This window comes from Anas platyrhynchos, chromosome 1, assembly GCF_047663525.1.
Source record: "Anas platyrhynchos isolate ZD024472 breed Pekin duck chromosome 1, IASCAAS_PekinDuck_T2T, whole genome shotgun sequence".
NCBI classification, from domain to species: domain Eukaryota; kingdom Metazoa; phylum Chordata; class Aves; order Anseriformes; family Anatidae; genus Anas; species Anas platyrhynchos.
The window spans coordinates 163,919,181-164,192,736 of NC_092587.1; the positions used below are offsets into that span (position 1 = coordinate 163,919,181).

Genomic DNA, 273,556 nt, shown 5'->3' on the forward strand with positions numbered 1-273,556 from the left:
GCTTGGGCACTAGGACAGGCTCCCCAGGACAGCAGTCACAGCACCGAGCCTGGTGGAGTTCAAAAAGCATTTGGACAGTGCTCTCAGACATAGGGTCTGATTTTTGGTGGTCCTGTGTGGAGCCAGGACCCAGCTGATGGCCTTTGTGGGTTCCCTCTGATCCAGTATATTCTATGATTCTATCAAAATAACTCCAAAACAACTCAAAATTTCAGCAAATGGTCCAGAATTACTCTGTAATTACCAAACCACCAAAACATTTAACTTCACATCTATCTCCACATCTTGGAAAATGAATGAAAGGTAACATAATAAATATTAGTCATATTGCTAAAGGCACTAGTAAAAGACTTGATGAAATTGTAATATAAAATAGCATACAAAGTTCTGTAGATAACATAGAAAAGTATGCAGTAGTTACCTAAGTTAAGAACAAAAAGATTGTTGAATCATGTCCCTCCTATCACAGGCAGATCTTAACTGTATGTACATTTCAAGTGTTTTGACAGTCATGAGGTCATAAAAACACATATTACTCAAAAACATTTGCACGTTTAATTAGATACTTTAAAAGGGAGAGGCCAAGTGCCATAAATGTAGTATAAAGTTCATAAACACACATAACATGTTCCACAAGAATTTCCCTTTGCCTGAAATGTATTCCAAATTCTTTAATTGCATTTTATTAAAAAAAAAAAAAAAAATCCAACAGATAATTTAAAACTAGCCAGCACTACTATGTGACTGGTTGCATTTCACTACTTGGTCACAGTCTTACTATAGGCGTACTAAAGCTGTTGCATTAGAACATAGAGGGAAGCCAGAAGTAAAACTGGTTGCTAGAAAAGTCTAAGAATATTTTTGTTGTTGTTTTTAAAACACGAGACTGGTAAAGGATCAGCGTCATTTCAGTGTTTCAGCTACACCTCAAACTCACTGCATTCAGTATGGAAATTTTATTGCAGAGTGACTTCCCAGTACATAAATGGGGCCTACAGGAAAGCTGGGGAGGGACTCTCTAGCAGGTGGTGTAGTGATAGGGCAAGGGAGAATGGCTTTGAACTAAAAGAGGGTAGGTTTAGATTAGATATTAGGAATAAATCCTTTAGTTTGAGGATGGTGAGGCACTGGCACGGGTTGCCCAGAGGAGCTGGGGATGCCCCACCCCTGGAGGTGTTCAAGGCCAGGCCCCGCCCCGCCCCAGCCCCTCGTACGGCGCATGCGCGCTGCCCGCCAGCCAATAAGAGCCGGGCCCCTCCCCTCCCGCAGCCAGTCAGGCGGGCGGGCGGCGTGTGGCGGAAGCGGGGACTCGTCGGGAGCGCGGCACCATGGCCGCCGGCCCCGCCGTGCTGCTGGCGCGGGCCGTGGAGGCGCTCGGTGAGGGGGCGCGGGGCTGAGGGGAGCTTGGGGAGCGGGACGGGGGTGGGGGGCGCCTTCCCGGCTCCTTGGGGCCAGACGGAGCCTGCCCGGGGCGGCCGAGACCGCCGCCGGCAGCGGGAGCCCAGTGCTGGGAGCCCTGCCGGGTAAATAAACCCGTGATGACCTGTGACTTCTGCAGGGAGAGGGAAGATTTATTATAATAATGCCTGAAGGGTTTGCTTCTGATCCCAGCTGCTTGTTTCTTGCAGATGTTGGCGGTGCGGCGGATAAGATTAGCTTAATACCTCAGGACTTCTTTGCGGAACTGGTAAGTAGAGCAATGAGGGGGATACAGAGGGCTTCTGGCATGCCTAGATTCCTGGAAACGTTTTAGTTTAAGCTCTTCTACTTCTTTTTGTGTGTGTTGCAGAGCAAAGGTTATGTATATATAGCATAAATTTGTGTGATTCATGAAGTAAACCTGTCCTGCTAAGAGAGGTTGAGATTGCTTAAAATTTGTTTTTATCACAGCAGACTTTTAAGGATATGTTTTTCTCTCTCATCTTAATCAGATGTAAATCTAACTAATCTAGGAGACATTCAGCTTCTGCTTATCAAAAGCTCTGTACTTGAACAGGATGGCTATTGAACTAAATGATGCATTAAAGAACAGTAATAGAGGTAGTACCTAAAACCTTTGTTTGAGCTTATTTGCTCTTCTTGGTTTGATATAATTTCAGTATCAGTCACTTGCATGACTATTCTTTCCTTTCCATCCTCATCCTATCGTCCATTTTTGCATTAACCAGCTTTCACTGTTCTTGTAATCTTTAAGTATTGGAACTCGCTGTGTCTTGTATATTAAAATACATATTTGAAATGTTTTCAAATTTATTTTCTTCTCAGTGTGAGCAAATAATTCAACATCTCAACCATAAGATCCCAGGTGTAAATACAGTTGAACTGTGTCGGGTAAGTTTGGATATTAGCACTTAGAAGCAAATATAATTGCTCTGTATGTTGTACAAGGATACATTCCACAAATCAATTTATTTGTGTATGTGTCTGTGTAGAGTCTTTTGTTCACATATAAGTTGTTATTACATGTAACGATTTGATCATCTTGTTTTAGAGGCTGCAGACATTTGGGATTGAGATCAGTGTGGGTGAGCTGGCAAAAATAACTAGTGCTGTTTCCTTTCTGTTTAGGTAAGCACAAAATAACACAAACATGGGTATGAAATGAACTGATCTGGGAAGAGGATTTAGTTTTTGTTCTTAAAATTAGAAAAAGGTGCAGTAACTACATACATAGACTCAGTTTTAGTAGTGAAAAAATAGAGATGAAATTGTTCATCTTAGAAGCTGTCTGCAAGCTTTGGAATTACTGGCAAAATAAGAGAAAGTTAATCACAGTTTTAAAGCTGTCAGCTAGGCCTCTTTTTCTGTTTTATTGATGCCCCTGGGATTAGATGGAGGGGTTCTGCATGAACAAACCTGGAGTGTTTTTCTACTTGCTTTTTTGACCTATTTCCATGGGGAGAATTGAGTGGCACTTGATCTTCCTCTGGACTTGCTGCCTTTTCAGTTGGGGGTTTATGCATTGTTTGACTCCTGTAATTGCGAATTACAACACTGCTTAGAGGTCCTTACATACCCCTTGGTGGTACTTAAATTCCCTCTCTTAAATGTAATTAAGCTGCCTCATTTCTAAAGTAATAATACTGTTTAATAGTCTTAACTGCACTGTGCACACATCTGTGACTCAATTGTGCTCTTTTCACTTTCAACAGCACTCAGAGGCTGTGGTTATTTTTGTGTTTATTTTGCATGTTGTGTAAGCCCAGCAAAGCTTGGTTTCTGCATATTAAGACACATTAAAAGTGGATACAGAAGTCATCTTATCAGAGAAGTAAAATATCTGCATTTAAAATATAAATTGATACTGTGTTTTTTTTAAAGTGCATATAAACATAATGCTGAAAAAAATTGCTTATTTGGGGTGAAGTGAGAAACTTTATTTAAATCTTGGAGGATGAAACTGATGTGGTGTTCTCTGGATATCCCTACAGCACAGCAGCCAGAAACAACCTCTCTACAGAGGATCTCGTCACTACCTTGGGCAGTGCAGGCAGCACACTGCCTAAACATGCAGTGCAAGTTATTCGTCATGTATGGAATGAGCAGAGCAAATCTGTCAGTGTGTCAGAAGACGTAGGAAACATGGCCACAGTGGGGCAGGTAACTAACAAAACACAATCGAACTAACAATTTTCAGAAATGCCAGTGCTTCATTGTGTGTGTTGTAGTGTCAAGAAAATGATGGTATCTTGGCTGCCCAAAGGTTTCCTGGGTATGTGTTGCTGAAAGTCTAGTCAGACAGAACATGTACAACAAAGGTCATCTAAAGCCTAAACAACTTTCCAATGTTACTGCTTGGATAGTAAATATGCATTTTATAGCTTTTTGAAAATTGTTTCATAGTACTACTTGGGAAGGTGAGTAGCAGTGTGACAGACATTTGTACTGTTTTAATTTGAATTGTTCTTTAGAGTCAGTAGCACCAGGACATCAGTGTGTCTCCCTTTAAATGTAAACTCTATTTTAAAGAAACTTTGCCAATTTCCAACATCTCTTAAATTTATTGAGAAAATAAGTGCATCTGCATTTAAGTTTTTTGTTCCTAATACCAGCAGTTAAGGGTACAGAATTAAAGATGAAAAAAATATTGTCTGAAGCTGGATCACAAGCTTCTAAAGGCTCTTTTCACTTCTTTATTCCAGTTCTGCCTAGCAAACGGGTAAAAATACTTGATTTGTATTTATCATGTGTTTTATCTAAAACGTAGTTATAAATACCTTTTTTCCCCCATTATTGCTACTTTTTTGTGTACTGTCTTTCATATTCATTTGATCTAGAAGTTTTTAAAAAGAACATAAAACCATGGATGATAAACAAGCCAGTTGAACTCTGATTTAAGCTCCTGTTACTAGAACTTCTTAAATATTAACAATAATTGAATAAGCAAAACAGATTAAGTGAAGTAAGTTACTGGGTATTTTTCAGTCCCCTTCTGGTATGAATAGAAATGGCAGAAGACTGTTTTCAGAATATTTAATCCGTGTGTTTACCATATAGATATGGGCTCTAAATGTCCTGTATTATCTGTAAAAACATCTGTCCCGCAGGATAGCAATGATACGCTAGATCTCTTTAATAGTGTTTCCAACAATTTTCTTCTCCACAGTTTGTAGATATTAAATGGAAGCTTGGAGTTGCAATGAGCTCTGACACCTGCAGGTCTCTGAAGTATCCTTATGTTACAGTGACACTAAAAGTGGCAGACCCTTCAGGACAAATAACAGACAAAACTTTTGAAATGACAATCCCACAGTTCAAGGTCTGTAATCCTGTGTCGTTTGATTCAGTCTCTTCAGAACAACACTGGTGTTCTTGTGAAGAAGCAAATGTGTACTTTGTATACATGTAAATAAGCATCATGCTAGTATAATTGAAAAATGAAACATTAATTGTTTAAGACTGGAAATAAATACTTAGTTTTACATTTAGTTCTACAACACTTATCATAAAATGTTAATTTAGCGGCAATTACTGTCATAACTTACCATAGCTGAAAAGACAAATCTAAAAGACTTTTTTAAATGTTATATCCCTCTGCTGTATTAGGAACTGCAAATATTCTTTATCTATGAAACAGCTCACTAGCCTCAAAATCTAAAACTTGAGTTATGCCTGGCCTTGGCTAATGATAAAGAATGGAGGTCAAGCTCCCTCATCACAGTTGGCTCTTAAATGTTGTGCCTTCACCTATGAACTTGAGTAACTTGGTTTAATTTTAATTAATGTCATTTCTGCTGTCATTCCTTGTTTAGAGGGCCAATGCATCATGTAGAATATTTTTCAGGCTTACAGGTGAAAAAAATGCTGGGTTTTGGGTGGGAAGGAATAAGAGGAGGATATGCTGAACCCTTGAGTGTTCTGAAATGTTGTATTCCATCTGGCTGAAACGTATTTATAATTTTGCTTTTAACTAACATAAGGGATGCTGTATGTGAGAAGTATGGGTTATTTCAGCTGGGATTACAAGTGTTTGCATGGGATACCTTGTTTTCTTTTCTTTTGTGGTGTGACAGCTACTTAGGGTATTTTCTTTCCCCATGGCCTCCTTTCCTATTAATAAGCAAAGCCATGCAAATAGTCACCAACTGTGTAGATTTAATAGTGAATGTGCCTGAATTCCAACCAACCCCCAAAAAAATGCAGAAATTTCCAGGTCAACATGAAAATTCTAACAGGAGGAAAGAGGCAAACAATGGATTAAGTGATTTTTGTGTATTGTCCTAGTTTGAACAACAGGTCAAGCTTTTCTTTGTGCAACTGAAACTTATCTTAACTCTTCCTTTTCAGAACTTCGTCAGACAGTTCAAGGAAATGGCAGCTGTTCTTGAAACAGTTTGAACAGAACTCTTATTTGCACTAAAGTTACTTGATACAAGTCTGTCAGAAAGCTTTCTGTTCTGCAAAAGGAACAAGTGCCATTGGTCAGCAAGGTATGCATCCTTGTCCTTTCGGCAGGTATCAGCAGCATCATATGTTTCTGTCAGCATCATCCTTGCATTGCTCTGAAGATGTCTTTGCTTCTGAATACTTGAAGTCAACTCTACAACATTTGTAAAACTGGTCAGTTTTCTTAATCCTAAAAAAAAAATTGGGATGTGTACAGAGAAGTGTCTATAGACTTTCTACTATCCAAGAATAAGAAAGTACATTTAAGAAAGAAGACATCTAGCTTTGGAGTGCAAAAAGACATGCAAATCTTAATTTGACTAAGGAGATACTGAAAGGAGTGTGAATACCATGATAACAGTTTTGTCTGTAAATTTAAGATGTGCTTGGAAACAATGAGATCATTAACCTATAGAGTATATAAAATTACAACATAACAAGTGTACATATTCCTTAAAAGTAGCAATGTCATGTAGTTAGTTGCAGGTATTTGCAGACCAGGCTTCCAGTCTTCTTTTAACGGGATCGTGTATTTGTCTTAACAGCTTGGTTATTTTTAAATACTTCTCACCACCCAGACTTCTGAACACTGAGTTAATGCATTAAAACTTCTCTGGAGATCTAAATGTTAGTATCTGAAATCAAGTCTGTAGGCTAGGTTTAAATATAAAAAGGAAAGTTAACTAAATTCAAAGCATTTTAATATATTTCTGCCTTTGTATTTAATCCAATTCTAATCTGTGGCACTCTAATGTTTTGATTAGCAGTTTGCCTTCTAATTAAACTGGAATATTGATGTAGTTGTCTCACTCTGTGCTCTGAACTAAAAAAGATCGAGAGGAAACTTGAAAGCTCAGGCTGGTGTGTTAGCCAAGAAGATCAGAAAAATTAGTGTACTAAAAGTCAGCAAGATTTCTGTGCTTGCTGTATTGTGCAGCAGGAATCTTCTGGACTGTGTTGCTCTCTTGCTCTTACGGTGTCCGAACCAGTCAAATTTTGACTTGGATTCTGAAGGAGAATGGGGACATTTTCAAAGGGAGGGGAGGGGGTAAAATCCGGTGTGCTAGCATGCTCACTCTTCCATTTCAGTTTTTGAGTTTTACTAAAAACCAAAAGTACAAATGGGGTGGAATAAGAACACTACTGTTGCATTTCAGGACCTGCTGGTGATGTAGTAGAGCGGAAAGTCTGAAGAGAGGAAATTAGTAATAAGCAGCCTGAAACTTATGTTTTAACTTAGGATGGTAGAGACCAAGAACCAGTTCTGTTGGGGCAGATCCTCAAGTGATTTCATGCCACCTTAAGTGAAAATGCATACCTTTTTGATCCATATAAAAATTTGTATTAACTTTTTTTTAGAAGCTGGCTGGAAGTCATTAATGCAAGTTTTGTCTGTCTTTGTCTCATGAGAAATAGACTGCAACGCATTGTACTCAAAGCATACTGCACTCCTTCAAATATAGAAGGGGTATCTCTCTAACAGCATTATGCATAGTACATAAAAACAATTCTTGGTATTTCTTAGAACCCAATTAAGTGAAACACTGTTATCTTTAATATAAGAATAAAAAGTCTTGGCCATTGGTGTGGACAATACTTCCTCTGTGCTGCTGTAGTCAGAGGTGTTTCCTTCAAGGCTGGAGAGAGCAGAATGCTGTTTTCTGGGCCACTCTCAATGGATTGTCACAAAAGGTCTCAAGAAAAAATTTCACATTTGCCTTTTCCCTTGTCTGTCTGCAGGGGCTTGGGGCTGACTGTGGTGCAAAAAACCCTCTTTGTGGAAAAGTGAGCAGCTGATGTTTTTACTACTTTTTTGATGTGCAGAAGTTGGGGTGTAAAACACAACTGGAAAACACTGTCATGCTTTGGTCTAGTGAATTGTTTTTGATCATTGTAAGAATTAAAAAATACTTTTTTTGGTAAAGCTGGAGAGTTACAAATACTTCAGTTTTTTCTGATGCAGTTAAGTTCTTCATATAGCTGGAAATGCTTGTGCCTTCCTTGTGCCTTCATTGGAACTGGATGGAAAAAAGATTCAGTTAATCATGTCTTAAGTTCTAAGAACAGCAAATTAGTAAACACTAGATAGTAATGAGGAAATGTTTTGTTACCATATTTGTTTGGTCCATTGCCAGGAGGAAAAAGCAGCCTCAGAAGTGTAACTGTTACATTTTGTCAAGTCAAATGTTCTAGAAATATTAAGGAATTTTTTTTTGAAGTATCACTGAACTCTAGCAGGTCGTAATGCTGGCTGGAAGTTGCCTAGGTATGTGTGCAGCACAACCCTCTGAGAATTCTCAGAGGTGTTTATGGACATCTAGGAGATGTGATTAGAAGCTGGCTGTGTACACAAGCTGTAAGGGTTGTCCTAATCACTATCACGAGGAAGTCATATACTGTATAATGGAAGAACTACATACTTTTTGGAAAAAAGTTTCAGGATAGCAGTATTAACATGTTTAAACAAGCTGTTGAGTTGTTTGATATGTGCAGGATACGGATCTTTTCCAAGAGAATTGGGAGTTCCTTGTGTGTTCTTAATTGTACTTGTTGATTGATACAAAGTTGTATGATGTGATACTTTTGTAAGTTTACAATCAGTCAATAAACATACAGATAACAAAAGATGAAGATGGTCTGTGTTTTGTTTTAAGCCTACTGCATGAAAGTCTCTTGTAAATACTGTCATGGGAAAAATTCAGAATTAGACTATGCGTAAACTTCTTTCCTCACTAGATCAGGATGAGGTTCAGACAAATACAGTTGTTCTCTGAGATTGGGTAGCAAAGAACTGAGGGATAACTGCAGGCTGCTAGGAATATTTATATTGATTATAGCTAGAGAGAAGGCTATATCGAGTCTGGAAAAGAGGACATGAAATCAATGAGTTTTGTAAGAAATTGCATGTAAGTAGTTTTCTTAAGCTTATTTAGGACACAAGTATACCATTTCTCTTCAACATTTTGCTACAACAGTTCAAGAGAAAGGAAGAAGGAAGAAAGGGTATTACACAGTAAACAAGGCCAGGGGAATGAATAATGAAGGAATCTCCTGGCAACATCTGTGTGTCTTCATTGCATGGCTTTTTTTAATTAGTTTTAAACATGCCAGTTCCCTTGCAGAATGGTATTCGGTATAAAAGTGGAAAAAATGCTCACAAAAAGAATACATAAATGACTCCTGTGCACTAACGGGGTATACGTGTATATATTTAGCTGCATGTTTTGGCCTGGTCATGGCCTAAGGAAAAAAATCGTGTCCCTGTTACTTTGTTCTTTCTTCCACAGAGTTGTGCTGCCTTCTTAGAAGTGTGTAACTCTTTGTTCACTGTGAACCTGTCCCCTTCCCTGTTTAAAAAACTTTCCTATTTCCAAGCTTTTTCACTTGGATTGAACACCTGAAGTTACATTAGCTTTGAGCCACTAAAAATGAAAGTAGGGAATGCAGTTTGGTGGAGAGGAAGAACTGTGCTGCTTCCTGCTTGCTCTCCTCCATATCATATTTGTTTTATTCCTCTCATAGCATGAGTATGAGGGCAGTTTCCAGTCCTTTGCAGAGGCATGCAGGGTTATTCTGCTTAGCCTTTGTAGGTACCAAAATAACATAAAAAGGTACCTGAGTCATTTAATCTACCTGCAGAGAAAAACACCCTGCTTTTTAAGAAGTCTTGCAACAGGTTGAGGGATCATTCAACAGCCTCTATCCAGTGCCCTGTGGTTGATTTACCCTGTGTTTTTTTTTTTCTTTTCATAGTGGCACTCACTTCACAAATATCATATGACCCTAGGTGGGGCTGCTAGCTCAATGGCCGTGCACTTAGTTTAGGAAGCTGGGTATGTGCATGTCAGCACGTGATAACAGTAAATGCCTAGAGCTGGGTTTAGCGTGCGTGGTGTGCTGCCACAGTGCTCCCTTCCTGATGCCTGTAGGAGGCTCAGTCACCTCATAAACCACTAAATTTTCTTGTCACCATGCACTTCGGGCTGCATGTTTGTATCTGGTTCTACCACGTAGCACTGTCAATGCACTTTCTTCCAGTTTTTCTCTTGGCACTAGAGTTGCCCATAGGAAGCAATTTACTAGAGGGATGAAGCTTGGCATTTGGTGTGCCTAGTCCTGGCTGCTCTCAAAGACTTTGTTTTCAAGTCTTTCCTTGGGGAAGGTGAAGAAGTCACCTGCTCTTTGAACTGAGTTAGTGTACTACATCCCAGCCAGACCCAGTGCACTGGGATATGCTTCTTAATTATTTGTGACTTTGTTATTGGGAACATAATGAAGGTGAAGTGGTTGATTTTCTCAGATAGCTGATTTTAGTGGTTCTAGGTTTTCTCTTCCCTGAGATACTTTTTTGTCCTATGACTTACTATGTTCTGCCTGGCTTAGAAGTGAGAGTTGTTTCTGCTGGCTAGGTGTAAGGTGCCATAGCTTCCAAATACTTAGTGTTTACATTACAAAGTATCCTTATACGTATAAATTGGAATATTCAATTTCAATTTTATACTTTACTGTTTCAAAGGTAAGTGTGTAAATGGTTGAAAAAAAAATATGAAAATTATATTACTTGTAATGTCTGTGCAATTGTTTTTAAGAGGAACGTGGCATAGCATTGGTCACCAGGTGGCACTGCTACATGCAGTCTTGCTTCACAGTAATCCTCTGTGAGCATATCTGATAATGGGATAGCAAGTCCCGGTTTTCTGCTGGGTGTAGCCTGTAGCTGCGCTGTATGTTTATTTTGTAACTTCTATACTACTTTTTACATTGTAGAGAAATAGCGTAACTTTTTTTGTTAATTATTAAAAAGATGAATGTAAAGATTTCCAGTGACACAAACAAAATTCAGCTTCTTAAGTATAACATTATATACCATACACTGTATATTTGCAGTAGCTTAAAACAGTAATTTTTCAATATATTGTCACTTCTGCATTATGACTTGCTCTTTAAATAGTATCATGTTATCTTTCTACTAGGGTCTATTACAGGTTTATGTATTTTTCCCTACATACGTATATCTTAGATATTTCTAGTTCAATATCTTGTTCATAGAATAAGCGTTGGCATTTCCCTGCCCTGGATTTTCATGCATTTTAACCGCTGTTAACGTTCTTTGATATTTGGTTGTGCAGCCTGCGCTTGTGCCTTTATGCCATATTGATTACACTCACTCTACTCCTCAGCCAGTCTAAGTGACCCCGTTGCTTAATTCCCCTTTGTCTTTCAGATTCAGAGCTAATTCAATGTTCTGATATTCTTGGTACTACTGAAGGTGTGAGAACTGTTTCTGTTTATCATTAAATGGGCCAGAATTTCATTACTTCTGTTTCTTAGGCAGGTTACAGGAGTTTTTCCTATTAAAAAAAATCATTTAAGAACTAGGCCAAATCAGAGCAAGACAGGCTTCCTACCCCATGATGCTTCTGAACTGGGAAGTACTGAATACCACAGCCACTTGTGGAGCTTGAGGAGGGGTGATGAAGTTTACGTTTAAAATGAGGGGTGGAAATGTGTCACATGAATCAGTGGTGTGCAGCACAGCCCTGCTTCTCACAGCTGGGAATGTTGAAAGAATAGAGATGCTCAGCAGTCAACAGTCAAGATGACAGATACCAATTTACCTTCGTGAGAGTCAAGGAAGATGAAAATGGATTAAGGGGCTCCCATCTGTTGTTTGTTTTTCTTTTTTTTTCCTTTTGTCAGGTACACTGGCACTACTCTTGGTATTGTCAGGACTACACATGCCCTGTGGTTCATGGTACATTCTCTCACCAGAGAAACAGCTGAATTGTGAAGTTGCAGTAAGGAAGTACAGTGCACAAATAGCAGTACAGTGTTGAAGTCGTATGTTGAATGAAGTCGTAAGTTGAATGCGTATTTGCATTTTCCTCTTGAACAAATAAAATTTGTGACCTTTGAAACTGAAGTACCCTTGCCATCTCTATTCTTTATTGTTTCTGTACTCTCTACTACAGATCTGTTGGCCTTCCTAGCCTGTAGTGTGTCCTTCACTGTAATATATTTGTGGAATACTGTCAAGGAGTTTCTTTTAGCTTTGACACAAAAAGGACAAGAAATCCTGTCTTTCCATCTTTGGAGAGCTGAAGGTAACCAGGATCCCTTCCAAATTACAAAAAGAAGTAGAGTTAATGGGCACACTGTGGGAGAGAAATCAGCTCCACCAGCAGCTGCTGTAGTTCCTCATTTTTTCCTCTATGTATATTACTGCAGTGGTCAGGGAATAGTAGACAAGTAAATATATCCTTTATGTAAAAGCAGAAATAAGTGGGAATATGGAAGTTCTTGTTTCAGAAGTTGTTCTGTCTTCTGCAATAACTAGCTTTGCAACTGGCCTGAGCTGCTAACAGCCACCGAATTAGCTCAACAAGAAGGATTTTAGAAAGCTGATCTGATACTGTTTTCTTGAGGGGAATGCGAACCTTTAAAAAAAAAAAAAAAAGTGTGTGGTGGAAGTGCTAGTGGTTCCACTTGGAAAGCTGCTGTGTTACATGTAAGTACACGGGACATGAGATTAGTGGGAAGCCAGAGGAATAACTAGAATGTACTTGGTCTGATTTACATACAGAAACTCTGCAAAGTGCAGAGAAACCTCACTGTAATAAGCATGTTATACTTGAAACATTGCAAAAACTCCTTTTTAAACAAAAAATCATGTTCCTCCACACCAGATTCCAAGTCTGCTCTGTCAGCAAGATAACTGTCTTGGAATAACTATTAAATGGAAAAAAAGACCAAAATAAGAATTGATTTCTCAATGAAACACTGCTTTGGAGAGGGCAAATACAATAATTGAAGACATTCTCTCTTTCAATCAGTGCAATGTTAAATGGTGTATGCTGATATGCTGAACACAGACATAAATGTGGTAGGTCGCTTAAAGTTCTAGAGATGTTTATGAAACCTTCAGCTAGGGATTATTCTCTTATGAACTTTGCTCATTCCAGTTCCCCTAAATCTATTTTGGAGTGGTTCCTATTGGCAGAACAAATTATAATCTGTCATTACGATCAAAAAAGATTAGTATTATTTGAGCAAGAAAAAAAAATAAAAAAACAGCCTCTCACATCCTTTTTATTGTGAACAAATTATAATGTGCCTCCTGCTGTTGGCTTGTCTCTACACGACTGTCTTACTCAGCCTTTGGCAATCCATTTTAAACTATAACAATATCTTTATATCCTACAAAATACATAATTTTAATTATTTCTAGTTAAATTTTACACACTGAATAGAGGAGGCACCAGGGTTTCCTCTAGCAGCTCAAGTCTAAAGCCTTGGTATTATGCCCAGACTTCTGAACTTTCTAACACTAGAATTTTATTTCCAAAGTAATTTCATTAGTGTCTTCAAATAAGACTGGGTGATTTAAATGAACAAAATGTTTTTTAAAATCTAAATGTCATTATCTTAGATCTTAACGGCAGTCAAATTGAATTTGATTAGTTAAAAGTAATGCAAATACAGTCATGGACCCTGAAATGCCAGAGAGCTAAGTGCCAGCATTCTTAGAGAAGCAATAGGGTAAGAACCAATAGGACATATTACTGAAGTGTTCTAGTCCAAGGTGGCTGAAGTTATGCATAAATTACAGGATTGTAAAATAAAGTCTACAGCTCCTCTAATAACTTAATATTTTTCTGCAATTAAAATGGTTGCTGAAAGCTTAAGGGGATAGATAATGATGGCAGTTAACAGTCTGATCATGTGAGATGCTGAGGTCCTTCCACTCCCAAAGAAATTACTGAAAACTGTGGTTGCTTACCACTTTTCCAGGTTTAAATCCTTTAAAGCTAAAGACGAAGTGATGATCCAGATAGGATAAATGAAATGGCTGCTTTGGTGGGGTCACGTACAGGAACAGTTCACATTATCAAGGTACTGTCTTAATGAACAAAACATACTTGCTTTAATGAACAGAGGGAAAATACGCTTATCTAAAATGTCTAAAATTCAAGTTTCCAAAGTAGGGTAGGATAAAAATATTTTTGTTTTACTGATTTCACGGATATTCTCCCATTTTGTAATACCTTACTCCTTTTTAAAAAAAAAAAAAAATCAAATCTTTATTTGTAGTACTCTACTGGCAAGCATATCAATTCCAAAATGTTCAGAGGCACTTAAATTTAGTTAACTGTATCCATGTTTGGTAATATACATTATTTTGTGAGACTGTGCATCTAATTTCTATTTAATTAACAGAATTCAGTGGCAGGTAATCTACAACTCAAAAACTCCAATTGGCTACTTGGTCAGACTGATCAAATAAACAGTTGGTAAATACTGAGCATAGTACTTAATTTACTTTGGATCTGCCAACAAAATTTTTACCTTGAATTATACAGTTCATTAAGTTTGGTTAATAATTAAAAAAAAAAAAAAGGGAAAAAATTTATGGCGTCTCATCAGGGGCTTTATATGTCACATCTCTGCATGGATGCTGCATTTATGCTTTTTTCCATTTGGGATGACGTGGAGAGAAGCTGCGCTTTAATCAAGAATAAACACATTTAAAGCTCTGCAGATAAAGACTATGGAGAGTTGCATTCTTCAGAGTCCCATAGTTTCTGATTCTCATTGACAGAGCTATAGAGATTATGTAGTTTAGACTAATTTCTAACAATGTTGTTCAAAGAGCTGGAGGATGATGCTTTTCAACATCATGCTTTTCAAATTTTTGTTATAATTTACAACAACAACACTAGGGCAGAAACTAGATGAGCATAAAAAGTGAAAAGCCTTGGGCACGGACAAAGGAACACTATGTTCAATGTAAGATTAATTAGGAAGCTTAATTTCAAGGTACATGAAGTCTTACATCTGAAATGAGAAAAAGGAAATAACTTCAAGAAGCAGCTCTGTAAATAAAGAAATACTATTAAGAAGATGATGGGGATAAAAAGAGGTGGCCAGATTAAAGGATAAGAAAAAAATGATGAAGTAAATGGATAAAGATAATGGACAGCTAAAGGGATTACTATGAAGAATTGATTCAGGGAGACGTATAAAAACCTGAAGCAAGAAGAAAGTATGAAAAGTGTTTGGAATAACATCTGAGAAGTTTATTTTGAAGGCAGTTAAAATATTAGTCATAGGGTTTATATAGATCAATTTAGTCTTAAAGGAATTTGTATGAAAGGTTTGATAATAAAAAATAAATTAGGCAGATCAAAATAACCATTTCTCATCATACCATCCAAGTGAAGGAAAATACCAGGAGCTTTCCGTAACTGCCATAATAGTGATAATTTAACAATTTCAGATTCATTTCCCGCATTTTGTTCCTCACAGTTCTACTTCACAAAATAGAAGTCATATAAAATAATGCAGTCTTTTATAAAATATAAAATCCAAAGTAAAAACATGTAAAATCGTTGCAACTGTATGTGTGTATAAGGGGGGAATTTCTCTGCTGCTATAGTGCAAATCCAGTGTGCAGTTCACTTCCCTGGAGGTTTAAATTTGTCTTTGAGCTCAAGTGACTAAGTTGCAGCTTCACGCTCCAGATGACTCACGTAAGCTAGCGTTCCCCAAAGGAGCGAGTAGTCTTCCTGCCCTCTTCACCTCCGGGCATCTATTTTTGCTTCCTTGGCACCAACAGCGGTACCTCTGTGAGTGCTGTCACTCAGGCTTGAGGCAGCTCACAGACCTGAGCTGGCAGAACATGAGCAGCTTGTCATGGCATTAACCGAGTGGGTTAATGGGTCTTATTCAGGTGCTCTATCAGAGGGTCTTGGTGGCTGCCAAACCCGTCCCACAAGGCTGGAGTCATGGAACTGGTCTGCAGCTGGTTGATAGTCGGCTGAATATGAGCCAGCAGTGTGCTCAGGTGGCCAAGAAGGCCAACGGCATCCTGGCTTGCATAAGAAGCAGTGTGGCCAGCAGGGCTAGGGAGGTGATTGTCCCCCTGTACTCAGCTCTGGTGAGGCCGCACCTCGAGTACTGTGTTCAGTTTTGGGCCCCTTGCTACAAGAAGGACATGGAGGTGCTCGAGCGAGTCCAGAGAAGGGCAACGAAGCTGGTGAGGGGCCTGGAGAACAAGTCCTACGAGGAGCGGCTGAAGGAGCTGGGCTTGTTCAGCCTGGAGAAAAGGAGGCTCAGGGGCGACCTTATTGCTCTCTACAGGTACCTTAAAGGAGGCTGTAGCGAGGTGGGGGTTGGTCTGTTCTCTGTGGGTAGTTAGGGTCTGGTGGCCGGAAGATGTCGCGATGTACGGAAAGGTGGAGCCCCTCCCTTGATGGACAGTAGCGTGTGGCCTGTGATGTAAGCAAGCGGAAGTGACGCTATGGGCCTCGGGTATATAAGCCCATGTGACTCGACAATAAACGCCATTTGCCATCCACCACATTGGTGTCTGTGAGCCGATGGACCGAGCGGCCTGGGGTTGGTCGCTGTGCCGTTCCTGAACCAGGTCGCCACTGCCCCCTGAAGGCAACAGTTCTCCCATGTGCCTGGTGACAGAACGAGGGGGAATGGGCTAAAGTTGTGCCAGGGGAGGTTTAGGTTGGATCTTAGGAAGAACTTCTTTACAGAAGGGGTTGTGTGGCATTGGAACGGGCTGCCCAGGGAAGTGGTGGAGTCACCATCCCTGGAGGTCTTTAAAAGACGTTGAGATGTAGAGCTTAGGGATATGGTTTAGTGGGGACTGTTAGTGTTAGGTCAGAGGTTGGACTCGATGATCTTGGAGGTCTCTTCCAACCTAGATGATTCTGTGATTCTCTTTCATGGAAGCAGAAAATCTTGTTACATTCTCAGCTAATGCGATAATGAGAACTGTGCAGATGTGGACATGGGCAGATGGACATGTGCAGATTACAGCAAACTTTTAGGACTGATAGGTTTGTGATTAAAAAGAAATAATAAAAATTGCATTCTGACTACCACAATTATAAAATCTACTGCAGAACAAAAACTGTGCTTCAGTTGCTAATGTTTGTGAAAATAGTCAACTTGGGATTCCCATCCTTGCTTTCATTTGTACCATTCTAGCAAATATTAAAGCTGATGTCCAGTCTACAGAGGTCTTTTTGCTGCCCTGTTCTAAGAAAAGCTCACATTAGTACGGTGATGGGAAGGATAATGTCTGAGGTCTTTTCAAGTCCCGGTGTTAAAACTGAAAACTGCAGCAGATTATCCATAAGCCAAAATGCATTCGACCAGAGAAACTAGCAAAAAAATAGAAGAGCAAAGCTCTTTGTGCAGATGCGCACAGCTTCTTGTCACACTATTGAATAAAACACCGCTAGCACAACAGTTTTGGCATCAGTTCTGTTTGTTGTGAGTGATGTGGCCGGCTGTTACACAAACTCTCTGCCCAAATTATGTTGTGTGGGGTCTCCAAGAGCATGGTGTAGTTCTTCAGTCCAAGCTACTGACTTTTCTAGAGAGCAGTAGGGCTAAAAGGTTTGCCATAACGCTGCGTTACGGGGAGTTATCGCTGCTGTTCCTACCAACGTGAACACAAGGGCAGTCACTGCATTTGATAATTACAAGATGGATACGGATGCTGTATGATTAGAAAAACCTCTTTCTCAGAGACGAGTTACTCCCATTTACAGTAGGTGGCAGATTTTACACTGTCAGATGTTATCGCGATAGCGAGGGAAAAAAACAACCTAGAAGCTCAGAGCAGGAAAAAGAAACGTAGAAAAAGATATTTAGAAAACAGTTTTAATTTCAAGTGTGACTTGAAGGTGGCTCGGTAGCAAGGCTGGGCCGGGGGGCACCAGACGAAGTCCCGCGGGAGGGAAAAGCCCCTGGCCTGGGGGAGCCGCCGGAGAGGAAACGGGAGTAAAATAAAATGAAAACAAGAATAGAATGGGATTAAAAAAAGAAGAACTAAGATGAAATTGAAGTAGGAAAAACCCCGGCAGCCTCCGCACCTCCTTCACACCCCCCCCTCTCCCGGGTGACCTTCCTCCCCTTGCGGACCTCCTCATCCTCGTCCCCTCCCGCTCGGGGCGTAGCTCCCTCGCTCCTCCCCGGGGCGGTGGGCGGAGGAGGAGGAGAAGGAGGAGCGGAGGGGAAGGACAGGACGGCGGAGATCCCCCCAGTCCCCGCGGGCTGACCTGAGCCGAGCCGAGCCGTGCCGGGATGCGCGCTTAGCTCTGGCCCCGCGCTCAGCTCTCAGGCCCTGGCGGCCGCACCCGGAGCCCACCGGCCGCGGCCATGGAGAACCCCCCGGGGGTCCAGCCTCTCTCCCACCCCCTGCAGCCCTCGGCCGAGCCGCAGCCGGCGGCGGAGAAGCGCTTCAGGCTGTGGTACGTGGGCTGGTCGTGCCTGGACCGCCGCACCACGCTGCCCATGCTGCCCTGGCTGATGGCCGAGATCCGGCGCCGCGGGCAGCGGCAGGAGCCCGGCGGCTCCCTGGGCAGCGGAGTGCCGGCCCGAGAGGTGCTGCTGCTGCTGGGGTCCCCCACGCTTCGCTGTGTCCCCGCCGGACCCCCCAGCCCCGGCCCCGGGCGCCCCGGCAGCCCCGCGCCCGCCGTCTTCATCTTCGAGCACAAGGCGCAGCACATCGCCCGCTTCGTCCACAACAGCCACGACCTCACCTACTTCGCCTACCTGATCAAGGCGCAGCCCGACAACCCCGACTCCCCCATGGCCTGCCACGTCTTCCGAGCCACCGACCCCAACCAGGCGAGTGGGGGCAGCTGGGGTTGGAGGTGGTCGTGGTCTTGGTCGTGGTGTCGTTGGGGATGGTAGTGGTGATGTTGGTCGTGGTGTTTTTGGGGGTGGTAGTGGTGGTCGTGGTGGTATTGGTCGTGGTGGTATTGGTCGTGGTGGTGGTGGGGATGGTGGCAGTGGTCGTGCCGTCAACCACCGCGCAGCAGCCGTCACCCGGGACCAGCGGGCAGGATGCCCGGCTGTGCCCAGGCACGCTCCCTGGTGCTCCAAACAGCCCTAGGTTTGGGTGGAGGCATTGTTGATAAAGTGCCAGATGGGGGGAAAAACAACAAAAAACTGAACGGCAAGACCGTGTTTTTCTGACTCCTCAACAGGCTTTGGCTCGCGCGTCAAATGTGGAGCGGCAGGCTCCTGTCTCCTCCCTGTTTGGAGTGCGGTTTGACAATTGGGTTTGGTTGTTGGTTTAGTGTGGTGGCGGCAAGAAAAGGGCCTTTGGTTGAGAATACCTTGGGTGAATAAGTCAAGACACCTTCTCCTAGTTTTTCAGAGGGATTGAAAAGAGAAAAAACGCATGTAGCTGGAAATACTGGAATTTACCAAAACCACTCACCTTACTGAAAGTTTTTCCTTTATTACTTTTGATTTGAGCAAATGTGCTGCCAGAGATTGTTACATTGGAGGGGTTTAGATTACATACTTAGCTGCGGCTTGAGCCATCATCAAAGACGGGATGAGAGGCATCCCGAACAGAGGTAACTGCGTTTAACTTGTTGGCAGCTGCTGCCACTGTTGTGCCCTGCCAAGGAAAAGGGAATTCAGGGTCAGGAGAGCACGCAGCAAGAGCGTGAAACTGAGGGGATGGCGTCTGGCGAGGGTGCAGCCACGATGTCCTTTTATGAGTCTGGCCATATGGACTGAAGGCTCCTGCTGTTGGCAGAAGGTGTTGAGACGAATGTTATTTCTTGGGTAGCTCTGGTCTGATGCCATGGCTTTGTAAGGCAACCTCATGCTATGATATATGGGGTGCATATTCCTCTTGCATGGGGTATTTCTCACATTCACATTTACGTTTGGGATGCTGTTTCTGATTAAACTGATTATACATCCATATGTCTTTCCTTCATTCCTCATGGAGGAGAATGTCTTTATGTGCATAGACTTAGATTTATACTACAGGTAAAGTCTTCCTTTGGAAGGAAGTTAGTAGTATGAACAAGTTCCCTTTTATAAATTCCTATCTTATTCTGACAGTATAGTCTAAATTTTATCTGGCAAGATTTTTTTTTAACCTTTTTATCATTAATAAAAGGCCATTACAGGAGGGTTACTTGGCACAGGCTTCCAGACAAAGAGCTGCAACAAAGGTAGTAGATACACAGCCAGCTATGTGATTCACGACTATCTGATTAACGGGTAATTTATTTTTTCTCAGGTATCAAAAAGGAAAGGAATTTCCACCTTCTTTTCCCTCCTAAGTTACTTTACCAACTGGAGAGGCTTGGTTAGCTAAGTCTTTGCCGGTCTCTTGATCCATGCTTAACCCTAGTTTTGATCGGATGAGACCAGGCTGCAAGTCACTAGCTCTGAAAATCTTCTTTTGATACTCTTGTTTGTTATAAAACAGATGCCGTTCTTGCACACTTTCGGGATCTTTAAGTGCATGCATCTGATTCATCTTGGTTATGTGAGCTTCATGGTGCATATTAGTTTAGAAAGTATTTTTCACAGCTGTTATTTTAAGACGACCTCATTTTTGCTGTTGGGCCATAGTTCCTTCCAGCCAACGTAAGTTGGCACTGCTGCCGTGAGACACAATTCTGCCCTCTTCAAGCCTCAGCCTCTCGTACCTTCCTCTTGGCTTTGTCCTCATGTCACCACAACTGTTTCTTGTGCTGCCGCGTGACAAATGGGATCAGGGAATTGGCTCGATTTAAACTTGCTTTTCACCTACTTCTGCTGGGTTGGTCCCAAACCACTTCCCTGGTTTGCTTTGCAATGCAACACTGTATATATCAACATATGTAGGCTGGAGGCACAAGGTGGGATGGGTGGGATGACCTCTTCAGAGCTTGAACTAATTTCAGGCTAGCTTAAGTTGACCACAAAGCCGTGGTGGCCGTGATGTTATTACCGTTGTTGGTGGTATGAAGTTCAGCAGCATGTCAAGGTCACTCAGGAATGAAGGAAGGCTGCAGGAGCTGTCTTGTAGTGTTTGACTTAGAAGACAGCTGGCCATAATTTTCAATGGTGGATGAAAATTACAAAAGTGAGATGGTAACATACAACTACCAGGATATTAGTCCTAGTGCTGTAATTCAGGATACAGAGTAGCTGAACGAAAAATTTGGCTTCAAGACCGTTGCTTAGTCCACTGGAAATATTGCACAGTGTCTAGGATGCATGTGAGTTCACCATTACAGCAAAGTTAGATGTTGTTTGCAAAAGAAAGCAATACTTTCTGCAAATTTCTATAGCACATGACCAATAAAAAGTCAACACAATATATATGCCCTGGCAACATAAGGCAGGGAGACAGCATCTTTTAGTGTTATTTGCCACGACTGAAGAAAAACATCTGAGTGAGGTTGTACATCCGAACATTTTATTTGAAAACCTTCAAATTGTAGGCAAAGCTGAAAAGGAGTCAGTGGATCGGTTGCTGTCTTGGAGTAGTACCTTGGCACAGCGTCAAACTCAGAGCTCAGCTGTCAGTATGGGGGTGGATGCAAAGATGCTTTTCTCGGGGGGTATCTCTTTCTTTTGCTCTTCAGTTACAAAAGGGAGAGAAAACTGGAATTCTCTGTCTAGTCAGGGTGGGAATGAACGTTTTTGACTTTTTTCATTCAGAACTATTGCAGTATTGACTGCTTCTAATAACTTTTTAAAGTGGCAGGAGCCAGCTGAACTGGATGAGGGTAGTTGTCTGGTTTAGTGCTGGCTAGTAGCTTCTCAATAGCAGCCAGAGATGTGTTAGTTTTGCACTGCTGTCATTTGAGAATTATGTAGGATGCACAGAGTCTGTCTGTACACATCAGATGACAGCATTGTCTCATTTTACATTTGGCAGATTTTCTTCACAACCACAGGAACAGATTTTCTTTTAGTAAACCAAAAGTTAGTTTCTAAATATAGCAGGCATACCGTCCTCCCAGCCACCAAGAAAAGCCCTTTTGAGTAGTGTTTGCAACCTCAGTCTCAATGATTTTTTACTGTGAAATACTGAACTTATTCTGTAAAACAGATTTTGATTGAAACAGATCAATATGGTTTGACGATTGCCTGGAGTTACTTGTTTTCTGGCAAAAAGGATATGGTCTGATGTTTTTACTCTTTTTTTTTTTTAATTATTTTTATTTGTGCTTATCTAGACTGTACGTTTTCTTCTTAGTAAGTGAGTAAGTCTGTCTTATGAGATTTATTTTTTTTAACCTGAACTGGAATCTTAAATCTAATTATACTGTAATTGCTTCTTATTAGTGAAGATAGTTACATAATCATAACCTCCTCCAGTTAAGCAAAAAACTTACTTGATGTATTTTGTATGTAGAAACCTTATTAGCTGTCATCCAAGTATATTGTTATGGCTTTCAAAACTAATCCAAGCTGGCCCTGAGAAGAAAACTGCTCCAATGCACAGACCTCAGTATGGTTTAGCTTTTGTGCATCTCAAACATAGCTGCAACTGCAAGTTAGTGGCACTAGGCTGTCTCAGACCAATACTGGAGCATTTTGCTGACCAGGTGAAGCTGTGGTAAGAACTAGAGAGGTGTAGAGGGCTAGAGATGAGAGCTGGAGGCAACCTCTTTGTAACTCAAATCCTTGCTCTGTAATCACTGCAAAGGCTAAAAGTCAAAATTGTTTGTCTATCCCAAGTGAGTATTAATTGTCTGTTAGATAATACATTTCAGTAAAGCAAGGCCATAGGACAGCTTGTTCTGGAAAACAAGGCATCAGTACACAGTCTCCAGTTTTAGCTATTTGAAGGAAACTTTTATGTTATGATAAGATCACACTCTGTAAGGCTTCTTATTAGCGAATGTAAGTTGGAAACATTTGAAGAAGGAAGTCAGATAGTGAACTTCGCATTCAGATTTTGTGCTTTGTTTTTTACGTAACATAGGAGCATGGGCTGAATCCATGCAAATTCTTGGCATATTACATACATATGCACAGCATTGTTTCAATTCATATGAGAACTGTTGCACAGGTTGAGTCATTGGGTAAGCTGTGTTTTAAATAGGAAAAACCAACATGATGGAAAAAGATGGGCTCTGGGGTTTTGAGGGAAATGAGATGCATGGCTTGGTTGTTAGGTAGACCTGAGCACGCTTTGACAGCAGAGGAAAGAGGTAATTCTTTTCCATGAAAAAGATCCGTTTTCCCAGTTTTATCAAGAAAATAAGTCTTGGAGAGAACAAAGGAGAATTTTCTCTCAGATTGTGTGGGTCAGAATTTCATTCATTGAATGAGAAATTGAAAAGCAGTGACTCAAAACAAAGTGAATGCTAAAGGCTTGCAATGAACACAGAATTGTTCTGCTAGCAGCCTCATTATCTCCAGCCTGTATGGGCTACAGAGACTCAAATGAAGTCTTGGATTTTCATTTAAATAATGTCTGACCTAAGGTTTGGGAAATGGAACTGAATGTTGAGAGCTTGAGGTTTCATTTTTGTTTTGTTTTCCTTAATGACAGATTCAGCACTTTTTTTTTTTTTTTTTTTTTTTTTTTTTTTTTTTTTTTTGGTGTGGTTTTCATTTTAGGCTTTCACAGCTATCTTTAGATTCCAGTTTTGAAAACAAAAAATTGTCCATGATGATTTCCTGCCAAGTCCCAAATTTAAGGAATAGTAAAAAAAAATAAAATTGTTAGCTGTTTCTAAGTGTTGCTACGTAGCCCTTTATCTCTGATTAATGTTTAGGAAAGAGGGAATAGTTTTGAGTGCTCTCTTATCTGCTGTATACATATGTTTAATTCTCGCATTTTTCCTTTTGCAATTCTTGAAACCCAACCCATTATTCAGGAATAGAAGGGATGTTACTAAGGATTGCATTTTCCAAAGGGTAAAATAAAATATAGGATGGCAAATATATGAAATAATATAACCTCAGTGAGAATGGCTGTAGGTAACACAGTGACTAGAAAATAAGGCTATTTGATTTAATGAAAGGAGCTTGTATGCATCTTGGCACACCAAATCAAGCCTTCTTTTCTGAGGATGTTTCTAAGTTTTTCTGTTCTGTTTCTCAAATGTAGAGGCTGGTCCTTTCAAAACTAATTAAATAGAAAACTAACTTCCAGAAAGTTTGGCTAGCTTATGTATATGTTGGCAATAGAGAGAGCCTGATTTCTAGGGGTGGTGAAAATCTCAGACCAAAGTTAGTGTTTATAAAAGTGAATGCTAAAAAAAGGTTAGAGTTCCAAACAGTCATTGCAGAATAGTAACATGACTGACTTCTTCCCATACCTCCTATTTCCTAGAGGATGGTATAGAATCACCCTTCTTTGCATCTTTTCCATGCGTTTTCCCAATTTGCCTGGATCTCTTTGGCCATCCTGTGTTTTTCTGAGGTAACGAGGTGAACTCTGCGATGAATTTCAGAGGCGAATTGTGGGGGTTGCTGTCTGGGCTGTGGGTCATGCAGAACTTATAGCAGTGTTGGCATGGTCCTCTCATGGCGCCAGCTGTCCTCTGCCACCTGGTGTTGTTTTCTCTGTGGTTTCATGTACTCTTTCTAGTTCAGAGACAAGAAAAAAGAGAAGAGTTTATTTCAGTGTAATGACTTTTGTCATTTGTCCCATATGTGAATTATGGCACCATCTACCTTCACCTGCTGCAGTGCTCTGAAGCAGCTTTAGAGACTACAGGGAGATCACTGAATAAAAAGGCCAGACCTACTGGAAGTCTTGTAGAGGTCAGAAATAAGGCAGTGATTGAGGGCAGCTGGACAGCACAATTAAGGCAGCAAAGTGAAGTGACTCAATTCTTAAACAGGATCTGTGCTTTTCTGTTCCTTATAGACTGTAATACCACGGCTATCACCTTGTTTCTTCTGACACAAATAGGTGCATGAAGACCATATGGAATAACATGGATTTACAAACAAATCGTAGCATCACAAATGCAAGATACTCTATGGTCATGTCAGAAACAAATGCACCTGCTCTGAAGATATCTTCAAAGTGAAAAAGACGATAGAGAACATTGGAAATGTTAGAGGGGTGCTGAAATCATGAAATGTGGAGGGGGCTGCACCAAGGTTGCAAAAAGTATGTTACCTGTTTTGTGATCACTTTTGGCAGAGGACACACATCATCTTTATGTATCAGTGTGTTCATTCATGAATATTTTTCCCTTTCCAAGTGGTTTATTCCCCTTTCCAGGTGTTTTAACTAGGTGACAACTGGTGGATCAGTGAGTTGGGTAAATAGACATATGTGATTGTTCTGCAGATCTGAGAGTAGTCTGGTAACTCAATCTTCCTCTCAGCATTTGTCAGAAGCAAACTTGTTTGTATCATAGGGGATTAGTTCTAGTAGTATATTTAGACACTACAGGGAAAACAACATAGAAAAAAAATCACCACACACAAAATAAATAAACAAAGAAAAGCACCAAGCAAACAAAAAGACATGCAAACACCCCCAAGGGGCTCACTGAAGCCCAAACTGCAGTATATTATTTTTTTTTCTCTTTTTTTGCATTTTGAACACAATTTTCCTTTACCAGCACAAAATCTACACATTTGAAGCTATATTCATTCCTTTCTACTTCTCAACATCTGCGACGCTTCTTGCAATAACGTTTTATGTCCTGCTGTTTGACGTGAAGGCTCCCTAAAGCCATCCTCCTTACAAGAAGCCAAGGAGCCGGTCCTGCCTCTCCTTGCTGCAGGGAATTAGGGCTCCCAATCAGAAGTTAATTACTTGGTTCTCCTCTGGAGTGGTTGGTGCTGCTGAGACTTCCCCTGTTCTCTGAGCAGGTTCTCTCTGGGCAGAAAAAGGAGAACCACGTCAGCAGCAGGGCCCCTGGGTGTTGTTTCACCCTCCTGAAATGCAGTGTTGTATGCCTTCAGCTGAAGAACTTAAATATGGTTATTCACGTTCTTCTACTTGGTCTTTAGTTCCTTAAGTCAGCTGAACAAAAACCTGAGACATACTTTAAAAGCCATGAAGGCTGTTAAGACAGGGTAGATGGTATAGAGTAAATATGTGTAAAACATGCCTTAAATTTTATTTTTCACCTTCTGAAAGTTGTCACAAATTAATAACCATTACCTAGATACATTACAGTTCTCTTCAGTTCGAATAAGAGAGGCAAAATATTTCAGTTGATTAACTGCAAAAAGAAAAATTTTTTCTTTAATGGACTCTCAATTAAATTTAGAAAATTCTGCTAGTGCTTTGAAGGAACTGTATTTACTAAACCACATTTCTGACTTTATTAGTTACTTGTAATAGTGAGTTATCTTCATCTTTGTTCAAATCCGATTGCTTTCTCACAGAATCTGTAATTTCCCTTTTTTACCATTCTCTCTCTTTGTACTTAGAACTTGAAACATTCTTTCTTCTGGAAATTTGGAAGGGTAATGTGGTGAAGTTTTTCTTGTTTTCTGGAACAACTGAAGGTGAGCAGGGTTGTACTGTACTGGGCACGTGGCATTTTCTGAGGGATTAATTTAAAATGCAAATATGACAGAAGATCCTTGTTTAGAGTTCAAACGGTGTATGAAAAGACTTGCAGAAGCCACTAGATGATGAGATAAAACCAACCCCATACAAGTGCAGCATTTTCCCTACTCCACCATCCCTGTCACTGTGGTTTTCCCCCTCCTATTGTAGCTTACTTTAATTAAAGTGGTTTTCGGTCACGCGGTTCATTTTTGCACATTGATAAACCTTAACAAGCAGCTTGCTCAGTTATAATGGCTAGGGTTATGTTTTATTTCATTACACGTCTTGGCAAGAACGTGTAGATCTGCACAGTGCTGTTTAGAGATCTGCGATGCATCTAAAAACATGTTGTGGGAAGTAGGAATATTATCCTCTGGGGCATAGCAATGACTGCCTTCCAGACTGTTCAGTTTTGTTTTTCCTAGCAAGACCAATAAATATTTAATTTTTTCGGATGCTGATGTTAAATATATTTCATGGACTCTGTGACACCAATGTGGGTTTCCTGTTGTGTTCTTTTTGGCTTTTTTTTTTGTTTGTTTGTTTAAAAAAAAGCAATGTCCCAGGAACTTTGGGAGTAGCCAGTGGTCTGTGGGTTCTTGAGTATTTCTAAACTAGGGTAAATATTCAGAAAGAGAGCGGTGAAAGTCTAGGACATGCAATGCTAAACTTGAAATATCTTTATATACCTTTGCATAGGTTGTTTCTTGCTTTGTCTTGATCTTTCTTACAACTGGAGATCAAATTGTGGTAGAACTTCCAAATAAAAATGGAATTAGGGTAGTACATATTTAACAGAGCCTCGTTTGCCAGAGAGGAACAAGTTGCACTCTTTAGGAGCACCCAGCTGGAAATGTAAAACAAAGAAGCTCACCAATTCTGGCTGTGCTCTGTACTGAAAGCTGGTGTGTGACCTTCACATTGATGTGCATGGGCAGGCTGCAGTAGACACAAAAAGCGCGGTGATTCCTGCCTGCCCCAGCTCTGTCACAGCATGCAAAATTATGGATTTGATGGTCTGAGGCATAGAAATTCACTCTTGCTATTATGCAGATTAGAAGGAGACAGTATTGTGTATTCAAGTTGCTTCCATGCTTGGCAGTGGAAATAAATACCAAATGGCAGCCAATGTCAGGGTACTTTTGTGGCAATATCAGCTGTTTCAGACACAGATTCCCACACAAGCCATTGTAGTTGTCCTTAGGAAAACTAACAACCAACAAAAAAACTGTATCCAGCAAGAAAGGTAATTTAAGATGCTAATGTGTTGCTCTAGTGTGTAAATCCTATAGGATCTGGTAGCTATTTGTGGAGAATACAGCTTTTTTTTTCTAACGTTTTGTTTAGGCTTGTGTACGAGACTTTGCTTTGAATAGAGAAATATTTTAAAGAGTGTGCCTTCTGTAGAAAATACTTCTGGCCTGACTTTGTGATCATACTTGATGAGAACTGCTTAATTTTCTGTGGGGACTGCAAGCTTGAGCTCTACACAAGAGTTTGTGAAGAGGATCCGCTTTTTTTGTAAACCAAACACATTATAAATAGAGGCGAGATTTTGGCTACTCTTCAGTAGCACTTTCTTGGGCAAGCCTTGCCAAAATAGAAAATCAAGTGGGCCTTTCAGTCGGAGCAGCACATCCTACTTTATTTGAATTATTCATGATGAAACACATCCAGATTGTCCGCGACATATGTGTATGCATATGTGTTCAGATTTAGCAGTGACAAAATTTAGTGTTGAGGAAATTTGCTGACCTAAACACAGGAGCAGAGTGGGAGCAAGACAGCATGATTAAAGCCAGCTCAGAAGGAGTGGGTTTACATCCTGGCACGATGCCTCCCCAGGCCTCAGATTCACTCTCTGTTTAGTGCAGGGGAGAACTAAAAATAATGCCTGCAGTTCACTGTGGTGGCGTGAAGTTTGCAAAATGAATGCATTTCCTCCACAGTGACCTTTACTCTGCAAAAGCACCACAGAAGGAATTGTAAAAATAAATAAATAAATAAATATATAAAATGAACATATCAATCCATCTGTATGAATGTTGTTTTTCTTCTTGCATTTTCTTTTCCTTTTGCTCACAATGTAGGTTGTCCTTAAATTATACAGTATCACAGTTGGGAGTGTGAGAAATGTGGAGACCAGCCCAGAAGGCTAGATTAATGAACTTGGTGTTTCTTTATGTAACCAAGTATTTTGTTTCTATGTATTCACCCACTGTTTTGCACTTCAGTTTTGCTATTTAATATAATACACTTGCTAATTTTTGTTGTGGCTGTATGGGAATTTGAAAGGTAACTTTTTGCACTCAGTGCAAATTGCAGGTTAAAACTTCAGCAATTCTTTTTAATGACAGTATCAATAATAAGTATTTGGATTTGTACATTTCCTCTTAAACTTTTTAATTATTTGATTTTTTTTCTCTTAAACTTTTAAAGGAAACTCAGCCTTAGTACCATTTTATTTCTTATCTGAGTCTCAATTTTTCAGATCTGACAATCTGTTTGATATGCTTCTGTTTTGAGTTCTCACGTGTCTGCCATAAAAAAGGTCAGATTTTGAGAAGGGGATTTTGAGTCACCATCCCTGGAAGTCTTTAAAAGACAGTTAGATGCAGTGCTTAGTGATATGGTTTAGTGGAGGACTGGTTAGTGTTAGGTCAGAGGTTGGACTAGGTGATCTTGGAGGTCTCTTCCAACCTAGATGATTCTGTGATTTCTAATTTCTGATTTCTGTGGTGCTACAGAATGGATGCTTCAGCTGATATTTTTGACTTTTGGAAGTGCCAACCTGAAACAAACTGGGATGTATATTTACAGGCTGCTGTTTATTGCCTGTCAGGTACCTGAAGATGTACCTTCAAGAATCACATTATAAACTGGAACATCATAAACTTTCTTACTATGCTAAGTGTGAAGTTGGAGAAAAGTAAGAGAATGAAACATGACAGTGCTAATGCATTGTTTGCCAACCCAGGCTATAATATTAGAGGCTTTTTAGATATTTAGTCCCGCTGTTATATTTTGCAATTGTACCATTATATTTTATAGGCCTAGTATACCCTCACCTGCAAAACTCACATTGTTCTACAGGCTTTGATGCTTATATTGCTGATTTTAAAATTCTTGCTGTAACTCTGTGGGAAGCTGAGAATACTCTGCTGGATCCCACAGGTCATTGCCATCCTTGTACAAATAGCCAGCTCATACCTGCCTACACAGCCAAGTATGTAGTATTTTACACCTAATATGGTAGAAATACATTGGTAAAATTCTTATTACTATGCTACATATTTCAGTCTTTTAGGTAATGATTTAAAGCTTGCTTGCATTGATGTGATGCTTTTGAGTTGGATTACTGATTGCAAGCAACACTACACCAAGTGTAAGGTTTTAACTCAAGATCACCTGACTTCCTTCACCAAAAGTACAAGCATTACGTATGCATGATATTCTTCTTTTATGCATGATATTCTTCTTTCTATCAGTTGTAAAGTATTTAAGTGTTTTACAACTATGCAGTATATAGAAAATACTTTGTTTCAACACTGTGCTGGCCAGTAAAAGCCTATAGTGGCTGCAATAAATGCAGGCTTCGTAATGTAAAGAAGTAAATTAATTCCCTTGAACATTGTGTTGCCACGTTGGCTCTCCAGCCATGCTATGGGGAGCAGCCTATATAAATTGCAGTGGATCATTTCTCCTCAAGGGCTGCTGCTGTGTACCAACAAAAATCTGCATGGAGCTATGCAGTCCCTGCCTAGGGCTTACATGTCAGGCTTGATTGCACAGGGTCAGTTTCAGAGCACTGTTTGGTCAACAACTTGAGACTCTAAGAGAGAGCCCTGCTCTTCAATAAGGAGCAGTTTCCAAACTCTGCCAGAATTGTGCAGTGTTTTCCAATAGGACTGCCAGCTGCTGGAAGGTCGTACTGTTTTACTGCTCTGGAGCATGTTTCAGGCTTTTATACCGTCTCATGTATTATCCTACCATCAAGTACAGCAGTCTCTTGCTATTACTCTGTCATAAAAATAATAGTCTTGAAGTTTCTTGTTTCTGCTGGTACTGTTCCTATTAAAATGTCAAAATATCTTTCAGCTTGATTTAATAAGCAGGTGGATAAGGATGTGACATGTTTCTAATTCAGATTCAGTACGCGGTGCTACTGTCATTTGCAGCCCTGCAGAGACCTAAGGAAACATAACAATTTTTGTTGGCACACAGATTTGCTGGCCTTGTTTGTTGTTCACACCAGGAGCATTCCTCAAGAGGAACACGTCTGTTAGAGGCTTGTTTTCTCTACTTGGTGCCCGTGAATGGCCACAGTGAAGTCAGGGTTAGGAACTGCAGCATAAAGATAAGGGGAACCTGCTACAGAAACCAGAGCTGCAGAGCTAGAACAGTAGGGGACACAGATCACTGCAAGATCCCTTATTTGTTGTCAACAGATGCATTAGTTCTCAAATTTGCAGTCTTTTTCAATCTTGTTACCATATGGGCATACAAGGCTACTGTTTATTATTTTCTCATGTCATGTCTCTTGCTCATCCGCTTTTCTCAGCTCCTTGAAGTGGTCCCAATCCACCATTCTAGCTGTTTGATGCAGGCGTTTTCACTACTGCGTGCAATACTGTTAGCTGTGAAGTCATGATTCTGGCCATGGTAGGGGGGGAAACCCCTTTTTCCCACAACCCTGCTGGCTTCAAATTAAAATTTTAAAGAAAGAAAAAGCCCAGCTTTACAAAAAAAAAATGTAAAAAAGTCTGGCTCTTATACATTTGTGTGCAAGTCTTGGATATTTTTTTTTCTCTTGGCATTAACCTATTTTTTTAATGTATTTTTGAACAACAGCTGTTTATTGCACAAAAATTTGAACAGGAAACATTTTGGAAAAATAAGCGTGCATGAGGGTACTTTCAATTTTAACAGGGCTATTCTAATGTTTTTACTGGCTTTATATTTGAGATTTGTTATTTTCACCTTCACACCCTTTCTGAAAAGACACTACCTGGCACACACTTGTTTTTAAGTCAACACCACGTGGTTGATAAGAAGTGAAAGTTAGCTTCTTTTGTGATCAGGTCAGTTGGATCACGTTTTAGCAAGAGGATATGGGGAATAATAAAAAATAAATAAATCAGCAACCTGCGGTGGAGGAAAAAAGGTGCTGTGCTGTATGCTAAAAGGCTATTATGTTAGCAGGGTGACTCCTGGAGCCTGACACGAGCAGCTGAGTCATTTATTGCTGGTACTGAGACAAATTGCTGCTGGCGGATGCCTGTTACTGCATGGCTGCCGCTGCAGCTGGTAGATTGCCTGGGTGAGAGCAAAGCAAACTTGAGCCTGGTAGGAACTGCTGCGAGAAAGTAAACTCAAGATAAGTGTGCTCTAATCTCTGGAACATTTAATTGGTTCAGCAGCATTTTCTAATGGCTGAGCTTTTAAAATGTGCAAATATTCATGACATTGAGATAATCACGGATTTCTAATTTATTCTGCTGTATGAATCCACAAGTAGTGGTAGAAGAGGACTTTTTTTTTCTTTTTCTTACTGTTAATAAAGTTATGGTTCATATATCAACTTGTAAAATTAATATCTGTCCTTGAAAGTGTCCTAAAAATTACTTCTGTGAATCTTAATGTAGTACAAGGCTGTCATTGTAGGTCACCATCCTGATATTTTATACATCAAGTAAGGTTTGAATGTGTTTAATATGAACCACGGTGTATCCTTTCCCTGCAACTGAGTAAAATTAATTCTTTCAAAAATTTATGTTTAATTTGTGGTCTTTGAACATTATCTCTGCTGAAAGATTTTTTTGACAGATTAGTTGTTGATTATTTTTTTAAAGCAGGCCTGACGCCTAATGATAACTATCTTTGTAGCTCTGCTAACTATCAATCATTTCCATATTATTTCATGTGATATGTTTGAAAATTGTTTGAAATTTTATTTGAAGATGAAGAGGACTTGTACTTTGATTAATAATGCCTTTGTCCCTCAGCTCCCAAATGTTTTTTACCAAGCAAACAGGCTCAAAACTGAGCATGAAGAATATCTCCCAAGCCTTTGCCCCAGCATGTTGTGGCAACACAAAGAGTTTTTAATGAGCCCTCTGTTTTTTCTCTGGTCTTTAAGAAACTGGCAAATTCATCAGGAGTTGAAACAGTATTTCATGGAATTTCAGAGTATCATTTCTGTTCCATTTCTGAGATGCTTTAGCAGCATAGTTTGAAATTTTGGGGTGAGAAGGAGCAATTCCCCTTCTCCATTAGGGAATCGCAGTGCTTCCATGGAGATGCTTGTGGTCTGCTGGATGAGTCAGCTTGGAGGAAAGGGAAGGTGGTAGTGACCTGCTTGATGATCAGACTCCTGTGTAATTAACCGGTGACTCTAGCAAATGTATTTCTTCCAGTTCTTAAATCATGCTGTTCCTAAAAAACCAATCAGGGCTAGTTGCCAGTTTGCTCACAGATGTAGCACTGCAACTTTACAGACAAAATAAAAGCTATCTACATGTATGACTTCTTAGGAGTCATACCTCCCAGTAGCCATGTAACCTTCTGTCTCTTATCCCTGTGGTGCTATTTTTCCTCTTGGCCCATCTTTTCTTAATCTATCTCAGACAGTAGCCGATTGAGAGGTTTTACTGTCATAGTTATTCATTTGCTGTTTTGCTTTGCTGAAATCTGCACAGGTATAGTGACATGAGGGAGTAGTACAGGAGTAATTTATTCAGGTAAATTACTTCTGGACCCTGACAGATTGAAGTACCCCAGAGAGCCAAACCTTTGCCCATGTCTTCTGACCAGTGAGCTCAGGGTGCTACAGTATGTCTTCATCACACATTTCATCCAGTCGTTTCTGTCGAGCCATACAGTCTCCGTCTGTAGTAGTTGAGTATATGACAGGATACATCAGCGCATACCTCTTACTCCAATCCAGGTAGTATGAATGAAGAAATGGTGTCAGCTGTGGAAAGAGAAAATATTACCTACGTCCAGAAAGCACACGTTTTCTAAGGGTGCTTTGCATGAAAATGCACCTGAATGCCTCAAGTATGGATATTCAATTCATAAAAATATTATTTCTCTGTGGCATTGCAGCTTTTGTAGGTTGGAAATAAATTTATCTAAGTAGAGTAGATATGATCTTTTAGAGATTACTAAATGTAGAGGAAAGTAATGATTGTGTGTATTCTATTTTTTTTCGGCCTTTATGTGCAGAATGGTTATTAGGACTATAAAAAAGATTAGATATTTGAAGGAATAGACTGAGTCACCAGTAGTGGTTAATAGCCCAGATTGGCAAAAATGTTTCTCTAGAACCTTTGGGGAGATCTAATGCCTGTGCATTTCTCTAGCTTTTTTTTGTGAAGGATGATTTTGTCTCTGTAAAATTTCTCTGCAGCTTCTACCATCGTTATGTTTTCTTCACTATAAATGACTTCCACTTCCTCTTTGGATTCTGAATATTGGACTTTTTATGTAAAGAATTGCACCTTTCCCCATGCACCCCAGCACAACAGTGTAAAACACAAACTTCCACACCTTGCAAAAACAAACACATGAGAACATCTAGACCTTGTAAAACAATTTGGATTCTATCAAGCATAACTTAGCGCACTGGATTTTTCTAGCTGGTTCTGTAGTTTCGCATAAAGGAATCTGCAAATGCAATACTTATGGCTGCTTTGAACAAAATGAGTCCTGTTTCAATGAATGTAAACGTCCTGTTTGTGGAACAGATCTTAAAATATTCAGCTCTCTACGTATCATGCAAATATTCCATTTCCTATAAGCCAAAGATCTAGATCCCTTGCTGAGAACATGCAGCAGGGATCATATCTGTAATTTCTAATAAAGTATTTTACTTTGGGTTATTTCCCAGTTTAGAAACAACCTTCCCTATGACCTTGCAGTCATGCTGCCTTGTTCTGAGCTGCAGTTCCTGGTTTGACTCAGGACGCAATTACCCTGTGTTGCAGCTGGGCTGACTCTAAACGTACCAGCTATTGTGCAGAACTCTGCTATTTTGGTAATACTGAATACGCTTATATGTAGAAGTGATGATTCTTTCAAATCTTATTTCTAAAGGTACAGCCCTTCAGGTGTTCTTATAAAAGTCTAATTCAGAGTTCAAGGAGTTTGCTCATGTGCATAAATTTTCCAGAAACTGGCTGTAAGCCTGAAATTTGACTCAGGGTTAATCTGAAGTTCAACATAGATAGGACTCATTTCTTCATGAAGGCTATCAGATTTATAAAAGATTATTGTACATTTTAATTTTTATAGAGACTTTTTTTTTTTTTGAAAAAAAGATATTTGTTAGCTGCTTTGAAATGTGCTTAAATAAGAATGTATCTCAAAAATCACCTATCCTCTTCCAGCAGACATAGTTCACTTTACTGTGAAGTGTCAAGTTCAAATAAATACAAAAATATTCTATAAAGAAACTGTTACTTCTGTTAGTTGCTTTACCACACTCAGGTACTTGAGGGCTTGTTACCAGATCTTTCTTTCAAATATTTTTTGATAGATTGCAGTCTTATGTGACATTCCCATAATGTGTTGAAAAAGTTCTTTTACCAGAGGTATGCCATAGACATTGATGGTGAGGGTCTCTTTCACAAAGTCCCTTTTTTATTGCATGAGTCCCTGAGGATGGCAGAAGGTACAAATAAATAAATAAATAAATCTGTAGAAACAACCAGATCACGTTTTTTTTCTTTAATATTTTTACCAAATACTAAAAATGTATTATGCATTGATGTATGTAGTAACTGCTTCAAAGAATTTTGTGAGCTACTTATTACCATAGCATCTGAATGTTTAACAGAAGTGTTTTTAAATTGTTACATTTGTGAGAAAAGTGAAGTGTCTCAATTTAAGAAAAAAAAATGCCAATAAGGGATTTTTTTTAACTGAATAAAAATGGAAAACACCTGAATGCTTGATTTCAGGTGTTTAGGAACCTCCTTGTCAAAATGGCTTATATATCCAGACCTTATACAAAGTTCTGTCCCAGCAGTAATCCCACAGCCTTCCAGCTAATCAGACTCAGCACCTTATATTCGTCACTCAGAACCTGAGAAGCACTCAAAGTGTTGGACTCATTGGTTTAAGCACTTTGCCTAGCGCCACAGAAGACAACAACAGTAGAAGAAGAGTGATAGTCTCCTTCACTACAGTTTATCTTCTGTAACTACAAATTCATCCTCTATTTCTACTTTCTGTTCCTCAGACCATGTGCAACTAGCTTGCTTATTCATGGAGCAAGCTCATCCTCCACTGTGGTTCTGGTTCATTCTCAGATCTTGCCCACTGTTGACGGGAATGAGCCAGGGGTTTTGTGGAGAGAAAAGCATCAATTAAGGTACCGATCACCGTTGCAATATGTACACACAAAATCCAGAGCAGTTGCACAATCAGTGCTCTGTCTTGATGTTGACTTTGTAAGCTGGGTAGTTATACGTATGTTTTCGTATGCACAACTAACCTTTTAGAGAAAGCAATTTAGAGAGGAAAAACAAGCAAAAAAGAAAAAAAAAAAACACAAACAAAACAAAAAAAACAACCGATCCACCAGATCTTCATGAAAGAAAAAGCTGATACTTACAAAATTTGTAAATAACCTCCCTCTAACCTTCTGAGCTAGTTAGATAATGGATGGCAATAGACAACTTTCATCCCCCAGTTTTAATGGGGGTGGGGAGAACATGTTTTTAATTTTTCCAAGACATTTGCTGAGGAAAAAAAACATTTCAGATGCTGGGATGAGAATCACTAAATTCCCTTTGTTCTCATGTAAAGTGTTCTGCTTCCAGCTCATCTTTGCCTAATCCTGTTGCTTTGCCATCGTACCTCCTTCCCAGTTTGCAGGCTGCTGCAGCTCTGCTTGTTTGCACTCAGCATGACTCAAACTTCTTAGATCTTTTTTCTGATCTCTGTGTTTTTGTCAGTGTTTTCTTATTGGCAGTCCTTGGTCTGTCATGGATCTTCATCAATCTTTTGTGCTTGTTTTTACCTTATTCCTCTGTGAAGTGTCTGTTATTTCTCAGCTCCCTCTGTAATTCCTTTTCTTTTCTCAGTCCCCTTTCCCTTCCTACTCCCAAATTTGTGGACTTTCAGTATTGCAATGTAATTAATTTCAGTCTCCCTTGTCCCTCTGTCCCTCTCTCACAATTCTTTCTTTCCTCTTATAAACCATAGCCTCTTTTTACCCTGTTTTCTGCCTGTTTCGTTCAAATTCTGTCCCTGTAGCACTCAAATCAGAGGCATTCTTATAGAGCCAGTTTTCCTAAAGATTGGATGAAAGTACTTAAAGGATCTGCTGAGCATCCACGGATTCTGACCACTTATATATGTATTTATTATCAAACCTCTGTTAGCCAATACCTTGCGGAGACCAAACTAAAGAGTTTGAGTATCCAGATGCTTTGGAGGAGTTGCTTGCAGTGCGTTTTGAACAGGAGCCAAAACCCAAAGACAAGCATATTTCTTTCTTAGTTCAGTGACTGAACTATTCTGAAGATACCAGCCCAGAAAGCTGGACAAAATGGTGATCTAAAACCAGAGCCTTGCAGCATGAGCTATTGGCTAACCTGTTTAGAGAATTTATTATTTTAATTTGCTGAACATGTCATTTAGTTCTTCCTGCAGATTATCTGGGTGAGGATACTGTCTCTTTTTCTTTTTCTGAAGATATTTTCACCTCAGAAGTGATAAGAATTTTACCAAAAATATGAGTGGGGGGCGAGATACGTGTTATGAATTTATTTAGTCTCAGACATGAGTATGTGGAAATGAGCGATTATGTATGTTGAAAACATATTCAGATTAACATAGTGAATGTTTCCATTTTGTGATTGAGGTTGTAGCAGAAGAGAGAGCACTGTGAAAGGGAGTAGGAGAAATTAAAGACCCACTGTTTCCCATTATTACTTTGAACATTAGACAAATATTTCCATCTCTAATACCAAAATACTCATTAGCAAAAAGCCCCATATTTCCCTGGGTGGTACTTACAAGTCCATAATATAGAATGATAAACCAATATTTGAAATTCTGCTGACCAGTAAAATCAATTGAAAGCTCTGCTCTTTCAGAGAAGACTGTCCATCTTATGGACACAAGCTAAATAGCTAGGGTTGGAGTTCCAGATCATTCTAAAATCTGGATGCTAAACCTCAGGTGGATCTACGGAAAGAGTTGAACAGATCAGAAGATGAGTAATTTACCTCTTGTCAGAGCCCAGGTTTCTCATAGGAGAAAAGCAGAGCAGCAGTTCAAGCCAATATTAGGTGTATTTTTTCAAATGTGGTAAAGAGGTCTATGCTCATGCTTTATTGACCCTTGTTAGATATGGCAGGGTTACTCCTGAAGTGTGAGTTTGTCTGGAGACAAATTTCCCACTTTTTTCACTTAAAAGACAGCTTAATACTGAAATCCACAAATGTGTTTTGAGACTAGCAAGTGGAAAACAGAAATTGTTCTTAAAAATAGTGGAGTTCCTTTGAACTTACCAGGGCATTGCACTTTAATGACCACAGATTTGGAGGGTGACTGTTTTTTTTATGTGGGTGTTAGTGCCTGACTTCTCAAATGCTGAGATTTCTAGTGCTACAGATATTCATCTATTTAGAACTACTGTTTCAGTTCATTTTTTTACAAGAAGAAAGCTGTGCTTTCCAATGTGTTTTAAGCAAAAAAGGAAGTGTGGTGTTTTAAGCACTGGAGTACCATAGGTTCTCTATGGGTGTATTGACAGACCAGCAAGAGCAACTAGGGAGGAACTCAAATCTTTGGTGGTACAAGAGCCTCTAAAACCAGAGGTTTCTTTGTGAGATCACCTTCAGGAAGGACAGAAGATGGTGATGCAGTTAGCTGATCCTTTCACCCGCTGTCTCCTAATCTTGTTTCTGAACTAATGCCAGGTGAAAGAGCATCTTCCTGGTGTGGCAGTATGAAGGCTACAAAGAAGTGAACATCACCAGAGCTGAGGCCATCCCTTTTGCCTTGAGAGTAGACAGTAAAGGCAGAATGATGGAGTTATATATTGTATGCAGTCTGGTGAACTGGCAAAGCCCATATATGTGTTGTCCATTGCCGAGCCTGCTACTGAAACAAGAGATTTCTCAGAAGCTGCTTTTCAGGTCAGAGTAAAACTAAGAGGTAACAGCATGGCTTAGCCACAAGCATCTCAATCCAAGAGCATTATATGAATTCCCTTGATTTTATGGAAAGGATGAAAATCTAGTCTATTTCCATAATATTTCAAAACAGCAGGTCTGCTATATTAAAGGTGGTAGGAGGTACTAGAGTTAATGAATTCCCTATTCAGTCCAGTAAAAGTAATTTTATTTTCAAGAAATAAGTCTTCCAATAGTATTAAAATTAATTTCACAGCTTAAATGACTTCAGACATGCTTCTTCACTAAAGATTGTATTACCCTTTCTGTTATAGTCTGTAAAAACTTCTCTTGGCTATGTTTGAATTTAAGATACTGTTATACTGGTCCATTCCTCATTGAAAGTAACTGGTCTAATTTTTGAAACTATTGTTCCTAATAAATGCATGTTTATCAAATATAATTTTAAAAAGGAAATGATTACTCATTTAGTGAGTTTAATTATAGAGGACACCTTTATATAGCCTACCATTTAGTAACTGGTCTAAATATATAGTAGCTACTTTCTAGGCTGTTAACATATATTAAGGGCAAATAAGGTTCTCTGTCAGAGAAATTAATAGAAGCTTTTATAGAAGATCTTCATTTATCTGAAACTAAATGTAAAATTCCCCAATATCCTTTTGAGACCGATACTGACTATTTTGAGACAGATTTCTATGATTTCTTCACACCTAGATTTTAATGCTTATATTACATGTAAATACAGATATAATCTGGGCACATTCTTCAGTTTCCTGCTGTATTTACTGGTAGTGACTGCTTAGTCTCCCCTCATTCTCAGATTATAATAGAAAAAACTGCAACAATTTTTTAATCACTAATGGGCATTTCTGAATTTGAAAAAATCAGTTTATAGAGGCTGAATTTGGGACATTATGGACACATAAATAAAGTTCAATATAATGGCCCATATACTTTATTTTAAAATTAAACAGAACCAGCTCATTTACTTGACATCTGTTGTTAATGCCTTTTTTATTTTTTTTTGCATCCAAATGACATCCTACACTGCAAAGCTGCAAAGCACGATATCCTCACCCTTTCACAAAGATTTTTCCACTGACATTAAATTTTCAAAAATTTAATGAGTCTCATTTCTGAATTTTTCTATGTTCATATACGCACCAAAACTGTGGTATATGAAGAGAGGAGACATTTCATTCATTAAGATTCCTCCAGAGTGATTTTCTTTAAAGACGGTTAATGACACAAAGAGGTTTAGAAACCTTTGGAATAGACTATGTGATAGGAACAGTTGAGTGTTCAACAGTTACTAGCATAGTGTTTTACTCAAACCACAACAGGAAGGAAATTTCCATGGTTGCCTTACATATCCAGAAGAACATTAGTCTATTTTTGTTGCTCAGTGCAAGTTTTGTATAGCTTTAGTGTAAGCTGAGCAAAATTGCTCTGTCTTGCACAAATAAACTGCACAAATTAGTCTATTCTGGCTTTCAAATAAAATATTTATGACAGAGATATGTCTATATGAGGAAAAATACATAGTTGTTGCTTTTCGGTGTCAGAAAATAAACTAGGCTCTTAGTTGGTATTTGTATTACGGGAAAGCCAGGAATGTTTTTCAGCTCATGAATCTGTTTTCTTCTGTCCATGGCATAAGGTTATAGAATGAACCCACATTGTAGGTTTATTATTGCCATATCTTAGCCATTTGTCGTATATTACAGAAAAGGGAATCTGTCTTTGGAAATGAGGCATACCAAAATAAATGCCTTTTCCTCAGAAATTGGACCTGCTTTCTTACCAGAAGATTTTTCATCTACTTTCTGCCTGGTTTTGGAAGCAGCTGTTTGGCAGGCAGCCACTCCCAGATTCCCAGTGTGGAAGGATCCAAGTCACGTCCCAAATCTGTGATGCTGGTCCCCCAAACACCAGTCCCCAGTCCTGTCTCAAGAGTAATGAGTCAGAGCATGAGAATTCCTGACATGCATTTCCTTCACTCATATGTTACAACCAATTTAAAAAAAAAATGTTGCACTTATTATAAATTCACATTGTTTCAAGGTTGGTAGCACGGGACCTCAAGTCTTTGGTAGGAACACCAAAACACTTCTGTGAAACGTAACGTTTAATCTTAAAAAATATTAAGCTAATTGAACTTGCAAATGCTTATTAGAGAAAGCATAAACTTGCCCCAGAGGTACTTTAAAAAAAAAAAAAAAGAAAAAAAAAAAAAAGAAACAAGCAAACCCACCATTAGTGATGCTTTTCATTTGGAAGTTGATGCCTTAAGGTCTGAAATGTGCACTCCTGTTTTTCATTGCAGGTCGCACACTTCATTTTAGACTATTTTAAGCTAACGTATAGAAATAATGAGTTTCAGTACATATGTAGGTTACTCACTGTGAAATAGTAACTGTAATATGAGTGGTCTAGGATAAAAAGCAAAACACTATGAGATTATGTATACATAATAGCTTGTTCTACCAGTAATGTCTCAAAAAGGGATGATATTGCTTCTTGGACTCTGAAAATTTCAAGAATGTCTAAATAAAAATTAAAAAGATTGAACAGGAAAAATACAGTAAGACAAAAAGTTTTACTATATTCATGTAGGTGAATTCAGGCATCCAATTTTTAAAGAAAAACAAAACAAAACAACACCACTGAAATCTAAGGAAATATTGACGGTAATGAGCTTTCCTTGACATCTATAACATGTGTAGGCTGAGAAATAAAATTGTTTTTCACTTTGGAACATTAATTCACATTTTGCAGTTTACATGAATTAGGGTTACAAATCAAAGTTGACATAAAATACGATAATAGAATGTAAACCAATAAAAAACAGTGAGGAAGTAAATAAAAGAGTGAGCAATGTGTTCTGAAGGGTTTTCTCTAAATACAACTTTGAATGTCTGATCATAAGATTTCCAAATACTTTTCAGTATTTTTATATGTGCCAAAGGACTGAGAATCCACTGACTTTGTAGCCAAAAATGAAAAGATTAAATATGGTAATGGAAAACATGGTGCAGGAGAGCTTAGGTTTGCTGAACCTTTCTTTGGCCAGCTGTAGTATGTGACAATTCAGAAGTGGCACATATGCTAACTTCTCAAATTTGCTCAAGCTCTCAATACCTTTGCTCATGCTTAGCTATTACAGGTTGCAGATTCTTTCACAGTCAAAATAAGCTGCTAACTCTTAGAAGGGGAATCAAAGCTTGTCAGTTGTACTCTTAAAGTTCCTTTGAACTCATTGAAAGTAACCTTGCTCATTCACGTATGTTAGAGGGGTTTTCGTGTTAGTCCAGAATTGTAAGATTTGCTTTTTCTTGCACACAACAGCCATTTAAATTGTGAAGTTTTGATTATTTTGGTGATTTTTTCATCCTCCTGGACAAATGATACAGGTTCTTCCAAGGCTACCTTTTCTCTCACCATTTAGATGATAGTAGCACAATGAAAAATTAGTTTGCAGAAACAAATGGGAGTAGGAGGTACTTGGTAACAGCAATCCTTGGAGCATTTTCCCTGTCCAAGATGAGAAAACCACAGTAAGCATATACTACATTACATGCTATTTCTGCCTTTATTTAAATATTTTGTTAGCACAACCGATACGTTGCTTCTCCATTGGAGGACTTGGAAGTATTGGTCAGGATTTTGCAAGAGAAATGTCTTTGGAGATGTGGTGTCTTCACCTTGGGAAGGGAAGAAAAGGTTTAATTAGCATCACTGGACTCCCTTCCCTTCCAGTGCAAGGTGGCCTGCATGGTTGCCCTTCTGTGTTCCTAATATTTCTAAGAGTGTGCAGGCTGTTGGTTGTGGTCTTTCAGTTTGTGTGTAATTTAAGCTATCATGTTTTGATTGAAGGGAAAGGGTGTCAGTTATTTAAGACTTCCTCCAAAGTTTTTATATATATTTGTTGGACTGCTGCTCTCAGTTGCTTAACTTTAATTTGTTCAAGGCCTGTCAGAAACATTCACAAACTCGCTAAAGACAACACATCAGCTAAATACATTGGAAGGTGGCTTGAAATTTTTAAAACTGACATCATATGAAATAGAGATAAACTGTGAAGACGCTTCTGCTATAGTCATTGAGTTGAAGTTATTTATACTTTGTCTGCGTCTATATTTAATTATATTGCAATTTAAGTTCCAGTTGGAATACAGTTACAAGATGACATATGATGCTTTTAAGCAATAACATAGTGCTGTGCTTTCATGGAAAAAAATAGTATATCAGATAAATCATGCCATAGCTGACAGTTAGGCAGGATTCATTTCAACAGTAAGTTTTATGGCCGTGTGGTTAGAAAAAACTCTAGCAGGTATGCACGTTTGGTGAAAATCTGGATTTGGAGATTATTATGTGTTATGAGTTGTAAATTAAGTCTACTTGAAAGCTTCTCCCCTTTTTATGCCTGCAACTGTGTTCTTAGTCTCCATGATCTGAAAAGCTTTTATCCTATTAGATTAGTAAGTACCGAGAAGAATTCACAGATTAGTTAACTAGTTTTGTAATGCAATTCCTTAGCCATAACTAAGTTATGGCACATTGCAGAAGTGCACATTTTGCTAGTTGCCATGCAAAACAACCCCCAAAACACAAAAAAATGTTTCTTTGAGAAGGAGAGAAAAATGTAAGATTGTATGGTGTCCATTATATTGTTTTTATTTTAAAATAAATTTGAGCGTTTCTCAGGGAGAGACAGAATTGAAGGGAGAAAAAAACAGTGCTGCAGGATGGCTGGAGGAATGGCAGCAGCAAATGCCAGCAAGCGCTGGAACAGCTCAAGAGGGGAGAACAGCTCCTGAGCTGTTCACGTCTTGAGTTTGTATATCCGTCGATGTATTCGTTGTGATGCCACAAAAAAAGCAGCAGAGTAAGAGAAATCCAGACACCTATTTACAAGCAATGCTGACATAAAGCTTTTAGAATGGCTTATAGAGTGGTTTATTTTACTGCATTAGTTCACGTTCTCATATGTGTGTAGGATATATACGATACATAGTTAAAAAAAAAATCTAAATGCTTAAGCATCTTCCATCCCAGCTTATTTTTCTGAACAGTATATCATTTTAGCGTATCTGCAGTCTTCCTGCTTTTGCTGGTGTGGCTTTCTGGTATCCCAGCCATTTGATGCAGGTGCAGCAGCAGAGCTCTGCAAGGGGCTGGGCACAGGTACTCTCTTTTTTGTTCTAATTCCCCCAGTGCCTTTTCTCACCATAAGTTAAAGATCCTGTTAGGCAGATCTTGTATAGCAGCACAAAATGAAAATAATTGGTGTACTTTAAATTAACTTAGGGCTTCAACTCATAATCGATGAATATTCAAAGCAGCTGATTAGCAATTAGCTGGCCATGATGGAAACTTTGCCATAGGTTTTGCTTCAGGAGGCAACGACTGAGAAAATTAACACCTTCATCAGCTGACTTGTTCCTCGTGTGCAGTCAAACCCTTGTGTGTTTTGCCATTAACGAGGCATGTTCCCATGTTTCTAATTCAGGTGTCAGTGCAGTGCAAGCAGTGCTAGGGCTGTTCTGCCTCAGTGCAGCAAGGCTGCCGGCATTCAGCCTGCGGGTTCTGCCCTTGGTTGTTCTGATGAAACTCCAGGCACGACTTGCAATTAATTACAGGAAAACACAATGAAGCTGAAGGCAGAGGTATATTTCTAGATTTTATTTGTTAATAAAAAAGTACTCCTTCTCCGCAGAAAACCCATCTTGATTTATTGAATTTTAGGTTGAGTTAGCAGAACTACCAACTGGGGGGGTGAAGTGGGGGTGGGGAGAGAGTTGTATTAAAAAGACATTAAAAGTCATTATAAAGTCATTGAAGTACCCAAAAGGTAACTGCAATTTTTACCCAAGCATTATTTGGATTATTGGGGTGTTTTCTTATCACCAAGAAACTATGCATTTTAAGGAAAATCAGCTGAGACTTGAGATATACAGCCTGGCTGTACAGACACCTACTGACATGAACATGGATCAGTGGCGAGAAATGTGTTTTATATACAGATCCTACACATGGTTGCCTCTACGGCTGAAAAGCAGTTAAGTCCTTGCAAAGTAAATACCTGTCAGCTGAATGTTCATACTTTATCATTAGCAGTGCAGAGTGTATTTGAGATAGCTTTTAAGATTGTTCAAAACAAGGAATATCATGATTGCAAAGGGGTTTGTTATTTTTTTGGCTTGAGGTTTCAAGGCCTCAGTAGAACAATATATAGAAGGAGATGTAGAAATAAATTGCAGGGCAAGAACCTAGAATGCTAAATCATTAGCACATTTGCAGTTGGGTACTTCTTGATATAGTGAAGCAATCAAATGCTACTCCTCTTGCCTAGATGCAGAAAAGACAAATTTGAAAATGATCATGTTAGATATGGCCCCATCTCCATCTTGGCTCCACCTCCACCAGTTGCCAGCATTTCTGAGGAAAATTAGAGTATGTGTTAGACTAAGTTAATATGACTGTACTTCTAGGAAAGGGAATTCAGCTATTTACTGTTTATGTGTTATTCAAATGGAAATTTGTAGTGCCTTTCAGTATATTAGTAGATACAAATGAACAGCTTTTGTAGACATAAGGGTTGTTTTTTTGTGTTTAATTTTCTTTCATGTTATAGTTTAGTATATGTTGTATAACGTGGTGAAAGACAATGAAGGAAATCAAAGAAATTGCTTGATTTTAGTAGCTGTTTTATTTATGTAAATATCCTACTTTAAGATTTCATATAGTTTATTAGAATGCCTCCAGAGCCGACTTATACAATGCCTTATTTCTTTCTCCTGCCCTCCAAGTTATTTACTGTTGATAATGCTTCAGTGCAATGCATCTCTTAGTGCTATTTGTGTAGTCTTTTGCTTTATGAAATCAGATTTTTTCCTTTATGTATAGGTAGCTATATTATTTTATTTATTTATTTATTGTTAAAACAAAAGCTATTGTGAAAAACAAATTATAAATATCAGTATTTCATGCTTATGGTTTTCTATCTAAATCATTACTGTTGCAGCAAGGGACTGAAGCTATAATAAATAAATAAATAAAATCCCTTTCCTAAAGTCATGGAGATTGTCTGTAGCAGATGGTCTGCTGCATTAGAACTCCTGTTTTCCTATGCAAATTCTACTCTACTCATAAGATTATTATTTCTCATTTTTCTCTATTTGTCTTTGTTTTTCAATTCATGCTTGTTACCAGACTTCCATGGTATTGCCTACATAGTAAAACTGTTTAGGATACGATGGCAGAACTGGTTCTTCAGAACAGCTTGCTGTGTGGGTTGGACTTGCAATGTATTCTGGAATAGTTTCTTTGGAAAGCAATTCGGAAAAAAATATCATTCAGTAGAAAACTTTGACTAGAATAGCTATGTTGGTGAGACATGCTTTATTCTTGGGTGCATTTTGTATTCCATAAAAGCTTTGGTGAGGTGAGGAAAAAAAAAGAAAAAGAGCAGAAGTCATAGCATGCAGGTCTCTTTATACATTCATATTTACAAGTTACCTAAACACGGAGATTACTAGGTGCTTGGTGCGGAGCGTAGCGTTGATGTATCTGGCAGAACTGAGACACCAGTGCTGTGGAGCTAGTACTGCAGAGGTCTATGAAGATGGAGAAGATAAAGACAAGTAGGATAGCTTTGTGCAGTGGGTTGCATATCCCAAATATATCTGGGTTAAGGAGGAGTCTAAACTCATATTTTAAGGTTCCCTCTGATTATAAAGTGAAAATATAGAATAGAAATCCTTCTCTCAATTCAGAGGTCCACAAAAATCTGAACCTTGTCCAAAAGGCCTAATAGTGCAATAACTGTTGATGTTGTAATGCTCTGTAAATGTATCAGAGTTGTTAAGTTATTTCTGACTACCAACCCAGTCAGCAGGCTGGGGAATAGAAATGGGGTCCTTTAGTTTTGATACTTTCCTAGTCTGGGGGAGGACAAAAGCTGAAGCCAAGGAAAAGCTCCACTGTAGTGCAGAGACATAAGCTTAGTGCTCTGAATTATATTGATCAGTCTGTTACCTTCCTGCATCCAAAGAGCTGGTACTCTCAGTCATTATTGCTGGGATTTCAAATTGAGGTATGCATAGGAGATTAACCTGAAAAATCCTATCACTGTGCCCTGTATTTCATAAAGTGCTACCTTCATGAAGTAATGTCTCCATCAGTGGTATGGGATGCATTAGTTCTTCAAAGCAGTGTTTCAGAGTTCAGATAGGAGCAGAGCTTAGATATGTGATGAACTCCCATTGAACTCGGTGTGTTACTGTGGGGTCCTGCTGTTCCTGGAGAACAAAACTGCCTAAGAAATAAGCATTAAATGTATTGATGCTGAAAAGCACGTGAATCTATCACTGGTTTTAACATTCTTAGAGGGTAATGACATTGTGAACAGCATGTGCCTTGCTGGATGTGATAGTGTTTCGTGCGAAGTACAGCTTTGAGTGACAGGTTTAATCTAATTACAGGGAAGCTGATAGCATTAACAGTTGAGGTCTCTCTTGCACAGCTGAACAGCTAGACTCAATGCTGCATTGCAGTGGGTGCTGTGCAAGCATAAATAAAGAGACGATACTGTCCTTGAAGAGCTTCTTTGATTTGTCATACATCCTGCTAAAGCCACCTGCTCTGGGAAGTGGTTCTTGACTCCAGCACCAAACAGATCAGAGCCCTCTGAGCCTGCCTGGCTAGCTCCATTTGGAGGATATGGGCAGTGTCCATGCTGCCCCGCATCTTGGGCTTTGGTCTGGGTTTCTTGTAGAGTAGGCACAGGGCCTCCAAGGGTAGGTAGGTGCTTCATGTGGTTCAGAGCCCTTCAAATGTAAAGGGAGGATAAGGGGTGATAGAGGGTGAAGTGGTACAGTTGAAGGTTAGTGCTGTGATACTAGGGGAAAAAGAGTCAAATCTGATCCAATCTTACTGTTGTCCCTTATTGTAAAAGGGGCCATGCAGCAGATTATCCTTTGCTTAAGGATATGCCTCATGTTTGAGGAAAACAACTGGGTAAGACTGAGAGCCAACAGGACACCTGGGTGTGAGTCTGTATGCACAACTTGGGTGAGCAGGGATGAGGCTTTGAACTGGAATTGGAAGAAAGTGGCAGATTGAAGGGTATCAAAGAGTATTTTCAAACAAATTTATTTTGGTGGCTTCACCTCAAGTACTCTGTACAGTTTTAGGTGTCACAATATGAGAAAGGACATAAAGCTATTAGAGAGTGCCCAAAGGAGGGTCACAAAGATGGTGAAAGTCCTGGAGGGGAAGACGTATGAGGTTCCTGGGTTTGCTCAGTCCCTCATGGCGGCCTGCAGCTCCCTCACGAGGGGAACGGAGGGGCAGGCGCTGAGCTCTGCTCTCTGGGGACAGCGACAGGACCTGAGGGTCAGGCAGGGGGGTAGTTCTTCACCCAGAGGGTGGTCAGGCACTGGGACAGGCTCCCCAGGGCAGTGGTCACAGCACTGAGCCTGCCAGAGTTCAATAAGTGTTTGGATGATGCTCTCAGACATATGTTTAGATTTTTTTGAGTGGCCTTCTGTGGAGCCAGGAGTTGGAGTTGATGATCTTTGTGGGTCCCTTCCAACTCAGGATATTCGATGATTCTGAAAGTATCAGCAAAACACTTGGCCAGGTAATTACCCACAGTGATGCACAGCCCTCCCTTCAGTGTCTTTCATATTTGTCAAAAACGTGTTTTGCCATGTTAAATTCATCAAGTACCCATTCAGGAAAGAGATGGTGATGCTCACAGTCAAGAAATGCGTGTCCAGAGAGTGCTTTCAGTCAGCTGGTATCTACTACAGGTGCAGGAGATTAGTAACCAAAAGATAGTGAACAGTGTCTTCCAAGGCATTAACACTGTTTTAGAGGGGCTAGTTTACCTAGATCACTCTGGTTGTCGTGACTTGGGCAGTTTTTGCTTAGAATGAACTGTGAAAAAAGAAGTTATCTTCTCAAGAGGTAGAATTGGTAGAAATTCATTATTGCATTTGGAGAGGGAAAACTGAAAACACTTTATTATTAAACTCATAGTATTCATAGTGTTTTCCCAGTCATGCCTGATTTAAAAAAATAAAAATAAAAGTGTTGGGATTCAGGTGGAGTTATTTCAGCTGTATGATGGCCTGCCACATCCTCCTTGTGTGTTTTGGAGAGTAGCAGTACAGTGTCAAAAGTCTTCTGTAAAAGATTTTTCCTCTAAAGGTTGTCTCTGTTTCCGAAGCTTAGGTCAAGTTACTGAATGAACTCTGTAGAGGAACTTAAAGGCAATTGTAGCCACTTGACAGGTAGTGTGAGGAGCACGTGTTTGAATTAATCACAGTACAGCAAAGCTTCAGAGTGCTTGCAGAGAGCTTCACGTGGAGTTGACTGTTGGGAACTAATAGAGCTGGTCACATCTAACAGCAACTGAGTCTACACAACAGTGTAAATGAAATAATCTTGCTGATGAAGAAGTAGTTCCTTGATAAAGGAGCTCCTCCAGTGAGTGAATAGGTCGTGCTGGACCATCTTGGTCTGTGATGAACGTGGGTGTTTCAGCATTCATTTCTATGACTCATTTCTTTTTGTTTTGTGCATGAAGTAGGACATAAAGAAAATGTTCTTATTAATGCAAAATGGAATATTTGTGAATCAATGTTCGCTTAGCAAAACACATCTTCAGAAACAGGTAATTCATTTTACTTGTATAAATGGGTACAAACACTTTCTTTAAGTTGTACCTATTTCCTGTATTATGCAGGAGTATGAGAAAAGTTCTGAGCTGTAAATTACTTGGGTGATTTTTTGTCTCAGATAAGGAGTTTGCCAACACTTCTTTTGATTAATGATTGAAAGCTTATATGAATCTTGGGTTTCACTGCCTTTGTATTTAATTAATGAGAAAAACCTAGAGTCTGAATTTCAGAGCCAGAATTATTTTACTAATAGTATCAGGAAATGTTTCCACAATAGGGCTGTCAAATTGCCTGCTGATTTAAAAGTGTCATGATTAAAAACATGGTAATCTTTTTCTGGCAGAATGTGTGAAATTTCACACTGCAGTTTAATATTACTAATGAAATCACTTCTTTGCCAGACTAAAAAGAAGTTTCAAACTATAGAGTCACAAAATATCCTTACGTACAACTGTGGGATTTGGTTGCTGCCCGTGCTGATGCTCTCCTGTTCAATGTTGGTTCCCTGATGCATGGTTTTCATAGCCTGCAAGAGGGAATGTGTGCATCACAAATCATGAAATTACAGCAAATGCAAATTATTCATGAGATCTCCAGAGTTTTTTCAACTAAATTGCTCTCTAATAATTTTGGTACGCAGCTGGTATTTATGATGTTTTTAAGGGATTTTCTGCTGTGGTGTCTTGGTACTATGACTTCTCTGGTTTATCAAAGCATGTAGGGAAGTGAGGCTCAGCGTGCTACGGGAGTAACAAGGTCAAATATTGAATTCAAGCTGAGGCTTATGAGTCTGTTATGCAAATATTGATGTAAGCTACAATTGGTTGTGAGCTGCAGATGTGGATAGGGAAAATGGAGTTGTAATGGAGGCTGAGGAGAATAATTCAATAAAATATGTAGTATATCACTTACAAGATAGACATCTTTGCCTCCTTTTCTTTGCTACACTTAAAATGACATGACTGTCCCTGTTGCTTATTTCTCGAGTTGATCTCTCTGAACAGCAAAACTGGCTCATGCCACTCCACACAACGTCTACACAGACAGAGGCACACTTGACATGTGCTTCTGCTATGTGCAATTGGATACACCACAATTACAGCCACCACATTTCTAAGGAGTAGGCATCTTAACCTAAGCTCTGTCTGTTCCATTGACCTTGCTGATGAACAATTTACATTCTTCCAGCAATTTCCACTTAAAGAAATAAGAATTTCCTCTTAATTCCATTCACAGGCATACGGTTTAAGAGGTTCTGCAGCACGATTTGCTGTAAGGTACTTGTACTATGTGCATTAGAACAATGCTAGAGTTGCTAAGGGAGAGAGAAGTATTATTAATGCAGGAAGGGTTGAACTAGTCTGGAAAATAGTCTCTTGTGTCTCGGCAGCAATATGTTTAAAGGGTAATCTTTTCATGTCACTTCTACAGACTTGAAGCCATATTATAAGACTTTACGAAGAAAAAGTCCAATTTTCTCATTTTTTATAATCCTGTATCAACTCATGGTGTCTTTCAATTGACACACAAGGATTGTACGCCTAGTAAGGCAGGAGATAATTTTTTTTTTCAAGTGTTTCCATTTCAAACAATTTTGTCTGTTCCTTTGTGTTGTTCAGAGTGCCTTAAGCAATGTGCATATTGTGCCAAACTTCCGCATGTTCCCCTTTTTATTGCTAAAGCTTACCAAAGCACTGGATTTGCATGTAGTCACATACAAGTAAATGCTTTAGATGTAATTTGGTTCTTGTAACACTTAAGTTTTACAGAATGGTTTCAACCTCTGATTATGCTACTTCATTTATCAAAAATGATAAACCTTTGGTTACCTTAGCTGAAACACATTCTGCACTTGTGCACCTCATGCTTTGCATCAGCTTTTGAGAAGCTACTTGTATGTAGTATTACTAAATATCACTCCTTGGGAATTTGCCTTTATCATTAATGCAGCAGTTGTATATATATCACTTATGTAGAACGATGGCAATTCATTCCTGCTGTCCTTGCGTCTCACCTTACCTCTGAGCATCCTCCTAAAACACAGCTCCAATCCTACATCCTCTCCTGCTGCAACATCCTCATGCCACTGCTCTAAGGTGCATGCTGTCCGTCTCACACACCTGAGTCTGGGAGTGCAGAGCTCATGAGACACGTCCAGCACTGGATGAAAGAGGCGCCTGAAGCTGCTGCTTATGGGGATAAGCTGCAGCTGCTTTTAAATGGCAAAGCTTTGAAGTGTTTCAAATAACAGTGGTATGTGTACCTTTTGATATAAAGGATGTTCGGTACAAATAGGAGAAAATACTGAAATACTAAGATAAGCAAATTATGCCGTCATGAACAATGATTCCCAGGGGAGAGCTGACAGTGATCGAAGTTTACCAAAGCAAAACCCTACTTTCACCCAGTTTGGAATGGCTGAATAAACAAACATCCTTGATTAAAAAGAAAGTGGGCCAAGGCGCACTAGTGACTGTTGGTGTTACAGCTCTGTCCTGGAAGAGACACGTTATGTGCAAAGCCAAGATCTTTATGGTGCTCCATTCTGAACAGCAGATCAAACATGCCTGGGCTTAGCTGCGTAAATTTTACTGTCAATGCCTAAGAAATAGTGGGACTAGCTGTACCTTTTAAACTGGATAACTTTCCTAACAATATTTTTACTTGTACAGAGGTTTGGTTTTGTTTTTTTTCCCCTATGGAAAATGAGGTTAGGGTTTTGGCAGAGGGGTCCGTCATGTAGCAGAGCTTAGTTTATCTCATGCCAAACACCAACACTTGATATCAATAATCTTGGACTCAAATATTGCTCTTGGGTACATTTATCATTCCCATTGTTCCATAACACAGTAGGAAAAACAGTCTTTAACAATTGTTAGCAGAGAAAATCTGCAAACAGCAGGAGCTGAAATGGTTCTTGCAGTTGTGTAACAAAACCCCAAAATGTTGGCAGTGTTCTGGACCTGGAAGGGAATTTTTGTTGGTGAAACAGTGGTTTCAGGCTGGTGTGCATCATTCTGTTCACTCTGTGTGTGGTATTGAGTTACACTGCACATGTAAAATGTAATCTTTAAAAGATGTGTTTTTCCTCTCCCCACCCCAAAGGGAGTTACATGTAGGGAACATCTGACTGATAAATCCCAACACTATGAATTTGAATTCCCCTATTGAATGACCGGCAGTTAAAATTGCATGGTATGTTTCTTTTCTGTAATCAGATCAGGCTTTTCTAGTGTTTGGTGATGCTAGCTTCTGATTTGGCGCATGTGTAGGTTTTAAGGAAAAGGAAGATGCAGGATATATCCCTTCTGTTTCTTCCTAGTAAGGGGAACTAAAGCACAGAATACTTTCTTCCCTCTTATAGTCCTCCCCAGGTTGTTCAACTACAAACCATGTTTTACAAACAGCAAAACAACTTCCTAAGGCAAATAGTTTAATTAAAACTTTAGGTGGAGGTCCTTTTGACTTTAAAAGACAAAAATCAGTTGAGAAGCTAATAGATTTAAGGAAAGAACAGGACAATGTCTAGTCTGTTTTTAGTTAGAGCAACCTAGTTTGTTACACTGAAGGAGGTAAAACTTTCTTAGGTACATTGCTATTGTCATTTTATGAAAGTGAAAGATGGATGAGACTTCCAGATCTTCTTAAAGACAGGAGAGTGCACTTCCCTTATTTCCTGCTCTTTACATAACAGTATTCTCTGGAAGAGTTCTGCTGGATGGCAGCCCTGTTGTTGAATGTGCATGGTTGGGTACCTAGGATCATAAGACCTTGTAAACTAATTCAATGCCACGTTTCAGCACATCTCTGTTAAGCCCATGCTCTCTTTCATTAGACCTCACCAGTGGTGTGGAAAACCTTCAGACCAGCCCTGAAACAGGCACAGGTCAGGGCACAAGACACATTCCAGCTCTTGTTCAAACCTGTCTGCTTTGCAGGAAAGATACAGGGAGAATTGTTCAAGTGCTGGCAGCTCTACAGTAACTTTGCAATATCTGTTCTTTTCTCAAAGTAGTAATATAGCAGCCATATAGTGTCTCCCTCCCACCCTCAGCTAGGATGAAAGCACGTCAGTGCAACCAGCCATGGGATATGCTGTGCAGAAACAGCATGTATAAAAACACTGGGGTTTTACTTTGGTAGGCTAACCTGGCTGGTCATCAGCTGCAAAGATGTCAGTTGCTTGATAATTGTGCTCTGAAGATGTATGCTCTGATTTCTGTTTGATCATTGAGGCACTCAAAAAAATTTTAAGCCTCCCTTCCATTAAGATTATGAGCCTCTTTGGTAATATATTTGATTCAGAGGCAGGGTTAGACAGGGAGTTCTCTGTTAGGAATTTATATACAACAAAACTTCTCATCCGACATACCTTCTAATAAAACTTTTTAATGGGGTCTCTTGAGAGGCTCAAACATTTCCTTCATCACTTATTCCATAAACTAATTGCCTTTAAATGGTTGCATGCTTCCTTTCAGGTACTTAGGTGCATCTGTGGTTCATACCAAAGGATTTTAAAAAGATCCACTGAATGGTGACATATTGCTCCGACTTTATTGTTCCAAATGCTAATATTTAGGTAAATTGTTAGCCTGAATCTTATCAATGAGAACAGATACTACATCTGCAAGAATAAACTTGTCTTGTCTCTGAAAACCCCTTTTCATTTGGGTGCATTCAGCTAGTTTATATTTTTGTAATTGAAGACACTGTTAAATACCTTTATCATCATGTCTACCTGGTGCACAAGACCTCTTCTTCTTATGCTGATGGTTTTGGAGAGACTGCCAGACCAAATCACTGATGTAGCAATAATAATTTATAGTGCTGCAAGATATTTTTCCCTTACTCATTACCATGTTCAAGAACAAAGTCCAGGTAGGTGGTTATGTGCTGCCAGGTAGTGTCATAGCTGCCGCTGTATCAGTATCAGCAATGTTGTTGTAGCAGAGCTGTTGGTTGGGAACAAGTCTTGGCATCTTTTGGAATAGTTAGTGGTATAACAGTTGGCTTTTAAGTAAAGGAATTTTCTGTTGTAGGAGGTGTGGTTGATTGGGTGTATTCTCAGCCTGTTCTACTGGTCATTTTAAGTAGAAATCATAAAAAACAACTTCGGCCTGCTGAGCATCAGTTGGCTCTTATTAGAGAACTGCTCTTACTGCTGCTTGTACAGCTTTCCCCAAAGAACGAGAAAAATGCTACCTACTGTTCTTTCTTCTGTCACTGAGAACAAAATCTCTTATTAATTTTTGCAGAACTTTCTAAAAGTGTTATTTGACTACTGCCATAATATTTATTGAAATCCTGACATGTGAAAGGTCTAAATCTTATAGAGATTTAACTCCAAAATCATTTTCCCTATTTAAAAGTAAGGTTCTTCACTGATACACATTGATATATCTCCTTTTCAACTGAGCTGTCTTCATAGCTGTAGTAGTTGAATTGATATCTTTCAGTTACATAGGTGCAGGACAGGAAAAAAAGGGGGCAAAAATCCTGTTGAAGTTAAGTACAGAGGTTACATTTAATAAAATACTTAAGCAATGGTACTTGGGGCCACGGAATCAACTGGTATACTGTAGCTGAGTTTCATGGGACTCTAAGCAATACCTTGTTTGCCAGGTGATGGCACTGGAAGATGTTCAGGTGTTGCCTTCACAGTGCCATGCAACTTCCAGCAAATGGGTTCTCTTCTACAGGTTACTTCATTGTCATCACTTGCAGATGACCCTCTCCGACCTCGTTTGGATCACCTCCATAAATTTTTCTGCTGTCAGAAGTCAAATTGCCAAGGATGATCTTTCCAACAAGTGGATATAAACTAAGTTTCATGTACAATTTGAACCTAGATGTTTATTTTTTTTTACCCTCCAACTCTGTTTAGGTAAAAGCAAAGCCAAAACAAAACAAACAAACAAAAACAAAACAAAACAACAACAACAAAAAACAGAAATTGACCAACAGAATCGGTTGGAGGAGACCTACATGTATGTGACAAGGGTTTGTCTTTTGCTAAGCTCTTGAGTATTTGATAGTATTATCACTTTTCAGGTCTTGTGCGTTTTGCCTCTGCCTTTGTCCAAACTTTCAAGTTGATTACTTGTGTAGAAACCTGTATTATTTTCTGAAAGTTCATATGCTTTTCTAGACCACTGTCAATGCACAGCACGGTTTTGGTGAAGCTGGTCCAATAAAGATATCTGTTAGAATGAAACTTTAGAAAACTCCTTAAATGTCTTTTTCTTTCTTTATTTTTTTCTTTTTTTTTTTCATAATCATTGTTATTGCCAAAGTTAACCACTTGGAGCTAGCAGAACCACCATTTGCACAAGAGGAAATATATATCTCAGTCTGAGATTTTGAAATATGTTTAGTTGCTTTCTGTAAGCAAGGGTCATCAAGCATGCATTGATTAATGTCTAAAACTTGTGCAAGGATTTCTTGGAAGCTGTAAACTCCCAGATATAAGGGAGGAGCCGGGAGAGTTTTTTCGCAGACCTGTCCAAGTGTGGTAAATTGTTCCATAAATGTGCGTGAGGTGATCCCGCAGCAACTCGCTGGAGCTTTGCGGTGGGATTCCCTGAAGATCCCAGGTTTGCTAGATGCAACTTAGCTCAAGCCTCCCTTGGGTTTATCTTGCTAAACATAAATTTTAATTGAAAGGGATCCAGAGCTGGTAGCAGGGAGACTGCTCCCTCTCAGATTGCTTCCTTTTTCTCAGGCCTACTCATTAAGAAGGGAACTCTCTCTTAATGAGTACATCAGGGGACAGCAGTAGGGCAGAAGGTTGTTGTACCTGCTATACTATAGATGTGTGGCTTTCTTCCTGTTAGAGTGTGCTTATTACCAGGGACTGTGGTTGGAAACCTTTGAAATGCCGCTGTCAGGTGTGCAGAATGTAGCAGGAAAAGCCCTGCCTTCTCTGATGTTTATCATTTGGCTGATAACAAATCGTACCGCTGGTTCGTTAGCAGCTCAAATGACAGTTGATCATTTAGCCATGCTACAGGGTTAAGAACCTTCTGGATAATAGTGCAAGGTAAAGGGAAGATTTGAAGGCTTTCTAACATATACGTGTATATATGTCAAAAAGTTTTCATATATATATATTTATATATAAATCTGTCCTGGAGAAGAAGGCTAAAGTCTGGCTACAAACCAAAATTAAAGGACATAAATTCTCATAATTAAGTAGGTGGATATTAGGAAATGCCTCTGTTGCCTTAACTCACTTTTTAAATGGTGTAACTGGGGGGTGGGTAGATGGTGGTGTATGAAGAATTTGCTTTAAAAGGAATGAGGTTTTTACAAATAGGAATTAATTCCTAACTTATATGAAGCAGAGATGCAAAGGTAATAGGAAATAACTAGGAAAATAATTAGGAGTTGTAAGTAAATAACCAGGATGAAGGGAAAAAAAAAAAAAGCTTTCACCTGTTCAGTATTACTCAAGATAACAGATTAGATTGAGTAAGTTTGGTTCTGGTATGGTGCTCATTTGAAAATGAGTCTTCCCAATGACTTCAGTGGAAACCAGATTGGAATTTTATTTATTTATTTTTTTAATAAACTGAAAAATGCTAGACAACAGAAGATAAGCTGAGTGTCTTTATCTTCAAAGGGACTCTTGCCTGGTTTGGGGCCCTACCTTAGGGCTGGTTTATGCAGAGGTGATAAAAAATTGAGCTCAGTGTTAGTGGATTATTGCTGTTTCACTGTCCTGAATTTATTCACCCAAAGGCACGCAAACCTGTGCTTAACTGAGATGTTCAAGTTGCCATTATACATCAGTGGCAGCCTAGTAAATTAAGTCTGTGGAGTCTGGGGTGCTCGTGCCTGACAAAATGTCTACCTCAAGGCTTGGTTGAAAGGTGTTTTGTTATCTAACTCTGTTTCCACTGCCTGTAGTGTGAATTCAGATTCTTCAGTCAGAAAAACTTATTTTGGGAGAAAAATGGGAAGATACTAAGGGGCAAGAGACAGCATGACAGGGTGGGATACAGCTAAAGACTCAAGCTCCATCTTCATCAGATTACTACACATGAATAAGGTATGATAATAATATTCCTCACCATCTTTTATTTACTTTCCCCTAAATTATTAATCCAGTCTCACATGTAACTTAATATAACTCGTAATAAATAGTCTTGTCTAAAGCATGATAATTTGTGTTTTGATCAACAGTCTCAGAACTACTTCATAAGTTCTTTAGCTTACTATCATTAAAATATGAGACCAAAGACAGTTTTAAAGTATTACATGGCTGCCTTGGATATGAAGACCTCTGATCAGCTGAACACGGTACTATATCAGTGTCTTATGTGCTATTCGGAGTCCATCTTTTTATTGAAAATGAATATGATAGAAAAACAGATTCTCTCTCTTTTTTTTTTTTTTTTTGTAAAATTGAACTTGGCTGTAGCTTAAGTAGCTTTTGCTTTGTCTTACAAAATAGCAAAATACTTGCTGCCTATACCCAAAATTGAGAATGGTTTGAGTGCATAAGGGTTGTGTAACACTGGAAGGAAATAAGGGACAGTTTTTGTGTATCTGTAAAATGTGAAGTCTTTACTTGTAGAAGCCATGGACAAGCACCATGAGACAAGCTAACAGAGTTGTGTTGGACTCACCATTGTCCTGCTGAGGATGTGGCTCTGTCTTGTTGCTCTTCAGTGTAAGCCTTTACTGGAGGGGCAAGCTCCAGATGTTAAGTCTCTAATTTGGCTTCAGAGGCAGTATCGAAGGCGAGAAAATGCAGGCAAATTATTAAGCAGCAGACAGTGTTGAATGACATATTGCTAAGCGTAAGTATGAACAGGTCAATATTAAATGTAGCAAATCGATATGGCATTGGTGATGATCAATAATGTAGTGGCTATGTGGTTTATCAGCATTTTGAGTTATTTGGGTTAATAGTGTAGAGAACTAGGAATGTAACCAATGAAATACTGCAATGTGTTTGGAGCTAAGAAGGAGTAGGAAAGGAGGTCTTGCACTTGTGAAGCAAAGGGATCTTCACCATGCCTGAAATGACTAACACCGTGTTAGTGTTGGTGTGAAATTGTAAAACATTGCGTAGTAAGAAACAAGTCTAGATTGCTGCAAAACAAATGCTCATGCCATTTTGTGAGTTAGGGACTACGTCGTTTTGATCCACTTCCTTCTGCTTGTAAGAGATAAGAAAATTGTATTGTAATCTGCTGGATACCTCAGAAGATTCTGTTAGGCCTTCAGTATTTCCTAGAAAACAAATGTGAAATCATCTGGTGAGATGAAAGCAGAAATAAAAAACATGCAAATAAAATCCACAATAAGAATTTATTTCATGTAAAGTGATTCATTTTTTTCTTTATTCTTTAGTCCTGTAGTTTTCCATATTATCCTATGTCCTCAGCTACTTGCTGGACAAGAAACTGTGTTATGCCAGCTGCAGCTGATGTTTGATTAGAGCACACTTCTATGGTGCATTGGCCAGCTGAGCAGAGCAGATGCCTTCAGTACATGCTTGACAATTCTCTGTGTGGGTGTCTCTGCATTACCCAGCCACTTGCTCACTTTCTCTTCCTCCCTTCTCTCCCTTCTCCTCAAAAAAAACAAGCAAGCAAAAAAACTAAAAATCCCCACCTCATGGCAAACATATGATTGATCTTAGGGCAACGAGAAGTCAAATTTAGTGGGAGACTTGGGCTCTGGATGCTTATTAGTATGGAGAAAGCGAGATGGAACTGATGATGTAATTTCATTTAGAAGCAAAACAAAACAATGAAACATAAACTAGATTTCACTCTTCATGCTACTTATCTGCTATGCAATATGACTTGACTTTACTAGGGAATGGAATATCTGGAATATCACTTTCTGAAGTACGAAGAAACAGAACTTGATGCCTAAAAATACATTTGAATATGAATCGTGTGTGACTTGGAGCTTTTAAAATTGGAGCTTTTATATCACTTTTACACAATTCTTACCAAATCCTTGAAAGTGCTTTGTCGTTGCTTTGAAGTGTTTCCAGGCAGAATTCAGTGTAAAGCACTTAGCTTTCCTCTTAGTTCTCCAAGTTCATGTAGAAGTTGCGTGGTTGTAATATTTTCAGTTGCTTAGTACATAAAGACTCAATCCTATATTTCAAGGAGGAAAAAAAAAATGTTTGATGGAGGCCTTTCTACATTGCTTAAGTGTGCAGGGTGCGTCTTCTAAACCATATCTGACTCCTTGAATGCATAGGACAATGGTGTCAGTATGAGTGCCTTCAGAAAGATTAGGAAAGACACTAAGTGGATGCTGCTGGCCCACCTTGTTTGAACAATTTTAGGCTGTCTTGAATTTGGCTGCTTAAGGAAATGTTAGCAAGCAGTTAAATATATGAATGGCAGGTGAAATAGAGGGGGGAAAGCTTTATCTTCTGTCTTCTCTTGGGACAGATGGACTTTGTTCTTTGGTTTAAGTTTTGTGAGCAAAGAGGAGGAACAAAGGAGAAAAAATATGTAGACTTAATTTGTTCACTATAGCCTGCAAGAAAAGCTTAGGCTTTATTTAAAGGCGAAAAAAGTCAGATGAAAGTGGAGAAGCTTTTAAAGTTAAAGTAAAAAGACCTTCAAAATCGTTGCACTCCATTTTTATGTAACATCATAGCAGAGTGGTGTTTGTCTTTTTTTTTTTTTCTTTTCTTAAATGATACATCAGTGGAAGGGCAGCATTTGAGCAAACAAGTTTCATTGCTCCTCCCCTTCACTGCTAGCAAGTAAATGAAGAGCATTTCCTCTTTAGCTTCCTAGTCAAACAGGTAGGACTGAAGCACACATAACCCCCTCATTCTTCTAAAGAACAAACAAGCTCCTTCAGCTGTCAGGGATTAGGTGAGAAAAGGTGACTTACTTAGAAACAACAAAAAAAAAAACCACCCACACACTCCCAAAATGTTTTGACATTATACCTAGGCTGCTTCTGGTTAACAACAACAACAAAAAGATGCAGAAAATGTTTTAACAGAAGTTATAATAATTCTCATGTAAGAAAAATATTTTCTTTCTTTTTCTATAGCATAGGCTTTACAATTACATTATAGAGGTCTTACAACGTACATCAGAGTGGATGAACCTATGCAGGCATTTAAAACTCTGATCCTGCAGTTGAATTTGAGAGGAAGACCCCCTGTTCTTTCACAGAGACCTGCTTATTAGAAATGATTCTAGAATGCAGTGTAGCTGGACTCTTCTGGACGTGGACATGAAAGGAGACAGCTTAGATAGAGTCTGCATCTTTACAATAATGGAGGAACACTGGTGGGACAGGGTGGGATAGTAATTACTGCTGGAAAGAGCAGAGGTTTCCACTTTTCATCTCCTTCTTGAATGCCTCAGAAAAGTAAGTTCTTTTTCCTCCGAGCAGATAGATTAACAAGTTCAGTATTGTAACCGTAACCTTTTAGTGGTGAACTTATTTGGCAGGTCTGCCAAATAAATGAACTTGCACAGGAATAGAATGAATGATGTAGTGAACAAGTTCACTTTTTGCCATTCTTAATATAATGAGGACTACTTTTTCAGTTTCTGCTTTTAAAACTAAATGCACTTGCAGAAGGTCCTCAGTGAGCTCTCAGAAGAGAGCAGAACAACAGGAACAAACAAGGCTGGGGATTGTAGCCTCTCGGCCACGCTTCTGTTCCCTTGCCAAGTGCTCTGAAGCCCACTGTGCGTGCCACAAGGTTTATTTACTGCACCTTTGCGTGCAGTGGATGTCTCTTGCTCCCTTCCTTGCTGACCTCATATTAAAATAAAGTCCTGCTGTCCAGTTCCTGGCTGTGTCTCAGCTGAATGTGGCTACAGATGTAAAACCACAAAGCTTAGGGTGCAAAAGTCTCCTGTAACTGGTGTGCTCCCTGAGGCACAAGAACAGCTCTGGGATTAAGTTGCAGGTGTAGAGACAGCATTTGGTGTTTGCCACAAGATAATTTTCTGCTTAAAGTTTGAATTCTCCCCCACTGGTGATATGTCTGTCAGCGGGTTGCTAGCAGCAAAGGCACGCAGTAGGACCTGCAGTGTCTGTACAGTTCAGGGATTATTACTGTGTTGGTCATCCATGCTGTGCTGTGTAGCACTGTGATTAAATCCAAAAAGTAGGCTGTGCTTGAAGAAGAAATAAGAATATTTAGCAGTATATTGGTAGTAATGAAATAGTAAGTGTAATGAAATAGTAAGTGTGGGTTAACCTTGCCCAGCACAGCAGCTGGACACCTACCCCCCCCAAATGGAAATGGGGAGAAAATAGGATGGAAAAATTCATAGGTTGAGCTAAAGACAGGCAGATCACTTACCATCATGGGCAAAACAGACTTGGAGAAAATTCATTTTTTGTCCAACTGAAATCAATTTGGATGTTGAGAAAGAAAAGAAAAAAAAAAAAAGGAAAAAAAAAAAAAAGAATTAAACCACCTCACTTCTTCATTCCTGGCCTTCCCCTCTGCTCCCAGCGGTTCAGGGGGATGGGGAATGCGGGTTGTGGTTGGCAGTCCATAACGGTTCCTCTCTGCCTCTCCTTCCTCCTCGTGCTTTGCCCCTGCTCCACTGTGTGGCCTCACCATGGCTGCAGTCCTTTGGAAAAGGCTGGGGGCCCTTGGGCTCCTCTCAAGAGCCTGCCTTGCTATGCCCTCTCTCTCCTGAGCCCGAAAGGGGAATCTCCACTGGCATCTGGAGCAGCTCATCCCCTCCTTTTTCTTTCACCTGGGTGTTCGCAGGGCTGCTTCTTGCCCCTTTTTTCCTCAGTCACGTCTTATCCAGTGTTTTTTGCCTTTTCTCGTATAGGCTGTGTCTGGTATGGGGCAGCCCTGGCCTTTCCTCATGGAGGAGCCCTGCAGTCACCTTGCCATGGGATGCTCCATCCAACATCCAGTTTTTAATTAGCTGAGAGGGGCATATAGGCTCCTAAATTGCAGTGTGGCTTTCTGGAAAGGGAAGAACAACAAAAAGTGTCTACTTGGAAAGGTAAACTTGAGCTCTTTTTCTTTTTTCTATTATTTTTAGACTTCTGCCTTTTCCCTGTATGCAGAATGAAGGGTTTCTTTCAGTGCTGCCTACCAACTTTGCACGTCCTCTTATATGGCTCTAATTTCTGCTGGCACTGGGTTGCAGTGGTGGAAAGTGGGAAAGTTGAGAAAAAATCTCTCCAGGGGAAAACACAAAGGCTTTGCATTCAGACTGTGATTCTTATTCAGGAAAGGGGAAAAGCAAACTTCAATCAAGCATTGGATCTATCATTTCATTTAGGGCTGTCCCTGTTATCATCACATTTGTTTTGTCCTCCCATGTCATCTTGACTATCCTCCCTTGGCTATCAAAGTACATACAGTATTTAAACACAATACATAATTTAATTAACTTTGTATTAATACACTATGCAAGCAGCATCCATCTAAAAGCATTTAGCTTCTCAGTGATTGCTCTTCTCAGATCTGTGGGCATGCAGAGGCTTTGTTAAGTGGCTGATTAAATCCAGGCTGAGGACGTAAACCTGAAATCTGCTGTTTCTGTGCTACCTGCGGTGCCTGTAATGGGCTTCAGTAAATGTGTTCAAGGTCTGGTGGAAATGCAAGGTTAACTCAGTGCGAGGTGTTTTATCACAAAAGAACAGTGTGTGTTTTGCTAGATAACGTAGGGTGGTGTTCAGATAAGCAGTCAAATAATATAAATAAAGCTTTGTTCTTAAAGTGATGAAGGGACATCTTGTATTAGAGCAGCTCCCTCCCCTCTTCAGTCTAGTAGACACTAAATACTTTAAATTACCTATGGACTTTATAGCTCTGAAACTCCAATTTTGCCAGTTGTTTAACAGTAGCTGCTGGATAGAGTTTCACAGGCCATGTTTTTTCGCCTGTGCTCAGAGAAATCCTGCACATGAAACCCGTGAATGTGCTGGGCAGAGTTGGGTTGGCAAAACTTTGATTTTTTGTAAATGACCAAGTGGAATTATTTTCATACTTATTATGGGCATGAGCATCTAAGTAAACCCTGTAAAAAACAAACAAACAAAAAAACCCAGTAATGTCTGCATTCTAATTTGTATGCAGCTATAATGACAAACATTTTTGGTGTGATATCTTGAGAAATTACTGGGGGAGCTCTTCAGCATCTCAGCTTCCAGGTGAATCTCCTCTTTGTTGGCTGCGTGTTTAGGACCAACAGTTGAGGCAGGTTCCCACCTGGCAGGGGTTTCATTTGTTCTCTTGTCACTACACATATCATTCGTTCTCTCAATTGGAGGCTTTCTGATTGTGCTCCCTGGAATCACAGTGTAAGACACACACACGCTTTTTATCCACTGAGGTTTTGATAGGTGCCTGGAAATTCCAAGGGTGACAGCAAGGGTGTGTGTTTGTGCTTTCAGCAGCTGGTGTTGCTGGCTCTTTCACCTCTTCCCCAACACTAATTTCAAGCTTTGAAATAGCAGGTCTATTTCAAAGACTCTGCTTGTTTTGAGAGGGCCAGTACTATGTCAGTAATTACTTTTTTTTATTTTTATTTTTTTATTTTTTTACTGCTTATGCCAGTACTACTGAGCTGTTAGCTGCATGAATCATGATTTCAGCTTCCAGTTAGGTTCCTTTGAGAACCGCAGAATCCAAAGTGCTGTGTTCTTGTACATTTTAACATAGCAAGTGATTTGTAAAAGTTTAACTACCATTTACTTTGTTCTTATGAGAATATCAGGTCTCGGGATTTGACAGCTCCTATAGGTGCAGGTCCTTTTTATTCCCCCTGGAAAGCACGGTAAATCAAAACCTTGAAAAAACAAATCTTAAGGAATGTAATTAAAAAGCAGTGGGTGATTACTTCCTCCATCAAGTATTTTCCTCTGTTTTCCAAAGCTTTTTTTTTTTTTCCCATATAAAGAATCTTCTACGTTATGAAGCTGGTGCATAGAGAAAATAAGGCTGTAAAGAAAACAAACAAACAAAAAATATTTTTAAAATCCTTGTGTAGTACATATGTATTCTCCCAAATATCCATATGGCTTTTTGCTTGCTGGATTAAAAAGTAGAATATTTCATAAAATGGGTAAAATTTTACAGATATCTTTTTCTTGGAGTGACAGCTCCTTTACTGTAAATTTCCAGATAATGAAACAAGATGTAACTTAAAGGCTGGGGGGAATCCTAATTTCTTTGTGGCAAGTGTGCATCCCTTGGGTTTTATCAAGGTGAGGCTATTAGTGAAGCTTGCACATCATAAGCAATTTTTAACTGCTTGGGAATCCACAGCAGACAATTGGTGTAACTATGTTTACAACACAGGGCTCTTGGGGAAAAAAAGTTGCCAGCAAGATGACCCTTTGTTTCTGGTAAAATACTTGTTACAGTCAACATTTATTACAGCTGCATCACCTCAATTTGATCTTCATTTCCTACCTATATTGATTAGGTACAAGAAAACAAACAAACAAAATGCTAGTGCTGCCTCTTCTTCTTTACCAGTGTCCAACTCTTACAGTAATCAGATATTTGCCATTGGAATTAAGCCTTGTATCTCTTACATCCTGTATTGCACCTTCATGCCACTTAAGAATACTCAGTATTACACCAGGATATTATTACATGACATATGTCTGTTATTACCTAATGTGTCTCCTTGAAGTTCTGCCTTAAAATTAGCCTCCTACTTACCTATTTATCCACTTAAACCAGCAAATGATTTCTGGAAGTGACTAGCACTCAGCCTTAATACTTTTGATTTTTTTTTTTTTTTTTTTTTTTTTTACTTGAAAGACTATAATTCTTTGGTCTGCAGTCATTCCTAAAAACTTTAGTCCTGTCAATCCAGCAACTTTTAACAGACCTTGTTCTGCATTCCTGTAATTAGCTGAATTGGTAGTTAATGCTTTTTTGTAAGCTCTTACTTCAGTATGTCCTTAACATGGATTAATTTCTAATGGGTGCTTGAAGTACCTTCCTCTTGTCTCAGTATAAAAAAAGGCACAAATTTTAAATCTGCTATGTGTTAGTGTTTTTTACCATATATATAAAAATGCTACTGAGCCTCCCAATTTCCTTGCAGCAATGCTGTGTTCTTCTGGAACCCCTATCCACTATGGTCAGCCTTAGTGCAGGCATCATCTAAACAAATTAGCCTAACAATCATTATGAAGCATCTCTTCCAAGGGGAAGTGATATTTTCTCACATATTACACACTGGTGAGTGATTTTGAATAGCTGTTTATATGCAATACATCTTTGAAGCAGTCACAAAGGCCGAACAAGGATTGTGATAAGGGTCAGTCTCTTGGCATAAAATAGGTCCTCTTAGAATCATAGAATCATAGAATATCTTGAGCTGGAAGGGACCCTTAAGGATCATCAAGTCCAACTCTTGACACCGCACAGGTCTACCCAAAAGTTCAGACCATGTGACTAAGTGCACAGTCCAATCTCTTGAATTCAGACAGACTCTTATACAGTATTAAGCAGTATTCACTGCTTGGGGAAAGAAAGCATGTTTAAGATTATAGATTAAACAAAGAAAAATGAACTTTCTGCTCTGTGCAGAGCGAAATACAGGTTAGCTGTCTAAGGTAGTAGGGGTATAGAAGCTCCTTTTACATCATCCCATAGGGATGCAGGCAAGGGCTGCAGTAGTTTTAGTATGATATAAAGTTGAGCATCCGAGTCTGAGCTAGTCATTCCTGGTGTTGCTACGAAGGGAAATAGGCTATTTAAAAATCTCTTTACAAGGAATTAGGTTGAACCGTCTGTGTAGAGAAGCTTCAGCTTGGCAGGTTGCAACTCTGCAGAAGGCTGTTCTCACGTACCACTTTGAAATGATTTACATACCAAGAACTGGATTTGGAAGCAAATATCTGTTCTTATGTTTTTCTGCTGTTTTTATTTCCTTTTTTTTTTTTTTTTTTTTTTCTCATTACATTAATACACACAATAACCCTTTTGTAGTAGACTCCTCATTTACAGAAAAAAAAATCCTACTTGGGTCAGCTTGATTTCTGTTCATCTGAAGATACAAAGATGTTAGTATATTCAGCTTTAGTTACTTCTGTTTATATAACATCTGCAAATCCCTGTGAACTAAGCTCCATCTTGGTATATGAATTTATCTGTGCTTCTGAAGCAAATTCTACTTTTTTTTCATAGTTTTGCTGGCTGACTGTCCATGTACATTTCTGAACTTTTTTAATTCTAATAAAACCCTCTTGATAAGCTGTGAATCTCTTACTCCTGCTTCATTGTAAAACTCCTTTTTGAAGTTACCTAGCTTATGCAAGATGTTAATTTTTCTGAGAGCAAAACCACAGAAATATGTCAACTTGTATACTAGGCTAACTTCGGCTCCCTGAGAATTCATGAACAGTACAGCACCTGTGATTATGCCAAATGCGATTTCAAAACTCCCTAGGGAATAATAAATCTAACTAGTGTTGCCAACTTTTTTTTTTTGAATTTGGGATAAGCTTTGTAGTGGAGATTTCTCTCGTTCTTCTCTAAAGTGCATCCATGTCTACTGTATAGAAATGTATGGAATTGTTTTGGAAGCCCTTACAGGTGTCCTAGCTGGAATGCTGTGAAGGCATGCATGCAGATCCCACTACACAAGAGACTGAAGCTTGATGAGTAAGATAGAGCTTGTCTTCCTAGGTATGATGGTGGGTAGCACATAACAGATACGTTATGAGATGCTCTCACTCTTACTGAGACAGCTGCCATGTCTCCTCACTGGCTTTGCAAAACAAGTTTCAGCCTTGGCTTCAGTGAGAACAGGACATCCAGACGTGACCAAGAACAAATTCCAATGTAGATAATTCCCAGATAGGGGGAGCTCCCATGGGGGAGGGGGGGGAGATGAGGGGAAGGGGGAGGAATGAAGTTCATTCCTTAGGGGAGCAATAAGCTATTCCTATTCCTGTTAATAGTCTCGTGTTCACTCTTAACTCTCATCAGCAAAATGGCTTTCAGTTGCAGAAAGAAGTATTTCATAATCTAGACCATCTTAAGAAAAAAAATAATTAGTTTCAGCTGCTGAACGATGAAACTGGATAAAAGTGGTTTTAAATGCATCCATCCAGAGAAAAGTGTCTTCTTAGGAAAGAACTCACATACTTACTTCTTAAACTTGAAGATACTTGAAGTCTTTTATTTCTTTGATTACAGCTGAGCATGTGCAGTAATATCCTAGCTGAAATGATTAAAGAAACTCCAGTGGTATTCTGAAGTGAATGGGCTTCATAAAATCCTTTAAGATAACTTATTAAATGTCCTGAGAATGCTGCTGGGTCAGTGGCAACAGCACTCTTCCCTTCTCGTTCCTCCCCATGGTAGTCCAGAAATGGGTGTTTAGATTTTAGGCTAGAAACAGCCATGGTACAGAAATTGCCATATTATAACTAAGTATGCTTTTTCCAAGCCCTAGACACTGGGGCTCTGCTGCCCTTCTCCTGCACATGCAGGGAATATACTGTAACATATAGGTACCCAAGCAGGATGTGCTAGTAATACTAGGAAGACGAAGATGCTGTCATAGGAGGTAAAGCAGCATGGGCTTTGGTGTGCTTTAACTATCAGCAGCAATTAGTGAAGCACTACAAATGCTACTTTACCTGAGGTATATGCAAATGTTTGCCTACAGGCAGAGCCCCCTGCTCTGCCGCAGCATCTTTCCATCCGTCTTTATTCTCTGTATTGATCACCTGTTGTGTTTTCTTCATTATGCAGGGACTGCCTTTATGCTGTCTCTTTCATGATAGTTTTACTGAACCTGGTTTATAAACCAAAGCAAAACACTTTCTCACAAGCTTTTTGGGAATATATGCAAATGGTCTCCTGGGTCTTTATCGCCTTAGATTATTCGGCATGTGTATCACTGCTGGAGCGAGGGTCTTGCCTTACTGTCTCTTCACTTCATCGACTTGTCTCGGAGCTTTCTGGGAAAACATCTTCTTTTCTATTACCCCTGAGCCTGGTGAACTGGGCTTTTTTTTTTTAATTATTATTATTAATGGTAACTCCATAGCTATTTTGGAATTCCTCCACGTGGAAAATATAAAACAAGTGCTTGCAGCTATTGAATCTGAGCTACTTACCCATTCGACTGTCTGGATGGATTTAATTTTGAACGCCTTATCTAACTGTGTTGAACTCTTTTCACAGCTAATATAAGCAGCTGATGAAATTGTAGCATTGTAAGAGCTGGAGATGGACAAGATTACACTTGTGACTCCCAGCGAGAGCAACACTTGGCGTTTTGTGGCGTTAGCTGTGCCTTCAGGCCTGATGCTCTCTGCCTCCCCCAGGCAAAGCAGCGATCCAAGACGGTGGTGCTGGAGGAAGCCAGGCTGGGTGAAAGCTTCCTGCTCTGCCAGGCTCCTGGTCTCCAAGCAACTGGGAATTCGGCCTTTGGGCCAGTAGGGCTTCTGAAGCCCCCTTTGCTGTGTTTAAGCTAGGGACCTTCGCTGGCTCTTATCTAGTTAATTGTTCTACTGGTTGCTTAGGCGGTTGATACTGAGGCAAGATAATGTAGTTGCTCTTGTAAACGGTGAGATTACCAGTCAAGCTGGGACTTGCACAGGTGGGTATTTCTAAACTACTAGAAACTAATGAACTTTACTTGGCAAGAGTAGAGAAACTGTTGAAAGGCTGTTAGGTTCCAGTCCATTTTTTTTTTTTTTTTACCAGGTGCACACTGGCTGATGAACAGTGTGCATCTGTCTTTTACAGTTTCTTAGTGAATGATCTTTCTAGCAAAGGAGCCTTGAATCAAACAGTAATTTCTTACTGTTACCTCCTAGGACTGCAATCAAGACTAGCTGGGAAAACATCAAGCGGGGAAAAAAACCTAATTCATCAGTTTTGTGTCATTTAGGAATTTTAAAAATCAGTAAGGGGATTAGTTCCTATTATTGCAGTACCTATGTCCTGGACTAGATATTTAGGCACCTGCCAGCTCTCTTAATTTTTCCCAGAGTCGGACATGAATTACTAAACACTCGCCATCTTTTCTTTCAGTAACAGAAGGTGGCATCTATCAGAAAATAAGTTACAAAGGTCGTGTTGAATCCCTGGAAGTCAGATGCAGGTGGTATTTAACCAAATGTGGGCTGATACTCACTGTAGGAGTCATTGTAGTATGCCATGCAGAAAGGAGTCTGTAAACTTTGATCTCTTGTTAGCTTCATAATCAATATGTTAGTTCATCTTTTAAAATAAAATTCTTGACAGTTTCTGTCTAAAATTACTGAACTAAAAAATTCTGCTGCCTCCTTAAACATGGAGTACATAGTTGTCTTAGCACTTGCACCTTAAATCTGCTAAAATGAAATTCCCTAGCTTCTGATCTGCCTTTGAAGAGTGGCCTTAAATGGGCAAAATGCTTCAGTGAGCTGTCCAACTGTAGCTTTTTATTTTTATTTATTTTTATTTTGTAAGGAAATGAATGCAAAGAATGCATTAATTGTTTGGGAGGTCCATGTGACCATCTTATCTTCTCTGACAAGCTCTTTTAAAAATAGGCTCTGCAGTAGAAACAATGGAGATCTTAAAATACAAAAAAAAAATAAACCAAAAAAAAAAACCAACAACAAAAAAACACATCATCATCTTTAATAAATCTCTTTCTAGAAAATGAAGTGCCAAGTTAAGTTCAAAATGCAGTTTCAGGAGTAAATCTGCTATTCATATTTTAATTTCTGCTTTCACACCTTTGAAAAACTTGGGATAAAACCGTTGGAAAGTTTTAGGTTGAATTAATGTTGCAAGCAAGCTGTAGTTTGCTAAATCTTTTACTGGGAACTACCTTCTGAACTTGGAAACAAACCCGAGAATACTTGCGTATGCTCAAAGTATATAACTGCCAGGTGAATTGAGACTTAGTATTCTACATATTCAGAGAACATAAGGATCCTTGTCACAGCTGTGCTTTTCTGTCCTGACACTTCTTCAGGCTGTGAAATTATTCCAGCACGGTGTGTGTGAGCTGTATCTGAAAGGTGGAAACACATAAGTTTGACTGGCCTAAGTGCAGGAGCAAAATACTGAATGCAAGAGCCTTGCACTGTGCTGTCACCGCCATCTATTAAGGTCTTTGATATACCATGGTGGAGTGCTAGCATGCAAGTATAAAAAAAGGCATCTGTTGTCTGCACAGGCATCCAGACAATCTTGTACCTCTTACACATTCTTTCCTGTTAAGCAACTAGATCCCCCTTCTATCGGTATCCTGCCTATTTAAATTTGGATACTTGGCAAAGAGCATCCTGTGTGCGTGTAGCACGCAGAATGTGTTAGGTGATCCACAAGTTTCCAGAAGCAACTTGGGTAACGTGGTGGGTTCTTGAAGCATAAGACTTGCAACTGCAGTAGACTTTTCTGCCCAGCGACTGCCCCGAGACTAAATAGTGCAAGTAATTCCTGGGTTGACCTCAAGTAAGATTTAAAAATATATATATACATACATATATATATATATATACATATATATATATATATATATTTATATATATATTTTATCATGCCTATCTAAAAATCTCTTTGCATTTAGGCTGGTATAGCGGTGGTCTTCAGCTCTGCCTTCAGTGGAAATATACAGTGTCCCCAAAATATGGCATGAGGTTGAATATCGGAGTAAAATAAGTGCATTGCTCTGCAGTAGTTCTTTAGAAGCAAACCTATTTTGGTCCTTAGCAGTCATCTGGGAAAAAAAGTATAGGCCAGGGAAGTAGGGGACGGACTGTGTTTCTTGAAAACAGAACTTTATTATGTGCAATCCATGAAGGTTTTCTTGGTTTATTCCCCACGCCTTGCTGTAGGTCTCAGCTACACTTGTGAACCTGTAGAGGAGAGCAGACACATGAAAGCAGAGGCTGCCAGGGGTGACTGTCAGCTAGAAGCTCCAAAAGCGGCCTCCACTGGGTCTTTCTTTGCCAGTTCTTCCTGTTCTAGCTTCCTTGCTACTGGGCTTGTTTCATGTTAGCACAGACTTGCAGCAGAGTGAATCAGAGCTGATGGCAGATGCTTATTACTGCCTGCTGAGAACTTGACTTAGTGTTTTATAAACTGTATTTTTAGAAGTACGCTAAGTGCAGGTGGGTTAGAGACATGCTAAGCAATTCATCTGTTATTCTTTTCATTTATGATAGTATTTCTCTTGGCTGTGAATCCTTGTTTCAGTAAAACTGAAGATAGTTGGTATTCCCTCAGCACAGAGTCAGCTGATGGAGACAAATTCTTCTGTTCCAGTTTTTAAATATCTCTCGCGTAAACAAAGTCAACAAATCGATGTGTGTGACTGCGTAAATTGAATCTCTCTGAGTTGGTCTTTTCTCTTTTTATGAGAGAGATGCATTTTTAATAGTGAATACTTCTGGTGCGTTGCCATCAGTGGTATTGATGCAGCAGGCTGCTATAGATTTAGATGTACAGAAGGTCTGGATGATCAGTGCTTGTACTAACTGGATGGGGCTAAACACTTAACGTCAGTGAAATTAGCAGTTAAGAGGTTTTCTTCCCTCTCCCACTCCTCTTTCTGGTTGAGAAAAGTTATGGATATATGAAACTTGGCTGGTATTTGGATGTGCTTTTACAGAAGATAAGAACTTTGCCTCAGCGTTGAATGTTTGATATGTAGCAGGATATATGTGGCTTATTTTGTCTCTGCGTTTCACTGCAGTGGCTCAGTTCTATCTTGTGGATGTGCAACTTAATGCTGGCTGGAAGGGGAGTGGTGTCTGTATGGCTGCTGTACGAAAACTATTTTTTTTCTCTCACAGCACTGGCTTCTGATCAGTAGATGTTGAGCTTCCAATGAAAAGCAAAACACGGAGTATGGATTTGTAGATAGGGTCTTGTCTCTCTTTACTCCTCTGTCTCATTTCTATTTGTTTTCAAATACACAGAGACAGAGCGTTAGTGGGGCTATAGCTATTCAAACCCAAGCTTCCCGCCCCAAGTCAGGAAATGCCTGGCTTCGGAAACACAACGGCTCTGCGTGGAGCCCTGCCTGTGCTGCTGCCTTCCCATGAACAGAGCCTGAGGAAATGCCTTGAATTCACCACCAGCGGATCTTTCTGCTCCCACTTCTCACAGGAATCTGTTCTCGAGTGCTCGTGCTTGCTGCTCCACGCTTCAGTGGTGGTTTTGCTTGAACATGCCTCTGCTTCTCAGCTGGAACCCGCGCCAGAAGGTACCGACGGCTCAGCACATGTGGGGTGTTCACTCTTCTCCTTTCTTGCGGTGTGTCGGAAACGGTCTGGCACGAGGGTGAGCTGGGCTGCTGGTGCCGAGCTGCTTCGCTGCTTTGAAAATAATTGTCTTACTAGAACGGCTGCCATTAAGGAGCTGGAGATATCAGGCATGTTTGTTAGATTAGGCCTTCACAGCCATGCTGATGGTTTTCAGCCTTGCACTAAGAAGAGGGGCTCTGCTTTGTTGATAAACTCCAGGCAGAAATTTGCCATGCAGAAATTAGAAACAAACTAAAAAGAGTTGCAGCATAATGAAGTTCTCTTTAGCTGTGGGTATGAAAATATCCAGCAAGTGAATTTTGTTTTTCTTTGCAATATTCACAGTGTTAAAGTTTTAAGTTTCACTTTAAATTGAAAGCACTGCTGGGCAGCTATTGCTGGGTGTGTTTGTATGTTAGTCCTCCAGCAAAAACAGGGAGCTCCACCTTTGTTCGGTGAAGGCTGTTGTAAATTCAAAGGAAGTATATTTTTTAATGCTTTAATTTCTGTCACTGCTATTCAAGATAGCGTGCAGTATCACCATGGAGATACTCTGCCTAGAGTTGTGACAAAGAAAAAGCACAGAAGAAAGCTGCTAAATGCTGTAGCATGCATGATTTAGTAGGCTTGATAGACTCTCTATTTTACAACTTCAAGGTATGGATGACAAACACCTAATAATTAAGTTTCTTGTTCTTTTTAAAGGAGGATTGATAACGTTGGAGTTCATTTTAGCAAAAATCTATTTGCATGACATGAGAAGACTTGATAAGAAAGTTTCAATGTGGTGTTAAATATTTTGCCTGTGGTCCTCTTTTACTGACTTTGGTTCTATAAAGTCAGACGAAAATGCTTGCATCATTTCTATCAATTTAACTGATGTTTCCAACACAAAAATACATTTCTGTGTTGAACATAGTTATGCTTCTTGATGTATAGTGGAATATTTTTTGGCTGTACTGTACTCATATGCACCTTGAACAGTGTACTGTTTATGCTTGAGGAAGGTATTTGTTCTCCTTCCACGACCCACTTGTAGGCCTAGTCACAAGGGACAGGATAGGGTGGAGCTCACGAACTGCAGAGGTGGAATTGTAGGAGGATAATATCAATATAGGACATATATTAATATATATATTTTTTCCAGGGGTGAATATTGCAGCATTATTCTAATCTAGCTGGCCAAATAGCTGATGCACTGCAGTATTTCTAAGGTCTATAACCAATGTTGTAGGTGCAAGGTATAAATGGAATAGATTTGAGGACCATTTGGCTAAAATTGATGCAGTTACTAGTTTCAGCTTACCAAAACTCTACAGCCTAGTAAAGAGAGTTAGAGAGAGTTTAACTCCTATCACTCTTTAATTCTTATGTTAAGAGCTGAATCTTACTGTAGGTGATGCAGAACTCAACTAGTGACATCAGTTCTGATTTGAGCACAGCTGCCATCCCTTATTGAATCACCACATATTGAATCAGATCTAACTAGGTAAAGAATGATTCATACAATTTAAGGCTACTCAAATATGCCTGATAACTGATTTAATTTGGATTCCCAAGTGGCTTTTTCCTTAATTAGACTTATCAGATCTATCGTGTTTCCCTGGAGTGAAATGTTGCCTCCTTAATGTCATTATGGAGATCTTCTTACTTGCCTCTCACCTTAGTCTTTGTTTTTGCTGAACCAGGTTTTGGGGGCTGTGCTGCTCACACTGAGAGCTTTTGTGGGGTTTCTGGTACAGGTCCTGAAGAAGGACCTCTGCTCTTCTGTGTTCTGTTGGCTCTAAACATTGCTGAAGAGTCACTCTCAACTGTTAGCCTTGGAAAACATCTCAGTGCCTCAGATATAATCTCAATAATTCCACTAAATTACTGAGACTTAAAATTAATAACTACGAGCACATTTTCAAGAGTATTAAAGTTCAAATGCTACTGCTGTCTCCTGATAGATGTGTGCATCTTTCAATATCCTGGAAGGGAGGAAAGCTCATCTGATGCTCACATGTCCATTTTGCCTGGTATCAGTTTATTAATTCCTGATAGAGTTTAGTATGCCTTCAGCTATTCAAGCATGAGGTCACTGCTGCGGCAGAGAAAGCTCTGCCTGTGTGCTGTTAAAACATATGTGAGTAAATGTTTTGTCTCGTTCCTTCATCAAGATAATACACCATATCTACTTAGCTCTTTATGAAGCTTGTCAGAACTTCTGTTTGTTTTCTGGCAAATTTTCTCTTTTTTAATTGCCTGGTGATGTATGTGCTCCTGGGTTTCTTGCTCTTTCTAGGGACCTTGTATCTTCTGTTTCAGGAGCTCCTTTTCTTCTTCTGTTAACCTTTCAAAGTGAAAAGCTAATGAACTTCTTACATTCTATGGTCAATAAATACCATGCATTGTACAATTAACATTTAGAATGTCAGTTTAAGATGCTTGTAATGTTAATTTGTATAGACAGGAATATGTCTGTCTCTAACAAGCTTTCATTGTCTTCTTACTGTACTTTTTTTTTTTTTTTTTTTTTATTGCCTCCTTCTACTTCGTGTAATAGTCTGCTACTCCTCATCAGTCTAGGGAAATTTCCTGAATGGTAAATACAGGCATGTTGCTTTTGGTTCCTCCTCCTGTTTTGAGAACCACTGTCCCAGCAAGCCATTAGCTCCTACCTTTCAGCCTGAGAAGCCCTCTGCAACTCCCTCTGGGATGTAGTCATCTTCTCCTTCTCTACCTAGCAATGTTTGGAAAAGGGTGATAGGCCCTGAGACTATGGGACTTGTCAATTCTTTTCCAGGACTGGCTCCGCTGGGTTTGTTGGGGCTGGAAGTATGCCTTTCACCCTGCAAATACACTGCCTATCCCCTTCTACACCAGTCTCCCAGCTTGAAGCAACTTTCCTCAAGGTTTAATGACAAAAAATCTGTCATTGTTTAATGTAAAATCTGTCAGTTATTTAAGTATTTTAAATTATTTTTTTTTGTATATCAGTAAATGCCAAAAAAAATATTTATGTGATAACTTGTTTAAACTTTTTGGTCTGCTATAATTGCTGGTAGTTTATATCCAGGAAGATCTGCAATGACCCCATGGGCTTAAGGAATAAGAATCCCATTTCCCAACTTTGCCTGCCTAATTTCATGGGTCTGCTGCAGGGAATTACTAGAAATTCAAAACATATTAATAAGTTTTGAACATTTTAATAATCTACCTTCCAGATGTTACTAACCTGATTTCTAAAAAAATTTGAGTGGTTTCATCCTGTTAATTCACTATTTTTAATGTCCATTCTGCTTACTCTCTCGTCTAACTTTGCCCTGCAATTTCAACATTAATAGCTAATAAGCTAATACTACATCCAAAAAAGTTACACAACTTTGATGGTGAAACTCTTTTGACTGAGGCTTCTTGATATGTAGAGGAGCAAAATGTCAAGAAAAAAGCAAAACAAAACAAAACACAACCCTATACTGAATAAATATTTAAAAAGCCATGTTGGGGTGGTTGCTACCCTTGATAATTTTGTAACTTTCCCTGTATTTTGCATTTCAGGAAAACACATGCAAACTCTTGTTTAGATTCCACTTGACTGCAGTTACGGTGTTTTCCCAGGTCAAAACATTAAATGAAAAGATTTTAATCTGATAAGGTGCAAGTGTCAGCAAATGGCAGTGACGCTTGGTTCTTGACAGGTAACATGGTCCTGGAATGGAAGAAGGTCATATCTAACCATGTAAGCTGGCACATCAGCATTGGGATACTGTTATTCTTTTACTTTGAAGACAGTAAGATCCATGTGTATAAATACAGTATGACCTGAAACCTCTGCACTAATGCTAGGTTCCCTCTATGTTGAAATGAAAATACTGTAGCTGTTCATGTGGTAGGTAGAAGCAAAAGCAGTAGAGGGAGCAGGTATCATGAAATAGTAATTAAGGCTCAAATACTAATGATTTGTAGGAGTGTTGCCAGCAGATCAAGAGAGGTGATCCTGCACCACTACTCAGCCCTGGTGAGGCCAAACCTGGGGTATTGTGTCCAGTTCTGGGCTCCCCAGTACAAGAGGGACATGGAGCTACTGGAGTGAGTCCAGAGGAGGCCTACTAAGATGATTAGAGAATTGGAACATCTGGTGTACCAGAACAGGCTGAGAGAGCTGGGTCTGTTTAGCCTGGAAAAGAGAAGACTGTGGGGAGACTTCATCAATGTATATAAATATCTGAGGGGAGGGTATCGGGAGGATGGAGCCAGATGTGTCCAGTGACAGGACTAGAGGCAATGGGCACAAACTGAAGCACAGGAAGTTCTGGCTGAATATGAGGGGGCACTTGTTTACTGTGAGGATGACAGAGCACTGGAACAGTTGCCTAGAGAGATTGTGGGGTCTCCTTCTCTGGAGATACTCAAAACCCGCCTGGATACCATCCTGCGCAATGTGCTCTGGGTGATCCTGCTTGGCAGGGGGGTTGGTCTAGATAATCTTCAGAGGTCCCTTCCAACCTCAGCCGTTCTGTGATTCTGTGATTGAACAGTATACATGATATAGAAAAGACAGAAATAAAACCAAGTGGTACACAGCAGGATGGTAGTGTTTTGTTTTGTTTTTAATAGGATTATAACTACATAGAACTCCATGTTTGTATTTGTGTGGGAGATCTCCAGGGAAGGAGGGGATAGGGAATCCTACTGCCGTATAGCTGGAAGTCTCTTGTCCCCAGCCTTTTTGGACATTTGTTGGCAGAAGAGGTTGGGATAGGATACATAAGGAGGCTCTCAGGTATTGTTTGTAAGACTTCAGAATTTCTTCTCCAGTCTCTACTGTGGAATTTACAAGCAAGTGACAAAACTTAGTTATTGGAGTGGTAGTCATGGCGTGCTTTTTAATAATCCAAATAGCTGAATAAAGAGCTGGCATTGCTTAATCCAGTTGACTGCAGGGAAGATTTGGTTTTGAATAGAATTATTGTTTGTCACTATACTTTGAATAAAGTATAAGTGAATTGTACTGTATCACATTCTGGATTTTAAAAAGGGAAATTTAATTAAAATTCAGCTAGCTTGTGAACTTTGCTAAAATCAAGAGTGAAGGGATTTAAACTCTATGGTATCTTTAAGCACAAACCATTGAAAGAATTAGAATAAAAATGTTCAGTGAAAAAGATGTATCTCAGAAGATGAATCAGCATGAGATTTGTCCATGTCCAGCTGAGCTGGACAATGGTAAATGGTAATGCTGGACAGTGGGCAACGGTAAAGCAGTCATTAGTGAGAATGAGTAAAAAGATTAAGTACAGTCTACTGCCAGCACCATATCAAGCCTAACTTTTGGCCTCGTTGAAAACTGAGATGATGATGTCTATATGGACAAAAGCCAAATGGTCAGTAGAACATGGAGTAATTTCACTTTATTTTGAAGCAAATGAAGCGGAAGCAGGTTTGAGTTGAGGAGAAGTGTGTAATGGGATATGGGGGTTAAGACAAGGTAATTTTCTACTATGACTTGCAAAAGTATTGGCTTATAAGATCACTGCCTTATTAGCAAGTTCCAGATGGTATCATGACTGGAAGAAAGAGATACTGTGGGAAACATGGTTTATTTACTAAGGTGTGACTTCAGAGTTATCTTCTCTTTTTTTTTTTTTTTCTTCTTTTTCTTTTTTTCCAAAATCTTAAAAGACATTTTCAAATATTATACAAGTGAGGGAAGGCTGTATGATGTGCAACATACACTATTTATTGATTGTTGGATTAGGGGAGCATTGAGAACTGACTTTTGTGGTGAAACTAGGGTAGATATCATCCCTTGATCTCATTGTAACTAGCAGCCTTCCAAATGTGTGTGCCATGATACCATTCATTATTTTGTTTGCAGAGGTGAGACCTGGGTTAAGCAGGGGTGGGTACTGTTGAAAGAGGAACTAGAATCACTCTGGTCACCTGTCAGTAGTGTTGGATGAGTGTAGGCTTTCTTCAGTGAAGGCACAATGTAAAAGGAGCTCGCATGTTTAATATGCTGATACGGAAGGCAGACATCCTTCAAAGTGATTGGGATAAAATGGAAGAGGAACCTTGTGGCCTTAAAAGACTGGGTGATACAAGTCTGAAATGGAGAGTTTCTGCTACAGTGATGTGCAGTTTGGCCTTCAGGGCTCTCTCAGTTGTACGTGGTACTTGTGTAACATTTCTGTATGCTTGTCTGTATTACAAAACTGGCAGTTGAAACTGATGGGCATTACCGGTCTCTCTCCATCCACAAAACGTCGTTTCCACAGCTGTCCTAGGAACAGAATGCCTGGCTCTGCAAAATGAAAGTACAGAAACAGTGATGGCCCTCTGCAAAACACATCAGCAAGAGACACTGATGTGGGAAGAGGGCTGCAAAAGAGAAGGCAGTATAAGTAAAAGGAGAAAAAAACATGTAGACATTTGTCAGTAGACTCTAAGCTCATTGCTCTGGTAATTTAAAACCTTACATTCTAAAACAATTTATAGTATTTTTATTGAAACTTTTTTTGCTTTGTTCCCACTTCATTCTAAATTTTGCACGGGGAATTTCTGTTCTATGTTTATATTATCAACCAAGAAGCTAGTGCACTGTACTGAAGAAATAACCTGTGAGAATATTTACAGTAACAATTTTTTTTTGGGGGGGGGATACCACTGTCTATTATCTCATTTGTGTCTGCTAAAGGGATATTTTAATCTGTCCCTTAGGTTCCTGATGTCATCAGCAGCATAAGACAAGTCTCCAAAGCAGCACTGAAAGAAGATGCCAAACCAAGCAAAGACAGTGAAGATGCCTTCTATAACTCTCAAAAATTTGAGGTCTTGTACTGTGGAAAGGTGACGGTGGCTCACAAGAAGGCTCCCTCATCATTAATTGATGATTGCATTGAGAAATTCAGCCTTCATGAGCGTCAGCGCCTGAAACTATTAAATGAACAGCGGAATAATGAGTCGAGTTTGGACTTACCCCTGTGTGAAGGAAATGTGCCAGCTTCTCCATTGGATAGCCCATTTGAGGAGCTGGAGAGCCCAAATAACACCACAGGACATGCTGCAATGTTTACAATTGGCAGCCAGACCAACTTGACCAACCTGGCCAGCGCACGTAGCTCCTTTCCAGAGCGAATTTTAGAGGACTCTGGCTTTGATGAGCAGCAGGAGTTTCGTTCCCGGTGCAGCAGTGTCACTGCAGTTATGCAAAGAAGGGTTCATGATGCAAACCTGAAAATACAGCCACGCAGAAGACATGCAAGTGCACCCAGTCATGTTCAGCCCTCTGATTCTGAGAAGAACAGGACAATGTTGTTTCAGGTGTGTCCTAGGATGAGTGATTTCATGTTGTTTTTGTACAACACCTTCACCTGTGCAGTTTGAAGCTGAGACAAGTTTTCTAAGACTTATCTTACATGAATTATTTTACATCTCATTTTAGCATGGATTCAGTATAGTTTCATGATTTGTCAGAAATATTTATGCATATGTTCATAAATGATTGGAACACAATTAGGAACAACACTTTACGGAAACCAACATGACTCATGAGCACAGGTAAATTTTAAGAAAAAGGAATTGCTCATGGACAACAAGAACAGAGTTTCAAGGGGCAGAGCTGACTTTCATATGTGATTCTGGTTCATCTGTGCTGGTGAGATCTAGGACTTAGCTGAAAAAAGTATTTTATTCAAAAAGATAATCCATGAAGGTTTCCTCGTGAACAAACCATCTTTTCTGTATGATTAAAAAGAAGCCCCGAAGTTCACAGCCTTATGTTTGAGCCAGCTCCTTTATAATTTGTTCTGATGTCAAACTGTTCTCATCTGTCTTTCCCAGATGGGTAGTCAAATGTCTCTGCTTGCACTGAAGGTTTCTTGCTTTAGACCTCAGAGTTCTTTCTTCTCTTGCCTGATTTGTATTTGACATCTTCAGAGCTTGTACTGAGAAAACAAAAGGACACATAGAGGAGGTGACCCATAAAAGGAAAGATCTTTGGAACTTAAAATAACAGGGAGCTAAATGCTTGAGTTTTGTCATTCGATTTGCATTAAAGATCATTCTTGCCTTTCATTCTCTTGGGGAAATGCTAACTGAAGTGAGAATGCATTGCCCTTTGGAAAGCCACAGCTATCCCTGGTAATGAAAAGGATTTAGCTATAAAACTCCTGAAGCTCTGTGGAGTAAGTTCCATATACTTGGAAAGCTGAAGGATTTGTAGCAGGACCTCCACTTTCTCAGTCAGAATTGTTACAGAAACTTAAGTATCACCTTAAGATCAGCATAGTTTCTCAGTTGATCTATGGAATAGCTGTTATGGTGGTGGGTTTGTTTTGAATCAAAACTACCCACAAATTGTGTAGTTTTGCTGATTTCTGTATTGGACCTTATAATTTAGCCACACTGTTTGCTAAAGGTTTTGGTATTATCTGCCAAGAATGTGATCTTTTGACAAAAATAACTCAAAACGATAAAGGGGCAAAAAAAAAAAAGAACCCCAAAGCCTCTTTCCAAATCTTTTTCCTATTGAATTGAGTGTATTGTTCTTGCTGAAATACTCTTGCTTAATCGAGGCTAAATTATGGCACCCTTATTCCTGCTGAGTAAGCTGGTATGCTGAAGGTACTTTATGTGAACAAGAAAGGGCTAGATTTTGACATTTTTGTTGCTGCTGACACTGTGCCCTGTGCCTCCAAGACAGTCATAAACCAGACTTTCTTATTTTTCTCTTTTTTTTTTTTTCCCAAGGTTGGAAGGTTTGAAGTTAACCTCATCAGTCCAGACACCAAATCTGTTGTGCTTGAAAAGAATTTTAAAGATATCTCCTCATGTTCTCAGGTAAGCATTAATAAGAAGCAGTGTATAGATTATCAGAAGAAAATGAATTGATTTGTTCTTCTGCTTGGTTGCCTTGCTAACATATAGAAAGCAGAAAAAAAAAAAGAAATGTGGAGGTTTTTTTTTTTTTTTTTAGCATTTTGTCCTGATCTCCTTTATTCAGTCTCAAAGGCTACTTTTAAATAGTTTATCCTCTTTGTCTAAATCACAATAAATGAAAATAGATTGCTGATTTACCCCATTTACTCCTTAATTTAAAAATAGGGGGGATTTGGGGAGATTGTGTAGGTTTGTGATACAAACCCTGCGTCATGTTTGACAGCAAAATATTACTGACTTCTTTGGGGAGTACAGCAGAAGAAATTGGATATTAAATTATGATTGCTTCATAAGCAGCTGCAGCAGACTTGAAGTGGCGATGACAAAAAATTATAATAGTGACAGCTGTTATTCAAATCAGGATTGCGCTCATCTGGTATCAGTTTCAAGTAGATATTGCACAAAAATTATGCAATGTCATTCCCAAAGAGCTTAAATACAGAAAAGATGAGCACAGAATAATCAATGTGAGATGCAGTAGTGGTAACTTTGATCGCTGGTCAGAAAGCAAAGTATAAACTGTTCTGCTTTGTGAGAGCATTGGATTTAATTTGGAAGTAGCTTGATCTCTATTTAGGATGCCCTGGGAGTTCTGTCTCTGAATTGCTGATCTGAAAACCTCTGGAGTGCAGGGAGGAGAGCATCAGATCAATCCTCCAGAAAAACATCCGTTTGCCTACATCATTTCTTCTGGAATATATTGTAATAGCTGAACCTAGTTTTCTCCAGTATATATGTGTCTCATAAAAAGTGAAACATCAGGACTGAGGGATTTTTCTTTCTGTTTTGTAGTTCATCAGCTGTTACTTCTGGTACTCTCTGTTTTGAGGTCTTTTTTTTTTTTGCCTTTCACCCCCAAGTGCTTTCATTTTAATGCTAATAACAAATCTGCTCTTGCATAACTGTGCTGCAAATGCTAATACAAATTAAGAACTGGTCAGTACTTCTGAATCAAGTGGAGCCTTAAACTACCAACTATAGGTCCAGGCCCTTATGTAGAGTCTAACTACAGCTCATATTGCTGCTGAGAGTGAAGAAAGGCATGTGCAAATACAGAATGGAACAATGATCAAACAATTGCTTGCTAATAACTTTATAATAAATGCAGATCAGAAAGATTCTCACAGCAGTGGTATGGAAAGCAAAACTTGCAGATGGTTGAGTCTTCCTTCCACCTGCCCCCCCTTATGGGTGCACTGAGCTCAGTAGAAGTGACACCTCAATTTTACATGCTTGTAACAGGCAAACAAAAGTCCTAAGTGCAGAAAACATTTTTCAGCTAACTTTAAAGTGTGATGGAGACCAGCAAGACCATTGTAGATGTTTGACACCTAGCTTTTCCTTCAGTAAAATAATTGTATGCAGTCAGTAGTGTCAGGTAATGCTGCCTGTTGGGTTTTGGAGGTGGAAGATTTCACTTTCATTTGGAGCAAAGCTTTTGTTATTTTGCATGCTTGAATAACTCAAACAGGCACTGACAATACTGTGGGTTTCTCATTTAATGCAATAGATACTTTAGAGAAGGCTTTTTTTTCCTTTTTTCTTTTTCTTTCTATGTTCAATAGAAATGAAACATTTAATTTGTTCAAGGCTAAGGATTTGGTTGCTCATCAGTCTTTCTTTTAAGAATACAGTGCTAGCCACAGGGCTTCTCTGTTGTGGATTTATGGGGAAGTGATTTACTGCATATTGTGAGACTGCAGCTTAGCAATGTTTGTTCTTCTGAGCCTTAAGAATGATGAAAAAGAGATGTTCTCTTTAGCTTGCATTCTGGATTCTTTTAGTCTAGCCTAATAAATTTATTTTATTCTATAACTTAAGTATGGTCGATTGGCTGCATTTAATTCATTATCCACATTTTTGCATAATTGTCAAAGAAGCAGAATGGATGATAAACCCCTGTGTGTGCTGGCGAAGCTCAGCTATCAGACAGCTGTAGAAATTTCCTTGTTTCAGCCTTGCTGACCTTGAGAGAACTGAGAAAAATGAGAAAGGTGCGTGTTCTTTTGGCATGACGAGCCAGGCCATCCCCCCCTCTTAAAGAAAAAGTGGTGGAGTTCCTGTTAATGGTACTTACAGCTTCAGTGGTGCAAATGTCAAGTCCTTCTCCCCACCACTTGTTCTCCTGTGCAGCCTGACAAATCTGACAGCAGGAAATATGTTCGGGCACTGTCAGCAATGAGAGAACCGGCATCTCTCCCATCCGCCTTAAGTGAATACAGTTTTCTTGCAAAATAAGGCAACAGTTCACCCTGACAGAGATGAACATATGCGTATACATCTGTTCTTTTTCATTTTATGCCTTTGAAGGCTTTGCATGTTAGAGGAAAATGGGTTCAGTTAAATCGGAATTGATGTGGACTACAGTAAAGTAATAGCATTTGTGCCATCATAGGTGGTCTCTGCACTTAAGTTTTGCCTAAGCAACACAAATGTAACCTCTGGAATTTTGTTTTCAGTTTTAAAATCTACTGGGATTAGTGACAATATGTTCAGTCTGTCACGTAGTATGTTACCAATTTTGTCTAGAGTGTTTTCTGTACACACAGGCAAGTTGTTTTGCCTCCTCCCGTCTTTTGCTATATAGGTGTTTTCTTTGGAGATAGATCCAAGCAGCTGAGTTCTCCTTTCTGTTGTATTTGAACTTGAGGAATTAGGCTTTCTTTTGGAGAGATTCTGCTATTACCATACTTAGATGATAAAAACATTGGCAAGAGCTTTAACAATAGTGAGTCATGTTCCATGAATCGAGACTGGGAATATAGTGCTTCTTAGGAAGCAGCTCTCTTTGATCTTCTCAGTGCTGTTTTTAGCAAGGCAACATTCCTTCTCAAGCACTTAGACTAGCAGTTAGATCTCGAAATAAAACATCGGTAGTAATGAGTAGTAATTCTTGAAACTTCTGGTATGTAACTCAGTCTCAAAACAAAGAATTTATGAATCCAGTTGGAATTCTACATGCCGCCACTCATTCCATGCTCCTTTTGGTGTAGGCCAGGTTTGCATTACAGGAAAGAGAAGATCTGTCACTACTTTGATGCTCCTCCAGTCCCATGTTTTAGTGTGGGCTCACTGCATCCAGCTTTCACTGCAGAGGCAATTCCAGATACAGCCTAGGACTGTTTCGTTGGCTGCCCTGAAAATTCCATTTTCCTAATAGAGGACATTCAGATCCAGATTTATTGCTGTATGACTTTTGTTTAGCTCATATAGAGAGCTCGATGTACCTTCTTAATGCAAAAAAAAAAAAAAAAAGCAATTAATGAAAAATTAACTGTTGTAGTTGTGTAATAGATCATTTGGAGGATGTATTTATAGTTTCTCAAATTTTTGTGTTGGTAAGTGTTGGAGTCTGGTCACTATTTTCTGCTTCACTTTGGAAACCAAATGTGTTTGTAAAGTAGTTCATTAGTACTATTTTTAAGCTCTTTTAAACTCATATTTTAACTTTTTTTTTTTTTTTAAGGGTATAAAACATGTTGATCACTTTGGCTTCATTTGCCGGGAATCTGTTGAAACTGGGTTAAGCCAGTATGTTTGCTATGTGTTCCAGTGTGCAAGTGAGTCTTTGGTGAGTATTAAAGTTAGCTATCCTAACTTTTCCAACAGAGCATGTCTAAAGCATTTCCTAAGCCATGGGAGTCTCTGCTCTGCTATATCATCTGAGCCTCAGTGGTGACATGTTCTAAGGTGTGAGATCTCATCTATGACTTTGAAAATAAGAAAAAAAACACATGCATTCTGTTCATATATAGCCTTATCCTGGTACTCTGCTGATGTGTTTATTAGTAAGAAATGGAAAAAAGTCCAGATGGATGAGTTCACACGCAGGCTGCAAGCATATTTGGACTTTGTATTTGATTTTAACTCTTGCATTTCTGATTGTTGAGATACTTGGTTGCCCATTAAATACACAATTACATGTATTGAATTGGTAACAAAGATGATGATAAAACCCAAACAGACTTTTCAGGGTAGGGTCTCTACTACTGGCCTGATCCTGCATGTGGCTTCTGTATTTTCGCTGTGGTCTCTCTTGTTCCTCAGGAGAGGAAAACAACAGCATCTGGTCAAAGAAGCAGAAAACCTAAGTTCACACGTTACATGTGTATGTATACAACTAAAAAGTCCAATGGGCATTTGATGAAGTACATGTATGTATCAATGAGTTGAGGATTACAGTGACAGTGATTTAACTGGTAGAGATAGCTTAATAATGTGAGACATACAGGAAATTATTTTGGCTACTGCATTTTTATTTTGAACTCTGACACTTAAAAAGAAGTTTGTTTCTGTTCTGAAACATATTTGCTACTTATGGCTGTGCTAACAGCTGTTAACTCTTTCAACTAAACTTATAAATCACCTTTCTACCTAGCTGCAATTGTGATTTCTAAATCCAGTAGCCAACTCGAGAGTTGATAGATTTATGTCAGTAAAGCTTCTAACAAGTAATGTCCCTAGGTGTACTATGGTAGCTGAGGCTGTGCTTTTATCAGGATAAGAGTTTGTTATGAGATCAGATGACTCTTTGTACTAACATGAAATGTTACACCTAACTTATTGATAAATCTGGCCATGAATAATTTAATTCAAAGATGCTTAAAGTGTGGTGTATAAAGAAACCACATACCTATGATCCTTTTACATAGTCAGCTACTGCTGTATGTGGGTATGTCCACATTGCAATACAAAATGAACAAATTCTTTGACACTAGCAGCAGTGCAGAGCTGTAAAAAACAAGAGCTGTCTGGATTCTACACTGCCAGACTATGTTAGTAGTCTTGTGTGTATTGGCTCTAAACCTAACTCCAGTCTGTGCTACAGTTCTCATGATTTCAGTGTGGTCAGAATCTATGTGCTTAGCACTGTCCTGTGTATCTTCCATTCAAGATATCTTTGCTACATTACATTTAAGAATTATATACCAGCATTGCAAGATGGACATTCATATTTCAACGGCCTGCCTTATTGCTTAGAAGAGAGTGCATTCAGGAACTACTTGTAGTGCTTAAAACTCTTATCAAAAATCAGGCCACAATTAATGCAAGTTTCCACGTTCAGGTGCCTCTATTTTTATTTTGTTTTTGCAACTGACAGGCCTTCAAAAAAGCTGGTATGTTTTTAATGTTAAACTGCATGATTTTTGTCTCACATATTTCAGCTTTCTTCAACCTTTTTATACAGTGTGTCAGGTAAGATCAAGGACATGATCCTGTAGTAGAATACTTATTTCTTTTCAAAGGTTGTCTTCAATCTTGCCTCCTTCTTTCCATGCTAATGCAAAGACATGGGTAAACAGCTTTTAATAAGGATTGTGTTGCCCTAAAATACAAACACGGAAACTCCAAGTGCTTTGTAGTATATTTGAATGGGTGAGGAGAAATCCTGTCAACTTTTGACCTTTCTATGTGTGGGAACATAGCACTACTGTATTTATGGTAGTGGAAGAGAAAAGATCAGGGCAGACACAAGGTAAGTCAGCAATAGTTATAGATGAGTTATTGGTTGCAGTAAAGCTGGTGGCCAGTCTAGTAGTCTTTTAAACCTGGAAAAAGGTGAACTCCTCTGGGGAGCTTCTGGCTGCCAGCAGGAGAGGCCTGTGGGGTTTTGTGCTAAAATAGTTGAGAAGGAGTAAGTGCAGTTTACAGGAGAAACTCGGAGTTAAAGAAAAGAAATGATTTTTTTTTTTAATTTATTTAGTCAGTAACCTTGAGTTGCTGCAGTATGATTTACAAAATCACATTTTCTAAGTGAACTTTAAGATGGTGAGCATCCACACAACTCATATTTCAGTGCAGACTATGGGAATGCAGCTTCTCAGAGAACCTGAACCTTTTTTGCATGCCAAAGAGGTGGTGCAGTTGAACAGTAGAATCTTGGCAATGTAGTCCAAGATCCTTGCACAACAAATACATGATAAAATGCTTTCCAAAACTGTGGTTTTATTATCATTTTTACTATTAATGGAAATTTACTGTACAGCTCTGAAGCTCCTTTCAAGTATACTGACAGATGAGTTTCTAGGCACCTTTTTTCTTTAGGTTCCTATGCATGCAGATTTTGAACATATCCCAGATGCAATGGGAGCTAGATGTGGAGTCCCTTCTGAATACAGGTGTCTGTCTTCCATTCTTATATGTCCATTTACCTTTTGAAGTTCTTTACATTGCTAAGGCCTCTATAAGCATAGTATTTGGAAGTTTCAGAAAACAGCTGAAAATAGCTGTTAACACCTCATTTACCTTCAGAGAATAGGCTGGGGATGCAACCTTGATCTCTTTAGAAAACAGCAAACTTTTTTTTTTTGATTGCAAAGCACCTGTCTCTGATGTGATTTATAAGCCTTATTTGATGTACATAGCGTGGGGTTTTTGTTTATACGCTGTCTTTTTGCTCCTTCTCCTTTAGGTTGATGAGGTAATGCTTACCCTGAAACAAGCCTTTAGCACTGCTGCAGCTCTTCAAAATGCCAAGACGCAGGTTAAACTGTGTGAGGCCTGCCCAATGCATTCATTGCACAAACTTTGTGAAAGAATTGAAGGTAACAGCTGAGTTTATTTTTTATTTTATTTTTTTAAATTTTGTTTATTCTAGAACTATCATGCTATCATAATAGCATCATACTATCATCATTATCATGTTCAATTTAATTATATCAGTTGTGCGTTTTCAACTTATGTGATGAAAGAACAGAGGGAAAAGTATCCCAATAAGCAGGTCTTACCATCACTTTCCACTCTGTACAATTAAATGAAGGTGACTGTAATAATGCTATTGCAACTGAGTGTAGTACAGCCTGTATTATATATACATACTCTTTCATTGTCATACTTCTCTTAAACTTTGAGAGCCAAAAAAAACAACAGCTCTTCCTTTTGTTATCCTGAAGATGCATTTTTTCAAAATGGGTCATAAAAAGACAACAGTGATCAAGAAATGGTCTTTCTTTCTCATGTGTTCCTTCCTTCCTCTGTGTTGATTTTTTTTGCCTTTTTTTTAACTTAAAAAAAAAAAAACAAAACTTTTTTGTTTTCATTCTCTTATATACTTCAAAGCCTGGTTTCCTTTCTATTATAGGAAATAAATTAAGATAGAAGATTTATATCTAATAAAGTCAAGGCAAATGACCTAACTCTTCAAATATGAATCCACAACCCTTTTTAGTTTCTGTGGAAGTGAGATATGCTAGAACCTCTGCAAAATACAAGATAGAATTCCAAAAATATTAATTGCAGGATCCTATTTTTTGTAGTCTGATATGTCTCCTTGTAAAATGTTGTATGAAAAAAAAAAAAAAGGCAAGTATGTTACGATGATCTTCTATCTTCTGGTCTGGTTGCAATAATGATGGTAATTACCAGCTCTCCCATTCATCAAAAGTCAATATTGCTACTTATCTCCCTCTGGTGGATGAAAAAAAAACTATAAAATTCTAGTGGAGAGGCATTCTTTTAAGCTTGTGACTGATACATTTTCTGAGTTCAGAAAAAGGCATTCAAAAGCATTAACTGGGAAAGTCTTCTGTAAATGGAAAACTACAGGAGCTGCTGTATAAGGCAGCATCAGTATCTTGAATATGGGCACTTGCAAGACAGGGTTAACTATCTGGTATCAAAATATATATATATATTTTTTTTTTAGGGTAAAAAGTTGAATAACATAATACAAATTTCTTAAACTTTGTACTTACTGACTTAAAGATTTTAGTGTCCTTTTCATTTTATTTTTCTTCTCGGTTTAGAATCTACAAATTTATCATAATGAAACCCAGAACTTCATGGCTTTTGAAAATTTTTATCTGCTCTGATTGCAATTATGTATGAATGATATCTACCTTGGGTGGAGAAACATGTATTTTCATCTGATTTGCTGAGGTTGTTTCCCCCCTTTTTTCCTTTTTTTTTTTTTTTTTTTTTTTTTAGATTCCTAGAATAAGGTCTGTAAGCAAATGTAGATTTTATCAAAAATAAGAAATTATTATTATTTTAATGTATTGCTTTTATTCTGCTCTTGCTTTTAATGTGATGTTTTCTTTTCTCTGGTACAACCTGCACCATTTTCTTTCCTTGTCTAGAAATTCATATAACCTTTCAATTAAAAGCCTCTGAAAGCTGTTTAGTATCTTGTGCAATGAGTATCTTTCAAGTTATATCCCTGATTTGTTTCTCTCTTCCTCCCATCCCATACAGATGTCAGGCTTCTGTCATAGTGATCTCTTGGTACTAGGATGGCAGATGTCAGTGGGGTAGGGACAGCAACCTTATACTCAGGAGCCAGCTGCCTAGCTGCTGTTAGTTCTATTTTTACTGCTAATGAAATAAGAAAACATATGGTTTAGCAAAACCTGAAGTATCTTGTATCAAGTACACCACAGATATCCAAATATTATACATCAAACTTTTTTGAACTTAAATACAAGTTTATAGTTATTAATTTTTTTTTTTAAGTGTTTTGAGAGATCATTTGGGAGTCTAGAAGCTTTATTTTTATTTTCTCTTCTCAGGGCTTTATCCACCGAGAGCCAAGCTAGTAATCCAGAGACATCTGTCATCACTAACTGATAATGAGCAAGCAGACATTTTTGAACGTGTTCAGGTAATAAGCTGGAGGCTGTTGTTTCAATTTTGAAGAAGACCACGACAAAATGAACTAAACATTTTTTGGTTTTGTTTTGTTATGCCGTTGATCTAGAATTTACTACTGTTCCACCAAACACCATACTGAAATAGCATGATCCAACCTAATCTAATGTATGGTATACTGCTTTCAGTAAAGTTTTGGTTTCCAAATCTACTGAAACTTTCTGTGTTCATACACATGAGATTTTTAATTTTTTTTTCCCTAATCTTAGTTCATCTGTAAACATTTTCTTCCTGCCTGAAAGTGATGTGGAAATGAGTTGAGTGTAGGGGAGACATGAAGGTGTCAGGCAGATGGTGAGCATTTTCAGAAGTTCTCATTTGACTTAAATTCTGAGGCAAAATGGTGTATACAGATGTACTCAAGTGGATAAACTACACAATAATTTAGGCTTCTAAAGGCTACGCTGTTTTCTAGTAGCCTCTAGAAGGGAATGCCTGTTTGATTTATGTGGGTTCTTTATTCCATTTATAAGCTTAGACAGTGACAGACAACCTTTGAAAACAAAACATGTAGTCATTAGACCCCCTTCCCTCTACATCCTGTAACATTCTCCATATGGAAATTTTTGGTCTGTTTTACTTAGGAGTATGAAAGCTCACAAATGATGGTGTAATACAACACATTAATTGTGTACTCTGGCATCTGGAGTGTAAATATATTAACTTCAAAGAATACATACGTATGGAAATGAAAATAAGCAAATCATGACTTGAAAGACAACTTTTTTGTTTTCTTTGCTGTTCTTGACAGAAAATGAAGCCTGAAAATGACCAGGAAGAAAATGAACTTGTGATCCTACATCTACGCCAACTCTGTGAAACTAAGCAGAAAACACACGTTCATATTGGTGAAGCACCGTCGGTAAAGCTGAATTTTGTATTATATCTCTCCCTCTTCTACATCCTATTCAAATGCAACTCTGAATACCAGCAGGGACACTGCTAGAGTTCATCAGGGACAGCTGAAGCTGGGTATTGTAATGGAGAGAGAATTGTGAAATAGAAGTGATTTGATTTGATTTACTGTGGCATGTTTTTTTTTTTTTTTTTTTTTTTTTAAGTTTGGGGGCAGAAAGGGAGAGGAAAAAGATAAGCAATTATTTTTAGATCTCAGTTTCTTTACAGTGTGAGGATACCACTTTTTCTTTCCTTTTCCTTCCTCCCTGATCCCTACTCTCAAACACTCATTCCTAGGGAGGATAAAATAAGAACGAAGAGGGCAATGGCTTCAGTTTAAACTACAAGCTTATCTAGCAAAGGAAATGGATAACAATGTTGTTAAATTGATATGCCTTTCCATGATAGTCTTTAGCGATTAAATGTTCCTTTAACTACTACTTTTTTTTTTTTTTTTTAATAAAGGCCAAGGATGCATTGTTTATTATGTAACTTGATGCAGCTCTAGTCTTTGGAGGTCTGCAATTGCAAAAAGAACTGCCAAAGATGAACAGTGTCCTTGTTCTTTTCAACAGATTACTTCTAACAGTGCAATTCCAGAAAACACCACCAGTGGTGGCAGGTTTAAACTTGACGTTCTGAAAAACAAGGCCAAGAAATCCTTGACTAGCTCTCTGGAAAATATCTTCTCAAGGGTAAGATTAACAATTCATTGTCAGCAGTTCTCCCTGATATCCTTGACAGTAAAATCCTATCAGATTTTTTTTCCCTCAGTCTAAATACTTTATGAAGCTAGATCACTGTTTTGAAATCTGAGGGTTACAGCTGGGCTTATGGTGTCTTAACAATGCTAGAAAGCATATGGTAAGGTCACACACAGAGGAAAAAAAAAAGTGACTTTCTGAAAAATGAGCATTCATTGTATGTGGCAAGTGAATTAGCTGAGCATTATCAGATGTTTTGCTTCAGAAAAAAAAAAACTACTCAAGATGTTTTTTATGATCCCAAAAAGGGATATATTACCTATTTCTGAAAGTGAATGAATGTCTTTATAGAAACCAGAGATTTTTATTATTCCGAGAATTAACATTGCCTCTTATATCTAAAAGCTCATGTTGGTCATTAACGATTTTTGGACAGTAGTAGCAAAGTAGTCCTTCTGCAGGAAAAAACAAACAAACAAACAAACAAACAAAAAACACTTTAAAAAAACACTGACTTTATTTAAAAAAAAGAAAAAAAAGAGTTGTTCCTCATATCAGTGCTGCTAACTAGATGTAGTGTGGATAATTGTTGGGAATTTCTCATATTAATTAGCCTTTTAACAAAGAAATCTAAATTGCAAATTTTGCTTACTGTCCCTTGCTTAGGAGTGAGAATCCTAAAAGCAGAAAAGAGGCGTATAAAGGAGTAACTGAAGAAGGCTGGGTGCCTGGGATCCTGTATGGTGTTACAGAGAAGGTGCAATGAGCTGTGATATTAAATGACTATGTCCAAGTATAGTTCAAGCAGTGAAGTTAAGCTTCTTCTGCTAGTAATTTTAAAAATACCATGTGAAATCAAGGCTTAAGACACACTTTTCCTGCAGCTTGTATGGGCATGTCATAAAGTAACCTGCAATCTTGAGATGCCACAGATGTTCTCTGTAAAAGAGGCAAAACACCATTTGCCAGGGACAATCCTTAGAACAGCTTGTACTTAAGGTTAAGGGTGAATTTCACCTAGGGCTAAAGCTCACCTGGTCAAACAGGGCTTATCTTTTGTGGCAAATTTTGCACGCTGGGAACTTGATTTGAGTATGGTGAGAGAGAAAATGAGAGAGATTGGTCAGAAGATATGGATATTTTCATCAGTCTGAAATATCATCGAATGGTGACAGCTAAAGTCATGCTTCTACTGAGTCTGATTTCCTTTCCATGTCTAAAGGACATGTGACTGGAAAGTGATCTAGCTCTGATGGTGGGGCACTAACCCTGCAGTCATTGTGGAAAAGGTGAACATCACTGGGAGCATCCCAGTAAAGCAGCCCTGCTGTATATGGACACAGTTCTGTGATCATGTGAAGGAAAACTCATTTAGAAGAAATTCACTGCTTAAGTTGAAATCTCTCTAAAGGGAGACAACTTATCTATTGTTTTTGATATAGTTTGTTCCTTTCTCACTCATAGGATCTCTGAGCCATACTACATGTTACAGTACAAGGTTCTATTTAGTCTATGATCTAGTTTAAGACGACACCCAAACCTGCACTAGGGCTGTTTTAAGTTGCCTGTTTATAAAGCAAACTTGCTGCAGCGAGAAAGATTGTCTCATCTTTTGCTAGAGATCAGGAACAGCAGTATATTGCAGTGAATCATGATGTACACACAGGGATCATCACTGCAGATTCATTTAAGGGTTACACAATACAAGAACTGGAAAAATAATTTACAACTTGGTTAGATCAGGTATATATGATTGTTTCTATACAGCGTTACTGTATATACACTGTGTGTGTTCTGTGTGTGATACGTGCATGCATGTGTTGTACAATGACCGTTTTGATAATTTTTACTCTTCATCAGACTATTGTAAAAGCCTAATAGATCATGGTTAATTTCTAAAGGTATTTAGGCACCCAATACCCATTGGTGTAGTGTTCCCTCCCCTTAAGTCAGCTGCAAATTGCATGGTATTAACATAAGGGAATGCTAATTGAGCATGACCTAGGATCTTTATTTTTAAAGTATAATTAGTAACAAAGAGTCTAGGATTTTTTTTTTCAGTAAAATTGGCATAGAGCATCTTACTGCAGATAAAAAAAAAAAAAAGATTTAAATAAAAGTCAGCAAATGTGGGGGGAGACTTAAGCAGCGTCAATCTTAGCAGTATAAGTATGCAGTAACCAGGTATCTAGGAGCACTTTAAATGGATGGCTTTCTAGCTAGATAAATAGCATCAAGTGACATTTTAAGCTACTTGAACAAGTAGCTGCTCACTGCTGACCATAGGGAAACATGCTGGGTTTTGTGCTTTGGCTTCTTACTCCCACAGGAATGTCACTTTTTCACTTGTTTGTTTTTGCTGGAATGGTCTTATTTTTGTCAGGTTTGAACTGGAAACAGGCTGTGGTTTTCTAACGAGATACCTCAGAAAAAATAAATATTACCTCTGTTTGACCTCCTGAACACGTTTCTACTAGCCCATGTTGCACTAACCTTTGTGTTTTTCTGAATCAAAAAGCCTTTCTTACATTGCCAAAAGCATGTGTTTTTAAAGCTACCAAGAAACTTCCGGGTTATCCTTTGCTTGTTTTATTGTGAGAGGGTCAGCGAAGAGATTCTTCAGGCAGAGCATTCATTGGTAATGAGTTTAAATGGGATAATGTACTTAAGGGGCACTGCAAGTCTTGAAAATGAAAATAAACGTCACCAGGAAAAAGTAAGCTACATAAATGTTGCTGATGTTGATAAAACTCTGCCCTCTAGTTACAAGCATACCAAGAGCCCTTGGTCTATCTATAGTTTTCCTAAAATCCATATTGTTTTCTCCCTGTTAAAGTAGTGAAAACAATGACTTCAGCAGTTGCCCAGCAGCATATGTCACCCATGTTTTGTGGGAGTTAAAGACAGAGGCCGAAGGTAGTAAAAAGCATTGCTAATCTATCACCTCTTTCAGTGAAACCAGATGACTCTGAACAGGTTTGGCAAAGATCTGCTGACACTATCAGTTTTGCCTCAGCATTATCATTGAAAAGGTTTGCCTGGATCCAACCTTAGTTGGTTGGAGTTGCAGCAAAAGAGCACTTGTCTCAGTTTTAGTGCTTTCTTTACTTTTGCCCCGGTGGACTTAATTTGTCTGGAATCTCTGGATATGTAGTGAGGTCTCTGCAATTGTACCATATCAAGTGCATCTGATAGCTGCAGTGCAGGCACAGTATGGAAGTCTGGAGATTTTCTAACTTGACTGTTTAAGCCAACTCAGCTATTTTGTCTCAAATGGGTGAAGAAATACTCGGTTGCTTAAGACAAGAGCTGTAGGGTTAAAACTCCTGGGAGTGGGGGGAGAAGAAGATATGGTTCTGCCAGCTAAAGATATTACTGCTTGCAAAATCCAGTGCTTGCCCTATTATGTGTGGTCTTCTGTCAAACGTATTGCATGCCTGAACTGTCCTGTGTTCACCTGCACAGCTGTTGTCATCTTTGTTTAAACTTTGGAAAAAGGAGAAAAAGCCTGGATTAAATTATTCACTTCTTTTTCATGTAGGGAGCCAACAGAATGAGAGGCCGCCTGGGAAGTGTGGACAGCTTTGAGCGCTGCAACAGCCTTGCTTCTGACAAAGTACGTAAGGAGCTTAGTTAAAATTGGCACGCGTTCATGCATGGGTGGTAATGAAGCATAAATATGCCTCTTTTCAGTTTGAAGGAAGTAGCACAAAGCACATCAACTTACAAAATTCAAATAAGAGTTTCCACTGAGAGGCGGAGGTTGTAGGGAAGCTGGAATATATGTTGACTTGGAGCTTCAGCTTCAATCCATTGTTTGATTGCCAGTCCGTTGGCTTTTTTTTTTCTTTGTTTTGTTTTCTTCTACATTTCCTTTGCTTTTACAAAAAGCAAAGAATTTCTGGTCAGCTTCTACCTTGTTTTGCTGAAGCAATTGAAAATGGTGCTATCTCAATAAAAGGAAATGCTCTGAAGGTGAAGAATCCTTTCTGTAAGTAATAGTTGCTTTAGGGAAGTTAAAATATTGACCTAAAACCAGCTGTTGGGCATGCTTTACAGTGGCAAGGGGGCGGAATCCTGTTCACTTTCATTTTATTTCCTGTTTTCAATGTTTTTCCTCTTACCTCATGCGAGGATTGGTTGCTGTTTTTCCCAGGAGATGGAGATTCTGTTATGGTTTTCCTGCCACAGTTACTCACAAACTGGCTGTGTAATAACAGCCTCTTTTCCAGGATATCACTTTGACGGTACAGGAAGCATGCTCGTGATATGTCGAGGAAACTAGCTAAAAGCGGTTTCCCTAGTCTTTTCAGTCCCTGTGTTCTCCCGAAAGAGCCAGAAGTCTGGTAGCTGGAATGCTGATCTTTGTAAGAGGATGCCAGAGTAATTAGTATCTTTTTGTATTGTACAGAAATTTTTATTCCTCTTTTCTCTTTCCGTTGTGTGTTTTTTTTTCTTTTTTTTTTTTTTTTTCCTCAAGAAGGATGCTGCTGTTGTAGCGTAAGTTATCAGAGGATGTCTGCTTTGGGTGATAATTAGCATACAATGGGCCGTGACCAGGAGGGAGGAGAGGCTTCGGTGCCCTGATGCGGCGCAGGGCTGGCGGGGTTAGGCGAGCTTTTGCAGGCCTCACTCCTCCAGGACTTCCTTCCAGGACGCTTCGCCGAGCGATTCTCCACCAGCCACTCCTCCGGCGTCACCCGTGTCCTCGGTCTGGCAGCCGTTTCCCGAAGAGGACTCGGACTCCCCCCAGTTCAGGAGACGCGCTCACACCTTCAGCCACCCTCCCTCCAGTGCCCGGCGGAGGATAACCTTCCAGAACGGGAGGTCCCAGAGCGCCCGGTCCCCGCTCCTGCGGCAGAGCTGCGTCGAGCCGCCGAGGTGAGTCAGAGCTTGACATGCCATGGGCCTCTTCCCGCCTGACATTTTAGTACACGAACTTATGATGTAAGTGTATTCTGTTTCTGCACTGCTCTGCGTTTATTATTTTTTTCAGCCTGTCTTCTCCACCTCTGAGTAGTTTGGTGCTTTGCAGTAACTCACTAATCCCCAGATTAGTGGTAGGGGGGAAGCAACAATCCATTGAATTGATCAGCAGGCTGGATGCCAAATTGGTTGCTTGTTTAGTGGCCAGCTTTGAGATGAGCCTTTTTGGCTGTGCCTTTTGGAGGCTGTCAGGCCTTTCGGAGAAGAGATCCCCACCGCTTCTAAGTGCAGAGACAGTAGCCTGAGGGTTTGCATTGGGATGAAAAAAAGCACTGTCAGTTTCCAGTGTCAGCTGCTGTGTTTGCCAAGCTCCTGGAGAGTATGTCCAGAATTAAAACTACTGAAGAGTCTCACAAAATGACTTAAGGATTAAACACCTACTGTGAACTGTGAGGCATGTGATTTCACTGTTTGCTTTTCTCAGGAGCTTCCCTCTGTTCCCTCTTTCCCCTTCCCATTTGGAGGCTCTCCAAGTAAATGTCATGTGGGATACTGCTACTTCAGGAGCACGGCATAGTTCCTTCGCTTGGTCAGGAGAGGTCCCCATAGTTCACTGTGAACCTGCTTGGATGTGCTTATCTTTGTCTGCATCCTGCCTGTCTGCAGTAAGTCACCAGGCAAACTCCAAAACCTTTACAAGACTCAGGATGAGTTTTCTATGCTGGAGAAGCACTTTTTCCAAACTAATCATCTGGTGCAGTTCATGGCTGCAACTTAAGCTTTTTGATGACTCTTTCTAAAAATAATTTATCACATGCTTGGTGTCTACATTAAAACATGAGTATGAATGCCATGCTGGCTTCTAGAGAAAGATAAAGAATTTTATTCTTTTTTAAGAGAATGGAATGGGGGATGAAGGGTAAGAAACCAGCTTTGAAATAACTTTGTTACATTGTGTTTCTAAAGAGATAACTTTTTTTTTTTTTTTTTTTTTTTTTTTTTTACTGAGATAAACTTTGGTTATTTTTTTTTTCTACTTTCCATGTTGTATGCAAACAGGAAACCCTGGCAGTTCAAACTGAAGGACTTGCTGACTTCACTTCTTTGTAATAACTTTAAAGAAGTCGCTGATTAATTCACATCATCAGCAGATTTTCAGTCAAAACAGCTTTGTAACAACTTCATTCTTGGCTGAGATTTGCAGTCTGCCCTTTCCTATTGGGGATTATCAAAAATCTTAAGTAGAAGAAACTGAATTGGCTTTAATGTCCCCCCAGCACAGATTTTCTCTAAGTAATGTTTAAAGATATAGTAGGACTGTCTTCCTTGCTTAAAATATACAACAACAACAACAACAAAAAGTCAAAAATTAATTCCATAATAGTGCATTTAAATAATCTCTACTTTGTATAGTGTGTTCTAGCAATCCAGTTATTTCTAAAAGCAAGAAATAAAGGGAAAAAAGCAACAAGGTGGTTTGTATTATTGGAAGCAAGTTTCTAAGGAAATTTTTTGAACAGTTCAGAAACTTTCTGAATTTACTTTGAGAATAAATAAGGCCAAAAATTATGGTCATCTGTCTGTTCTTAAATGTCATCATTTCTTAAAAGAAATCAACCATAACAATAAAATCAATGTTTATCAGGGAAACTGCCCAGTAGTGCATTTGGTATACTCTGTCTTCTGGAAAATTGAGTTACTGTAAGCCAATATGAGGTACTTGGCCAATACACTTAAGTGGGATATTTTGTTGTATCTGATTCTGTGCTGACCCATCTATGTTCTCTTATTGCCTGCACAGCCCAATTGTTGGGGTTCGACGCTTTTTCAGTGAGACTGAATCTACATCACCTGGTCTCCCCTCCTCTGTCTCTGCCCCTTCTTTCTTGAAAACCCTTTACCAGGGCTCAGGAAGGTTACTCCAGCACTCTGAAAATGACCTCTCCAAGAGGTGAGAGCATTGTCTCCTCACTAGTTCTTCAGTGCCACCAACTTAACAACACATTTCCCAGTGCAATGCCACACACGGGATCTCTCCCATCCTGCCTTGAGCTCCTGCATTTCTAACAGACTTTCTAAATACTTGATGCAAATCAGCAAACGGGCTTTTGGCCAAAAAAGCCTGTTAAAAATAGAGGCTTGTCTGCTGACATCTAGTAACTGCGTCCTATTTCTGTTGCACTGTTTCATATCTGCTGCATTGGTTTGTTGCTTGAAATGCGGTGTTTTTCAGGAGTGTTATACCACTGTGATGCTTTCTGTGCTGAATGCAAACCAGCATGTGTTGCTGTGATTGTTGGCATATGAAAATGAGAAAAGAGCAAAGTGAGAAGACTACAGTACTAATGTGGCATGTCTGTACATGGGGAAGGGGAAATGCCAAGTTAGCTGAGTGATACTAGCTATGAGATGTTTAGAGGGATTTGCCAAGTGACTTCCAATTACAGATGAGTGGGGAAGAAGCCAAGATACAAGAGGGACTATTCTGACATCAGCATTAAAGACTGAGTATCTTATCTGGATGGAAGTTATACTTTTTAATATAAGAATAAGCTCTCCTTCAGGAGAGTGCTTGAGGAAATTGCTTATGGGTTATTTGTCTGAAGTATGGCTCCTCCTTATTCATGATGGACCTTGTTTTGAACTTGATGATTTTTTATTTATTTATGTATTTTTTACCAGTTGAAAGCCCCTCTGTTTCTCTTCTGTCATTGACAGCTTCAGTCTGGCCTTGTACACTTAACTGTTCCGAGGTTTCTGCTATTCTTCATCTCTGAAGAAAAGTGACAATAGATTGTATTTGTAACACACACAGATGATAATGAAATCTTGTTTTTGGGTGTGTCAGGACTCTACTTCACGGGGATTTCAGTTCTCAGATGTGTGTGGAACTAAATTAGGGGTGACTAAAGACTTTTTTTTTTTTTTTATGTTGTATAATGCAGTTTCATTGAACTTGCTCACTTTAACGTCACCTCCATTTTAGGATAGACCATAAGAAATGAAGTAAATACACAAAGTAATGTGAGAGGCAGTTGATTTAAAGGTGGCTTTAAGGTACAGTTTGGATTAGTCGTCTCTAATAATATATAGGTTAGAATAACTAAATACAAAGTATGTGTCGTCCCTAAAAGCACACCATATCCTGCCTTGATTTTACTGACATTTAAAGTGTCTCTTCCAAGCCTCTAATCTCTTACTAATGTACAGCATGCAGACAGAAACTGTAATGTGGAAATGACCATGAAACACATAGTGAGAAGATTCTACAGTTAAAGTCTTTCCAACAGAATAAACTGGCTTGCAAGTGCAATAAGGTGAGACATCCTTACAGGAAGGTCACCATGTAGCCATAGTGTCAGGACCCTTGCATATTTCCTTCATGCCCCTAATTCCACAGCTTTTTAATAGTATATGGTAAATTATTTAGATTCCCTTTTGTAATATTGGGGTAATATAAATCAATCATTCCTTATTTTTGAGAGGAATTTCAAGACCAATCTTATAAATGTTTCACAGCTTTGAAGATGCAATAACTTTCTAAGTGACCCTACCCAAGCACAAATGAATAAGCAGTAAGCACTGTATGTTTTTGAAATTTGAGAGGAGAAATTGTAATCTCATCCACTAAAAGTAGGCCTTTAATATTACTTGTTCTAAACCTTGTGTCCAGTAATAGTCACTATGTAAGTGAATCAGATGCCTAGATTTTCCATTCCTTGCTAGACTAAAGTAATACTAGACTAAGCAGCATGTGAGTGAGTTATTATATTAGAAATAAAAGAAACTGATGGTTGCACACTGGGATGTGCAGAGATAAGGGTGGAAAAATAACCTCTTACAGACTACCTTAACCTCTTTTTTGTGTTATGGTCCAGCTTTGTTTCTGAGATCCCTTTAGTTAGCAGTCTTGGTTCAAGCTGAACCAACTTGTGGACATCTGGTCCATTAAACATAGTGCTCTAAATCTGGGGAATGTAGGTACTGACTAAGACTATTTAATGCCAGGTAGTTCCAAGATGAAGTGTCTGAGGTCCTACTCTTGTTTTTGGCTATGCATGCAAGTGAAGGTATTAGGTTTTATAATAACAGTATTTTGAACTGCAAGATGGGGAGATCTTCAAATTAGTAATTTCCTTATGAAATTCTGCTTAAGTTTTGTAGTATACAGGTTTTGATATCATTTAATCTTGAATTTGTGTAAAAACTGAAAATGACATCTCGTTCGTTATGGATCTTGCTGGGAGCAACTGGGTCTCTAAACTGTTGTGATAAGGAAATTGCAGTAGCCAAGGGCAAAGCCCTGGCAACTAGTTGGGTTTGTTTTAGTGAAGTGTATGTGAAAAATACATCCAAAAAACTATGCTGAACAAATAATTCCCATATGGTGTGACTCAGGTAATCCAATTGTCATTTTAATTGGCTGATGGAAAACAACATACTTTCCAACTCATATTTGTTCATCTCTTTAAATTTTCCCCAATTTAGCTTGTAAATGTGTTGATGAAAGTACCTTGTCATTCCAGCAGGTCTGTGCATGAGAGGAAGTTCAAGTCTTTCATGGTGTTCTTTTTCTCCTTTGGCTCTGTTTTGCTGAGAGGGCTGCCTGTTATCCTGACAAACTATCAGGCTCAACATGAGGTGTTCCTACTGTTCTTGTGTGACTGTAAGTTGTAATAGAGTGAAGTGTGGCAGCTCTAAAAGATGAAGAACGGTAAGGTGTTAGAAGCCCTAATTAAAACTGTGCATTTTCCTCTCAAAGAATAATCCCAGTGACTATATGTTCATGAAGTGTATCCTATCCATGTTGCACTGGAGAGAAATTCTTGACAGTCTGATTTCCCGTATTGCATAGCTTTGAGGTAACACATATTACAGCAGGCTGCTTTTCTTGGTGTTCTGGTGAACTTCAATGTGCAGGAGCAGAGCCAGTTTCAGTCAGACTTCATTTTAAAAAGATGTTTGATTTGTAGCAGTCAGATGGGTTTATGCAAATAGCATCAGTCAGGGTAAGCTGGGGAGTAGGGTGTTAAAAAGCATCTCTTCGTATTATATTTTTGTCTCCATGTATTGGCTGCTCTAGAAAAGATCATTCCAATGCACATAAGCATCACATTAAGCATATGGTCACAAATTCGGAAACTGGTAGTAGGGTATTAGAGATACAGGGAACAGTGGCTCTCACCTGACTGTAGAGATCTCCATCTCAGCTAATCAATTGAGAGAAATAAACATTTCTATGGCACAATTGCTCTCATCCTAACATGATTGTCTTGTATTATTCTGACATTTACAGAATAATTAACCTGTCTATATATCTACCTTTATTTTTGAGCACTAATATAGTCACTTGTGTCAGTCACTGGGAACTTCTCCATTTAGAAAGGATGAATCACAACCCAAATGTCTCTTGACCTTCATTAAAGAACTAGCCCCAGTTGGCTAAGATTTAAGTGGTTATTGTTTAAATGGCTCTCTAATGAGAGACACCCAAAGACAGGAGAAAACATGCTATTCTTTGGAGAATTTCACTGTGGGAAAAGACATATCTTTTTCATAGTGTTTGTGAGCATGGTGAGATTTTTGTTTGTAATTCTAATAATCACTGCTATAATGCTTTATGTACAAGAGAGATGTTTTCTGCTGTAAGGAATGAACAGTATAGTAAAGTCGGGCACCAACACAATATTAATAGGTGCCTTCAGAATGTCTTTTCTGCAGTGTCAATTCATTTGTCTAGAGAGAAATCTAGAATGGAAATTGTGCACATTTTTTTTTTTGAATTTTGACAAATGCGCAATATTTAAGATTGAACATAAGCAAGCTCAAGTATCTTTTAAAAAAAAATCTTGCCAACATGGAGGTAAACAAATATGAATTTGTGAGCTGCTTTTAAACTTCAGTTTCTGTAATTTGTGGCTTTTGTCGTCCTTCTGGCTTTTGTTACTTGAAAGACAGGCCACTGGAAGAATATTTTTGTTTGCTTGTTTTTTAAATAGAAAAATAAAAGCACCATTTTTTGAGAATGGGACAACCTTCCAGCATAGGTTTGACTTACACTCACTTTCTCTGTTCTTTGCTTTGTTATACAATGGTATTTTAAGTTGACTTATTGACACTTAAATTTGAGCAGATTGCCTTTTTAAAATAGCTTCTTTTCTCATGCAGAAAGTAAAATACTTCAAAATATTCTTTAAGCAAAATAGCAGAAAGTAATTTTTCAGAGTTAAGGTAAATGATTGGAGTGAGAATCAATAGAGAGGTGTAAATTGATTGGAACTAGTTTTTTTTCTTCTTGGAGGAATACTCTGTGTTTTTGGATTATGTCATACAGGCTTTTGTCATCTGAAGTCTGGGAACTGAAATATTACTTGTCTTTTTGTAATTGATCTGGGGGATTGTGTACCATCTTAGCCCCCAAATTACAAATTAAGTTGAGTTGAATCAGTTGCTTCCTAGGGCAATCAAAATCAGAATTTAAAATGAAAGCAAATAGGGAAAACTTAGGCAAGAGTAGCAACAGTATTTTATTCTTGAGATAGTTGGCTTGCATGGATTCAAATGCAAAATAATTCAGGTAAGTTTTGCATAACAAGTTTGTGTGTATTGGAGTCTTTTTTTCTTAAATTATTTTTTTTGGAGTTTACCAGTCTGTGGGAGCACTTCAAAGAACAGTTTTGAGGAGATTCGGGTAATTGAAACCAAGCAGTAAGCATGTTTGCAATAAGAATAATTTTTGTTTTTCATCTTTTTTTTTTTTTTTCCCAACCTAGCTGTCTCATCTTTATACAATGCATTATCTGATAGAACAGTGAATGACATGATGCATTGGTGAAATTGCATTTTTTTCAGATAACTGCAACTCATAGATGATCTATACTCTTAATCCTGAGAATTTGGGTTATGTTCTGTGACTGCTTAAGGATGAAAGTAAAAACTAAAATGTTTGAGGCATTATGTTGAATCTGTAGCTTTTTACTTTTTATAACTTACAAGGTGACTTAAGCATTTTGGTTTCTGTGTTTGGTCAGTAGACAGGCTAAGTAACCTAATGGAGGGGGAACTACTGTTTTTCAGACTGAACTGTGATTCATTTGTCTTAAACATAGAGTACTACTGTGTTGTCATTTCCCAAAACTCCATGTCAGAGGTACGTCAAGTGATTTAAACAGTAACAGTATGTAAGTAAAGTTACTTAAGTAAAAACTTTTTTTTTTTTTTTCCTGGGAATTTTCTTGAATTATTTGGCTTGGCCTTTCATATATCTGTTTTATCAAGCTGAAATATCCTATGTAGAAGTTGTACCATAATTTAGTTGTCATTTACTTCAAAATAAATAAAAAATCCACCCTTGCAAATCATGTCCTAGTTTGCAGTTCAGTTCTTAAATATCTCTTCTGTAGTTCATTAAAATTTTACATACTGTCATCTCTTCATTTGTGGTACCGTAGTACGTCAACTCTGATGCATTTAAACTTGCTCAGTTGTGGGTAGGTTGCAGTAGGACAGTAATTGTAGAATGTAGTTGAATGGTGTTTTTTTTTTTTTTCTCCTTCTTGTTGGTGTGTATGTCAGTGCATAACCAAAGAAATGTCCATCCTCTGCCTCATCCTGGTGTCTAGGCTCTATGATCCATAATTTACATGGCAGTAATACAATTCCTTGAGTCTGAGATTGAGGAAAATGTCGTTAAAAACTGGAATTAATGATTGGATTATTTCTGCTAGATAGCCCTGTGAAATGAGTCCTGTGTAGATGTTTAACCCTGTACGTTGTCAGAACAGGGACTTTATGGCCTTTTCTTAAGAGTTTTCCCTGTGAATGTTTGAGATTCAGTATTACTGCCCTGACAGGAAGGTTGTGAAAGTCTCTCTCTTTCCTTGTGCTGGGAAGCAGTGAAAACTCTGCTCTGCTTTCTGGTAGCAATGACTGATCTCCATTAAAGATTTTATTGTTGATGTCATTGTTTTGGAGCTGCCCTTGCTTTTAGTCTCTCTGCTTGCATTAATAAACCTCTACGTTTTGCAGGGAGCTGGTAACGAATGCTCAGATAGATACACCCTCTCACCCCCATTTATAAGTACTCACAGAGCTGTTGCTGACCTGTCTGAGCAGAGCACCTACCTGCCTGTGTTTTAAAATCCACAGCTACCTTAAAACCTGAAGTAACCTAATTTCTTGCAGATTTGATCAAGAGTGAAGCCAGCCAATTACATTGAAGTATGGGAGATAGGAAAATCTAGGGATAAGTATTATGCAATTCCTGTTTTCAAGATGGGAAATGTGTAACTAAGTTAACTCACAAGGTTTTTTCACCACCTTTCTGAACCACTTCATCACAGGATAGGTGATATTACCATTTTATTCTGACTTCATCCTGATTTTATTCTGTACTGTTACATCCTGTCAGATCTTATATTAAGCTATGACTTTTCTTTTTCTTTCTTACTTTCAAAATATCACTACGGAGACTTTGCTCTCTTTTTATCTTCTGTTTCTTAAATCTTGGTGTTTTCACAGGTGCTCCTTGCCCTTTGCTGGATATGGCAAGGGGTGTGCATGAGACTTTCAAAAAATTTCCTCTAATCACTCATCAGACAGCTCTTTGAAAGAGGAGATGATTTAATGGTACTTGCTCAAAACGCCAGGGGAATTTTGGTAGGGATGGTATAACAATAGAAATGTAAGGCCTACGAATGGTATGATTTGCACACTTCATGAGGTAGCACATAATGACTAATCCATCCCACTGTAAATTCTGGGATTTGAATGACTTAAAGAGCTTAGTTCCGTAACCTAAAATAGCCAATCTCTTATTCAGAGTTTCCTGTAAGTTTTACTACTGTAAGTTAAACACTATTCCCAAGACTGTGTGTTTAGGGGGCACACTAGCCGTGTGTAGGTTTTTGTACATGGTAGCAGAAATCAAGTTTTCATTCCCTTGTTGCATAACTTCTGTTTTTAAGCCCTGGAATGACTTAGTTTTTGTGTTCTAACATATAATCTGTAGGACTTGAAATAGTGAGTAGTAGTTTCATTAGTTATTTATAAATAACACAAGTTGTTTTGGTTAATATATCCAAACAAGTAGATTTCTAGGAAGTGTTGGTCTGAAATACCGTTTGAAAACAGCAGCTCTAGATGCAAACTTGGTTTTGTAGTTGCTACTCAGACAGCACAAACTGGGGTTCCTTCCTCCTGCCTTCACCCTCCCAGACTCTGTAAACTTAGCTCAGGAAGATTGCCACTAGGTTTTCTGTTGCTCTTTTGGTTGGTGCAACATGGGGCTCAACTGAGACCAGCCACCAATAGTATCAAGGGTAGAGAACTGAAGTACTGCAGAAACTTTATCAGCAGTAGCAAATAATTTGGACTATTGGTTATGTTTATGTTGGCTGTACGGGCTGTCAGTCCTAGATGTTTTAAAGGGAAAGCAGGGTCACTTGCTTAAGTCTGGGGACATGAGCTTGAGGACACAATTACTTCTCTTCTAAGATCGGGAAGTGGTGTCTATTTATTAGCTTAGACCTCAGTTTGCTCGCTGAGGCTTATGGACATCCAGGAGCTGTTGTAGATCACTAGCATAGGGACAGCACTGATCACTAGAAAGGCCTGTCCTATCTACATGGCTTATCATTCAGCACAAAGTATTCAATGGGAAATGTGCTGCTTGGGATGTTGTAGCTGAAATTTCAAGAAGATATGGTCTTGTCTCCATTGCGGGTCTCTCCTTTTGTGCAAGCCCAATGTGGCGAGACTGGCTGCAGCTGGAAAACTGCGGTCATCTGCTACTGACATACCACTAAAAGCATAACAAACACCCAACTTACCGGGCTTCCTTTCATCTAACTGGTTGTAAGGACATTGTTCTGTAACATGGAAATTCTTCACAGGCTGAAGGTTTGACTGCAGCTGCTGTTGATACAGCAGTTACACCAGTGATGAAGATGAAGCTGCAGACAAATCTCCCAATATTTGATGGTGTCTTCCCAAAAAGTTTGTGGTTGTGTGTAATATGTAAACCCAGCAAGGAAGTTGTGCTACAAGAAAACAGTTGGATACTTCTGTATTCAAGGTGAAGCTGCCACACAGTGCTCTACCTTCTAAAACTTTGCAGAAAATGCTTCTGCAGATTTTGTTGTACATTGGACAGTTTTAATAAAGAACTTTTATTTGTTTCTTTTTTTTTTTTTCTCCAAAGATGACTTACTTTGATCACCCAATCTGCTTCCTCTTTTCTTCAGTGATGGCGAGGGAAAGAAAAGAACATCAACCGTCTGCAGCAGCGAATCTCTAAATGCTGTGGGGGCCACGCTCACACCTCGCCGCATATCCTGGCGGCAGAGAATATTCTTGCGGGTAGCTTCACCTATGAACAAATCTCCTTCGAAAATGCAGCGTCCAGGTTTGTGTGGACTTTTAAATGAACAAACAGTTGATAATGAATAGCTTGTACTGCAATATGTGAAGATATGAAAGGAAAAAGGGGGTCAGTTTGATGCATTGCTTTTGATAGAGTAGGAAGAAGTTGCACTCAGTTCAATTTTAATCTTTGTTGCTTTGAACAGAGGATTCTGTAATCAGAAATGAAACAGATTGCAGCCTGCCCTGTCTGCCCTGGCAGTAAGGAACTAAGAACTGCCTCTTGCTGACAAAGATATCCTCTTTAACGGCTAGCAAATTCTTGCTCTAGCCTGCTTATATAATAGCAGCATTGGCAGAAAGAGGTAATTTTTCTGCTTTGACCTTGTACTGCACATAGCACCTGTTGAGTGTGCTAATAATTCTTGTAGTTTTAGGTCATTTAATGTATAAACCTGAAATTTGTGATGTAGTCCTGTTGGCAGAAGTTACAGTTGTGGATTAATGACAGACTCTTTATATTTATTGACCATACAGTATAGTAAGCCTATACTGCAGCTTAGCAGATAGAGTAAATTGCTTCTATTACAGTGCCTGTGGTAAATCACAGCAGTAAAAAAAAAAGTTCAACAGTAAAGGAGACTTTATGGATAAAGGTCTCTTTGTAACTTTAAAAGTAACTAGCAGGGGAAGGTGTTGAAATACTGGCTAACTTTAACACTTCATTTGAAAAAAGAAAAAGAAAAATCTACTGTTGAAATGCCTTTTTTCTGTCTTTGGGATCAGTGTCTTACTGGTAAAAATGAAAGACAACTATTTTCATTCTGCCCTGACATAAATTTTCATGGTATGTCAAACAATCTGATTTTCCTGTAATAGCCTTCTGATTCTTTGCAGATGGTCATGATGGAAGTGAATTGTTACCATTATCTCCTCTTGCTCCACCCTTGGAGGAGGACCCTCTTATTTTAGCATTGCAAAATGAGGATGGTACAGATAAAATTGGAGAGAAGAAAAACTCAGAAGAGCTACAAAGTCTGTGGAGAAAAGCCATCCATCAACAAATTCTGTTGCTTCGAATGGAGAAAGAAAACCAGAAGCTGGAAGGTTAGCTATTTAGAAAATGCCTTTTAAATTGCTACAGATTCTGCTATCTCACACTGAAAATTGTACCGGAATTGTGTGCTTCAAATATTGCTGTGTTTCTTTATCTTCTGGGTTAACAGTACTAGCATGAAATGTGTTTGCCCAGTCCTGTGTCAATTTAATGCCAACTCACTAAGTCTTCAGTTAAAGTTAAAGAAAATTATCCCTTTTTTCTCCCTCCCCCCCCCCCCAACATGCTTTCTAGTGCATGGTAGACAAAAATTGCTACAGGTTGTGTTCTAGCTGACTTAAGTACAGGAATTCTAATGTGAAGTGGCATCAGGAGAATGGATGCCATCTATATCTCACTTCAGTCCTTTGTAGTTTTCTGACCAGGCTTTCTGTCTCTCATTAACCATATCATGATGGTAACATAAACGGTTGAACCCAAATAAGATTTTTGAGCAATTGAGTGAGGTATGTCAGAAAGTTCTTTTTTCAGACGAGCACCGTACACTGAAAATTAAGCCTACTTACAGTAGGATCTGAAGTTGGCCATACTGATGTGTCAATGGTCGGTGCTCCTGGCTAAAATATTTTATTATGACTGGTCAAGACTTGCACAAATAAACAGTGGGATGTAGTATCTATCCTTGAGTATAAAAGTTCTTGAGTGTAATAGACTGAATAGTTTTCAATGAGAGTTAAAATTTTAAAATGTCCTCGCTGCAATTGCTGCCCTCATCTTCTCCTGTATGATGCTTAATCTCATTATATGGTAGTTGGATTCTTCAAACAAAACATCATGGTCTTATAAAGGTCAGTTAATTTTTTTTATTCTCTAGTGTTCCTTACTGAGAAGACGAGGAAGGGAAAGAAAAACAGCAGGGCAGAAATCTTTCCATGTCCCTACAAGCATACCTACTTGTATATATATCTTACATGTGTAGCATATTATTCTGTGTGCTTTCTCTATGGCTTTTCTCCCTGTTGGCACACTCTTCTCTGGAAGCTCCTAGATTTGCAAGGATCATGTAGAGAGGTGTCTGTTTCAACTTAAGCCAAAATCTTTGTTTGTTATTTTGTCAAATGGGCATTTTAACGCTGTGGGGTGGGAAAGCTGGATGTCTGCTGTAGTGACTGATCTCACGTTATTCCCTGTGGTAGTATGAGCTACAGAGGGACAAACTGCTTTTCCATATCATCCCTGCATGGCTGGAGGTACTAAAAACAATTAAGTCAGTCCAGTTCTGCCTGCCTGATTGCTCATAGTAAAAACAATTAACCTACAATTAAATGTACATCTTGGGGATGAAAAACATAGTAACAAAACACAGCCATTTTTCTACTTGCCACCAGATTCCTAGCTGTGAATTTATTCACTGTATATGATTGGTTTAAGACTGGAATTGCTGTGGAATGGTTTTCAGTGGTTTTCTGTTAAATTTTTGTTGTTTTTATTTACAACATGTTAATAGAACCTTTTTTCCCTGTTCCTTTTGCTGTCGAGGAGACTTGAATACTATTAGCTCTTTGCTTTGCAGAAGGTAAGTTCTGTGAATTGCACAAACTCGTTGTTTACTGTTATTTTCTTCTCTGAGCAGCTAAAAGTTTCTTTTCCTAGTCGATCACCTAGAAATGTAAGTGCTGCAAGAAGCAGCAGGCCACCTAGCAAGGTCTAGGAAGTGCATTAACAAGGTTGGTTGTAAGTAACCAAGGTTGACACAGTGGGTAACATGGACAGTTACGTTCAACAGGCAACCTTGTCAATTTTCAGTAGGGTTAAAACCGCAGAGCCAAAGTACAGTGAATGATAGCTAGTGCCCTTAATTCTGGAATTCCTTGTTGCCCAGAGATACGTTACTTCTGTCTTGAACCTGCCACAGACTTCCATACTGCTTGTAAGAATGAGACTTCTCAAATGGAATAATAGAGCAATAAGGTAGTATTTAAAATAATTGGACTACAAGCTTTTTTGGTGAGACTGCATTCCTGTGTTTACAGAAGAGTATTGCACCTTGCAGAATAGTTGCCTCCTCAAGGTCCCCTATAGTCTTCAGTAGATGGGGTCTCACTTGTGTAACATATGGCTTTTGAAAATATTTTATCACCTACCACTTTTTAATGGGCTAGGAAATGAGTTTACAGATTCATCAATATTGGCTGTATCCAAAGGTGATTAGGTGAAGGAACTGACTGTGTTGCTTTGCAGGTTGTATAATGATGTGAGAGTTTGCTTTAACCTAGAAATGATGGTTGGGGACAGTGGTTCATCTGTAGGGGAAGGAGTCTTCTGCAAGGAGTGAGTACTGCACACAAATCAAGGCAAATTTGGGGGGATAAATTAAATTGCAGGTTTCAGAGACTATATTTTGAAATGCACAGTTCAGTCCAATTATAAATAAACATAACTGTAAATTAAGAGAGATTCAGAAATAGACTTCAGTTCTTGATACCATTGGTGTGTAGAAATGGTGTGTTTTATTGCATGCATGTCATGTATAATAAAATAACTACAGTTAATTTCTTAGTAATAGAAATGGAAGCTACTCCTCCATGAAATTTCAGAGTAATCTCATGATTTTATGTCAGAAATAGTCCTCTGGAGAAAATATCTTGCCACAGGTAGTCATGCAGCAAATCTGTTAAGTGTACAGTAATATATGTTCTGTGCTGAGGCACAGATGTTCCTTTTTGAATATGGTTCACATTGGATACCTCATTTTAGTTACTTCTAATTAGCCTGATGGTGCCAGATAGCAGTGCCAGCAGCTCTTACAACTCTCTTAAGGGACATGTTAAAATTGGGCCCAGTGTGACAGACTTCACTTTAGAACATTTGCCTAGCTTCTTTGCTTAAATCTCTAATATAAACATTAATACATTTGAGATTTTCTATACTAAAACCATTCTGATGTTAAGTATAAATGAGAACAATCATCAATGGTGTTTTTGCAGTTAAAAAGCAGCAGCAGATGTGGTGAAGTTCAATGTGTTCAGTGGGTTTTTGTTCTTGCCCTAAGCCTTAAAAATGTTTTGATGTACTTCATGAATTACTAATGTTCATGGCCCAGTAATAGAAGTCAAATTTCTACCTCTGCAGCATCTTAGGACAGAGGACTAGGCCCATCTCAACTATTAACTGATGAATTGTAGATTTTTTTAATTTTTTTTTTTCATTTCCCTAGTCAGATTGTCAGATACGTTTATCTAACTCAAATGCTTTTTGCATATTTGATGTTTTGTGTAGTTTCCTGATGTTATAGTTTTCTTGTGTTCTCTTCCTTTATGTTTTGTGCTGTAGCAAGCAGAGATGAGCTCCAATCAAGAAAAGTCAAATTGGACTATGATGAAGTTGGTACATGCCAGAAAGACGTAATAAATGTTTGGGATAAGAAGTTACTTAACTGCAGAGCCAAAATTCGATGTGACATGGAAGATATTCATGGCACTTTGAAAGAAGGTATTTACATAGGGTGACTTTTAACTATGAAGTTTCTTTTTTGTTGTTTTTCCCGTTGCCTTCTTATACTGAAGGAAATCCACCACTAGTACCATCTTTCCAGTAGCAGAAAATCATTAAAAAATTGCCTTCTTTTTGCACATACCTTCACCTCCTACTGCCAAACTGAAAATACCTGCTGTTGTGTCTGTAACTTGTAGTGTCAGCAATGTAGAAACATATATAGTCATATTCCTAAAAGTAGCATCTTATCCTATTCTGAATGTAATTGTGCATTTCTTCCTGCTGGAGGCTAATGGCTCAGAGGTGGCAAACCAAATGATGTCTGTATCTTGGTTGCCTAATGTAATTGCTTGTTTTAATTACTACAAAATCGTAGTTAATGTTTAGTTAGTGGGACTGAGCTGAGTGAATACATAGTGGACAGCTTCTGAAGCTGTCTGTTGTAAGGGATGCTCCAGCCTGCTAAGCCAAGACTTCACAAAGAAAATTCTTGCATGTTACAGCACTAAAAATATACCCCTGCTCAGGCCTCTTGTATTGTGACTGAACTGCAGGCGTACCAAAAAGTCGTCGGGGAGAAATTTGGCAATTTTTGGCTGTGCAACATCGAGTTAGACACAGATTGCCAAACAAGCAGCAGCCTCCTGATGTCTCCTACAAAGAACTTCTGAAACAACTGACGGCACAGCAGCACGCCATCCTTGTGGATCTAGGTATGTCCATTTTGTAGCTGGGAGATTTTTCTGAGGTGTTCCCTGTGTGTGAGTGGAAACACACCAGACTTAATGGAACTTGTTGCTGGAGATGGATGCTGCTGTAGAAACACCATTTTCTGTATTGTGAGGACACATTCTACCTGTGCCACTTTGTGTCATAGGAGAAGAGAATATGAAATAAGATCAATGGTTACAATCTGAAGTTGGTGGTAAAATATGGATTGATCTAAAATCAACCTGCATATGAAAGCAAAGGGAAAAGCCTATGGGGAGAGAGACGGGCTGTTTATCTGATGGATCTGTTTCTTTTTAGAGGAACTGAATATCAACTATTCCTCTCTTTACATCAGGACGAACATTCCCTACACATCCTTACTTTTCTACCCAGCTGGGAGCAGGACAGCTATCGCTCTTTAATCTCCTGAAAGCGTACTCTTTGCTGGACAAGGAAGTGGGTTATTGTCAAGGTATAAGCTTTGTAGCTGGAGTGCTGCTTCTACACATGAGTGAGGAGCAGGCCTTTGAAATGCTGAAGTTCCTCATGTATGACCTTGGCTTCCGTAAACAATACAGGCCAGACATGATGTCACTACAGGTAAGTCAGTCCCTCTGTTAGAGCAAACCAGAGTTTTGAATGAGTTATGAGCAATTAGAGGTTGCTGAAGATCTCCAGGGGCTTATAAAATTTCTTACGCTGTTTTGGAGATTGTAAGGCACAAAAAATGTAACTGTTAAACCCTTTTCTGACTCTGAATTTGCAAACAAAGAAGTTTAGAAGTTGCAGACTTTTCCTGTCACACATCCCCATGATCTCCTGTTTGCAAACTCTGCTTTCTCTGCTGTTTTGCTCTTCTTTTTATCTTCCTCACTGCTCTCTCTTCCTTATTTGAAAAAACATATCTGCTTGCATCAGTACATACAGAGTTTAAAAATAAAAATTTGCTTTTCTTCTCTTCATACTTAGATTTTTCTCCTTGTGACTCAAAGTCAAACCAATAGTGACACCCAGTGGCCTGTCCACATACTCTTCAGGCCTCTCTTATAAGATCTCTCATCTTTTGCCCCTCTTTTCTCACATTCTTGTCTTCTCCCACTGCCAACCCCAGCACAGAGGAAAAACGGGTGAACTATTAATCATTTAGTTTAGTTATGAAATTAGGCTTGTTATTCAATATTAGTCTTTAATAGCTATCTACAGATACTTAAGGCTGCTTAAGGTGACGAGAACTCTTTCAGCATAACCTTTTTTTTTCTTTCCCCTTTTTTCCCCATGTGAGAAATTTTAATTGACAATTTTAATTGTCAGGAAAAAGTAGTTAAATAGATTCTTATTTCATAATGACCCCATCCAATAATTGGTTTACTGCCTCTGATATTCTTCTGATTTCCCATATAAATGTGTTTTGTATCAACGCTATTCAAACTCTGCTTAATTAGCATCTTTGATAATTAAAGCAAGGACTCAAATGCAATCACAAATTTAGCTATCTGGCTTGAATGAGAAGTGATCTGTCTGCGGACCCTGCTGACTGACAGGTAGTTTCAGGTGCAGTCAGTCTGTGGTAGGGAAAAATCATGGCCACTAAAAGTAGAAAAGCAACCAGATGATTTTCTTATTGAGCAATAGATTCATATTAAGGATAAGGCACTGTTGACAGCAAAATTGTGCCTGACAGATAATCGATATATTCCTACTTCTCACTTTCTGCTTTTTATGAGCAACTTACTGTGGAATATAAAATCAATATAAAATCAAAATTGCAAGGAAATAATTTGCTATGGAATGGTATTTTTAGCAATGAATAGCAACTTTTAACCATTGTGCTTTGCAGCCTTTGAGAGATTGTATAGCAGCACTTCTAGTATCAGTCTTAAATTTCCCAAGACTGCTGGTGTGCAGGAAGTGTGCTGGGAAATATGTATGTGGTACATCTCTATTGACCCATCATATCCAATGTAGTGTGTACAGAAGCTGTGAAAGTGATGACTGTAGCATAAGAGCCTTAAATGCAGCAAAAATATGGCCAAGATTCAAAGGATGAAAGCTGAAATACGTAAATTTAGCCAGAAATGGTTTAAACTCTGTAGCTAAGAGTTTTGAAATGTCAGTGATTTTATATTACTTGGAAAATGTGCCTTAACTTTCTTTGCTACGAGACTGGAAGCTCTGCTTTGTTGATCAAGTTAGATCAACATGTGCTCTTCTTGCCAGAAACTTGTGAATCTGAACTGAAATGAGACTTCATTAATTAATAATCAAGTTCAAACTGTTCGTTGTTATTGAGTACTGTGGTGGTTTTAATTCATTAGGGCTGGGTTGTTTATTTGGGGGCAGATATCACCTGAGGCTCTAGGCAGCAATTAAGCTTCATTTTACAGTGCCATCTGTACTGAAGTTAATTTCTCTTGAGTGAAGCGTGAATTGATTGGAAAACTGACTAAAGCTGAAATTTTCTTTCTCTGCTTCCCTTCCTCCTTTTCCCTATGCATTATAGATTCAGATGTATCAGCTGTCAAGGCTTCTTCATGATTATCACAGAGACCTCTATAATCATCTTGAAGAAAATGAAATCAGCCCCAGTCTTTATGCTGCACCATGGTTTCTTACACTATTTGCATCCCAGTTTCCATTAGGATTTGTAGCCAGAGTATTCGGTAAGAAAGATTATTCTATGCAATAATAAATAAAACAACATGAGCTGTAATGTTTTTGAACTCAAAGGGAATGGTTTTCTACATAATAATGATGTTTGGGATTACTGTTGTGGGTGGCAAGTAGCAATGCTCTTCATGCTGAGATGTCAGCTCCTTTTCAGAGAGGAATACCAAATGTATTCTTTGAAACATCAGACTTGAACAATTAATTTTGTCTGCTGTTATTAGCCAAGATTTGACTTGTGAAGTGAGAATGGCTGAAAATTTGTTGCAAATGTATTTTATGCATCAAGTGTTCAGTCTGATCTAAAAAAAAGTTTATCTTGTTGAACTTGGAAACCGAAATTTAGCACAGTGTGTGTGGGAGAGAATGTCGTTTTAAAGAAAATATTTGTGAAAAACTGATTTAAAGTGCTTTCTAGTAAAAAATCAAGTAAATTTAGACCTAAGGGTTGTTATAAGTATTCATGTATGTTGAAATGTGTCTTAGTGTGCATTCTGTTCCATGATACTCTTCAGATGTCTAGTATAGAAGCTTAATTACTGACTGTGCCTTGTGCTGTTTACAGTATCAGCAAAACAAGTACGTGGTTTTGTATTCTTTTATCATCAATAAAAACTGCCAGCTTAATCATCTCACTAGCAATGCAACATTTTATTTTATTTATTATTTTTATTATGTAATACTTGCTATATTCAAATATATGTCTGTTGTTCCTTGGTGCATATTATATGCTTCCTCTTTAAATAGACCTTTTTTCCATATATTTTTTTTCATAAAAAGATCTTTTGTATTTTCTTAAGAAATACACATCTTTTGTCTCATGTTTTATTCCTGAAAGGTGTGTTTTTTTCCACTTTTTTAGTTGTTTGGTGAAGGTTTTCTTGTTTGTTTACTTGGTTTTGACCTAATAATTTCTCCATTCCAGAGGTGTTTTTACAGCAAACATTTTTTGACTACTTTTTGAGCGAACAAACAATTGCTGTGTCTGTTTTTCACTGCCATTCATGTGATCGATGCATGTCTTTGCTAGTAGGATTATTGAATTCCTGGATACTCAAGACTTTGGTATTGTGTGTTTGTGTTTTTGTGTTTTCTTTTTGATTTTATCAAAAGGCAAACATGCTTTTTTTTGTTGTTGATCTTTGATTTTTTTTTATTTTTGTATTTGTTCAACTTCAGTGGGCTTCTAATTTGGAAAACTTATTTTTTAGGGGTGTGGAGAGCCAGTGTTTATTCCACTGTACGTGAGCTGAGCAAGACATGTTTCATTTTAAAACCGAAAATTGAGTGTGCTGTTTTCTTCCTAACGCTTCAGTTTCCTGCATTTTCACTGTCTTACGAACAATTGTCAAATACCAATAACCAGTGCTTAATGTCTACCAGTCACAAATTATATGCTTATAGAATGTACTTATGCTGCTTGAACGTGCATCATAGAGAAGGGAGAGGTTAGGGAACTATGTATGAGAAAGATGATTGCCTCGCTGGAGTCCTGGTGCTACCAAGTGATACCAGTTTAGGACCAGGGATGACCTTGCTGTGTCAGAAGCTGAGGATGTCAAGAAGCATAGCCCTGCTTTTGGTGGTGTGACAAAGCCTAACAGCACAGGAGGCTTATTTGAACTGCTCATTTGCTGGGTTCATCTGTTGTTATAAGCCCACTGCTGCTGCCAAGACCGTGTTTTTGGTTACAGTGATCAAATTTCTAGTTTCTGTCAGTCAGTTTCTGTCTAGCTGTCTGTCTCTAATGACTTCTGTAGGGCCTGAACTTTCCTCTTACATCCATGTAATTATAATATAATTACCTCAAAGTAAAGATTTGAGGCTTAAATTATAGCCATTGTGATCACTATGATGGATTTTGAAAAAAACTGTGGTTGATGTTGGAAGCTTCATGATCATTTTTAAGGACGAGCTTCTGTATGTAGAAAACAGTAAAACATCAGTACATAGTGATGCGATCCACTTCCCAATTGTTTTTCAGACATAGGTGTGTTTAAACACAGTTAGTAGTTAGTTAACAGTCCATAGCCTACAGTAGACAGTTATGAAATGTTTATTGCAGACAACTACTACAGAAAAAAAGCATGCAGTACATTCTTTAATGCACTCTTAAATCTGTAAGATGACAGGAGATGCTTTTATATGTTTCAGTCTCATGCTGAAATAAGACAGATTGCACTTCTCCTGAACTGAATAAATTTGCAAACATGCTTAAAAAGAAAAAAAAAACAAAACATCTCAGCAAATATATATCCATGCAATTGCTTTAGCTCTCATTTTCAAGGTATTTTAATTATTTTCTTTTTTTAGACATTATTTTTCTTCAAGGAACAGAAGTCATCTTTAAAGTAGCACTGAGCCTACTTAGCAGTCAAGAGACATCTATAATGGGATGTGAGAGTTTTGAGAATATTGTTGATTTTCTTAAGACCACTATTCCAGACATGACTCAGCCTCAAATGGAAAAAATTATTACCCAGGTACAGTTGTTTTTTATTCTCTATTTTTTTTTCGTTTAGTTTACTTTTAAAAGATCATGCCTAATGTGTATGTAAGTCTTCGAAGTATGTTCCTCTTGGTATGAAATGCAAAGAAATAGTCTTCGAGCAACTGGTGTAGAAAAACAACAGGAAACACAACTGTGCAGGTGATGGAGAACTGGCACAGGTTGCCCAGAGAGTCTGTGGAGTCTCACTGTTTGCAGGTCTTCAAAAGCTGCCTGGATCCGGTCCTGGACAACCTGCTCTGGGTGGCCCTGCTTGAGTGCAGGGGCTTAGACCAGATGACCCCCAGAGGTCCCTTCCAACCTAACCCGTTCTGTGACTGTGTGATGATCTATTTTCAATGGTGTTTGAACTACAGTTTTACGAAGACTTTAGTTGCTACCTCAGCATAAGTATAAAGGATACCTAGAGTGTCTTTGTGTGTGTGTGTGCATGTCCCAGCTATTAGGAAAACATGACTTTGCTTATACATTTCACATCATCATCAGAGTGGTAAAAGCAGCCTATCTCCCAAACCTAAACCCATCTGTCACTCCCTGCTACTGGGTGAGCAGTCCAGTAATTTATGATGGGAAGCAGAATTTGCCATGGTAGAAAGAGGCAGCGTTACACTAATGTCTCCTCCTGATTCTTTGATCTCCTGGCTGCACAGGGCTAGTTCCTACTGTAGAGACTCATCTAACACCTTCAACTTAAAATACCATGGATTAGGAGGTTTGTGAAGCCCTGCTTTTGCAGTCTGTAATCAAGGTGAAGCAAACTTTTACTGTTCTGTTGCACAGGCAGCTTCTGTCCTACAGGGGATTGCTGTCAGAGTGCCTTGGTACAACTTCCACTTCTCAACCTAACTCTATTCTTGTAGGTGTCACACCTGTCAGGTACTTGGTGATAGAAGTAAAAGCTCCTCAGGAGTGACCCCTGCCTTTCTTGGGTAAGAGAAAGGAGGACTGGAGTATTTCAACTGTATCATTGCAACTTCATGGCAAAGGGTGAGAATAGAAGATAAAAAAAATTGTTGTTGATGATGTAAGGAAAGCACCTGTTGAAGTTCCTTGTGAAGTACAGTCAGTGATTGGGATTTTCATCTCTTCCTCCTCTTCCTCTGCAATGAAGCTGCTATTTGAACATGAATATCAGTCTAGTACCTTAACTGTGAACCCATGTGCAGCCTGCCCCATTCAGGTGGCAAATCAGAGATAAGAGTTCTAGAAAACCATCTGCATATGCAAGAGTTGAGTTAATACTTACACATGCCTATGGCTTCGTTAACACTTGAATATTTCCCGTGCTGTCAGTTAATTCATTTGTAGACATAATGTAAATCTTCAGTTCCTCGTTGCATTGACTGTGATCGCAATGCTAAACCTGTGTCAGGCACTTTTGTGTCTATCTTTACAATTCAGTAATTCTGTCAGTGATGGAGATGGTAGTTCAATATTTTTGATACTGTTGGAAATTAAATATCTGTCCCACATTCTGTGTGGGTTGCAGAGCATCCATGCTGTGACTAGGATGGTGCAAGTGGCTTTGTGCAGAGCCATATCTGATTGAGTAATGAACAGTTTACATTGCCTGAGCAGAGGTGGGTGTTTTTATACATGGGTCAGCATAGCTCTGAGATGAAGGTCGCCTGCTGTCTGGTGCCATGCCTTCCAGATTTGCATTCACATGCCCACTGCTTACATCCTATTGCGCCTACCTGGACAGGCTGCAGGTGGAATTTGTTTCTTTCTCAGTGTTGTCATTCCCAGTACCTTTGTGCTGGCTAATAATGAAAGAAAAATGTAATATTCAGATAAAGAGTTGGCTGGGTTGGTACTTCAGAGAAAAATGGCACTTGCCTAGCTTGAACACCGTATGTACTTTAAAGTTCTATCTCATTTGAATAACCTGAAGAATGATGAACAGAAGGCAGAACCTGTTTTGTTGGGGGATCTGTGTTTGTCTTTTGATAGTGAATAGTTTGTGACTTATAAAATAAGAAATAGAATTGATGTTGCTGCAAACGTTCTTCTTAGCCTAAACTATTTGGTAACTTTCAGAAGCTGAGAGGCTGTGACTGAATATATAAATGATGAAGGGTCATATGGCCCCAACAGTGTGAGATGCTAAGTCCCATAGTCTTTATTCACAATTCTTAGGTGTTTATATCCCAGTAAAAAAGTACAGCACAGAGAAACCATCACTATGAAGAGTATTTTATAAAAGTCTACATGGGCACTTGGAGTAAAGAGACACAATTTTGAGAGAGGTGATCTGTTGATTCCTGGATTATTTTAGCTCATTTTGAGATCCTGCTCCCATCACAGACAGATGGTAGTTTAAAAATTAAAACTACTTCTTCAACTTCTTAATATTTCTATGCAAGAGATGGTAAGGCTTGGTTCTGTTATAAAGTTCTTGGATTAAATACAATGTTGCTGATACATCTGATAGCAAGAGGTAGTATTTGGCAGCCATTCAAGTGGTGATATAATTTATTCTAAAGTCTATGATGCATTGTGGCTACAATGAGAACTCTATATGCCAGAACACTCTTGCTTTAAAATATTTTTTTTTTATATGAAAGGAACAGGAAAAAAGTTAATCACAGATTTGCCTCTTAGCAAACTTTCAAATGGAACAAGTGCGTTCTCTCTCTGTAGTCAAAAATTCTTTTTTCTCTCATGACAGGTGTTTGAGATGGATATTTCAAAACAGCTCCATGCCTATGAAGTAGAGTACCATGTTCTGCAGGATGAACTCCAGGAAAATGTGAATCCCTGTGATGAAGGTGAACCTCTGGAGAAGCTGGAGAGGGCAAACAGCCATTTGAAAAGGCAAAACATGGATTTGCTGGAGAAGCTACAGGTAAGATTGCACTTACCTGTAGGACTTAAGACCTCAAACTTGGATAACTCAAACGTGGATAGGTCATTCCTGTGATTCAGCCAATAGGGAATTGTTTTTTCTAAACAGTACACAAGTTGTAGGTACATAAGTCTCTTAATTATAAAACCTTATGCAGCTAAGCAGTTCTCGCAAATACAGTGATTTGCTTCTGTTAGGCATATTTTTAACTGCTTTGTCATTCCTTCTACTCTTCCTTCTGCTCTTCCTTCTTGTTTCAGATATATTTTTTTTTTCTCAAAACGTTTCTGTGCTTACTTCCCTTGAAAACTGTTGGCTAATTTGTATGTATCTTGCTCAAAAATCAGTTGTCTGTCCCTTCATCACCTTGTTTCCATGCTGAAAATTTCCATGAAATAATCCATAGTTCAGTAGCCTTGCTTTCTCCAGACCCTTGTAGGCAGTATTGTTCTATCTGCTGAAGCTCCTAGTCATACTTCTGTTTTGAAAGGTGGTCTTTCCAAGCAGACCTGAAGACAGCTGAGTTTTCGTGAGATCTTGCTTGATTCAGTCATGCTTTAAAAAGCTGTCTCTTTCTCCTTCATTCTTCACCCTTTCTCCAATAGCCTGGCCAAGATTTGTTTCAGGTTTCCCTAAATGTTGTTGTCTTGCATTTTCCTGGAAGATGTATTATTCTTCTTGCATCACCAGGCCATTCCTGATATAATTGTTATTTGAAAAAGCATTGTGAAGTTCTCGGAGAATACCTTTGGCTTCAGAAACCTGAAAACAGAAGCAGGAAAAAAAAAAAAAAGTAAAGATCAAGTTGGCAATCGCTAACAATAAGAAGTTTAATGAGAGCAAGTGCTGAATTCTGCACCTGGGAAGGTGCAACGCTGACTATACGTACAGACTGGGGAATGAGAGGCTGGAGAGAAGCCCAGCAGAAAGGGATCTGGGGAGGGTTGGTAAACAGCAAGTTGAACATGAGCCGACAGTGTGCACTGGCAGCCAAAAGGGCCAACTGTATCCTGGGGTGCATCAAGCACAGCATTTGCTAGCTGGTTGAGGGAAGTGAGTGTCCTGCTCTGCTCTGTGCTGGTGCAGCCTCACCTTGAGCACTGTGCCCAGTTTGGGGCACCACAATATGAGAAGGGCATAAAACTATCAGTGTGCTCAAAGGAGGGCTACAAAGCTAGTGAAGGGTCTAGTGGGCAAGATGTGTGAGGAGCGGCTGAGGTTTGCTGAGCCCAGAGCAGAGCAGGCTGAGGGGAGGCCTCATGGTGGCCTGCAGCTCCCTCACGAGGGGAGCGGAGGGGCAGGCGCTGAGCTCTGCTCTCTGGGGACAGCGACAGGACCTGAGGGAACGGCATGGAGCTGGGACAGGGGAGGGTCAGGCTGGGGGTTAGGGAAAGGTTATGCACTGAGAAGGTTCAAGAAGCATTTGGACAGTGCTTTCAGACTTATGGTCTGATTTTTAGGTGGTCCTGTGTGGAGCCAGGAGTTGGACCAGATGATTCAGGTGGCCAAGAAGGCCAACGGCATCCTGGCTTGTATCAGAAACACTGTGACCAGCAGGGCTAGGGAGGTGATCGTCCCCCTGTACTCGGCTCTGGTGAGGCCGCACCTCGAGTACTGTGTTCAGTTCTGGGCCCCTCGCTACAAGAAGGACATCGAGGTGCTTGAGCGGGTCCAGAGAAGGGCGACGAAGCTGGTGAGGGGCCTGGAGAGCAAGTCCTATGAGGAGCGGCTGAAGGAGCTGGGCTTGTTCAGCCTAGAGAAAAGGAGGCTCAGGGGTGACCTTATCACTCTGTATAAGTATATTAAAGGAGGCTCTAGCGAGATGGGGGTTGGCCTGTTCTCCCATGTGCCTGGTGACAGGACGAGGGGGAATGGGCTAAAGTTGCGCCAGGGGAGTTTTAGGTTAGATGTTAGGAAGAATTTCTTTACTGAAAGGGTTGTTAGACATTGGAACAGGCTGCCCAGGGAGGTGGTTGAGTCACCATCCCTGGAAGTCTTCAAAAGACGTTTAGATGTAGAACTTAGGGATATGGTTTAGTGGGGACTGTTAGTGTTAGGTCAGAGGTTGGACTCGATGATCTTGAGGTCTCTTCCAACCTAGAGATTCTGTGATTCTGTGATTCTGTGATTCTTGTGGATCCCTTCCAACTCAGGATCCCTTCCAATCATTTTCTGTGATTCTATGATTTTAAGTCATTGTTATTTTTCTATTTATGGGCTGAGGGTGCTGTGCTCTGTTCTTTTAGTATTATTGAAAACAGAGATCACTTTTTAATTACCATTGGTAATTAGATTGTTATTACTATTTTTCATCGCTACGTGAGCGTTTATCTCTGTTCTGAAAATGGATATAGACACACCAACGGCATAGAATAATTATGAGTGAATAATGTTAAAAGTCTCCATTCCTCTTTTTCTGTTTTTGTTCTGTTTTTTTTTTTCTTTTTTTTTTTTCTTTAGACTACTGTGTTATAATGCATCTTCATCTGTTCCTTAAGCTCTTTGTCTTTTTGTTTGTATGGCTTCTTCATTGCTGTTCTTTGCCTTTATCTAGGAATGATCAGCATTCCCCCCACTTCTTGCAGGGATGCATTCACCACTCATGAGGTCCAAGGTTTCTGATATCTAGTCAGCATTCTTTTCCCAGAGGAAGCTGTAGGTCTTTTGTTGGAGGGTAGGGAACACTGTCTGCTAAGCAACCGAACTTTTAGGTTCTCTTCCCCTCTCATCTCTCCATCCTGGTAATTTTATTCTATGGGGTTACAATTGCTCACTTGCTGTGAGACTTTTTTTGTCCAGTGCTACTCCAGCTGCTAATTTCCTTTTTTCCCCTGCAACTTCAGTTCATTGTTGCTCCCAAACGTTGCTTGCTTGCTGCAGCATGACTCCTTCCCTCTGCAAAGCTTTCAGAAATCCTTCATATTAATCTAGCACCTCTAAGGAGATCCTGTGTATGATGCACAGTAGGTGTTCCTCATGTCATCTGCCTACACAGATGTTTTTTAGAGACATTTATGTAGCTATGCTGTGTTGTTACTAAATAATACGCCGTCAGACACACACGCACAAAAAGTTGTTCAGAGTGTCTTGATTTATTAAAAAGATAATGTTATTGTTTATAGGTTGCTCATGCTAAAATTCAGAGTCTGGAATCCAGCCTGGAGACTATTTTGACTCGAGAGAGCAAAATGAAGACTGTAATTCAGTCCCTGGAACAAGAGAAGATAACATATCAAAAGACTCTTGAACAGATAATGAAATATTTGCCAACAGAAGCATTGTCTGAATGTGAACTACTCCTGAAGGAAGTAAACTACAATCCAAATAATAAAACAAAATGAGTAATAAGCCATAGACCAGGGTTTTCTAGGCAGCATTTTGTCAAATATTAAGGGAAAGAAAAATGAGTTTGCTGCTTTCAAAGGACTTAGCAATAGGCAATTATTATCCAAAACTAGTGCTGGGACACTCATAGCTACAGATGGGCCTTCAAATCTCAGTATGCAAATTCAGGCTATTATTATTTTTTAATGATTATGTAAATAAATCACAAGGGGAAAATAAAGGATTCTCACATGTAATTATGATGAGTAGATGTATATTTAGAGTTGACCTAAAGGAAAAGATAAATTTTAGTAGTTGGAGCCAAGGTAATGGTAAACTACAATTTCACTCTGGATGTGCTTGTCTTGTAGTGAAATGAAGATAGCGTGTCTTTATATATAAATACACATATATATATATGCATATATATATATATATGTTGAATAATACTTGAAGAAGAAAAAACGAATGTAATTGCCCTCCAAAGAGCAGCATGTTTCACATCTTCTGTGGAAAATCTGTGTGAACTCATGCGTGCCTCTCTTTTAATTCTACTGATGTGTGCATAGACCAGTAATGCAGAATAAGTATCATGACCTGGTTCATACAGGAAGAACTCTAGTGCCATACACTGCCTGGGCTGTACCAGTCAGCAATGTAATTCTACATGCATGTTGGACCTGAAAAAAAGTGTCACATCATCGCCAAGCCTCCGTAACATTGACTTAAGAAATAGGTATCTATACACACACACAGAAATTTTAAAAGTAAGAGCTAAGAGTGATACCTTCTTCCTGGCTTGCTTATTTCTGCCTGTACTGGCATTGGTCAGTGATGATGGGTGGAAGGAAGTAAAGCTGTGGAGTGGTATTTATTCTGATGTTAATTTTCTGCAGGATAGTTGCTGTCATAAGATTTAGGCATATAAAAGGTTCTCATTTAACCAAAGAAATATTGCAAGAAGCCTTGTCTTATCATAATGGGAGCCAGAAAGCTAATATGAAATTTTGTTTGAAGAGAAAATTGAGGTAGGTTGCAGAAAGAAGAGCGCAAGTGCACTGAGAGAGGACCAAGCAAGTTGCAAATATTATGTACACCTTGCAGTGTATATAAATTTCAAAGGGGATTCTGAAGTACAGGTGCAGTTTAATATTTAAGGTTATTCCTGTTTTAATCCTGCTTTGTGGTCTTTTTTTTTTTTTTTTTAAAAAAAAAAGTAAGTCATGAATTTGTGTGTTCTGAGCAGAAGGTGAGGTAAGCTCTGGTCATTTTGTGGGAGAAAATATCTTTATAACAGTATAAAAAGATGCATTTGGATTTGAAAATGTCTTGAAGTGGAATTTTGAAGAAGTCTTAGACAAATTTGTAATAGACACGCATTTTGGAGTGCATGTCTGAACCGTTAATCGAGTGTTACTGTGGCTCATGTTATCTCTTACCGTTTATACTGTATTTCAGGAAACACTTTTTATTTTTTAAAGAAAAGCAATTAAGCAAAGTGCCAAATCCAGCTGTGTCTTTATGCATAAGATTGTCCAATTTAGAAAGCAAGTACTGAAAGAGTATTAAGTTTTATTTTAACATAAATAAAAGTGAGGAACAACAATGCTGATCTGCTGCACACTGCTGCAGAACTTAGGGTTTTGGGGTCTCTTGGGTTCTTCTGTTGTTGTTGTTGTTTTTTACTTCCATGGTGTTTTACTTGATTAAAAATATTGATTTACTTAATGGTCTTTCTTTTTACAGTTGGGGTGCAAGGTCTTAACACTGTGTATAAAATTATGTGGAATTTGTCTAGATATTTCAAGAGTATTGTATTGTACCAAGTGGGAAAATGCCAAGTGAAAAGGCAGTTCTTTGCTGTTTTGTTCAAAGTAAGTTTTAGCTGATGTGTATATACAAAACCAATCCCAGGAACTGCAGTAGTGTGTATTACAAAGAATCAAGGTTATTCAGATGCATCTTTTTTTAAGATGCACTGAATGTGCTTTATCTTCTGTTTGACTTATCAAATTTTTCATGTAATGCCTGGAGAAATTCCAATAAATGTCATTGCTGCATTTCCCATGGCCTCAGGCTACTTCTGTTTTTTCAGACTTCAGATACCAATCTCATTGGTAGTAGTACTGTTTATGTGAAAGATGAAAAGGATTTGCTTATTTTCTAGTTGTGATAAAATGGGATTTGTAGAAGGCCACGAGGAATATAGAAATTCTTAGCAGAAAAATATTTTTCATTGTTCTTAATGAATTACAAGGTATTTTTCTTCTATAGAAGTACATTTAGTGTGTAAGTATGTTGAGAATGGTACTTTGAACTCTACACTGTACGTCTAGCTGGGAAGGAGGAGGGAGCATATCAACAAGTAGGAATAAACTACAGAAGTGAAAATACTCTGAGGTAAGTGTCTCATGACATTAGGATATTTTTGGTAGCATTTGTGTCCTGGACACAAGTGTGGCTTGTAACTGGTTATCTCTAGGGTGTTTAGCTTGAAACCTACAATCATGCACACATGCTGCTGACCTTCTTAAGATAAATAGCTAATAAATAACAAAATGATCTGGAAGACTGTGCATAGAATGTGTGTTTGTCTCCATCCTTTCATTTTTCCCTCTCTATTTTAGAGGCTATTTTGTGGGGTTTAGTTGCAGCTGTGTTAAGGTGGAGAGGGAAGTCTAAGGTGCAGTATGCCAGAGACAGAGCAACAGAAGTGTGTGCTTGGGAAAAAGGATTGTTCCTGGGTTTGGTCTTTTTTTTTTTTTTTTTCCTTGTATCTCGTTTTTCTGTTAGGGGGAAAAATGTTTTCACAATAAAGCTATTGTTCTGCCTCAGCTAAACACAATAGCACTCTTGATTTTGACAGTCAATGTGCTGAGAACTAACTTAGGAGGAAAAAGTATCCACTGTTTTCAGGAGCAGCTAATTTAAATTGGTTTCTGCTGGCAGAGGGCTTTCTTGAAAGGTCTGGGAAGAGATCCATCTTTGTAGCTAGCAAACTAGCTTGTAAATGAAGAGCACTACACTGCCAGGAGTACAGTTGAAATAGGTCAGTCTGGTAAGAAGGACTAACACAGGGAACTCTCTGGTATTCACTTCTTTTATGGATGGAAATATTGGCTGGAAAGCTATCCCCCACCTAACCCCAAGAGAGGAATATTTATGTAGAATGGAATAGAATAAAATAGAATAGAATAAAATAAAACAGCTTGGGTTGGAAGGAACCTTAAAGCTCATCTAGTTCCAACTCCCCCTGCCATGAGCCACCCACTAGATTCCATTGCCCAGGGCCCCATCCAACCTGGCTTTTGACACCTCCAGGGATGGGACATCCACAGCTTCTCTGGGCAACCTGTGCCAGTGCCTCACCACTTTCTGAGTGAAGAATTTCTTCTTTACATCTAATCCAACTCTACCGTTTTGCTTAAAAAGTATTCCCCCTCATCCTATCATTACTTGCCCAAGCAAAAAGTCACTCTCCATCTTTTTATAATCCCCCTGTAAGTATTGAAATGCTCCAATGAGGTCACCCCAGAGCCTTCTCTTCTTTAGGCTGAACAGACTCAGTTCTCTCAGCCTTTCTTCAGAGCAGTGATGCTCCAGCCCCTTCATCATCTTTGTGGCTCTCTTCTAGACCTCACTCTAACAGCTCCACATCTTTCTTGTGCTGGGGGCCCCAGACCTGGACACAGCACTCCAAGTGAGGCCTCACAAGTGCAGAGCAAAGGGGGACAATCACCTCCCTCAAACTGCTGGCCACTCCTCTATCGATGCAGCCCAGAATGCTGTTGGCCTTCTGTGCTTGTGTTGAGCATTTTGTCCACCAGAACCCCCAAGTCCTTCTCTTCAAGGTGAGGTAAGGTGCCTTTAAGTTTTTAAGTTGCCTTTTTTTTTTTTTTTTCCCCCACTGTTCTGTAAAAAGCTATTAGATTTTACTGAAAAAAATATTCTAATAAATGGCGTATTCCAGCTGAGGGTCTGACTTGACAGAACAGTCTGATATGTCTAGCTAATCTTAAGTGGGATGATTATCTCCTGTTCAGTATGACCCTGCTTTGCTTAATATCATTACTGCAAGAAAGCAAAGCAATTTGCAATTAGAGCAGTTTGTTCTAAGAATTTGCTATCATTAGTATGGTCCAGAGGGTCTAAATTTGGACACTTAATCAAAACCTAAAACTACATAGGTATTAGTGTAAATAGCCTTTTGTGCTTTGAGGTGACTAACCCAGGGCACTGTTAATAGTGAATATCCACTCAATCTACATAGCTGCTATAGATAGTTGTTGACAGGCAGTTCAGTCTGTAACATTTTAAGCTTTTTGCCAGGGACTTTGAAGGATTATAATTGATTCTGTATTTCCATATTTCAGCTTCTATGGTCAGTGTTAGCTATTAAATGCCTTCAATATATGCTTTGCCTTCATGAGTCTTTCTAGTGACTAGAACAAAATTTAACTTTATTTAAAAAAAAAAAAGGAATACTTAATGTTTAGCTATATCCTTCCTCTAGACATCTTGTGTGCAAGGGATAGAGTTTATATGTATAAAGTTTAATACATCAGCTCATTGAAAATTTAGGTATTAAAGCAGAGATTACCATGTGCCTTGAGCAGTTTATGGTTTGTGAGCTGACTGGCTTGCAATGAAGGAGAATCTGGATGGATTGGTACTTGGTGTTTTTAATTTCAATATTAACCTTAATCCTGGACCAAAGGAAGGAGCTGATAATGCTCCATTACCAAAATGTTGTGTTGGAGGGGGGTTTGGGGTGTTTTCTGCTCCTTATTGTTCTCTTCAGCACTCTTGCTCAGCAACTGCTTTTTAATAAGAGCACTGGGACTTGTTGGTGCTCCTAGTCTCATGATCAGAAAAACTTCCCTTTGAGCTTAGCCAAACTATTTCTGTACTCAAATTATGACTTATTCAAGTCTCCACTCTGTTAAAAGAAAACTAGATATTTTAAATACATTGGTTCTAATGTTTTATTTCTGGTTAGAGTTTGTGGAGTGCATACTCAGTGCAGGGAGTGCATGCTAAGGGAAGACAGAAATGTGTTGCATCGTGTTCTGTTGGAACGTTCACTTGGAGACATATCTAGTGAGCTTGTGCTTGTAAAATGCTGTACAGTGCAAGGCCACTTCTTAGTGCAGGAAATCAGGTCTACGGCTAACTTAAACAGAGACCTAGTTGCACTGACTGTGTGTACTCAGTGCCATTACCTGCCTGAATGATTGGTTCAATCACCTGCATACCCTTAGCATTTGGAGATGTGGATATTTAAGATGCATATAGCCATTCTTTGTCTAAAATGTTTGAGCTGCTTGTACCACCCAATTTTGAGCATGAATGAAGTATTCTGTATAGTATAACTATTCCCTCAATTCCCAGGATAACCATCTCACTGAAAGTCTTGTTTCAGAACAGAATTAATGCACAGTGAAGAAAGAGTTGGTTTGAGCCTGTAGGTGCTTTTCCCTTGGATGGGCAAGTGGGCTACCTGAAATAATGGAAGTCCTGGAGAATGCAGGTAATCAGGGGCACAGCATGAAGTGAAGAGTAGGTTTGGAGCCAGCAGCTGCTCCAACATCATGTGAAGACTGGCTTACTGAACATCCAGGAAGGGAGCTGGGGCTCTGAATGGCTCTGGGAGGGCTGCACATCACCACTGTGCCGCATTTTGGGGCTCCATGCTTCAGACAAGGGCAAGTCCACTCCTGTGAACTGGTCACCTGCTTGTTCTTTGTGATCTGTGTGCTCTTGAAAGATATCTTCCAGTTCAATTTTAAGTGCTTAGACTGCACTATGATGCTGAGTGGGGTTGAGTGGGAGGTTTCCATCAGAGAGTTCCAGATGCTAACTAAAACCCCGCTGTAGGTGACTACGCATTGATGACCTCGTGCTATGTTTCCAAAACTAGTCTCAGCACTCAGCAAAGGGTGGGTTTCCAACGTGATAAAACATTTTGCATAATCTTTTCAGTGATCAGTCTACCATAGTTAATGCTTTAGAAGAAATGTGTATGCTAAATATGTACCAGTGCATTGTCCACAAGATGTCACTGTTGCTTTTGTATGTGCAGCTCTTACGGGTGTGGACAGTTGGCTGGTTGCACTGCTCCTGTGCAATGCACAGCGTGCAAGCAGCACACTGTGGCTCTTAAAGAGGAGAATTAAATGATTGTGAGAATTAAATGATTCTCCTGCCTGATGAAGCATGTTGCTCTATTTGCACACTTATTGTAATAAAACCTGATGTTCTTGGTCAAAGAATGTATTGTAATTTATTGTACTTACAAGAGGGGTTACTAAATGACAGATGCAGCCTTCTCGGAACTAGCTGCCTCAGTTGCAGTCTTTAGCCTCTCTTGTTGTGCAAGAGAACTATGGAACCACTTTCAAACCCTACAATAGGCATATTGTGCCCCAGCAATCAGATCGTGGGTGTCTCCTTTTGTGCTGCTAGGGTTGAGCAGCGTTTTTTTTTTTCCTCTTGAAACCAGCACTGAGTTGATCTACCTGCATCATAATTCTACGCTTACTATTCTTCTTTTTTGTCCTTTTTTTTTTTTTTTTTAATACATTTTCCTTGCAATAAGCTTCCCTAATTAATCTTACTGCGTTTTCAGTGATTGGAACAAAATTGAACATTTCCTCCTGTGTTTTTTTTCTTTTTTCTTTTTTTTTATTTTTTTCTCAGGTTCAGAGAAAACATTACTTGCTAACTCCATTTTACAGTTATTTTTTTTTTTTTCCCTCCAACACCTCCAAAATGCAGAGGACACGGTCAGGGTAATGCACTTTCCAACCACAGCTATTCTCCAGTAAGCCTGGACAACACGTGCCAGTCATGTTTACCTACTGACCAAAGCTTAATGTTCAAGCCATACTCAGGTAATTATGGCATCAGCATCTCCCTGGGGACCTCTGGGCATAAACAAAGAGACCACATCTTTTCTACAATATGTTTGCCTTCCTAAAAGCACCAAATTATAGATGGGCCTAATGGGTTGGAGGTGCTTAAAGCAGGGCCGGTGCACTTCATGTGCAATATACCATCATTTGAAAAGCTATCACGTTGTGGAAACATCATTCAAGAGCTAATTTAAATAATACTAACATCTAAAATGAAGGCATGCTCTGACATTTATAGGTTTAATGTCTATTTCTGCACTCTACCAAAATAGATGGGCTGTGGGTGGATCTATGATTATTACCGTGCATTAGCAAGACAAAAATTGTGTAGGCGGCTGGTATTATGCCTGGGTAAATATAGATGAGGGAGAATCTACAGAGTAATTTTTTGATGTTACATATTTATTTAAGAAAAAATTGGGAACAATGTTGTATTCAGCAGCCCTTAAGGCTCTAGAGAGTGGGAGAGGCCTTAAAAGCTTGATAACTGGACATATCTCCTTCCAGCATTGCCTGCAGTCCCCATGGCAGTGATTCCCCACTGTCCTTTGGCTGCTGAGCAGTTGTGGGGCTGTTGGGGCTGGATGCATTGCTAAGTCAGTGCTCTGACCAAGATTTGTGGTGTTCCTCTCTTCTGCCATTGTGGTAATACTGAAAACTTGGGAGGCCTTTGATGAGCTGAAATGGGTATTCATTGCTGGCTCCTGCTATTGCACAGTGTAGAAGAAACAAAGGTAACAGTTTTTTCTTTTTTTTTCCTTTTTTTTTTCTTTTTTTTTTTTCTTTTTTTTTTTTTTTTTCTTGGAAGAACATCCATCAGTTTATCACTTTCTAGCTAAAACAGTTTAAAGCTGCATGATCATTCCTACTCCAAATGGACCAGTAAAGGGAAGAGAGGTGTGCCAAACCACTGAATTGCTCACAAGGGCTTAACTGCTTTTATAATAATGTGTGCTTATGTGTAATAAGTCAATTAGGGGGTACTTCTAACAGTTTTCTAATGGAGAGGCATAAGTAAAGCTCTTGACTTGAAAGAATAATAATAAATCTCTCCCTCTTTAGCTCTTTTTGGCTAAGAAACTAAGCTAGGTAAGATGGCTTAAACACCTACGAGGCCCTTTGTACAAAACCTTAAACATAAATGTAAAAAACAGCTAAAATCTTTGGGCGGTGGGGAGGGAGAAAAAACATTTTTGTGTTTACAAGAGGTGAGGTAGGGCAGTGGCAGAAGAACAGCCCATCTTGTGCTGTTCTCTCTTCCCTCATTTCTCCTTTTTTTTGAGCTGATCCCCTCCACAAATATTTTGGTTCCTCTTTTCTGTGCAAGAATAAACTTGACATGGTGGCACACTGAACTGAACTTTGTGGTTGAAGGGTTGCGTTGTTTGCTTATGTCAGTGGGTGGGAGAAACTGATAGAGCAGCTAAACCTGAAAGCCAGTAACTAACAGTGTAGCCTAGCGTTCAATGCTGGTTGCAATCCTGTATGAACATCTTCATTAATGATCTCGAAGGGTGGTGGTGGTGGTGTGGGGCAGAGTGTGTACTCTCAGCAACTCTGCTGATGGCAGAAAGCTGGGAGGAGGGGTTGATATGCCAGAGGGTCGTGCTGCCATCTAGAGGGACCTCAACAGGCTGGAGACAGGGACTGACAGAAACCTCATGAGCTTCAACAGGGAGAATTACAAAGTCCTACATCAAGGGACATGCAACCCCAGGCACCAGGACGCACTGTAGACTGCTCAGCTGCAAAGCAGTTCTGCAGCAAAGGACCTGGGGTTCTGGTAGACACCAAGTTGAACATGGTCTAGCAGCATGCCCTTGCTGCTAAGAAGGCTAGTGGTATTCTGGGCAGCATTAGGCAAAGTATCGCCAGCAGATTGAGAGAGGTAGTCCTTCCCCTCAGCTCAGCCCTGGTGAGGCCGCACCTGAAGTGCTGGGTTCTGGGCTCCTCAAGACAGGAGAAACATGGGCGTACTGGAGAGAGTCCAGCCAAGGGTCACCAAGATGATGAAGGAACTGGAACAGCTCTCACATGAGGAGAGGCTGAGAGAGCTGGGGGATCTCATAAAAGTATACCAAAACCTGAAGGGAGGATGCAAAGAGGCTGGAGACAGGCTCTTTTCGGTGGTGCCCAGTGCCAGGACCAGAGGTAATGACACACACACTGGAGCATAGGAGGGTCCCTCTGAACAGCAGAAGCACTTCTGTGCTGTATGGATGACCGAGCACTGGTACAGGCTGCCCAGAGAGGTTGTGGAGTCTCCTCCTTGGGGATCTTCAAAAGCCACATGGGACATGGTCCTGGGCACCCTGCTCTGGGTGACCCTGCTTGAGCAGGGATTGGACCAGATGGGCTCCAGAGGTCCCTGCCAACCTCAGCCATGCTGTGATTCTGTGAAACATGATGGTGCAATGAGTGATAGCCCAGCACTCTTGCTTTGTACCAACGTATTTTACAGCATGATCATGATTGCAGGTCCTCGTTGACTTTCCTCAGAACAAAAAGTTCAAACTAATATTAAAATTGGGCAAGTGTGCATGTGTCTTTTCCCCTATTTCCCCACTTTTTTTTTCATATTTTTCTCCTTCTATACTTTTTTCTTTTTGCCTTCTTGAACGTCATCCCCCCCACCTCCTTTTTACTCAGAGGTTTGTTTCCAAATGTCACTGCCTCTATCCATGTTGCTTTTTGTTTTTTCCAAATATCTTGCCTCCCAGCCAACTCCTGCTCTCCTGATCATTTGTTCTTAAATGCTCTCTTATTTTGCTGCCTCTGCAGGAAGATGGGATCCTGCTGTGTAACTTGTTTTCCTTTCAGGCCAGCTGGCTCCCACGTGTGCAGCCTTTCCGCTGCTGCTTGCATTCCTCACAAAGGGTGGGACCATTGGCCATTTCCTTGGTTTGTGTGTGGTGTTCTTCTCACCTACCCAGGCCTGCTGGAGAAATGTGGCACCAAAGCTCTGTGTTCTTTGAAGAGATGCATTTCCACCAGCTGGATGGACAGTAGCATTGCTGCCTGTCACGTGAAAAGGCAGAGAGCCTTGCCTGCCAGTTCCTTGGGGTAAGCTTATGTGCTCTTGCAGAAGTTACGCACAAGCAATGCAAGAGGATGCTTTATAAGCCAGCTAGCTCCTTGTTAATGGTCCAGAATTTGGATGACTGTAACACCCCTAGCACACAAAGGTGTTACTTTTAACAGTGTAAGCCAGCCTGACAAAGTTAAACAGCCCTGGAGTAAACTTTTTCTTAGCTGGAGAGGACTGGGTATGTGTGGAGTGGTTTTGTGTGGGAAGGCAGGAAGAAATGGAATTATGACAGGAAATCATGAAGTGGATGTGACAGACACTTCTGCCTTTTAGTAGCTTATTTATGCCAAAGCACATGATAACATGCCAATTTTTGAGGATTTCTGGCTTCTTGACATTTGTCCCACTTACTTGTTACAGAAAATGTGTATATTTTCTTGTATCGCCTGAAACGATCATGACATCCTAGAGAAAAGCTACAAAAAGAGCCAAAGCACTAAAATGATGTGAAGTTGCTAAGTGGTGAACCTACATTTTGAAAATGGTATTTAGAATTTGTTTTATAACAAGGCCTAGACAGAGATGCAGAAACATAAATCTGGTAAGACAGCAAAAGATGTACAATGTCCCGAGAAATACACCACTAAATCAAAGAGGTGGGAAGGAGAATGAGAGTAAGTTTCTGAAAAGAGCAGTGTATGTCCAACACTTCTTAGATCTGTTTGGGCAGACGTGCAACTACATCATGGGTTCCTGCTCTCAGAAGTGGGGAGGCATGGTTTAGTCTTCCTCAAGCTCCCTGCTGACTTTATAGAGACACCTCCAAAGAGGAAATCTAGTTCATCTAATTTTGATATCCACCTCTGTCTGGCTGTGTTTTGTCATAAAATGTTTGCCTCTTCCTCTCTTCTTTCTCTAGTAAATACATCTTGGAAAAAATGTAAGTGAAGTGACAATATTAACGCTGATAGCCCACACAGTCTGTTTCTTTATTATTATACATGGAGATTCAAATAGAGTGTGATTAGACCCTCAAAAGTTCTCAATTATTGACTCTCTCCCCCATTTATGGCATGTTCTGAGGGAAATTATAATGAACATGCTATTAAACAAAACATGAACCCTCAGGCTATCTAGGATATGGTAGATCCTCTGCTCCTTGGAGTGTGCGTAAATTTCTCTCCCTGGTCTCCTAGGTGAACCAGGATCCTGGTAGGAGTTTCTGGCCCTTCTTTCCTCCTAGACTTCAGAGCTGGGATCTCCAGCCCCACCAGGTCAAGGTGGGAGAGACAGGAAAGAGAGAAGGGATTGTGATGCTCTCACTCTCCATACTGACACTTGAAGCACTGCTGTTCTGCAGCTGTGGTGTCCTCCATGCTACTCAACTTTTATCTTTCTTCTCTTTTCTTGCACCTCATCCCATGGGACTTGGATTCTGAAGGGAGCCTCAGTCAAAACAGAAATAAACTGTAGTCCATTCTGTGTGCAATAGGAAAATAAATAGCAAAGAAACTTTGACTGGAGCTGCAGGGGATGGTGGAGGAGAAAGATGAGTTGCTTCTGCAGGTATCTTAAGTAGATGGAGAGGGTGTTGGAGCTTGGGACCTCATTCAATATATCTATCATGAAATAAATGTGAACTCTACCACCATCTGTAATGTGTGTACAGCCACAGCCAACTCCAGACAGAGCTAAAACTGTAATCGTCCAAAGGCTGGGAAGGAAAAGGAGAAACAGGGAGAGAAGGATCCTGTATTGGTGGAGGGAGCAAGGATGGGTTGCATTGGACTACATGCAAGGAGAACTAGATGCCAGTTTTCATTTGCCTGCTGGAAGTGCCTGTCACCGTGAAGTCTAGAGTTCCAAATCAGGTCCATGATCTCTCTTCCAGGCTCTACCAGCAAGCTGAAACCATGTCAAGGTGTAACTGTCACCTACCCCCCTTTCTCTATGGCAAAGTAGGGAGGTGGGAGCACATACAACCACATCCGTTAGTACTGTGAGTAAAGCTCTGCCCCCTTCCAAAATACCAAGTTCAGCATCATTTAAACTTTTGAAATTCAGGAAAGGAAGAGGTAAGCTTTTGGGCAAACATCTACTACATCAGAAACCAAAACCAAACCAAACAAACAAACAAACAAAACCTTCATTGGCTTTTTCTATGAACTGCAGGTGAAGAGAAAATATTCTTTTCAGAAAACAATCCAAGTACTAAGCAAGGCAGAGTATGCACCTTCCTTAGGGTTAGATTTTTTGTAACCCTCCAAGTACAACAGCATCCATCTGGTTTCTTTGTTGCTTCTCTCTCTCTGTTAAATTAGACATTCATCTGTCCATGTAAGTGATAACTAAAACTTCAGTACAGAGGGCACACAAGTGTATAGCATATTTCTGTGATTTTGCAGGGCCGATAAAACTTGTGTACTGAGATACTTTGGGTATCTTTTTACAGAAGCTGTTCTTGGTTCCCTTCCTTCCACATGAAAAAGCAACACAGTTTCATGGCTATTATACCATGTAGGATTAACAAAGTGTAGCACTGAGCTTGCAAAGGTTTGTGGTGGTGTGTTTTCTGCCAAGTCTGCTACCTAAGTATTTAAGCACTCTTCTCATTTACATAATCTAATTGTTTCAGGCATTAACAATTATTCTCTCTTCTAAATCCTATATCTGATCTCCACTAGGCAAATTTTGTCAGAGCAATTAAATAGAAACACATTAGATGTAGACAAAAGGGAAAGAAAAAAAGCAAAAAAATCATCGCCGATTTCTCAGCAGAGTTGGTGGCTCTTGAACCACCATGCAAAGCTGATTTAGATGCTGATTCTACCTCCTTCTTCACTTTTGTCCCTAATAGCCATAGAAACAAGTGTCAGCAAAAGCAACTGTTCTACTCAGTTCTTTTCAGACCACAGTCTGCACTGAAAGCTTTGCTATTTGCTTTCTGCTGTGCATGCTGGAAGGAAAGGAAGGAGATAGTAAGGCAGCTCAAAGAGGGCAAAGATCGCTGCAGATAGAGCAGCAGAGTGCCAAGCTGAGATGGTGATGACCAAGGCAATTGAGGAATGATATAATCTTCAGAAAAACAAGACCATCTCAGTGCTTCCTACCCCTGTTCCTTAACTTCAGCCTGGAGACCTCAAGTGAAGGGGCATGGTCAGGTGATGGAGAAAATCAGAAACAAAAGAGTGAGCTTCACAGAGAAGTGTGGACAGCAAAATAAATGCTGACTCTTTGGGGCTGAGGAGCAGTTCTGGCTTTCCTCTGCTCTTTTACCAGCCTCTTTGCAATCCCCTGATGAAAGCTGAGAGAGGGGTGGGAAGAAGAAGAGGTGGCTCCAAGCAAAAGGAGCCTAGGGACTAGAAGGGGTGAGTGGGGAGGAGGCTTGGGGAAGACATTTGCCACCAGTGAAGGCAGGGAGGCCACTGGGGACATCAAGCTATGAGAAAGTAAAATGACTTTTCTATAAAAAAAAAAAAAAAAAGAGTGAAGGAAACAAAAAGCAGAATTGGGGAAGTGTACATGTGGGTTGCAAAGGAGGTGTCAAGCAGGACAACATCAGGGCTTCCTAGATTAAGCCTTTTCAATGCCCTGACTCAAGAGTGAGGTTTAGCAGGCTGTGCTAATTATACATATATATATATATATGTATATATATACATATATATATATACATAAAAGAAGATGGTCATTATCTGATACCCATCAGTAGTGTCAGGCTATGAATAGGAATGCTTGAAGGTGGTAATAAAAATGTCTCCCGCTCCTTTTGCAAAAACTCTTTAGCTTTGAGCGAACTTGGAAAAAACAGTGAAGATGTCAGTCATTCTGTTTTTTTTTTTTTTTTTTTTTTTTTTATTACCCCTCCTACCCCCCCCCCCCAAAAAAAAAAAAGTACCAAAATTTCAATTACAGAATTTCCTTCATCCCTTTAACAGAGAGAGTTATAGGTGCTTGCGGCTAGGTTTCTGGAGACTGAAAAGAATAATGAATCTCAAATTTGGGCTCTGGGTAAATTTTTAAAATACATGTAATGCTAAACTTCTATAGATATATTTTTTAAGAGTCTGTGAAAATAATGCTACTTAGTTTAACCACAGTGCTGCTGGCTTTAGTGTCCCATTGTTTTCCTCCTGATTTCCAGAGAAATGCTTTCCAGAGACACCCACTGTATGGAGATAATGAGGCGAGCGTGGATTTGCCCTGCATAAGCAAGAGATGTCACCTCTAACGTACTGCTGAAGTTATTCACTGCAAACTGGTGACTGGGAGCTACCATTGATGAGGATTATTTTCGAATGTTATGCCATGAGCCAACTTTTTTAAATCCAAGGGAGATTGGATGTAGGTGAGAAATGATTGCTGTTAGAAACAGGATTGAAAGGGAAGTTTTAATATATCTGCACTAAATATATACTTAAGTCTCTAACAAAATACTTATTAGAATATATACTTATGCTCATGGAAAAAGATAGTTTTACCTGGAAGAGTAAGGCATGGCTAAAAACCTTGTCAGTATCTTGGATGTCCTTCAAACCACCACAAAAGACAAAATCTCATCTCAAAGCTAAGGGAAGGCATTGGGTCAGAGGAGAGTTATCGTCCAGATTTATCCCACAACATGAGGCACTAATTTGTGAGTTTCTGTGCACTCTCTGCAGGAGGAGATGAGTGAGAGACCTCCAGAGGAAAATCCAGATCTTATGCTAATTTTGAAGTAATTTAGTCCAAGACTGGAATTGCTCTCTGGAGGGACTTCTCTTGTTTCACTGACTTCTGAGGAAGTGTTAAATTAATTGGGTGAGCCTAACTTAGTTGAGTAAGTCTAGGCCTAAATGATGGCACTTTTCTTCTGTTGAAATATTGAAATTCCATTGAAATCCTTCTGATCTGACTCTTGCTGTTCGATGGTGGTTACCTTGAAGAAGATTTTGTGCATGTATGAATGAAATTGGGTCGAATTCGGTGAGGGTTTTACAAGTCCCTCTCATAACCCTGGGTGCAGGTGGTGCTTCCCTTCTGAAAGCCTTCAGCTTGGCTGTCTTCAGTTTTCCTTGCTGATGGTGGGTTTGGGGTTTAAGTAGTTTTACCAGGCTTCTAGCATTCTACAAGCTTCTAACATTAGAACATTCAGGTTTCTAAATGAAAGGATATCAATGTGAGAAGGAACAAGTCTTAGCAAAACCCCACTCATCACAATTAAATCTCAGCTGCTGTCACAGGATTTCTGTTCTGCTGCATGGCTCTAAATAGTGGCAATTACCTGTATTGTTCAACAAAGATGGAGACAACAGAGTAAATAAGGATGAACGTCGATATGTTTCCCATGTGTTTTTAATGGTATCTGCTGTATTACTATAGGTTATTTAAAAAAAAGATTTTTCTTGTTTTGGAGCCTGAAAACAAAAACAGAAAAATGTTAACATGTTTATTTTTATTATTATTTTGTAAGTTTAATCATCTTTCTGTATTTCAGGGCTGGAAAGTAATCATGAAAGTTAACATGGCTCTTCAGATTGTTCTTCTTTCTGTAAGCATGGCTTCATAATGGAGATTTAGTGGGCTGTAAACGGGATGTCGTATGGTGCTCTCTGTCAAAAATTAATGATGGCAATGAAGATTAAATTATTCTTCCATGAAAAAGCAGCACATATACAGAGAGATGTTTGCAAGCAGGCTTAAAATAGGCCATTCCCTGGGGACAGCCTGCAGAGTTTATTGCCTGCCCCCCAGTCCTGGTGAGAGCCTTGGTCTGCCACCGAGGGGAGCTGTGTTTACTCCCTGCAAAACCGGGTGGCAGCGAGGGAGGCTTTTGTTTCCCTTCCTGCCAGGTGAAAACCGTGCGCATCCCTCATCTGCATAATCTGATACTCTGCTACCTGCGGCATACTCCCTTTGCTCCAATTTGCACTGCTGGCCTCTTTTAGCTGCCCTTCCTTGTCAGTGCTCAGAGCATCTCGGTCTGTGGGGATTTGCTGTGAATTCAGCTGTGCATATTTGAGGGGGGAGGAGGGAGAGGGAGAAGGGATTTTCCACAAACGGAAACTGAAAACCTGCAGCATATCTATACTAAAAAGGCTTCCACTTCATCATCTGCTTCTGATTTTTTTTTTATTTTTTTTCCCTGGATGCGGCACGAACATGTCAGCGGGAGAAAAAAATATTATGTTTTCTGAGACAGGTTTGTTCTGATGCTGGCTAGTATGGATTGCATGGTGTGCCAAGCAAAGCTGTTTCATGTGAGGCATGGATTTCTGTAATGCAGCTCTCAGGAAGCCTGTGTGGCTGTTTTCTGTTTCATTTTTTTGGCAGTAGGTGGCTGTCTGCCTCTGCAGAGGCTCAGCCCAGGGCAGAGTATTCCCCAAACTGCTTGCTTCTACATTCCCCAAACCTGTTTTCCATATTACCGCTCAGTAAAGATGTAAATATTAAGCAGAGGATTTCACGCCTTCCACAAGGGCACAGCTTTCTCAGTGAATCATTCCAAGTACTGAGAGAGAAAATGAGGAAACTACATCTTGGAGGGAAAACATCATTGCGACCTTTTATTCCCTTGTGGAAGAACTACTACCAGTATCCCACCGTATCCCACCTCAATAATCTTTGCCTTCTCATGGCTTCATTAATTAAAGGTTAGGATCCTGAAAAGCATCAGGTCTGATGCTTTTAAAATTTTGAACATTCTTTTTAGACAACTGAGCTGGCTTTTTTTTTTTTTTTTTTTTTTCCCATCATATCCTGCATGTCTTCTCATGTGAATTCCCTTGTGGATAGATCTTTGTAGCTGTATAATCCTTTGAGCAGTCTAGACCTAGGAAAGTACCTCTTTCCCCCTTGTTTTTGAAGCTCGATGTCTAAGAAGATGACATGTTTGTGTACACTTAGAATCTATGAGCTCATTGAAGTGAAAGGCAGAAAAGTGTATGGTGCTGGACCTTTGACACGTGGTTTTATAAACTGATGCACATCTGACATTTTAAGTCTCCTTTCAAGAGTCTGAAGCTCCATCTCTAGATGAAGTTACAGAGTATCCATCATTTAAAACCAAATATTCCCATCTCTTCACAAAGATCGCTTTTCCTTCAATTACTTGCATATTTCGTGGGGAAAATTTCTACCCTGATACATTAACTCTCTCAGTGAACAATGAATATTGTTGTTATTGCTTGTCTCAGAAATTAGCTACATTGGCTAAGTTAATCAAACCAATACAGTGTGTAAGCACGTCTCTCTTTTTGCCCCATCTGTAGAACATTACCAGAGCTAGCTTTGGGGCAGGGATGACCTTTCCTGCTGTAGACTAGGGAACAAGGCAGGGTTTCCCAGGATTGCCTTTCAAATATGCACTCCAACTCTATACCTGTGCGGGCACATGGCGTTTTTGATGTTGCAAGTTCTTTGACATGGGGAAAGGTGTCGTTAATGAGTTCTTCATTATTATTATTATTATTATTATTATTATTTATTTCCCCAGAAAAGTAGATTTTACTTTATGGGCTCAGATATGATCCCTACTCTTCCCTTCATACCAGAGAGAGCTGGTAACTGGGTGTTAGCCACCTAACTTGGGCTCAGTAGAAGACCGAGTAAGCCTCTGTATGTTGCATTGGTCTGGTGTGGGAGAGGAGAAGATCTGATCCATTTGTGAATCACACCTATTGTCCAGGCCCTCTGTCTCTAGCTGTGACATACCTTCTTTCAAAAACACCTTCTGTACACAGATGGGTGTGGTAGGACCTTTTGGTTTAAATCCCACCCACAGGTAAGTGCCTGTCTAAGTTCCTGTCCTCTTTTACCAGAGCTGCCTACTTCTGAGTAAAATTCCAAGCTGAATGGACTGTTTGGGTAATGTATTGGCAATTTTTGTAATGTCTGTCGCTTGTTTTCAGTACAGATGGTGATTGGAATAGATAGGGAACACGTCTGCATTTTCAGATAAACTCATCAGTATTTCTTGCCCATTTGCTGAATTTAATCAAACTGGGGATTCTTGCTACTGAATTCCCAAGAAAGGTCTTTAGGCCTCAAAGTGCAGGTACACCTGAAGTTTTATAAATGCTTCCTAGGTTTCATTCACTGGCAAACTCTTCAGGAAGCACAGTTTAAGTGGTAGCACCACTCACACTGGCTACAGGATGTGGATGTTTGCATTTCCTCCTGGATTTTCTAGGTCACCAATGGATAAGTCACTTCTGAAACATGATTAGATCAAATAACATTTTATTTAATAAGCCATAATCTCTCTGGAATACGTCATTTAAGTGATCGTGTCTAGACTTGTAATGAAATGCCTTTGGAATTAGACTAAAGAAAGGTGTTAACTATACTAAAAGGCAGAGACTGCATCTAAGCAATGTGCAACCCAGCTGAACCTACAAACACAGAGTTGTAGCCTCCTTATTGCTCTCAAATAAACCGTGTTCTTCTTTTCATTTCTTGGACATGTTTATCAGTGAAAATGAATCCTAACTACTGGTTCAAACCTGACCTGCCCTGAAGGGAGAGTAGCAGAAAATATGAGATTAGCTGCCAGTAACTTAACACTTGAGACTGCAACAGAAGCAGTTCTGGAGAGACTGCTCTCCTTTACCTGCCACATGGTAAATCAGAGGTGAAAACAACCAATAATGGATGGCCTTCATTAAATTTCTGTAAATAAACAAATAAATAAATAAATGCTCTGTAATGGTAACAATGTGTATAAATAAGGAATAAGGACTTCTCATTGCAGAGTCTGCCCAGACATGAGTGAATTTGGACATATGAAGTAAGACAAGAATAAGTCTTCAAGTTATTGGGATTTTTGTGTATATTTCAGTCATTTTTCAGATAAATGTTTCAGATAAGCAAGAAAATATATGGGTAGTTATCTAAATAAAGCATCCAACCTTTATCTCCTATGCTTTTTTTTTTTTTTTTCTAGCCATGTGATGAACTTCAAGTAACTTAGTCAACATCAGAAGCTATCTCAAGCCTAGGAGAAAATGGTTGAGAGATTATATTCTCTTTCTCTATTGATCATTATCTCAAGTAAAATACCATGAATAATTTCACAAGCTTCTAAGTGGACTAGTGGACTGCAAAAATACATACAGTGGAAAACATCTTGTTGTTTCGTTGTATTTCCATATTTCTTTGGGGAAAATATCTTTGAAATTGAACAAAAGCCATAATCTCTGTTGCCTTAATCCAATTCCTTTTCCCAGTCCAGTGAAGGACTTTTTTTTTTTTTTTTTTTTCTGGGTTCAGGTGTTAAATAGTGTAAGCCTAATGAATAAACTCGGCTGCAATACAGAAATACTAAAACAGCTGGGACATCACTCATAATAACCTCCACTATTTGTATCTGTGGTGGTCTTAGAGAAGTAGAAAGGGAGATAAATATAACTCTTCTCATCAGCACAGGTTATATTTGGAAAGTCTCATGTGATGTAAATTTCCATTGTTAAATCATTGCAGGGGAAAAAATACACCAAAAAAAACTCTCAAGCTCTCAACCCCTGCAACGCTGATGGAAAATCTTGGTATCCCACAGTAGTTTGGGGGTCAATGTATCCTTCAGGAAATTACAGATACCTTTGTGCAACACTACTGTGAAACCAAATGAGGGTTCTCTTTCACGTTTGGATTGCTCTTGAACCTCAGTGAGCCTGATATAATAAGCAAGTCTACATATAGGGCAGCACAGGCTGTCAAATGAACTAGCAAATACATGCTGTGTTAAAGCAAATTCGTAACAGAAAATGTCAAAAGGAAACGGACCATAAGAGTCATGCCTCAAACATAGCTGGCTTTTGCTTGCTCCAGATATCAGACTTTACTGCAAATATGAAAGCTGTGAGCTATTTTAATAAAGCTTGCTCACAAAAGGGGCATCTCCTTGTAGTGGAGACTCTAAAATCTCATTCTCTTTATTCTGGAGCTGATAGTCAGAATGGCTTGTTCTTTGTTCTTTCTTTTAAATGCTGCACTTTCATTCACCATCTCTTCTACTGGAAAGACCTAGATAAAGTATGATTGATTACCTGTTTGTATCTGCAGCAAATTATCTCATTTAAAATGTTAATTTTGACCCATTTGTGTTTAGGTGAGAGAGTACAGCTTAACAGACTGCTTGCTTGAGATATGACATCATCAAACCTCTTTTAGCTCTGAAGCTCATTATGAGCATTGAGGGTCTTTATTGAACATGAGGTTTGCCCCCAAGCAACACACTGTCCTACCTACCCTGTCAGGTCCCTGGATGGCTGTGACAAAGACAGTATAAAGAAAGACACATTCATACTTGTGTGAGGCCCAGTGTGGCCATGACACTATGGTTCACCACAGACCTGATCCAAATTCCACAGAACGCCACTTTGCTATTGGTCTTGATATTGATTTTTTGTTGAAGTTCACTTCAAAGAACAGCAAGGCCACACAAAAACATCTCACAGGAGAAACAGTCATCATGGTAATAGCTGTATGATTGGCCCTGCTTTGCTAGGGGTCACAAGTAAGACTTCTATTTATTGCTAAGTCATTAGTATATGCAAAACGTACCTCAACAGGCTCTATTCTTCTATTTCTGTTAGGCACCAGAGTGTTTCATATCATAGTTTAGGTTATCAATTCCCAATAATTCAATGTTTCCTTGAAAAGATGATTCTAAATGTAGTTCAAATTGAGGATTGCATTTACATTTAGTGATCTCTGTACAGAAGCACAACAGAGAATGCTAAATAAATAAATAAGGAAAACTACAAAGATGGAGGTGACTAATGTGGAAAATGGGAGCAGTAGGTTAGCAAGGGCTAGGAGTTGCCCAGAATAATAATCCTAACTGTCTTTTAAGTACAAAAGCTTAGGCTAAACACTAAGTATCAGGAACCGATTAAAACTGAGTTGGATCCAACCCAGAATGAGTTGAATTGCCCACTGGAGGTGTCCATCTTCTCTCCATGAAAAAAATCTTAGGGCTGGTATGAAAGAGTTAAAAATATTTTAAACGTCTGAATTTCAACAAATTAATCCCACCCTAGTGTTGTGATTGCCAATCATTTTAATAATATCCAGATTGTTTTGGACTGGGAAGCCTTTGAAGAGGAGGTCGGTATTGTTAGCTATTCAAGCTGGGGTATAGCAAAGTAACTGGCCCAAGATTACTCAGCCAATGATGGAAGTGGCAAGAACAAAGACCAGATCTCCTTCATCCCAACCCAATGAACTTCACATAGGTCACTAAGTGTCACTGCCTTAATTTTCTGAAGGGTAAAACTGACCCTAAGCAGAATGGAAATGCACAGGACCAGTGTCCTACCTGGAGTCCCAAACCTGTGTCTCACACCTGGGTCATCACTGCCCTAGTTCAGAGTTTCTGGGGATACTTCCATTCCTTTTGTTCTTCCTCTGGATTTCTGCGTAGTCCATTCTTTCATTTATGGAAAACAAACAAATAAACAAACAAAAACACTTGTTTTTCTCTTCTGATTTCCGACCAGACCATTATGCTGAGCTGAGCATTTCTGAGTTGAAGCAAATCCAACTGCAGTGGCCTTGCCATAGGCACACCCTAATTAAATGCAAAAAATTCCATATGTTCCACCCTCTATGCAAGTATGGCTGTTCTGTGACCTAAGTGCTCTGGTTTGTCTCACATAGGAGAGTTTTCACACTGGGAGCAACTTTGACTTGTGTCACTGCCTACGTTTGCTTACCTTTCAGGTGTTTTATCTTTTTACCTCCCCAAGACTTTGTGGCTAATTTTCAAAGGCATTTGTTTGCATCGCTGAGTATTTTTAACCCCACAGTCTGTTTTGTTTTTCTCCATCTCATAGTAAAGTTATAATGCTGAATTTATGACATGGCAATTATTTTCATTGCAACAGACTGTGGCATCATAAAACAGGATTATGATGACTTCAGTGCAGGATCAAGCAGAACCAGCCAGGTTCTGCACTGTGAAAGGTCTTTTTTTTTTTTTTTTTCCCACAAAATTGTAGTATCTTCAAAATCAATACAATGAAAATTGTTGTTAAAGTCAAATTGCTAGTTTCATGGACAAGTTTTATTATCTTTCACCCAGTGAGTTAAGCCTTCCAGTGATGCAAGGTATATCTTTGAGAAACTCGGAAATCTTGGAAACTCTTCTAGTACTTATCTGCTGTTTATTCAGAGATTTCCATTGTTTCTATTGTGACTATTAACATTCTACTATATATATGGAACAAGAGTTGTATACTATGTGCATGGAACAAACTTCACAAACAAATGAAATGACAAGTTGTTGCCTCCAGCTGCCCTGAGCCATCTAAATAAGGGAGATAGTGAAGCTTGGGCTAGGCTGGAAATAAACTCTCCTGTGGTAGCTCTGTAGTTTGAACTTATAAATGTGGGCAGTTAGCCAGTTTCTCAAAACACTCATGCTCTTTTTTAAGGCTTGTCAAGCTTCTGGCAACTCATGATGTGAATTCTTTCCTTACCAGAACTGATTATTTCATTTTTTCCTTGCATGTCATCTCAGCAGCTATTGCAGCTCCATTTTGTTTCAAATGTTGGTTCAGTAGGAACATTCTCTAACCTAAGTACCACATGTTTCACTCTAGACTAGGAGCAGGCTGGGGCAGGTGTGGCATGAGCTTGGTGAAGTCACAGAATCACAGAATTATAGGGGTTGGAAGGGACCTCATGAGATCATTGGGTCCAACCCCCCCTGCCAAAACAGTTCCCTAGAGCAGGTTGCCCAGGTAGGCATCCGGACGGGAAAATTCCTCACATGTAGGTGTCCAGACGGGAAGTTCCTCCTTCCTTTTTTTTTTTTTTTTTAAGTTGGAATTGTGCATTAGGGCAGCCTGTGAGGTGCCCAGACTTTTGACAGGATGTGACACATACAGCAACTCCAAAGAAAAAATAAAGCCTGATAATGTTGCTTTTGTAAACATACTAACACACAGTGAGCACTCCCAGAATACAAATTACATCAAAGTGGAGGTCTCCTATAACTGGGCTTCTAGTGCAGAAATTTATCACTTCTATAGCTCTTGTATTCCTGACCAATATCGGCTGTTCCTGTGTAAGAGAAAATTGCAATGATACCGCTATCTATCTCTATCTCCCCTTCCAGGTGCTAGTGATAGCTGCATCTGATGTACTTCATTGTGCTTGAGGATAGCATTAGTGTATGCTGACACTGCGTTATATCTTTTTGGAGTTGGTGGGAAATGCTGTGGACATCCAAGCCAGACTGCTCTTTTTTAATGGAAGTATTTTTTCCTGTGCAAAGGATCTACCCTAGCTGGTGCTGTAGAGTGCACAGGGTGTGAGGGTTTAATGGGCTGTTTCATGAGACTCAAGCTACCCCCCTGCACAGGGCTGAATTTCACTCTGCTCATGTTTTTGTTAAACCCTATGCAAATACAATATTCAACATTTCCTTCCTCCCAGCTCCAAACCACCTATCTTTATTTTTTTGCTAACTCCCCAAAGCCCTAATTTGCTGTGCTAGTATGAAAAATCTGACAGGAACATATGACAGCTCTGGCCAATCTCTCCCCTTAGATGTAAGTAAGACAGTTAATAACCTTTTTAGAAGGATGAGGCAGAAAGCCTGTATATATCATCTCTCTCTATTAATAGGCTGCATATGTGGCCCATCCGCCACATCTGTCTGGGGAAAACACAGGTTTCTGGTTTTGCTATTTTCACAACGCAGCTGAAGAAGATGGTGGTGCCATCTCAGCTGGTTATGTCAATCAGTCACCTGCAGCACTTCTGTGATCCACACTGTTCAGCCACGCCACCTCTCAGTAACTCACCGACTGCAAGTCTTGAGATTTGGATTTAAAGCAGGGAGCATAAAGAGGTTCTCCAGATTACAGATGTTCCAAATTTTCTGTGTAATTGGGGAAAAATAATCACCTTAATACGTGTGGCTTTTTAAAATCAAAACTTAGATTTACCACAGATGTTTCATAGGTATATTCTAATACGTTTAATGGCATATGATATGTATTTGGTGACTAACACTGAAAGGCCTTTACAAAAAAGTAAGGCTGTACAGTGTTCTGTGTAAGCTGGCCAGAAGAAAGGCAGATTCTTGGGAATGTAAATCCAGAGGCATTTGACACTGGTCTCTCCCTGGAAAAAATAAGGTAAGATGCTTGAATTTCAGCATCCCTTTAGGGTAATACAGCAGTCAGAGGCAACCTGTATGCCGTACAGAGGTTTAGCATTAGCTGCTGAGCTGTTGCAGCCTCAGTGAGGACTAAGTACTAGTGCTGTATTCACATCAAACTGCTGTCATTCTTCCTTCCAAGGATCTGGCAAGAAGTGCCAGGGAATGAAAGAAAAAAATGTTTCATTCAAGCAATACAAATCCAACAACTCACATTTAGCTGGATATCCAAAAACATTAGCTCACAAGCGAGGATGGAAACACTGCCTGAACAGAGTTCAAATATATTTGGCAGCCCAGCTCAGTCCAGGGCTGCTGATACTGCAAATTAACCAGAATCAGTGTGAAAGCTTGTATGCCTGTATGCTCATCATCCACAGTCCATGGTCCATGGCTGACGGGTTTGCTGCAAATCTTCCAGAGTCTCAGGTGTCTTTCCACAGGGCCATGGTGTGCAAACCAGCTGCTCTGGCTCCACCAGTGAGCAGAGCAGCAGCAGCGTGCAACCTGTTATCCTGCCTGCATATCTGTGGCATAAACAATTGCTCCATAATGATTACATTTATTTGATGCTGCAATCTGATTGTGTTACAAAAATCTATTCGTTATGCGGCTGCTTGTTTGGCACAGCCAGAGCCTGCATGTTTGTCAGGGGTTTGCCTATCAGCTGCTAATTTTGGAACGGTGCAGGAGGACTGCCAGGGGAAAGTATCTTTTTTTTTTTTTTTTTTTTTTTTTTTTTTTTAATGTGTGAGCTAAGCCAGCAACATCAGCAGTGCAAGGGCATCCTTGGGAAGAGACGAACAAAGGGAGGCAGAAACAAACATCCCCATCTCAGGCAGCCGGGGAAACCGCTTGCCTGCCAATTTGCAGCACAGCGGAGGCAGGAGGAGGAGGATGGAGGCTTCCAGGCCGGCTGTAGGCTGGTTGCCATGGATATCCCCAATTCCCACTGCTGATGGCAGGCCTCTGGCAGTGCTGTGGCTAGGGAGGCTGGCTGGGGTGAAGGATGAAGCAGAGCCCCACGAGGCATGGGGTTTTGGGGCTGGAGGAGGCCTTTCTGAGAGCGGGGAGTCCCTCCTGCAGCAGATGTGGGGTGACAGTCACATTACCGAGCCTTGGGCTGAATTAGTTATTCCCTAGGAGTGCAGAGGGTTATTGTTGAGCTGTGCCTTTGACATTTCTCTGTGTGCAAAATTTGGTGGGGATGGGCTTTGGAGCCACTGGCTCTGCCCTCCAGCCATGAGGCAGATGCAGAGCTGGCACTCGCAATAAAATCAGAGTGGCAGGAGTGCAAGTCTGTGTGCTTCTGTGTGGTGCCATGCTGGAGGTTTTGGTGTGTGCATGCACTTTTTTTTTTTATTATTTTTTTCTCTCTTAAACAAAGAACCTGGTTGTAAAACTTTATTTTTGAGATGTTCCTGCTGACTTCAGCAGAGTGTATTTGGGCAGATACAATGATTTCTCATACGAGTGGAAGCATTGTGCTTTCCTGTACCCGTGTACTTCTTGCTCTGCTGCTCACACACTGCAGTCCTGATCCTCTTCTGTTCTACTGTCTCCCTGATATGGTGAATGCCTGTGTGAAAAATAATAAACTGAAATTATTCTCCTGTTTTGCTGAACTAGCAGGAATGAACTCTAAGTATGCTCTTCTGCAATGATATTTAATAAAGATTTGTGACTAATATTTTTCACAGCTTTGATTTTTTTCAAGTCCTGTACTCATTGGGTCATCTGCTGCTGTGGTAGTGAAATTCAGTACTCCCCATTTGATTTCCATCCCAATATGGCCCTATAAAAATAGGATAGAATTCACCTCAACCCACCAACTGACTTGAAACACAGAACACACGTAAGTTTAAACTTGTCATCATATCCTCTGTTGCATAAATCCTGATGAGGTGCTGTTAAAGACTGTATTTCTGTGGGTAGAAACCAGCATGGCACATGGAGGTGAGGTCTGAGTAGGCAGGGCTGGCCTTAGCTGACTTGTGACTCATTTGGCTGTGATGTACTGGTGATAAACCAGTCTTGCTGAGGACATAGGATGGATTTATTTTCATTAAAAGAAAAGAAATACATACATCATTGACTCTTTATTCACTGTGCATGGAAGCACATCAATGAAAATTTATTCCCGGAGGCATACTCATCTCTAGGCAATGTTCCTGCTTCAAGATGCTTAGGACCTAATGCGTGATCCAGTGGACATGAATATGCTTAACCTTAGGCATGTGAGTAATAGCTACATTCAAGTGTCATCGAAGACAAGCATTTTCAGGATCAGGGCTTTAAAGGATGCAGTCTTGTAGAAACACACATTCTGTTTGTGATGAATAGAAGCATTTGTGAAAGGCAATATTTTACAGCTAAGGACATTTTATGATATAAAATGCTAGTGCAGCCACTGTGTAAAGTACTGAGGGGAGCAACTGCCTAGGGTGTATTTTTTTATGATTGTTTTCTAAAGAGGTGGTTATGGGTTCTGGTGGATTTTCTCTGTAAGACTCTGAGCTAATCAGAAATATTATTGTCACGTTATATTAGTGGGTATCCTTCATGAGTGCAACATGTGTCGTAAATGTCAGTAGGCAAATTAATCCCTGGTGTAATATTGTTAATTGGTAGGGTTGCGTGAACAATTAGTCCATTATAATCCACTATAAATGCATTCTAGCAATTGGACAGATTTTTGTTTATAGGAATAAAAAGAAGAATCATGTTTCCAATCATCTTTCATGTCTAAGTAATAAGGGTAGTATTGAATCATGATTTTCCATATTTAATAGGAAAGACTTCTAATGCAAAGGCCAAGAAAAAGGAATATAATCCATCTAATATGCCAATTTCCTTAAACTAAAGACACCAAAGTCATCATTAAAACAATTAAAACCCAGAAGTAGCTACAAGCAGACTCAGTTGAACGTTAAACATGGGAAACTACATATTTTGGAATCTGATGTATTTAGATTGATGTAACTGAACATAGTTGGGGCTATTAAATGTAATGTCCCTACTGAAGAGAAATTTCTGGCAAAAAGGGAATAAATTTACAGCTACTCAAACTACTTTTAAAAAGGGAGAAAATTACGTTACATCTATTAGAAAGCAAAGATCTCTGGGTAAAATATAAAATTAAAGGGTTTTAAGAAGTAAATGTGAGTTCTCAACAGGCACTATATAACGATGAGAAGGGTCCTGGCTTTGAGAAGAAGGGCAGGTCTTCAGCTAAGATCAGAAGACCACTGGAAATCACCTAATATTTGAAGTCCCTTTTGTGCATTATTGTACTACCTGTCACTGTATGTGGAAAAGCAGATATTGGTCATGGGAAAACCAATTATTTTACAGTAAAGTTCACTAAAATAAATATATCATTGTTTTGGAAATGGTTCTTACTTTGGTCCTTCGGTAATGTCTGGCCTGGAGGAAAATGACATATTCATCATGACTGGTTGCAGTAGGATTACCTCCCTGTAATTTACACCCCAAATTGGTCCACAGCCTCCTGTCCTGTTCCTGTGCTGACCACTATGTCCCTATCCTGCCTATCTTTGCCGTGATACAGCTCTTTGTTCTGCCTATCTACTCTTTGCAGTATTATATCTTATTATCCAAAGGCCAGCATGCACAAAGCATTTCTGCAATGATTTAAGCATTTTACATTATTCTTAATCTGTGAGGAGATCCGATACGAAGTGTGGACAAAAGGGAGATGAAGCTATGCTAATCTCCTTGACATTCTTCATCAGCTGAAGTGGATGTTTGACTCATAAGCAGTATTGTCCTTTCTCAACAGCAAGGACAAGCTAATGATCCAAAGAAGCAAATCATTTAGGTCTTCACTGAAGAAGCATGGTTTAAGAAGCATAACATTCCTTGTCCAAGAGAATAGACTTATCTAACACAGAAATCAAGGGAGACAGTGATAGCTGACAAGTAATCATCCAATCTATGGAGCATATAGGACAATCAAAAGACTGAAATCAAGTAGGTGTTTCTCTGTATATATTTTGACCAAATAGGGTTGAATGATCAAGTATCTCTCCTTACAGAAAGATATACCAAAGCACTTACAGAACAGAGTCTGGTAGTTTCAGCTCCCATACATGGCCCTGCACTGTTTGTAGATCCATCTTTTTGAGTAAAGGGAGTATTCATCATTAGCTGTTTGCTGAAACCACTAGGAGTGTCACCTAGGGTGATTTTTAATGTGGAGGCCAGTCCACTTTGGTCTGGACTGAGACTGTTGTGTCATTGCACTGGAGATTTAATTCTTCTTGAGTTTATTAAAGGTGAAAGTTTTCCCTCCATTGCAGTGCCATTGTGTAGGTGTAACACTGAAGGACAACAAAGCTGCAGACAAACAGCAGTAACTGAGTAATGGCTGGAAGTACACCCAAGGGCTCTTTCCTCAGTTCTGTTCTTCACAGAGAGAATGGTTTTGAGAAGGTAAGTCCTGTGCTTTTTTAGTGAAATGTGGCTACTATGCATTTCACACTACACAATGTCAGCATGACATAACAGCAGCATTTTCCTATTTTTTTGATTGCATTACATTGCAGCATGCTGTTGTGAATGTTGTGACACTGATGTAGGTAGCTGCGAAGTCATGTAGGGATGTGTCTCACAAGACAGCTACAAAGGAGTCGCTGCCATACGAGACTTGCACATGAAAGGTATAGTTTTGATAAACTGAACACTCACATGCATAATTAAGCAGCTACATGGTGTTGTGTATCGTACCAATCTGATGATCAAGATGAAATGTAATAATTTTAAAAAGTAATAAGGGAAATATAGAGCAGCAATAATATAACTATGTGCAGCAGGAACAAGACAGAACTGGCATTAGTCTTTGTTAGAACAAGGGAATGCCTTTGTAGATCCACAAACAATATGATCTCAATAATTTCTGAACTTGGAAACAGATGTACGGTATATTCCCTCCAGCAGTAAGATTTTGATTTTCAGCTCATCTGCCAGAGAAATTGCAAACAATGAGAAAGTAGGTGGGAGGGGAAGGAAACAAAGAAAACCCCATATCTCCAAGTGTCTAGCTGTGTCAGTGCATTTTCAGAAGTCACATCAGCTGAATCACTCAGTATTCTGAGACAATCTCCATTAAAAACAAAACAAAACAAAACAAGATTCTTCCTATATATCATAACTGCTTTAATACCACAGATTGCATAAAATACACTAAGAAATTTAAGCATGAGGAAGAACTGGGAATCTATTATAATATATTCAGCTGTAGGGAATACTTTGTCATAAGCAATGAAACAGCCCTCTACTTGCCAAGACAAACTTGCAGTTCATTATGGGGCAGCTTTTCAGGACTTCCTATCACTGCTGAGCACTCTTGAATATTTGGCCCATGGTCGAAATAGCCCGTGGTAGACTATAAGCTGGTGAATCATAGAATCACAGAATGGCTTGGATTGGAAGGGACCTCAAAGATTATCTAGTTCCAATTCCCTGCCACAGGTAGATCAGGTGGTCCAGGGCCTCATCTAACCTGGTCTTGAATACCTCCAGGGATGGGGCATCCACAGGTTCTTTGGGCAACCTGTCCCAGTGCCTCATCACCCTCTGAGTGAAGACTGAGATGCTGAGTGCACAGGGAACATAGCACAGCATGTAACTTGTGCCACTGAAGTGGCATAAGAAAGACAAAGGAGGGAGAGAGAGGGAAAGAGAGAAAGAGGGGCTGTTGGGCTGTGCTCCTGCATCTTCTGACACCTGAAAGATGGAAAGCTGTGGGAAAATGGCCTGGAAATGCCTGATGTGCATACAACCACAGATGGTGCATTTCAAAGGCAAAACCATCTTCTTTTGAGAAAGAGAGTTCTTCTTTATAAGAACTGTTCACTACCATGAGGAGTGAGGGAGAGTCCCTGAGGCAGGGAATCTACACTTCTCTTGTCTTTAGGCTTAATCCTCATATCAGACAAGTATTTGCTGCTGCAAAGTGCAGCTACTCATGATGAATAGGTCTATTGAACACAGCAGGGTCTATGGAAAGCAAGCAGATTGCATGTGTTGCTCTGCATTGAAAATCCCATTTCTTTCCCCTGAGAAACAACCAGCCAATGCAGGAATTTTGCAGAGAATGGCCAGTATGTCTTTATTCCAGATGCATGAAGTCAGCTCACTGAATGTTATTCAGACTTATGTTTCTATACTGCTCCTGCTGGTGGCTTGCTCATGTTTCTTTCCAAACCAGCGCAAACTGTGGTTATGTGCTGCTACATAAAATATGAATAAAGACTTGAAGCCCACAACACTACTGAAATACATTGAAATATGTTGCAATAGGAAATGTCTTCCACATTTGCAGGAACTTGGCAGGTAGGGCCATGAAGATCTTGTAGCTTGGCTTCAAGCCAGCCTGTCCTCTGCTTTGACTTGGCCCTGTTGTCTCCCCTCCCTGGCATGCTGGCATCTGGCACAAGCCAGTCCAGACTTTTCAGACATAGATGATGCACATGAGAATGATGACTGTGCTGGTAATAAAGGCTTTCAGATCATTTTCCGTTGAGTGCCTGCAGTGTGTCTCACCCTGGGTGAAGCCATTCCCCACATCATAACAAAGAGAGTTTTCCTCCAGGTGAGACTGGCAGGGACCACTGGATGGTATTTTTGACCATAACATAAAGGCTCAGACAACTTTTTAAAAACTTCTGTCAGTTCTCTTTTTAACGCATGCACTTTTATTGGAGTGATCTAGAAGACTGCTGAAATTCTAGATCTCTCCTGCTTTTCTCCTTACCCCATTATTGCTGTGCTTTTAGTCCTTTACTGTAGACTTCAAGCTTGTTACTAGATTTTAAAGATATTCTGTGATCTGGAAAGGAGGGTGGTGGTTATGGTGGGAGGGGAGCATGGACTTGGAGAAAACTTCCTATGAACTGCTGTGGATTCATCTGACCTAAGCTGGGTATCTAACACAGAGACAAAAGCCCAAGCTAGTCTCCCCATAGCTCCTTTAGAAAATGGGAGTAGGAATCCTCAGAGGATGATTCATCTCACTCTGATGTAGCTGTCTAGATAGGTTAGATGTAATGCTTGTGTTCTCCACTATATATAAAATGACTATATGGCACAGAAATGGCCAGTGAACCTTATCCTGCATGCCTATGACCTGATTTTCTATGAGTTATGTGAATTTTATTAATTCTATGAGTTTTATGAAAATCTTCTCTGAATTCTATGATTATTTTATTTTTTCCATTTCCAGCTATATCTTCCAATTTTAAGCACTTACCATATGAAGAGATTTCAGTGGACTTTTGGCTGCAGCCATTTGGTACACTACTAGCAGCACAAACAACAGGGGAAGGAGACGAGGGCAGTCTCCAAGGGCTTGCTGCTTTGCTTTCGTTCTCAAGGTTTTGCACTGCCAAGAAAGAAAAAGGAAATTAATTTTAATGAATTAGAAAGAGTATTTTATTGAGGTTATCCAGATACTGGAGATGTTGTTTCTGAACCACAGTACTAACAGGAACCAATGAAATGAGAAAAAATTGCCCACTCACAAGTCCTCGTTTTTAATTACTTGGAAATTTGTGGGAAGAGGCAAGATATGGTGTACCTTAGTTTGCAAGGAGAATGTTAACAAACAGCACAGGTGTTTACTCTTATGTATTTAAAAATTCATTTCCTGTGGGTTAGTGTCGCTTTCTTGTGGTTCAAAATGTTGCTGGATCCCTGATTGTCTTCTTTACCCACAGATGCAGCACATCAAGTGCTGACAGTGAGCTGTACCGGTGCTGATATTCAGTGGATAAACCCTGAAGGCTAGCCAGGAGTGTTTCAGCTGTGCGTGACTCCCTTTTCATACTTTCTTTCTGAACAATATGCCAAAGCAGTTATGGGTCTGATTGGGAGAGACATAAACACGTCTACATGACATAGGCTGTTAGTGTTTATTAGTTCACTAACATAATCTAGCCTATCATACATTCCTTTCCTATTAAAAATATATTTTCTATGGCCTGCCAATAATAATAATGGTGATAATCCAGTCTAAGGCTATATTTCATGTTCATTAACCTTTTTTGTTTTCTTTTCTTTATTTTTTTTTGTCTGCTTGTTTTGTTGTGTATTTTTTTTCCTTTTAATATCAGTCAGGGAATGCGAGGCAATTGAAAAGCATTTGGAGCTTTACGATATAGTCCAGCACTTGTCTTTAAATAATGCAGCCTCGTGTCCAAGGACTGGATAGATGTGCAGGGTTATAAAGTGAAAAACCTGATTACCTAGCATTTATAGCCATTCTCTTCTTTATATAATAGCATGTTAAGCTTTGTTCCATTGTGTGTATTTGTGCCCCTGACAAGCATTTTGGCACATCTTTGTTGTACTTAATGTCTTCAGTTACTACAAAGAGGAACAAGTTCTCTCACTACATCATCCTGAAAGAAATTTTTTCATATGGTGTGTGGCAAGATCCTTCCCATTAGGGGCAAAGCCTGTGTAAGGAATTGTAAAGTTATTTAAGGAACAGAGAAGGAAAATGCCTCTTAGCTCATCTAGCTTGTCATACTAAGTATTTTTCCAATGATTTTCCAGTCTAATTTTAAATAGGACTGTCAAATACAGTTTAAAAATTCTCACTGATTTATCAAATACCTCTGAATATATGGAAATAGCTCTCTATCCATTACTGATGGCGGCCAGCTTTCATAAAAATGGTCCTATCTTCATGTCCAGCAAGCAAGTATTGCTATCTTGGCAGAAGACCCTTCTTTGAGAAGATGGGTCTCATCCATGTTTAGGACATATAGAGAATAACTAAGTAAGGATTTTCATGTATGAACTCCAAAACAGCATCGAGAATTGTGTTTCAGAGTCATATTATTACAGCAGGAGACAACCTATTGCCAACTACTTAACCATGAAGAAAACTTGCCACAGCGAGGAATTGCCTGCCAAGAGACCAATGCTTACATGCAGCACTCTCTCTTTTTAAATAAGAGATTATACATTCATTTAATTTCTCGCTCATGGACTTTCATTTATCATAATTCTCCCTATGGAGGGTGGCTCCTGCTGAAAATATTTAATCTGGGGATTCAGCTCCCAGAATACTTGTTTTCTATGAGAGGTGGTAAAGGTTGTAGGTGACCTTGCAGGAGCTCTGTGAATCCAAACAAGAGCGCCTGCTCCTTCCACTGCCCTCACTGGTGGTTGCTTCCAACTCACCCCACCTTGGCAGAGGGTCAGTGTTCAAGGGAAACACTAGCTATTGCTAATATTGCTTCAGAGCCATAGAAGGAGAGGAACTGATTTTCCTGCTTGAAGGAGAATCTGTGAGGCTTTTCCTAGCTTTAGTTAAGATGAGAAGGGAAGGGAGAGAAGGGAGGACAACTTAAAAGGAAAAAAGAAGATTGATCTGTCTGGAAATTTGTATTTCAGTTTTTTAGGTTTACTTAAAATAAATGAACTTTTAGGAAGAGTTATTTTGAACTCCAAAAAGTAGCCAGATCTCCAATAAAAGATAATCTCAAACTGACACATGTTAATAATTAAAATATCATTTCAAAATATTAAGAACAGCCCAGTACTCAACAACTTGACACTTCCAAAGGGGAATAAAATAAATAAATAAAGAAAGAAAGAAAAAAGAAAAAAATCGTGATCAGACATACTCAGTAGTGCTGTACAAAGAACTCTGAGCCTCTCAGTTCACAAACATTTCTGCTGGCATAACCAGGAGAGTCCCCGGGGGAAGCAGTCCCTATCCCCCACCCCAGCTGCTCCATCCTGCTCTGCACCCCCCTTTTCTGCTGGGGTCCTCTGGTGCAGGAGAGCAGCATGATTCTCCAGGGTAATGAGAAGCTGTAGTTGGGGTGGCTGGACATGGGATGCATTTGCTGGTGTGCTCATGACCTAAGACAGCTACACCACTTGTTCACACTGCTCCCTTGCATCAGCAGAGAAAGATTTGCTGTTCTTGTGTTGTGCTGGTCCAGGTAGTTCATCCAGCAGCAAAGTAGATACTAATACAATAAAAGGAGCAATCTCTTGCTCGTTTAGGTTCCTTCAGCTAAAGACATGGTGGTGCAGTAGAGGAGGATGGACTGTGTGCCTTGGATGAGGGAAGGTCAGGACTTGCTGTTCAGCAGTCTCTTGGGTCACCTCAGATGGTTCTTAAAATCATGCTTCAGATTCAATCTGGATCAGTTCCTTGTCTGATTCATTGTTTGGCCATGCAGACATTTGTGTTGTGGGAATTAGGGGCTCAGGAAATGGAGAGGAGGATGGAAGGGGACAGGGTGAGTACCGCAGTGCAAACAGCCCTATGAAACTGCAACTAGTGCAGCAGCTGGACCTGGACTCTCCCTCAGAAACACCAAGCTCACAGGAGCACAAGAGTTTGGACTTGCTTATTGAAACCATCGGAAGAGCTCAAATGAGGTGACAAGAACTCCCACAGATTCATCTACTTCCAAATTATTCCCAGCCCTGCTCTTGCTGGCTCATCCCAGTGTTCAGCACCAGCAGTGACTCTGCTGAGCACTTCCAGCTGGGGACACACAAGCAGCATGAAGGTGAGAACAGGAAGAGGGTATAAACCCTTGGTAGATGTGAGCAGGGAGCTGAGAGGATTGCTTAGAGACATGGATAAATATGCGCAGTGGGGAGATGAGGATGGGCAAGAGGTTAGGATGGTTGGGAGAGCATCTTTTGGTGGGGGCTTAAACAGAGACATTTCTACAGGGGTAGAGAAAAATGGGAAGAGACCCTTGTTATGTCTGCCTCATACTCTTCCTCCAACTACCAGAACGCCCCTCCTAACTCTTAGGTCTGCAGACAATAAAGTGCATCCATAATGGGAGCCTTGCACCCTTCAGCAGAGGAATCATAGAATCATAGAATATCCTGAGTTGGAAGGGACCCATAAAGATCATCTAGTCCAACTCCTGGCACCACACAGGTCTACCCAAAATTTTAGACCATGTGACTAAGTGCACAGTCCAAATGCTTCTTAAATTCAGACAGGCTTGGTGCAGTGACTACATCTCTGGGGAGCCTGTTCCAGTGTGCAACCACCCTCTCAGTGAAGAACCTCTTCCTGATGTCTAGCCCTGCCACAGCTTGACACCATTCCCATGGGAATGGGAAACCCAGGTTGGGTGTGCAGAATAGGTCCTTGTCCTGCAGCACCACTGACTGAACAGCTCTGCCCTGGCCAGGTGCAGGTTTACATGTTAAATGGTCCATGGAGAGAGGCAGGAACAAACCCTTGTTTGTGAGAGTATAGAAAGGGAGGAGCAGCCTAAAGTTAAGCATCTGTGTCAGCTGGATGGAGTCACAGAATCACAGAATCACAGAATTTCTAGATTTGAAGAGACCTCAAGATCATCGAGTCCAACCTCTGACCTAACACTAACAGTCCCCACTAAACCATATCCCTAAGCTCTACATCTAAACGTCTTTTAAAGACTTCCAGGGATGGTGACTCCACCACTTCCCTGGGCAGCCTGTTCCAATGCCTAACAACCCTTTCGGTAAAGAAGTTCTTCCTAATATGCAACCTAAACCTCCCCTGGCGCAACTTTAGCCCATTCCCCCTCGTCCTGTCACAAGGCACATGGGAGAACAGGCCAACCCCCACCTCACTACAGCCTCCTTTAAGGTATCTGTAGAGAGTGATAAGGTTGCCCCTGAGCCTCCCCTTCTCCAGGCTGAACAAACCCAGCTCCCTCAGCCGCTCCTTGTAAGACTTGTTCTCCAGACCCCTCACCAGCTTGGTTGCCCTTCTCTGGACTTGCTCAAGCACCTCGATGTCCTTCTTGTAGTGAGGGGCCCAAAACTGAACACAGTACTCGAGGTGCAGCCACACCAGAGCCGAGTACAGGGGGACAATCACTTCCCTAGACCTGCTGGCCACACTGTTTCTTATACAAGTCAGGATGCTGTTGGCCTTCTTCGCCACCTGAGCACACTGCTGCCTCATATTCAGCCGACTATCAACTATCACTCCCAGGTCCTTCTCCGCCAGGCAGCTGTCCAACCACTCATCTCCCAGCCTGTAGCTCTGCTTGGGGTTATGGCATCCCAGGCGCAGGACCCGGCATTTGACCTTGTTGAACTTCATGCAGTTGACCTCAGCCCATCGGTGCAGCCTATCCAGATCCTCCTGCAGAGCCTTCCTACCCTTGAGCAGATTGACACACGCACCTAACCTGGTGTCATCTGCAAACTTACTGAGGGCGCACTCGATCCCTTCCTCCAGATCATCAATAAAGATATTAAAGAGTACCGGCCCCAGTACCGAGCTCTGGGGTACGCCACTGATGACCGGCCTACAGCTTGTTTTGACTCCATTCACCACAACTCTTTGGGTCCAAGCCACGAGCAGACAGTTTCTTGAGGAGAATGTTGTGGGAAACGGTGTCAAAAGCCTTGCTGAAGTCAAAGTAGACCACATCCACAGCCTTTCCCTCGTCCACCCAGCGCGTCACTTTGTCAGAAGGAGATCAGGTTCGTCAAGCAGGACCTGCCTTTCATAAACCCATGCTGACTGGGCCTGATCACCTGCTTGCCCTGTAAGTGCTGTGTGATGACACTCAAGATAATCTGCTCCATGAGTTTCCCTGGCACTGAGGTCAAACTGACAAGCCTATAGTTCTCCGGTTCTGCCCTCCAGCCCTTCTTGTAGATGGGCGTCACATTTGCTAACTGCCAGTCAACTGGGACCTAATAAGCATGTGTTTTATCTGAGTCTGTAGGATGAAAATGTAAAACTTTTCTTGAAGTCTTCATTTGTTAAGATACAGATAGAATTTTTTTTTTCACTCACCTTCATGAACGTGAGGAATTGGAAAGTAGGGGAATTTCAGGGAAACAAAGGACACAGTGGAGGACGACAGTAGCTTCTTTAGTTTCCTCAACTAAGATGTATGGTAGCATCTTATATTACTGTTTATTCATATAATATTTGATTTTTTTCTGTATATTTTAACATGAGGTAAGTATAATCCGCCATGTCCCATGGTTCAACATATGTTTTATCTATGAGAAGCAATACTGTGAGTAGTACTAGACTGATCAGTGGCTTTGTCTCATTAGTTTTCCAGTTGTTTTTCTGGGGGTTTCCCACCCAGCTGCCAAAATAACAAACTCACCTTGAGATTTGAAAGAAAGACTGTGTTCTTTTTTTCTTTTTTATTTGCATATCATCACTGTTTTTCTTTTTTCTTCCTTCCTTTTTTTTTTTTTTTTTAAGTGTATGGCAGACAAGTTTTTTCATTTATGACATTTGCCCAGCATGGTTTTCTTTAGTGTATTGTCACCATAAAGATAAAATGTAGGTATTTCATCAATGGTTTTTCAAACACTTTACAAATTAGGCTACTGGGAAAACTGAGGAATGAAGAGATGGTGTGATTTGTCTCATACGCATGCAGCAGACCAGTAGAAGAGGCAGGCAAAAGCTATGTCTCCAGTGTCCTACATTGGTACTCTCTCATCTCAGTTACTTTCAGCCCTTTCTCACTGAAAATGTCCCATCTCCTTTCATTTTTTTTCATGTCTTCTTTGTTCCCCTCCCTCCCGTTAAGTGTACATCCCCAAGCATGAAAAACCATCCTCGGCAAGAATTTTAATAGCACTTATTAGCAATTCTGGCACTAATGAATAATTTCACAGGCTTCTCTGCTTTCCTGTCAATGGAGAACAGTGTCTCAGCAAGGACTGGAAGCAACTGTCTCCTTCTGAAGCCTCACCAGAGAGAGATGGTATAGCAGGCCCAGGCTATGTCTGCATGAACCAGAGCAGACAGATTCTAGCTTCTTCTGCCCAAACTGAAGCACAACTGCTGCTCCAGTTCAGGAGCTTATGGCCTATGGTGCCAAAAAGCCATGCTATATGCTCCCATATGCAGAACTAAGGTAGCTGCAGTGCCTTGGGCTCACAGCCAGTAATTTCTGCATGTTGATGTTGCATTGCAGCAGTGTAGATATACTGTTAAATTTGTTAGTGCAGTGGGGAAAAGTCAGTACTAAGATTAACTATGTCTACTCTGCCTCTTTAAAAACACAAACAGGTCCTAACATGGTCCCTAACTCTGCTCCTGGTGCCTTTGTGGCAGGCAGGCCCTTCTAGAAAGAAACCCATGAGGATGTGACTTTGCTACTCAGCATGTGGCTGTCGGGTGAGGGATGTTATGCTCAGCCCATTGCCAGTTGTCATGGTTTCACACTTCTCAGAGGATGAGGGGAGAAAATACATTGGAAAGGTTTCAACGGTTGAGATAAGCACAGGGAGATCTCTCAACAATTATCATCATTAGCAAAACAGACTCAGCATAGGGAGATTAATGTAATTTATTGTCTATCCCTAGCAGACTAGAGTAGTAGAACTAAAAGTAAACTAAAAACACCTTCCTCCCTCCACCCTCCTCTATGTCCTCCCCCTGAATGGTGCAGGGGAACAGGGTATGGGGGCTGCGGTCAGTCCCTGACTCTGTCTCTGCCACTCCTTCACAGTCACTCTCTGCCCCTGCTCCATGTGGGGTCCCTCCCTTGGGAATGCTGTCCTTCCTAAACTGAGGCTGTAGGGGCTGCCCAGAGGCAGCAGCTCTTCAAGAACTGCTCCCACATGGCTCCGTACCATGGGGTCCATCCCCCAGGAGCAAACTGCTCCAGCACGGGTCCCACAGGCGGCAGGTTCCCCAGGCCCCCTGCTCCTGTGTGGGCTCCTCTCCACGGGCTGCAGCTCCGGCCTGGGGCCTGCTCCTGTGGGGGCTCTCCATGGGCCGCAGCCTCCTCCAGGACACATCCACCTGCTCCACCTGGGGCTCTTCCATGGGCTTCAGCGTGGAGATCTGCTCCATGGGCTGCCACAGCCTGCTCCACCAGGGACCTCATGTGAGCACAGGATTTTCTTTTTTTTTTTTTTTTTTTTTTTTTTTTTTTTTCCAGAAAGTGAAAATGAGGGAAATCTGAATTTGAGACATTTGCTTTAAATGCACTACAGGTGTACCTACTGAGAGGACAAGAATCAATCACTGTGACCAAAACCCAACTCCCCAGAGCAAAATTGGCAAAAATGATTATTAGAAAGTTGTGTTGAACAATAGAAGCTTATAAACTCTAGTAAACACTGGATATTTTCTTATTTGTAGCTCAAGTGCAGTGCAGAAAGAGATAAAATCATCTGTCTGTCAAAAAGCATTTGATGAATAAAAAAATTAATTTTCTAATTTAAAATGGGTTCAAGCTGAGATGGGACATGATGGAGTACTATCTCCAGTATATGTCTCATGGAGATATATTGCAGGTTTTAACACTTCTACTACAAACATTTTATTCTGTAGGATCCTGTGATCATCTGTTTGTGGTTTTAACATTACTCAGGGCAGCAGGAAGAAGATGCCACTGTAACCTTTTGCTTTCAGATTCCAAGAGACAAAGCCTTAGGAAAGTAGAATCACTTTAATCCTGATGCTTCAGATTAGTTTACATCAGCTGAAAATCTATTGTAAAAATAATATTTGAGTTAAATTAAATTGACTTTACTTTCCTACCCAATTCCTACATTTTTTTCAACATCAGCCTTTTGGTTATCTTATTACACCATACTTAAGACTTTGTCAACCCTACTGTGTAAACCCCAAAAATAGCCACCTCTGCCTGCATACAGAAAGAATGAATAGAATAATATTTAAAAAAAGTACGTGAAAAACATTACAAATTCAGATCTTTTTATTATTTTGAGCTAGTTTGGATCAAAAGAAGTCTTAAGACCATATTTTTATGTTTATAATCCATATGTGTGTATATTATGCATACAAATTTATTAAATAAGATATTAAGTCTTCATCTTCCCTGTATCCTCTCTTGCCTGGAAATTTTTGTGTTATAATATTAAGCCCAGTCTCCAAATAGTTCAATAAGAGAGGTATGTATTTAGGCATACATACCAACATAGAGCTTAAGAACCTAAAGTTACCAATCTTTGCTACTCTTTTCTGCTTCATCTCATTTTAGAAAGTGCCACCGCATCTGCCTTCAGTATCATAGACTGAGTAGTGCTACCTGTCACTCAGGTAGAAGTGATAAATACTTACAGGTTTACCAGCTATATACCATCCATGAACTCCTCACCACTGGCTCTGCTTCTAAACTCCTGAGCAGCTTCAGACTGTAATCTGTCATTACAACTAAAACAAAATAAATGGGTCTGCTGCAAATAAGTTTCATTCATCCATCTAAATATAGACATCTATTGACTCAGTGTGCAGGCTAGGCAAAATCTAGTTTTTGATCAGCAGTTGATTTCCATTTGCAATCTCAATAAAGCTAAAATAGGAGCTCTATCCCCCTGGAAAGGGTAATTACTCAGCCCACCTGTAGACTTCAGAGAGCTATGGAAGTGCTGCGTAAAAGAAACCTCTATGAATACAGAACTCTTTTGGATAAAAACAACAACAAAATTTCACCAAAATTATTTAAGTTACTAAAATCAAGAGCTTTAAATTTAGGAAGTATATTTGGTCACTCTCCATTATGTAGTCATCTGCAGAACAAGTAGAGGCTATTCATATAATATAGGTTATGTACTTACATGCACTTAAGTATTTATGGGTTCCCTCATAATCCAGGCGGGCACTGATGACATTGACAACAGAAGCCTGAAGGCTATCAAAAGAGACTTTAGGGGACTGGGACGGTTAGTGGACGGAGCAGGAGTGCAAGTAGTTTTTTCGTCCGTCCCTACGTTGACAGGGAGGGGTACGGAGAGGACAACGAAAGCTCACCTGTTAAACACGTGGCTCCGGGGCTGGTGCCTACGCAGAAATCTTGGGTTTTTCGACCATGGGGCAGTTTACTCAGCACCTGGTCTGGTGGCCGTAGACGGGTCCCTATCCTTTAGGGGAAAAAGGATCCTGGGCCAGGAGCTGGCGGGGCTCATTGATAGGGCTTTAAACTAGGTAAGAAGGGGGATGGGGCTGGAGCGAGGACTGTTGGGGCTGTACCAGGGGGAGCAGTGGCAAGGCCGGAGGATAAGGTAAAGGCCCAGCTGAAGTGCATCTACACCAATGCACGCAGCATGGGTAACAAACAGGAGGAGCTGGAAGCCATCGTGCAGCGGGCAGGCTACGACTTGGTTGCCATCACGGAAACGTGGTGGGACCAGTCTCATGACTGGAGTGCTGCGATGCCTGGCTATAGGCTCTTCAGAAGGGACAGGCAGCATGGAAGGGGTGGCGGTGTGGCTCTCTATATTAGAGAGTCTTTCGATGTTGTAGAACTCGAGGCTAGGAATGACAAGATCGAGTCCCTTTGGGTTAGGATCGGCAGGGACAACAAGGCTAGTGTCCTGGTCGGGGTCTGCTATAGACCGCCGAACCAGGATGAGGAGACGGATGAGGAGTTCTACAGGCAGCTGACAGAAGTTGCGAAATCGTCAGCGCTTGTACTCGTGGGGGACTTCAACTTCCCAGACATATCCTGGAAGCACAACACAGCCCAGAGGAAGCAGTCTAGGAAGTTTCTGGAGAAAGTGGAAGATAGCTTCCTGACGCAGCTGATTAGTGAACCTACCAGGGGTGGTGCCCTGCTAGACCTTCTCTTCGCAAACAGAGAAGGACTGGTGGAGGATGTGATTGTCGGGAACAGTCTTGGGCAGAGTGACCACGAAATGGTGGAGTTCTCTATTCTTGGCGGGGCCAGGAAGGGAACCAGTAAAACCACTGTATTGGACTTTCGGAGGGCTGACTTTAGGCTGCTCAGGACACTGGTTGGTGGAGTCCCATGGGAGGCGGTTCTGAAGGGCAGAGGGGTTCAGGAAGGCTGGGTGCTATTCAAGAGGCAAATCCTAATGGCACAGGAACGGTCTATCCCCATGTGCCCAAAGATGAGCCAGCGGGGAAGACGACCAGCCTGGCTCAACAGAGAATTGTGGCTTGAGCTTAGGAGGAAAAAGAGGGTTTATAATCTTTGGAAAATTGGGCAGGCCACTAGGGAGGACTATAAGGATGTAGCGAGGCTGTGCAGGGACAAAATTAGGAAGGCCAAAGCTCATCTGGAGCTCAAGCTGGCTACTGCCGTTAAAGATAACAAAAAACGCTTTTATAAATACATCAACACAAAAAGGAGGACTAAGGAGAATCTCCATCCTTTACTGGATGCGGGGGGAAACTTAGTTACAAGAGATGAGGAAAAGGCGGAGGTGCTCAATGCCTTCTTTGCCTCAGTCTTTAGTGGTAAAACCGGTTGCTCTCTGGATACCCAGTACCCAGAACTGGTGCAAGGGGACGGGGAGCAGGATGTGGCCCTCACCATCCACGAAGAACTGGTTGGTGACCTGCTACGGCACTTGGATGTGCACAAGTCGATGGGGCCGGATGGGATCCACCCAAGAGTACTGAGAGAACTGGCAGAGGAGCTGGCCAAGCCCCTATCCATCATTTATCAGCAGTCCTGGCTATCGGGGGAGGTCCCAGCTGACTGGCGGCTAGCAAACGTGACGCCCATCTACAAGAAGGGCCGGAGGGCAGACCCGGGGAACTACAGGCCGGTCAGTTTGACCTCAGTACCAGGGAAGCTCATGGAGCAGATCCTCTTGGGAGTCATCATGCGGCACTTGAAGGGCAAGCAGGCGATCAGGCCCAGTCAGCATGGGTTTATGGAAGGCAGATCCTGCTTGACGAACCTGATCTCCTTCTACGACAAAGCGACGCGCTGGGTGGACGAGGGAAAGGCTGTGGATGTGGTCTACCTTGACTTCAGCAAGGCTTTTGACACCGTTTCCCACAGCATTCTCCTCAAGAAACTGGCTGCTCTTGGCTTGGACTGGCGCACGCTTCGTTGGGTTAGAAACTGGCTGGATAGCCGGGCCCAGAGAGTTGTGGTAAATGGAGCCAAGTCCAGTTGGAGGCCAGTCACTAGTGGCGTCCCCCAGGGCTCGGTGCTGGGGCCGGTCCTCTTTAACATCTTCATCAATGATCTGGATGAGGGCATTGAGTGCACCCTCAGTAAGTTTGCAGATGACACCAAGCTAGGTGCGTGTGTCGATCTGCTTGAGGGTAGGAAGGCTCTGCAGGAGGATCTGGATAGGCTGCACTGATGGGCTGAGGTCAACTGTATGAAGTTTAACAAGGCCAAGTGCCGGGTCCTGCACCTGGGGCGCAATAACCCCAAGAAGAGCTACAGGCTGGGAGAGGAATGGCTGGAGAGCTGCCAGGCAGAGAAGGACCTGGAAGTGATGGTGGACAGTCGGCTGAATATGAGGCAGCAGTGTGCTCAGGTGGCCAAGAAGGCCAACGGCATCCTGGCTTGTATCAAAAACACTGTGACCAGCAGGGCTAGGGAGGTGATCGTCCCCCTGTACTCGGCTCTGGTGAGGCCGCACCTCGAGTACTGTGTTCAGTTCTGGGCCCCTCGCTACAAGAAGGACATCGAGGTGCTTGAGCGGGTCCAGAGAAGGGCGACGAAGCTGGTGAGGGGCCTGGAGAGCAAGTCCTATGAGGAGCGGCTGAAGGAGCTGGGCTTGTTCAGCCTAGAGAAAAGGAGGCTCAGGGGTGACCTTATCACTCTGTATAAGTATATTAAAGGAGGCTCTAGCGAGATGGGGGTTGGCCTGTTCTCCCATGTGCCTGGTGACAGGACGAGGGGGAATGGGCTAAAGTTGCGCCAGGGGAGTTTTAGGTTAGATGTTAGGAAGAATTTCTTTACTGAAAGGGTTGTTAGACATTGGAACAGGCTGCCCAGGGAGGTGGTTGAGTCACCATCCCTGGAAGTCTTCAAAAGACGTTTAGATGTAGAACTTAGGGATATGGTTTAGTGGGGACTGTTAGTGTTAGGTCAGAGGTTGGACTCGATGATCTTGAGGTCTCTTCCAACCTAGAGATTCTGTGATTCTGTGATTCTGTGATTCTCAGCTCACTCCAGACTCAGGGCAGAATATTATCCCATTGATAATCAGTATGAGAAAGATCTGGAGTTGAATGGGAACTCAAGCTAATGTGACAGGTGAAGAATGGTATAACAAACTATTTACCTGACTGAGATGGGCCCTGATCCAGTGATTCATCACTCTCCATCAAATGTTCTAACTATTGGGCTAGCCATTAGATTTACCATTAATCCATATTTCATGGGTGTTTCACATGGAAACACCAACATGTTCAACAGAAAAATGATTTTAAAGTAACTTTGATCCTAACTGAAGTTCATTTAAACCATAAGGCAGTGAAACATGAACCTTTGACTGAGTACCATCACCTTGGCACTAGGTCAATATGATTCAACTTGTTACATACTGATATAAAACAGAAGAATCTTTTCTAATGCTAAACAAAAACTGTACTAGCATAAACTGGTCTGAGATCAGACCTGGACCTCGTGGGAGTGGGATGGTGGTGAATGTTTTTGACAGATTGTTCAATAGGTTACCTGGATTATCTCTGAGATATATACAGAGAACTGAACTGGATGAATCTGGATGTGAGAAGGGAACTTTGCAGGTTTCAGCTTTGTTTGTGTGGGTTGAAAGCTATTCTCCAGGGTGCATCCACTGCTTATAACTACTCAGCTGTAAATCTGAATGAAGGCTGGAGAAACAAAAAGCTGCCTATGTAGACAAACCACTTGGCTCCATGCCCTCTTCAGTGTTTACCCAGGCTGCAGACTGTTTTAGCAAAAGAAATCAAAGAATAAATATGCTCTAAGGTCTAAAGATTCTCTCAACTATGTAAAATCCAAAATAGGGGCTGGGAAGGGCAGCTGCTCATTTGCATTTCTGGCATCCTGTGCTAGTTACTGGAAGAAACTGTAAGAAATGCTGTTTTTGAGATGCATTAATATTTAAAGGAAAACCACACCTAACAGAACAACACCTTTTCTTTTTGGTTTTGCTTTTTCATTTTTGCACTTTCTGTTGTCCTTAGATACATAATTGAGATGCCCCTATACCAGACATTTTCTATACAGCACGCATGTTTGTTTTTGTTGCCATGAGCTCTGCTTTCCCACTTGTCCCACAGCAGATTCCTTCAGGTGGATGTCCTGCAAAGCTAGCTCTTGCTATGGCCCAGAGTTTTCCTTTCTCAGACCCAAGTGACTTGCCCTGGATGTTGCCCTCTCATTTTCCTTCCCAGTTTATGAAGACTATTCCTCTTTCCATCTTAAGGCTAGAAAAAAGTAAAAATTGCACAAGTTTCACTGCAGTAAAACATACCCTTTGAACTTTCTATCACAACAATTTTCTATTTCAGGTTCACAAAGCTTCTGAATGAATCTAGGATGTATATGCCAATACTTGGAGACCATTTGTGTTTACTAGAGGAAGTTTGGCTCAGGGAACTGAATACAGAATTGGAAGCATGGGGTGCTAAGCTCTCCCCATCTCTACCTGTGATGATTTCTATCAATATTTTGCTCTAACAGGACTTGCTAACATTTATATCTTCCAGCATTCAGATGGGTGGAATGTTATGCATTTCACCTTTTTCAGATGGGTCCCTAATTAGGTCACTCAAAGAATGTAAAGATGAAAAGCTTTCTGGCTATGCTGACAAAAGAGAACCAGCACCACATTTACACAAATGGCTTTGCTCTGACAGCTGGTCCATATCACAAACTATAATCCTTACTGTATGCCTTGTTACGGCAACAAGTGGGGAAGAGGGGAACTCCCATTGCTATTTTAGAGGAAAGTGGGAAAGTTTGCCCTTTTAATAAGGAATTATTACTCCTGTTTTCTGTACTGAGGTGCTTTTGAGGTGTAATGAAAAATTCAGAGCAAAATTCTGCTTTTATATTTCCTGCCTTTTGTGCACCTGCTGTCAACACCTAAACCTATACAGAATAGGAGTGTGAGTTATCATGTGATGCAGCTCTGCTTATGTATAGCTCCTTTTCTGTATTGTTTTTGCAATCATGTTCCTCTGGCCTTCTTTCTTCCAGCAAGCCTCTAGTGGTCTTTCAAGACCAAGGAGATGAAATCCTAGCCCACTTAAAGCTAACGGCAAAACAATCATTAATTTGAACAGAACTATAAGTTCAGTGCCTACTGCCATAAAGCAGCCTACAGCTGATTTCCTGAATTGCATTCACAGAATATATGGTTTATTCTAAGGATTTGTTTGGAAAGTAACAGCAGTGGCTGTGTTGATACAGCAATGCCTGATTGTATATCAGCATGCATCCATATCCAGGAGAAATGTCTTTCTTCCTTTATTTCTACCCCCAGAAGGACCCACTCTCAACTACTCCAAAGTCCGTGCCAGTAACACCTCCCAGCTGCATATATGTACCCATGTGTCTTATGTTTCCCCAGACCAATCTTTTAGGTCCTGCTAATGCTTGCCAAAATGTTTTGCCCTCTCCCCATTCCTACTGTGGCCCTGCTTCTATGTCTTGAGGTAGAAGTGCTCAGCAAGGCAGCAAGCATCTCCTAGTCACCAGCTTTGCCCAGCATTATACCTCATTTTTGGTGGGGCTTGTATACTGTGGTCTAAAATCCTAATAAGGCATCCTAATAGGCATGGATATGCACGACATTAATAAACTCGGCCTGATGCTCTGGATCTTTGATCCTTGCTACCACCTGGGTCCCCGGCCGGACTTCCCCACTACCCACTTTGGCTTCTTCTTCTTCTGGCTTCTCTTTCCTTTCCTCCATAACAATAATTTTAATTGTTACATAATTTAACAAATGAATTTAAGTTCCTACTTGAGTAAAATATGGGATATTAATCTGTCTAAACCCACAATGATGCAAGTCACAAGTACTAAGGTCCAATAGACTCTGAATACATTAGGAGCTGAAAATTCATAATCATAAAAACACTCAATACCCCAAAAAGCAGGGAATAGAACTGTATCTGAAGTAGGATTGGGTTTTAGAATTAAGGAGCTGGATAAAAGAAAAGCTAGAAAACCCTGTGCCTTGCCTGAGGCATCAGGACTGATGCTGAGCTTGAGTGTTTATTCAGAAGTTTTGTTGAACTTCAGCTGGAACTGAATCAGGACAAGCTCAGTCTCAGCTAGACCCAAATCAGAACTCAGCAAAAAAAAAAAAAAAAAAAGGCTGGTTTGATTTCCTCTGTGAAAATCAGATTTGTACATCTCAATCTACTTTATCAACAATACCTGGAGCTGAAGATGCTGTAGTTAGTGTGAAGGCAGGTAGTGAATTTATGGTTAGAGTGAGGGGGGATGGAGAAAATTAGGATTTCTTTTGAAGAAGAGTAAAAGGGGCCTTTTTTTTGCGTGCAGTAAATGGGTAGGAGGGGACAGGGAGATGAGCAACACGAGGCAGAGATGGCCTGATAGTGATGTCAGGAGCATGTAGTAAAGAACTAGTAGCAGCAAGCTGCACCTTTATGGATCATATGGATTTCCAAAGTACAGCTGTGACCCTCCAAATCCTGTATTGCACCCAAAAACTAAGAACATTTTATCCAATAACACTGGCTTTTTTTAGCTGTCTCCCAATGGTACATATTTAGGACATTATTGCATAATCCTATATTGCAACATGTAATTACATACTGCAATATGAATACTTCATATAATACACGATGCAGTTATCCTGTGTAGTGTATCTAAATAATAAGGAAACATGGTTAGGAAGCTATGGTCCCTATGCTGAATGTAAATTCATCTAATATGAATCAGTAATAAAATCAGTATGACATGTATTCAGAGGAAAATGGGTTTTACAAACAAGGTCAATAAAATTTTTATCTGTAAATCACAGAGTAGAACAAATACTGCTGTTTTGATCTGTACAGCCAATCAGAAAATTAACTGAATTACCATTGAAAATCAATTAGCATTTTGGCTGAAAGCACTAATGGAGGAAATAGATTTTTTTTTCTGAATCATAAAAACACCTGAAAGAGAAACATCTCACCTATGTCCACAAAACTGTCTAGACATGAAATGTAATGTCACAGTTAGTAAATGCATACACCCCTTAATCAAACTACTGCAGGCAGAAACCCACAATTTTGTAAGAAAACATCAAATAAAATTGCAGTGCAGCTTATCAACAGGCGTTCTCTGTGTATCTTTGATGATATTTATTGCTGGTTTACTCCTCTGAACTGAATCCCACTAATAGTAGTAGGGAAAATATCTATTTGCTTGATTTGTGATAGTAGTCATTTTTATATGAATTGCAGCTTCTCAACTGTTCTTGAAGTTTTATTCAATGAAGCCTACTAAAAGCACAGAATGGGACCTCTCCCTTGCCTAGCAACACATTAAAGTTTTGTCTCACCCACATGGCAATGAGCAGCACAGGTACATCCAGACAGGGGACTGTATTTGGATTGATTCAGTGGCTTTTGTGTATGAGACAAGGTTTTATAATATTATGCTTTCGATTCCAGGCAGTGACCAGCCTTCTAGAAACTGGATTGGAAGAAAGCTGTGCTTGAAGCCAAGCTACATAAGGTTTTCATGTGAACAGGTTAGGAATTTGTGCCAGATCTAAAGTTGCTCGTTGATTTATCCGTCTCATTCATAGGCTATTAAAAAAGAACACATGTTTATTAGACTCTTGACTGAACTAAACATACTAGTTTCTGGAATATATTTTGCAGTTATTCTTAAGAATAGAATGAAATGAAACCAGCTGACCTGCAATTTAATTGGCTTCTTGACTTGTTTCTTCTAGTCCTATTTCATAGCCTGGAAAAAACTGGTAAAAAAGAGAGGTAGTTTTGGATGTCTCACAATCTGGCCTCTGCTCTTACTATCACTCAAGCATTTCCATGTGGCTGACGGGTGGCCAGTTTCCCGAAGACAAGCACAGTGTTCCTGAAGCTTCCATGAATCTCAGACATGACGAAGATGGCATTGACACAGAGAATCAGCATGGCTGTTAAAAGCATCCCCAGACCCGTACTTCTTTGAGCCTATCCTCGGCAGGAGGACACAGGGCCTCTCCTGACTCGAGCAGCAGCTTGGGTTGGGACTTGTAGAGAGAGTGAAATAGAAGGGGGCCCCAAGAGGTTGAATTGTGTGGACCACTGGACAGGATGGAGCTAGCCACGCCTGAACAGTTTTTCTTCTGGGCTTCTGCAGTCCTCAGTTTTCCTGACTAAAATTTATCATGTAAAGGGTTGCAGTTGTCATTGTTAATGTGTCCGTCATTTATGGTTCCAGCCCGTTAAGGATGGGTTCCTCCTGCAACCATGCCTCACCTCCTCAGCTGTCATATTTTATCTCATATTTTAATTTCCTTCCTTATACACTGTTTTCTCCAAACCCAAAAAATACAACACAAGGTGATCCCAGAGGGGGCCCTGCCATGCAGTCCCAAACTAGCCCTCTGTATCTCACTAGAGTGGCCCCGGTGCAGGCTGCTGAAGTTGTTTATAGTCTGGGGGAGCTTTTTGATGACATATTTGTAATTTATAAGTTTTTTTTTTTTTTTTTTCCCTACCACTGGATACATTTTAAATCATTGATGTGATTCTCAGTCATTCTTGTGCCAGCACATAAATCACTCACCTCCCACCAGCTATTTATGTGTCTGAAACAAAGTGCTTTCTGTGTGGTAATTTGAAAGGCAATGAGGGAAAACTGGTACAGATCAATAATGTAAGATTTTGGGGGTGTTTAGCACAGAAAATGGAATGAAGGATATTCTTTGAGGATAAAACATCTGTTATATCCCATTACAAATAGCAGAACTGGGATTTAATGGTAAGTCTGGCACGTGATACTGTTATTGTCCTAACCAAATAAAGAATATGTGTTTACAAGGAATGCATTAATGCTTGATGAGGCATGGATAGCACCATAAAATATCAGTTGCTTCATGTATTTATGAGGTGAACAGCTACTATTACTGATTTTGTAGAAAAGTCTATCTCGTGCTAAAAAGCTCATGATGAGGAGTTTTATAGACACAAACATCAATGGCATTAAAGAAGACAGAATTGGATGCTGAAGAGTACATAAGGAAATATGTTCTCTGAAGAACACAATTACCATTGAGTTATGATATGAACTTTTTATTTATTCCCTGTTGGGCTGAGGTGAGCAGACTTAAATTTGTCTTCCTCCATGCATCCTCAGTAGGACTGAGTGAAACAGAGGCCCTTCACCCAGAACCACATTAGCAGTTGTGACCTTTTCTATCTCTGAACTCTCTGTGTGTCTCCTTGCAATCTCCATGGTTCCCCTACTGCCACTGCCACAGCCCTGGTTAAAGACAATCAAAATTTTAGTGGTTCCCTTCTGCAAGAGGTGGCTCTTGAAGTACTTCCTTGGAGCACTACAGGAATAGATAGAGTAATTTATGGGATGTTTTTAGAGGAAATAACCCACACTTGGAACATCTGTGCAATAGGGCAAGGGTTGTTTGTGATTTTAGAGCACAGTGTGATTTACTCCTAGGAAGAGAAATAAAGAGAAAGGTTTCTTACATATGACAAACTGTTCTTAAATGGAGTGTCAGGGAACATCAGGTTGAATATCCACCTGACCTGCAAAGAAGAGCCCTTTATACAATTACTTTTTTTTTTTTTCTTTTTTTTTGGAGGGTGGGGATGGGGGTGGAGTGCAAGGGGGGGCAGGGGATGATAGGTGTGTGTGTGTGAGCATGTTACCAATAGAAGATGGATTTTGAAGAGAAACATTTTGACAAGTTTTTTCTGTGCAACCTTTCAGCATTTTGCTTCCACAATGGTCTAATAGTTTTATTATTATTATTGTTGTTATAATTATCATTATTGTTATTAGTCCTATTAGCCCTATTATTATTATTTGTGGATTTATTGCAACCCATTTCTTACTGTAAGTAATGGGTCCCCTAAACAGGCACATCATGTAGTTTCTAGAAGACTATTGAATAAGGGATACAAAATATTTTGCTTGACACTTCATATTGTTTTTTATTGCCAGCTTGAAAATTACAACAGCAGTGACAGAAGCTGAAAGACTTCTGCAGGCCTGATTCATAGGAAATAATATATTTTTGTGCAAGGTGCCACAGCTAAATCCCCTTGAAACACTGTTCAACATGACTGGATTGCAGAGTCAGGTCCTCTTTGAATAAGTCTTTAACTTTCAAAAGAACTGAAGGAGTATGGTTTCATCATTATAGTTAAATAGATGCCAATGAAGAAGAGATTAATTTTCCTGTCTCTTGCTGAATCCTTGAAGACTTTTATATGATTCAATGTGTTTTATGAGCTGTGTTTCCAGGAATGCTGGCAGAAAACAGGGTAGTTGCAACTTCACCATCATGTCAGCTTTATTTTAACCAGCCCCCACTGACTGCTGGAAAATGAGGAGCAGTAGGAGCCATCCGCCAGTTCTGTCTACATGTTATACCTCTGCCCGGTCACCTTACCTCACAAGCCTGCCTGCTTTATTGACTTTATCGTGCACAGAGGCCCCGTGAAATTACTTCATAAGGGAGGAGCAGGACAAAGCGTGGAACAACTGAGTCTTTCAAGCTGAGGAAGTGGGAGCCCTCCCAGCAGCCCAGCCAGCAAAATGAGCCATTTGCAAATCTGCAGCTTGCTGTGTTTTCTGGCAAGCTGTTGTGCAGCATTGCCTTTAAAGTGTTCTCATCAAGGTGGCTGTCTGGATTTTAAGCCCAGGGTTTTTAGCCCTGCCCCATTCCTTCCCTTCCTTCCTACACCTGCCTCATTTTATATGTTTTCATAGGATGGTGAGATAAAATAGATGATAGATTTTTTTTTAGTCTGACCAAAACAGAATCTGCTATTCAGACCACTCCAATGACTGCTACACATGTGTACTCTGTGGATATGTATCCTGTGCTTTCTGGGAGTGATACAGGTGTACCAACATTACTCTTCGTCACCCCCTTAAATTCCATATACAGTGAACCTGTCCCAGGTTGTTGGCAGAAAGGACCAAGGACCAGAAAAGACCTTTGCCTTGCAGACTAATTAGTCTGCATTATTTTTCCTTATGTGTTCAGATACTTTGCGGCAGAATAGTTTTACCAGTGTTAAAGGAATATACATTCTGGGTCTTAAGGCTGCTTTATAGGTCAGCCTAGAAATCTCTCTAGGCCACTATGCTGTCTTTAATCATGACCTGTGGCAGGTGCTCTGGAAAAGGATGACAGAAAAATTATGTGAACAGAGTGACCTTGAATTTGGCATCCTCCTCCCCTCTCAGGTATCAGATGCTCTGGGGCTTTGGATATGAAGGATGCATGTGGGCCATCATGCCAAAATGCCATCATTCCTCTGTTCACTCAGCTGAACACTTTCTATACCATTTTTCCTGTGGGTGATTCCCTCCACAGGCTTTCAGTGAATACCATGATATTACTCCACACCACATCCAAAAGTAACTCCTGCTTGTTATTTACTCCAAAAGTTACTCCTGCTTGTAAAATCACTCTTGGTAAGTTCACTTGGAAGACTTTAGCTCTGGTATTGTGAGAAATAAGAATCATGATCCATTTCATCCACAGTACTTAGGATTTTTCAGACCTCTGTCACATCTTCCTGCAGATGCTCCTTTCCAGAGCAAAGAGTCATAGTTTACATGGGTAATCCTTAATATGAGAGCTGCTTCATCCTTCTGATTATCCCTATTTCCCTGCTCACTGCCTTTTGTGGCTCTGTTAGACTGATCTAGAAATGGGGTGACAAGAGCTGCAGGAGGCATCTGGAATGTGATTGTTCTATAAAATCACACCGTGGTATAAAAATGGGGTATAATGATAACTTTATTCTTCTCTTTTTGACCACTGCTGAATGTATGCAGCCTTTGTATCTTGCGTAGTACCACGTATCCAGCCAAATGAGTTTCAAAGACTTCAACTTTAGAGTAATTATTTAAATTATGTTAGATTTTCCATACAGAATAGAATCTGATTTTTATTCTTATAGTCTTTGCCTTATACCTAAAATACCTAAAATAGAGCACAGAGAAAAAAAAAGAAAAAAAAAAAAAGATTGGATTTTAAATCTACAACCATTCCAGAACGAAATATTACTCATCCCAGACCTCAGAAAAGTGTAATTTTGTGGAATAAAGCCCAAATTTGAAGGGATAGCTGGAAAACTTGTTGTTAAACCATTTTTTGAAACCTGCATAGAGTTTGAAACATTGAGAGGTAGTTCCAGAGAAGAAGGATTACTGACCAGAATTCAAGAAAAACAGTCAGATGTGAATAATAAATTTCATTAGTTACAAGACTCTGTGATTTCTCACATAGGCACTTACATGGTATATATAAAACTATACATATGAGGTATAGTTTCCAGAGCCTTTTTCCTTTTTTTTTTTTTTTTTTTTTTTTTTTTTTTTTGTACCTTTGACTTTATAGGCAGCATTAATGGCATGTGTTCCATCCACCTGAGCACACCTATATATCACAGCACAGCTCCAAGTGTTATGGATGATTTAAATTGAATATTTATAGCTAATAAGCAATGGTCACAGCCCCTGCTTGGGCTCACATGCAGCAGTGCTGAGCGAGTAACCACACTGCTAGTGTACTACTGTACTGCTAGAACACTTTGCCCTGCCTCTCAGTCTGGGCAGTGGCATCAGTGTTTTACTTTTAAAATTGTTCCTTTCCAGGAGCAACATCACAGGGTTCTGCTGCCTGCAGGCTGGAGTGGGGACCATAAGTCAGGGAGTTAGTCTTCATGCCTATAAATAAGGCATCTGCACATTTACAAAGATCACATTTGCAAAATATGTTTTTATTTCATTTTCCATGCCATCAGGGACTGATGGTATACCTTGCAGGTCCCTGGTATGAAGTCTTGGAGATGGAATATAACCCAGCTCTTTCACATGGCTGGATTCTGGGGTCTTGTTGCTTAAAAGGAGTGTCAGGTAGTAGGTCTGTCCCTGGGATGTATGCTTTTGGGATCCAGAGGTAAGAGACCAGTTCCAAACCTAGAGAGTCTGAAAATGTGTGGGAATTGGAAATTAGATGCAAAGCAACAGCAGTTCAAACAAGTCCACTCAAATTTTTTCTGTGAAAATTATATGTAAAATAGTAAATTATGTATAAAATTATATAAAATATAATATAAAATATAATATTATATTATACGTAAAATATGTAAAAATTGCTTTTGGATAAGCTTAAATTAAATATGTCAACTGTTCGTGGAAAATATTGATATTTTATTTTAATTTTACTTATTTATTTTATATTGATATTTTATTTTTTAAAAATCCCCATGTGGAATTCCTAACAGTTTTGTGGAGAAGAGAAAGAGGAAAGAAAAAAAAAAAGTCTCCTAGTTGCCTGTGGGTTTTCATACTGATTTATAAATCTTGCAGATTAAGCTACAGTTCTTTTGTTAAGGTGAAGTAAATAATTTAATACCTAATATGGTAGAAATAGGTAGAAAAATAATGTGAAAGTGTACCTCTTTCTTTGAGAACAAGATGTCATCAAAAAATCTGATCTATAAAAATGTCTCGAAGCTAAGGGCTTCCCTGCTCCCTACAAAAGCATGAGTCATATGGATGAAGGAGGGAAGAGAGGAAAAATGGCAAGAACAGGTCTATGAAAAAAGAATTCCCGTTTTCAAGTTCATTGTACTTTTTTAATGTTTGAAAGCTTTTCCACTTGAGGTTCCTGGTGTTCTCTGGGCTCATGCATAGATACATTTCCTGATCTGTCTCTTTGTGTTTCCATGTCAGTGGCAGCTACAACAGCAAGGTCAAAAGACTCAGTAAATCTTGGTCATAAGACTTGTTGAAGCAGTTTTATGTCACTTTCTCAGTCTTTTTTATTACGTATTTTGTGACAGCAATCTTCAAGCCCACAGGCTCAAACTTTATGTGCTTGACAGCATGTCACTTCCCTTATTTGGCCCTTTGCATGCTGCTCTCCAAAATGGCCTGTTTTGCTCTCCAAAATGGCTTTTCAGAAATGCAAGTCCAATGTAGATAGGATAGCAATCTGCTCTGGTGGCTCCTTGAGGTCATCCTTTGCCCCCCTCAAAGTGGGAAAAAATGACATTGAACTCAAAGATGTCTCTACGTAGCTTCCACAGACAGTTGTCATTAACAATGCAAAGAGCTAAGAAACTCCAGGAGGTGACCACTGTAGTCTAAGGGTTTTACAAATACAACCTCCCATAAATAGCTGTCTTTGTATCTGCACTTCCTACAGACAGCCACTTCACAGAACACACATCTCTTTCCTAAGGGTTTACAGTTCTCAATCTTTGGCTTATCAAGGATAATTCACCATAAAGATGTGATGGAGATGGGCTGCTGTGTAATGAAAAAATTGATACACAGCTTATGCATGTTCCTCTCATATAGTTATCCCTACTGCTACACAGTCTGAAGCTGGATGACTGTAAATTAAATATAGTAAAACTCCATTGGTAATTATATTGCCATGCATAAGACTATCAAGTTTGGTTTGTATACAGGTCACTGTATACTGCTAGTTATGCTGTTCAGGCTCAGAGTTGTGAATATCTTTCAGATTTGTGGCTAAGTTTAATGAATAAATTTCTTCCTAGCAATACAAATCACAAAGTTGGTTAATTAGAAGCAATGTCTGCCAACCAATGAGCCAAGCCTTCAAATGAAGAGAACCTTGCCTTTTAGTCCAGCCATAAACAAGCCATATACCAATAATAAATGTGAGGGACTACAGAGTAAATGACTGGTTTCATTAATCAATATGAATATCAGCTCTTTAACTTCAGCAGTTTTAGGATGAGAATTGATATAGAATTCTGCAAATTATATTTATTTTATGCTCCTGGGGAAATTTCTGTTCATCTTGGTTAAGACAACTGCAGTTTTTGTGGTTACATCACTGTAGAGCTCATTATTGAATACACCATTGCTCACTTTTTAAGACATGGATGATTTACATACAATATCCTAATATTTTGGCCATGCTGTTTCTTTCTGTTCCCCTCTGGACAGGAGTAATATAAACCAGATAAAAAAGATGTAAAGACAACACTAGAGTATTGTATACTGATGAAGAAAGAAGATGGGGTTTGCCTTTCTGGTTTCCTTACTTGAACAATATCAGCATCTTCCTGAGTGCCATGAAATGTTAATAATGCCAAAAGTCTTGCTGTGATAACTTGATTTGCCTATATTTTGGCCCCTACAGTGATCTGAAGCTCTGAATTCTTTAGATTAGCAAAATCCAGAGGTGGAGTGCATGTGGAGACAACATCTGTTGCAACTGATGTTATCTTTTAAAAGGTAATCTCTTATGCATGGAGCTGAGTGGAGCTGTATTTCACTGCATCCCTTGCTGTGATTGCTGATCATGTACCTCAAGCTAGCTTTAAAATGTCTCATTTGGACAGAGTTACCAGCAAAACAGAAGATGTTTGGGGTTCAGCACACAGACTAAAGCATCTGAATGTTTTTGTTTTTGTTTTTGTTTTTTTTTTTTTTTTTCCCAGTTGCTGGTAGATTTTGCTGTCAGATAGAACTATCGTAAAACAAGGTTGAGCTTGCCCATATAGGATTCAGCTATAGCAATGACCACCGTGAAGAAAGATCCTGACCAGCAGGAAAGTCAGTAAAAAAAATTGTAAATATAAAAGTTGTCTTTATATATGCTTTTGTAGAAATAGTGTGTACTACATGATATTCCAAATACCCCTTTTACTACCTATCTCCTAGAGGTACGTTAAGGATCTGTTTCTTCATTCCTTTATATCAATGACTTAGCAGATTTACCCATTACTTACTTTTCAGAGCAGGAGATAAGAACCAGGTGTCAGCCCTTTTGGCTTGTGGCTGTATAGGGTGCACCAAGATGTCATCACTTTCTAGCCAGTCTTTTCTAACAGAACTTAAAAGCAAGCTCCTTTAAATGAAAACAGCAAAATTCACATGAAGGAGCTGAGTAACTTTTGTTGACAAATTTCTTCTACATAATTTGACCACCTGGGAAATAGTATTGTGGTGTTGCTCTCCTTCCCTCTTCCTCCACTATCCTGTCTCATACTTTTTTTTTTTTTTCTCCCCTCCAGAATCTTTAACAAAAAAAAAATACTTGCTGAGAAGCTAGGGAAACCCAGAACTGGACCCAGCACTCCAAGTATTTCTAACCTGTGCTGAGTAGAGGGGAAGGATCACCTTCTGCCATGTGCTGGCCAAGATTCCCATAATGAAGCCCAGGGTGCTACTGGTCTTTGTTACAAAGGTGCATTAGTGGCCCATGGTCAATGTGGTGTCCAAAAAAATCCTTTGTCTTCTGCAAACTGCTTGGCAGCACTTGAGTCTCCAGTGTGCACTGGTGTATGGGGTTATTCCTTCCGAATGTATCACTTTACATTTCCCTGTGCTGAATTTCAGTAAGTTTCTGTCTGATCACTCTTCCAACTTGCTGAGGTCCCTCTGAATGGCATCCCTGCCTCCCAGTGTATTGACCACTTTCCTAAGCCCCCAACTTAGGGTATCTGTTAAATCTCCTTCTGGAAGGCTTTAAGGACTTTGCCCATATGAAATTACGTATACTTTTGCTGTTTTAAATCATGGTGGCCAGCTTACACAAAGGGCTTCTAAACTGAGTGTTCATTTGTGTATAGCAGTCATCATCATTGGGCCAGGTTAAATCCTGAGTATGACTGGAAATTGCGTGGGAGTATTTTAGCTGCCCTGGGCCAAACCCATGCCAAAGACCCCTTCAACAATTTAGTGGTATGTGAGCTCAAGTGCCTAGATACTTTGCCTGGAGATGTTTAATATAACAGACACTGTTTAATAACAGACACAGCATCGAAGTCCAGTCACATTTATCAACTAGACAGTCTTCTTGTATTAGGAAGAACAGAATCATGTCATCTTGAAAGCTAATTAGCAGTAAAATGGTGACAAAATAATAACAACTTTGATGCATCCTCTTCTGAGTGCAGTAAGGTCAGATGAAGAGTTTAGTGTTTTCAGGCCTATTGTTAGGGCCATGAAAGGAAAGTTTTGTTGTGTGTTAATTCTCCCTCTCTTAGTCAAAGCACAAAAGAGTGTGTTCTTGGTTTATGTTGCAGTTATGGCTGGTCCAGATGAATCAATCAAAAGAACGGGATGCATACTGAATCTGAAGGCAAATTTAACTGAAAACCACTTCCTGCCATAGATTTTCTCCATTCCCAGACTTCCTTCTCTTTTCCATTGTGTCCTCTTCCCTCTCAGACAGCCTGGGAACCCACTCCAACACCACATATTCCATATGTCTACTCCCTCATCCCATACTCACAAACTCTTTGTCTCCTACTGCAGGTGAAGGAGGACATCCCCAGTTTCCCCCAAAGACAACTCTTTGCTTTCCATCAGTGACACATTTGCTTTAGTTTATGGCCCATATATTTTCTAGTAGAGACACGTGTGAAATCTTTCTAGCGTTAATCAAAACAAGACAATTTATTTCATGAACTGGAACAGGACTTCTCTTGGAACCTGACATCAATTTGATGGAAATGGTTGATGAAATAATAATGAAACTACATCTGCAGTCAGAAAGGAGGGAACAGTAACCCTTGATTGGTGGGGATGGGAAGAGGGGGAAATAGCCTGGAAAACAGAGATAGTGAAGTTAAGGGTAGTAACCTCTTCAGCTGTCAAAACTGTAGACAGTTCTGTGTCTACAGCCTCATTAATTTTGTGTTTGCATTACGACTCTGAGCCAAAAAAAGAGGTACCCCACTGATTCCATCATTTTCCCAGTGCCTACTGTTCCTGCATCTATTCAGCAAAGATGACCTTCTCCATCCTCACGTGTTGTGGTTCCAACCCTTTCAGCTTTGTCTGCAGCAAGCTTTACAAAAAAATAAAAATAATAAAAAAGAAGCACAAGCTAAACTGCACCCTGTTGTATTACAATTGCATGTCCTATAACCACGATAAAAAATTGCTGTGATAAATCTTTATGTAGGGGTCAATAAAGCAATAATACTGTACAGTGGAAACTGATCATTTAACATAATGACTGATTTATTACACCATTAACTTGTCCTTAGCTTTGTCTTAGGGCGGTTTACTAAGTGAGTTCTTGTTAACTACCATTATAAACTGTTTCTTGGGGAAAATACTTAAATAAGAGCCTGTAAGTTATTGACAGGTGGGCAATCAGTCCTACATTCCTACAGAATGGAAAAGTTTGTAGCACTGAGGAAAACATACATAATTTGGTCATTTTCTGTCATTATGGTATCAAAGACAACATTCAAATATATATGAAAGAAAATACAATCAGTAAATAATATTCTATACTAGCATGTTTAAAGAATTAAGCCTTTGGGGTATGGATTTTTTCGGTTTACCTGCAACAGGTAGGAAGCATGTATGATTGCTGAATTACTGGCAGACCGTACCTTCAGCCAGCTGAGACCTGGCATGACATGGCACTTTTTCCTCTGATTGTGTCATTGGCCACATGTGGCAGGGGAGTAGAGGATAGTGCTGAGAAGAACTTGAAACCTTTATGAAAGGAGGCAATGCGTGGTAGCAGAACATGGGACTCAGAGACCCAGTAGTTCCTGTCCCAGAGCCCTGTATGTTCTTCTGGGTGGTCAGGAGGATCCAGTTCGTAACTCTTGCCCTCCCCATCTGGAGAACAGTCCCTTCACCAGTACCTATCCTGTATTTGTTGCTGACATTGAAGTGCTTCAAAATGTTCTTTTACTAAAGAAGGGTGGGTTAGTTCACACTCAGGACTTAATACTAGACTTAGACCTCAGGGTAGGTTATCCTCAGCTCTGCATTGAGCTGTTCTTACCAAAGACAACTACTTTTTAGATCCAAGTTGGAGGCTTAGCAGACTAGTACATGTACAATAGAGATGAGATCTTATTGGGAAACAGTGGGCTAACTGTAGGGATGCACATTTAGGATTATACATGCAAGTAAATCAAATGTGTTTGCGACAGTTTTCTGACACAGAGGACAGCTGGTATGGAATGGCCTTTGTCCATGCAATTAAACATTTTAGCTTCCAAACCAGGTGTTTGCACTCAAACTGAGCATGGTCCCTGCCTTGTGCTCCTGAACCACACTCAACAGAGGACTATTTTGGAAGAGTGCTATTTTGTACTGAAACCATGCCAGGGTCTCCACAGTACAGGGAGATGATTGAAATCTATTGCCCTGGAACATCTCCTGACACAAATTAATTTATTTGCATATAGGTGGCTTTAGAGTTTTAGGAGGCTGAGATGTGTTATCTAGGATATGTACAACCACAGTGATATTTTTATTTCATGCTAGCGTAGCTCAGCTGACTTCATTGAGGATAACCTGAATTCACCCTGGTGTGACCAAAATCAAATTTTTCCTAGAACGGTGATGGGAGAATCTGAGGCATCAGGTGAACAAACAAGGTGTGTGCCTGGTCTGAAGCAGGGACTGGAGGCTTAGGAGTGGGTAGACAGAGAGAAGAAATCTGGATCCAGCAGAGTGAATGGAGACACTGAGATGTAGGGCTCGAGGTACTTGGGAAACGCAAAGATAAGGGAAGGAGACCTTGATACTAGAGAAGAGTATGCCAGAAAAGCCCCAGCATGAGGAAAGGCATTGATGGAAGCTCTGGCATATACATGAGTTGGCTTTGTTGGGGGAGAGGAAGGCACATCATCTGCCATGGCAGAGTGTGCAAGAAATAGTGAGAGAGGGAAGGGTAACAAGCAGGCTCTGCTGCACGGGAGAGAGAGGAACCTCAGACAGATTCCCTGTTAGGTGCAAGCGTGTGACGCATTAGGCTTTAAGATGTTTATAAATCAGTGTCAAGAGTAAGTCTGCCAACAAAAGCAGTATGAGCAAAATAGAAACTGGAAACCTCACTATCATCCTGGGAAAAACACATTTTTAAATGCTGCCTGCCTCCTACATGAAGCTGAATACATCTGAAAATATCCCCTAATTTGCATACAAATAGCTACATAAATTGGACTTAATCTTGCTTTTGGTTGTAAACAGGGGCATGGGAACAGGAGACAGCACAGTGCAGTGAAGGTTGTGCTGGACTCAGAGACAAGAGCCTGGCTTCTGTTTGCAGCTGTGCCCTACCCTCACTTTCTGACCTTGCGTGGGAGGCAGCTGGGATAAAAAAGGCAGAAGGTATCATTTATGTTCAAGAGGAGAGTAGTAGTAGTTAACGGGGATGGGGAAAATATGTCCTTGTACGAGCTGACGCTTTCTGGTCTATTTAGAGGACTGTCTTTTTTAATTTCAGATATTGAAAAGTCAGGCATCTCAGACTGAGACCATTACTTTAGGTCTGATTGATACTGAATGAAGGCAAATAGGTGGAAAGAAGTTCTTTTCACCTGTTACAAATATCTGTCTCAGCATAAGATGAATTGCCCTTGGGAGATTTTACCAGTCATTACCAGTCATACATTACCAGTCATAAACAGAACATAGGGCAAGTACACCAGATTCAGATGTCCAAATAGCAGGCATCTGAATTACAGCAGGTGGCTCCAGCCTAAATGGTCTTTTTTTCAGGAATTTGAATGAAAATAAATAGTGGCAATACTTAACATTCCCTGTAAATGTTTTAATAGCTAGACCACAAAGTGTGATATGTAAACATACATATTATTAGTAGTAAAAAAACCCTCAAAACTTCATATTTTTAGTACTTGAAATATCAGTTTTTGTGACAACTAGAACATTAAAGTCTCAACATTTCAAAGTGTTTTTCTCACTCCTTTTCCCCTCCAAATTTAATCACTGAAAACAAAAATATTTATCTGTAACTTTTATGCAGGCCAAGTCACACTACAAGCAGATGATGAAGTTTTGTTCTAGGAATATTAAGTCTATTATTAGAAAGTAGCTTCTTTGGCACAGTTATTCAAAATCTCAAATAGAAATAAAATCTCTTTATAGAGATAAGCTTTCACTTGTAATGTAAATGAATATTGTTGGGATTAAGCTATTTCCCAGATGATTTTACTGAAAGATGACATTGTGTGTGGGGATCCATCTCAGTTTTGTTTAGCCATCTACAACTTCTGGTCTAAATCTAAACAATTTGTTTCCTTCTATAGCTGATAAATAGGTCTCTCCAAAAAGGCAATTCATCCTATCCTAATATGGGAACTCAAGACATACGAGCTAGCTCATTCTTTATAGGTGTATCTTTTCCCCATTGACTACAGTGAGAACAAAGTTTAAGATATGAGGACATTTACACAGCTACAAAGAAGACAAATGTCACATGCAATGTGCTCTACTTGAAAAATCATTGCTATTGATTTTGAAAGCCCCCAGGATTACCAGTGTTACTCCTGCCTCTACAGCATCCTCTCTAGGAACATGGAAGTGGCGAGGCTGCCTACATCAATGAATCCACTCATGCAGTACAAGAAGTGATGCCAAAAAACATGTCTTTAGACTCTTAAATAGAGTTAGGCTTTTTATCTCCTCATTCTCATTGCACACTGCTCTTTTAAGTAGGCTGGTGTAGAGCATCAGTTTTAATTTTGCCAGCATAATTTGCTCCAGCATGAAGAACGCTCATCAGATCTTCACTATTTTTTCCCTGGTCCCTTACTACCTGGAGCCTATGCTGTGTACCCGTCCTCTTGGTAGATTGCACAGCTTCCTGTACTCTGGCTGCACTTATCTGACAAACCTGACAGATCTCTCTAGCAAGTCTACAACCATATTTAGGATCTTTTCCTTCTTTCTTTTCTTTGCTTTGCTTTGCTTTTCCTTTCTTTGCTTTGCTTTGCTTTGCTTTTTCTTTTTCTTTTTCTTTCCCTGATGCTGATGTGCATGTGTGGTCTTTTACCTTCCTCTCTGCTTTTTGTCTTCTTGGGGGTTAACCTCAGTAGACAGCTAAGCACCACAGAGCCTCTTGCTCTTATTCCCCCCAAAACTGTAGTGGGGTGGGGCAAGAGGAGAGGAAGAATAAAAGAAAGAGAAATCATGAATTAAGAAAAAAAATAATTGTTTAATAAGTAAAGGAGAATTGGAAGAAGGAAGAAACAAAATAAATTAAAACAAATTATGCAAAAGCAATCACTCACCACCTCCCATGGCTACATGGATTCTTAGACAGAGATACCTCCACTAAAATATGTTCAAAAGCCTCTTTCCATAGACAAATCTCTGAATAACCTTTCAGGGCAGTGTTTTTGAGGAGTTCTCTGATGTTTGAGAACATTTCTCTAAAGCACCATAATAATTTATTAAATTATCTCCGTTGAGGGGCAGTTGTTACACCCAACAGTTTCCAGGAGGTCCAGCCCTACTCTTAACAATAAATAATTATCTTGCTAGAACTCATATGTTGTTATTCCTTTGTCAGAACTTAGTTATATCAGAGCCACAGGAAGTCAAAGCCTTTTAACTGTACTCAAATTAAACTGTTGCAGGTGGTTAAATGTTTTGCCCAGATAATGTTGCAGACTTGGAATTAGTTAGCACAAATACAACCCCATCATCAGCTGTAGAAACAGACAGCTAGGCCACTTTCACGCCTTTGATGTTCACACCATAATGCACATAGATATTCTTTTCATAGGTCAAAAAACCAGAAACAAATCAGGAAGCACAGAGGAAAACCACAGTTAAAGACATGAGGGGAAAATACTAAAATGAGCAGGACAGGAATTACTTGCTACATGCATTTGAAAGGGATGGGTCTTTCCTATAGTACCTCTGTGTTGGGCTAGATGTTGTGCTGTCCCTTTCCTTGATAGCAGACTAACTCTGGGGTTTCTCTCAGCCTTGTGGAGGTTTATTCTGATATTGTAAAGCTTGCAGGGGCCACAGAGATCACTGGCACTGTCCAGAGGGCCTTTGTGGATGACCATTAATTAAATATGCAATTCACTTGTGCCAGTTCATGCTGTGGAGCAGTCTTTGGACTGGTTAGCATGAGGCTCGGGAGAAGCCAAAAGGACTAAAGCTACATTAGCTTTCTTTTCTTTGCTTCATGAGGTGTCTTCAGGCTCAGAGTTGAGGGGACCTACACACAAGAATCTCAAGGATATGTGTGCAAACTTTTACAGAACTTCATGGGAAATTTGTCCAAAGGTTAGTAGGTTTACACTACATTAATTTTTCTTAAGATCCCACTGTGGGATGAAATCTTGTGTGTGGTAGTGAGAGCCACAGAAAGTAGACAGAAATCTGTGGACTTGGCAGAATAGGAAGTTTCTATGTAAAGTAAATGAGCAGGGGGCTTGGGCTGAGGGGCAAAGGTTCTCTGAGACCAGTGCTGACTGCAGCTAGACACTTTCTGTTTCTAGTGGTTTCTAGCAATTTATGACTTGAAAGCATTCAAAATTCAAATTGAAACCAGTGGTAAATTCAGGTCAAGTAGAAAGAAAAGCTCTGACTGAGGAAAAGCAAGCAAAGAAAAGTGTTGGCAATGTCAAAAAAATTTGCTTCAGTATTATCCAAAGTACAGTGTTTCAATTTTTTTGAGATGGATTCAAAAAGAGCATCTGCTGAAGGAATTCCAGCTCTCATAATACCCACCTCTATCTGATTCTGAGATGGAGTTTGGATATACACTCTCCTCTTTGAAGGAGACCTTTTTCACTAAGCAATCAAGTAGTGCATCTTCAGGGTTTTTTTGCATTGTTTTGTTTTTATTTTCTCTTTGTCAGATCTCTTCCACTTCAAAATGGAATTGTTAAAATACAAATATTCACTGGGAACGAGAGAGACTCCATAGCCTGGGAGTCTAGAGAGGAGGGACACTTGAGCTCAACTCTTTCTTCCACATTGCACAGCAAGAGGGAGTTGGACACAGATGAGTGCTTTAATCAGTACACTCTGGAGAGAGGCGACAAATGCTGCCACATCCTTTTTGTGGTTTTGTGAATGGCTCCATGGACTAGCTTTTCACACAGGCTTTTTTCTTTTTTTTTTTTTTTTTTCCTTCTTCCCCTTTTCATTTCCTTTATTTATTTATTTGTTTGTTTATTTTTAGGTTTCAGTGTCTGGAAATTAAAAGAAACCTTTCATTTCCAATTGAATGAAAACCTTCAATCAATTGAAGGTTTTATTAATTTTGTAAAATTAATAAAATTAATAAAATTAATAACATTAATTTTGTGACACCTTTTTGCTCCAAAATTTAATTTTGTTCCTAAAGTTTTCAGTTCAGATGCTGAACCAAATATCAAGAGTGAACCGATTCATTATTGTGGCATTTATTTAGCTCACTATTGGATTTCCAATCTACAGAGAGACCAGAAAACTTTCTCTCTTTTTCTCCTGTTCCTTCTTCAAATTCAGAATGAATTTTACTTGTCTTGGAAAAACAACTGTGGAAGTTTGTGAAGGAGAATAATACATTTATTATTTTATTTTATTTATTTTAATTTAATTTAATTTTGTTTTCTCCATTGGAATAGGTGACTGAGTCTTCCTTTTACTTAGGCCCTTGTTTAATAACAGTCCACTGATTGTATAAAGTCATTTCTCTGCATCAGAAGTAATGACCTTTCTGTCTGGTCCATTAAAAATAACACATGAAAGGCACAAAACCTACAGATTATACAACTTTCCAATTATACCATTTTTTTGTGAACTTTTTTTTTTTTTTTTTTTTTTTTCTGTCATGGTTTATTGTAGAAAGCAGAATAAAATAGTTTTGCAATCATTTCTAGCTGTTTTGCATAGTGTGCTATGCATCATTTTTTAATGTTTCAAATCCTTTAATCCTTCAAGGAAGAAACATATCCTAAGTTTACAATATTGAGCTTCCAGGAACTTGTGGGAATGAAGGATTTAGAAAACCTATAGCAAAAGGATTATTGCACATTACTATTTCTTAATGAATATTACTATGTGCAAATTCTGATTCCAGTGTGAAATCACCACATTCAGCAAGTACTAGGAGAGATACATGTATAATAGAGAGGAGAAGTTAGAGTCAGTGATTTGTTTAACTAGGAGCCAGTCTTTTTGCAGCAGTACCTAATTTCTTGTCCTAACACATTGTAACTCAGATCTCAGGAAGGTTGAGTCTTCTGGATGCACTTAACTCTTTTTACTATCAAGGGAGTGAAATGAGCAACTGTAGTACTGACTTGGGTGATTAGAGGGCTAAATACAAACCACATTGACAACTACCTGTTATCTGTGTGCTTAATCTGGAGAAGACCATCAGTGAAGAAGGCTGGACATGCCCTACTGCAAATCTAAGGTCTTCCTTATTGTCATGGTGGTTTTCATCAGTGGACTAAGATACAGGCACATGGGGACTGAGGTGAAGTTTTCCATGCAGTTGTGTACCGTGTGTCTAGCCACCAGACGGCAAACAATTGTGGCAGCACAATTTGAGTGACAGCACAAAGTAGAGTAATAATGACAGAGATGAGCGAGGGGGACTCTTGAGTTCCGGCTTGCTGCATGTCCTCCCTTTTCTGTGCTTTACATTTTCTCATCTATTAAAACAAAAATGATGGTAATTAATTGCCTACCTTGCATAGGTGGTGTGAAGTTTAATTAATGCATGAACTATTCCGTTGCAAGATAGCTTAGTGTTGTCTTACTGTAGTGGCACTTTTTAATTTCATGGGAAAAAGAAGGCACATTACTTAGAATCTCCTTATATCTCAAATGTGGGAGAAGCAGAGGAGGGTGAAGTTAGAAGTAAAAGAGTTCTTGGCATGGCTTTCAGTATGTTGATAGAAATGGTCTGTAATAAAAAAAGCTAATCAGCAAAATCATCCTTGTTAAATCTGTCCATTAAGAACAAAATACTTTCAAATCATTACCAAATGTACCCAGATATGCTTGGATGTCTACTGACCTATTTGATGTAATTCAGTAAGACCACCTCAATAGCAATTATGTTTTTGACAAGAAATGCAACTCTAAAATCTTCTGCGCTTGGTGTAAACAGCACATCTATAGTCTGCTTCATAGTGAAGGTAATTATCTCCTAATGAACAGAGAATTGTGGTTAGGGAAAAATCATGATAGAGGAAGAGAAGTAACTAATTTTTTAATGGAATTATACATGTCTTGTTCTTATTATCTAAATTAGCTTTTATCCTGTTATGTGTTTTTTTTTTTTTTTTTTTTTTTTTTTTTTTTTTTTTTCTCTATATTCCAGTAGACTATTAAATCAATAACAGTCTCTACAGTGTCTGAAAAAAGTTCAAGGTTCCCATATGGATGTAATATTTGCAGCCATAAATAAATTCTTGAGGTTTTTGTCAGGCTTTTCACACACCCACAGATTCTGCTATCAGCCAGTAAATCTTTGGTTAAGACACTATGAGATCAGATTTCCCTGGATGAAGTGTTACCCAAACAGGGAGAAAATAACATTACAGAGAAACTGTAGTATTTCAAAGTTCTGCCCTCCCTTCTACTCCAAACAGAATACTATCTTCCCCTCTGCCTGTGTTTAGGATTTTCTACCATGGTGTCTACATGGAGTTGGACAGAAGAAGCAGATAGTGTCATCAGCTGGCATTTCTTCTAATAGCAGAGAGGATCTTACTGTTGGAAGACTGGGATTTGAAAAGTCAGAAGTGCAGTAGGTCATCTGGAATCCTTGCTGTTTTTTCCTCTTCTGGTGGGACATCTGTTCCAATAGCTCACTTTCAGAGCTCAGTCCTTGTGCAACAGCATGAAAAAAATTTCTTCATGATTTCTAAAGGGATGTCTAATAGTATCTCTTCAGATTCTTCTGCAAAATACACAGTGGTCCTATGAGCGGTTATCCTTGAAAACCCAAACCAAACCAAACCAAAACAACAACAACAACAAAGCAACCACCACCACCATCACCAAAGAACACAAAAGAAAACCAAAAAAACAGAGATGTAACAGGTTTATGCACAACCATTCACATAATACTTCATGTAATACTGTACTTCCCTAGAGACTCTAGCACTTCACCTCTACAAACTCTCCCTGGGAATCAGTAAAGCAGTGCGCATTTACAGAGAATACCACGGCCTCATCAGGGGCTTTGTTAGACAAAATAAAATAGTACTGTTTTTATCAAAGAGGAGAGAGAATATGAATTGTAGAACTTCAGCCTGAAGGTCAGAATAATGCTCTGTATGGCATTTAATCCTTAATAACCCATTGATTTTTGCATCTAGGGATGTTAGTAATTTCTTATTTGGGGAGGACTGCATCTTTCCCACCAAATACTTCCTTTAGGCTTCTTTCCTTTTGAAGCCATGGCAACTGTAGCCATGGCATTTACCACCTATAAGAATTATTAATGCTCCACAATTGAGCTAGCTTTAGTAATTAACAGACGAAAGGCAATGGCTCAATAATAATAATACCTCTAATCAGCAGGGTGTATCTTATATGTGCACTGGACTTCTCTATACAAGAAGAATCTGATTATTTCAGCCAGAGATTAGTGCCTGCAATCACAGAAACATAATGCTGAGGGAATCTGTAAAGTCCCTACGCATCCTCCTGCCCCGAAGCAGGATGAGTTTTAGGATCAGTTAATTACAAAAACTGGGGTGGAATTAAGAAACACCCAGTGGTACACAGGATGCAACTACTACTCTGATCATCGATAGGACTTTTCCCTGACCTGAACGAACACAAGTAGCAGTAAGCCTATTTCCAGATGAAATCTCATATGGGTTATTTTTCTCCTAAAGCATCTTTACCAGCAGTTCATAACACTTAGAAATTTGGGCATTAATGAAATTTACCTTTGAAAATTATTTTAATTTAATAAAATTTGCCAGCAAGTCTGGAAAGAGTTGTTATAAATATCTTTACTGAATGCCCTTTTGCTCACCTTTTGATCACTATGCTTAGCCTTGATAGAATCAAACTCATCAAAGGGAGAAATTGTCAAGATGGACTTTTGCCTCACTGACCTTTCATGTGAGGCTGAATGAATTGTTAATCATGATATTCTCTCTATCCACCCCTCACCCCTAGCTGTTTGCTTTTGGATTCTCAAAACTTATATTCAGTAAAGTCAATTTTCGACAACTGCTGAAAAAAAAACAAGCATACATGATGTGTGTCTGTGAATATCCCTAAAAGACTGTCTACTCACACATAAAATTCAGAAAAAAAAAAAAAAGAAAAAAAAAGTTTAATTCAGGAGATGTGGGATTTCCACCAAGAGCACGTAATTCCCTCAGAGACACTGGTTCATATTTAAATATTTTTGGTTGCAATACTTAGGTTGGATTCATCATTTTGCTTAGGGTGAAAACTAAGTTTCTTTAAATTTAAATGACTTCTACATGGCAATGTATAATGTTCCTTTCAGAAATAGAATTCTGGACACTGGGCCTGTACATTCAAGACAGGGCAAATTAATAATTGTCTAAGACATGCTCTTATGCATCTGTGATCAACGCCTCATTCTGTGTTTATACACTAGAAAATAGGTCCCAAATTGTGCCCTTCCTTTATTAGTAAAGTAAAACTCAGGACTTGACACTTTCCGAGGTAGCAGTGGCAGATGACATCTGGTATTCCTGTATATCTATGTTCAGAACTTGCCTATGAAAAGCATCATGACAGAGCTGAAAGCAGAGGCAGTATAACTGGGCACTACTAGGTAGTGTGCCAGATGTGCAATTAAGCTTGATGCAGTATTAAACTCTCTATTCATTAATTAACAAATTTGGATATCTCAGCTATATCCTTCTAAAGAACTATCTGGTCAATGCTCCAAAGTGCAGTGCACATTTTGAAACTGTCTATTAGTAAAAGCCATTAACAGATAGACAGACATTAAGAGATCTGTCATGGGACTGAGCATCCAAATATCTCTCACAGCCCTATCATAGTATGGATAAGATTGAACCTACACAGCAGAATTGAGATAGGATTTTAGCCTGAGCTGGAGTATTGTGCTAGTGTAGTTTCAATAGCTTCAGTAACAACCAAGACAAGTGACAATGTTGTCAAGTGTGTACTCTGGTGTAGTCATAAAAGTCTGTAATGCTGCATCGTGTTACTGTTTTTTATCGGTTCTAGCAAAATCAAGGTAGGACAGATGTGCCAGCTTCTGCTGCAAGCACACATCCATTTTACTTTGAGGCATGCACTGAAACATCAATTTCAATGCTGAAAAAAGATGTGGGCTGGAGTGAGCTGTGTAATTCAGGAAGAGGAAAGAGGCCAGTTGGCAACTAATTTCCTGCTGCCTTTATTACTCTAACAACTAAATCAATTTTTGTGTCTGGATGGGGTTGCTGAAAAGCACAACTTTTTAAAAAGCTAATCCCTGCCCCACCCCTTCAGACCCATGAATCTGAACAAGTTCCACACACTTCTCTATGGAAGCACAGCTTTAGAAAAACAAATGGACTGAGCTAGCTCAAGCCAGCATAAGAATAAGAAATTCCATTTGGCGAATACTACTCAGATGAAAATAACTTGTTTAATGGGGAGAAAAAGGAGAAAAATATTTCCTTAACAGAAAAATAGCCCATACACTTTCTTTCTCATTGATGATGGGATTTTGTAAACAGAGCAGTACATTATATCTTTCCTCCTTGAGTATGTTTTTTCAGACTCACTTTGTCCACTAATCTGTGCTGGGATTACTTCTAATTCCAAACCTTTGTCAAGATGTAAAAGAACCTCTCCCTTTCCTGGCAGGAAAACAAAGCAAAACAAACAAACAAACAAACAACAACAACAACAACAACCTACCACAAATATTTCCTCTTTTTTTTAATACAGCAGTAGCTATTTTAAATCTGGGGTGGGTGAGGGTGGGGGTGCATGTTGGAAATGGTAACTAACTCCAGGGTTTATCTTTGACATGAATTTACAGGATTTTTAAGCCCTGATAATATGACAAAAAAAAGAATTAATTGAAATTTGTGCTTTGTTACAATATAGATCTGACAATGTCTTAAACTGGGGATGTGGAGTTGTTTTTTTAACTGTAGGGAAAAAAAAAAGAAAAAAAAAAGCTGTGGCTTTTTTGTTCTATGTTTTTGTCAAGCACAACTGGTAGCACGGAAAAAACTCTGTGTGTTTATCTGTTGGGAAAAAGCAAAGTGGGGTTGTCATTAGATCCATCACTATTCCCATTGGAGATTCCTACAGGAGATTCCTTTAGGAGTGGTGACTGGTCAGGCCATGAGAAATGCTATCAGACTCTTTTAAAGGAAGTGCCAGACTGTCAAGGAGAATTCCCTTGGCCACATATAAATATGACATGAGGCAAATTATTTCTGCATCTAGATAGTCACTGCAGGATGAATGTGAATATGAGATCTTACGTCCCAAGAGAACCTGGTGCCCAAAGTCCTCTGATGCTGAGGTACCTCATATTCATGTTTCCTTTGCTGGCACCCTGCCTTCTATCTCTGTTTTTGTTAATGGCTTCAGTCTTCCAAGGAAAGAACCTGAAGAAATGCTAATCATGTCATCCAGCTGCAGAAACTGGTGAGATGGATGAGGGTGTCTGGCCCAAGTAGAAGGCACGTGCTAAGGATGAAGCAAAGCCAAATTTTTCTCCCTGGAAACCAATGCGGCTGGACTGGCTCAGAGCTACCTGAAGCATCTTGTACAGGGAAAGAGCTGTGTGTGAGTCAAATACATGTTGGTTCTTCCAAATTAGGGCAGACATTATCTATTTATTTATTTATTTATTTTCAGAAAAGTTAATGGTCATCACCAAAAAACACAAACCAAACGAAACCAAAAAAACCCAAACACACACACACACACACAAAACACCACAAAACAAAGCAAAAAAGAAACAAAATGAGAAACAAGCAACAAAAAAAGATCAAAGATAGAAGGAATACTTTATGAGAGATTGATAAGTTGGAGACTGATGACTGATGCATGCAAGTGATAACAGGTGCTTTTTTTGAAAACAAAAACAAAAACAAAACTAAAGAAAACAAAACAACAGAAGGGGGAACATTTTCTGTTGAAGATACTAGAAAGACCTTATTGTAACTGTATGGAAGGGATGTTTTAGATAATTCGCACTAAGAATGTAGGCTGTTTTACTGCTTTTGCTGCCACTTTCATCCCTTATGTTTAATTGTTTTCTTTGAAATACAAAGTAAATTAAACCAATGTTTCAAAATAGCATTGGTCACAGTACCTCTGGTTGCAGAGTCTCAAAATGAAGAAATACAATGCAATTAAAGCCAATTGGGCTTACCTGGAAAAACAAAGTAGAGATATTCTGTGTACAGCAACTAGATCCCATTCTCAGAGTAGTGTGAAGTCTTTGTGAATGTAGTTACAAAGATACCAGAAGAAAAAGGTATAGGAGCTCTGTAAATGTGGTTTAAGCATGTTCGCCTCTAGAGTAGCTACGATACCTCACCCTTTTTAAAGTATCATAGATTGAATGTCTTCTTTTAATTTCTTCAGGTTTAAAGAGATTTACTAAGGACTAAGTATTCTTAGTCCTTAGTCCCAAGCCTTGCAAAGTCTCTATGGAGGAAGGCAAGAAGCTTTTTTTGATGAGAACCATTTTGTGATGAGCATGTGATTTATCTTTTTTTTTTTTTTTCATTGTCCCCAGGCCTCAGAGAAAGAATTGAATGAGTGAAATTTGCATAAGAATTTTGAAATGTTGCCCCATTGTTTTCTTAGAGGCTCAGTTTAATGTAGAAAACATCTGTCTCCCTTTGAGTGCTCTGTGGATTATTTGGTTGTTTGAGAAATCCTGTTTCAGTCTTGTCTCTGTTGCTGGGCTTGGAAGTGTTTGATCAGGTGGTACCTGTCAGCCAAGAGAAAAAATCATCAGCAAAAAGAAAAAGAAACCTATTTTATGTACTTATCAAAATACTTTTCCCCTGGGCATGGGAGTAAGCAGATCTTGGCACATTCTGCGTCAGAGCACTCCTAAACACTCATGATGGTATTCAAGACCAAATGTAACAAAGATAATAATAGATACTAATTAGAGTCTTCAGGGAAAAAAAAGAAAAAAAAAAAAAAAAAAAAAAAGACTGTTTATTTCAATGGTGAGATTAGTAATATAAATAGCAGCATAGATTCCTGGACCTGCTAAGCCAAGTTAAGGATCCAAGGATTCCATACTTAGCTTGAACTCTGTGGTTTGGAGAAAGGTTTTCCCTCTCAAGAATTTTCTTCTTCTCTAAGGAATTAATTCCTCTTTGTGTCTTCTGGTACTTAAGTCTAATGGCCCTTTAGGGCTTGAAGAATATGTACTAGTTTTGTTTAACATTTGCTCAGCAGCTTTTGTATCATTACTTTTCAGTAATTAGAACACCTAGTGGCTATGATGATAGACACTATACAAATTAGTGATATAGACAAGTCATTTCCTTTTGACACTCTGAAAGAACAATATCTTCACCCTGCTGTTTAATGCTGTCTGTCTTACTATGAATCTGAACATTCTTTTCTCTATACCTTGTATTTCTATTTTTTTACTTTTTAATTTTTTAAAGGGAATATTTTTTTCCTTATTCTATTACTTTTTTTTTTTTTTCCCCCAAGGGGTACTTTAAACCAAGCTGTTCTTCTTTCTAGTGTTGTTTTCTCTTTTCTGTATCTTGCACAAAATTTTATAAGAAAAATGTTACTGCATCTTTCTAATTTTGTCTTACAATTCTAACTTGGGCAGAATTTATGAAAAAAAAAAAATTAAAAGCATATAGAACCCCTGAGAAAAATGAAACAAAGCAAAACCAAACCAAAATAAAAACTTTTAGGAGAAAAAGACAACTCTTCTTTATTTGATTATGTGGCAGAAGCTATATTTTTCTTCCAGAAATTTGCATAGGTAAAGGTATTAACAACTTTCCTCCAGGTTAAAGGGATGGGTTTTAGTTACTTTGGTATCTAACACTTTAAGATACTAAAGGAAGTCCTGCCTACCCGGATGCATGCAAGTCTTCTGGGATTCCTGTGGGATGTCTTAGATAACTTACAAGATCTCAAATTGCATGATGCATCTAAGTTTATGCACCTGAATCATTTACTAGTAGTCCAGATCTGGGACTCATCCTATTAATTTTCTATATCATCTAGGTACCATGATGAGGGACACAACAAAGAAATCCTTAAACATAGGCACCTACTGCCATCTAGGTCACCACAGGGTGTCTGAGGCACTTGTGTGGGTAGGTAGACATGACCCAGGATCTACAGGAGAGACCATATAGTATTTAGAATCACAATAGGCACAGAGTCCCATCCTCACTCTTTGTCCTTCTTTATGGTTCATAACAAATCCTGAATCTGTGTAGATGTCTTCTGTGGTTGGGCAGGGGGGGTTGTAGTATTTTCCCTGCTTGATGTGTTAGTTTTGCATTATCGTCTTTCTTGATTTTTTTTTTCTTTTCCCAGTAATTGCAAAGCATTTCATGAGGGATTCCCCAAAGGGGAAAGGTGTTGAATTTTTGACATAGATTTTTTTCATCTGATTTTATTAGACATTGAAAATAAGTATGTGTTAATAAAGAATGAGTATTTGCTTAGAGCTTTATAAGTCTAAAATGTCTTTCTCTGTCAGCACTCTCTTCATTCATTTCATGCTGTAATTCTAAGCTTTTTTACAATCACAGATGCATTTTTATAATAAATATGGTCTTTCTTTTAATCTACCACGTGTACTGTATTTTATAGGACACGAAGAAACACAGTCAAAAAGGAGACTGTTAAAGTGACACAAGCCAGCTGAGTCATGTGAATGACCTCACAATTATAGCTAAGGCCTCAGAAAGGGTCACTGACACTTTGGGAGTGGGGCAACCAGGGTGAATGAATTAGTACAGTTTAACTATGTCCCATCTACTCTACTGTTTGCCTGGGGCACTAGACTGACTGGGATAATCTCTGTGGCAAGGTGCAATAGGAAATGGTGTTCTGGCTTCCCAGGCTCGAGTTAGTCTTCACAGTGTGGTTTCATGTGCTCAGGGTCTTGTGTACCAAAAATGGGGCCATTGGCAAAGTGCCCTTAATGAATACTGGGTGGTTTAGACCACTCAAAGATAAGAGCTACTTAAGCATAGCAAAGTGTTATCTAAATATGGCCAGGATTATGTAGCATTAAGGTAGTATTACGCTTCTGGCTTCTAATGTAAAGGATTACATTTATTTTTATTCTTATAAATATTTACTTTTATTATGTTCTCCTAAACAAAGAACTACTGTCCTTTTGGTTGCTGTCATTATTTTCTGGAAACTTGGCTAACACACAGTCCCAAAAGGTAAAACACAGACTATCCATACACCCAGAAAATAGCTTCTCTGGCTTGCAACTCAGGAGAAAGTTCTTAAACACGTATTTTTCTAGTAAATTGAAGTTGGTGTGCTATTTATGTTTGCTGCCTTATGTATGAACAGCAAGTCCATGGGCTGTGATCAAATTGATATAAACTGTATGCAGCTTAAAGAGAGACAGAATTTAATATTTCAGAAGGAGAAAAGAGTGCTCTTTTCTACCTTTGCAAAGAAAAGTTTGGGTTTATGCACTTGTGTTTTGATAATCCACAAAAAGATCATCCAGCAAATGTCTTTAGTGACTTTGACTGTCTTCAGAAATGTGATGGTGGCCTTGGGATGGAGGGAGAAGAATGGCATCCTTCAGAGGACATGGAGGACATTTCAGATGCTGAAAGGGACTGGAATGCTCTGCTATGAGAGAAAGTTGGTGACACATGTCAGGAACCAGTACATATTTTTGTCTGTGTGTTTGTCAGTATCTTGAGAGTGGCATTTTGCTTTGGTTTGGTTTGGTTTGTGTGTGTGTATGGGTGTGTTGGGGCGGGGAGGGAGGGAGCGTGACTACAGACAGTATCTCACCCTAAATCAACTGATCAAGCTGACTGCCCTGGTGGAGAGAGCTAGGATGAAGACAAGCCTGAGAGCTATAGGAAAAAAAAGGAAAGATTTCTCGTTTTTGTCATCATCCTCATCTTTGGAGGTTTTATAAATGACCCTCACATTCCTTGCTGGGGTGAGACCTAGCACAGCAGATGGCACAGCAGAGCAGAGCAGTGAAGGTGGCCCAGGAGGCTGCACTCTTAGCTAATGCTGCCAGGCATCCGTCTCCTGTGAATGATGGGAGACAGCGTTGCAGCAGAGCAGGGTGATCACCAAGATCATCATCAACTGTACTGAAACCTCTGTACAGTAACTTAAGCCAAGCAGCAGGGTTTGTTGAGTCCCAGAAAGCTTAACGCAGCCTATAGAGACAGTCAACTGCGAATGAGGTGCAACTCAGGAGGAAGGCTGTAACAAGCTGTGCCAGCAGTCACTGGTAGTTCACAGAAGAAGGATTTGATTTAAACAATGGTTTTGGGGACAGCTTATAACATTTTTTATTTTCCTTTCCCCTCTCTCCCTTCCTTCACCCCCAGCAGTTCCTTTTAGTTAAACAATTTGTTTAACTCACAGCTTGTGACTTGGGAAGTAGTGTTTATGGTTCAGTAGAGTTTCCCAGGTTTCATAGAATCATAGAATATCCTGAATTGGAAGGGACCCTTAAGGATCATCAAGTCCAACTCTTGGACTTGATGATCCTTTGATCATCAAACCTAATTTCAGTCATGAACAATATTTTCAAAAAATCACTGACACTTTTTCAAACTTGATGATCAAAGGTGATTTTTTGAAAATATTGTTCATGACTGAAATTAGGTTTGTTGCCTGGCAAAGGGGGTAGAGGCATTTTTAGCAAGATGGGAATTAGTAGGATGAATGATCCCCCTTCTTCTGGGATATGGCCATTTTCTGTAGCAATTGAAATGACATCTGTGAGCCTCAGTTGTGAAATGCATTGCTTTTCCAGTGAAATTTTATAACCTAGTCTGCATCCTCCTCAATGCATATTCCACTATATACTTTGGTATTCATGCTTTTATGCACCTGATATGGATATTGGCGAGCTTGTTGGTGATGCATTTGCATGACGTTCCCTTGATTCATCCAAGTGCTTGCCTTTCTAATCTCATTCACATGTTAACACAATCGTTATTCATTCAGTTGTGCAGGTCAGTGATTTTTTCTGTGTACTGTCCCATAGCACAAGTATATAAAAGGAATCAAACAGTTTTGAATTTGAAATCACTGTTGTCCTCCACAAGATGAGCTTGCAGCTACATTAGCCAACTCTGTGCTTCCAATGGAGATGTTACTGGGGTAAGATCCGGACTGCTACTTAAATCACGCCTTCACTTTAGGCACTTGGTTAGCCAATCTTCCTAAAATAAGATCCTTATAAAACCAGTTAAAGTGGAAGACAGTTAAAGGAAGAAAAGTGTCTCAGTGCCTTCAAGGAAAAATCCTGCCCACATAACTCAGGTGCCTAAACCTAGGCAGGATTTCTGGAGCACTAGAGGATTTTGAAGGCACCTTTGGCTAATGAGAGAAATATAGGATTTATTTGACTAAATGTATACTGTATGCATCAGAGAAAGGTGTTTACAATTACTATGTAGTAAATGGAGAGAAATAAACTTTCACATAGAACAAATCTCCTAAAAATATTTTAACATTATCTAATCTGAGCTACAGAGGCAACCATTTCTCTTCATTTAGTAGGGTATGGGGACTGATTTGGATCAGGAGTTTTGGACCCTACCCATAGTACGGACCTAATAGATTTTTTGGTTTGATTTCTATTTTACCTCAAAGTAACTTTTAAGGATAAAATAAGAAGGAAAAGCAAGGCAAGGCAAAGCAAGGCAAAGCAAGGGAACATACTAAGTTTGGACAATATAAAGCCCTTTGCTCTACCCCAGACACATCATCTTTCCCCTTCTCCCTGTACATTTTTATTCACTGAAAGAAGATTAAGAAGGAAAGAAAATACTAAAGAAAAGTTCTGTCTCTGCGCTTTTATTTGTTTCAGTATAAAATACTGGAAAAAGAAGAAATGTCAAATAATGTGGTGTTGGCAGTACTGATTATTTTTCATACAAATATTTAACTGTTCAAAAAGTAAGAAAATTAAAAAATATTTTAAAAGAAACAGAAATTATGTCTCAAAGATATTCCTTGAAAATTGTCTCTAGAATGCGGTGTGCTTTGAAAAATAACAATTTTAAAGTATGTCTATTGCTATTCCCACTAGAAACTAGAATTTTTAACCAATATTTAACAAAGACAGATAAAGGCCTAGAATCAACGTATGTATCATTCTCTGTAAGTCACTTAACTGACTTTGTGTGCCCAGCATCACGCTTAGCTGGTGGGTCTTACATCACCTTAGATAGCTCAGTACCTAGATTGCTATACAGTAAAGCTACTAAATTTGTTTTTGAACATATTAATTTACAATACTGTGATGTTTTAGTCACTTTGAAGTTGAAAGTGGGCTCTCCATATTTTATTTTCCTGCCTAGCTCTTCAGGGGGTCAAATCTATATATTGCTAGCTCAATTTGTCAGCTCTAATGCCAGCCCTCTATACAGTAACACAATGACTGCTTTTCAGCTTAAATGTTATTTCACAGTGTGATTACTTTTATTGAGATGGGCTTACCTGAGTATGGATAACCTGAGTTAATTCTGTAGTAAACACAGAGTGTGGTACAAAAAACATACTGCAATATTAACTTAAGGCTTCATGTGTAATCAAAGGCTATATAGGTCCTGCTCTGAGAGTTAATTTAAGAGTGGCAAAGTTTGCTGACAATATGCACTGCATATTAACATCTACCTGACCAAAAGACAACTTATACTTTCATCAGAAAGCCAATAATGAGGACTTCAGGGAATGTTTTCAGGCAAAAAAAGATCTTTGTTCTCAGGGGAAGTGTCAAGAGGAAACTGGGCCATAGAGTGTATCTTGGTCATAAAAACTAAGCTCAAATTTGAGGATGTCAAGAATGACTCCTTGGACAGATCTGGGTGCACACCCAGCTGCAGCCAAGCTCTGAGAGTGGATGTGTGATTAAAACAGGGCAGTGAGTGAGCTTCAGCCCTGTACCTCTCACTGCCCATGCTGCTTCTGTTGTTAGCCCATTTTTGGTCTCTTTTCTTGGGCTCATCCAACCAGACTTCTATGCGACACAACTGTTGTAAAGAGGCCCATCCTGAGCAGTGGGGATATTAGTCAGATACCACTTGTGTTCGATGTCAGGTTTGGTCACTGGCCTTTTTTGGTTAGCTTTGGAGATGTATCGTGGCCTACAATGGCCAATTGGACAACCATGAGATCAGGATTATAGGAATATGGCTACAATTAAAAAGACCTAATGATATCTGAATTTGATTTCTTTCTAGTTTGCTTTCTCTCACAACCAGACTTATTTAGCCCAATGAGGCTGCATGTCAGAGCAGGCCTCAGCCCATTCCCGAACATACGCTAACAGAGCTAAATTGCTTGTTTAAGGCTCAAGGGCCATAGTTTACCTGCTCATCTCATTGGCAAGCAGGAAACAAAAAAACACCATGACCAAAAAAAGTAAAAAAAAATAAGACCAAATTTATGGTGATAGGCATGGCCAGGCAATAACATAAGGACATGGAAACCTACTATCATTCAATCAGATTTTTTGCATCTAAGGGAATTCTATTATAAGCATCTAATATAGGAATGTTCTTGAGCCCTTTATTTCTTATTTATTTATTTATTTAATACAGACAACATACATAAAAATGTTGATGGCTTAGATGTGCTGAATTATTCTCTGGAGGTAACAGTCTTTTACCAATGAACTTGCATAGACCCTAAAAGAAAAGCACCACAAATGACCTTCTAAACCTTGGTGAGATTAATTTAAAGTGAATACTGTAAAGGGTCAAGGAACTGTAGCTGTTGATTGGGTTTGTCCTTCCATTTCTTTGAAGACATCTTGCCGTGTCAGACAGGGTGTGAGAGAGGTCAGACATGTCTCTCTTACTTTCCTGGTTGCCCAGCTAATGCAACAGGCCAAACCCCAGTGGTGAGAGTCATGCTTCATGGTTCATAAGCAGACAGCTGTGAGCCAGCATTGCTCTGTATCACTTCTCACTGTTTTTCTTCATAATGATTCATTTTCTTCATAATGATTTTCTTCATAATGATTTTTTCTTCATGATTCATAGACAGCTGTGAACCAGCATTGCTCTGTATCAGTTCTCACTTCTTCTTAAATAGTGTTGCCTTAGTATTCATATATCGTCTACATTAAATAGTATGACCAAAAGCTTATTTAGCACATCGTCAGGGAGGAATATAGCGTGATGAACAGTTTTTGAGAGAAACTAGAAAGGAGAGATGAAAGCCTTAGGTGAAAGGGCAGAAAGCCCCACACAAATACATCTCTTCTTTCCTCTGTTGGTGCAGTTCTCCTCAGGGAGAGCAGAATTGTTTGTAAATGAATTCTTCTCAGGTGGACTGTGCTGTTGGCTTTGTTAGAAATAACATCTTTAATTGTTTTTCAATATAGACATGGCTTCCATGTTTTGAACTGAAAAAAAAATCCATTTAATTCCACTAGGCTTTTTTTGTGTCATGACCTTTGTGCAGTGCTCAAGTTATAGAGTAGGGAAAAGGTGTCCCTTTCATGCATTACAGATTCATGAATTTTTAAACTCACAGTATGGGGCAGCCACTGTCAAGTAACAATGGAAAACTTATATTCTGTCCAGTGGTGCACAAATCCCAAGAGAACAGACAGGAAGCAGTAGGACCTGAAATGAAAGATGTATCTCTCATGCTACAAAAAAAAAATAGCAGGAGAGAAGTTTCTCTGCTTCTTAACCTCCCTATTTCTTGTCTCTTGAATTTTATCTCATTATCTTTATGTGCCTAAATATTGTTCGTGTCCAACGAAAGTGACAAATAGCAAAATAAAAATTAATTAACAACAACAACAACAACAATTAGCATAAATGTAAATCTATCAGCCGATATTCTTCCATCAGGGCAATGAAAAAGAGTTCAAATATAGAACCATAAAAGCTGTGAACTCTTTTGTGTCAACAATGATATAAAAATATCTGCCAGAATTAGTTTCTAATTCTACTCATTATAATAGTTACAAGCAAAAAATATCTCTCCAGTCACCAAAGTCTGGTAAGCATGGTATCTATACCAGTATTTCTCCTCTATGCATGAGGTATTTCCAGCACTAGGTAGACACTGCAACCTTTCCTGCTTCTAGCAGGAGGATCATATTACTAAACCCAGGTATAAGCATCATTGTGAGGGTCCAGTGTGGTGTTCATGAAAAATCTCTTAACATCTTGAAACCCCTATTGATTCCAGTTATCAGGAGAGTTGCAGTTAATTTACCATTGCCTTTTTGAGATCAGGCTCAGGATCATTGTGTCTAAATATGCTTTATAAGATTGATTACTGAAGAAAGTAATCTCTCTGGGGCTACAGAATTAAGCTGAGAATTTCAGTAATTAATGAATTACATTAATGTTATGATCCTTTCTTATCATTTGGTGATCCTTTTGTAATTCTTTGAGCTATTACAGCCTAATCATAAAAGGATTCTAGGAAGTTTTCCATTCAAAGGGATATAATATTACTCAAGCTGGTCAAAAATAACTTTTTAGTGTATTTTTTTATGGTAATTAAAAATATGTTTAGATTTTATCTAAATTTTGAAAAGTCTTTTTTTTTTTTTTTTTTCTTAGTTTCCTGATATAAAACAACAAACTGGGAAAATGTTTGGCTTTCTTTTTAAAACTATTTTACATAAAAAAATCAATTTGCTGTTTAATCTCAGTAGAGTCTTTTTTTTTTTTTCTGTTAGAAAGCACTAATATGAAAATGCAATTTGGTTACAGTGCTCAACTATATGCAGAGAAGAGAGATGAGGGGAGACAGTTTGCTAATGAACACAGATAAAAACAAGTGAAAGTGAAAAAAAATCAGATCCGTTTATTTTCTACTTGTAGGCTTCTCTCATTTTCTCTGTATTAAGATTATAACATCTTTTTATCCTTTCACATCACAATCTCCCTTTAATATTCTGGCACAGGATAAACTAGCATACAATACTTGCAATACTTGCTTTTTTTTTTTTTTTTTTTTTTTTTTTTACTACAAAGAGGATTGGATATCACTGCGGACAACTTATAAAGAAAAGAAAGATACTGTTATGCTTGGAAGTATCTGGAGATTAACATCTAATAACATTGGAAGGAAAATAAAATAAATAAAACAAACAAACAAACAAACAAAAAACCTGTGTTAATTTATTTTAAAGTTCCAGAGAACTGCCAAGGATACTTTTTTTGCTTCCAGTCTGCCTTCAAAGACAAAATATTACAAAAAACAACTACCTACCTCTGAAGAGGGTTTGTTCTTGCCAGTATAATAAGAAAAAGGAAACAAATATTTATACCTAATAATGAATGTGTACACACAACATTGTGTTCAGTGGATTGCATCCTCTCAGTTTCACTTTTTCCTTTCAGATGTTCACATCAGCTCCCTCTTTTATTCACAAGCAAGATAATTGATGTTCTCACCACTTTCTTCCAACTTTCATTTTTTCTTTGAAACTGAGGGAATGTTTCTGATGACTGCAATTAATTATGATCTTGCCATCTTTTTCCAATATGTTCCCTGACATGTTGATTCTGTTGATGAAACCATGGTATAAACAAGGTAAGAAACTAGTAATGGCACTAAAGCTATTTGTTCCTAGGAAATTTTTCTGCACATAAAGAAAAGGATAGGATCTAGGAAATTTTTCTGCACATCAAGGAAAGGATAGGACTGGAACAAAAGCGGTGTCCAATTTCTGGCTTAGTTTTGCAGATCATACTGCTGAAATGACTTGCTCTGAAAAGGAGCCAGGATTTCTGGCAGTATTACAAGGTCTTTTTACTTACACTGGGTAAAGATTTATGCTCATCACTGATTCTGTTGAAGTAATTTAAGTGTTCTACATTATTTTCTGTGTGGAGGGACTTGCAGTTAATAGACCTTTTTTTTTTATTATTATTATTATTATTATTATTATTTAATGTTCAAGGTTAAAATTTTAACGGAAGTTTATTTTCTTGGAGAGGAATAAAATCATGTGGGATAATGCTAATTTATCCTACATTCATCCAGTCAATGTTTCAATGGTGAACCACGTCAGCTTTTTGTATCTGAGTGTACTATTCCATTGACTCTCGAGTGGCACTTTAAATCTATATGCCTTAATATCGTGGCTAAGCTGAAAGACTTGGAGCTTTTACCAAGTGCCATTCTTAAAAGAATTATTAGGGTTTATGTAATGATTTCCTTTGTAGGCTTGGAAAAAATTGTTCTATCATTTTTGAAAGGTGATGCTATTAGAAACACCTACTTCTCTGACTATATTTGTGCATTACCTAGAATTTTCTAGGTTTCTTCTACAATAGAAAGTAGCAGACATTGTCAAGCTTGGACTTAAATTATGTAGATGAAATGACAGAGAAATATGGGCTATTGTATGGAGATTTCTGAAGCTATCACAAAGGGGTTCTGGTAGCTTACTGTTTACTATGGTTATTTTATAGGAATCCTCTCCCACAAAATGCATGTATGTCCATAGTGATGACAGAATGTACCTATAAACTGTAAGTTGCATCATTTTATAAGAATGCCCACACTCACAACATTCTTACTAAATGCCTAGGGCTCACAAATTATTCTTGCTTTAACACACTAGTAGTTTGAGAGAAGGTTTGCCATTTAGATACATTTCACTGTCCTGTTTGACTGTAGTTACCTGTTTGGAGGTTTATAGCACTGAATTTTGAGGATTATTCTTACTTTGCAGTACTTATTTGCACCTTTTTAATAGTTGTGGTTCAGGAAAGACTTTCTCATCTGGTTCACATGAAGGTGTTAAATCTGATCAGCTGTTGTGCTCTCAAGTCATGTGCAAAAGGTATTTATGCAGCCAAATGCAGAGGGAGTGATGAAGTGTAACAGAGAACATAGAAATTGTGGTGAGCTGGTATCTTCTTCCCTTTAAGAAGGAAGATTGGGGTTTCTTGGTGGGAGGTTGTCTCTTGGCTGATGGAAGGAGAGTTGGTGAGGAGTGTGTCATGAGCACAGGGCATCCTGAATTCTCTGGAGTGTGTAGGAAATATTATTTGTGTGATGTTTGGGACCACGCTGTTTGGATTTAATCTGAAACACCTCCAGTGTTTACATGAGAAAACTCATAAACTATGCAACGAGGAGTTGTTTGAGATTATAAAGCAAACATATCAGAATAAGGGTGGCTTCAATACCAATCTTGCTGGGGCAGCTTCACAGCTACAGGAACACAGATATATCAGAGGCAGGGTCCTCCACACACCACCAAGTGCCACTGGGGAATGCTGGAGTCCTCTCAACTTTCCACGGAAAATCTATGCTTGCTAGTGGAGATGAGATAGCTAACTATCACATTGCCTTAATGTGAATAAATAATAAACAGAAAATGTTTGACATTTAAGTCATTGAGGAAAGAAATACCAGTTCAGAAATAGTCTTAAATTCAATTCACTTTCTTTCTGGAATTAATCATGCTTATAAGTCTGTTCTATCGTCCAATGAGTTCAATGAAAATACATTTGCTTCTATGGATCTCCAATCAGGTAATCTATTTGTGAAGTATACTCTCGACTGGGTTTCTGTTGTCTCAAGACAGGCAAACTACACAGGCACCAGTATATCCCAGCTATTTTGTGCAATGAACCAAGTCTACAATGTAAATTTGTTAAAAGTCAAAAATGTAGGCCAGACAGATTTTTGAAAACAAAGGTCCTTTGATAGTCTCATCCAAAATCAGATCTCTCCCTATTACCTCTCCTTTTTGCAATTGTGGACAATATCTTCCAGATAATTTTCTGTCGTCTTCTTCCTCTGAGCACTCAACATATTTTAAATAGTACAGTGATGTGTGGCAAATATTTCCCCTAATGTATTAAACATTTTCTGGGGAAGTTTAAAAACCCTATAACTTCTCTTTGTTTGAAATGTGCCTGTTATAGTGTTTCCTAGTGACTGAAACCTATACGGTGGCATAAACCTTACCTAAAAATATCTAGATATAAGCCTGAGACAAATGTGTACCGATTTACACATAAAAGAAGTCACAGCAGCTGTTGGTGTTCAGACACAGTATTATTTCTCATGAAAATGTTTTCAAACAGGTTTCTTTTTTTTTTTTTTTGTGCAGGCAGGCCATTATATTGCATACAGGAAAGACTTGTCTCTAACAAACCTAGGAACCAAAAAGAACATGAGAAATACTGTTCTTAACGAAGAAATCAACTGCACTGACTCTACCTAAAGGTGAATGGTTGTTGCCTCTGCTGGCCCAACATATGAGAGGGCAGCTGCTGCAGCAAGGAGCTAAACTGGAGGTAGATCTGTCGCATGGGACTTGTGGAGAGGGAAGATCCAAATCCAGGTCAAAACAGACAGAAAATATGTAAGCAATTGTTATAATAAAATGGATTTTGTTTGGGGGATACAACTTTGTATCATGTGAAAAAGCTTCCTAACTATATAGGAAACCATATAGGTGTGTATGTGTGTATTTTTTTTTCTTCTATATCTATGTCATCTTTTCTGCCTAGGGAAGTCCATGGAATCAAATGTTTGGGTCTACGTTTAATTCTACAGCCAAGTTAGCATTGTTCTCAGAAAAGTAGATGTGCGAAAAATTCATACTACGTGACATGCTGGTTCACAGAAGAATCTACTATTCCACCTAACTTGAATAAAAGATTTACTGAATACCCCTGAAGGGATAGAAAAATCTTCAGAATACTCATTCACCCTAAGTCAATTATAGGAAAGGATCTGACTATTGAAACTCACTCTGCAATGCCTTAGCATTATAGGCTGGGATAGCCTCTGAGGCATTTACTTAGTTTAATGTTAGTTAAAGGTAAGTATTATCAAGTTTCCATTAGCAGATAAAAGAGATTCAACCAAATCCAACACTACTGGGAACTTGGCAAATACTAAACATAGAGCTTTAATCTCCACAGTTTCAATTGATTTAAGCCTAAAAATGTAATATACTTGCTTTGTTAAAAGAGTATTTTAGAACAGTGGAGAGCATTGCCAGGTCTACTGAAAAGCTTGATTGCTAACCTGCCTACACCAGTTTCACCATGAAATACAGTGTTTCTAAAATGATATGTGTGATTAAAGACATGCTGTCAGATTTGGAATTGAGACCAGGGTGCAATAGGAAGTGTGGAAGAACTCCAGCTTATAGGTTTATTCTCAAACTGAACTTTTCGTTCTGGGCAAAAACAAAAAATGAAAGCTGAAAATTCATTTCACCTTCATCAAAGCTGAAGTGTGCTCAATGTAGGGAAGATCCACACAGACTGTAGACGCAGCTTAGGTGCTCTCTGAGCATGAGACCAAGAAGAGGAGGCATAGAGCAGTCCCTTGCCTGCCTTTTTTGTGCATTAGTGTTTTAGCTCTAGCATTTGTTCCACCAGCTCCTTTTTGCCAAGTGTGTGATGTGTCATGGCCATGAATATGTGTGTAATATCCATGCAGCCTATCCTCTCGTCCTCCTTTGGCTTTCCTCCACTTTCCTTTCCCATTCCATCTCCCGTTGAGCTCCTTCCGATTTGGCAGGGCATCCTTTGGCCTCTCGTCACTCCAGCCTCAACAGATCCTAAGTGTTACACTTGGAGAGGGATTTTAGTTGGCCTTCAGCTATACAGCTAAATTTCTCAGGATGTGGTTGCAAAAAGAAAGCACCCTGGAAAATATGAGAAGACAAAGCTGACAATGTGCTTGGGTATATCACCATCTGTAGCATATGTTAGATGGGAGTAGCATGCAGTCAATTCCATCATCTTGCTCTCCACCCCTTTTTGAGATCACTTATGAATATGTTGAAGTCCTATTTGTGAACACATGAATTTCAGTGTTATATGTTGTGAAACTGTTACCAATTTTCTACATTTTCTGTTTATTTCCATATGTAAAACTGACCCTTACTTTGTTTTCAGTCCTTTCCTGCAAAATCTGGTGGACAAAACAAAACAACAACCAAACAAAAAAAAAAGCATTACCCAATACTTAACATATTTGAGGAAAAGAGACATGGACTTAAAATATTTTTTTGAAAAAACAAACAAACAAACAACCTTGTTTCACATATTACCTTTATCATCTTGATGTATTGGACTGGTTTAGTGATGTACATAGAAGTGTGCTAAAGTTCATAAAAGCTTCTGTCCCAGTTTCAGCTAGGACAGAGTTAATTTTCCTCCTAGTAGCTGGTATGGTGCTGTGTTTTGGATCTATGATGAGAATATTCTTACTCTCTCTGTGTTGCTTCATTGAGCACACCATAATTTACAGATATAGACTTCTTTCTTTCTGTTGTGGCTGAAAAGTCACATAACTTATATTCTCTGACTTGGCTCAAAACTATTTGGTGCTATAGTAAACCAAATACTATAAAACCTGATTTGGGACATCTTGGAGTCTTCATACGATAATCACTTGTAGGAGCTTTGTTTTCAGACAATGCCATGTAAAGGACTGATATTTAACAAGCAATTAAAACAGAACTGAGATTTATTATTTTTTTTCCATGGCACCCTGGGGACAATTTCATGTCTTCAGTCAAATAATTCAAGATTCATGGTTTGAGGGAGAAAATGATAATAGCTTGTTAGAAGCAGAGCATTATTTATCCTTCTAATAATCTCTGAGGTTTTAGGTTTCTGGTTTTCTTTATACAGTCCTGATTCTTTTCTTATGTCAGTGGTGATACAACAAATACAAATACAAGCAACTCATACACACTAAATGCTAGTCCTATTCCTTCTTACCCTGTGTTTCACAGGAGTCATTATATGTATTTATGCTCATGTTAACAATGTGGGCTTGGAAGTTCACCTAGTATTGAACAGGTTTCAAATGTTGGTCTCAAATTTTTCCTAATGGGGAAAATAATATTTTAAAATACATTTATTTACTTTTTTTTTTTTTCTTTTTGTTAGGAAAAGCTACTCATCTGATGATGCAAATCCTTTAGGAAACCTGTCTTGTTCCAGAAATATTTCTACTGTCATTAGAAATACTGATGGAAACTGTGTAAGTCATAAAAGGTTCGGTTAGTGGTCTGTAAAAGGGAAATCTGTATTTCATTACAGCAGTTTCATTTAAAAAAAAAAAATCTTAAAGAAAAGCCTTGCAAATGTACTTGATTCTGTTGATTAACTTCCAGCTTCTCTGAAAAATGCCAGTTATAACAGAACAATCCCAGCTTTGATCCATTAGCTGTTAGAGGAGTTTTATTTCTGATTGCAGGATGATCTGTGTTATTTATATTTCTGAAAGGTTGGCTGTGGTGAACAAAAACAAGGGATTTTACAATGATCTGAGCAGCAAAGGCCAAACTTTTTCTTAATTGGCCCAGATTAGCATTGTGGAGAGAAAAAGCTGATATTGCAGAAAAACATGATAAATGAAACTTTGGAGTATTCTACTGTGTACATAAATGGTCCTGAGGAATGTTGAGTGGGGACCCCTACTTGCATCACACTTGGGTCTATTAGTCTTCTGGTTCTCCTCTTTTTTACTTTTCACATTTAAGTCACCACAATATGTAATTTAGTGAGACCATAGTGGCTCACTATAACAGTTATTAAAGTTTAGCCAGTGGTATTGTATTAGAAATGGTCTATTTTTAGTAGTTTCTAACAAGACTATAAAAATAACTTCGGAAAGACTTGGCGTTAGAAAACCTCTTCGTCAACATTGTGTTGAAAGCGTAATTGAAAATAGCAGGCTGTGTTTGGAAATGAGTAAATGCAAATAATTTATGCAACGGCACTCTAATCACCCTCTGTGTACTGTGACTATCTTATCAAAGCAGTATCTCAATAAGATTTTACTTGTACACTTTTTTTTTTTTATATATATATATATAATTATATTATTATTTTCCCTTGTTTACCCTTTACTTTTTCAGGGTAAAGAACAGCAGTGTTAAAGATGTGCAGGTTAGGTGAGTGCTGGGTTATTCACACACAGCCATGGACACTAGTATCTTGGTCTTTCCAGTTGATACTTGGAAATGTTTTCTGTTCATTTGTACATTTTCAGATGCATTCACAAGAGTCTACAGAAGCTGTGAAAAAGTTGTGGGGAACTGTTTTGAAGGCCCTTGGCTATCCCTTGCTTCTGCTGCAAGGATGTTGGCAGGAAGGATGAAGCTTGAGTGGAGCTGTGCCAGCACTTGGATGCTGTATGAAGAATACCATTAGCCTTTACTAAACTCATAAAATACCTACAGAGTGGAGAGAAAAGGAGAGTAGAGTGGAGCTCTACATTTTCCCTGTGTCTAAATAAATCGAAATGGGTTGTGCTTATGGGGCATTTTAGTTTGTTTTCTTTCTTTCTTTTGTTTGTTTGTTTGTTTTTAGAAGGAGGTTGTGGAAAGTGGGAAACAAGTTGTGAGTGTCATGCCTATGTCACTAGAAGGCTGCCAGCTCTGTTTTGTTTTGTTTAGGTGGCTTTTCATCTTTTCAGCTGTCTTTGCATGTTGACCTGATTCTCCACCTCTTGGAGGTACAGACAACAGAGGAATGGATGTGATTCATGGATCACTGAAGCATAATTGCTGTAAGCAATGAGCTAGCTCCTGTTACTCCCATTTGGTACAATAGACAGCAGGTCTTTAAGCAACAAAGTCACCTACATGAGCGTTATTTTTTCCAGATAGCCTGTCACCTGGCAGAGGAACCACAAAGTTATAAAAAGGATAATGAACCACCATCAGCAGGGTAGAAGGGTACAAACAGACCTGGAGGAAAGAATGAGGTAAGATGAAGGGCACAGTATTCAGTTATTAGGGCTGGATTCAACTCACCTAACTTAGTTACTTAACCTTCTGGTACCTATTGAAACAGCCCTGGAGTAGGTGCTGAAGATGCCTCTCCAGTCACTGGGGGTGGCAGTTGCTTGTAGAGATTTCTGGAGAAAGATCATATCTGTGTGAGGTGTTGCATGCTGTGTGGATCCAACCCTTGGCAGATTAATATCCTTCTGTTATAAAAAAATTAGAATTTGTCCTTTAAGTAAAAGGTGCTGTGTTTCAACTCTGTGCAAAGCTTCTGTGTACATGCATACACCACTACTGATGGGCTAATGTGTAAAGATGGAATGCTACTGTTTCTGTCATGTGAGGAGTCTGAGAAGTTGGTACTTTGCCTTGAGATGTACAACTACATTTTGAGCTCTTGTTCTCAGGTGATCTGTAAAACAGAGTATGTGCACTTTGGAAATACACCACAGGGATTTAGGGGGTTCTAGACAGAGCTTAGGCTCCAGAGGCTTGCAAGAGCTAAATATGCAAAGGCTGAGTTCCCAGCAGACTATCTAAACTGTCAACAGAGGGTGCATGATTAGGTCTTGTGCCTTGGCCTATTGAAAGTCTCCATCTTCTCCATGACTATTAAACAGTTACATTTTTGGGGGGCTTGATTTCTGTTTTCTTTTTATTAGAGAAGAGAAATTGAGAAGTTCCTCGCTATTAACTTGAGTGTGAGAGTCTGAGAGTCTCTGGAATTTGACTTTAAAATACTTATATTTCTAGATTCTTTAAAATATTATTCTATAGTTTGTAAGGGTGTAGTTACATGAATATTTTCTTCAGCAGAACAGCAAGTTTAAACAGTACCCTCAGGCAAATAAAACATCTGTAACGAGACTGCTGGAAATTTCATAAACAATTTAAATTGCGTATTTACAAGGAGTATACTCAATTTAGGACAGAGGTTAGTACTGAATTATGTGTGGAAGTATCTATTAATCAAAATAGTCATAGATGATCTCAAAAGAAAACACTTTTCCAAACTTGCCAAAAAAGCCCAGTGGAGAAAAACAGCAAATCTGTTTGAACATTTATGTTTCAGTAACATGACAGCTGTTAATCACCTTGTTCCATTCTGAATTGAACACTCTTTCAAATTAGAAGAATGCAGAAATCACAAATGTTTAGGGCTGGGAAGGTGCATTTCCAAGGTATGGTAGGACTGTTATTCAGCTATATGCTAACCAATTACACCTAACCAATACATTCTTCATTCACAGAATTAGAATCATAGAAGCATAGAATATCTTGAGTTGAAAGGGACTCACAAGGATCATCAAGTCCAACTCCTGGCACCACACAGATCTACCCCAAAGTTCAGACCATGTGACTAAGCGCACAGTCCAAATGATTCTTAAACTCCGACAGGCTTGGTGCTGTGACTACATCCCTGGGGAGCCCGTTCCAGTGCATGACAACCCTCACAGTGAAAAACCTCTTCCTGATATCCATCCTGAACCTCCCCTGTCGCAGCTTGACACCATTCCTTTGGGTCCTATTGCTCCTTTGGTCACTAAAGAGAAGAGATCTGTGCCTGCCCCTCCACTCTCCCTTGTGAGGAAGCTATAGACTGTGATGAGGCCTCCCCTCAGCCTCCTCTTTTCCAGGCTGAACAAACCGAGTGACCTTAGCCGTTCCACATATGTCTTCCCCTCTAGGCCCTTCACCATCTTAGTAGCCCTCCTCTGGACACTCTCAAACAGCTTCATATCCTTTTTGCACTGTGGTGCCCCAAACTGCACACAGTACCCAACCCATTAAATCTGCACTGTCCAGATGTACTCAAAAATCTCTCCCTCCCTTTTAAGAAAATCATACGCTTCTGTTTCTAACCCTTGCGGACAGCTTTTAAAAATTATGGTCTGGGTGTAAACTCATGTAATGTTTTCGAGAATTAAGAAAGGCTGGACTGAGAAACCCTGGAAACTACTGAAATACCAACGCACTGACTCTTGCAGAAATATGCAGTTAATGTATGTCTCCTAGAATCCAAATATATATCTGTAACTTGTCAGTTTCCAGCAAATCTCAGCTTGAATGCACTCAGCTGCCAAGATCTTCATCTTCTTGTTCTCCACCCTGCCCCACATTTTGCTAGCACATGAAAATGGCCGACTAGGTAAGAGCTGAAAATTTCTTCTTCTAGTAATAATCATGGAAAAATGTACCTAGATGATCTGTGGTAGCAGGCTGTTGGGCCTGTTTTTAAAAAAGTTCTCCTGCAGAGGATGAGTAACTCTCAGTGTAAATGAAATGAAATGAAATAAAATAAAATAATAAAATAAATTTGATTCTTTATCTGTGATCTACAATGAGTCCATTCACTACTAATATTTGACAATTGTGGGATAAGTCACATGAATAAAGACAAAAGTCTTTGGGTAAAATTAGAAACTAAGGAAGGGAATATGATTATACTACAAAAAGCCACATGTCCACTACAATGTAGACACTGGAATCACAAAATTGTGTTTTGTTTAACTTTGGTGTTGAAAATTCCAATTTCCTGTTTCTCTATGAAACCAAGCCATGTACATTTTTGCTTGAGAGAGAAATAAGAGTAAAAAACCTATCCTGTCCAGATAATTTCAAAATGATGTTCTGCAGGTGGATTTAAATAAATTAAAGAGTTCCAGCACCATTGCTGCCCAAGCTCTCAGTACCTTGGCTCTTCCTCAGTGAGACAGGAAGGACAAACGTGGGGTGCAAAGCAAGAGGTGACAGGGCTGGCAGGTCTCTCCCAGCCCTTTCCAGGCCTGCCAGAGCCTAGGGAACGGGAGTGCCTCTCTGGAGGTGGCCCCTGGGGAATTTCTGATCACCTCCAATAATTAGTCCTGTGTGTCTGGCAGCAGTCAGAGATGAAAAAATAAAATAAATTGCACCATCTCAAAGTCATTTTCTGTTGCTAATGGTCTGGTTTTGCCAGAAAGCAGTATAGCATTCTTATTAACTCACATGTCTTGACTGCTTATTTTTTCTTAGACTTGTATCCCAATTGGCTTAATCTTTTTCTACCAGATTCCTGAAAGTTTATTGTAAATAATCTTCAAATGTTTTAGTTCTAGAATCTTATTTCTACCCTGATGCACAACACTAATGAAGCTTATGGGAAATTTTTTTAACCTGAATACTTTTTTTTTTCATAAAAGCATAACCCACTGCTGACTAAGAACTGTGTCAACCAGTAACATTGTTTTCTTCTACTGTATAGTCTCAGAGTTGACAGGTCCACCATGAAGCTTAATTGGAAGGCCGATACCTACTTCTAGAAACACTAGGTCTCTACATGGGAAGGGTTTTGTCTCTTCCTCTTCCCCCTGTTCCAGGCAGTTAGAAGTTAAACAAGTTTACATAAAGATCAAATTATGTTAAAATAACATTAAATCATGAAAAGAATATTAGTGTTCACTGCTGCCCCCACAACGCATGCCTCTTACTTATGTATGACCAGGATGTGGCTTAGATCATCCAATTTAAAAAGAAAAACAAAAAAGAGAGGAAAAAAAAAAAAAGCAAAACAGTAAAATCTAACACTTTGAAATGAACACTGTGAACACTATGTCTATAGAGCTTATTGTCTTTGTTTCTTTATGTTTCTTTATTTCTTTGTTTCTTCTTCATTATGGTTATGCTGTATTAGAGTGTATATCCTTTGCTTTCATCCAGTTTGCCAGGAGATTCAGATTGCTCTGTGTTTCTGACCTTTCCTCTTCATTATCTTTCAGTCCACCAATTTTTGTGGCATCTGCTAATTTCATCAGCAATGATTTTTGGTTGGTCCTTTTTTTTTTCTTCTTCTTTTTTTTCTTCTTTTTTTTTTTTTTTAATATTATTTTATTTTTTCCTCTCTCTCCCATTAGGTTGCTGTGTCCAAAACACAATCTGTGCAGGACTCCATCAACAATATTCTCATACAGTACTGAGTCCCTGTTTACAATTACATTTTTAAACCTATCAGTTAGCCAGCTCTTAATTCATTCAATGTTGTGTCTGCTATATTGATTTTACATCATTTGAGTTTCCTAATCAAAATATTGTCTGGTACTAAGTCAAATGCCTTACAGGAATCTAAGTATATTACATTATCACTATTACTTTTATCAATCAGTTTTGTAACCTCATCAAAAGAGATAGGAAATCTTCTCTGACAAAGTCTATTTTCCATAAATCCAGGGTGATTGGCATTAATTGCATTATTCTCCTTTAATGCTGTATTAATCAAGTTCTCTCTCTTTTCCTGTTTCATTTTATCATGGACTACAGCCCTTCTGACAGCCTTATTGTGGACCCAAGTTTCATTAATCCTTTTAAGATATTGCCACAGCATAATTTTTCCAGCCATCTGGAACTTTCCCAATATTCCAAGAATTACCGACAATTGGCTTTAGCATACAGATGGATGTGGGGAAAAGGATACACGAAGCATTATTTTTATTCCTTTCTTTCTTGGGAAAGATATCAGAGCCATTATCATTTCCCTAAATGTGCTGTGTCCAGCATGAACTCATAGCAGAAGACATGATATAAGGAGCCCTTGTTTTTTGCTGAAGGAGTCATTTCTCTGGCAGCCTGCCCCCTTCTCTTGGCCAGTGGGGTAAAAAGCCAGATGAAGTCATATGTCTGCCTTTGCAGCACTCGCTGCAGCTCCCCATACCCAAAGATCACAGTTATTACAGGGATTGCCTGAGAGGAGTAGAGAGACTTCTTGGAACAAGAGCAGGTTTGCCTTAGAAATCACAAAACATCTGAATTTGCACAGAATTTATTCCAACTTTAAGATTGCTTTGTAAGAGAGTTTTTGATTTAAACTAAGCAGGCTCATTAAGTAACACATTGAGTTAAATAAAATTAAGTGGCTGAGAAGTTCACAGTGCCATTGGACTTGACGTGGGGTATGATTTCTTCTGGGGAAGAAGAATTAGTTCATCAATTTGAACATCCTGAAATACCTGCAGTGAGGCAGAAAATAAAGAAAGCAGTCCCGAAGCACTTTGATTTTGTACATCTTCAAGTTGAAAATTCTTTTTTATGCTTGCTGAAACATTATTTCTGGCCCTCCTTCCTGCAAGAAAATGGAATGAGTGGGAGCCGCAGAGCCTGGGAGCATTACACAGGCTGCTTGGTGAATGTCAGCCTCAGCTACTGACGTGTGAACAAGACACTACTGGGCAGCCCAAGGCCCCATAGCTCTGATGTGGGCAGAGCATTTGCTACCATGTATGGGACTTTGTCTTTCCTATATCAAAAAATACACAATGAGAAGAACAAGTCATGTTGAAACGCTAGGACGCAAATAAGTGACAGCCACCTTGATGGACTACTCAGGGGTCTGTATGGAAGAAGTGAACAGCTGAGGTGACATTAACAGGGGAGATGTTGTGCATAGTGAACGTAACAAAATGTTTTCTGTTTCCCTACATTTCATTTCACACATTGAGATTTTCCCTGTCACCACCCCATGTTTTCTGAGACATCAGGAATGCATTGGTGCGACCTCCTAGAGCACTGCAGAAGACTCACCAAAATGGATTTACATAGCTTTTTGCAGGTGAAGGCAAGCAAATTCAGGCCATGCCCCAGAAAACTGAAGCCCAAATCACATCTGAACTAGAAGCCATGGACTGGTTAGACTGGTGCTGAGCCTGAATCAATGAACTTTGCAGAGAGACACTTTTGTCTTGTTTTTGGACTTCTGCCACTCACTCAGTGGTTTTTAAGGTACATTTAACTTAAAAGCTATTGCAGCCATTGTAAAAAATCAAGTCGAAGACTCTCTCGAGTGTTTTAATCAGATGAATTTGAACTGGCTAACTTCTTAATGAAGAAATATTGCTTTCAAAATGCAAAAATATTCTATTTTGTTAGTGTAAGGGTGCAAATTAAAATAAATTTAAAAATCTGTTGATTTAGCATATTTTTACACAGAAATGTTTGGTCCTGAAACAGCTACAGTTTATTGGAAAAAAAATAAAAATATGTGAACAAAAAGTTTCAAATGCTCCAAAATGATTTTATGTGCAAGTTTTTATAAGGCTGCTTTCTCATGATTCAAAGAGAGCATTTTCTGTCAAAACCACAAAATTTTTTCCTATTTTCTGATCAATCAACTTGAAATATACTCTTACTATATTGTAATTCCTGTGACCTTAACAATAACAGACTATTTAGATAGAGAGAAAAAACTAGACAGAGGAAAAGATTTTTGTCTGAAAAGAATGGGTAGGGTGTGATGCCAACATGCAATCATTACCCATTTTTCAAGGCTTACTTTGAAATTCACAAAAACTACATGGCTTCAACCCATAATGTCTAGAAAACTTAGAGAAAATTGTGATAGCTTCATGTATCTTCCATCAAGATGCAAAACTGCAATGTGAGAGACAATCCACATTGACACTGAGGACTTCCCATAGATTTCTTGCTATGTGGTCTTTACCATTTGGTGAAAAACCTAAGGTGAAAGCAAGCTGCATAACACTCTTGCTGTGCATCCCCTGAATAGAGACAATCAGCCATTACAGCAAAGTTTGTACAGAGAAATAATGCTAAAACAGCACTCCTGGAAATTCAGCTACACATTTAGAGAACTAAAATTGCTACACATTTAGATAAAACTGACCAGCATGTTCTCATGAATGAAATATAAAGCTTTCCAAAGTGTTGCCTGTGATTTTATACTGTTTGTGTAATTGCACTAGAGGAAAGGAAAATCTAAGAAATACCTGCACTGTCATTTCATATAGCTATTCTTTATTGCTTGTTACAATGTAGATGAGTTCAGGTCAAATTCAAAAATTTCCATCTGGTTATTTTAACAGAAATGATTTTAGCTACTATTATTTCACAGCCAGGGTGGATGGACTGAATGGATATCTAAAACTGCAAAGACAATGGAAAGACCTGAGTTTCACTTATCTTATATAGAAGACATAATTGCCTTTCATTACAGGCATCTTCCATAAGGGCAAATGTTGCCATCCCTCTAGCAACATATCTAGAGAGGCCTTCTGTTAGAGATGAATGCTCTCTGTCTTAGGGAAAGCTGTTTCCATAGTACAGTGCCAATATCTACTTTTTTTTTTTTTTTTTTTTTTTTTGTAGTTGTTATTTCTTTATTTGTTTTATTTTATTTTACTTTTTTTTTTTTTTTTTTTTTTTTTTCCCTTGTACTCTGCATCAAGTATGGGAAGGGACAGAGCTGAGGAATGCACCACAGGATGTATCCATTAGTCATTTCTCCCATAGAAATGATGGAAAATGAAGCTGAAAACGAAACCAGAGATTCAAGTCAGTGCTCTGCTGCTTGATGCATTTGCTCTGGCTGCTAGTCTCTGAAGACCTGCCTATTATGCAGTTTATTTGGTCAGTAGAGGAAAGAAAAGATTTAGAATATATGTATACTTTTAAAAAATCATAGAATCATAGAATCATAGAATATCCTGAGTTGGAAGGGACCCTTAAAGATCATCAATCTTACATTACTAGTAATCAAATGGCACCACTTGAAAAAGTCTTGCAGTTACTGATTTTTCTTTACTAGCTGCCTTTCTTCCCAAAAGATACTCCACATTTTATTACCCAAACTTTGGTTACATACAGGAAGCAGACCTATTCATGAGTGAACTCTTCCCCCCTAATCTGAATAGTGTTCAGTGTTTGAAAACCACTTAGTTAGCAATATATTGTGAGGACAATCATGGAACCACTAATATAAATCAACAGATGAAAACTATTTTATTTTCAATTCAAGTTTGGAAAGTTTGGAGTTTGGAAACATGTTTCTCCCTGTTTGTTTTTTTTTTTATTTATTTTATTATTTATTTATTTATTTATTTATTTATCTTTCTTCACAATAGCATACTGTTTAGCCTTATTTGGAAATAAAAAGGCAACTTGCTTGAAAGTGTACAGTTCAGAGATAAAGAAATAGAATCTGATCTTGAAATATTTTCCCATATCCTACTGCATTTCTTTTGATAATTAGATGCAAAATTCCACCATTAAAAAGAGGTAGTAGTTTACGTTCACATCTCATGGAATTAAATGACTCATCAAAGTGTAATGCAGGAATGAGGCTGCAAAACCACAACGGTGATTGGGATCCACCATTACAGTAATAGGTGCTTCAGATGGTATGAGCCAGCAGGGCAGGTTGTCCTTTTGGTTAGTATCTTCTAGTATGGAGGGAAATTTAGCATGAAATACTAGGACAATGGTTGAATCTCTTGGGAAAACCATATAATTTCATTTAAAGTCATTATGCATTCATCAAACCCTTTTTTTTTTTTTTTAATGGAGCACATGTAAATCCAAGTTAATTTATTTCTCTTTCTATTCAGTAACTTCCCCTCTCCCCCATCTTTCTTTTATCTCCTCCAACCCCAAGCCTAAGAAGAATGGAAATTCTTGCTGTGATCAGTCCATTATAAGAAGATTGCATATAGATTAAGAAACAGAGGATTTGTGGAGGACTCAAATTTGCAGAAGGTTGAAGACTCATTTAAGGACACTTGGAAGCCTTTTATGGATTATATATACAAAACAGATGTTGCATCTTAGAAAAACTGGTAATTCATTGTTATTTCCTACTTGACTATGGGGTGGGAGAGAGACTACATTTTATAGTACTGTGAACAAAGACTTTTTCTTTTTATTCACACAGTTGCTTTGCTTCCTTTTCTCTGTTGGGAGATGTTCTCAATTACAGAATATAGCACCTCTTAGGACAAATATATATTTTTTTCACAAAGAGAACAATAATTCAAAAGCCACCAAGAACATTAAAGAAGAACAGACTAGGAACTCAGTGCCTAAATGTTCTTGAAAGGCAACTTATTATTTAAGTAGAAACTATAGAAAGATTGACAAAAAGCATTAACTCTCCTTTGGGAATAATCCATCATTTGGCTGATATGAAAAAGAACTGAGGTGTATGCCTTCTCTGTGTTGGAGTAACTAAGGACCTTGCTAGCTCTTCATTTAAGTCAGCCACAAAATGACTTGTCAGAATAACTTCTACATCTTGCTGAGGATGCCTTCTTGCATCTATTGTTGCAGTAAATGGCTACTACTTACAGAGTCTGGGATGTCCAGAGACTCTTCTATCCATAACCATTATCTTGTGATCTACCTTGTGTGTTTTTCTCTGATATTTCTCTCAGGGTCTGCAGAGCCCAAGATGGAAGATCCCTTTATGTTCTCACTTTAAGCCCAGAGCCTTCATGGGAAGAAGTCTGTATTTTATTGTAACTACTACTTCTTCAAAGGCCTTGCTAATTCTCCATTTTCCTTAAGGCAACTTATATATTCTAGGGAGTTGACAGAGATCCTCAGACCCTTCAGAAGCCAAGGACTGTGTCTTAGGGTTTTAGAATTAAAACAAAGTTAATTTATTGCTTAGATGCACTGAATTAAAGGGAAGTGGTTCTTCAAATTTTTGTTTTCTGTATTTATACTTGCATTTCCTGCCACTAGGACTACTCCACAAGTTTCTTCTTCATCTCTGCTTTTTAACCTAGCTACGACCATTATTTGGCAACTTACCTGTTTTGGAATACTGCCATTTATTTCTTATATTTGCTGATCTCTGTTTAAGTATGTTGAACATTTAATTTGGAGGATCAAATTTTTATCTATGGCTTTTACCACCTGATTGCTTGTTGTTGGATCACAGTGGATAGCTGTAGGTAATTAATTCCTTTATTTCTAACCCTTTTAGGCAGAGAAATGATGGACTCTAAGGAAACGTATTATGTGCAAGTTTTCCTTTCCTTTTTAAAGGAGGACTTCTTTGACTTATTTTTCTCGAGGTTAAATACAGTTATAGTACATGCCAACAACAGGATGTGTTTTCTTTGCCTGACTTCAAATATTGTAGACTTTGAAGGGGAAAAGAGAATAAAAATGCTTTTGGATTTAGGACAAAAAAAGGAGAATTCGGTTTCTTTGTTAACACTGAATTGGTGTTTAATGAGTCCAAGATCCTAATCTCCCAGTCTTTGCACTTACATTTGTAAACTAGACTTTTCTGGGGGTTGTCTTCTGTATTTAGATTTTTAGTGGTTTTTTTTTTGAGGTAGTGGTGGTGGTGGTGGAAAGATGGTTATCTCCTTAAAATATTTCAAGTGCAAAAGAATATTTTGCATATTTAAGTATGACTGTATTGTTTATTATTTATTATGTATTGAGACTTATTTATTTCCAAAATTGAGCAACTGCATAGGTTCTTCTGACATCACCGTTGAAGTTAAAATATATTTCTAAACATGCCACTCTTATTCTGTTAATGACTGTTATAATCATATTTTCCTAATATTTATGGGAAAGAAACCCTCTCAAATGCTTGAAGAGGCTCAGGCTACTTCAGAATAAAGAAAAGAAGGAATTTAGTTGGATCCATACTAGCAATTAAGGGTCCAGTAGGGTTTTTATTGTTATTTGCTTGTAGTCATTGTAAATAGCTGTGGTAGTTTATTTGCTTGAGTTGGAGAGTAGCCTAGATGTAGTGAAAAATTTTAGGGTGGTTATAGATTGATGGAGATATAGATCAGGGCTGTGGGCCTTGCAAAATTACTGGGAAGAGGAGAAGGAGCAGCAAAATCAGCCAGAAAATGTTATTTGCCAATTCTAGATGGAAAGAAGAAATACCTGCAGCATTTCTGTCTTTAATGGATAGCATGCAGGGCTGCAGGCAGGCAGGGTGGGTTCCCTTAGCAAAAGCGAAACCTTCAGTAAAACTGGGCTGAAGAGATCCAGAAGTCTTCAATGTTTATTTGTGGTTTGCATGTTCTAATGGATGAATGGATCATTAAAACAGTTCCTTTTCTCAATAGGAAATTATATGCAATATATTACATGTGAATCATAAAGACAGATGAAGAATTAGATAGTCTTAAAGTAATTACTTACGACTAATCAAATATAAAATATTTTGATCATAAGAGCTTTTTGTATGGTATCTGGGACAACTATATATTTCTTCTAAATAAGCACCCTCAGCCTGGGTAAGAAGTTATTGAGAAGCACCTACAGAAAGTTATTCCCAAATCCCTTTTATTTTTACTTGGGCATGCAAGTGCTGTTGTAAATTTCTTCAGCATTATGTGATGAAATACATAACCTATCTGAATTGTATCCCAAATCCAGCCAGTGCATTTGATTTCGCAGTGATTTACAGGGCTAAGTATGATATCAGTTTGACATATAACCTGGTGTACCAGACTGAAAAATGCTGAAGGAAGGTGGAAAAAGTAGATTATATAACTGCCTTTGATGTGGTGAATAAATACTGGTATGCCAAAGCAGATTTCCCTGGTTCTGGGGCCCCAGGAGTTGAGGGAGTGGCTTGCTCCATGGTCTGTATTGGCTGCAGAATCAACTCTTTGTGATTCCTGGAAGTCTGTCAGTTCTCCAGAGCAAGAATGAGCTAAGTCTGATCTCTTCTTGAAATATTTGCTGAGCTTGAAGAACAATTCTTCATTTCAGCTGATGCTGCCAGACTGTTGCTCCCCCCCTCCTCTTTTTTTTTTTTCTTTGTTTGTTTGTGTGAGTGTGTATGTCAGTCCCTACACCACCTCCTTGTACTTCAAACTCCTTCAGTACTGCTGTCATTCTGGTTTGGGAAACTATGGCAAAATATGTCAGGTTTATTTCAGGCAGGGAAATGAAAAAAAAAGCTTGACATGGTGATACATGCTACCTCAACTTGAGGAAAATCTGTGCAGTGGCAGTGGTCCTTACACCGGTTACACTAGAGGATACCTGTCAACCATCTGTTACCTACCCAGTTGCCTGTGCCAACACCAAGTTTTTTGCAGTGATCATAGCAACATAAAGTGTACTTTTTGTGTAGCAAAACACTTCAAAGCAGGCAATGCTTAGTTGCCTATGCAAACATTTGATCGGAGTAAGAGCATACTTTAATGTTTTAATTCTTGAAGGTGTGGATGTTACCAAAGAATTTTTCATACAACTGTTTTCAAAGGCAATAAGTTTGAGGATGAAAGTTGAACACCTGAGACATGAGCTTCAGGAAAAAATCAGCAAAACATTATAAGACTGCTTCATTGTCACCTGGACAGTTGAAAATCTTAAATATAATCTGCTGGGGATTGCTCTGGTTATTTTGACTAATAATGCCATGCTAAAAATGATTGCAGTGCTATATTTACAGCCTGTCTCTGCTCCTCGACTATGCAGGTAATTGCTGCCTTATCTCATGAAATCAAGACTGATGGCTGTTGAAGAGTTCTGGTTTTTCGTGGACAGGAGAACAATGTTAAAGAGGGTGGAGGACTTTTACAGAACTATATGAGTATCTAGATAAGCAGCTGCCTTTGCACTGTTTGTTTAAAAAAGTGTGAAGGTGCTGGGGATCAGCTAAAATTATTCAAAGCTGAAAGATGTAAGTAGCCCCTTATCTGCACTCTGATTTTCCCAGAGAACTCTAATGTGTGAAGTAAACATTACAAGGACTACCAGGAGCAGCAGGCTTTGCTCTTTGCTGGCTTAGCCAAGGGTTAATGTTTTCTTTGTTTAGACTGCTTGAAAACAAAGCTAATTTAAAGGACTGCCTGTCAAACAGGCTGCTGGCAGTTTATTTGTCTGGGCTGGTTGAACACAGCCTATGAGGTCCTGGACTAATTTATGGCTCTGTTAGTCAAAATTAACAACTTAAACTTCACCTGCAAGCTTACAAACACATACTATAGCTTGTGGAGCACTGGGTTAGTATTTATGGCGGGGTATTCTCAGTTGCAGTCAGCTTCATAAGTTCTGAGCCAGCTTTGGTTTCTATACGCATTCAAGTTATAAATCTCTGAGCACTTGCTTTAGGAGTGTAACATCAACACAGCTATGTCTGCCCTGAAAGAAATGTCACAGCGTCCTGCTTACATTTTGGTAACAAAGCAGGGATACTTCTTATTCAACAGTGCATGGTCACTTGCATGGTCACTTGGGTTATTTTTTCTATTATGACCATTATGACCATTCTATGATGGTCATTTCTATTATGACTATTATGACTATTCATAAGATCAGCACAGCTGAAAATGCTTCAGTTTTGAGTATTTAATTCTTCCAGAATTCACATATGATTTCCTTTTTTTTTTTTTTTTTTTTTTTTTCTTTTTTCCTCGTAGTTATGTGCAATCCATTAGGGTAACATTCTTCTTCATATTTTCTTTATATTTAAAATTGTCTCTTGTAACAACATAGTAACTTAGCTTTCCCCTCACCCTAAAACTCCTTCTCATGTGAGTGTTGCTGCAATGGATGATGATATTAGCAAGCCTTTTGGTGAGGCAGGTAAACTGGGCATTTAGCATTTGAGTTCTATATGTTTGAGTAATCAATATCTTTTAGCCCTACACTGTTCCATATTACTACTTGTTTACTTGTTACATTACCAATGAGATTCAGAATATTTAGATGTAGCTGTATAGAGGTTTCTTCTATAGCTGATGGACTTGGCCAGAAGGTGGTTCATTTCCCCCTGCAGTAAGAGCCCAGCTGTATAATTAATTAATATATTGATCTATCTCCACTGTTTAAAGAGGGAGCTTAGATGATTATCTCAAGAAACATATATATTTCCAAAAAGCTTAATTTTGCTGTTAACTCCTGGCTTTTTCTTGACTGGCTGCATGTGACTGGCTGTGACTGTAGTCACAAACTACTAGGAATGGCCAGTTTTGAAAACCCTGCCAGAAAGACACATAAGTGCAGATTTATGCATCTAATCTTAGGTACCAGGATTTACTTAGCTTTAAAAATATTGTTTTATTTTAAAAAAAATATTTTAAAATAGGCTTTAAAAATCTTGTTCTAGTGATGTTAAATTGAAAAATTAGTGGCTAGAATCAATTAATTTAGTTTGTGTAACATTCAGTGTTTACAATCAAAATACAGATGATAAGTATCTTCTCTTTTTGACTGTAAAATGTGGATGAAGGCTTAGCTGTAATATTTAAATTCTCTACCTGATATGAATGAAACAATATTTTCAGATGAAATTGTGATAAGTGTGGCAAAAGAACAGTCAATATAAATTTGCTGTTACAGGGATCTTGCTCTTAGACTTTGTCCTAAAGCATAGGACAAATGTCTATTTGTTGACAATTATTTCTCCCTAAAAATAGGGAAATTATTTTCCTATCAGTTATTCCTTTTCTAATGTAGAAATATATTTTACCAAGATTTTTTTTTTTTTTTTTTTTTTTTTTTTTTTTTTCCCTTAATCTTAAAAACAGTAAATTCACAACTCTAAAGGACTTCTGCTATTTCACTTTTTGGTAAGATCACCTTATATTTACTGAGTATTTTATGCTTCATTTATAGCACATTTACAGCGATTGAATAATGGAGATCAGTACACATTCATGCTGAAAAGTGTGAAGATTTTTTTTTTGTCAGAATACAACATCCCAGATGGTTTTGTCATGGACTGCATAGACAGTTTATTAATATCTATGACAGCATCTTGTTAACTGTACTTCACTGTTTATTGTAAAGTATTGATAGTAAGGCCGAGGTGATTTGAAGAAAAGGAATGGGAACTCAAGAGTTTCTGAAATTTTCAGTGAATCCTCTAAAAATATTATATTCACAGCCCAGATCATTGAACATAGTAAAACCATTGGTAAAACATTAACATTGCTTAACATTGGTCAAATAATTCAATCATTTTGGGCTGTATGCCATGGCAAGGTTTTGGTAGTGAGGCAGGTTGCAGGGGTAGCCTCTATGAGCAGAGCCCTGCAGCTGCCCCAGGTCAGATCAGAGCCAGCTCCAGCCAGCTCCAAAGCGGACTTGCTGCTGGCCAGAGCTGAACCAGGGAGTGACATTGGTTGGGCCTCTGGGAGAGCAGAAAGGAGCAAAACCTGCTGTGCAACAGCAGCTAGGAGAGAGGAGTGAGAACCAGCCCTACAGACCCCAAGGTCAGTGCAGCAGGAGAGCAGGAGGTGCTCCAGGCAGGCAGCAGCAGTTCCCCTGTGGCCTGTGGAGAGGCCCCTGGTGGAGCAGGCTGTCCCCCCGCAGCCCATGGGTCCCACATGGAGCAGATCTCCACAATGCAGCCCGTGGAGGAGCCCCCGGTGGAGCAGGTGGATGTGGCCTGGAGGAGGCTGAGGCCCATGGAGAGCCCCCGCAGGAGCAGGCCCCGGGCTGGAGCTGCAGCCCGTGGAGAGGAGCCCAGGGAGCAGGGATCTGGGGGGAGCTGCCGCCCATGGGGGACCCGTGCTGGAGCAGTTTGCTCCTGGGGGATGGATGGACCCCATGGCATGGAGGTACGGAGCCATGTGGGAACAGTTCCTGAAGAGCTGTTGCCTGTGGGAAGTCCCTGCGGGATCACCCCACATGAAGCAGGGGCAAAGACTGACCTTGAAGGAGCAGCAAAGATGAAGCGTCAGGGACTGACTGCAGCCCCCATTCCCCATTCCCATGTGCTGTTCAGAGGGAGCGAGTGGAAGGGGTTGGGGGGTGGGGTGGTGTGGAGTTGTTTTAGTTTGCTTTAAGTTCTCACTGCTCTAGTCCACTAACAATAGGCAATAAATTTTATTAATCTCCCTATCTGAGTCTGTTTTGCCTGTGACAATAACTGTTGAGTGATCTCCCTGTGCTTATTGCAACCCTTGAGCCCTTTCTATTGTATTTTCTTTCCTTTTTTTCTTTGCAGAGGGAGAATCAGAGAGTGGCTGTGGTGAAGTTCAGCAGTGTAGCATGGTAAAACCATCATATGAAAAAATAAACAAACAAACAAACAGAAAACACATTTTTTTTATCTGATGCACCTTGGTTCAGCGTTTGGATGACTGGTGACTGCACCTGAAGCAATGAAGATTCAGGATACCTATGCCATCCTGCAACAGAGATGCAGAATTATCCTTTTCTTGCTAACTAAAAGCCAAATGAGAGCAAAGAGATAAGTTGCTCTTCGGTCAGAAGGTTTTGCACAGGCTGAAGGTAGAATGATTCCTATGTTCATTGTTACTTCTAGATACACTTTCTTCAGTCCAGAAAAGCAGAAGCATGGAAAGCAAATACAAACACTACTAACTATTTTAATTGGGCTTTTCAGCTCAAATCTTCATTCCTCTTCACATTACTTGTGCATGCAGAAGTGTGCATATGTATAAATGATTTCTGTACAAATCAAATCCTTTGATAACCTTAAAGCATTTGTCATTGTCTAGTGTATTTGCTTGGTTTATGTGCTATGCTGTACTGTTGATCATCTAGTAGCTGCTCTTCTATATGAATGTCAGTACAATTCATAAGTTCCTAAGTGACACAGGAGTAGAAAGACCATTTTCAGAAGGCATGTAGATCACAGAGCTACCACGATGGCACTTAGAGGTCCCATGTCCCACTATTCCTCCTCCCCTCTCTTTCCATAGCTAAGCTTGCTGGACTTGCTGATGCCCTGCTTGTGGTTGCTCTTCTCCAAGGGCATGATGGCCTGCCTCCAATTTGGCTCTTATTGCATGCTTTAAAGAGGTAGCATCAGGAAGCAGCAAGAGTTGGGATGCCCATGAGGAGGGCTGGGCTGGCAGAAGAGGGTGACCACAGGGCAGGCTATGACCTGACAGACTTCGCCCCACAGCACTTGCACAGGGCCTGGTCATGGCAGCTTCTGCCAGCAACTGCCAGTCAAGGCAAGGTAACAAGTCAGGCCTGGGAACTGTCAGCAAAAGCAGAAGACATGTCTGGAGACTGGCCAACCTACAATGTAGCTCAGGACAGGTCTGTGTGCCCAAGCATGGCACGTCTGGGCCATGGGCTGGGGGACAGGATGGTCAAGGCCAGAGATTAGCCCTTGGACCAGTTGAAGACGGTCAGGACCATGACGATAAGACTTATTAGTGTAGTCAGGACCCAGACCGTTTTGTTTTCATAAAACTTTTTATTTATTTATTTATTTATTTTTCCTCCAACCAAATTACAGAAGCAACGCTCCATTTCCACCCTAACATTCCTTTATCCTTGATGCAGTGCAGACCAGAAAGGTTCTTTCAAAACATTGTCCTCCACTGTCTTCTTCCTCTTGGATGGTTTCCTTGGTTACATTGTTTCTTAAGCAATTCTGTTCTTTGATGGGCTTTCCTGAACCCACAGTTTTTGGCCAGTCATTTTCAGTTTTTTTTTCTTTGGCTTGCTTACCTTCATCTTATCTTCAAGCAGCAGAATCCACTCACACTCAACTTCTCTTTTGATCTCAATGGTTCACAGATCTCATCTTATTTCAGTTGTCTTTCCTTGTCTCAACTCAGACTACATCATGTCTTTCTGACATCTTCTTGTGAATGTCTTTCTGTCAGCTTAAGCTCAACACAATGAAAAAGGCATTCAGTCCTTCACCAAAAGGATGTCACTGCTGAAATAGCAGGACATAGCAGGTACACATCACTGTCTTGCCTGCTGCTATATACATGAAAGCAGTGTATGGATTAAACTTGCAGTAAAATATCCACTCAGAAAATATTAAAATCCGTATTTACTCTGTCTCTTGTCAGTGTAATGATACTTTTCCTAGTGCTCTCAAATATAAGCTTTCCATTGATAGGCATCTAGAAAGCAATTGCTAAGATAATTTTTCTAGCGTAGCACTTTGACAAAATGACTTCTCTTTGTAATCTCTCCATTCTTTTCTTGAGGTCACTGATTGCACTGAAATCTGAAAGTCCTTAAGAGCACCTACCTAGTGGACTTAAGCAAGACTTAAGCGTTATTTTAACAGTGCTGGTCTGCTTTCCAAGCCCATGCCTTTCAAAGTTAAATACGTCTTCACCTAAGCTAAAGTGGCTCTGAGCCAATGTGCCTTTACTACTAACTAAGAAGTCCAAGAGCTGACCTCAGGCTTGGCATCCAGATGCCATGGACTAGCCCGTACCATGCCACTTAATGCCACTCTTCCATAAGATATTCGTGTTCTAGGGAGAACAGTAAAAAATAAATTACAGAATGTCCTGGTAGTTAGGTAGCATGGACAAGCAGGGGCCATCTGGTCCTCTTTTAGTTAGCAGCAGTAGTTTGCATGGTTTAATATTGCATTATATGCCATTAACACTGTCCTAACTGAACAATTGATGTTGTGAAGTATGTGGCAAATGAATTGGAAACTGGTAAAGAAATGCAGCTCAGTGGAGGTTAAATATTCTCCATGAGGAGAGGAAGGGAAAGGGAAGAGGATGTGCTAAAAATACCATACAAGAGTGTCTCATTTACCTAAACTGAATAAAAGCTTATCATCTGTATTCCCCTTTTCATTTGGATGGGTACTTAGCAGGCTAGATAAATATACACCTACACCTCTAGCCTGTTTTTGATTATACTATTATGCCACTGAAATTGTTTGCTGTGTTGCTAATAGTAACAGCAATAGGAATTTGAAGAAACTTGATTCAGGCTCCTGAAGGAATTCACCTTGGAGACAGTTTCTGTCATTAGGATTTTTGGTTAATATTCATATAAGAAATCAGTTTTGTACACTAAAGTGCTCATCCTACTAAATATAAATCCATCTTTTTATACTAGGAGTGTCTCTAGTATTATGATAAATATTCTATTCAGAAGGCTAGATATCAAAAAGGAGCACTCATTTCCTCTTCTAGTAATTGTGTGGAGGAGAACTGTGTTATCAGAAAGTCCATTTGGCAAAGCAGACATAAAAGCTAGTGGTCATTGCCGTGCCATACCAGCTGATGCTATCAGCAAGCGTCTTTTGTAGAGTGCTTGAGAAAATGCTTTTTCCTTTCAAATCCTCAAAGCAGTATTGTTTCTGAGTTATTTTATTTTATTTTATTTTACAAATTCAGTACAAAATGATTGACTGTTAGAGGTTATTACTAGTGGCTTTCAGTGTAACTTCTGCGTGAGCAATAAATATGACAAAGATGGGAGTAAGTGAAGCTGATACTTTGTTTCAATAACAATATAACCACATTAAAATGAATTAGGTATTGTGGTGCCTTCCTAACCAAACCACAAAGATTTCTCCACCCAAGTTACTTCCTTTCTCAGTGCAGCCTTGGTTTTGCCATTAAACTTTTAAATGTGAAAAGTAAGTGGTTCTCTTAATGCAGTCTAGGGAAAGGTCTGGGCAATACCATTCATTTTTCTGTGTGACTGGAAAACTGTAGGTAGCGTGTGATTCCTACAGAGTATGATATAGGTGGCACATCTGCCTGCCAGCCTGGAGCTTGACTTTGAGGAGGCACCTCTGATTCAGAGAGTTGATGTCTGTGAGGCAAAGCCAGCATATGTGCACACACATGGGAAAAAGTAAAAAAGTGGCTGAAAAAAAAGAGGATGTCACTCTTCGGTAAACATGCTGAGGACTAGGTGATTTCCCAGGAACTCAGCAGACTGATACCTACACAAAGATTTGCTGATACTTTTGGTTTTGCTATGATGATATGGACAGAGGGCATGTAAGATTGCCCAGAAAAGAGGATACTGAGGTTTAGCTGTTCCTTCTTCTACTCTTTGAGGCAGTCATTCCAGACTAGACAGAAAACATCATCGACTTCAAGAGGCAAAACCCATTTTCCCCTTCAAAAGATACTATTTGGAAGAAACTCTAGTGGTAACTACTTAGTAGCTTAGTACATTCTGTACACCAGGAATTCTATTGTAGACAATTTGTGTGTGTCCCTTGAGCAATGGAAATTGCTTTTGTACTCTTAGACTACAAAATAGAAACTCTAAAGAATACAAAAGATGAATGAGACACCTATTTTGTGGGCTGTTCAGGGCAACTTAGAACAAAACATATTTTAAGATATTGCAACAAAAGTGAGACTGCTCTATAATGAACATTAATTTAAGAGTAAGAAACTACACTACCACTTTGAAAGGATTCAAGACTGCTGTAAAAAAAAAAAAATAAATGAATTGAGACCTTCATACTGGTATTTTCTCCAATGCAAGTCATGTAAGCAAGTGAAACAACATGAATGGATTTTCAGATTTTCATTCTTGCTTTTACAGAGGGAATGTGGCAAGATCTGGTTGTGTATACATGTATTCATGCTGTTAGGATAATAGTGAATACTGGTCAATTTTTGTGTTGGTAATATTCGTGCAGTGCAATTTATATCCACCGCTATGAAAAACTATTACTGCAGAAATCGTGAGATCCAAGAAAAACAAAACAAAAATGCCACCACAACACCACCAAACAAACAAACAAAATAAAACAAAACAAAACAAAACAAAAAACAGCACCACAGCACTTAATTGGAAGAAGTCATTTTGGAGAAAGAAACAATGCCATAAAATACCCAACAAAGGTAGATAGTACCGTGAATGGCCAATAAAGCCTGGAGTTTTCTGAACAATTATAGTTTAAAGATGTTCATACATCTTCAGCAACCAAATTTCCTGGTCTTTGTGCTACTAGGTATTTCCATTTCAAAATGACTATTACTGGAACTCAAACTGAAAGTGTGGCCAGGTCTGGTCGCTGTATATAGGCATATGTATATATGTATATATGCCTACTAAATAAAACTGTTCTAACACCACACATGGCAGGCAAACAGTCTTTTAACAAGACCGTTGGGTTTAGGATTGATGCCTATGTGTCTTCTATTTGCAACTCACCTGTCTGTGAGAAGATGGCTTTATTAAATGCACAGATCCCCATTGAATGCTCTGATGTATGTTCTGAACCCAAGCTCTCAAGAATTAGCCTAGCATTTAACTGACTACAACTAAAATTTCTACCTGCCTTTTGGGTAGTAGATTTCAATATTTGGAATTCGTTCTTATTCTGTAAAGAGAACACAATGTAAAACAGAGAAAATGCTTGTCTTGGTAGATGGAAGGCAGAGTGCTGTTCTCAATATTACCATTGTTGTTTACACTTGTGTTCACTAGGCCTTTGTTCAGTGCCACCTCAAAGTACTTCTTGCAGAAGTTTGGCTGAGATGGTGGTGCCTTCTTCAGGCGTCATAGAATCTTTTGGCATGGCCTTTATTGTTAGGATGTAATTCACTGGAATATATAGTATTTATAATATCTGCATATATGTGATCTTAGTTTCAATCTAAGTTCTTCTGAAATTAAAAATGACACTAAGAAGTAATCAGCTGGCATTCCTCTGTGTTTATAGCTGTAGGGCAACTGAAATTAAACTTTGTTGTAGTCATTACTTTTATATTAGAAAAATACATGAAGTAATAATGGCATAAAATTTGTGTTAAAAATGATATTGTGCATGTGACCTTAGTCAGAAGACACCTAAGATGGTATGCTCTATTTGTTAATGAACCACCTTTATTGTTCCTCTTCTTTGGATATGTCACACTCCTGGGGACAGTGCTGGGCTGTGAAGAGTATGCTGTGAATGCATACCACTGAATCCTCAGTGGATTTATGCAATGATTCCTCAGCTAAACCAGTGTTGGCTGAGAGGATGCTGACATCTGTGTGTTCTCTTGTGTCCTCTGGGTCACCCTGAAGTTATTTATTACTAGGCAACGGGACAATTCCTTTGCACTGTGGATGTCAGAAGAGAAAACAAAATCTGTTATCTCTTTTTCTTTTTAGTGTATTTATATATACCTGAAAAACACATGCAATTATTTCAGAAGAAAGGTTCTGTATATTTGTATCACCCCTGATTCCAATTTCTTTCAGTTTCTGTGATATAGAGGTGGATCTTTGACCTGATCCAATCAGTGAAAAATGTTCTTTAAACTTCAGTCATAATGCAATCAAGATCAGCTGATATAAAATCTCCTTTGCTCTTGCCATATTCATCTATCGCTTTTACAAATTGCTGTTTTAGGTAAAAACTATTCACTTGATTATTATTATTATTTTTAAATATGTGCTGCTCATGAATCAGTATGATTTTCTTGAAATTTATTTTGGCATCCAGAGTGCAGGAAAATTTTGTGTTTTGCTTCAGTAGTTATTTTATCAAATAGTCAGACACCACTGGATTTGATTTAAACCTGCCCCACTGCCCCCATAACATGCTACAAATCAGAGTTCTCCCTTCAATAAGGTATGATCTTGGTGCTGCCTTCAATAAGATATGCTGCTTGATACTAGAATCCACATCTGTCAGCAAGGAAGACCCTCACATCCCTGGGATGACACTAACGATCAGCTTTCTCATTCACATGGGCTCCTACCAGCTGACCTGCGTAGGTGAATTCCTGTCTGCTCAGATGATGAGCATCTTGTAGCTCACAGGCTTAGGCAGTGAGATCAAATTTCCTAAATTCATCTGGCAGTTCTAAGGTTCAGCCTCCAAACCCTAAGGACAAAAAGATATAGCATCACATAAGCATGACCTATCTTTTGAAAGGCTAGGCTTTCACATTGAATAAATGTGAAGACAGTTGGGTATTACTTCATTTTAAAAGAACATTAATATTAACCAACATTGGAATCCCAATGGGAATGTGTGGCTGCTGTTTGAATACCAAATCAAACTGTTATGACTGGTGTTGAACATTAAAATACAAAATAAAGCTGGTTAGAACTCGGTGACCGTGTTACACTGAGAATTTATGATGAAGGTATGAAATTGTTGCTTTCAGTGCATGTCTGAGTCTACACCACTACAGGAATAGTAGTGGTGTCGACTCCCTCCCTCCCTCCCTCCCTCCCTCCCTCCCTCCCTTCCTTCCTTCCTTCCTTCCTTCCTTCCTTCTTTTTGGTCTTGTTTCCCTCCAGTCTGAGAAAATATGTTTGAAATTAATATAAGAATTAATTTACCAATGTATAATCATAATATACCTATTTACACAATCATTTCAATGTGATATCTTGCATTGCAACATGGTTGAGTCTTGTCATTTACTTCATTAGAACATTTTATTCTCATGGTCAGTACTGTATCATATCGTTTTAGGAATATTTCTTACATTGCATTACAATCAAATGTGTCTACCTTTTTGCCACTTTATATTAATAATTTTTTAATGCTTCTATAACAAAGAAGTGGGGAAAACACCTATCTCCTTGTTAGATGGACTACTTAATCCTTCTAGCCTTGTGAATTTATAAGATACAAGGTAAAATGTGAATTGTGAATCAATTGGATGTCATAGTTAAGCAAATAGTGAAAAACACTCCCTGTGAATATTAATTAAATTAGGATTCAAACATAATCAACACCATTTTATGGGAGCTTGCTTGGTAAATTTACTGCTTAGAATTTACTATCAAGAACACTCCAAAAAGTGTATTCTTAGCTGAAATGCTTGGATCATCTGTGAAAGTGAATTTTGATTACAGCTTGATTGTACGAGATGTACTTTACAATTTGCACTGGCCTACATAATATGAATTGTAAATACTTTAAACAGCTACAATTCAAATCTGCTCTGTCAGAGAGGCTATAACTACCTAAGGTATGGTCTATATAGAAAAATAACAAAAAGTAAGTTAGTACATGAGTTTCCAGCTTGCTAGCTGTTTCATAATCAGTCTCCATGTGGACACCTTATATCAGCTGATTTACACTACTTCAAAGCTCAATCAAGACATTTCTATTCTATCTTATTTTAGTATTTTATTTTATTTTATTTTATTTTATTTTATTTTATTTTATTTTATTTATTTATTTTTTTTTTTATGTTGTGTCAGTTTTAAAGTGGGTGAAGCCATACCATGTTTTCTGGTAACTAATGGAATCCACACAGAGAAGCAATATAAAGAATTTTCAAATTCATAACTTCCTTTGCAATAATTGTCCTCATTTACCTGTGTTGTCTGAAGAACTGCATTTCCCTGTTGTGCTCTGCATGGAGCACTGTAGAATGCATGATGGAAACAGGCGTCCAGGTTCTTCCATGTTTTTGGTCATTGTTCCATTCAACAGAGAGCTTGATAAAAGAGGTGTTATACATAGAAGGGGAAAAGAGATGGAAAGAAATGGCAAGAGCTGATAGAGTCTTAGAGACAATGTAAGTTACAGAGGCAGAGTCAAAACCTTGGAATGATAGGCTTTAGAGGTGAGAAAGTGCTCTGAACAGCTAGCTGTCACCTAGCATTTTTCATACTGAGTCACCTTCAGTTTTCTGCCTTGCCCTGAGTATTTTGTTTCCAGAACTGGTTGCTTACAGATACCTACAACAGGTTTTCAGTGGAAGCTGCCACAGAAATGCAGAACTACCACAATTCCGTTCCCAACATAATGAATGAATTTTTACATAATTTCTTCCTGTTTAAAAATGAAGCATAGTTCTCATTTAAGATGTTCACTTATAGTTATTTTTTACTCTGCCAGACACAAGAAAATGATCATTTTCATTTTGGGTCTTCCTTATCAGAGCTTTTTAATATCTTCCTTATATCTTCCAGTTATGATCTGAAGTCGATGCTTCTATCACTAAATAAGAGGGCAAGACAGTCTTTTCAAGCAATGGGCCTTAGATCATCCATAGAGCCTGACAGCTCACTCCCTTGTTCTCTTTTCTTTTGCTTAATTTAGTTTTCAATAAGACAAATGTGCTTAAGGAAGGTGGATGCAAACCAGCTCATGCCATTGGCTTTGAACCCAGGTGTTGGCCTCTGATCTTCTTGTATTCATTGGTAAAGACACAGTCAGGGCTGCCTTCCCAGTAACCCAGACTTCTACACACCATTATTTTCTGCTCTACCCTGTCTTAATTCCATTTGATACTGCAAGATCTGTTGCTATAATCTTAACCTGCTTGTTTTGAGTCTTCCTCTAGCTGGTGTGTTTGCATGCAGACTTTCTCATTCATAAAAAAGACAGGCTGACTGTGCCAGTCATCAGCTGTTGTTTCATGTCTAATTATAAGTTTTTCTTCCCCAAGCCCCATTTGGAAAATAAAATATGTTCACAGTATTGCTTAAGACTCTCCACAACTAAAAACAAGCTTCATATGCCTCACTCTACCTCACTGAAACGTATGCAAAATCTTTCCTTTCCCTGTCTATTCAGTCAAAAATATAAAAATATGGTATTCAAAGGCCCTGAGGACCAAAACAAATTCATAAGTAAATTTGAATGACAATAAACTAGAGGCATGTTATGCAATCTATTCTCCAATGTGGAGAAAAAAAGGGTAAACGTTTCAACCAAATCTTTCACTATGAATCATTCACTCACCTTTAGCTGTATTATTGTGGAGTGATATTTCATCTTGAAAATATAGTTTATGAGCACCTCATTCATTTTTCAAAGGGAGCAGAAAAGTACTCTCCAAGCTGCTTGTGTGAAATATCACATATACATGTCCAAGGAACAGGTAAAAATACTTCTAAAATATTCTAAATGGAGCCAATGGGAATTCTTATCAAAATGCAACAACAACAACAACAACAAAAAGTTTATAAATGCTCCGGTTATGCTATATACAGTAATGTGAAAACACATTTATTTTTGTAGCAGACTGCCTACCTCAAATGTTCTCAATTTCTCTGTGCTCTTTCTTGAATTTGTCCATCTGCTACTGCCTCTCTTGATCTAATTAGGAAACCAAGTTCTAGATTGCAACATTATTTGTACTTAGTGTAGACCTCATGATGTTGCTAAGACCACTGGAAGTGGCTTGCCAGTATTTCTAGGCCTAGTCATAGGAAATTAAGCAAGATCCCTTCCTAACTCTACAGGATCTGATATCTAATTCCGTTTCATCTATGTTGAATTTCACTCTTCAGTCCCTTTGTGATCTTCCTCAAGATTTTTCCTAGTGTTGTCTTTAAGCTTGAACAGACTTCCCTCCATCAGTTACAAAACCTCCTTCATAGTATTTGGCTAGGACCCTTTATTAGTGGCTATTAGTGGCCAGGTGAGGCAATATTTGAATGCTGGGATTGAAGATCTTTGTTGCACTTTAGTATGGAATTTAGACACTCAAAGGGCAACAATTTTGGTGCATTGCTAATACAAAAAGAGTGGCCATCATCACCTTGTCCAGATCCTCAGACTAGTTCTGTGGGAGTTAGACTCCCTCCCTAGAGCCCTAGATGTTTGCCCCATGACCACAGCCAACTACCAGTGAATTTCAGTAATAGCTCGTGCATAACTTTGGGTCTTATTGGTTTACAGCTGAGGACTGATTAGGAAGAAAAGTACTGGGAAACCCAGGGAATTAATGTCTTTTAATGCTGAATGGTTGCAAAACCTCAAAAGTTACAGAAATATGGAAACTGCAGACTCTAAATCCATTCTGTCCCTGAAAGCCTTTCAGATCTTAATGAAATACAAAGGACCTTGAGGCATTCAGGCTGCCTTCTGCTTTGCCTCTTGCTAATTTTTCCTGCTATTAAACAAAATGTAAAGATGCCCTCTCTTCATAAAAAAAATGGTTTCTAATACTCTGTTAACCTCCTTTTTTTTTTTTCTTTTTTTTTTTTTCTTTTTTTTTCTCTAACCTCTGCCAGAGTTTTGGCAGAAGGTTATTAAGAGTTGATGGGGTTACTAAGTCTCTCCTGTTTTAGCAGGACAAGTTTATTCAAATGTTAATGGTCTTGTTCAGTCTCTGCCACTGACTGCTTCTGACCATAAAATGGAAAATTTAATCCACACTGAAGGTTTTGGTCAAAGGTAAAGTTCAGAAAATTAAGAAGAATTCATAAGTACATGTATATGGAGGCAGGGTCCCTAAACTGTCTCACCCATTTCAAACACTTCAACCTTATCTTGCAACATTACCCAGAATTTAAGAACCCTCCCTCAAACATTGTCATCCCTTAATCGGTCTTAATGAGACAGCTTCTGTTTTAGTTTAAACCCAGGTAGTTCTATTTCAGAAGACATCAAGCTAGTGAAAGCTGTAGTATGTAGATTTTAGAACGTTGCCCTAGGAGAAAATAAAGGAGATAAACTAGAATGTTTTCTTTCCTCTGATTCTGTGATAACCAAGCAATTTCCCAATTATGTATAAAACATTCCTTTACTTATTTGTAAAGCAGAAGGCTATCATTCTACCATGAAACAGGAAACTGCAATGTCAACATGCTACAGGGATAGCTAATAAAAAGAGGTGTGCATAAACGAAGCATGATACATTTTTTAAAATATAGTCATGACAGCATCTGTACCATTTATACAAACATGTAAGTAGTCACATACATACATGCACTTTTTTTTCTTCTACAGTTTTTAAAGATGGTTAAAGATAGCTTACCAATTGAAAATTTGCATCTAAAAGAGTTGGGGATATACTTTTTGAAGTTTTAATTATATTAGTAATTCAGGTCTGCATCTCTAAATGTGATTTTTGTTAAAAGGCTTTTTCCCCTAAAAGCAAGATGTGTGTTATGGGCTTAGGAAGATATGCTAAATCTAAAACAATAAATACTGTCTCTGTGTTAAGTATCATATCTTAATTTGAATCTGCTGATGACTGAATGGCATTTCTTTCAAATGTCATTAGACTTGTTTGTGAAAAATTTGTTCAAGTGTCTAGCAGGTAGATAAAGCATTAAGAATCTGTGACAGGTCAGTCTTAGTATGACTAGATTATATCTGATATTGAGAAGAAATGGTCAGAATAGTGTAACTGGAGCAGAGGAGATAGAAGGTGAAGAAAAAATGAACCTTTCTCATAACTGCTATTTTTGTTACTGTCTGGGGAATAAAAATGGCACCTCTAAGACCTGAAGTCTCTGTAGTGGGTGCTGAAGGACAAAGATCACTCCCTCTGAATTTTGGATAATGTACTTCAGTATAAAGAAAACTAGTCTGAATAATTTTGATTTTGTACTAGTTAAGTCAGGAGAAGTCAGACAGGTGCAATTGTGTTATTTGAAATATCTTCCATAGTCCACTTCAATATATGTCCCTTGGTGGAGTCTCAGGAAGCAAAGAAACTAAGTGTTTTATGGAAGAACAGTAATAGAGGCAAAGTACATATAACAAGAAAAATGTGAAGGGTGTCCCAGAGGAAACCCTACAAGAACACATAGAGAGAAGAGGCTGTCATCCTCATTTTAAAGAACCCTTCCACAAGTTTACCATCTGCGGCATCCCATTTATGATGCTCTCCCCCTCGCAGCAGTCTGACAAATGGAAGTTTCTCTTTAATTGGTAGAGATATGATATCCATATTAAAGTAATTCTGAGGAACAGAATGGGGTTGGAATCATGTAAAAAATTATCCCCTGTTACCTTTCCAGTTAAATAAAGTGGAAATCATCAATTACTGTCAAACAGAGTTATTTTACAAGTAATCATTTCAGTGGGGTGAGGAGGATAAATGTCTTTTTGTCATTGGCTTGGCAGATATTTAAGCTCTCCACACCCCTGCGGTAGCATTTTCTTGGGATTATATATGTGAAACATATCATTTGCTCATCCATGGCTATGGTGACACTGGATACAGTGCACTAAAGAGAGCTCAGATGTGCTCTGGCTATCTCCCAAGTCACAGCAGGCAATCCACTTTGTACACTGTGTGTCCACATGAGTGACTGATAACTGTGGCTCTGAGAGCATTTGTTAGGTACAAACAGTGACTAGCAATATAGTTTGTACTTCACTGTTTAATACATGATTTCAACATGTCTGACAAGGCCAAAATGTTTCACTTTCAGCTGTGTCAGGAAAAGATCATGTAGTCATAAGAAGTGGAAGGCAAATGGCATGGCAGCTATGGAAACACCTATTGTTAATGAAATGAGCAGAAAAGCTTTGACTTTGGCCAGCACTGCAGTAACCACCCAGAGCTAACTGCATCAGCTCACAGATCCTACTGTGCTCTCAATCACAGGAACAATGTTGGATGAAAGACAAAGCAGTGACCAGAAATTAGAGATTTTGGAGAACTTATGGCTCCTTGAGACCATTTTTTTCTTTTTTTTTGCTTTCCTAACAGAGGACTTGGGAATCTTTGATTTCAGACAAAGCACCTGGCTTATTCCAAGACTCAAGATGATGCGTTTTGCAAAAATTGTGCACTCTTCCTGCCAGTTTCAGTGGGTGTTCAGCCTCTAGGATAGCTATGCACATTAGCACTGGGCAATGGGAAAGATACTGCCAAGAGCTTTGCTGCTTGTGAAAAATGCCAGTGCTGCTAGCAAATATAGAGGATTTGGGAAACCTGTCTAATGTGATATCTAGTAGGCAGCATGAAATTTTCATGCAATTAGGGAGTGAAATAAAATGTCATGCAGTCAAAAAAGCTGTTATCATTTATCCTTTCCACAGCCAAGGCCTTGTCTTCAGGGAATGTAGAGACTCCTGCTGCACCACAGTAATAGACTAGAGAAAAGTGACAGAAAACTCCATGCTGTTCTCAGCTTATGTGCCAAGACTGATGTAATAGTGAAGAAGCTGAAGTTAAATGGCAGAAGCAGAAAAGAAAAATAGTTTGATATCTAAAATCAAATAACGTAAGTATGAAACTGCCCAATCATCTTGACTTTCATGATCAGTACACACACACACACACACACACACTGCTGTTATTCTGTGTTCCTACATAAAATTACAGAGACTGCGAACTTATAGCACTTGTCTTTGCTCATTGCTTGCCCTGTGATCAACACATTGCCTGAGTGTCCTTCTTGCAGTTTGTGTGACATGGCATGGGAAGGTACAGAAGCTCTCATGCTGTCTGGAGAGAAGTAAGATGTAACGACAGCCCTGATGGAACTGCAGAGTAGTCACTTGAATTGCCTAGAAGCCTGTATGAAGAGAACAGCTCTGACAATCTGCTGCTTCACATGTAGTCCAAACTTGGTTATGTCAAACCAACATGATGTGACCTTTATAAGGAATCTTCTAGGAACTGGGGGTGATATGTCTGAGTTTTTCGATGCCCAGTAAATAGAAAGCTTCCAGTGCAGAGCATGCATCTCTGCTTCATGTGCTGGGTGAAGATTAATGATTTTGAAACCACTTTGCTTGAGCTTCCTGAACCTTTTAAGAACCTCACAGAGTGAGAAGATAAAAGTATCATTCTTCCAAGTTAAAAGCTCATTTCAAGTAAATGTGCTGTGTGCTGTGATTGAAGAATATTTCATCATATCCATGCTGGCCATAAAATATATGATTGGCTGCAGTGTACAACTGTGCTGGTCTTTGCAGCAAATCTAGAAGAAACCAGTCTTACAGAAGACAATGCTGATGGGATAAAAGCCTAAAAGCTCTGGTACTGAATTGTATGGTATTTTTCCCAACAACTACAAATGCACTTAACAGCCTGGATTTTCCATCAGCTCCTTGCAACTATCACTGAGAGAGACACAATGCTGTAATAAGGTTTTAAGGTTATAAGACTAACACTACCAAATAGCAATTTTGTCTAATTTTAGAGTTATTTATCATTCATCTTCAGGCAAGATTTACTGGTAACAAGTCAGTTTTTAAAAGGTTTTTGGTGTCTGTCACCCTGTGAGCCCCTCCTCACATCAGATGATTAGTGATGTGAGTTCTAACACACCTGACAGGAGGAGAGCACAAGAAAAACCTGGTGCTAATCTGAAGCTCTCATACCAGACATTTAATGACAGATGAGAAGACAGAGTACCTAAGAGTGCACACAGAGGTTATGTCAGTTTGTCATGCTGGTATTCTTCCCGGTGCCTTAAAATTACAGCACATGGAAACCAGCTTGTCAGATGAAAATATATCATGTTGGATCCAACAGCCTGAGAGAAGCAAGGCTACTGCTGTTCCATGTCCCTGAGTCCTAGCAGTAACAAGGCCAAAGATATACTCCCAGCAGGCACATACAGAAAACACACATATACCACATATATATGCATATGCATAGCTGACTACACAGACCACAGACAGATACTCAGAGCATACACATGAACAGAGACAGTACCAATGTCCTCATACTACTACCCTCTCTGTCTGGACAGGATGGAAGTTCACCAGTGAGATATATACATACATATATATATGTGCAAGGCAGATCCCTCCAGCAGCTGGGCTCAGACACTCAGTCAGCCTGGAATCTGCCCATTGGATCCTAGGTGTTGACATCTGAAGAGCTGTGCAGAGGAAAAGTATCTGGTGGTGCTGGTCAATGTTCACCTGAACATGAGCCAGCAGTGTGCCCAGGTGGCCAAAAGGTCCAACGGCATCCTGGCTTGTATCAGGAATAGTGTAACCAGCAGGACCAGGGAGGTGATCAGCCCCCTGAACTGAGCTCTGATGAGGCTGCACCTCGAGTACTGTGTTCAGCCTTGGGCCCCTCACTACAAGAAGGATATCAAGGCCCTGGAACATGTCCAGAGAAAGGCAACAAAGCTGATGAAGGGCCTGGAACACAGGTCCTATGGGGAGAAGCTGAGGGAACTGGGATTGTTTAGTCTGGGGAAGAGGAGGCTCAGGGGAGACCTTATTGCTCTCTACAACTACCTGAAAGGAAGGTGTGGGGATCTGGGGATCAGCCTCTTCTTGCAGATAACTAGAGATAGGACAAGAGAGAATGGCCTCACCAGGGGAGGTTTAGGTTGGAAATTAGGAGACATTTCTTCTCAGAAAGAGTAGTCAGGCACTGGAACGGGTTGCCCAGGGAGGTGGTGGCATCACTGTCCCTGGAAGTGTTCAAGGAAGGGTTGGCTTAGGGGCATGCTTTAGTGGGTGGCATTGGTAGTAGGGTGATGGTTGGACCCCATCATCTTGAAGGTCTTTTCTAACCTTAATGATTCTATGATCTGATCAAATGAACTGCCAGGACTGTGACCCTTCTCCACACAGAGATGGCGAAGAAGCCCCTAGTCCCCTTGCCATGCTCTCACCCCCAAAGATGCATGAGTTCTCTCACAACCAGAGCTAGACTATGGAGACCCACTTGTGCCCTGACTTCCAGGCCACCTCACTTAATCACTGGCTTGTCCAGCTTTAACTTTGCTGGCAATCCCACACTTGCACTTAGAAAGCTTTCACCCAGGGAAGACTTAGAAAGGAATTTTATTAGAAGATAGGACAGACTACACAGGTGAGGTGTAGAGCACAGCTAGACAAATGTATTGACCAGCTGACTACTTGCATGTAACTGCCCCTTTTATCTCCTTACCCCTCCATATTTCTGCACTTGTTCCTCCCCAAATTACTTAAAACCCTAACATTTTCCACCACTGGCTCCTCCCTTAAATATCTCTTAATAAATTCTGTGCAATCACAGACTGCTCTCCCCCTGCATCCCATAATGTGTTGCATCCCTTCTGCCATATTCTTTCTGAGCTCCCATGTGGGTGGTGCAGATGAGATTTATCATGTAACCTAACACAGCTGTGCCAATAAGCAACTCAAAATTTAATTGTGCACCTCAGCTTAAGAAACCAGTAAGAATAGAGAGTTATTTCTGAATGTGCACTGAGGAATGGTAAATTATAAAGAAATCACATTAACTGAACCTGTACTGGTGTACCAAGAGGTGAAGTACAAACAATACATTTATATGTGTATTAATTTATTTTATTTTATTTTAGCTAAAGTGGCTAATTCTCATTTTTGTTAAATTTAGAAAGGCTCAAGCGGCTTTCAAGACTTCTGTCATCTTCAGACAGACAGTTACTGCTTAAATTCAAATCTGGTAGAACCACACTGTACTAAAGCTAAGTACTAGATGGCCCCAGACTGATCCTGTATGGTCCATCTTTCCACTGTGATTCAATGGAAATATGATTCTATGAAAATTTCAATGGCACTATCTACCTACGTATGAATCACAGGTATTATAGTAGATAGTAGATAGTACCATTGAAATTTTAGATAGTGCCATTGAAATTTTCTCAGATATCTGGGACATCTGCATAGGGCTGGTAGGTACAACACAAGACCTGCAGAATATCTATGACCCTCTGAAAGGACAGCTAGGGACTATGGCATCCCAAGCAGCACAAGATACCTGCATCCAGGTAATAGAATGAAGAAGTCTTTTGTGCTCTAAATAGTGAATGACGTGTAGAGTGCTATGACGATAACTACAGATGCGTGAACAAAGTGAATAGCTCCATAGATACCATTGGGCTTGACTGACACTTAAACATAGGTTTCTAGTACTGTACAAGACTCCCTAGGATTTGAGAAACACCCACACAGGGCTGGTAGATATTGCACAAAATCTACAGATGTCCCATGCTCTTCTGGAATAGTGACTGGAGACCAGGAAGGTTACTTAAAGCATTTCAAATAGTATTAGACTATATATTCTGGTGAATGAATTGTTTTTCAGTTTCTAACACTCATTTAGCTCACCTAAATTGTAGACATTTTTTTAATTATTCCTGATGTAAGAGATTAAGAAGAATGGGAGAGGTGGGAGCTATTTAAGTAAGTTTATCAGGTGTGCAACAGCAAACTGTCTTCCTGAAAGGGGGGGAAAAAAAAAAAGACATGAGAAGTTTAACAATAGTCTATTCCTGGCTATATAGAAAGCTCTTCAAAGACATTCAAAAAGGAATTAAAAAAAAAAAGTGAATAGCACAGGCAAGTGGGCAGAAAAACAGTGTACAGAATAGTAAAAATACAAGATTGCTTCAATGAAGTAGGAACATGATAAGAAAACTTCTATAAATGCATACAGGAGCTGCAGAAACATTCAGTGCCTTTTTTGTCTTAGTCATACTCCAAAACAAAAATGTGTTGTAGTAACGAATAAAATATGTTTTAACAGAGAGGTAAGAGAACCCAGCAAGCTTAAAGAGTGTTCAGGTCAGTCTGATAATTTGCATTCAGAAACACCAGAAAAACTGGCTGGATAAAAACTGGATGGATAGCTGGGCCCAAAGAGTTGTGGTGAATGGAGTCAAAACCAGCTGTAGGCCGGTCATCAGTGGCATCCCCCAGGGCTTGGTACTGAGGCCAGTCCTCTTTAATATCTTTATCGATGATCTGGATGAGGGGATCGAGTGTACCCTCAGTAAGTTTGCAGATGACACCAAGTTAGGTGCGTGTGTCGATCTGCTCGAGGGTAGGAAGGCTCTGCAGGAGGATCTGGATAGGCTGCACCGATGGGCTGAGGTCAACTGCATGAAGTTCAACAAGGCCAAGTGCCGGGTCCTGCACCTGGGGCACAACAACCCCAAGCAGCGCTACAGGCTGGGAGATGAGTGGTTGGAAAGCTGCCTGGCAGAGAAGGACCTGGGAGTACTGGTTGATAGTCGGCTGAATATGAGCCAGCAGTGTGCTCAGGTGGCCAAGAAGGCCAACGGCATCCTGGCTTGTATAAGAAGCAGTGTGACCAGCAGGTCTAGGGAAGTGATTGTCCCCCTATACTCGGCTCTGGTGAGGCTGCATCTCAAGTACTGTGTTCAGTTTTGAGCCCCTTGCTACAAGAAGGACATGGAAGTGCTCAAGAGAGTCCAGAGAAGAGCAACAAAGCTGGTGAGGGGTCTGGAAAACAAGTCTTACGAGGAGCGGCTGAGGGAGCTGAGTTTGTTCAGCCTGGAGAAAAGGAGGCTCAGGGGTGACCTTATTGCTCTCTATAGGTACCTTAAAGGAGGCTGTAGCGAGGTGGGGATTGGTCTATTCTCCCACGTGCCTTGTGACAGGACAAGAGGAAATGGGCTAAAGTTGCACCAGGGGAGTTTTAGGTTGGATCTTAGGAAGAACTTCTTTACCAAGAGGGTTGTTAGGCATTGGAATGGGCTGCCCAGAGAAATGGTAGAGTCACCATCCCTGGAGGTCTTTAAAAGATGTTGAGATGTAGAACTCAGTGATATGGTTTAGTGGAGGACTTGTTAGTGTTAGGTCAGAAGTTGGACTAGGTTATCTTGGAGGTCTTTTCCAACCTAGATGATTCTGTGATTCTGTGAAAACTTGTCCTCTGAAAAACATCTCTGAACAACTTTCCAAGGTTGCCCAGTAAAACTGTGGATGCCCCATCTCTATGAGTGTTTAAGGCCAGATTGGATGGGGCCTTGAGCATCCTGCTCTGGTGGGAGGTGTCCCTGGCCATGGCAGGGGGGTTGGAATTAGATGGTCTTTAAGGTCCCATCCAACCCAAACCATTCTATGATTCTATGAACATGAAACACAGGTTCAAAGGTCATTGTGTTGTACAGATCTGAAAGCATGAGTCAGCATGAGATTCTGCAGCAGAAAACCATATCTTGATCTGAGTTTTTCTGGACAAGCATTAATGTATGGCAATGGAAATAATAATTATCCTGTGGTTAGTATTAGTAAGGCCTCAAATGGAGCATCATGTATGGTTTTGGTCATTATACTTTATGAGGTATGTAGGAAAACTGGAGGGAGTCCAAAGGAAATCATATAGAATGATAAAAGGCTATGAAATCTGATAACTTTCTTTAATGGATTGATTCCCTGTAAAAGGATAAAAAGAAATCCCTGAAGTTTTCAAACAAAATAATTTTGGTAAGATTTTAAAAGGAAAAAAGAAAGCTGTAAGGACAGTAGATCTGAGACACTGAAGAAATGCTGTTGAGGCTCCTTCACTTCAGTCTTTTAAACATGGTCTATACAATTATCTATTGGGAATCAACATTCACAACAGTTAAAGTGGCCAGCTGAAGCAGAGGCACAGCTGGCCTGGTGGATCACTGCATGCTCCTTCCAGCCCTCCACTCCACGATTCAGCATGGTTCTTAGTCTCCTCGCTGCAACTAACAATGAGGGAGCCAATTAGTGCTAATTGGGATGCAGCCACCTTTATGCTAGGAATAGGGCGAAGCCAAAGAAAGCATTTCATAGAGGCCACTAAACAGCTGTCAGATGGTAACAGTGTTCAGTTGCTACTGACCTGGGCTGGTTTTATATTTTAGTGACTTGCCGCGAAAATCTCTGTATGCCATTATCAATCCCCTGGGCAATGTAGCCCCTGTTTTAGAGTTGCTTGACAAATGAGATTTAGTTTCCAGAGAAATGTTGCTAGGTAGCGCCTTTTTATTCCTAGATATTAACTTATCACACCTCCCACTGTCTCTCTTTTCTCCCTGACAAAGTCAAATAGATATTAAGCAAGAGAAAAAGGAGACAGAAGGGAAGGTATTTTACTGCAATATGGTTTTATGTTGTTATCATAAAAGAAGATTTGAATTGGCCCATCCAAACAAAGAGGGAAATATACAGAAAGCTCTGATGTTGTGAAATTACCAAGAGTATTTAATTTTCATGGAAAGAAACATCCTTTAAAAATATCTTTAGAGGTCTGTGTAAGTATGGTTTGAGATTCTCAAGCTTTCTGCTGGGAGTCCTTCTGTTTTATTGTTTTGTAGAAGGTTTATATTACCACTCTGTCTACTTATTGCTGATACTAAACATACCAAACAAAAAGCATTTCCCCTTTTCTCCCTTCCCCCACCACAAAAAAAAAAAAAAAAAAAAAAAATGTTGACAGATTTTTGACAGCAAATAATTAACTAAAAAACCAGTTTTGTTCATTTGTCAGCCAGACAAAAGTTCTAGGTGTGATATAAAAAGAAGATGATTTAACAAAAACAGTGAAATCAAGTTGTTATGGTAACTGGATTTTGAAAGGATGTAGGTTTGAAAAAAAAAAAAAAGAGAGAAAAAGAAAAGGGAAGAAAAGATTTATGCTCCATCTGGTCTAATCACTGTGGTAAAACACAATTGTTAAAGAAAAACACCTAATAAGGATAATTTCACATCTGGCATCATGCCTGTACGATATTTCACATCAACAAGGCTCCCAGATGTGAATCAAATCTTGCTCAAATATCTGCCATGTTACACTGAGAGGGGAATATGATCATGCTGAATTACTAATTGAATTTAATAATTTTTAAACTACATTACTGTGAAAATTCAATTCAACTGTTTGCATTTGATCATTGTGCTGCATACGTTGTGCTTATTGATTTTGATTAACTTTTATTAGTGCACACTAATTATCTGATATAACTTAGTGTACACTGCTTCTGTTTTTTCCTAGCATGCAGCACTGGGAAATGAGATGCTTCATCTCACTTGCTACTGCAGCCTATTAAGTAAAATCTCCACTGGCACTTAGAACTGAGAATGTCTGAAAAGGGGCTTTGTCAGAGAAACATGTTTGTACAAGAGTTTGTAACCCATGTCACTCAACTCAAGTAAGAAGCACTTCAGATGAAAACCACCATCACTTCACCCCCTGAAAAACAGTCTTAGATGCATGGGGGCTCCTGTGCTGTGGAGATCTCACGTTATGCTTTGTTACTTCTTAGATCATTAAGAAGTCTGTAGCTACACAAAATCACCAAAATTAAACAAGTTTTTGGTGGCGCATCCCACTGAGTTTCTAGTGGCTCCGTTTTGTCATTTCTCTATGTTCTCATATGTGTTTTCTGACTTTCCATGGTTCTCATACCAGTTACATCTTCAAAGCTAGGTGTTCAAGATGGTTCTGGAGAGAGACCTTCATCTTTGCTAACAGCCATGTTTTCTGATAAGACTGGTATGCTAGTAATTTAAGTTTTATCACAATATGTCCTTCTTGTTCCTCTCTCCATACTTTTTGCCTTAAATAATTCAAGCTTCATAGGTTGAACATAATTTTATAATGGATTGAAATTTAACTAATATATTTGTCCCACATCCCATCAAAGGCCATGTCTCTCCTTTTTCACTTTACAGCCTACTGAATGTTGTTCTTACTGTTGTCCTGTGGTGTTCCTCTCCTTCTGACTGCCTCCAGGGCAAACTCAACAGTGCTGAAGTCTGCTTTCCTCTCAAACTATTGGTGACTGGGACTGCGAGAGATCTCCTAGGCTGTTTGAAAAATTCTTACAGTACTGATATGAAACTGGCCCCATGGGAGACAGTTAATGAAGCAAGCCTGAATCTAGAGAACTATGAACCCTAAAGTAGACACCTCTTAGTAAGAGGAATAGCAATTAAGGTCTCTGTTGGTCGCTTTGATTTGTGTGAGGAGGACACCACTGCCATGGTGAAGGCTATTGCCCAGTAAACTGGAATATTCTAGGCAGTAGATTTAGGGAAGTGGTTATTCACTTTTGTTTAGCACTATGGTTTTAAAATCCTCACAGTTTTGTTCTGTCTCACTGCCCTTCTCCTGAGAAAGTTGCTGCTGTATTGGTTGTGCCACTTACCAAACTTCATTTCTCTCTTCTAATACTTTTAAAGAACCACCTTCATGCTTTGTCATGTTTTCTCTGCGGCTGAGAAGAATTTCCAGAAAACACCCTCTCTTTTTTTTTTTTGTTGTGTGGCTTGGCAACAGTACAGTTGTAGTCACACCAGTATTTCTGCTCCAGACACAGAGACCAGTATTACCCTCTTGGTTCCCTTATACTCCCCCCCCCTCCCCCCAGTATTTGCCTGTACTTACATGTGATCCCTGTTTTGACATGCACACTGCAAAAAGTTTTCTTTCTGTGTCCAGGCAGGGTGTAGATGGGCAGTCCCTCACCATGATAGGTATGGATAGGGGCCTACGGTCCTGGAACTTGCCTTTTCATCTGCTTGGTGGTTGCATCTAGCTGTTAGTTGCCCACTACCAATTTTCTCTTCTGAGTCAATCAGTCTCACACATGCACACACACATGGTGCCTGCAATATTCCTCTCAGAAACAACATTCAAAACCTTCTCAGGCTGTTAGAACAGCTTTTGGCAATAACTCAAACTTGTCATCCCACCATATTTCCTAGCAAGGGAGAAATATTTCATTTTAAACAGCTAAATAACATGTATATGATCCAGCCAACTGGTCTTCCGTCTCAAAATACTTCTGGAAAGCACGAAAATGTGCATATTTCTTAACAGGGTTACATATATAGTAAATGCTGGTATTAATAACATTGTAGTAGGAAATCTGTATACTTTGAATCTAATTTGCCTAGTAGAAATTATACCTGATTCACATATTAGTTTATGAACAACTCTATAGACTTATGAAATTACAGGGAAGACAATATTTATTCATAGGTTCAGAATGAAAGAGGGACTTTGGATTGCAAAACCATCTCACTGCAAATCCTTTAATAATCTCCTTAAATTTATATTCCAAAAATCTGAAGTTAGGAAAATGAGATGTTTTAAAACATTTCTCAGTCTTTCAGTGTCAGCACAACGACAGTCAAGTCTCCTGTCAAGTTGTCTTAGACAGTTTTCTCCTTAAGTTTTATTGGGTTTAGGTAATATTGCCTTGTTGGTCAGCATTCCCTACTACTTACTCCTCCATGTACTTCTAGGTTTTCTTTGGCTGTGCTTGATTCTCTGCAGTAGAGTTCACCTTATACAGGCAAACTGCACTTTCAGTCCATCAAAGTATGGCATTGCTGCAAAGAATCTGTCACTCTAACCTCCAGTAAAACCAAGGTCAGAACACAATTATAGGGTTCAACTGTTTGGTAAGTTATTTGCTTGCACACACTGCTGATTGATTGTTCTAAAATTGCTATTAGGTAACTGCTAGCACCAGTGAGCAAAGAAAAAGTAAAATGAAGCAGGAAGCAGCAAACAAGGAAAGCTTCTACAGACTGGAGAGCTTGTGCATCAAGCTTGTGCATCAAGGTTGTGCATAAATAAGGGTGGTGTCAGGGAAAACATAAAAACATTAGCAAGCAGATTACATCAAGTGAGACACCCAGGTGGTGGCCTAAAATCCAATATTCTACAAAACTCTAAATTTATGTGCTGGATAAATGGTTTTCTGAAAGCTTTGCCTACTGTTTTGATTTAAAAACAACAAATACAAAGATGTTTACAACATTTAAAAGTTATTCCTGAGCTGTGTAATACTCATGCAGTGAGATTTAGCTAAATAACTGTTTGCACAGGATTGGAACATGGAGATATATTCCTTTGATGACGTTTCATCCAAGCTTCTCCTTGGAAGGGTAGAAAGGAAAAGATCAGTCCCAGGCTTTGCAGGCTGCATATGGCCTCTTCTAGTCTTGTTCTGCTCATGGCCATGGAGAGACTACCCAAAGCCTGTGTCCATCATTTGACATTTTCCTATATCAGTTCAGGGTCAAGTAGTCTAATCAGTCCCAGATTCGTTAACCTGCACAATGTCCAGAAGTCCTTCGAAGTAATTCTGATCAGTATAGCAAAGCTTGCATGTGTTTGGCTGTTATTTTCTATGAATCTTTACAGCCCAGTACAAATGAATTATTTATCTTTTCCATCATTTCATCCTGGTGTGGCTCTAGTTCTGGAAAGTAAGCTTAATGATGAGGGTAATAGAGCTCAAGGAACAGGTCACATTTCTAGTGTTAGCATGTTCGCAATCTGCTTCATGATGCAATGCAGTGAACTGTATTTTTTTTGCACAGTACATTAACATGTTTTACTTACATGGAAAATTTCTTATAGCATGTTAACTGAAATATTTGCAACAGCTGACCATACCAATAGAGAGGCCAAAGCAACATTGTTTCAGGGTAGATCAGATCTAAACTTCTTCAACGGTAAGATGCACTACACTTTGGGGACTTGGATTTGTGACTAATAATAGTAATAATTTACAGAATTTGTAACAACTCCAGAAAATGTACACTACTTAAAAGTGTAAAAAATGTTTGTGTCAAAAATATTTGTAAGGAAAAATAAAGAAGTCTATGAATCAATTGAATTTGAAGGCAGTGTTGTAAAGGAAAATATGTTTTGTCTGAAAATTTGGAATGGAGAACAATTCTCAGTATAAACTGTTGCCTCTCCATCAACACCTATATAAACATCTGTATTATTTTGTCAGTAAATCATGCAACAACTCATGGCTGAAATATCCCCTTGAGTACTGGAGACTGCAGAGTTACAATATTGATGTGCATAATTTCTCTTTCTTGTCATCCAGGAAAAGGGTGTGGGGGAATCTTTGATTCCCTACCATCAAGAGGTTGTTTATAACTGGATGGCATCCAGGATCACAGGATGTCATGGGGCAGAGCCTCTCTAAAATCACCTCTCAGATAATCAAGACATTGACTACATCTGCCCAACTGATTAATTTGATATGAGGAGAGAAAAAAAAAAAAAAAGGAAGGAAGGAAGGAAGGAAGGAAGGAAGGAAGGAAGGAAGGAAGGAAGGAAGGAAGGAAGGAAGGAAGGAAGGAAGGAAGGAAGGAAGGAAGGAAGGAAGGAAGGAAGGAAGAAAAAGCAATAGAAGCAATAGATGATAAATTAACCTTGTTATGTAATTTGAGGTGGGATAGCAGAAGGTGTTAGAAACCCTAGTACCAACAGTTAAGTGGCCTGAGATACAAAGGAAATAAAGGAATCTGGGCCTATGGGATTAGCAAGGTTGCTTTTGGCAACCATCTGATAAAGTATTAAATGAAAACTCCAGTCCTTTGAGAGGGAGAGGGGCGTATCTGGGGGTGTCTGGCACTGTGTAGATGGCTGGACTGCTATTCAGGACCCAGGCACACCAATGAGTCAGAAAGAGTGTCCTGCTGCACAGGGGATGGGGCCTTGGCTGTGTGAGTTGCACACGTGTGCCATGGGACAGAAATCTTAAAGCATAAGTTGGTACCGTACCCACCCACTCAGCCAGAAACCATACCTAACCTGCTCAGTAAATGAAGTTCAAATTATATGTCACTGAGTGATGAGTTTCTGCTGCTGCTGTGCTCACCATACCTCACAGTCCCCCATGATGCATGACTGAGCCAGTTTCAGTCTTCCATAGCTTCATCTTTCTCCTCTGAAATTCCTAAATACCCCCAAATTATTCTTATTCCTACAGATCCTTGCCTTTTAAATACAGAATCAAATAATCATTTAAGTTGGAAAAGACCTTTAAGATCATCTAGTCCAACTGTTAGCCTATCATGACCATGTCCCTAAGTATCACATCTACACACCTTTTGAAGATCTTCAAGGGTGGTTATTCAACCACTTCCCTTGGCAGCCTGTTCAATGCCCCACAAACCTTTCAGTGAAGAAATATTCCCTAATATCCAAGCTAAACCTCCCCTGGCACAACTTGAGGTCATTTCCTCTTTTTCTATCACTTGTTGCTTGGGAAAAGAGACCAGCCCCCATTCCACTATAATCTCCTTTCAGGTAGCTGCAGAGAGCGATAAGCTCTCTGCATTTTCTCACATTGCTCACTTTCAACATATTTTAGGCACCCAAGTTAAAGGTTTACCCTTCCTTTATCTTTTACAGTGTCTCTGAAGAGAGACAAACCTCAGAACATGAACCTAATTTGGATGCTTAAGGAATATATTCTGAAATTCCAGAGATGGGTGAATACATGACTGAGTCAATTTTCTCTGCTTTTGTTGGAAGGTAGCCAGCATGGCGAGGAGGTGGGGCTAACCTAGGAGAAGGAAGAGAATGGAGTCTCCCTAGAGAAACTGAGTATGAAATACAACATAATTTAGCTTGATGTAAGTGTAGAGTCAAGGGCATCTAATACTTATGGAAACCAGAAGATCTAGTTGATAAAATCCATATGTTCTAAAGTTATTTCTTTCTTGATGGCTTGTATTATAGTAGGCTCAGCCAAAGAGTGTAAGTCCCAGCCTATGACATGGATCATTTAAAAATTTTGGGATTCCGAGCTCATTCATTTCTTCAGAAATACTTGATCTACGCAAGTCCTGGGCAAAATGTAATCCTTTACCTAGGGAGATGTATGCATCTGACTGAATGTAGGCCTCTACAGAATAGTCATCTAGTCAACTGAAATTGTCATTGTAAGTTGCTTATAATCAGTGGAAAGAAATAGACATTTCAAAGGCAAGACTGAAAACAGCAAACAGTTGTTGCCCAAGACAAAATAAATCACAGCCTAAAAAAGCTTTTTTTCCTCTTTACTGGCAGTGAAGAGAACTTAGGTTAGTCAGGACAGACCTAGATAATTCATAGTAAGTATCTGGTTAGGCAAGACAAACCTTTCTTGAATGTACAATAGGAAGTCTGGATCAGCTGAACTAAGAGAAAAAGAAAAAAAAAAGTTTTTTACATTCATACAACTAAATCACATTGCAGCAAGACAAGCTACTTTGCTTTTTTTTTTTTTTTTTGAGAAAAAATATAGCAAGTACAGGTCAAGACATCAATATATAGCTGACTCATGGCAAAATAAGCAGAATATATCTCCAGTAACATTTTACTGTAGACAGGTAAGCATGGTAGTTATTTGAGATAACAACACCCTTTTTATTCTTTTCCCTTGCCTTTCTGTTTCCCCTTACTTTTTCCTTTTCTATGCAGTGGCAGACCTAATACCTGGAAGAAATATAAAAAAAGAAATTGCAAAGATCAAGCTATGGTAAAAATCTTTAGCACCTCACCACACTTTCAGTGAATGCTAGTAGCATATTTGCTGTTGCTGGTACAAACTTTTTGTGAGAATAGGGAAACAAAAAACTATCCAGATTGTTAGCATTGTGTGACATTCCCATAGCATGCAAAAAAACAAAAAACAAAAAACAAAACAAACAAACAAAAAACAAAACAAAACAAAAAAAAACCAATTTGGTCTCCATAGAATGTTAATATTTTCTAAAGGTTTCTTTTGGCAGAGGCTGATAGAAGTAAAAAACACAATAAGAAGAAAAACACTAAGATGCTTTGATTCCTAGAACTGTGGAGTTGTGTGACAATTCCAGGTTGTGCATAAGTTTTGCACAGCAAAATGAGAGAGGAAGCAAGAAATATGAATCTGATACTGAAAAACAACAACAACAAAAAACAAACAAACAAACAAACAAACAAACAAACAAACAAAAAAAAAAAAACAGAAAATAAACCTCTGTAACTTCCAATGTAATTTGGAAAACTGAATGAATAAATGAGATGCTACTGCCGATACCTCACAAAAGGGTAAAACATGTTCCTTTTCAATCACTAATGCTTATGAAGGTCCCTTCCTGAAAAGTGAGTGACCAGTGTTAGCTAACGATACTTGGCTATGGCTCACCCCATCAACACTTACTTCTTACCATTAATCCCCAGGAAATGTCCTGTGCTTTGCTGGCTTCTATTTTAAAGAAAGAAGGGATAGACTCAGGTTATGTGAACTGCTTCCATTTATTGCAGGTCTCTTACACTGCCCTTCTGTCATTTCTCTTGTTGACATTTCTTATGTGATATGGTGTCTTGTGGTATGGGAAATTGAAACTCAGCAAAAAGTGGTGTAATTTAATACACTGGAAATAAACCCACCAAGACTTTTTTTTCCAGACCCCTTGACAGAGAACAACAGTTGACCCAAATTTAACATTGAGTAATAGACTTCAACCTTCACATGGTTATAAACCTCCCACCTGCAAGTCAGTTCTATCTGGAATAAAAGACCACTTTATTTTACTGAGGTCTCTTGGAAACCACTACTATATACATTCAAGAATGCATTGTATTTGCTGTATTGTAGTGCAAACCAGTGGATTTTCTACTGCTTTTTCCTGCTTGAGGCATGCATAGAAAGTTCAGATGACTTTAGAGCTTCTGCTGTTTACATCAGTCTTTTCTTTGAAGGAGACTTCTCTGACTTTAAATATATAAATATATAAAATAGACTGCTATGTGTCTTCTATAGTCAGTAGAAAGAGCTTCAAAAGGTTGCTCCAAGCTACTTGGTTATCAAGGGATGAATTGCCTTCCCACAAGTGCCTATTCTGTATGGACAACAGAGCTGAGAAGACTGTCTTGGATTAGTCCACTAAATTTAGATGGATATTTCCATCCTCCAATTTTATGAGTAAATTTAACCAGACATAGTAGAATCTTTGGAAGTGTGTCATTTTGTTGTCCTCTTTAGGTGCCTTAATCCTTAACTATAAGATATAGTTAACTTAAACCTTTAATATAATTTCAGTTTTCTTCAGTTTGGTGTTTATTCTTAAAGGGATTGCAGAGTTCTACTTTTCATCCCTAAGGAGATTTTCTTTAGGACAAAAATTTTCTTTAGGATTCACACCCACCTCACACCCTTCAACCAATATGTTATTTAAATTATGTTAAGCTGTGGCTAGGGTTTCCTGTCTGGTAGTGTAACATGGCTGTCAATTTTTTTTCTTGCATGGGTCTATGTTTTCCAATGCCATTTTGGGGTTTTGAGCTTGTTACTCTCCCTGTCATTCAGAGATCCACTTGTAGGCCATTGGCTTTATTATTTTTCATTGAGGATGTATTTAAACCAGAATTTTTAACATCTCATCTATGCATCTCATCTGAGTATGATACTAGCATTTAGCTGTGTTGTACAGATGGCTGAGATGACCTTAAATGAACATGAGTCTAATGGATAGATGTTACCAGACAAATAACGTTCTCTAAATCTTATTCTTAAAGTGCTTTTTCTTAAATTTTCTTAAAGTGCTTATTCTTAAATTTGCTTTTGGGTAATATTTGTTTCCAGGTTTTGGTGTTAGGTATATGACATAAACACTTTTTGTCAAAGAAATTTGTTGGAAAACATAGAAATTCTAAAGATAAAGATGACCTAAAGATAAAGTCCATAACTCTCTGTTAATAACACCATAACATTTCTTCAGTTATTTTTGAGATGTAATTAATTTCTAAGTGAAAACTGTACTCACTGTGTATAAATATATAACTGCCCTTTTGAAGCATATCATAGCTGAATAAACTGGATGAACATAGCTGAATGGTTATAAATACTGAAATCTAAATTGAACAAAAATGAAAACTACAAGAACACTAGACATCATTAGACCCCTTATATATATGCTTTTACTGTCACACAAATGTAAACATCATTTGCTTAAATTCACTACTTAAATATATATATATATATTTGTCTAAAACAATATCCTCTAAAAGTCACAGAGATAAGAGAAATATATATATATATTTTCCTGATGGAAATGAAATGAAACTCCACCTTAAAGAACTATATGTAAGAACCATGTGTCAATCAGTACCATGTGCATTTGCCGTTCTCATTATAGGAGAGGCATAGCACACAAACCACAAGAGGGCTAATCAAGAACATCTTCCACAGTACAATGAGTAAATATCATATAGTTTATAAGACCTTCAACCCACTAGTTGGCCTCAGTAATTACTGAAACATGCTCTCCTTATTAAGCAAGTTCTTAAATAATTGATCTTTTATTTGCCCCTGCTCACAAAGGAAATACCATACATAAACAGAATTTTTATGCGTGCAGTATCTTATTTGCAAATTTTGCTGTAGAGAAATACATGATTAGACTGTGTATCAGGAGAGCAGGGTTCTAGCCCCCACTCTGAAGCTGATGTGCTATATAACCTTGGCAAGGTCCTTCACTGCTGTGCATGTATTTTGCCTAAGACCTGTTGTCTGTCTTGTGTTTCATCTGGTTTGAGTTGTCTTAATATCTTTTACTTTTGTGTAAACACCTCAAGCAAAATTACTACTTTTTCCAATACATCTGAGATCAGTTTAACCCCCATTTTTTCAATTTAAATAATAATAGAGAAAGAAGCCAAATGAAGAAGGAAGCCTTTGAGGTCAGTGAGAAAAATAGCTTAAAGATATATATATATTTTTCATTTTAGTAAGCTGATTTGATTTTCATTACTTCACCAGGTTCTGTGATTGGCATGGACACAGCTCAATTTGGGAAATTTTCTGGAAGATGCTTCCTGAGAAAAACTGTTTCTCAGGATGTTATTCTGTTTAAACTGCTGCTGAGAGCATTTTACAGTTCTCTCTTCTCTTCATAGGGAGTGGATAAAAGTTAACACAGCCTCTGTCTGTACAGCACTGGTACCTAGTTTTTATCATCTCATTCCTGAGTGCTAGGAGGGTGGTGTGCTAACATTGCAAGGAGGCAACTGTCCATCATGATAAAGTGTAAGCACTTTGGTCTGGGTAACAGATGGGACATTGGCTGTGCTAGAGAGAAGGCAGCAAATGTTGAAAATGCATTTTTCATACACTTCAGATGTACACATGAATGACAGTGTATATAGCATTGCATTGCAGCAGCTCAGTACTTAAAGGGGGCTTATAGAAAAGACCAAAACCAAATTTTTTGCTCAGGTAGATAATAAAAGGAAAAGGGGGAGTTGTATGAAACTAAAAGAGGGGAGATTTAGATTAGAGGTTAAGAGGAAATTCTTCACTGGTGAAGCACTGGAATAGGATGCCCAGAGAAACAGTGGATGTCCCATCCCTGGAAGTGTTCAAGGCCAGGTTAGACAAGGCCCTGGGCAACCTGGTCTGGTTGGTGGTGTCTCTGCCTATGGCAGGGGTTTGGAACTAGATGAGCTTTAAGGTAACTTCCAACCCAAGCCATCCTGTAATTCTATTATACAGTTTCACAAAGAAAAGTTCAAATCAAAAAGAAGTGGTATGTTTTTGCCTTTATAGATTTTAAATAATCATGTTCAAAACCCTTTACAAATTATTTTGTGCAAATAAGTATACTTCATAAACATATTTTAGTCTATGAATTCCACATACAAACACTACTTTGAAAGTAATTTTCACACTGTGATCCTAGTAGTAACATGGATTGTGTGAAGAAAAAGAAAAAGAAAAAGAAAAAGAAAAAGAAAAAGAAAAAGAAAAAGAAAAAGAAAAAGAAAAAGAAAAAGAAAAAGAAAAAGAAAAAGAAAAAGAAAAAGAAAAAGAAAAAAACACATTGTGAGACCTAAGCATGTAATATATTTTTAATCTGAAGTATTACAAATAATAAATTAACCCTTAAGAGGAATGGTTCAAGGGATGTGTCTTCTAGATTAGCAGGAAGATGGTTAGGGGGAAAAAAAATAAAAGAGAGAAAAAGTATTTTATATGAATACATTTCAGTTAAATATTATGTATATAATATGAGTTGTGTAAAATCCTGAGTTGTGTTTTCTATACAACTTGATTTAGAGTATTCTGAAGCTTTTGAAATTCTCCATGTATAGTATATATATTTCAGCACTTGCTAGAGGCTTGGAGGTTGTATCTTCATATAATAAAGGTATATTTTAATACTAGATTGTGAAACTGGAGAATCTGGAGTGGCAGTCTAATTAAAGCACATCACAGATATAAATTTATGCCTTGTTCTGGACTCATGGCAGAGACTTCCACTTTGTGTCTAAACTGTAAAAGTGGTCAAATTAGAGAACCAGTCCTTGGGTATATTGCCTCCCATTAAATGTTAATGCTGAGGGATATGTTGAACAAAATGTAAAGTCTCAAAGACCTGCAGCCAAAGGGTTGCAGACAGTTGTTAGGGCTTTGATCACATAAGGTAAGCAAGCTGTTGGAGAGATAATATTTGATGTTTCCAAATGTTTGTAAATCATATGTTTTGAGCCTGTGAACTGAGGCTTTGCAGAATGTGACTGTGGTGATTCACAACATGATATTTCTCCTGCCTCTTGAGTTGTTTTCCTCACTTAAGTGATAGGGAGCATTGCTGTGCTTGAGGACTGCGGTTTTACTGTACTTGTACACTTCTACTTGGTATAACTATTTTCAGCCCACTTAGAGAATTTTCCTCTTGAGGTTTCAAAGAGATTCTTTATGCCTCATTGGAAGTTGCTGTAAAGTGATAAACTGTACAAGTCTCACCCCAACACCATATATATTGATATTCAGGTGGCAGTGAATGCTGGCAATAGTCAACACTGAAGAGTAAAATAAGAGAAAGGAAGGCTGTCAGTCAAAATTCTGATTATTTGCCAAGTATTAAAACAAGTAGGTGATGATGCTCTGTTCATTAAATTTAATATTAAGTTCACCATGATGAACATCATTAGGCAATTACTTTAACATGGAGACTGTGCAGTAATAAGAATCTAAATTATCACAAGTTGTTGCCTAAATCTTAATTTTAGTTCACAGGATCTGCAGTATTAATGTTGAAATACTAACAGAATTAATTTATTAATGCCTTTTACATTGGTGTTTCAAAGCACTTTTCAAAAACACAGGAGTGTTAAAAGTCATTAATTATTTTGCACATATCTAAGCAAATCTACGAACAAAAAGTTAGCTAGACACTGTCTTCACACTATACCACACTTCAGAATCAACAGCTTGGGATAATGCTTCACAGGTATTGCCAAAAAATACTTCTCATCATAAGTATGTCAGGCCCCTTCATCTGCTTGAGTATTAGAAGCAAATCAATAATAACTTTTTTTTTTTTTTTTTTTTTTTTCACCATGGTTATAGATGTCTTAAGAAAATATTTGCTAGAGCATGTCGCAGTCTTACTCAGAAACTTTTGGTGTACTGTCTCCATAGCAATCCTATATTTCTTCCATCTGCTTGAATACCTGATATCTATTCTTCTGCCCAAGAACCATGAATATAACTCAGAAAGAATCTTTTTGAAGATCCTGTGGGATTAATACATGATTTTCCAATAGGTCAGGGCTGTCTTCTCAACGGTTATCAGACATGGACTCCCTTTTTATGAGAATTCTTCTTAACACTGAGAATATATTCTTGCACTTCCCTTTGGTACAGAAGAAAACATCAGCAGAATGACTGATGCCTTTCTTGCTCAAAGGCAAATTAAATGCTGTCTGTCCAAAACTTCTTATGCTGCTTCCCTAGGGAACATTGTATTCACTCCAACATAGTAATCTTCTGGCACATGACCAAAATTTCTAAAAGTTCATTGCTTCTCAAGAGATCATAACATTCCCTCATGGCTAAGTTCTGCAGGCATGATGAAATTGTCAGCTGCACGGGTCAACTTGCTAAAGGAAGGAACAGCAAAACAAGGCTATGAAATTCCTTCTCAGATAGAGTAGCAATTGCTTCTGAGATTTCATCCTTCAGTCTTTCACCTACCATCAAAGGCACAAAGAAAAAATAGATCTCCCTTCTCTGTTTTCTGTGCCACTTTTCACTACTCACCACAAATTTGAGACAATGATTTGGGCAGTTTTCCAATTCATTATAGATTAAGTAGTAGATAGAACATGCAAAGGATTCCTGAATTAATACACCACGCCTTTATGCAGTCAGAACCCCATTCTTAAGCCAAGGAACTCCATGGCTTTGCTTCTGTAGTAGTATGATCTGCCAGAGATTCAGTCTTTCAGGTAGATATTTTCTTAGGTATGACTAAGAAATTCCTTGGGCATACCTCCACACTTGAATATCAGGGAAAAAATAGAACTTCATTTTGGGAAATTATAGAGAACTGTGTGGATTGAATGATGGAAAATTTGAATGGGCCGAACAGAGAACTATCTGTATTTCTTAATCTTGAATAAAAATGTGAATTGGATAGAATTATACAGATGGAGAAGGGCTGAACAAAGGGAAGATTGATGCAATTTTCTCAGTATTGCAATAATGGGAAACAAGTACCTACTTTGCAGAGGGAAAATAATGGATGTATTTGTAGAAAGTCAGTTTAAAATAGGCTGCATCTATTTTTGCAGATCAGTGCACCCTGCAATGCCTGCTCTGGCATGGATGTCTGTAGATGCTTTGGGAGATTTATGTCTGAGAATGTCAATGAGGTTGCTGTCAGAACATCCTGTATCTGCCATATTCCGACTCCCTGCACAGAACCACTTTTTCTACCATGTGGTGAGCACACTTTAAGCACCTCAGGCTTTCTCCAGGTTTTGTCAGCTGAATGTCTCCAAGCTCTTTCAGGCTGGAATAGTGTCAGTCTCATTTCCCAGCATGTTTGCATTCCCTGTCTTGTAATTCATCTTTGTTGCTTATCTGATTATCAGTATATTGCTATCCAGTTTAATTTAGAGACAACTTGACCAAATTCACTCCTTTATTAAATAATTTATTAATAAACTCAGGAGACTGCTCAGATGACTCAGATGGACTTTATTAGCATAGTGTGAATAATTCAGCACTTCTGACAGAAGAAGAAAAAAAAAAAAGCCTTAGGAAATACAAAATAAGTACACTACACTCTCTTGCCAGGTTTCCCAGCTAGATTTTCCTGGAGTCAGAGGGCACTTCATGATGTACCAGTCTGCTGCCAAAGTCTGTCCCCATGAGGAAGCTTTCAAGCTTAACTTTTCATAGAATAGCTTATTTCTGAGTACAAAACCTGAAAGTTTTTGAAAATGATTAGTAAATCCAATAATATTGACATCTTGGAGAAGTTTCTTACATGCAAATAATAACTGGTAGATATCATCTGACTTAAGGTGTTTCCAAAATACCAGTAAAGACAATATTATAACTGATTTCCTGGTCTGAAGAATTTTAACTTTCTGCATGTGTGAATGAAATTTAAGTAAAGTTTTGACTCAGCTTGAATTCTGGATGTGTTTTTAGCAGGAACCTCATGAAATATCTTGATTATATATTGAATATTAATTACAATCTTGACAAGATAATGCAATTATAACCTAGGAATTCTGCATATACAATGTCATTTTGCACAGAGGAGTTCTGTATTATGATTTCACAATAGATAAAGGAAGCAAAAGAAATCTTCCAGGAATCTGCTCCACTCAGGAGAAATTCTTCTCTAATGGGGATACCTAGTATTCCCGGGGATTTTATCTTATGCTCATTTTTTCTGAGAAATGTCTTTTCTGGCTGCAGTATGCTTGCTAAAAGTAGGAGGTATTACTCATGTTTTTAAGGGAGATAAATGATATATAGAGAAGGAAAATGGCATACTATTATATTTAACTTTGAAGATGTCCTAAGATATTGTACTACTTTGCAATGTTTGGTGTGATTCATTTGAAGTCAGTGGATCACACCACAGAACTGTCTCAGACTTCAGTGTAGAACAGGGAGTCTCTTCAGCTGTCCTTGTTCTGGTTGTAGAAAACAATCCCAGCCCTGACCCCCTGGAATCCAGATTCTTCCTGCATTCATTGTGCTGAAAGGGTGCTATCCCCCACAAAAAGGCACAGTGGTCTGGAGGAGTAAGTACATTTTTTCAAAAGGGTGCTTTCTTGTCTGCCTCGGGTTTTCCCTCCTTAAACTGAGAATAAAATGACATACCAGCTCCCAGCAACCTCTGAGGAGTAACAAGGAATAATTGGCTTATGTTTGTACACTGCTGTGAATGTGTAATGAGCACAATTGTTTACTTGATCTTTATCAGAGATTTCTGGGCCTGAAGATTCTGGCACCGCATATAGTGAATTTTGTGATTTCTATTTTTACAATTGTAAGCTGCCATTAAAAATATGCATAAGTCATTATGGTTGTCTTCACCAAGGAAATGTTGAGACACTGTTGTACAGGTAATAAAGCAACATACATCTTTGCTTTGTTAGTCACTCATCTCTCTTCCCATTGCTCCCCTGCCAAAGGTTTTCTTTGTGATGCCTGGGAAAAGACAAGCACCACTGCCCTGATTCTCTCTGTTTCATTCTTTCTTTTCTAGGAAGGCCACAAGTTCACATTTTAAGAGAAATCCTCTGAGATTCATGTGTGTGGTAATTTCTGTAAAGCAGCTGGAAGTACATTTTTTTAATGACAATATCTGTTTTTGTTTACAAAGGCCAAACCCAATTCTATTGTAAATCTCCAGAGGAAATGCTTTTAACTTCTATTCAGTTAATTCAAAATATTGAGGCAGTAAAAAAAGCTTGCTTAGATGTCCATTGTAAAAACAGTGATTTATGGTGTCAGTAACTCTAATGATAGCTTTACAGGATTAAATTATTTATCACTAGGAATTCAAGACAAATAAAACTAAATGCAAAACCAATAATGCTGCTATTTATGTTTCCTTGGAAAAGAGGATGATTTTTTATTTTTTTTCTCTTCATTGTTTCTTGCTAACTTTTGGTAATTCAAATATGTGTCAGTGATGGAAAATTGTAAGTTGCAATCCAGCGCACTCTGGAAGAATGTGTAAATAAAAAAATTCTCTCCTATTTATCAGTATTCTGTGTCTTCATATCTTGCAAAAATAATCTTGAGAAGCTCTTCTCTCATGTTGCTCAAGATTAGCTAGGCTGATGACTTCACCTTTCTCCCTCTTAAATCAGTGATAAAAGTACAATGCCTAGCACAATGAAGATGAAATCTTGATCATCAGCCACTTATGCTGAAAACTTGAACATTTTCAAAACACTATCTTATGTGTTGAACATGTTTATTTGCAGACCAAATTTAGCTTATGCATGTGTTTCATTTCTGGGCTTATCTGGTGTATTATCCTCACTGTAAACATTTTGTTATTGTTGTTGTTCAGAGTCTAGTTCCTGTATTCTGCAAGTAATCTACAAGATTTTAGCCTCCACTAGGCATTGACAGGAGATATGAAAATCAGGGAAAACATCTCTCTCTATCTATCAGTAGTTTTGGTACAGACAGAAAACCAACTCTGGTTGCAGGGAACTATTGTATGAGATGGCAAAGACAAGAATGGATGGAAAGGAGAAGAAAAACTTAGTGAGCACATGATTTTTCAAAATGTCATATAAGCAAGGACTGACAAAATTAGATCTCCAAGTGTCAATACAAAGCTCTGCAGATGCTGTAAGAGACTTTCTCAAGACTACAAACAACTTACAAAACAAGATACAGAAAAGATAAAAAACCATGCTATTGAAAGGAAAGAGGGTGTAATCTGCATGACATCTTTAAGATCATTTTTTGTTTTTAATGCAGAAACATGAATAATAATGCCAAACAAAAATGTGAATAAAAGGTATGAGACTACTATTACTTTCAGGGATCACAAATCAGACACCCACGTATCCACCAGTGTCTGTTTGCAGATTCCCCAAGTTTCATTCACTTTATTAGGTTGTGATATTTGCTCAGAAAGCCACATAAGAAATGGATTACCTTATAGACCAGTTTAAAAATTCAGTCATCATCTTGAGTAGTTGAGCATATTATATGACTGGAAAATACTCATATACGAGGAATATCAAAGGAGAAGAAACAAATTACTGCCTAAAATGTCTTTTCAGCAACTGTTGGGTGAACATATATATATAATGAAGCCAACCTTAAAATACAGTGTTATTTGAGAACTATTACGTAAGCAAAGAAAGAAGCAGCTATACAATGAATACTATTTATAATTGAAGACCTGTCCAGTTTTGATAATAGCTTAAATGTTAGTTTCAATTTAAAGCAATTACTATGGAAGAGTTGACCAAATAATGTGTTACTTCTCATACAATGCACTGTCAGAGTAAGACAGTCAGAAAGCAAACAGGAAAGCATTTAAAATAACAGCTCTAAGATAAGATACCATCTCCTTCTTATGAAAAGCACTTCATACATGAAAAAGCTACAGACTTTTGGAAGCAGGAGTTATCAGCTCATCTCATAGTCCTGCACCTTTTAAGAGTTCTATGATGAATTAGACATTAAATAACCCCATCCTGATCAAATGAAACAGGTCAAATAGGAGCCAGAATTTGAAAAGACTACAGTCTGTTATTCCTGCAAAGCTCCAAAAGAGCTTGGCAAAGGATGACAGAATCACATTTTCTGAAGAAATGGAGAAAAACAGAAAATGCAGTTCCAGACTTGAAAGAATGTGACATCTATGCTCCATTGTTACCTAGGCCAAAATTAGAAGATAAGTCAACTGTAGCAGTATAGCTGAAAGGTAAACCACTCTCACTGTTGAAAAAGGCTTAACAATTGAAAATGGGAGTACTTAAAAATGAATTGTTTTGTTTATTTAACTTCACATGTTTTACCAAGTAATGATAACAACAACAAAAAGCAAAAATAAACTAAACAAGCCAAGAGGGAACGACTCCTCAGTTGCTACTGATGTGTCTTTGTGACAAAACCCATCATGCACTTCCTTTAAATACTGAATTAAACTGGTGAGCTCATATTCTCAGGATGCTATGGTATTTTGCACAAGCTGAAAAAGCAAGGAGGTGAGGTCAAGGAAAAAAAAATCCTTAGTTTGCATTGGTCATGGAGATGATATTTGTGATTTACGGACTTATGTCAGTATACTTCTAGAATCTGAGGGAATATATCAGGTAAGGACCATGATGTGGTGGCCTGATTTGGCTTCTGCCATTAGCCACTACTGGGGACAGTGTACCAGGTTAGAAGGATGTATGATTATGTCTGGCATGGCTATTCTTATAGAATCATAGAATCACAGAATCATATGAATCAATGGCTTCAGTTGGAATGGACCTTAAAGATTATCTAATTCCAACCCCCCTGCAATGGCAGGGACACCTACCACTAGATCAGGTTGCTTAAAGCAACCTGGCCATCCAACCTGGCCTTAAACACTTCCAGGAATAGGGCATCCACAGCTCCTCTGGGCAACCTGTTCCTGTGCCTCACCACCCTCTGAGTAATTTCCTTCTAACATCTAATCCAAATCTCCCTCTTTTAGTTTAAAGACATTCCCCCTTGTCCTATTATTATCTGCCCAAGCAAAAATTTGCTCTCCATGTTTTTATAAGCCCCATTTAAGTATTGAAATGCTTCAGTGAAGTCTCCCCAGACTCTTCTCTTCTCCAGGCTGAACATCACCAGCTCTCTCAGCCTGTTTCATAGTAGAAGTGCTCCAGCCCTCTGAATATCTTCTTGGCCCTCCTCTGGATCCACTTTAACAGTCCTGCATCTTTTTTGTGCTGTGGGCCCCAGATCTGGATGCAGTACTCCAAGTGGAGCCTCACAAGGGCAGAGCAGATGGGGACAATCCCCTCTCTCCACCTTCTGACCACTCCTCTGTTGATGCAGCCCAGGATGCAATTGGACTTCTGGGCTGTAAGCCCACACTGCCAGTTCATGTCAAGCTTTTCATCCATCAGAATCCCCAAGTCCTTCTCAGCAGGGCTACTCTTAATAAGTTCTTCTCCCAGTCTGTCCTTGTGTCTGAGATTGACCTGATCCTGGTGCAGCACCTTGCACTTGGACTTGTTGACCATCATTAGGTTCACATGGGCCCACTTCTCAAGCTTGTCCAGGTCCTTTTAGATAGTCTCCCTTTCTTCTGCTCTGTCTACTGCACTACTCAGCTTGGTGTCATCTGCAAACTTCCTGAGGGTGCGCTTGATCCCATTGTCTATGTTAGTGATAAAGATCTTAAACAGTACCTGTCCCCAAGATGGATCCCTGAGGGACACCAGTCATGATTGGCCTCCACCTGGACATTGAGCCACTCTCTGGGTGTGACCTACAGGCCAACTCCTTATCCACTGAGTGGTCCTCACTTCAAATCCATCTCTTTCTAATTTGGAGAACAGGTTGTCATGTGGGACTGCATCAAAGCCTTACAGAAGTCCAGGTAGGTGACATCTGTTGGTTTTCTCTCATCTACTGATGCAGTCACTCCGTCATAGAAAGCCACCAGATTGGTCAGGCACAATTTGCCCTTGGTGAAGTCATGCTGTCTGTCTCAGATCATCTCCTTGTCCTGCATTTGCCTTAACTTTGTTTCCAGGAGGATCTGTTCCATGAGATCTTCCCAGGCACAGAGGTTAGGCTCACTGGTCTGCATTTCCCTCGGTCCTCCTTTCTACCCCTTTTAAAAACAGGAGTTATGTTTCCCTTTTTGCAGTGAATAACTTTGCCTGACTGCCAGGACTTTCCAAATATGATGGAGAGAAGCTTGTCAACTTCATCCACCAGTTCCCTCAGGACCATGGGATGCATGTGATGGGGCCCCACTGACTTGTACATGTTCAGTTTCATCAGATGGTCTTGAACCTGCCCTTCTCTTACAGTGGGAGGTGTTTTGCTCCCCAAGACATCTCCTAGAGCCTGACTGGCAGCAAAGACTGAGACAAGGAAGTTGCTGAGTACCCGAGCCTTCTCCATGCCTGTCATCACCAGTTGTCTTTTCTCATTCATCAGGGGAGTTGCACTCTCCATCTCTCCCTTCTGACCAACGCACCTTGTTATTTACATCCCTTGCCAAGCTCAGTTCCATCTGTACCTTGGCTTTCCTGATCCCATCCCTGCACATCCAGACATCATCTTTGTAATCTTCTCAGGCCACATGTCCCAGCTTCCACTGTCTGTGCATTTCCTTCTTGTTCCTCAGTTTGACCAGCAGGTCCTTGCTCAGCCATGCCAGTTTCCTGCCTTTCCTGCTTGATTACTTACACAAGAGGTTGGAGAGTTCTTGTGCTGTAAGAAAAGTGTCATTAAAGAGTTGCCAGCTCTGTTCAGTTCCTTTGTCCCTAAGGACAGTGTTCCAAGGGATCTCATCCACTAGGTCTTTAACCAACTGGAATTTCACCCTTCAGAAGTCTTGACTTTGATTTTTGCCTGGCCCATATTCTTTGAGACTGAACACTCAACCAGGGCATAGTCACTGCAACCCAGACCGCTGTGAGTGCTCTTAAGATTGTCATTATTTGGCACAGAATGAGCTTTGTACTTGCAAACATGAACTCATTGTAGATGGTTTTCTGACTCCACAAAAAGTTAAAGAGGAAATGCTATTTGGAATCTTTGACTGACTTGCTCTCCAGTTATTAAATAATTTTTGTAAAGCAGGTAGGTAGGCAAGCCAGTAAAAGTAATTTCCAGCAAAACTGCATGAACAACTAATATAAACCAGGTTGTCACAAAGGAAACACTAAAGAAAAGAACTTTAGCTTTCCTTTCTCAATGAAGAAAATGTACAGTTTTTTTCAGAAGGGAATGTGGAAAAGCCTGCATGTTTTCTTGGGAAAATAACAGCTATATTTGTCATCTTCAGAGTCTAGAGAATAAAATACTTTGTGAGCAAAAATCTGTTAGCGAAAAGCATTGTATCTACAGCAAATTTACTGTTTTTATGTACACCTAGATTGTTTTCAAGAGGTGTCTATATGTGTTTTTGAAGACATAGCTCAATAATTATTTTCCTGAAAGACTACCGGTGAAATTTTGCAGTAAGAAAAAACATGATCATCCCATGTAATTGAAGAAAGAAAACCCCTTGTTTGAACAGAGAAGGAAACAGAGAAATATAATTTAAACAACCTAATTTAAATTAGTAGGTATTGTACAACTCATTGCACACTTATGATGAAAAATCTAAGTGCAACAAACTAAGAAAAGATGGCTAACAAAAAAAAAAAAAAAAAAAAAAGAAAAAAAAATCAATCCCAAGCAAATTATCCAAAACAATGTTTCACAGAAACATGAAAAAAAAAGTAATTCAAACAGAACCCAATATAATTTTCATTAAATTGGAGAGACAATCAAGTACACCACACTTGGCGTTAATAATAAGTAATATTAGGTGGATTTATTTTGGTTAGTGATGGCTGTACAAGAAAAGAATGACACTGATAAAGAAATAATTGAAGAAATCAGTTTCCTGACATCTATAAGAACAAATTACTTCCAATAAAGTAATATATGCAATCAATCAATTCAGGAAAGGATATTCTCATGGGAAAAATGGAAAAAAAAAAAAAAAGACTACAGCAGGAGATACACTACAGTTGGTGACCTAGAACAAAGTGTAGGTCACAAGATAAATATTTAAACAAACTTGGTGAGAGCTCAACATCCTCTGCTGAAGGATTTCTATACAGTAAAGTTCCATTGGTTAGGACATGCCATTCAGATATTGAAAATGGTATGATGGAGCATGGGTGCAGCAGATCCATGCCAACCTAAAAGTATTCTTTTTTATAAAAAAATACCTTCTGAGTTCATAAATGTAAGCCTTCAGTATGACTTTACAGGGAGATTTTGAAACAGTCAAATATCTGGCTGACTAGCTTCAAGTTAAATTTCTTTTAGCATGGAGGGATGCAGGTATTAATGTAGTCTTTTTTTATTTATTGTCATGAAGTTATTTTATCCCATAAAAAAACAGGCTAAATTAAAATGAAATAAGGAGGGTTTGCAGCTTACCACAAAAAATTGTATAGCCCAACCATTATACAGTTTTGAAATTTTATCTTAACCCCTAAATCCACTTTTTTTTTTTTTTTTTTTTTTTTTAATGGAAAAATTGGAGGTTACTCATTCCCACCAATTTATAAATGATATGGGGTTATTTTGGGCAAAAACTTATATTTATATAAGTTGCATATTAATGTATAACATACTAATATGATATATAGTAACAATAATTTATTAACCATGAAATTAACAATAATTAGTCTCCCAACAGTAATGGGACAATAACATACTATGGAGGTAACAGTAGTGACCTTCATCTTGGCTCTTATGTTTACACCAGGTAAAAGCACACAGAGCACCAAAAAGATAATCCAGCAGCCCTTCTGTGGGTGCAGAGCAGGACCAGTCCTGGCAGCAAGAACAGCAGCCCTAGCGTGTCCCTCCTGCACACCACACCCCAGCCTTTAGGGTTTCTATCACTGGCCTGAGTATAGCCAAGGTATGAGGTAGCCAATAAAACTCAGGTAATTCACATATTTATACACTATTTACTTTCCTATCCACATTTATGGGATATTTAGACGTCACAAATATTTAAAGCTGCTCATATACTAATTTTGGCTTTGCAACGTCATGAGAAGCAGCTCAATGCAAGAATTAGTGTTTTCCACAGCCGAGGTTGCTCTTGGCTGGGCAGACAAATAAAGGGTCTTGCTGGTTACCTTAAGAGGGGGCAGATCATGTGAGTTGCAGGGTGTTGGAAAGGGTGGGTGCAGGCTGGCTTGGCTTCAGGGATGTGAATGTAGAAGATCAACCCTGTGATGAAAGTTTAATTAGCTTGTATTTCAACCATACCTGGAGAAAGCACCATGGAAAATGTTTGTTGCAAGAGGTACAAGTCATTGGAAGAATGACCGTCTTCTGAGTTAGCAGGAAATGGTGTTGGGATCTCTGTGCTGTTCAGTTAATGGAATGTAAAGGTGCAGACACACACAAGACACTGAAGGTCAGGATGTGAAGCTGAGGTATGGTACTGTCTTTACACTTTCTGCTTTAACCAATGCTTTTGTTTAAAACTGTCAGTAATTCCTTTGAAAAAGAAAACAATCAAAAAGTAGCAATACGTTCAATGGATGTCAGTACAACTGATGTGCAATTGTAAATCCCTACTGCACCTTAATGTGTAGCTTTTGCTTGATGACCTTGCAGCCCATCTATGTCACTGGATGATTAGCCACTATCCTGCTCAGGTGAATATTGTGCAAAGAATGATTTTGTTCCTCCTACTCGAATGCCCTTCAAGAGTTATCCTTTTTAGCCATTTGGTAGCATTAAACCATTGCTGTTGCACAGTCCACATTTTTTGCTTTTCACTGAAGATTGTGATGATAACAATTCCTATGATTTGTGGGATCAAAAGAACATGAGATGTTATTAGGTAAGAGAGAGTGGCGATGGTAAAAATGGTGGAATTATTTTTTCCAGATTTATCATTCTAGCCACCTTTAAACTTTCTTCCTTTCACAGTTCTTCCCAAAACATTTACACAAGAGGACAAGCACAAAATATTATGACCATTGAGTCAGAAACTAAAAAAAATAAAATAAAAATGGCTCATGTAATAGAGAATGACACAATACCAGAAACACTAATAGAAAAAATATTGAAACAAATGAAATAGATATTGACACTGTTGACAGAAGAATATTAATATCTGCACTGCAAAACAAGCAATATATTCAATATATTTTTTTGAGTATGTATGTATGTTACCCATACATTTGGATAATATGGAATAATAATTTGAAATAATATGGAATTCTGAATTTGTATACACACAAATATAAATGCACTATTATATACGCTGAATATATATGCTGACTGAATTCAGCATCAGAAAGCTGTCTTATAGTTTAAAACTTGAACAAATTTTA

The 273,556-nt window shown here is 39.2% G+C and overlaps 2 protein-coding genes across 6 annotated transcripts; both read left to right on the forward strand.

The window, feature by feature from the left end:
- The first annotated feature begins 1,225 nt into the window (after positions 1-1,225).
- COMMD6 (COMM domain containing 6) lies at positions 1,226-8,513 on the forward strand. The gene is made up of 7 exons (XM_027473145.3): positions 1,226-1,377; positions 1,629-1,687; positions 2,266-2,331; positions 2,492-2,568; positions 3,432-3,600; positions 4,607-4,759; positions 5,788-8,513. Exons 1-7 carry the CDS (start codon positions 1,329-1,331, stop codon positions 5,836-5,838), a joined length of 624 nt encoding a protein of 207 aa, XP_027328946.2. The 5' UTR covers positions 1,226-1,328; the 3' UTR covers positions 5,839-8,513.
- Positions 8,514-17,886: 9,373 nt separating this feature from the next.
- TBC1D4 (TBC1 domain family member 4) lies at positions 17,887-125,393 on the forward strand. 5 transcript variants are annotated; one of them, XM_072032493.1, is made up of 20 exons: positions 17,887-18,540; positions 78,966-79,568; positions 80,997-81,086; positions 84,652-84,756; positions 87,598-87,730; positions 89,693-89,784; positions 90,583-90,693; positions 91,304-91,423; positions 94,974-95,048; positions 96,087-96,313; positions 98,160-98,309; positions 106,603-106,763; positions 107,618-107,827; positions 111,111-111,269; positions 111,827-111,985; positions 112,339-112,583; positions 114,484-114,643; positions 116,961-117,130; positions 119,828-120,004; positions 123,127-125,393. In XM_072032493.1, exons 1-20 carry the CDS (start codon positions 18,070-18,072, stop codon positions 123,343-123,345), a joined length of 3,837 nt encoding a protein of 1,278 aa, XP_071888594.1. In that variant the 5' UTR covers positions 17,887-18,069; the 3' UTR covers positions 123,346-125,393. The 5 variants fall into 5 exon arrangements, with proteins under 5 accessions (XP_071888594.1, XP_071888595.1, XP_071888598.1 ...); XM_072032497.1 differs by lacking the exon at positions 17,887-18,540 and adding an exon at positions 43,995-44,027; XM_072032495.1 differs by lacking the exon at positions 17,887-18,540 and adding an exon at positions 71,983-72,300.
- Positions 125,394-273,556: the final 148,163 nt, after the last annotated feature.

Bases quoted from the DNA above. Each gene is read 5' to 3' on its own strand.
- COMMD6 (XM_027473145.3), top strand. From the start codon at position 1,329: ATGGCCGCCGGCCCCGCCGTGCTGCTGGCGCGGGCCGTGGAGGCGCTC. The intron at 3,601-4,606 runs GTAACTAACAAA...TCTTCTCCACAG, and splicing joins ACATGGCCACAGTGGGGCAG to TTTGTAGATATTAAATGGAA. The intron at 4,760-5,787 runs GTCTGTAATCCT...CTTCCTTTTCAG, and splicing joins TGACAATCCCACAGTTCAAG to AACTTCGTCAGACAGTTCAA.
- TBC1D4 (XM_072032493.1), top strand. From the start codon at position 18,070: ATGGAGAACCCCCCGGGGGTCCAGCCTCTCTCCCACCCCCTGCAGCCC. The intron at 79,569-80,996 runs GTGTGTCCTAGG...TTTTTTCCCAAG, and splicing joins ACAGGACAATGTTGTTTCAG to GTTGGAAGGTTTGAAGTTAA. The intron at 84,757-87,597 runs GTGAGTATTAAA...CTTCTCCTTTAG, and splicing joins AGTGTGCAAGTGAGTCTTTG to GTTGATGAGGTAATGCTTAC.